Below are 244302 nucleotides of genomic sequence, written 5' to 3'. Positions count from 1 at the left end.
GGAAAACTGAAAACATAATTTCGTACTCACCAATTCAATAACTTTCACTCTTTATTTGATTGTATGTTTTATTCTGGTGAGCCATATCAACATATATAGTATTTTGGTCAACGTAGGTTCAATTTGGTTAATTTCGGTGCATTTACCCAAGAATGAAAAAAATACAAGGTGTGAAATGAATTGAAGACCAATTGAGGATAAAACTGTCTAAGATATTAGGGAGAGGAAATGAATTGAAGTAAGAGTAATTATAAAATTAAAAAAAAAAAAAAGTGTGAAAGGAGTTCTTTTTAAATTAAAGTAGATGAATGTGTAAAGGCAAAGCATATGAAAATTTAAAACTGTCAAAGATATTATTAGGAAAAAAAATTTGTCAAAGATGATGTGTAAAGTCAATTGGTTAATATATTTAATATTATAAAAACAATTAGAGGAACAAATCAATAGAGAAAATGATGATGTGGTTGGTGATATAACTCAAAAGGAGCGTAGCATTTATTGTTGCTACGCTCCCAGCCTCCCACTACAAAAAACTCTGGGTTTAGGCAGTTTTTTTTTTTTTTTTTTTTTTTTTTTTTTTTTTTTTTTTTTAAGTTTTCTGCTCTTTAAAAATGGGAAAGACAGGTTTGGGTCAAGAATCCTTATTTTAAATTTGAATTTATTAAAAATTATATAGATGACAACATTTAATAATATTGTTTTTAATTGTTTAATTTAATGTTTTGTGATATTATCTTTCTTTATGTTCTTCTACCCTTAGTTAATATTAGTATTTTAATGTTTGAATAAATTACATAATATGATATAATTTGAATTTGAAGTTAGTCACAGCACCATAGGTACCAACAATGGTATTGTAAGTACGAGCCCACGGTCAGCAGTTAGGTCCACTACTTTTGATCTCCTGGGCGCAGCACTATCTAGTCTAGCAAACCAAAGGAGGAGATCTTTCTGGTTGAGAGGGCGAAATCCGAAGGCAAAATCACCAGAAAGTGATGGCCAAGAAGTGCTGTTGTCTCGGTTGTAGAGTTGCCGACGGTAGCATTACTAAGTTTCTGAGTCAAGTATATACTATATGCAAGTCTTCCTTTTGATTTAATCCAAGTCTTCCTTTATATTAGTACTATTCATTTTATTGTGTTAAAAAACACCGACTAATTAATGATCCACATATTGATACATATATAAACCAAACATAAAAGAACAAGATAACGGAAGTTGGCACCATATATGATTAACCATATTTTGTATTCACATGTTTGATTGGGTCTTTTTAATACATAAAAGTTTTCCAAATCACTAGTTTATTCATTCTCACACTCAAAAAATAGCTAGTTGGTCAAGTTTTAGCTATAGAGGTCATGGATTAAGCTAATCTACATATGAAAATCCATGTCCCTGAGAACCAATGAATAGTGTAGTCCACAACTTTGGTGGACTAAAACTTATATATTAGTGGTTAATTTACGAGAAACAGTTAAATAATAATATATAATATAAAACAAAACAAGCTAAGGATATTCAAACTAAGAAAATTTATCATATGTATCCGATACAGGTAATATTACTTCTGTTGAAACTAGCATTATTAGAACTCTATAACCTTGGATAGAAATTTAATAGTTCTTGACAGAATATATGGAGCCCGTAGGCATGAATAATGTCACATATTGGACTCATGCATGGCAACCAATGAATGGGTGAGACACGTTTAATAGGAATGAATAATGTCACATATTGGACTCATGCGTGGCAACCAATCTGGAGCCCGTAGCCATAAATAATGTTATATTACATGGGAAACAACTTTTCGAATTCGAAGTACACGTCTTCCTTTGATTTTTTTTTTTCAATCTAGAGTAGTCCAACCATGCATGCTCCGAGCAAATTGATGTTTTTGTCGCAGCGGCAAATTGTAGGAAGCAGCATCGCTGAGTTAGCACTAAATCTGAGAGTGAAACATAAGAGCATTCTTATCGAGGGTGCTATAAGTGCTAAAATGCTATTTTTAGCATTTATAACCATAAAAATCCACTCCATCAAAGATATCACATGCTAAAAAATTTGACATCTTGCCACAGTACGCTCTCATTTTTGAGAGCACACTATAGCAAGATGTTATAATTTTTTAAATATTTTTAATTCTCTCTCTCCTCAGACTCAGACTCACTCTATCCTCTTTGTCACTCTCACTCTCTCTATCTTTTCTCTCTTTCTCTCTGCTTCTCACTAACTCCGGTCTCTCTCCGTCTCCCTCTTTCTCACTAAGCGACAGTTTGACTCCGGCAACTAGTGTGGATAGTGGTTCGGCGAAACCGGTGAAGAAGATGAGGTCGAGTTTGTGGTTTGTGGGTCTCTATTGCTGATCAGGGTGGCTGGGTTGCGGTGGTTCGATGAGCATGGCTGGGTTTCGAGAGGTGTGGTGGATTTGGGTGGGTTTTGTGATTTGATTTTGGGTGATAAATTTCTTCAAATATGCTCTTTTTGATTTTGGATCTGTGATTTCTAACATGAGTTTGTGATTTGTGGTTTGTAATTTGTGGGTCTCTATTCGTCGCTTTTCATCGAGGGTGGGTTGTTTTGATTCTGTGATTTTGGTTGTTTTGTGGGTTTTATGCTTTGATTTCGGTGGGTATGATTTGATTTGTGATTTGGTGGGCTTCTGGGTCTTTGTTGTGATTTGATTTTGGCTAGGTTTCGGCAATGGTGCATGGTTGGAGGTGATGAGCTTGAAAAGCTCTGGCCATGGATGTTCAGAAGGAGAGCTCAGTTTAAGAGGGAGGGCTTGAAGGGATGAGAAGGGTTTTAGGCCAAGAATATGGAGAGGGTGAGCCTTAGGGTTGAACCACTGTGGAGTGGTGGCATTGATGTTTAGAGACGGAGCTTGGTGGTCAGCCATGGAGCACTGGTTTGAGAGCAAAAGATCAGAGAGAGGGAGAAGGTTCTAGATCTGTTGGGTTGAGAAAAAGAGAGAGACAGAGGGAGAGAGAGGAAGAATAAAAAATAATAAAGAAAGAATATTTAAATGAAGTGGTAAAAAAAAAAAAAATAGAAGTTTTGATATAGGTTGTATTGTAAAGTGATGTGTTAAATGTTATAAAGTTGGTTTTTTAGATGCTAAATGCTAAAATTTTTACAATTTTTGATGAGAATGCTCTAAGTAGGCCTTATGTAGTATGGACATTGACACTAGTACAAGTATGACACAACGACATGAATATTTTCTGAAAAATTATAACATAACATAGTCGGTACATCACTGATACGAAATGGGTATGACACCCTTAATGAAGTTTTTGTGCTTTCTAAAGTAGGCCTAATAAGAGGTTTAAGACCTTTTTGGCCGTTATAATTGTGACTGGGCTGTTTTGTAAGAGTGTTTTAGCAGAATATTGTATTGTCATAACATAGAATTGAATCTCATCATACTTGCACTACAAAAAACTAGACCTATAGCGGCGTTTGTAAAAAATGCCACTATAGGTACCCTATAGTGGCATTTTCAATAAATGCTACTATAGGCAAATTTATAGTTGTGTTTGGAGAGTCCTATAGTGACGTTTTAAAAAAAAGGTCTATAGTAGCGTTTCCAACGGCCTATAGTGGCGTTTGTCAAACGCTACTATAGGCCTTTGTAAGTAGAACCTATAGTGGCATTTGTCAAACGCCACTACGGGCACTTTTTTTTTTTTTCCCAGTTGAGTAGGACTTATAGTGGCGTTTGTCAAATGCCACTATAGGCCGGTTGGGTAGGGCCTATAGTGACGTTTGACAAACGCCACTATAGCTTCTACTCTTACAAAGGTCTATAATGGCTATAGGTCTTGGTCTTACAAGGGCCTATAGTGGCGTTTCGCAAACGCCATTATAGCCTAGCACCCAAAAAAAAATTAAAATAGGGGACCTATAGTGGCATTTACTAAATGCCACTATAGGTCCAAAAAGTGCATATTCTACAATATTCCCTAAAATTGAATGGCCATTCAATTTGAGCGTAATCAAAATTATGGAATATGCCAAGAATATTCTATGGCATATTCCAGAATATTTGAATATTATATATATATATATATATATATTTATATTTAAATGGGAGATGGTACGTCCACAATATTTTTACAACATTTTCACAAAAAATCATAAGTGGTTAGTTGTTATTGGTTCAAATTTAAACTTAACACTAAAATTACTTTTTTGCCATAACAATAACAACCAGTAACAACCTGCTACTTAAGATTTGTTATAAAAATATTGTGAAAATATTGTGAACATATCATTTCTCTATTTAAATTTATGTAAAAAAAGCGTTAAAAAAAATTACAAAATTCAAAATCCACCTAACCCCACCTACCCCCACTCACCTTATCAATTCATTTTCTTCACGTCTAGCCAAGTTCTTCAGACTTTTTTTTTTTCCTATCTTTCTTTCTTTTCTCCCTTATCTCCACTTCTTCAGACTTCTTTTTCTCCCTTACTCCCACTCACCTTATCAATCCATTTTCTTCACATCTAGCTAGATTCTCCACTCTTCTTCTTCTTCTTCTTCTTCTTCTTCTTTTTTTTTTTTTTTTTTTTTTTTTTTTTCACTACACACCTGGATTTATTCTTTTCTCTTCCTCTCCATTTTGATTTTATTTTCCCTATTTTATTTGTGGTGGTGTTAATGTTAGTGGGTTTTGGATTTGAAGATGGTGTTGCAACTTGTTAATTTTGTTTAAATTTGTAAATGGTGCTACTGTTATGGGATTTATGATTGAAGAAAGAGTGCTATTGTGTTTGATGCCATTGGTTGTATAGTTGCAAGTAAGTATTTTTTTTTAAAAAATTTAATGATTGTTTTGGTCTTTTCCTTGATTAATTTTTGTGAATTCTTTGGCTTTTTATTATTGATAGGTATAGAGATCTCAAGTTTGATAATATCTTTGTTAATAGAACCAAAAAAGTAGTGAAAAATTCGAAATCTATTTGATGATTTCTTATTGCGGGTTGGTCTATGGCAGCTGAATGTGTTAGGGTGGAGTTGCTATTTTTTTTTAATGTGAGCATATTGTGTTTGATTTTGAATTTTTTTTGTGGTTTTGTGTTTCATTTTGAATTTGCTGAGCTATAGTGTTTATTTTTTGTATTTGTTTGAATTTGTATTTTTTTGGATTTGTATTTTGTTGAACGTATTTTGTTTTATTTATGTTTTTTGTTTTGTTTTGTATCTTTTAATTCAATTAAAAAAAACATTTGATTACCAAAAATTAATTTTTGGTAATCAATTTTTTTTTGTTCATGGTTTTTAGCTATATTGTACCATCACTATAGACCAATAGTGGTGTTTCTAAATGCCACTATAAACTAAATTTTTTTTTTTTTAAAATTTTAAAAATGCTATAGTGGCGTTCTAAAATGCTGCTATAGCATTTTTTTTTTAAAATAGTCTATAGTGGCGTTTCTAAACGCCACTATAGAGTAGACCTATAGTGGCAGTACAATAGTGGTGTTTGTAAACGCTATTATAGCAAACACTACTATAGCCCAAATGGGCCTATAGTGGCTTTTTTAGTACCTACGCCACTATAGGCCCAGTTTTTTGTAGTGCTGAGGGCTGGGAGTTGCAAAATTGGTTGTGCGTAGACAATATGGAGCCATAATACACTTGACAATTGACACCAGTCAATTTGTAAGGCACAACCTTATGTGTGATATGATCATTGACTCTTAGGCCACTAGTTCAACATCCAGTTCTAAATAATCTAGTATGAAAGGAACACTTAAAAGATGATATATATATATATATATATAGAGAGAGAGAGAGAGAGAGAGAGAGAGAGAGAGAGAGAGAGAGAGAGAGAGAGAGAGAGAGAGAGGTTGGGTTTAATAACAATAACAACCAGTAACAACCTGCTACTTAAGATTTGTTATAAAAATATTGTGAAAATATTGTGAACATATCATTTCTCTATTTAAATTTATGTAAAAAAAGCGTTAAAAAAAATTACAAAATTCAAAATCCACCTAACCCCACCTACCCCCACTCACCTTATCAATTCATTTTCTTCACGTCTAGCCAAGTTCTTCAGACTTTTTTTTTTTCCTATCTTTCTTTCTTTTCTCCCTTATCTCCACTTCTTCAGACTTCTTTTTCTCCCTTACTCCCACTCACCTTATCAATCCATTTTCTTCACATCTAGCTAGATTCTCCACTCTTCTTCTTCTTCTTCTTCTTCTTCTTCTTTTTTTTTTTTTTTTTTTTTTTTTTTTTTTTTTTTTTTTTTTTTTTTTTCACTACACACCTGGATTTATTCTTTTCTCTTCCTCTCCATTTTGATTTTATTTTCCCTATTTTATTTGTGGTGGTGTTAATGTTAGTGGGTTTTGGATTTGAAGATGGTGTTGCAACTTGTTAATTTTGTTTAAATTTGTAAATGGTGCTACTGTTATGGGATTTATGATTGAAGAAAGAGTGCTATTGTGTTTGATGCCATTGGTTGTATAGTTGCAAGTAAGTATTTTTTTTTAAAAAATTTAATGATTGTTTTGGTCTTTTCCTTGATTAATTTTTGTGAATTCTTTGGCTTTTTATTATTGATAGGTATAGAGATCTCAAGTTTGATAATATCTTTGTTAATAGAACCAAAAAAGTAGTGAAAAATTCGAAATCTATTTGATGATTTCTTATTGCGGGTTGGTCTATGGCAGCTGAATGTGTTAGGGTGGAGTTGCTATTTTTTTTTAATGTGAGCATATTGTGTTTGATTTTGAATTTTTTTTGTGGTTTTGTGTTTCATTTTGAATTTGCTGAGCTATAGTGTTTATTTTTTGTATTTGTTTGAATTTGTATTTTTTTGGATTTGTATTTTGTTGAACGTATTTTGTTTTATTTATGTTTTTTGTTTTGTTTTGTATCTTTTAATTCAATTAAAAAAAACATTTGATTACCAAAAATTAATTTTTGGTAATCAATTTTTTTTTGTTCATGGTTTTTAGCTATATTGTACCATCACTATAGACCAATAGTGGTGTTTCTAAATGCCACTATAAACTAAATTTTTTTTTTTTTAAAATTTTAAAAATGCTATAGTGGCGTTCTAAAATGCTGCTATAGCATTTTTTTTTTAAAATAGTCTATAGTGGCGTTTCTAAACGCCACTATAGAGTAGACCTATAGTGGCAGTACAATAGTGGTGTTTGTAAACGCTATTATAGCAAACACTACTATAGCCCAAATGGGCCTATAGTGGCTTTTTTAGTACCTACGCCACTATAGGCCCAGTTTTTTGTAGTGCTGAGGGCTGGGAGTTGCAAAATTGGTTGTGCGTAGACAATATGGAGCCATAATACACTTGACAATTGACACCAGTCAATTTGTAAGGCACAACCTTATGTGTGATATGATCATTGACTCTTAGGCCACTAGTTCAACATCCAGTTCTAAATAATCTAGTATGAAAGGAACACTTAAAAGATGATATATATATATATATATAGAGAGAGAGAGAGAGAGAGAGAGAGAGAGAGAGAGAGAGAGAGAGAGAGAGAGAGAGAGTTTGGGTTTAATAACAATAACAACCAGTAACAACCTGCTACTTAAGATTTGTTATAAAAATATTGTGAAAATATTGTGAACATATCATTTCTCTATTTAAATTTATGTAAAAAAAGCGTTAAAAAAAATTACAAAATTCAAAATCCACCTAACCCCACCTACCCCCACTCACCTTATCAATTCATTTTCTTCACGTCTAGCCAAGTTCTTCAGACTTTTTTTTTTTCCTATCTTTCTTTCTTTTCTCCCTTATCTCCACTTCTTCAGACTTCTTTTTCTCCCTTACTCCCACTCACCTTATCAATCCATTTTCTTCACATCTAGCTAGATTCTCCACTCTTCTTCTTCTTCTTCTTCTTCTTCTTCTTTTTTTTTTTTTTTTTTTTTTTTTTTTTTTTTTTTTTTTTTTTCACTACACACCTGGATTTATTCTTTTCTCTTCCTCTCCATTTTGATTTTATTTTCCCTATTTTATTTGTGGTGGTGTTAATGTTAGTGGGTTTTGGATTTGAAGATGGTGTTGCAACTTGTTAATTTTGTTTAAATTTGTAAATGGTGCTACTGTTATGGGATTTATGATTGAAGAAAGAGTGCTATTGTGTTTGATGCCATTGGTTGTATAGTTGCAAGTAAGTATTTTTTTTTAAAAAATTTAATGATTGTTTTGGTCTTTTCCTTGATTAATTTTTGTGAATTCTTTGGCTTTTTATTATTGATAGGTATAGAGATCTCAAGTTTGATAATATCTTTGTTAATAGAACCAAAAAAGTAGTGAAAAATTCGAAATCTATTTGATGATTTCTTATTGCGGGTTGGTCTATGGCAGCTGAATGTGTTAGGGTGGAGTTGCTATTTTTTTTTAATGTGAGCATATTGTGTTTGATTTTGAATTTTTTTTGTGGTTTTGTGTTTCATTTTGAATTTGCTGAGCTATAGTGTTTATTTTTTGTATTTGTTTGAATTTGTATTTTTTTGGATTTGTATTTTGTTGAACGTATTTTGTTTTATTTATGTTTTTTGTTTTGTTTTGTATCTTTTAATTCAATTAAAAAAAACATTTGATTACCAAAAATTAATTTTTGGTAATCAATTTTTTTTTGTTCATGGTTTTTAGCTATATTGTACCATCACTATAGACCAATAGTGGTGTTTCTAAATGCCACTATAAACTAAATTTTTTTTTTTTTTAAATTTTAAAAATGCTATAGTGGCGTTCTAAAATGCTGCTATAGCATTTTTTTTTTAAAATAGTCTATAGTGGCGTTTCTAAACGCCACTATAGAGTAGACCTATAGTGGCAGTACAATAGTGGTGTTTGTAAACGCTATTATAGCAAACACTACTATAGCCCAAATGGGCCTATAGTGGCTTTTTTAGTACCTACGCCACTATAGGCCCAGTTTTTTGTAGTGCTGAGGGCTGGGAGTTGCAAAATTGGTTGTGCGTAGACAATATGGAGCCATAATACACTTGACAATTGACACCAGTCAATTTGTAAGGCACAACCTTATGTGTGATATGATCATTGACTCTTAGGCCACTAGTTCAACATCCAGTTCTAAATAATCTAGTATGAAAGGAACACTTAAAAGATGATATATATATATATATATATAGAGAGAGAGAGAGAGAGAGAGAGAGAGAGAGAGAGAGAGAGAGAGGTTGGGTTTAATAACAATAACAACCAGTAACAACCTGCTACTTAAGATTTGTTATAAAAATATTGTGAAAATATTGTGAACATATCATTTCTCTATTTAAATTTATGTAAAAAAAGCGTTAAAAAAAATTACAAAATTCAAAATCCACCTAACCCCACCTACCCCCACTCACCTTATCAATTCATTTTCTTCACGTCTAGCCAAGTTCTTCAGACTTTTTTTTTTTCCTATCTTTCTTTCTTTTCTCCCTTATCTCCACTTCTTCAGACTTCTTTTTCTCCCTTACTCCCACTCACCTTATCAATCCATTTTCTTCACATCTAGCTAGATTCTCCACTCTTCTTCTTCTTCTTCTTCTTCTTCTTCTTTTTTTTTTTTTTTTTTTTTTTTTTTTTCACTACACACCTGGATTTATTCTTTTCTCTTCCTCTCCATTTTGATTTTATTTTCCCTATTTTATTTGTGGTGGTGTTAATGTTAGTGGGTTTTGGATTTGAAGATGGTGTTGCAACTTGTTAATTTTGTTTAAATTTGTAAATGGTGCTACTGTTATGGGATTTATGATTGAAGAAAGAGTGCTATTGTGTTTGATGCCATTGGTTGTATAGTTGCAAGTAAGTATTTTTTTTTAAAAAATTTAATGATTGTTTTGGTCTTTTCCTTGATTAATTTTTGTGAATTCTTTGGCTTTTTATTATTGATAGGTATAGAGATCTCAAGTTTGATAATATCTTTGTTAATAGAACCAAAAAAGTAGTGAAAAATTCGAAATCTATTTGATGATTTCTTATTGCGGGTTGGTCTATGGCAGCTGAATGTGTTAGGGTGGAGTTGCTATTTTTTTTTAATGTGAGCATATTGTGTTTGATTTTGAATTTTTTTTGTGGTTTTGTGTTTCATTTTGAATTTGCTGAGCTATAGTGTTTATTTTTTGTATTTGTTTGAATTTGTATTTTTTTGGATTTGTATTTTGTTGAACGTATTTTGTTTTATTTATGTTTTTTGTTTTGTTTTGTATCTTTTAATTCAATTAAAAAAAACATTTGATTACCAAAAATTAATTTTTGGTAATCAATTTTTTTTTGTTCATGGTTTTTAGCTATATTGTACCATCACTATAGACCAATAGTGGTGTTTCTAAATGCCACTATAAACTAAATTTTTTTTTTTTTAAAATTTTAAAAATGCTATAGTGGCGTTCTAAAATGCTGCTATAGCATTTTTTTTTTAAAATAGTCTATAGTGGCGTTTCTAAACGCCACTATAGAGTAGACCTATAGTGGCAGTACAATAGTGGTGTTTGTAAACGCTATTATAGCAAACACTACTATAGCCCAAATGGGCCTATAGTGGCTTCTTTAGTACCTACGCCACTATAGGCCCAGTTTTTTGTAGTGCTGAGGGCTGGGAGTTGCAAAATTGGTTGTGCGTAGACAATATGGAGCCATAATACACTTGACAATTGACACCAGTCAATTTGTAAGGCACAACCTTATGTGTGATATGATCATTGACTCTTAGGCCACTAGTTCAACATCCAGTTCTAAATAATCTAGTATGAAAGGAACACTTAAAAGATGATATATATATATATATATAGAGAGAGAGAGAGAGAGAGAGAGAGAGAGAGAGAGAGAGAGAGAGAGAGAGAGAGAGAGAGAGAGAGGTTGGGTTTAATAACTTGTTATAAAATTCATATTTTGAAAATCTCTGCGTTGAATTACATGTTCTATATGTTCTTAACATTCATGCCGAATTTCGTATTAATTGGATGTTATTTACCATTCAATCCATAAACTTATATTTTATACATTATTTTAAACTACAAAAACTTAAATTTAAACAATTGATTAATGACATGACTATTAATCTTTGATTTCCTTGAAATTTTGCAAGCATGGAGAATATACAAATATAATGTAATCTCACAATAGATTTGTCAAAATTTGCATCCAATTAAAAAATATTGAGTGGTATAATATTACTTAAAATTATACCAAGTGTAACTTGAATCCAACCCTATATATATATATATAATATTGAGTGGTGTAATATTACTTAAAGTTATACCAGGTGTAACTTGAATCCAACCTTATATATATATATAGATGGGTTCAAGTTACACTTAGTGTAACTCCAAAGAAGTTACACCTTTTTTAGACCATTGATTTTTATGAGATCTAATGGTTAAAAATTGTCAACTACCACATCGGCAAAATTTATTTAAAGGTATTTTTATTACAACCATTGAGTTCTCTCTCTTTATTTATTTATTCATGCAATCAAAATTAGAATTTTATTTTTAAAATTTTCTCCGGATCTATTATGGTGTAATTTTCTTTTATTCCACCCTTCTTGCTATGGAGACTAATGGCATAACATCGCTAGGGCTGTAAACAAGCCAAGACAACTATTAAATATTAAAGCTTGTTCATTTAATTTTTTTTCAAACACAAACACGAGCCGAGCTCGAGCTTACTATCAAACAAGATTTTATGCTCAAGCTTTGCTCATTTTCTTATCGAGCAAGCTCGAGCTTGTTCACGAGCTACTTGAATAACTTTTTCTTTTTATCTATAGTGTGAAACTATTACTAAAATGTTTTACCTTTTCATAATTTTATGAATTTTGACTTTGAATAGACTATTTATATCATTAATAAGTTACAAATAATAATTTAATATCGTATGAATCTATTGAAAAACTGTTGGGAAATTTACACCTCGGTTGATAAAATTAACAAGTTTTAAATCCAAGTTGTTAATTAGATTTATTATCAATAAATCTTTTTAAATCAAACAAACATCAATATCATATCAAAATCATGCAGCGGAAAAATAAATAAGATAACATATAATAACCCAGGAAAACCAATGAAACCAACCAGTTTCACAGTAAAACCTAGGGGGAAACCTTCTCGAAAAGTAATCCACTATAGTAAAGAGAAGTTTCAAATCTAGTACAAAACCTTTGTCCCCAGACTCTACAATCCTCGTAGATGAACTTACAGCAAAAACCTTCTACCGCTTCAGAACCTCTGAACTCTTCAATATATGAACGCCACCCTTTGATGCACGAATCCCAGTATGTGACTAACTCACCAACTTGAAGAAAATTTTTGGCTGCAAAGTTCTTCACTTCATCAACAATGAAGATCAAGAAATACTTGGTTACAAAACCCTAAGGCGCAAAGACGCAGTAACTTCTTTCAGAGAGAATAAGGCATCAGTCACCTTTTGCATATGTTCTCCTTGTATTCTCTTATGTGACAGCCTTTAAAATAAGTCTTATATAGGTCTAGGGTTGTGAGAAAAGAAACCCTACACAAATACAAAAGTCTGGCCCAAAAATCAGATCTGAAAATTCTGATTTCCATAACCTCGATAGATAGCAGGTGTCGAGCTTTAAACCTCGACAGATACAGCTATCGAGGAGTTGTCGATGAGACAGAAGCTTTCTCGATCAATCCACCAGCTGTTGAGAGGTGTCGAACAGCTGTCGAGCTATCTGTCTACAGGTGTCAAGCTATCTGTCCAGTTTTAATGAACAGCTTTTCTTCACTTGTTTCTTGGTCCAATCTTCATGGATTTAATACTAGACTTAAACAACATGTTTCTTAAAGTATTAAACACATCCTAGATCTACCTAATTACAAGTAAAGTGCGTTTTGTCAAAGGATTAGCCAATTACATAAAATAATGACATATGTTCCTAACAAGTGAAACACATATGTCCTAACAATCTTCCCCTTTGACAATTCGTGATAAAACCACAACAAACAAATGAACATATGAGAGAAGTCATAAATCACTCAACTCATATTCACTTGTTGAATACAATAAAATTTATCCTAACACAAACTCTAAACTTTGTAAGAAGAGAGTTTATGGCAAGTAGACTTTGACAACCTGTATTTCTGAAACACTTTAAACAAAACTCATCAAGGCATCTTAGTGTGAGACAGAAATAATAGATGGTATACACGTAGAAACATGTGTATAAAGATAGAAAAGAAACAACACATGTAAGGATAGGTGAAGAAAACATACATCATCATATATATATCAAAGATATGCACAATGTATGTAAACATGGTCACAAGACTGGTGTACAATAACAAGGAAGTAAGCACTCCCCCTAACAAGATGAAATACATCTCCCCCTTACAAAGACATGTATTTCTCCCCTTAACATGTAGAATCTTAAAAAGAAACCATATATTCTCCACAAATTCTCCCCCTTTTTGTCATGATTGACAAAGGGTACAAGAAGCTATAAAGTTTCACCCGAGAAACATAAAGATGATCAAGGGGGCAAAAGAAATCCATATAAATGCATGAATGTAATGAAACAAGATGCTATGGATGACAAGATAATAGAAAGATGCAAAACACACACATACACTAAACAAGTGTCACCAATTTTATATTTCAAAGTCAAGACAGTTTAGTGAGCATACATTAACACATGTAAACCTTGTGATGGCCAAATCACATTGTACCTGCACATGTATCAAGAGTAGCAAAGAATATTACGTGTTGTGTGTGAAAAATATCGCAATATTGTATAAGTGTATACATGTTATGATGATTTGAGATATGAGAAAATCACATTAACTCACACACAATCATAACTGTTTGATGGGGACTATCATCTTCAAGGTACATCCTATAACTCCCACATCTCCTAGAATACACGCTTGCAATCATTTTTAAAGCATTTTTTTATCTTTTTGCTTTTGATTTTCTTTGCATAATTTTCTTTTTAAACATATCATGCATGGGCATATTAGAGAGAGAAAAGAAATACCCAATGATATTTGACATTCCAATTTTGCTATGTCTAAGCACACAAATGTCATTGACATTACACTTTTGCTATGCCGAAGCATACAAGTGTCATATTATGATTGGCGAGCAAAAGTGGTGAGATGCTTATTAATGCGTTTCTCTCAGGATTTTTTAGTCCTTCCCATCAAAAAAAGTGATATGAGTGTTAAGTACAAGAGATAACTTAATCTTACTCATCACTAACAAGAGCCACAAAGCTCACTTACTTAATTGTGTATAGAGATGCTCATCTAAGCTACAAATGATACAAATTTTAGAAGACTTTGTTTCAATGGCCATCCAATGTACACAACTACTAATGTACACAAAATACACACTGTTTTTTTTTTTTTTTTTTTTTGTATTTTTATGATTTTTCCTTTTTATTTTTATTTTGAGAACAAAACAAAATAAAAAATAAACAACCAAACAAAAACAGACAAACAACATGAAAGCATGAAAGAAAGATGCATATGCATGAAGGCATGATAGAAGGGTGCAGATGCATGAAAGCATGATTCGAAAAGCAGATAAGAAACCAAGCAAAGAGAGTCCTACTTTAGATAGAAAGAATTAAATCAGAGGACAAACAGAAAGGACAATTAAGTCTTAGGCTCTTTTCTCACCCACACAGCATGAGTCTTTGGCCGTAAAGATGAAAAGGCACGTGTCCTAGTATGTCTACTAAATTACAAAGAAAAATTAAAATTCTCCTGAAATTGAGTTAAAAAGTTCAAGACTTTTAATAACTCTCCAAACAAAGGTGTAGGTCCTTGAGAGGAAACCTATGACCGTTCGGACAATTGCTTATTAGGATACAACTTAAAGCAATTAGGACGAATGTGTCCAGAAACACCACAATGGTGACAAACATGAGGTCTAACAAAGGATTTAGAATTAACCAGATTAGTTTTGGATTTCATACCTTTATTTCCTTTCTCAGATTGTGGCACAAAGACAGTCCTTGATCCAGAAGCTGTGGAAGACGAGGGGTTGGAGGAAACAGCATATCCTAAGCCAGTCTTATCAAAACTAGGCTTTTGAGCACTCAAGACCTCATTAAGCTTTGCACTAGACATCCTCTCTATTTGAGTTCTAGCTTGACTAAGCTCAACCTCGAGATTCTTGACCTTCTCTTCTAATGAGGTATTTTCTACAACAAGAGTCTCAACTAACCTTGTAGTTTCATCTAGTTTGACTAACAGATAAGCTTTTTCAGTTTTTACCTCATTAAGCTCTTTTCTACAAGGATGAGAAGTCTTTTTAGATTTTATAAATTCAATGCATAGCTTATCATAGGCTTCCTGAAGGGTCATCTTCTTGGATACTTCATCATCAGAAGAAATCTCACTGTCACTAGCACTCTCCACAATCACCTTATCGGTTGAGGCAGCAAATGCCATAACGTGACGACATTCATCCACATACTTATCAGAAGAGTCATTCCCAGTATCACTCCAAGTCGCAACCAACCCTTTATCTTTTGACTCCTTGGTCTTTTCCTTCATGAGGTAGTTTGGACACTCTATCCTCATATGACCAAAACCTTTGCACTCATGGCATTGGATGAGGGGTTTCTCATTCTTGCCTTTCCTAGAGGATTTAGATTTCCTAGGAGGTTTACCCTTATCTTTTTTCCTAAACTAAAAAAGCTTGATAATATCATCAGTTACGAAGGTTAGATCCTCATCCTCATCATCATCTTCACATTCATCTTCATCTTCAGAGTCCTCAATCTCTTCCTCTATACCCTTAAGAGCCAAGTTTTTACTCTTTCCACCTTTTCCCATTAAGCCTAATCCCATCTCATAGGTTTGAAGGTTCCTTACAAGCTTAGTCAAAGGAATTTGATCAATGTCCTTTGCTTCTTCAATGGCAGTGATCTTGGCATGGAATCTTTTAGGTAAGGACCTAAGGATTTTCCTAACAATCTTGGATTCTGTAATACATTCTCCAAGGTTGAAAGCAGAATTCACAATATCCTTGAGTTTAGCATAGAACTCATCAAAGGTCTCATCCTCTTCCATCCCTATTTCTTCAAAACTACTAGTGAGTCTTTGAAGCTTCACAGTCTTTACTGCCTTGGTACCTTCATAGGTGGTCTCAAGAATGGTCTATGCTTCCTTGGCAACTTTCGTGGATGATATTTTCTTGAATTCCTCATTGGTCACCCCACAAAACAAAGCATTCAAGGCCCTACTATTGAAATTTGCCGCTATGATTGTTGCATCATCCCAATCCACCGGCGCTTCCTTTGGCTTAATCCAGCCAACTTCAACAGCTTGCCATACCTGTTCACCTAGAGCCTGCAAAAAGACTTTCATACGAACTTTCCAGTATGCATAACTAGTTCCATCAAATAAAGGAGGAATCAAAAGAGATTTTCCACGATCCATGACAACAGGGGTCAAGGATCACACTCAGGAAATTAATCCAATCAGAGTGAACCTGCTCTAATACCACTTGTTGGGAAATTTAGACCCCGGTTGATAGAATTAACAAGTTTTAAATTCAAGTTGTTAATTAGATTTATTATTAATAAATCTTTTTAAATCAAACAAACATTAATATCATGTCAAAATCATGTAACGGAAAAATAAATAAGACAAGATATGATAACCCAAGAAAACCAATGAAACCAACCAGTTTCACAGTAAAAAGACTTGGGGGGAAACCTTCCTGAAAAGCAATCCATTACAGTAAAGAGAAGTTTCAGATCTAGTACAAAACCTTTGTCCCTAGACTCTACAATCCTCGTAGATGAACTTACACCAAAAACCTTTTACCGCTTCAGAACCTCTGAACTCTTCAATATATGAACGCTACCCTTTGATGCACGAATCCCAGTACGTGACTAACTCACCAACTTGAAGAAAATTATTGGCTGCAAAGTTCTTCACTTCATCAACAATGAAGATCAGGAAGCATTTGGTTACAAAACCCTAAGGCGCAAAGACACAGTAGCTTCTTTAAGAGAGAATAAGGCATCAGTCACCTTTTGCATATGTTCTCCTTGTATTCTCTTACGTGACGGCCTCTAAAATAAGCCTTATATAGGTTTAGGGTTGTGAGAAAAGAAACCCTACACAAATACAAAAGCCTGGCCCAAAAATCAGATCTGAAAATTTTGATTTCCGTAACCTCGATGGATAGCACGTGTCGAGCTTTAAACCTCGACAGATACAGCTATCGAGGAGCTGTCGAGGAGACAGAAGTTTTCTCGATCGATCCACCAGCTGTCGAGAGGTGTCGAGCAGCTGTCGAGCTATCTGTCCAGCTTTAATGAACATTTCTTCACTTGTTTCTTGGTCCAATTTTCATGGCTTTAATACTAGACTTAAACAACATGTTTCTTGAAGTATTAAACACATCCTAAATCTACCCAATTACAAGTAAAGTGCGTTTTGTCAAAGGATTAGCCAATTACATAAAATAATGACATATGTTCCTAACAAGTGAAACACATATGTCCTAACAATCTCCCCCTTTGGCAATCCGTGACAAAACCACAACAAACAAATGAACATATGAGAGAAGTCATAAATCACTCAACTCATATTCACTTGATGAATACAATAAAATCTATCCTAACACAAGCTCTTGAAAAACTTTGCAAGAAGAAAGTTTACGGCAAGTAGACTTTGACAACCTGTATTTCTGAAACACTTTAAACAAAACTCATCAAAGCATCTTAATGTAGACAGAAATAATAGATGGCATACACGTAGAAACATGTGTATAAAGATAGAAAAAAAAACAACACATGTAAGGATAAGTGAAGAAAACATACATCATCATATATATATCAAAGATACATACATCATCATATATATATCAAAGATATGCATAATGTATGTAAACATGGTCACAAGACCGATGTACAAGAACAAGAAAGTAAGCACTCCTCCTAACAAGATGAAACACGTCTCCCCCTTACAAAGACATGTATTTCTCCCCTTAACATGTAGAATCTTAAAAAGAAACCACATATTCCCCACAAATTCTCCCCCTTTTTGTCATGATTGACAAAGGGTATAAGAAGCTAGAAAGTTTCACCCGAGAAACATAAAGATGATCAAGGGGGCAATAGAAATCCATATAAATGCATGAATGTAATGAAACAAGATGCTATGGATGACAAGATAATAGAAAGATGCAAAACACACACATACACTAAACAAGTCTCACCAATTTTATATTTCAAAAACAAGTCAAGACAGTTTAGTGAGCATACATTAACACATGTAAACCTTGTGATGGCCAAATCACATTGTACCTGCACATGTATCAAGAGTAGCAAAGAATATTGCGTGTTGTGTATGAAAAACATCGCAAGATTGTATAAGTGTATACATATTATGACGATTTGAGATATGAGAAAATCACTTTAACTCACACACAATCATAATTGTTTGATGGGGACTATCACCTTTGAGGTACATCCTATAACTCCCACATCTCCTAGAATACACGCTTGCAATCATTTTTAAAGCATTTTTTTATCTTTTTGCTTTTGATTTTCTTTGCATAATTTTCTTTTTAAGCATATCATGCATGGGCATATTAGAGAGAGAGAAAAGAAATACCCAATGATATTTGACATTCCAATTTTGCTATGCCTAAGCACAAAAATGTCATTAACATTACACTTTTGCTATGCCGAAGCATACAAGTGTCATATTATGATTGGCGGGCAACAGTGGTGAGATGGTTATTAATGCATTTCTCTCAGGATTTTTTAGTCATTCCCATCAAAAAGAGTGATACGAGTGTTAAGTACAAGAGATAACTTAATCTTACTCATCACTAACAAGAGCCACAAAGCTCACTTGCTTAGTTGTGCATAGAGATGCTCATCTAAGCTACAAATGATACAAATTTTGGAAGACTTTGTTTCAATGGTCATTCAAGGTACATAAGTACTAATGTGCACAAATACACACTGTTTTTTTTTTTTTTTTTTTTTTGTATTTTTATGATTTTTCCTTTTTTTTTTTTTTGAGAAAAAATAAAATAAAAAATAAACAACCAAACAAAAACAGACAAACAACATGAAAGCATGAAAGAAAGATGCATATGTATGAAGGCATGATAGAAGGGTGCAGATGCATGAAAGCATGATTCGAAAAGCAAATAAGAAATCAAGCAAAGAGAGTCCTACTTTAGATAGAAAGAATTAAATCGAAGGACAAATAGAAAAGACAATTAAGTCTTAGGCTCTTTTCTCACCCACACAGCATGAGTCTTTGGCCGTGAAGATGAAAAGGCACGTGTCCTAGTATGTCTACTAAATTACAAAGAAGAATTAAAATTCTCCTGAAATTGAGTTAAAAAGCTCAAGACTTTTAATAACTCTCCAAACAGAGGTGTAGGTTCTTGAGAGGAAACCTATGACCATTTGGACAATTGCTTATTAGGATACAACTTAAAGCAATTAGGACGAATGTGTCCAGAAACACCACAATGGTGTCAAACATGAGGTCTAACAAAGGATTTAGAATTAGCCAGATTAGTTTTGGATTTCATACCTTTATTACCTTTCTCAGATTATGGCACAAAGACAGTCCTTGATCTAGAAGCCGTGGAAGAGGAAGGGCTGGAGGAAACAGCATATCCTAAGCCAATCTTATCAGAACTAGGCTTTTAAGCACTCAAGACCTCATCAAGCTTTGCACTAGACATCCTCTCTATTTGAGTTCTAGCTTGACTAAGCTCAACCTCGAGATTCTTGACCTTCTCTTCTAATGAGGTGTTCTCTACAACAAGAGTCTCAACTAACCTTGTAGTCTTATCTAGTTTGACTTATAGATCAGCTTTTTCAGTTTTTACCTCATTAAGCTCTTTTCTACAAAGATGAGAAGTCTTTTCAGATTTTATAAATTCAGTGCATAGCTTATCATAGGCTTCTTGAATGGTCATCTTCTTGGATACTTTATCATCAGAAGAGTCCTCACTGTCACTAGCACTCTCCACAATCACCTTATCGATTGAGGCAGCAAATGCCATAACATGACGACATTCATCCACATACTCATCAGAAGAGTCATTCTCAGTATCACTCCAAGTCGCAACCAACCCTTTATCTTTTGACTCCTTGGTCTTTTTCTTCATGTGGTAGTTTGGACACTTTATCCTCATATGACCAAAACCTTTGCACTCATGGCATTGGATGAGGGGTTTCTCATTCTTGCCCTTCCTAGAGGATTTAGATTTCCTAGGAGGTTTGCCCTTATCTTTTTTCCTGAACTAAAGAAGCTTGATAATCTCATCAATTACGAAGGTTAGATCCTCATCCTCATCATTATCTTCACTTTCATCTTCATCTTCAGAGTCCTCAATCTCTTCCTCTATACTCTTAAGAGCCAAGTTTTTACTCTTTCCACCTTTTCCCATTAAGCCTAATCCCATCTCATAGGTTTGAAGGTTCCCTACAAGCTCAGTCAAAGGAATTTGATCAATATCCTTTGCTTCTTCAATGGCAGTGATCTTGGCATGGAATCTTTCAGGTAAAGACCTAAGGATTTTCCTAATAATCTTGGATTATGCGATACATTCTCCAAGGTTGAAAGTAGAATTCACAATATCCTTGAGTTTAGCATAGAACTCATCAAAGGTCTCATCCTCCTCCATCCTTATTTCTTCAAAACTACTAGTGAGTCTTTGAAACTTCACAGTCTTTACTGCCTTAGAACCTTCATAGGTGGTCTCAAGAATGGTCCATGCTTCCTTGGCAATTTTCGTGGATGATATTTTCTTGAATTCCTAATTGGTCACCCCACAAAACAAAGCATTCAAGGCCCTACTATTGAAATTTGCCGCTATGATTGTTGCATCATCCCAATCCACCGGCGCTTCCTTTGGCTTAATCCAGCCAACTTCAACAGCTTGCCATACCTGTTCAAGGCCAACTTCAAGGCCCTACTATTGAAATTTGCCGCTATGATTGTTGCATCATCCCAATCCACCGGCGCTTCCTTTGGCTTAATCCAGCCAACTTCAACAGCTTGCCATACCTGTTCACCTAGAGCCTGCAAAAAAACTTTCATACGAACTTTCCAGTATGCATAATTAGTTCCATCAAATAAAGGATGAATCAAAAGAGATTTTCCACGATCCATGACAACAAGGGTCAAGGATCACACTCAGGAAATTAATCCAATCAGAGTGAACCTGCTTTAATACCACTTGTTGGGAAATTTAGACCCCGGTTGATAGAATTAACAAGTTTTAAGTCCAAGTTGTTAATTAGATTTATTATCAATAAATCTTTTTAAATCAAACAAACATCAATATCATGTCAAAATCATGCAGCGGAAAAATAAATAAGACAAGATATGATAACCCAGAAAAACCAATGAAACCAATTAGTTTCACAGTAAAAAAACCTGCGGGGAAACCTTCCCGAAAAGCAATCTACTATAGTAAAGAGAAGTTTCAGATCTAGTACAAAACCTTTGTCCCTGGACTCTACAATCTCCGTTAGATGAACTTACAGCAGAAACCTTCTACCACTTCAGAACCTCTGAACTCTTCAATATATGAACGCCACCCTTTGATGCACGAATCCCAGTACGTGACTAACTCACCAACTTGAAGAAGATTGTTGGCTACAAAGTTCTTCACTTCATCAACAATGAAAATCAAGAAGCACTTGGTTACAAAACCCTAAGGCGCAAAGACGCAGTAGCTTTTTTCAGATAGAATAAGGCATCAGCCACCTTTTGCATATGTTCTTCTTGTATTCTCTTATGTGACGGCCTCTAAAATAAGCCTTCTATAGGTATAGGGTTGTGAGAAAAGAAACCCTACACAAATACAAAAGCCTGGCCCAAAAATCAGATTTGAAAATTCTGATTTCCGTAACCTCAATAGATAGCAGGTGTCGAGCTTTAAACCTCGACAGATACAGCTATCAAGAAGCTATCGAGGGGCTGTCGAGGAGACAAAAGCTTTCTCGATCGATCCACCAGCTATCGAGAGGTGTCGAGCTATCTGTCCACAGCTATCGAGAGGTGTCGAGCAGCTGTCGAGCTATCTGTCCAGTTTTAATGAACAACTTTTCTTCACTTGTTTCTTGATCCAATCTTCTTGACTTTAATACTAGACTTGAGCAACATGTTTCTTGAAGTATTAAACACATCCTAGATCTACCCAATTACAAGTAAAGTGCGTTTTGTCAAAAGATTAGCCAATTACATAAAATAATGACATATGTTCCTAACAAGTGAAACACATATGTCCTAACAAAAACTTATACAGTCCACTTTCAAGTCTATATAAATATATTTTTAGATAAGTATATAAATAAATATATATATATATATATAATACTATATATAGTTAAATCAAACTCTCATGTTTACAAACTTGTTCACGAACACATTATTTAGTTTGATCTTAGCTCATTTAATAATCAAGCCTAAACTTAAGGCTTGAGCTTGACTTGTTTTCTATACAAACGAACATAAACAAGTTTTTTCTCGAATTGAGCTCGAACTGTTCATAAACAATTCGGTTCATTTACAGCCTTAAACATCATAGTGCTCCATCCAGTCACTTGCATTGCATATAAGTTCTGGTGTGTGTGTGTATTGATGTTACTAGGATTTATTTGAGCCAAGGGGTAGGCAAGCTGTGGTATTGGTGCCATCATTTGAAACTTTTCATGAAGATTTACTATTTCTAACATTGAATTAAAAGTTGTCACTCAAGAGTTTGAAAGATCTGATTTGGATGTTAAAATTCTAAGTAGTGGGTTAATGAATAAGTAAACAAATTATTGATGATTTCCAAATTTTACAATTAGGGTAATATAACCACAATCCAAGAGCAATATATTTTGGCTACTCTGTTTATGTAGTATTTCCTTCCACAATTTATGCTATAAAAGAAACTGCAACTCCTACTTTTGTTGGTCTTGACAAAATATATTTCCCCTCTATTTTGTTGAAATGCTAGAAAACTATAAAAGCATTTTTTTTTTTTTTTTTTTTTTAACATCGGTGCATTGATTTTTGATCCTCTAAACCAAGTATATGACCAAAATAAATTTCTTGAAGAATTTCTGCCAAGCCCACAAAAAATTATTTGCAATATATTCGAACAATTTAAAGCAATTGTAACAATTATTGAAAACAATTATATATATATATATATATATATATAAAACCGAAATCTCTGAAGCTTTCACAATTTTCCATGTTAGCACAATATTTAAATAAAATTATTTTTTTAGTTCAAATTTAACCAGGAGTGAAACTCTATATCTTTAATAAGTCTAACTTAAACTCAAACTCATCATTATCATTTTCTTTAAAATAAAATTATTATTTTTAATCAAAACTTAACAAGGAGTGAAACTCTATCTCTCTAACAAGTCTAACTTAAACTTTAACTTAAACGTTGATAATCTATATATATATATATATATATATATAATTATGATAGGACTCAAAAAAGAATAAGAAAAAGAGACTAACATTGGAAAAAAAGATACTCACGTTGATAATCGTGGGTTTGGTTTTTGGGTTAAAATTTCTACTAATTATTATTATTTATTTTTTTTATTGTACATGGCAAATAAAGCATCTCTATTTTTTTTGGAGAAAAATCAAAGATGCAACCTATGTCTTCCAACTTAGGGAATGATAAATTTTTATTTGGTATGTTATATTTAAATTTGTTGAATTTGGTTTGGTTTTGAAGTAGAATTTGGGGATTCTATAAATTTTGAAATTTTAAATCTTCGGGTTTTTGGTATTTGTGTTTTAGTAGATTGAAAAAATAATTAATTTCATTTTTTTTTCAAAATATCGATTTACTCATTATTGGATTTTTTTATTTTTTTATTTTTTTATTTTTTTTATGTTTTTTTTTTTTATTTTTTTTTTTTTTTTTTAGAATCAATAGTTTTTCCATGCATTGCATGGTATTATAAAAACAAACTTAACTACAAACAAGAAGTAAGGTTTACAAAGTGATTGAAAATCTTCCTTAATTAAGTGATAAATACATGATTAACTAGTCTTACTATAATGGTAGGGGCATGGTGGAATCTGTACACAATACCCTCAAGCATTTGCGTAACCCTCCTCATGGTAGGTCTAAGAGATGGGTCTTCTTGAATACACCAAATGGCAACCATCACAAACCTCTCTAGCTTCCTTCTATCATCCAATGCTTCCACATCATATTCAACAAGAGAATCTAGTCTTCTTCTTCTTGATAGCAATCATAAGCCCAATCAGTCAAAATTGCTTTCTCTTCCCCAATTGACTCCATATCTACGCTTCTTCGGCAGCAAATTATCTCTAGTAGCATGACACCAAAGCTATAAACATCCACTTTGGTTGTGATTGGCAAATTCCTAAACCATTCGGGTGCAACATACCCTTTTATTTCTCTGATGTTAGTAAGTGTTTTGCTTTGGTCCATGATCAAACGTTTTGCCAATCCAAAATCAGAAATTCGAGCATTCTAGTAGTCATCAAGAAGTATGTTCTGAGGCTTTATATCACAATGGATAATCTTGTTGAAGATACAGAGCAATTGGAGAAGATGAAAACAGAGCCAGAGCAGTTGAACAAGAAGAAAGGAGAGCAACACACGTGCTGTCCAACAGGTGTAATCACTTATCCAAAACGTATCGTTTTGCCTATGTTTGAGAATCAGTTATGGCACGTGTTTGAGTCTGTTTTAGCAGAGTGAGAGTAGCTCAAGATTGTTCTTTTGGCGGGAAAGTTTGTTACGATTGTTAGATGATTCCTGATCCTATTTATGTGTAATTCTCTTATATAAATATCTGTGTAATGAATATACAATATAGAGTGTGAATAACAGTTTTGAGTTTTTCCCTCAAATTCTCTCTGATTCTCTCATTCTCTCTTTTCTCACTCCTTTTCTATCTGATCCTTATTGTGTTTGAGTTAGTGATCTCAGAAATCTTCACAGAAACTAAGTTGTTTCTTCAAATTTGAGTGCTGCACTCTTCATGTAAGTACAAGAGTCCTCTTGCAATCCCCACTACAATTTGTATTCTTAGATTCCAACTAGGTTTCGAGTCTCCAAAAAGAAAACTTGCCAAAGTGCCATTGCTCAAGAACTCATATATCAGCAATCGATATAGTCCTTCGTCACAAAACCCAAGTCGAACCAGATTCTTATGATGTGTTTGACCAATTACAATCACTTCAGTCTTTAAACTCTTTCTCGCTCTCTTGAAACAAACTATTTAACTTTTTGACTGCCACGAGGACATTAGAACTCATTTGCATTGCTCCTTTGTAAACAACGCCGAGAGCTCCTCTGCCCAATTCTTCCTTGAACCCATCTGTAGCTTCTACAAGTTCCTTGTAAGTAAAACACTGCAAATTCATCTCCACAACATTAAAATTTATTCTAGGTCTTTTGAGCTTCTTATTGTAAAGGAAGAAAGCACCTATACAAATTGCTACAATTAAAATAATGTTAAAAAACACAGAGCCACCGAGAAGCATTGACCACATGAAGATCAATTTGTCCTGATTCTTCTTTGCTTCTGGATTTGGTAAGCCGCCATCCGGAAGTGTGATGGAATTGTTGTTTCTGATTTTTATAAAAGCCTTCCCCGCCATTAAGGTTGCTGTCCATTTTCCCATTTGAGAGAGGCAGCTTCTTCCAACAGCTATCACCTAATCTGAAAATTGCAACAGCACACATACAATCTTCCATGCAAGACGTTTTGCATTGATCTTCTATATAAGGCTTCAGAAACTCGTAGTCTGAGTTTGGCCAATCTGTATTTATTAGCACTTCAAAAGAATAAAGATCTTTTCCAGGACTTATCTTGTCTTCTTCACAACCTTGTATGAAGTCCGGAATGCAGCTGCCATACTGGTCATTTGCATCAAGTAAGGACTATCCGTTGTGGCATGTACACATCGGCCTTCGATCAGGTTTGAGGGTACATATACTATTATAACCACAAGTGCCACTACTTGTGCGTACATTACTGGAAACACAAATATTATCTGGAAAAGACCATATCACAGTCCAGCTTACATTGGCGTTGGAAGTCTTTGGGTGAGAATATTGGGTAAAACTCCATCAAAGTTGAGAGTGGCTCTATAATAGGAATCAGCAGTTGAGCCTACCATTGCCTGACTTAGAGGAAATGTTTGGCTGTTATTTTTCAAGATGTAAATGTAGCCTGACTCATTGAAGACCAGTTCTTTACCAGGACTTGTTGCACTAGAATCACCAGCAGTATAATAAGCATCATTAGGATTATCAGTGGGCAAGTTTATGGTATTGAGCAAAAGATTATCAATGAATCGTAGCGGGAACCTGCCTTTGGAAAAGTTGGTCTCCGATTGTCGAGAAGAAATAACCCCTCCCCTTTCCAAAATTTGTGTAGGCAACAATGTATCCCGGGGATTCTTGAAGCTCTCCCATAACTGACTAAAGTTGCTATCTTCAAGCACAAAGTTGCCTGTATTGCTCATAACACCATAGAGAGTACCAGAGGTATTTGTTGCCCATAATAACTCATCGCCTTGAGGGCCAGTAAGTACTAGCCCACGGTCAGTAATTAGCTCCACTTTTGATCCCCTCAGTGCAGGATTATCCGCATTAGCATACCAAACTATGGTTTTGTCTGGAATTTTAGCAAACCAAATGGAAAGCGGGAAGTGATCATTTTGACTGAGTGGGCTAAATCCAAAGGCAAAATCACCAGAAGGTGATAGCCATGAAGTGGTGTTGTCAGTTGCAATGAGAGATTCTCCAACGCTAACATAACCACTATTATTTTGAGCAACAACACAAATTGGTTGCACAATTAGTAAGAAAACAAAAGGAGGAGGATGAAAAAAAGCCATGATTAATGTGATATTGGACTCATGCATGCAACTACTAAATGGGCTCAACACGTTTAATAGCCTATGAAGATGATAAAATATTGGGCCTGATGGCTTACCTTAATGGGCCTGACGGACTGGGTCTCTTGGGCCTGTGTGATGATGGTCCTAGCTTTGAAGGCCCATCACTGACTGACATTGTAAGGGCCCATGATCCGAAACGTCCATAGCCCAGAAAAACCCCATGATCCGGAAATGGGAATCCTTGCTCACCACGCTTAGGAGAATTGGGAGTAGAGTCCCACATTAAAAAGATGTGGAAACCAAAAAGGAAAAGTCAACCCTTTAACACTATAAAAGGCATAATACCCACAGAAATCGAGGTACGCTTTAATTGACCCTCTCTAACGCTCTAAGTAAAAACAGAACAATTCTAACTTGACCGTCGGAGAACCTTTGGCCGGCACCACACCGGTGCTCTCTGAAGGACGTCCGTCGATTGTTCTTGTCGTGCAGGTTCGATTCGAGTCGCGAGTACGGTGTGACCCATTGGTGACAATTTTCGACGTCATCAGTTGGCGCCGTCTGTGGGAATACGTTTCCTAGACAAAAGAGTTACATGGTACTCACACGCTCGATGGCAACCACAAATGACGTCCAAGAAGAAGCCCCTACGACTGCCCTTGAGAGACAGGTCAAGACGCTCGCCGCAGCCGTGGAGCGCCTCACCAAACAAAACCACGACCTGATAGAGCAGCTGAATCAAAAGAGTGCGGCGGTGAATAGCCAAGGAGAAGATCAAGAAGGGAACAGTGAGGAAAGGAGAAATAATGACGGACCACAGGAGAGTAACGTCCCGAGCAAACAAGTGCGACGGGACGCTAGCATCCCTTCAGTGACGGATACAGCTCCACAACCCATCATCGCGGAGATGCGGGCGATGAAGGAACAGATGGAAGTACTGATGAACGCTCTCAAGGGGCGAGTGTCCAGTGATCTTGACGACCTTGTCAACCGGACTGACTCGCCATTTACAGCGTCCGTCAATTCCTTCCCCCTGCCGAGTAAGTTCCGCATGCCGAGTATGGACAGTTATGACGGAATCAAAGACCCCCTCGATCACCTAGAGACCTTCAAGACCCTGATGCACCTTCAGGGAGTGGCGGACGCAATTATGTGTAGGGCATTCCCTACAACCTTGAAGGGCGCGGCAAGGATTTGGTTCAGCCGGCTAACACCAAACTCCATCGGCACCTTCAAGGAGCTGAGCGCTCAGTTCACTACGCACTTCATCAGAGGACATCGGTATAAGAAGTCCACAGCTTGTTTAATGAATATCAAGCAGAGAGAGGAAGAGACGTTACGGGCCTACATATCACGCTTCAATAAAGAAGCGCTCTCGATCGACGAAGCCGACGACAAGATATTGGTGGCAGCGTTCACGAACGGGCTGAAGGGGGGTAAGTTTTTGTTCTCACTATACAAAAACGACCCAAAGACCATGTCAGAGGTGCTTTACAGGGCCACCAAGTATATGAACGCTGAAGACGCACTGTTAGCCCGAGAAGACAGACCCAAGAAAAGGGACAGACAAGAGGACCCCCGACAGGACCAGGGGCGGAAGAGAGGACGGATGGGAGATCGGAGAGAGGAGAGACGTCCAAAACCAATGGGCGGAAGGTTCACAAGTTTCACTCCGTTGACCGCCCCGATAGACCAAGTCCTAATGCAGATTAAGGACGAAGGATCCCTGACGTTTCCGGGAAAGCTGAAGAGTGATCCCAACAAAAGGTCCAGAGACAAATATTGCCGCTTCCACCGTGACCATGGTCACGACACGGCCGACTGTTATGATTTGAAGCAACAAATCGAAACCCTTATCCGACAAGGGAAATTGAAGAAGTTCGTCAGTAAAGAGAGAACGGATCAACCCCCACAAGAACAACACCCCCGTCGAGAGAACGAGCGACCAAGGCCCCCATTGGGGGACATAAGGATGATAATTGGAGGAACAGGTGCGGCCGGATCGTCAAAAAAGGCTCGCAAAACATATCTTCGGATGGTACAGAATGTCCAGTTGGCGGGTACAGTGCCAAAGATGGCAAGAAGGGAAGGCCCCATTATCGGGTTCTCGGAAGAGGATGCAAGGCGCCTGCACCATCCACACGACGATGCCCTCGTCGTCACCTTACGGGCAGGCGACTACAACATCCACCAAGTGTTGGTCGACAATGGTAGTTCGGCCGACATCTTGTATTATCCGGCGTTCCAACAAATGAGGATTGATAGGGAGCTGCTGATACCAACAAACGCCCCGCTCGTTGGTTTCGGAGGGAGTAGAATATTCCCTTTGGGCGCAGTCACGTTATCGGTGACAGTAGGAGATTACCCACAACAAATCACCAAGGACGTAACATTCTTGGTGGTCGATTGCTCGTCAGCCTACAATGCTATTATTGGACGACCCACGCTCAACAAGTGGAAGGCGGCAACATCAACTTACCACCTGATGATCAAGTTCCCAACAGAGTATGGGGTAGGAGAGCTACGCGGAAGTCAAATTGCCGCACGAGAATGCTACGTAGCTATGATGGAAATGGAAGACCAGATCCAGGCCTTGAACATAGAAGAACACCGAACGACGGCAGAACCTACAGAGAAGCTAGAGGAGATAACTCTCGACAGTTCCAATCCAGACCGAACCACCAGGATCGGAACGCTTGCCAAACCCGCAATCCGTCAAGAGCTCGTAGCTTTCTTGAGAAGCAATAAGGATGTGTTCGCCTGGAGCCATGACGATATGCCAGGAATCGATCCCTCGGTCATGGTACATAAGTTGAATGTGTTGCCCTCGTTTCCACCCGTCCGACAAAAGAAGAGAGTATTCGCCCCGGAACGAGACCAAGCAATAGCGGAAGAGGTCCGCAAACTCCAAGAGGCAAGCTTCATCAGGGAAGTCTACTACCCCGATTGGCTGGCGAATGTGGTAATGGTGAAGAAAACGAGTGGCAAATGGCGGATGTGCGTGGACTTCACCGATCTTAACAAAGCATGCCCCAAAGATAGCTATCCCCTTCCAAGGGTCGACATCCTAGTAGACTCGACGGCTCAACACCAATTGCTAAGCTTCATGGATGCTTTCTCGGGTTATAACCAGATCCGCATGCACGAGGACGATCAGGAGAAGACTTCGTTTGTAACCAGTCAAGGACTCTTCTGTTACAAAGTAATGCCATTCGGTCTGAAGAATGCAGGGGCAACATACCAGAGACTGATGAACAAGATGTTCGCGCAGCAAATCGGGAGGAATGTCCAAGTTTATGTCGACGACATGCTGGTGAAGAGCCGGAAGGAGGAAGACCACTTGGAAGATCTCAAGGAAACATTCGGCACACTTCGATCCTACAACATGAAACTCAATCCAGGAAAGTGCGCATTCGGTGTAACGGCAGGCAAATTCCTAGGATTCATGGTATCTCAAAGGGGGATTGAAGCTAACCCGGACAAAATCCGAGCCATAATGGAGATGGCCCCCCCGAGAAACGTGAAGGAAGTACAGAGCCTTAACGGCAAGGTAGCGGCATTGAATAGATTCGTGTCGAGAGCGACGGACAAATGTTTACCCTTCTTTCGAACATTGAAAAAGTCATTCGAGTGGACAGACGAGTGTCAGCGAGCTTTCGAGGAGTTAAAAACCTATCTATCTTCACCACCTCTACTGAGCCCCTCGCAGCCAGGTGAAGAGCTCTTCCTCTATTTGGCTGTCTCCACTGTGGCCGTCAGCGCGGCCTTAATCAGAGAGGAGGACAGGGCACAGAAGCCCGTGTACTACGCCAGCCGGGCGCTCCGCGGTGCCGAGGAAAGATACCAACCTATGGAGAAACTCGCTTTTGCGTTGGTCACGGCGGCTCGCAAGCTCAAGCCCTACTTTCAAGCCCACACCGTGAACGTAATGACCGACAAGCCCTTGCGAAGGGCACTAAGTAATCCTGAGGCCGCAGGTCGACTGACGCTGTGGGCAATAGAATTGAGTGAGTTTGACATCAAGTACCGTCCACGTGTGGCCATTAAAGGACAAGCTGTAGCCGACTTCATAGCAGAGTTTACGCATGACGCGGACAAGGGGGCAGAAGAACCCCCCCAGTGGAGCATCTACACCGACGGATCATCCAATAAGCGAGTTGGAGGAGCCGGCATAGTATTGCTGTCACCTGAAGGAGACGAGATTGAATGTATGGTCCGTCTCGACTTCCCCATTACCAACAATGAAGCAGAATACGAAGCGGTAGCAGCAGGACTCGACCTAGCCAAAGCCGCCGGAGCTGAAAGTGTGGTCGTGCATTGCGACTCTCAAGTCGTGACCAATCAAATAAACGGAGATTATGAATGCAAAGGGGAAAGGTTGAAGAGATATCTTGATCAAGTGAGGGCTAGAATCGACGGGCTAAAAGCAAAGTTCGTCCAGATCCCCAGGGGAGACAATGAGCCCGCCGATCGGCTAGCCAAAGCCGCTTCAGCGGAACATATGATAACACCGGGTAATGTACTTCCCTTTGTTCAAATCTTTCCGCTAATAGACCCCGACAACATGCAGGAGATACGCTCCGAAAGAAACTGGACTACGCCGATAGCTTCATACTTAAAGGACGGGATATTGCCTGAAGAGAAGGAGGCAGCGAGAAAGCTAAAAGTCCGAGCGGCAAGGTTCGTCTTGATAAAAGACACTCTTTACAAGAGAGGTTTCTCCCGTCCTTACCTAAGATGTCTCGGGGTTGAAGAGGCAGACTACGTGATGAGGGAAGTACACGAAGGAATATGCGGGAATCATTCTGGGTCGCGGTCGTTGGTGCACAAACTGTTACGAGCTGGGTATTACTGGCCGACCATGCAAAAGGATGCTGAGTCCTACGTTAAAAGATGCGACAAATGCCAGAGGTTCAGCAATTTTATCGGACAGCCAGCTGAAGAGCTAACCCCCATAACGGCTCCATGGCCGTTCGCTCAGTGGGGACTGGACATCATGGGACCTTTCCCAACGGCGATAAGGCAGCTAAAGTTCTTGGTAGTGGGTATTGATTACTTCACGAAATGGATAGAAGCGGAAGCCTTGGCCACCATTACAGAAAAGAACATTAGAAGTTTTGTCTGGCGGAACATAGTATGTAGGTTTGGTATTCCTAGAGTCCTTGTCTCAGATAACGGGAGGCAGTTCGATAACGGCCCCTTCCGTGATTTCTGTACACAGCTAGGAATAAAAAACCACTACTCATCACCCGCCCATCCTCAGGCTAACGGTCAGGCTGGACCTTATAGATGAGGTCAGGTCGGCAGCAGAACAGAGGATCGCTAGATACCAGGATCGCATGTCCAGACATTTCAACTCCCGGGTCCGATAAAGAAGATTCCAAGTAGGAGACCTCGTACTCAGGAGGGTCATGGGTACAACTAGAGACCCTGCACAGGGTAAACTCGGCCCCAACTGGGAAGGACCCTACAGAGTCACGTCGTGGAAAAGGAAAGGAACATACCACCTGGAGACAATAGACGGAGAAAAGCTACCACATCCGTGGAATGCCGAGCACTTGAGGAAATACTACCAGTAATAGCGACACGACAACCAGTTTCTCTTTTAAGACTTTTTGGCATTATTAACTTTTTTTGGCACTGTTTAACTATTTTTGCTACAATATTGTCGTGCCTTTTTTAAGCCCAAGGGGGCAGGCACTTTTCCTTTACGCATTTCTATAATCAGATGCAATTTTGATCTTCTACTTGAATGTATGTCATTGCAATTGTCCACAAAGTGGACGGATCATCCTACAGGGATGATAACCTTAAGTCCACAAGATGGACGGATCGTCCTACAGGGACTATCGCCCACCCCAAGTCCACAAGATGGACGGATCATCCTACAGGGATGATAACCTTAAGTCCACAAGATGGACGGATAAAATATGAAGTCCACAAGATGGACGGATCGTCCTACAGGGACGATCACCCTAAGTCCACAAGGTGGACGGATCATCCTACAGCGATGACCTTAAGTCCACAAGATGGACGGATACAATATGAGGTCCACAAGATGGACGGATCGTCCTACAGGGACGATCACCCTAAGTCCACAAGGTGGACGGATCACCCTACACGGATGATAACCTTAAGTCCACAGGATGGACGGACGCAAAATCTGAGCCCACAAAGTGGACGGATCACTAAGGTGATGAAACGTGAGTCCACAAAGTGGACGGAACACTAAGGTGATGAAAAAAGTCCACAAAGCGGACGGATCACTAAGGTGATGAAATTAGTCCACAAAGGTGGATGGAAATAATAGAAGAGCGTGTTCTCAAAGTGGACGGAAGATAACCACGTCAAAATTTTTACAAGTCCATTAAATACGCGATATATTGAAAATTGATGTACAACGCCACAAAGTGGACGGTCCTCCTAATAAACCTCTCAAAACAGACGGAAAAGGAAAATTCTTAACGATGTAAATGCTCAATCAACACAAGATAATAAGTCTACAATGCGGACGGAGTGTCACAGGCAAATATTCTCACGAAAATCCTCCCTCAAGAAGGGAGACGGAGCTTTAAACAGAATACCAAACAATTATAAAAAGCATATCTGAACATTAAGCCAAAAGCCCCAAAGGCAAATGTTTAATACAATTAAAAAGGACGGATTGTCTTAAAATGTGAATAAAAAAAAAAAAAAATGAATTACATAGACGTTAAACTTCCTTTGGGTCAACAACTGGGACATCCTTCGACGGGGCGGACTCTCCGTCTCTTTGAGCAGCACCGTCGCCAAAAAGGTCCTCCGTATTTTCAGAGGCGACGGGGAGGGCAGAAGTCTGGGCTTGGTCCTCAAGTTTGACCATTGTCAAATCCAGCTCTGGATAAGCCTTCTTGACTTGACGGAGAGAATCATCGAAGCCTTGAAGGAAGGAGTCCGACAGCTCGCTCAAACAGGACTCCGAGCAACGATACTCCTCAACGGCTGCCACTTTCGCCTGACGGAGCTCTTCTTTGAGCTGTTTGATCTCAGCCTCTTTATTCTCTATGGCCGTCAGCGAAGTGGCCGTCTTCTCCTCCAGTTCCTTCCTCGCCTGCTCAGAAAGCTCCAGCTTCTTCTCCATCTTAGACCTCCATTTATGAAGTTGTCCGAGCTCTTCCTCCGTCTGCTGCGCCTTCGCGCGCACCCGGTCCAAGGTACTCTCACGGTTGAGACACCGGTCAAGTAGTCCCTTCATCATGACCAAGGACTGCAAATAGAAAAGAGACCGTCACATAATGTAAGTAACAACAAGAAAGAAAAATAAAAACTTAATTGACAAACATAACCAACCTGAGCGACGGCAAAGAGGCCCGTCTCCCCCATGGCCTTCGTCGAATGGTTTCCCAGGTCTTCATAGTCTTCTGCCGTGATGATGGACGACAGCTTCTCCAATGCATACTGGGAGTCATCACGGAGAAGGGAAGGAGGTCTCTCTTGCTTACCGTCTGGGACCGTCATCAATCCCTTACCCTTCCCCTGCTTTGCTGGGGTGACGGCCTTGTTACCCTCAGCCATTAAGCCAACCACAGGTTCAAGAGAGACCTTTGGTTGCTTAAATGGACGGTCGGATTTTGTCGTCAGTTTCCTCTTAGGGACTGAAGCTGACACCTTAGGAACCTCCTCGCCGGATTCCCTCTTCTTGACGGCCTGGGACTTGATCAAAGCTCTCCTCTTTGCGTCATCCATCTTTGCAAATAATGACGGATGAAATTAAAACAAAATAAAGCCAGGTAAATGGCAAAGTAAAGTCGACGGGCTTACGTCTATGAACTCGCTCGTCGTATCTTATTGCTTCTTGGGTGGGCTCAGGACCGTCATAGTACCAATGTATGGTCCTCGGGTTCACCAACTTAGCCCAAGTCCTTTCCTCCGGCGTAGTCTTCTTGCAAACCTTTTCAAGGAAGCTAAACTCCTCGAGGCTGACTTGAGGGCGCCGTCTACCTGCAAAGAAAAAATGATCAAGATATACACATATAACTGGACGGATATGAAAAGCAGTACAAAATTTAGACGGATGCATACGTGTCTGATTTATAACTGCCCAAGTTGTGTCGACGGGCATGTACTCCGTCTCCCCTGGATGGTTCATCCATCTGTCACCCTCCAGGAAGAAGTACCGACTCTTCCAGTCTCTATTTGAGTCTGGGGTCTCAAAGATCACCTTCAACAAGGGGCTCCGACTGGCAAAACTGTACATCCCCCTTGATCCAGAAATCTCGTCTGGACGGTAACAGTGAAGAAATTCACGGACCGTCAATCTCCTTTCCCCGTTTGACATTGCACCGTAAAGAATCTCCATGGCTATGAAGACCCTCCAGGCGTTAGGCGATATCTGGGTGACGGACAACCCCAGATACTGTAAGAGTTCCCTATGAAGTGTAGAAAGCGGGAATCGAAGTCCAACCTTCAATGCCTGCTCGTACACTCCGACACCGTCTACCCCTTCGTAGTAACACTTCTCCGACACATATGGTAGACGGATGGAAACATAGTCTGGGATTTGGAAGTTGGTCCTGAAGGTGCTGAAGTGTTTCTCCCTGATGACGGATGTAAACCTATGCACCGTCCACTCTGGCAACATGATGAACTGCCTTAGTCCATCAGCGCCTACAACGGACTCCAATGGTTGATCCCCGTCGTCATCGGAACCCTCTATTTCGACTATCTCCACATCCTCATTTGTTGAGGATGAAGAGGAGGCAGACGGACTCCTATCTTCGCCGGGGCTCTCTTGGTCTTTATGACCGGACGGGTATACATCCTCGTATTCCGTCCCATCACGAACCACCGACTGGTTACTTGACGCACTAGACATTTCCTACGATTGACAATGAAACCTAAGGCCGACGGGTTTGAAAGTGTTGACGGGTATGGAAAGCCTAACAAACAACGCATGGACGGAAATGTAACTTGACTATAGTAAATTAGAAGCACTTACCAAACTTAGCAGAGGATAGGTGACGGTTGGCGTAATCAACAGATATTCGTCCTCGACGGGCTGCTCTGACAAGGCTGACGGCTTCGCTCTGACAAATGTTTTCTGAGTGAAAAGTGAAAAATGAGAGAGTGAGGCGCCTTATATATATAGGAGGTACACGGAAGACGAAGCGACACTTCGATCCCATACAACGACCATTCAGAGAGCGACACGTGGCATGCGTAATAAATGCTGACAGCCTGTCAGTACGTAACAACAGACTTGTACCCGTCATGTCTCCGTCAACGGGATGAATCTTACTATGACGGGTTTACCCGTCTGGAACCGTCGTTCTATCTTGCCTGATTCCGTTATAGATTGACCGTCATACCCATACGTAAGGACCGTCACCCCATTGATCCTTTGACCCAAAAGGTGACGGACCATTGGGGTGAAGGGGGCAATTGAAAATGATAAAATATTGGGCCTGATGGCTTACCTTAATGGGCCTGACGGACTGGGTCTCTTGGGCCTGTGTGATGATGGTCCTAGCTTTGAAGGCCCATCACTGACTGACATTGTAAGGGCCCATGATCCGAAACGTCCATAGCCCAGAAAAACCCCATGATCCGGAAATGGGAATCCTTGCTCACCACGCTTAGGAGAATTGGGAGTAGAGTCCCACATTGAAAAGATGTGGAAACCAAAAAGGAAAAGTCAACCCTTTAACACTATAAAAGGCATAATACCCACAGAAATCGAGGTACGCTTTAATTGACCCTCTCTAACGCTCTAAGTAAAAACAGAACAATTCTAACTTGACCGTCGGAGAACCTTTGGCCGGCACCACACCGGTGCTCTCTGAAGGACGTCCGTCGATTGTTCTTGTCGTGCAGGTTCGATTCGAGTCGCGAGTACGGTGTGACCCATTGGTGACAATTTTCGACGTCATCAGCCTATGACAAGAGAAACTACTTTTTTAACTCAAGTACAAGTCTTCCTTTGATTTAATCCAAGCTTGCGCTTGTCTTGAAGGAGAACTGATGTTAAATTTTCATTTTATTGTGTACACAAACACAGACTAAGATCCACACAAATAAACCAAACAAAAAAGTACAAGACAAAGGAAGCCGGCACCATATATAATGAACAAAATATATATTTTTTATCCACCTGTTTGATTGAGTCTTTGTAATACATATAGTATTTCAAATTACATGTTTGTTCATTTGCACAGTCAAAACAGATCCAGTTCGTCAGATTTTGTGCTAGAAGTCTTGGATTCAGCTCTTTTTCCTGTTTTGTTTAATACCCATTTCACCACGAGAAAACATTCTGTCCGGAGGTGGCGTAAAAGAGCTGCTTTACGCCACCAATAATAAAGCGCCACATCACACAACAATTTTAAATTTAATACATCCTGTTACACACGATTATAACCCACATAATATCCCAAAACCCAGCGATGTTCTTCTCTCTGATCCGTTCTTCTTTCTGATCCCTCTCATCTCTGTTTCTCTCTCCCTCTCATCAAAACCCAGCGACGGTCTTCTCCCTGCACCCACACCACCTCCGATCTGCCATCACCCAACGATGATGCTCCAACAACCGGCTGTGCATTTCAGCCACCCACCTATTTTTATTAGATAAGGTAAAATTTTGATATCCCTTTCTATAATTGAATTTTTTTCCCCCTTCCTTGCTATAGATCTCTGGTAACTGTAGTTGGGTATGGGCCTCTCTCATTTTCGATTTCTCTCTCTAATGTCTTTTTTTTTTTCTTTTTTTTTTTTCCTTGAAACCTTTTGTCTTGTTTTGTTTCATAACTGGGTTTTATTATGGAGTGTGAAGCTTGATAATTTTTCTTGGGTTTGAAAATTGGGGTTGTTTGGTATGGCCAAATGTGCTGTGATTGAATGGAAAGTGCCCTGCAGTTGACAAAATTACTATTTTCAAAATAAAGCAAACTATACACTAGGAGCAAACTTGCTCAGTACAATATAAGACACCTCCGACTGAAAGGCTTTTGAAACAATATCAAATCTCTAGCATACAAGACATGTTCTAGAGCATATACAATATCTTCCTAGTCTACCATATATTTGTCTATCTATACAGAATTAAGAAGGAAAGGGGGCATTCCTCCACCCAAATTCCCTTAGAATTTCTCTTGAGAGCTTCCTTTGCTATTACATGAGCTGCTTGATTACATAAAGAATTTGTAAAACTAAAAACTTTTCTGAAGTGTGATGCTCTCCACTGGATGTCTTCAATCAATGTTCCAAAAGGGGCAAAGACATTTCTCTGGATTTTGTAGAGCTAGGAATAGATCAGTAGTCACCTTCAAGCATGAGATCATACAAACTCAAGTCAGCAGAAAACTATATTAGTAAACTTATTATTTGACAAGTGATACAAACTGTATTAGTAACAAGAAAATCTATATAAAAGCAACATACATAGACTCACTCTAAATAATTACAAGCTAAAATTCAAATTATTAACAAAGTCTACAAAGGAAGGGATACAAACACCACAAAATCTAGTAGAATACTTATACAATTACAACAAAAATAAATATTTTAGTAGAATACTTGACACCAACTATAGTTACCACAAATCTATGGCAAGGAAGAGAAAAAAATTTAAAATGAATAAGCAGCCTCCAAGCTTGAAAGACCAACCATCACATTAGGAGAAATTTAATTGGTATAGTATTTTCTTACCAGATGAAACAAAATTTCCCTAAACCATTGAAGACTATTAGGAATAAAAATACGTTCAAAAGTATTGATCCATATAAAAACATCAATTCCACTGAACGGTGGAGGGATGTACTGACAACTAGAAATGAAAGGCAGAACAGAAATTTGAAAATTGATAGATTAGTCCTATACTCCCACCTCTGCGTCATCCTCTTGATTTACCCATACAAATTGTACCTTGTATTGTAGATGGCTTCCTGCAAATAACAGATATTGTATATGCTCTAGAACATGTCTTGTATGCTAGAGATTTGATATTGTTTCAAAAGCCTTTCAGTCGGAGGTGTCTTATATTGTACTGAGCAAGTTTGCTCCTAGTGTATAGTTTGCTTTATTTTGAAAAAAATTTCTGCTGTTTAACCTCAAAAAAAAAAAAAAAAAAAAAAAAGTTTGTATCACATGTCAAATAATAAGGCTTACAGAAGGTGCTCTAATCATCTCTTCTTGTGGTCTGGTTTTGTGTTTGCAAGAATTGGATTATTTGAGTAATCCTCTTAGTATTGATCGGATCCATCTTTGCATGACTGCTTATTTACAGTTGAACTCAAATCTCTACTAAAGCCAAATATCTGTAAAATTAGTCTTTAAGTGGACCATGTATATTGTATAAGGAAGTGTTGCAAGTGGAGCACATAGGATGACGCACATAGTCGAGCAATTTTTCTAGCTTAGGATGCTGTTTTTCTAATTTAGAATCATGTTTTGTAATCTTTGACATAAGTTGTGGACAAATGCTCTAATGGTTATTTATATACCAATTGGTTTGGCAATGGTGTACTAGTGTTTTGAGTATCCTTTGTACATTTGAATATATGGAATTAGGATACATTTCAGGTTCAAAGCTTGTTTTGAAGCAAAAGATCATAAAAAGAAAAATTCTCCAAATGCAAATCATGAATGGAAACAACATAAGTTTTTATTTTATTTTATTTTATTTGGAGATATGACTGAAATTCATTCAGCAGCAAAGAAACAGTACAAAAACAGCCAACACAATAGATTCAGAAGCAAGGAAAAACAAAAGGACCAGCACCAATCTAGACCACAACTAGACTCAATTACAAAGAAACCTCAGAGCTTACAGAAGTTACTACCAAAAATTTCGCTTGTTAAATTCATAAGAAAATCTAATCACTTATACAAAAGTTGCAAAAGAAATTCAACATGAGACCATTCAAGGTTCACATTTTCAACAAAGAAAGCAATCTAAAAATCAGATACGTATAGTACTTCCTACTAAGGGTTACAAATGCTTGCTCAACTTTTGGGAAGTTTCTCCATCTTCTCCTGCAAGATCTCTTTTATACTTAACACTTAGGCTTTGCCACCATATGCACCCTAGTTGTTAGTTTAATATAAGTATGATCTTGTTTTCTTTGCTTCACTCACCACAAAACCCAAGGCCTGTAACACAAAACAAGAAATCACAGTACATATCAATTGCTATGAATTTATAGTCACAGTACATGACAGTAATATCTTTCCAAAAGCAATAAACAAGTAGGACTAATTGAGTTCAGCGGCAGCTTTAAGGAAATAAAATCTTTGTTCAATTTTTTTTTCTCATATTTTAGGAGGCACAACTGCTTTTTCTCACTAATAGAATTATAGAAAGACTCTTATCAAAAAAAAAAAAAAAAAAAAAAATTATAGAAAGACCATTAGAAGTCACTTGTCACTGATATCAAATTCTCTCCTAAGTCAAATATAGTTGCTCAATTTGGCTTTTTTACTCTTTAGTTTTTACCTCCAAAATCTATTGCTTCAATTAAATCAACATCACAACCTTTGTCTATTATAAAGAAAAAACACAACCTTTGAACAGATTGACCAGACATGTGCACAAAGTAAGATTCATAGATTGGCTAAGGCATGAGTTCCTCTAAATTGTTGTAAATTGATAAACGCAACAGGGAGCACCAATTGGACAAAAACAAGAAATCAAGGAAAGAAAAAAAAAATTGCATATGGCGTTAAATTCAACAGAGAACTTACATTAGGCATTCAAATCAGTCATGCCTTCCAAAGATAGTTTTTTGAACTTTTATATAAAATTTGATCAGCATATAACTTAAAAATAAAAGATTTTGTCAATGTTTTGAAATTTGGAATTTATTCTTAGTAATTTTGTCAACTGCAGGGCACTTTCCATTCAATCACAGCACATTCGGCCATACCAAACAACCCCAATTTTAAAACCCAAGAAAAATTATAAAGCTTCACACTCCATAATAAAACCCAGTTATGAAACAAAACAAGACAAAGGGTTTCAAGGAAAAAAAAAAAAAGACATTAGAGAGAGAAATCGAAAATGACAGAAGCTCATACCCAACTACAGTTACTAGAGATCTATAACAAGGAAGGGGAAAAAAATTCAATTATAGAAAGGGATATCAAAATTTTACCTTATCTAATAAAAATAGGTGGGTGGCTGAAATGCACAGCCGGTTGTTGGAGCATCATTGTTGGTAGGACTGAGCAAGGGACCCGACCCACCCGAAAACCCGACCGACCCGACCCGAACCGAGAGGTTTTGGGCGGGTCTGAAAATATTCGAATCGGGTTTCGGGTCTAAATTTCGGGTTATTTTCGGTTTCGGGTCGACGTCGGGTCTCTTATATATGCAAATTCTGAACCCGATTTTTTTTTTTTTTTAAAAAAAACCCTACTCTATGTTGGTTTCTCTCCGCCTCTGCCTCCCTTAGCTACTCTCCCAGTTCTATAGACTTCTGAATCTGTTTGAAGTTCTCATACATCTTATGATGAAGAAGAAGAAGAAAAAGAATCGAGCCATGATCATCGAACCAAACGAAGCAAACACGCAACCATCTTAGAAGAAGAAGATCGGATCAGTGCCTTACCTGACTCGATCCTCCTCAGCATCCTTGCTTCTTGCCCATTAACGACGCTATCAAAACAGGCGTTTTATCCAAAAGATGGGCCTCTCTTTTGACCTCCCTTCCCTCTCTCAGTTTCGACTCCGATTGCTTCGTATACTTAGAAGATTTCACCAGTGCCGTCGATGATACTCTGCTCCTACACAGGACCTTCGTGTTGGATGTGAGAGAATGGGGCGGAGTGGAGCAGATGCAGCTGCAAATGAAGATGACACAAAAAGAGGAAGCGAAGCTTAAAGTTGAAATCATGGGCAGTCCATTTGAGTGGAGCAGATGCGGCTGCAAGGTGAGAGATGTGCTTTCTTTAGGGTTTTGTATGTGGGTTTTTTTTTTTTTTTGGGTTTTGGGTTTTTTCCCAGACGAATGGGGCCAAGGCCCAAACCTGAACAAATGGAGTCTGGCCCTTAGAGAGATCAGACATCAATAGTGGACTCGGCAGTAGCAATCCCATTTGGGTGATCCCATGCCAGTCCAACCCGAGACCCGACCCGAGACCCGGAAAACCGACCCAATTATAGACCCGATTTTTCGGGTCGGGTCGGGTTTTAGACAGTTAAACCCGATGTCTATCGGGTCAGGTTTCGGGTCACAATAAAACCGACCCGACCCGACCCAATATCAGTCCTAATTGTTGGGTGATGGCAGATCGGAGGTGGTGTAGGTGCAGGGAGAAGACCGTCGTTGGGTTTTGATGAGAGGGAGAGAGAAACAGAGATGAGAGGGATCAGAAAGAAGAACAGATCAGAGAAGAACATCGCTGGGTTTTGGGATATTATGTGAGTTATAATCGCGTGTAACAATGTGTATTAAATTTAAAGTTGTTGTGTGATGTGGCGCTTTGTTATTTGTGGCGTAAAGCAGCTCTTTTACGCCACCTCCGGACAGAATGTATTCTCTTTCACCACAGATAACTGATAAGTAGTTTTATTACACCAAACTGACCTATCTGACCTAGGATTTGGTCTTAAATAAAAACTAATTAACCTGATTCAAATCTAGCAAGAAACACGCTTTGCAATTAAGCAGGTATATTCCAAATTAAAAAAAAAAAAAAAAAAAGGCAAATTACAACTTACGCACTTGTGATTTGACCGAAATCTAAGGGCCTGACCCGTTTGGTAATATTGTTCTAGTAATGTTGTTTGTATTTTTTGGAAATACGTGTGAGTGAAAAAGTGTGAAAATACATGTCTTGTTGTTTAAAAATTGAAAACTGTTGTTTAAGTGCATGTACCAAATGGGCCTACATGTGATTTGAAATTTGACACTTTACTTACTTGAGGTTTAACCAAAATTTAAATTTCCTACCTGTGATTTGAAATCTCATAATATAAGTGTTCCGCTAGATTCTTTTTTATTTTATTTGATCTTATATTTTTATGTTTTTTGTGTTTTTGGAGGACAGAGACATAAAAGTAGAGCAAAATTACGTATTTAGCCTAGTTTTTAACAGAGGTGGGTTACGAAATTCTAACTGAGCTAATCTCATGTGGATAAAGTGTCAAATTTCAAATTACAAATAAACAAATCACAGGTGTGTAAGTTGTAATTTGCTAAAAAAAAAAAAAAAAAAAAAACACTTGTGGGATTTTAGCTCTTGTTTTCTAAATACACTCCTACCAACCAAACAAGAGTCAAGCCCCCCATCTCAAATTCAACCACAACATAGAGCCACCGTACATAGTTGCCAACAGCTTCATGTCAGTGCCATATATCAATAGTCCACGTAAACACCATGCATGCAAGCTCAAATCTCTGCCATTTCCCAGCTATTATCTCCCATAAACATAAATCTTTTGTTCCCATAAACATAAATCTTTTGTTCCCATAAACATAAATCTTTTGTTCCACATTTTGTTTTCTATTCTATATTCCACCAATCACAAATTGTCATGTGTTTATTTTTTTTTTTCATTTTAAACTTTGACTATTTTATAAGGAAAGTTAAATAAATACATAGCAAGTTAATTGGTGAAATATAAAGTGGAACACAAAAAATAATACAGAAGATTTGTATTCCCGCATACAACGCCTCTTCCATGTGAAAGCCAGGAAATTAACAACTTTTTAACAAAGCATTATTGATTATTCCACACGCTGCTATCATATACACGTGCCTCCATGCTCGTTAGGCACTCACACAACTGTTCAGCATCCATGATGGCATGAGACCAAGTGTCATGGTCAAGCCACATTAGCCCTATTATCCACATCAGCATCCCTCAACGTCACTGCCATGTCAGCAGTATCTTCCACATCAGCCCTATCATCCACATCAACATCTCTTCAATGTCACTGCCATGTCAGTAGTATCTTCCACGTCCAAAATGATGCCATTTTGTATTGACTCAGCCTTGACCTAAGCCGATATGACCCAAATCCAACCCATTGAACCGATCCATGACCCTTTGATTGTTGTTAATTTTGACTAGAGTTGGCATGTCATTTCCCAATTTTTGTATAAATTCTAATTTTGGGGTCCGTTTTCCATTATGAAGAAAATCACTCAAATTGAACAATTTCTTATTTTTATTTGTTTTGGGTTATTGTTAGGGGCGAACCTAGGATTTTTGGCTGGGGAGGTCGAAGCATAAGAGAAAAAAATCCAAATAGGTATCCATATAATACTAACAAAATTTCAATCAAGATAAATACACAAAATCATTGTTTCTTAATATATTAAGATATAATCATCTACCAACAAAGATAAAATAGTACAAAATAATATTTTTTCTTAAGAACATTAACTGTTGCAATATATATATATTTACAAACCAAAATACACTTTTGCTATTTTAATATATATATATATATATAGCATTTGAAATGTCTCATATAGTAGTGTTTTTGGTATTTGGTGTTCTAAATATTAAATATTTATCATTTAGAACACATGATGCTAGTACTCTAATATTGGACTAATTAGGATTTTTTTTTTTTTTTAAGTTTTGTTTTTATTAAGTTTTTGAGTTTGGTAGTTGCTAATTGGGCTAGGCTAATCAAAAGAGAGGGGTCTAAGTTTTTGGAAGAGAGAATTGTAGCTCTAGAAAAAAACAATATATATATATATATATAACCAATAAAATTTTCTTCTAGGGGGCCCAAATTTTTTTTTTACTTTTTTTTCTTAGGGCCAGCGGGCTCCCCCCCCGGGTCCACCCCTGGTTATTGTATATGTGAAATTCACTAACGTTACACATTGTGCCCAATTCATCATTGATCCATCCAATCCAATCATTTAAGGCATCTTCAAGGGATCTTCACAAGCTCATATTCCAAACTCAAGGCATCATTAAGCCTTTGCCATGAGTTTGAGGGGGAGTGTTAAAGATATTGTGTCATTAAAATAATGTCATCTCATTCCTCCATTAACCACATACACAAGAAAATTAGCAGAACTAAACCGAAGAACCAATAGAGCTACATTTTTAAACTTGAGGACTCAAAAGCACCAAAAGCACTCAAGGTGTAAACATTAGGAACGAACATTATATTTTAGCCTAACTATAATGTTTACTCTGGGGCCTATAAACAGGGTATCCAATTACATGAAATAAGGGAAATCAAATCATAATTCATAATTAAGATAGCAATCAAATAGCTGGTTCCCACCTCAAACGTAGCAACAGGCATAATATCACAATATCGCATCTGAATATGTCATCATTTGTTTAGTGATATCTTTCCATCTTAATTATTTCATAAAACAATTAAATTGCAAAGAAAAGAAACCACAACCAAACCCTCGGATCAGTTGCTAATCCAAACTCTGTATGTGAAGAAAACTCATGCATAAAGAACTGTGTTCCTCCTAACTCTCTGTATATGAAGAAAACTTGAGCATACGGTAGTTTGATCTCCATCTAGAGGCTATAACTCTGTAATTTACAGAGGTTGGCAATTGCAGTTTCAAAAAAGTTGAATGAAAAATATGATTGCTAACTAAGAAAGACGGAAAAAGTACACCGATGTAAGAAGGTGCACAATGCAATTATGCTAACCAACCTTCACTCACCTCCTTCTCCTTTGCTCCTCCTCTTCATCCACTGGAGTATACCATGCTAGTCGTTGCTCTGACTTGCTCAACCTGAAGTTCAGCAATACTTGTTCATTATGAAGTGCCCTAGTAGCCACCAGAACAAGACTCTTTAAGGATAGAAATATTAGGCCCACCAAAAGCTGCCAAATCTTTTCATCTTTACTTCTTCAGCTTTTCCAAACAATACATTGGGAATATAGGCTCTCATATCCTTCTCAGTCAGTGGGAAATCATAAAGGCAAATCATGACAATGGGGACCATATTTTGCAGGGTAGTTAGCAAAATGATCAAAGCTAATAAGTTTCCCCACTCCAAAACATCAGAACTCATTCCTGATTGTGTACCTACCAAAGGAGTATCGAGCAGCTTCCAAAATCCGCCTGAGCCTTTCTCAACAGCTTGCATACCTTGTGATCAGATATGTGTTTTGCGCATCAACTCTTGCGTATCCAATAATGTAATGATAGTACGCTGGAGAGTATATTACACCAGGCTAGAAGGCTATGACAGTGCCAACATCAGCTTCACCATCTAGATATAAACCTTGACTGGCTTCCTTGTGGAGTATTTGAGATGGCTTAAGATCATCAAGCTTGTAACATTGAGGTCCTTTTAGAGAGTTCAGAACAATTCAATGGTCTTGTTATAGGAACAACTGTGCTGAAAATTCATTAGTAATTAGTACTTAAATGGGAGAACTACCACACACACTCTTAAGTAAATGAGAACCAAATGGTTGGAATTTTGAATAATTAACAGAGACTTCTTCTGTACCTAATCATAAGTTAGGTACAGAAAACCCAAATAATGCAGTTATGGTCAAAACAATATTTGCTGTACATATAATTCTTTCTCTTTTATTCTCTTCACAAATTCATAAGCATAGTCATAAAAATTAAAATGAATGATAAACTTCATTTGTTTTCTACATATAGGCTAAAAATGGCATTGCTTAGCTATGTAAATAGCGGCATAAGAAAAAAATCGTTAATTGTTGACAGTTTGATGAAAAACCGTGATAACAACTATAGTTTGAATATGAAATAGAAATTAGTGAAAATAAAATAAAATTAATAAAGTTATAGAAACAAATAGAGCAATATGAGATGTTGTGGACAATGAAAATACAATGGAGAGAAAGGGTTCATCGTCCTATGATTAAAGGTGCCGCAAGGCTAATTAGATTAGAAAAGATTCCAACTGTAGAGCCACATAGTTTGAGAATAAAATTAGAAATTGCGCAATGATAAAGCGGTATTTATGGAACAGATTCTAAATTTTTGAGACTTTGGTTGACAAATAGATCTGACACAAGTTATAGCAATTGATAGGATTTTTTTTTCTTTTTTAAAAGAAAATTGATAGGGTTGGAATCTCTAAGCATCAACTCCCTTTTATTAATACTAGTCACATACCTGCACGTTGTGCATGATAATTTTTTTAAGATGATCTCATTAAATATTTTATTAATACTATAATTATAGTTACTAACCATTGGTTTTTCATTAGTTTTTAAGTTAATATAAACCTTAAATATTCCTTTTTTACCTTTACACACACGCGCACACACACATATATATATAATGTGAATTTTTACACATACCTTTAAGAAAATTCTATATATTCCATTTCTTTAAATGTGTAAAATTATGGCCCATTACTCCATAATAATAGTAGCTAATTAATTTTATATATATTTTTTAGTGATCTCATTTGCAACGCTTTTTACTATTATCGTATATTTACTAACTAATGATTTGTATAACAAAGACATTAAATGAGAGGTAGCATTGTTCATTAGATTTTCAAAAGTAATAATGTATGAAAATTATAAATATATAGATATAGATATAGATATATATTATAAATAAGATTAAATGAAAGGTCAAAAAAGAAATTTTAAAATTTTCTAACTTTATTTCTTATGTAATTTCTACTACTACAAGAGAACATCTTTTTCTTTTTTCTTTTTTTGTTATGATTATTATGGTTTCCATAGTTAGAGTTTGATTAGTTTTAAATTTAAAATTAGTACTATGATTGTATTTAATTATTGATTTAATTTTTAAGTGAATTTAACAGTTTATTTTACTACACTATAAAGTTTTTAATGTTCTCCACACGATAATCTCTATTTTATTTTTTACTTATTCTTACAACCTCTTTGTTTTCCAATCAACGGTTACTAATTGATGCTTGATTTTTTTTTCTTTATCTACGCTTTATTACTTTGTATTTTTTTTTCTTTACCATCTCTCTCTCTCTCTCTCTCTCTCTCTCTCTCTCTCTCTCTCTCTCTCTCTATATATATATATATATATATATGTATATATATTGATCTCACTATAACTACTATATATATACAATTGCAAACTACTTCAGATACAGGATTCAAATTGAAGTTTTTGATGTAACTGACAAAACAACTTTTGTGATATTTGATCGAGATGCTGAGAAAATCCTAAATAAATCCACAAGAGATCTTGTTGTAAAACAAACTGAGGTACAACCTATTTAAATTATTGTAAAACTATTGATATTGGAAAAGGAATCTCACATGATTTGAAAAAAAAAATTAGGAAAAAAATGGATTTTCCTACTTCATTTGAATGAATTCAATCTAAATGATGTTTTAAAAAATTACATAGTTGCTAAGATTTTTTATGCACCTTCAAATGACAAAAAGGTATGGAAGAATATATATATATATACACAATCCAATATGCTATATTAATTCTTTTTGCTGCACTATTCCAAAATTAACAACAACAAAAAAAAAAAAAAAAAAAAAAACATTTACAAAAAACTGTCAGATCATTGAAATTTTATATGAATGCAAAAACCTACGAAAAATCTTAGCAACAAAGTACAAACTTTGTAAGATCTAATCAAGAATCTCCCGGTGCCAATTCATTAGTGATTAACACAAATGATGCAACAAAAGGAAAAAGTGATAAAAACTCAAAAATTGAACGAATATGGACGAACTAAACTTCAAACGTTGAAGATGAAGAAACTGATGATGATAACAAGTGTCATCATACCGCGATAACAAAGCATTGAAGAAACAACCAAAAAAAAAAAAATCGTAATGAAGCTTTTTATTACATCACATAATAAAAATCAATAATATAGAATGAATTAATATGCTTTTATCAAATTTTATTATACAATATTACTCCAAAATTGTTTTAATTGTTGCTCATTACTTGAACAAAATAATTATAATAGATATGCGTGTGCAATTTATAATTGTTACTTTTTATGATGAACTCATTACTAAAAATTTTTATAATAAATATGCTATAATATATGTGTAACACTTTTGAAAAACAAAATTTACATAAAACATTACAACATTATCCGTGAATCACATGGGCAACTTACTAGTTGTTCTTAAAAGAGGGAGAAATACTCATTCAATACATTGAAGTTTGCAAGAAATCTAACAACTAGAGCATATTATCATTCCAAAAAAAATATAATCAACGGTTCATTTAAGAATATTATTTTAGAAGTACAAAGGTTAAAAAGTATAGAACTACCTATGAATCACATCACAAACACAAAAACATGATTTCAAGAAAGACCTTATAGAAGCTAGAAATAACAGATAAAGCATTAGATACACCAACAAACTCCCAATAGGTATTCTAGAAATAGTAATTAAATACTCATTGAAGATGCCTTCCATAAAATCAAGTTAAGTATCCCCAAGGCATCTTCCTCTCCACTTCGCTGCCCAAATGTAGACTGATAGGCCAAAAAACGAATTGACCCCTTGTGATAAATTAACCAATTAATTTAGCCAAGTGAATTAATTAAGTTAATTAACATGCAAACGCGTGATAGCACAAACAAATCACCAATAAACTAAGTATGCAGCGGAAAATAAATAACACGGTGATTTGTTTACGAATGGGGAAAATCTAACGGCAAAAACCCCACCGGGTGATTTTCAGGTCACCACTCCCGAAATTCAACTATTATCACAACAAGCGGTTACAAGTAAAGGAATCCCAGTACTTTATACCAACCTACAGTTGAACCCTTACCCCAATACCCAATTGGACTTATTCTGTAGTGACAGTTTCTTCTTTCAATGCACTTCTCCCAAATACGTGACTAACCAATTGCGTGGATCCCAGTACACGACTTCAATCACCAACTAGAGAAGGTTGTTGGCTGCAAAGTTCTTCAGTTCATCCCAACAATGAAGATCAAGAAGATTCTTGGTCACAAAACCCTACAGTGCACATACACAGCAACTTCTTCAAGAATGATGAACTAAGGCAAATTCTGTCTTCGGTCACAATTTGCTTGAACAAACTTTGCTCAACACTTGTGCAACTTGTGAATACTTTGATGGCCTTTAAAATAATCTTTTTATATGTTTAGGGTTAGGAGAAAAGAAAGCCCAAAGACACATTCACAGATTCCAAGAAAACATATCAGAATTTCTGTTTCTTTCTTAAACCTCGACAGATAGGAGGTGTCGAGTAGCTGTCGAGCAAGTGTCGAGCACACGGGCTGAAATAGCTTTCTTAAGCTCGATAGATGCAGCTGTCGAGCTTTAATGAATTCGCACTTCTCAGCTTGTTTCTTGGACAGACTTGATGACTTCAACACTTGATCTTGAAACCTTGTTTCTTGAAGTATTAAAAACACCTAGATCTACCCAATTACAAGTAAAGTGCGTTTTGTCAAAGGATTAACTAATTACATAAAATAGTGACATATGTTCCTAACAAGTGAATCACATATGTTCTAACATAGACTTCTTTTGATGACACTTCATTTCAAAAATGATTGGATGTTGACTTTAACTCTACTTGAATAACTTTTAAATATTTTAAATAACTAAATTTGTTTAAGGAAACAATTAAAGAAGTTAGGGTAATCAATGGACAAATCAAAATATCATTCCTTTGAATCAAGATAATCCCCCTACTTCAAGGATGAGTCACAAGAAAATTCAAAGATCCCAAACATCTCAAGCTGCACTCAAACAACTACAAGCTCATAATGAAACATTGGAAAAGGTTTTTTTATATTACAAATAGAATCTTACCAGGACGGTCAATAGGTTGGCCATTCCTACCAATATCAAAAACCAAGGCCACTCTAACAAGGAGCAGCTATTGGTTGTGGAGGCAATTCTTGTGCCTCACCCATCCTTTCAGTATAAATTAGAAGAATTTCATCTATACACATGGAGAAACTTTTAATCTGAGCATGATTGTTTTCTTGGACCTGTATCTGTTGATCAGCAAGAGAGGCTTTACAAGCCATTTCATTGAACTCCTCTGCTTTTGCCTCTTTAGCATCCCTTCCCAAACGGTTAGTAGGGAAAAAATTGAGATTAAAGGACAACCAATGAAGTAGTACACTGAATGACAAAGGTAGCATAAATTCACATGAAGTCAAGTGGTAAAGTAGAGAGAACAAACAAAATAACATCTATTCAAAATGCAATACCATGATTTTAAAGTTCAATTTTGGCTAAATCAACAAGTTAAAATAAATTTTACTTTGGTACGATACTTTAAATAGATGCGCAACATCAAACAAGTTGAAACTTGGATAGGAGTGAGGCAAACATTAAGATCAAGTTATGTCATATCTACTAATATTTGACTTTTATCACCATGCAAGTAATACAACTTTTTCAGTAACTAAGATTCCAGAAGTTTCTCGAAACCAAAATAGGCACAAAATATATATTTAATAGTGGTGATTCAACCTAAAATTCTTAATTAATATAACACTACATTCACTTCTATCATTAAATACTACAAAGACAGGAACTAGAAAATAGTAGATGCCTAACCAGAACTTTATATGCTAAGGTTCTATTTGTTTTAGATTAAAATGTCAATTTAATTTCACCACTAACTTATGTAAAGCTTTTTAAAGCCTCACTTCTTTTAACCATAGTTGTATTTTTAAACAAAGTAAGTCAGTCAAAATAAGGCCATCCAAACACAATCTCAATGACAATTTACCACTTCTTTTTAAGAAAATTTAAAATAAAAAATAAAAACCCTTAACTAATGCCTTCACTTATTACAAATAGATCTGACACAACATATGGGAAATTTGCTTTAATTAATTTGACCATAACATCAAACTCAATATAGTTACTACTTCAAACATAAGCATGTATATCAACATAATTGGGTAAAAAATTCATTCAAGAGGTTAATAAAAACCAATCAAATGGTCTATGCTACTGATATGGTCCCTATCTTTGCACATTTATACAAACAACATTCTTAGTAAAACTAGCTAGTACCAATAGGCAATAGCCACATATAGTTCATATGCAAATGTAACAAATGAGATAATTCAGACGACAAAGTCATAGTCACAGCGACCTGTTATATATAAACAATTTATTTATGTCTGCTTCAAATTGTAAATGTCTTGGATTGCAAGAGTTTTTGCAGCCTGTGAATATCATTTGCAAAAGAGCAAAAGGGTCATACAAAAGCACAACCAAAAAAAAAAAGAAGAAGAAGAAGAAGAATATATAGCATAAATGAAAGGAAGTTTTAAAAAACCCAACTCAATTCAATAACAGTCATAGATTTGGCACAATTGAGTAGAGTTTGGTTCCAAAATGAGAAACCCACTTTTGAAATAGGGAATAGTATTTTCAATAAAATTGTAAAACAAAAGCGAAAGAGGGCCTCTTGGAGTTTGTGGAATAGAAAAGTCATTGTGAAATAAATCAATGAGTCCAGGAAGCACTATTTTTTTGTTTAGTGACCAGAACTCTGAATTTATGCTGATGGAGAAATAATTCTTCTTTAAATGAATTGCAATTTTCAATAATAGTGATGTGAGTATGAGAAGTATGACTACCTAGGCATCAAGCTTAACCTCAATTCAAAATACATCATGTTGAAATTCTAAGAATTCATGTTAAGTCCACCTCTTTGATAGTCTACTAGTATATCCTCCCATTGAATTGAAGCTTACAACATATAAGGTTATAACTCATGCTATGCATCCTATTTATAATAATAATTATAAATAAATAAATAAAATTCTACACTACATATTTGATGTATTATGTATATGAGCAATTTCTTCTGTCATAGCACCATTTTGTTTTAATTTAGGGTATTCAATGAGTTCCCTCTTTATCCACTTCAAATGTCTCTAAACAAAGTTTAGTGGTAGTCTAATTGTAATGGTATCTATTGTGGTACCCTATGTCTACGGCTCAAGCCACACCTCCACCTCCCCTACTATCTACCTATTAAAAGAAAAATATCATTAAACGAAATATAAACCAAGGCTAAAGTTATGTCATATTAGTGAAATAAAATCCCAATGACTATCACATTTAGCTATGAATTAAATTGTATATTCAAAGGAGATGAGTCAACATCAACATGAAAGAAACGATATTAAGGACATATAACTTGAAGCAATACCTTTTGGCTAGATAACGATGCCTCACTTACCAAGGTAGGCTCTTAGCTTTTCCAATGAATTCATCTTTATCATTGCAGCCACATAAATCCAATCTTTTATTTCATTGGCAAATCTAAAATAAGCATGCCTCCAAGTCCTATTAAAGAAGAGAGCTCCACAAATCGCCCAAAAGCCAGTTGTGAATCCAACTCCCACACCAATGTAGAAGTTGGAGTTTTTAGAATCATCTTTAACACTGCCAATTGGTGATATATTCAAAGATTGTTCCTCAATTGTGCAGTTTTTTGGAAGAGGATCACCACATAACTGAGGATTTCCAATGTACCTAAAGGCATCAAAAGATTGAAGCTGGGTGCTTGAAGGAATTCTACCTGAGAGGTTGTTGTATGACAATTCCAAGAGACTAAGAAATGTCAAATTAGACATGCTTGGAGGAATTTTACCAGATAAATTATTTCGTGAGAGATCAACTGACTCTAACTCTTTCATACTCCCAATTTTTTCTGGTATCTTTCCCATCAGATGATTTTGAGACAAATTCAAAAAACGTAATTCGGAAAGATCTGAAATTTCAGCAGGGATTGATCCAGACAAGTTGTTACTTGAAAGGTCTATGAGCCTAACTAATTTAAGGTTCTCTTTGTATTCCATTTCTTTCCCTTTGGGAACCAACTGAACATTCTCAACATAGGATACATATATATATGGACATATATAAGGCATAGAAGAAAATGAAATAACATTGGAATCTGGTAATGCCATGGCACTAATATTTTTCAAGCAGCTTGGTATGGATCCTGATAGGCTATTATTGGCAAGATCCAATATTCTAAGAGAAGAAAATTGGCATATTTGTTGAGGTATATAACCCTTGAATTCACTTGATCTTAGACGGAGAACTATAAGATTTGTCATTTCTCCAATCCATAGTGGTATGATGGACAAATGATTATCACCCATATCAATGAGACTTAGATTTGAGCACTTTTTCAATGATGAAGGAATATCTCCACAAATGCTATTGTTTTGTAAACGCAATGATTGGAGGTTAACTAAAGCCCCCATGGAGTAGGTAATTCTACCTACTAGATTATTGCTCCCTAAGTTTAAATGGATCAAAGACTGCCAATACTTCCAACAGTGAGAAAGTTCTCCTGATAAGAGATTGTTTGATGCATCTAAAATCTCTAATTTATTCTTTCCAATTTTCTTTTGGCATAAGAAAGTAGAAATGGGTCCATAAAATGAGTTGTTAGCTATATTGAGCACTTTGACAGTAGAACTCAAAAAAATGTCTGATACATCATATTCTATGTGGTTGTTAGAGAGATTGATAACTATAATGTTTGAAGTCCAATTCCAGAACCAACCTGGAGCTTTGTCTGAAATTCCTGACATGGACAAATCTAAAAAACTAAGGGATCTTTGTGACTGTAGCCATGAAGGAAATTTAGGACCTATCTTGATTGAGCTCATGGAGGCATAGTCAAGCTGGAAGGGGGGAACCCAATTGGAATTGACATTAAAGAACAAACGTGTTTCAGACATATAGAGATTCTTTAATTTTGAGATTTTTCGAAAATGCCTTTCATCTACGATATCTGTTAAAGAATTTTTTCTAACAAACAACGTCTCTAACAAAGAGAGAAGCCAAAGACTCTTTGGAATGGTGCCATTCAACTGATTTTCGTCAAAGTATAATGATCTTATATGAGATAAATTCCCAACGGAAGAAGGTATAGGACCACTTAAAGAATTAAGTCCGAGATCAAGGAACGTTAGATGCTTAAGTTGGCCTAACAGCTCTGGAATTTGTTCAGTTAGCTTATTGAAACACAAGGATAGATATTCTAATTTCTCTAAATTGAAAATGCTAGGCGATATATTTCCTTTCAAAGAACTGTTGGCTAGGTCAAGCCTTAAGAGGCTTGTACTGAGATTAGAGAACCAATTAGGTATCTCATGATTGAAATGATTGTCAGAAAGTTGAAGGAGTTGAAGAGACGTGAAATTGACAAATCCAAGAGATGGATTTAGGCTATCAAGCTAACAGTAGGACAAGTATAGCTTCGAAAGAGATGGGAACTTACTCATTATTTGAAGCCAATCGACTTCTTTGTGAAGGTCAGAGTAGCTGAGATCAAGGTATTGAATGGCAGAAAGACCAGACATCCAACAAAGGTTATCTACATAGAGGTCAGAATTATTTCCAAGAGACAGATAGCGAAGGCTTGAAAGGTTCCCAAGCTGATGAGGAATGAGTCCACTGAAGTTAGCTCCTGAGAGGTCAAGATGTGTGAAACTGTACATTGAACCAAGGAAAGTTGGGATCGGAGTACAATTAAAGTCATTGTGACTCAAATCCAAGTAATTCAAATGTTCTAATTGGAGCAAAGAACAACTAATCTCACCGCCTAACCTCGAATAATGGAGGTGGAGCTTAGAGACTTTGCCAGTTTTCTTGTCGCAGAAAACTCCATCCCATATACAGCAATCTTTATTGTTAGACCAGGATGAAAGGACGTGTGCATGATCAATGAGACCACGTTTGAGGGTTAGAAGTGCTTGCTTGTCTTTTTCATTGCAAGAGACATTTGAGATTGACTCTGCTTTGATGATGAAGAAGCTTAAACTGAAGGTAACGGGAAGGAACCAGACTAAGAAAAGCACATGATGAGTTGCAAATGAGGCACCCATAGTAACGAAGGTAGAGAAGTTTGAAGGAAGAAAAGCTGTAGTGTGAGTATATATCGTTATTAGCTCTCATAATATATACTTATAGAGTGATTCTTCAAACCCTTTCTTGTTTTCCCTATTATTATATTATATAATCATGAGATTCAAGACCTTGACTAGTGCTTTTAAATTCTTCTGTTGTGCCTAAGAAATACCGTTTAGTGGCCTATGATATGATGGAGGAATTAAGATATGATTCTAAATTTTCACGCTAATTATAGTTATTAGCTCTCATAATATATACTTATATAGTGATTCTTCAAACCCTTTCTTGTTTTCCCTATTATTATATTATATAATCATGAGATTCAAGACCTTGACTTGTGCTTTTAAATTCTTCTGTTGTGCCTATGAAATACCGTTTAGTGGCCTATGAAATGATGGTGGAATTAAGATATGATTCTAAATTTTCACGCTAAAGGTTGGTTTTAGGTGAAGATTTTTCCATTACAATGTTTGATAGGGCAAGAATGTATTGACCACTTTAGTAACTTAATCAATTAATTCAGCCAAGTGAAATTAATTAGATTTAATTACATGCAATAAGCGTGGTAGCACAAACAAATCACCAACTAAGTTAAATGTAGTAGAAAATAAATTTGACACAGGTGATTTGTTTACGAATGGGGAAAACCACCAAGGCAAAACCCCATCGGGTGAATTTAAGGTCACCACTCCCAAGAATCCACTATTATCAAAACAAGCGGTTATAAGTAAAGGAATCTCAGTACTTTATACCAACCTACAGTTGAACCCTTACCCCAATACACAGTTGGACTTGTAATGTAGTGACAATCTCTCCTTTCAATGCATGACTCCAAGTACGTGACTAACCAATTGATGCACAAATCCTAGTATGTGACTAACACACAAACTTGAGAAAGTTCTTCAGTTCATCCAGATGATGAAGATCAAGAAGCTCCTTGGTTACAAAACCCTTGGCGCAAAGACGTAGCAGCTTCTTCAAGAGAAAGATGAACTAGGACAATTTTTGTCTCTGGTCACAATGTGAGTGCAACAACAATTGCAACAACCTTTGCATCAAGTGAGACGACCCTTAAAATAATCCTTATATATGTCTAGGGTTGTGAGAAAAGAACCCCTACACAAATAACTTGGATATGCGTGAAAAACAGATCTGGAAATCTGAATTTCATAATTCTCAATAGATACAGCTTCTGTCGTGAGCTGTCGAGAATCACATATTAAATCTCGATAGATACATCTGTCGAGATTTAATGATCAGCACTTCTTCACTTAATTCTTAGATAGATTTGCATGGCTTCAATACTAGACTTGAACTCTTGTTCCTTGAAGTATTAAACACATCCTAGATCTACCCAATTACAAGTAAAGTGCATTTTGTCAAAGGATTAGCCAATTCTATATGACATGTGTTCTTAACAAGTTTCACATATGTCCTAACAGTGTTCTTGATACAATGATTAAGCAATGTTAAATTACCGATTGTCCCAAAAGTTTAAGTTATTAGGATATGGAAAATTTAATCATTTAACAATACAATTCTAACAAGCAATGAGCCTCGTTTGAAGTTTAGAAAATGAGAGTATATCAGAAATTCACATCCAGAATTTAGAAAATAAGATAATTTAAAAAACTTGCCCTAAAGCAAAAGGCATGGTAGTACACAACATTTTTAATATTAATTTAATAAAGTTCAATCAATCGGATGTCAATGGAGAAAAGTGTTTTTTTTTTTTCCTTCAAGTTTGGGGTGGAGTATCATTTCTCTAAAGAGGAGAGTGCAGTTATCCTTTTAATTTTAATCAAGACTTTTGACTCGATGACTTGAACCAAATGCCAAAGACCAATACTTGTGTTTCACGAAACTACGTAGGGATTGAAACCCACTAGTAATATTAAAAACTTTGTCTGCCTAATAGTTGATTTTCTTTTCACCTTCTTTTGCCTTAAACTTTTATATATTTACACTAACCTGAACTAAAGGAAGTGGAAGTAAATTTGCTTATTATTGTTGTAAATTGTGAAACAAAAAATTATTATTGTTATATAAAGATAATTTTCTACTAGTGATATCATTGCAACAAAGGAATGGTGACTCCACACAAACTGGCAAACAGAATAATGGTTAAATGGGCACCATTTCAAAAGATAGTTGCCACTACGCACCCTTGGCATGAAGGTCACTTCACAAATATAAATGCTTGTGGAGTGTTTTTCAAAATATGAGATCATTATTCCCTAGATTCTCTTCTTCCAATGCAGTTAGTGTTGTTGATACTTGATTAAATAATTAAGCAATATGCTTGTTAGGTCAAGAATACATATCTAGAAATTTGTGTGGAGGGCATTTGTCCAAATCATAAGGCTCATGATGGTGAAAAATCTCATGCGTATGCATGTGTGCTCTTAATGGCATAATTCCCTTAGTGATAGTAAGCCAAACCCAGTTAAATCAATATCTACCAAAGACAATTGATGAGATGTACTAGATTCGTTGGACGAAGTAAAAATTCCATGTTCCACTTTATCCTTTGTTTATTACAATTTACTATACACCACGTTTTCTAATAAAGTAATCAAAGTGGAAAGAAAGATGACCATAGTATATTACATTTGGTGGTGCATAAAATTGAATCCTCACAGTGGAACAAAGGACTATCATTCCAGTGAATGATCATTTTCCACATAAACCGCATAGAATTTCTTCATCAATATCAATGTTATCGACTTTCTGACTTCTTTTGCTTTAACCCCCAACCCATCCTTTCGGGGGGGGGGGGGGGTGACTTTTTAACCATTACGCATTTTCTACCATATGGCCTAATTTTCATGTAAGACCATATGTCAAATGTCCAACTTCTAGATGCCACATTCTTTTTATTATATTTTTTCAACAATAATCATTGATGAGCCAAATAAAGTTGAACCCCACTAGTAATATTGAAAACTTTATTAGCCTAATAGTTGATTTTTTTTTCACCTTTGTTTGCCTTGAACTTTTATTTATTTCCACTAACCTAAACGAAAGGAAGTGGAGGTAGATTTACTTGATATTGTTGTAAATTGTGAAACGAAAAATTAATATTGTTATATAATGATAATTTTTCTGCTGGTGATGTAATTGCAACGAAGGAATGGTGATTCCACTCAAACTGGTAAACAGAATAATGGTTAAATGGGAACCATTTCAAAAGATGGTCACCACGGGGCACCCTTGACGTGAAGGTCACTCCATAAATATAAGTGCTTGTAGAGTGTTTTTCAAAATATGGGATCATTATTCCCTACATTCATTTCTTCCAGTGGAGTTAGTATTTTTGGTACTTGATACAATAAATAAGCAATATGCTTGTTAGGTCAAGAATAGACATCAAGAAATTCATGTGGAGGACATTTGTCCGAACCATAAGGCTCATGATGGTGAAAAATCTTATGTATATGCATTTGTGCTCTTAATGGCATAATTCCCTTAGTGATAGTAAGCCAAACCGCACTAGATTAATATTTGCCAAGGACAAGTGATGAGATGTGCTAGGTTCATTGGACGAAATAAAATTCCATATTCCACCTTATCCTTCGTTTATTGCACTTTACTACACGCCACGTTTTCTAATAAAGTAATCAAAGTGGAAAGAAAAATGACCCATAGTATATTACATTTAGTGGTGCATAAAATTGAATACACATAGTGGAACAAAGGACTATTATTCCACTTAACAATCATTTTTCACGTAAACCGCATGGATTACTTCATCAGTATCAATCTTATCAACTTTTTGGCTTCTTTTGCTTTAACTTCTACTGAATGGCATAATTTTCATGTAAGACCATATGTCAAATTTCCAACTTCTAGATGCCATGTTCTTTTTATTATATTTTTTCAACAATAATCATTGATAAGCCAAATAAAGTTGAATCCCACTAGCAATATTGAAAACTTTATCTGCTTAATAGTTGATTTCTTTTTCAACTTCTTTTGCCTTAAACTTTTATTTATTTACACTAACCTAAACTAAAGGAAGTAGAGGTAGATTTACTTGATATTGTTCTATATTGTGAAATGAAAAATTATTATTGTTATATAAAGATAACTTTTCTGCTAGTGATATCATTGCAACAAAGGAATTGTGATTCCACACACACTGGCAAACGGAATAATGGTTAAATAGGTGTCATTTCAAAAGATGGTCTCCACTGTGCACCCTTGGTATGTAGGTCACTCCATAAATATAAGTGCTTGTGGGGTGTTTTTCAAAATATGGGATCATTATTCCCTACAATCTCTTCTTCCAATAAAGTTAGTGTTGTTGATACTTGATATAATAATTAAGCAATATGTTTGTTAGGTCAAGAATACACATCTAGAAATTCATGTAGAGGACATTTGTCCAAACCATGAGGTTCATGAGGGTGAAAAATCTCATGCGTATGCAAGTGTACTCTTAAAGACATAATTCCCTTAGTGATAGTAAGCCAAACCCTGCTAGATCAATATTTGCCAAAGACAAGTGATGAGATGTGCTAGCTTCTTTGGAGGAAATAAAAATTCCATGTTCCATTTTATCCTTCGTTTATTGCAATTTACTACATGCCACATTTTCTAATAAAGTAATCAAAGTGGAAAGAAATATGTCCCATAGTATATTACATTTGGTGGTACATAAAATTGTATGCTCATAGTGGAACAAAGGACTATCATTCCACTTAATGATCATTTTTCACATCAACCGTATAGATTTTCTTCGTTAGTATCAATGTTATCGACTTTCTGGCTTCTTTTGCTTTAACCCCCACCCCATCCTTGAGTGGGGGGTGGCTCGTTAACCATTACGCATTTTCTACAATATGGAATAATTTTCATGTAAGACCATATGTCAAATGTCCAACTTCAAGATGTTGTGTTCTTTTTATTATATTTTTTCAACAATAATCATTGATGAGCCAAAGAAAGTTGAATCCCACTAGTAATATTGAAAACTTTGTCTGCCCAATAGTTGATTTTTTTTCACCTTCTTTTGCCTTGAACTTTTATTTATTTACACTAACCTAAACTAAAGGAAGTGGAGGTAGATTTACTTGATATTGTTGTAAATTGTGAAACAAAAAATTATTATTGTTATATAAAGATAATTTTTTTACTAGTGATATCATTGCAACGAAGGAATGGTGACTCCACGCAAACTGGCAAACTGAATAATGGTTAAATGGGTGCCATTTCAAAAGATGGTCACCACTATGCACCCTTGGTGTGAAGGTCACTCCACGAATATAGGTGCTTGTGGGGTGTTTTTCAAAATATGGGATCATTATTCCTTAGATTCTCTTCTTCCCATGGAGTAACTGTTGTTCATACTTGATATAATAATTAAGCAATATGCTTGTTAGGTCAAGTATACATACCCAGAAATTCATGTGGAGGACATTTGTCTAGATCATAAGGCTCATGATGGTGAAAAATCTAATGCGTATGCATTTGTGCTCTTAATGGCATAATTCCCTTAATGATAGTAAGCCAAACACTTTTAGATCAATATTTGTCAAAGCACTATCATTCCAGTGAATGATCATTTTTCACATAAACCGCATAGATTTTCTTCATAAGTATCAATGTTATCAACTTTCTGACTTCTTTTGCTTTAACCCCCAACCCATCCTTTAGGGAGGAGGGGGGGGGTGACTTTTTAACCATTATGCATTTCCTACCGTATGGCCTAATTTTCGTGTAAGACCATATGTCAAATGTCCAACTTCTAGATGCCATGTTCTTTTTATTATAATTTTTCAACAATAATCATTGTTGTGCCCAATAAAGTTGAACCCCACTAGTAATATTGAAAACTTTGTTAGCCTAATAGTTGATTTTTTTTCCCCTTTGTTTGCCTCGAACTTTTATTTATTTACACTAACCTGAACGAAAGGAAGTGGAGGTAAATTTACTTGATATTGTTGTAAATTGTGAAACGAAAAATTATTATTGTTATATAATGATAATTTTTCTATTGGTGATATCATTGCAATGGAGGAATGGTGACTCGACACAAACTGGCAAACAGAATAATGGTTAAATGTGAACCATTTCAAAAGATGGTCACCACGGGGCACCCTTGGCGTGAAGGTCACTCCATAAATATAAGTGCTTGTCGGGTGTTTTTCAAAATGTGGGATCATTATTCCCTACATTCTCTTCTTCCAGTGGAGTTAGTGTTGTTGATACTTGATACAATAATTATGTAATATGCTTGTTAGGTCAAAAATAGACATCGAGAAATTCATATGGAGGACATTTGTCCGGACCATAAGGCTCATGATTTTGAAAAATCTTATGCGAATGCATTTGTGCTCTTAATGGCATAATTCCCTTAGTGATAGTAAGTCGAATCCCACTAGATCAATATTTGCCAAAGACAAGTGATGAGATGTGCTAGGTTCATTGGACGAAATAAAACTTCCATGTTCCACTTTATCCTTCGTTTATTGCAATTTACTACATGCCATGTTTTCTAATAAAGTAATCAATGTGGAAAGAAAAATGACCCATAGTATATTACATTTGGTGGTGCATATAATTGAATACTCATAGTGGAATAAAGGACTATCATTCCACGTAACAATCATTTTTCACATAAACTGCATAGATTTTCTTCGTCAGTATCATTGTTATCAACTTTTGGCTTCTTTAGCTTTAACCACCACCCCATCCTAGGTTGGGGGTGACTTGTTAACCATTACGCAGTTTCTACAGTATGGCATAATTTTCATGTAAGACCATATGTCAAATGTCCAACTTCTAGATGCCATGTTCTTTTTATTATATTTTTTCAACAATAATCATTGATGAGCCAAATAAAATTGAATCTCACTAGTAATATTGAAAACTTTGTTTGCCTAATAGTTGATTTTTTTTTTTCTCCTTCTTTTGCCTTGAACTTTTATTAATTTACACTAACCTGAACTAAAGGAAGTGGAGGTAGATTTGCTTGATATTGTTGTAAATTGTGAAACGAAAAATTATTATTGTTATATATAGATTATTTTTCTGCTGGTGATATCATTGCAATGATGGAATGGTGACACCACACAAATTGGCAAATGGAATAATGATTAAATGGGCCCCATTTCAAAAGATGGTCACCACCGCGCACCTTTGGCGTGAAGGTCACTGGACAAGTGCTTGTGGGGTGTTTTTCAAAATATGGGATCATTATTCCCTACATTCTCTTCTTCCAGTGGAGTTACCCACAAACGTCTCTCACCAATTCTCACTTCCTTCCTCTCCTAATATTGCGACTTTGTCCTCTACGGCAACAACTATGCTCCTCCATTCCTGACTATGCTCTGGTGACAAGGTCAGGTCAGGCGCTCCAAGATTGGTTTGTTTTTTTTTTTTTTTTAATAATCATGAAGTGGGCTGAGTTATGATTTTGATAAGCTACCTTATCGTTTTTACTTGGCTGATTCACTTTTGATTAGAATATGGGAAGAGCTAAGCTAATGCTGTTTCTAGAAAAAATTTTGGAGTTGGGTATTGTTAAAGAGTTTGGAGAACTTAGTCTATCAAAGGATTTAGTTGCTGGGTTTTGATTTGAATGCATTTGTGGGTAGTTCTTCAATAAGATTATATGCAGCAGTGATTGCAACAATAATGCATGATGCGTGTTTGATAACATGCCTCGAAAAGATTATATTATCTGGAATATTTTGCTAAATGGTTTACTTATTGTAGTAATTCTCTAGAACTTTTTTTGAAATCAAATTAATATGTGCATGAAATGCTTACTTATTGGGTTTTAATTGGAACAAAGCTAAGCTTGAAATTGATCCAACCAAACTTATCCAACATAATCCAACATAGGCATTTTTGCAGTGGATGCTCACATTTAATCTGAGCATGGACGTTTTCTTGGACTTGTTGATCAGCAAGAGAGGCTTTACTGGCCATTCTATGATCTCCTCTGCGTCTGCCTCATCAGCATTCCTTCCCAAACGGTTGTAGCTGGAGTTCAGCACAATGCAATGATGTACAGAAAAATCATTAGTAATTGGTACTTTAATGGGAGAAGTAGAACACACATGACACACCCACAAGCTCATAAGTAATCAAAACCAAATGTGGAAATTTTGTAATAATTAATTGAGACTTCTTCTGTACCTAAACAGAAGATAGGTACTAAAAACCCAAATAATGAAGTTATGGTCAATAAAAAATGTGTTGTACATATAAACCTAATAATGCAATTATGGACAATAAAAATGTGTTGTACAAATAAACCTTTCTCTTTTATTCTCTTCACAAATTCATAAGTTTTATTATAAAAATTAAAATGCCATAAATTGCATTCTAACTTCATGTGTTTTCTACATGTAGGCCAAAAAGGGCATTGCTTAGCTATGTTAATAGTGGCATAAGTAAAAACAGTTCATTGTTGACAATTTGATAAAAAAATAAAATAAAATAAAATAAAAAACTAACCATGAAAAAAAAAAAAAAAACTTATTAAATACAAGGAGGAGCAGTACAATAATTATTGAAGACAGCAAGGTCAACAAGAAAAATCAAATGAAAGTGTCAGATGATGGAATTGTTGAGAGCCTTTGCACCACAAGATGCAGAAGAGAGCAACAATACATGATCATGTATATCAAACTAAGTGCGGCAGGCAACGCAAAGCAATGTTGCCACCAAAGGAAACCTAAGGAATTTCACAATTGTTGGACAAGCAACTCAACAAAAGACAACAATATTGATTTCTGGATTTTGATGTTTTCCTGTAATACAAAATTTATCCAAGCTCAACAAGTACATATACTCCAGTACATTAAGCAAAAACTGATAATGTTGCAATCAAATCTAGGTGAAGAAACATTCAAATTTGATTCCAGTACAGAGATTATTATATGGGGTACTTCTTATATGCACAATTGTAATGAATTTTGTAACAATCAAACATATTTGACAGCTATGTATTATGGAACAGGCACTCAGTTGAAGCCCTCTCATCCAACCTCTGATGCGGCTAGTGTTGATTTGATGTTATTGGGAAATATATTCAGGAAGAAGTTTGAAACATTAACCATATAATTAAAAGAACACCAATTAGTTCTTACCACATAAGGAGATTAAACTGGAAGGCGTAAGTCCAGCTTGGAGGACATCCTTGTACTTCTAGAGACATTGATCCCCTTTTTTTTCCCACATATCCATCAATCCATGTATTTTTTAGTCAGCAACATGCCATCCAAATACTAAAATGAGAATTGATCATAATCAGCACTTTCTTGTAGTAAAATAATCTGGACCTCTATACGTGTTACCTCCAATAAAACAACTTCCAATCAAGGCCCTGTTGAATATCAATCAAAACTGAGAACTTCACGTAACCTTTATAATCAATTTGGTTTACAAGGTTTCAACCCAAATAATGTCATGTTTTAGGTTACATACTGGTTGAATTCCTTGTTTAGCTGCAATAATGGCATTCAAAAAAGGACAAATACTATTTTAGAGCTTTAACATTAATGAAAAGAAGCCAAGAGATATTCTAGAGCATCAAAGCTTGCAAGTATTTTTTTTTTTTTGTTGGTAAGTTACACATATGGGTGGGCCATGAACCCTTAATGTCACTTGCCACCTTGTTCTTAAAGGAGGGGGAAATGCTTATTCGCAACATTGAAGTTTGCAAGAGATCTATCAACTAGAGCATATTATCATTCCAAAAAATATATATAAAATCAACAGTTCATCTAAGAATATTAATTTAGAAGTAAAAAGTTAAAAATTATAGAACAAATCACATCACAAACACAAAAACATGATTTCAAGAAAGACCTTATAGAAGCTAGAGATAACAAACTCCTAATAGGTATTCTGGAAACAGTAATTAAATTCTCATTGAAGATGCCTTTCCATAAAATCAATGTAAGTATCCCCAAGGCATCTTCCCCTCTACCTTGCTGCCCAAATGTAGATTTATTTTGTTTACACTTCATTTCAAAAGTGACTAGATGTTGACTTCAACTCCACTTAAATAACTTAAAATATTTTAAATAACTAAATTTGTTTAAGGAAACAATTAAAGAAGCTATGGTAATCAATGGACAAATTAAAAGATCATTCCTTCGAATCAAGATAATCCCCCTACTTCAAGGGTGAGTCACAAGAAAATTCAAAGATCCTGAACATCTCAAGCTGCACTCTTCAAGCTCATAATGCAACATTGGAAAAAGGTTTTATATTACAAACAGAATCTTACCAGGACGGTCAGTAGGTTGGCCATTCCTGCTAACAACAAAATCCAAGCCACTTTGACAAGAAGCAGCTATTGGTTGTGGAGGCAGTTCTTGTGCCTCACCTATCCTTTTAGTATAAGGCAAAAGAATTTCATCTATACACATGGAGAAACTTTTAATTTGTGCATGAATGTTTTCTCAGACCTGCTTTTGTTGATCAACAAGAGAGGCTTTACAATCATTGAACTCCTCTGCTTTTGCCTAATCAGCATCCCTTCCCAAACAGTTAATGAGAAAAAAAAATTGAGATTAAAGGACACTAAATGACAAAGGTAGCATAAATTCACATGAAGCCAAGCGGTAGATTAGAGAGAACAAACAAAATAACATCTACTCAAAATGCAATACCATGATTTAAAAGTTCAATTTTGGCTTAATCAACAAGTTAAAAGAAATTTCACTTTGTTACAGTACTTTAAATAGATGCGCAAGATCAAACAAGCTGAAACTTGGATAGAAGTAAGGCAAACATTAAGATCAAGTTATGTAACATCTACTATTATTTGACTTTTATCACCATGCAAGTAATACAACTTTTTCAATAACTAAGACTTAAGGAGTTTTTTGATAGTGGTGATTCAAAATAAAATTCTTAATCTATATAATACTAAAAGCTGAAACGTAGCAATTAATGTTGCTATGCTCATATTGAGCCACATCAGCAGCCACATAATTACCTTTCTTTTTTCTAAAATTTTTTCATAATTTTAATATACTATTAAAAAGAAATTATTCTCAACCTAATCTCCACTTTAAAGCCTAATCTTTATATATTACAGTTAACGCTGACCACCGTAAAGTCCCAACCAAGCTAAATAGTCTTTAATGCTAAACCGCTCTCTGTCTTCCTGTCTTTCAGGCTTACAAAACTCCACAACTTCAGCTTTTCATGCTTTCAAAACTTCACTACTTCAACTTCCCAACGCCATACTCTCTCTCTTCCCTCCTTGGTCTCTTCCTCTCCTCATTTAACTGAATCACTCCATACCTGTTCAATTGCCACCATACATAAATAAATAAATAAATAAAAAAGAGTCCATCTTAGGTACACATTATCCTTCCTTTTGTGATTAATATTTTTCTATTCTTCAACTAATTGAGCATTAATTCGGACCTTCTTCAAAGCTATCTTGATTAGTGGTGATTCTTCCTATTCCCGATCAAGAGGTTTTTCAAAACGTTCAATTGTGCCTATTGGAAATAGAACACCCACTGCGTTATTTTTTCTATATATATCTGCAATCTCTCTTCCTCCATAGATAAAGAGCCTATTAGGCTAACCTATACCATTGAAGAATCCAATCCTTCCCACCAAGGAGCCCCCCATGAAATATCAGATTTGAAGCCATGAATATTTATCGTGGGGTTCTCAGCAAACAAACAGACCCAAAAAAAAACAAAAAAAAACAAAAACAAAAAAAACAAAACAAAAACAAAAGCTTTTAGAATCAAAGCCCTTGAACCTCCAAACCAAAACGTTGTCAACGTTAAAGAAGTGCTTGGACAATCTGTAAACATGGTTTTGAAACCTGGATCGGACCGTACGGTGCGATCGGGTTAACCATGAACCGTTCACCAAAACGATTCTTTCAACCTGTTAAGAATATAAAGTGTGAGAAAGACTGAATAGTCTGTATATTAATGTGTGTGAAATAATATACAATAGAGAGCCTTATATAGGCTAGGTATGTGTGCAGTACAAGTAAAAGGAGTAAACTACAAGTACAATATACTGGGCTAAGCCCAATGAGCTAAACTAGTCTAAGCTATACATTAACATCCCCCCTCAAACTCGAGGTGGCAAGGAGGAAGCCAACTGGAGTTTGGATATAAGATCTCGAAGACGACCAGGCGGGTGAGTCTTGGTAAAGATATCAGCAGGCTGGTCAGCAGAGGAGATGGAGAATAACTGGAGATTTCCTTTCTTAAGATGCTGGCGAGTGATGTGGCAGTCGATCTCAATATGCTTAGTGCGTTCATGGAAGACATCATTATGAGCAATGTAGATAGCACTACGATTGTCACAATAAAGAGGAGTGGCAGTGGGCTGTGGAGCATCCATGTCAGCCAAGAGCCAGCGAAGCCAAACAAGCTCACAAGTGGTGTCGGCAAGAGCACGATACTCAGCCTCAGTACTAGAACGGGAAACCACATCCTGTTTCTTACTGCGCCACGAGACCAGAGAAGTACCTAACAGGAAACAGAAACCTGTGATAGAGCATCGATCAGTCGGATCACCTGCCCAGTCAGCATCTGAATAAGCATGAAGCTCGAGAGAAGATCGAGAGGAGTAATGCAGACCATGATAAAGTGTGCCTTTGACATATCGGAGAATCCGAAGAACAGCAGCATAGTGGACAGAACGAGGTACATCCATGAACTTACTAACCATACCCACGGCATGTGAAATATCCGGACGAGTAACAGTGAGATAGATCAAACTGCCAACCAACTGACGATAGCGAGTAGCATCGGATATAGGTTCACCGTCCAAGGGTGTGAGCTTTGCATTGTATTCCAAAGGAGTGGAAACAGTCTTGTTATCAGTGACACCGGCTTTGGAGAGAAGATCAGAAGCATATTTAGCCTGGGAAAGATAGTATCCATCAGAGGATGAGGTAACCTCAAGCCCAAGAAAATAGCTGAGAGTGCCCAAATCTTTCATCTCAAAATGCTGACTAAGGAAGCTCTGAAGAGAGCGGATACCTGCAGAATCATCTCCAGTAATAATCATATCATCAACATAAAGAAGAATAAGAGTGATACCAGCAGAGGATCTCCGAACAAAGAGAGCAGTGTCATGAGGACTCGAAGTGAAACCCTGCTGAGCAACAACTGAGCTAAACTTTTCAAACCAAGCTCGAGGAGCCTGCTTGAGGCCATAAAGAGCACGGCGAAGGCGGCAAACTTGATTGCCTGAGTGTGGATAGCCAGGGGGTGGTTGCATGTACACTTCTTCATGGAGGTTGCCATTGAGGAAAGCATTCTTCACATCCATTTGATAAAGAGGCCAATGGCGAACAGCAGCCACAGCAATGAGACATCTAACAGATGTAAGACGAGCAACAGGAGCAAATGTTTCCTCATAATCAATACCATACTCCTGAGTAAAGCCCTTGGCAACTAGGCGAGCCTTGTATCGTTCAACAGATCCATCAGCCTTGGTCTTGATCTTGTAAACCCACCTACAACCTACTACAGACTGACCAGGAGGCAAATCAACCATATCCCACGTGTGATTCTTATGAAGAGCATCTAGTTCTTCATTCATAGCTTGCTGCCAAAGAGGGTCAGTATGAGCCTCACGATAGGTGTGAGGTTCATAGAGAGTGGCAAGAGCAAAAGAGCAATGATAATCAGTGAGATAAGGGGGAGGAATGCTTACCCGAGTGGAACGACGAAGTTCAGGACCAATAGGAGACTCAGGAGAGGGTGGTGCCACAAGATCCAAGACAGGCGGGTCATATGCCGGAGACAGAATCGGAGATGAGTCGTCTGGAGAGGCAGTCGATGCTGAAGAATCCTCCACAAGTTCAGGATAGAGAGGGAGAAAAAGATCAGTAAAAATGGGAGACTCTGAGGAAGAAGATGTAGGAAACTGCTGAAGACTCGTGAAAGGACGATGTTCCCAAAACTCAACATGACGGGAGACACGAAGGCGATGAGAAATGGGATCATAGCAGCGAAACCCTTTTTGAGACACACCATAACCAAGGAAACAACAGAGACGAGTACGAGGTTGGAGCTTTGTTCGTTCATGAGGAGGAAGAGAGACAAAGCAAGCACAACCAAAAACCCGAAGAGAGGAGTAGTCAGGAGTTTGACCATAGAGAAGCTCAAATGGTGATTTGTTGTGTGTAGTTGGTGAAGGAATACGATTAATAGTGTGCACAGCAGTGAGTGCGGCCTCACCCCAAAATCGCTCAGGAAGAGAGGCAGAAATGAGAAGGGTGCGGACAACATCAAGAATGTGACGATGTTTCCGTTCTGCACGACCATTTTGTTGAGAGGTGTAAGGACAAGACCGCTGAGGAAGAGTACCATGTCTGTCTAAAAAGGATAGGAAAGATTTATCATTATATTCTTGAGCATTATCTGATCGAAAGACTTTAACGGTGCAATTGAACTGTGTTTCAATCATTTTATGAAATGTTTGGTAAATAGACACAAGTTCAGACCTATGGTGAAGCAGATAAATCCAAGTATACCGAGAAAAATCATCCACAAATATGACAAAATATTTAGATCCCCCCTCAGTGGGAACAGGTGCAGGACCCCAAATATCAGAATGTATAAGATCAAAAGGAGCAGAAGAAAATGAGTCACTTTTATTAAATGGCAATTTTGTTTGTTTGCCAAAATGACAGGAAGTACAATCAAATTTTGAAAACTGAACTGAACCTAAATGACCTTGAGAAGCTAACAATTGAAGACGAGATAAGGATGGATGACCAAGACGAGCATGCCATAGATCAAGTGAGGAGGTGGCAGTTGTAGCAGCTGCAGAAACAACTTGTGAAGGAATCTTCAAGTCATGAACCTCAAACATGCGACCAACCTTACGGCCTGTCCCAAGCACTTGACTCGTCTGGGGATCCTACACATCCACACCATGATTAGTAAATAGAAGATCTACGCCTAATTCGCAAAGTTGACCAACAGAAAGCAAATTGAGGGATAACTTTGGAATATGAAAAGTGTCACTAAGGGATAAACAAGAAGAAGAGATTGTTCCTTTATGACTAACAGGCATAGGAGTTCCATCAGCAGTGTAAATGGTGATTGGATGTTCTAAGGGTGCCTTATCAGAAAATTGGGATTCATCAGGAGTCATATGGTTACAACATGCAGTATCAAAAAACCAAGGTTGTTTACCTGAGGTGACAGAAAGGGCAGTGGAAGTGCGGGATAAAACCTGTTGAACAACTGCCTCAATATCAGCCGTAGTAAGTGAGGAAGCCAAAGATGGACCTGTAGGAACCGATGGATCTGAAGGACATACAACAGCTGCCTGAGGAAGAGAAGTTTTATTCTGCTCTTGCACAAATTTCTGTAGCTTACGACAAACAGAGATGTCATGGCCTTTGGCACGGCAAAACTTGCAGTGAGCACCTTTGGAAGACTGAGAGGTGGGACGCCCGGAGTTTATTCGCGGAGGAGCAGTGAATGCAACAATGGGAGGCTGTGGTGAGGGTGTAGCCAAGACATGATCAGATGATGTCATGTGATAAGTGGGCCGACGATTCTCCTCAGAAATAAGCTCCTTTACTGCAGCATCAAGAGAAGGAGTAGGAGATCGGCTAAGTAGAGAAGCCCTAATAGGCTCAAAATCCTCACGTAAACCCATCATGAAGTGCATAAATCTACGGCGATCCCGATATTTGATAAAGAGCTCAATGTCCTTAGAACACACCAGTGGAGGATCTGCAGCAGAGAGTTGTTCCCACATAGTAGAAGTCTGAGAATAAAAATCAGAAATAGACTGACCTGTCTCTTGGCGCATTTGATAAAGCTTGGATTCAATGTGAAACTCCAAGCTTGAATCATTAGTGCAGTTATAACGATCGGCCAAAAATTTCCAAGTAGCCTCAGCAGTTTCAAGACGAGGAAGAAGATTATGAATAGAGGGAATAGAGGTATTGATAAACCAAGATAAGATCTTACTCTGAATACTCTCCCATTCTTCTAGACGTTCTTCATAATCATCTGTTGTAACAGCAGTCTTGGAAGACTCTTCAGCAGCTGTGGCTTTGGACTTAGGGTTTGGTACTGGCTTAGGAATTGAACCAGTCACATATCTCCACAGTTTATGACCCTTGAGAAAGACGGTCATATTCTGAGACCATGCATGATAGCTAGTAGGACCATCCAACATGATGGTGATAGGACGTATGATATCTCGTTCACTTTGTTGAGCCATAATGAAGAAAATGACCAAAAAGTGATATTTAGATATCTCAAATGTAGAAAAGGAGCCCAAAATCAGAATCTACGCGAAAAACTGAGCAAGACAGGTCCTGTTGAAAAATTTTGACTTGGTCAACGGTCAAAGTCAACGGTCAACGGTCAAAGTCAACGGTCAAGTCTGGTCCAGTCAACGGCTTACGTGTGCTGACGTGGCAGGGTGACGTCACACTAGGGCTGACGTGGCAGATCGCAAAACAGAGCTGGCGCGTGGGGCGCGTGTAAGCGCGTGAGGGAGCGTGGAGGAAGTCCGGTCTGGCGCGTGGGCGCGTGAGTGATACTGACGGCGCGTGGCGGCGCGTGGAGGCACGTGGAGCGCGTGCTCGTGAGGCAGAAACTTCAGGCGGCGCGTGGGGGCGCGTGTGAAGTGTTTTCTGGCCGTTCTTGGTTGGGTTTTGCTCGGGATTGTGTGTTCTGTCACTCAATGCCTTTGTTTTGACAGTTGGATGAGCAGAACATTAAAATCCGAGATTTGCTGGGACTGTGGGCGTGACGGCTGTGACTCGCTTCTGACAGTGGCTACTGGATGAAGGCGAGGGCAGCGGAAGAACGCCGGAGATGTCCACAGGAACCAGAAAGTCAGAGGATTGGCTCTGATACCATGTTAAGAATATAAAGTGTGAGAAAGACTGAATAGTCTGTATATTAATGTGTGTGAAATAATATACAATAGAGAGCCTTATATAGGCTAGGTATGTGTGCAGTACAAGTAAAAGGAGTAAACTACAAGTACAATATACTGGGCTAAGCCCAATGGGCTAAACTAGTCTAAGCTATACATTAACACAACCCGTAAAACTGCCCTATGCAAGAAAATCAATAAAACGGTCCAATCACAAGTTCAGATCAGAGATTTTTTTTGGGTACTTACAGCCATTGTTGAAGCTTCAACCACCATGAGGTGCTGTCAAACCATGAGATTGCATCTCTATTTCTTCTTATTCTTCTTCTTTGTCTCTGTCTCTCTCTCTCTTGCTCTCGCTGCATTTTTGCCATTTCTGCAGGTCTTCATTGCTTGACTGTCACAGTGAAGGGTCAAGTTGTTGCAAATGGACGGACAACCCAATGCTTAGGCAAGCTTAGCTGTCATCCACTTGTACCAACTACCAAATGCTTGCAAGTCTTTAACAAGTTATTGCTTTCTTAAATTGGCTAAGGCCTGTGTTTGTATTGTAACCAATGTCGGCCCCTGTTCCAGTTTTTGTATTTTTTTTTTTTTTTAATTTCATATATACTAAATGGGATTGGCATGATAAAAAAAAGTATTGGGTTATCAAATGGGCTAAATTTGATTTAAGATAATTTAAATGAAGACTTGCGTAGAATATTGATCTTTAACAAAAGTTTAAGGATATTAATTTAATATATATATCCATTGATTGAAAAACTCAATATTTATTTATGTTTGATTATGATTTAATATTACTTATTTGTCTTATGAATGTTATGATATGAAAAATACATTTGAAATATAAATATTTATATTTCAGCCAATTTTTATATTTTTACTAATTTAATTTTTTAAAAATAATTATTAAATTAATTATAATGTCATCATGGTATGACCTCAGTTCAACCTTAGTTCGACCTTTAAAACCTTAAACACCTCCCTTTTACGATTCTTTGAACGAACCAGGTTTGAAAACTATGTCTATAAATGATAATGTCATAAACAATCTCTACCCACTTGGTATCACAAATCTTATTTGGTCCCTCAAGACATTGTCTTTACTTGAATATATGTCATTGGTATAACAAATTGGAAAGCAAATTATGGAGAGAGATCACAACTTTTCTTTTCTTTGTTTCTCATGAAAAAAGTATATGGGAAAATGTTTTTTTTTTTTTTTTTTCTTCCAAATTTGGTAGGTTGTGGTTGGGAAGGATTATTGAGAGTTTGAGTTGTTTAGTTGTTGACGATAAATAGGTCATGAATGTTTTTAGGGTTTGACAAGTTGTCAGTTTAAGCGTGTGTGTGTTTGTTTGTTTTGTTTTTTTTAAAAAAAAAAAAAAAATTATTTCACACTTTGTTATTGGAATAGTTGTTACGTTGTAGGTATTGCATATATTCACCAATTATAAGAGATAAAGTCCGAAATTTTACAGAATTAATTTTTAACTTGTCCCAACGAAAAATTATGTATTTCTTTCAATAATTAAAGTACTATACAAAGGAGGTCAATGAAATTTCCAATATTGTACGAAATTGGTACTTTTCTTTAAGGAGGTGAATGAACAGCCAACTAAGAAAAGACAAAACAGACCCAAAACTTGGCCTTAAGCAAGAGAAGATTGTTGAACCATTCAAAAGGAACTCATAAGGATAAATATTTAATACTCACAAATAAGGATAAATACAATATTAATAAATGCATTTATTTCATTCCATATATGAGCTCTTTAATATTTGGCACATACATTGTAGTTAATAGCACAAAAACTTAAAAAGTTTAATATCGTAGGTATTAGATTTATATACGTAAAGAAAACAAAAATCTACTACAATTTTAAACAAAAATGTGCTATTGACGTGAGTAAAGCTAAAGCAACAGTAGTATTTATATCGTTTGTAGGCGCGACTAATTCCCCATGAGGTAATTGTATGATTTTCCAAGCTAAAAGAGCACCCAACCAATTCGAAACAAAAATAAATAGAAACAAAGTGATAAATACTATGTTAGGAACCCATGGGTAGAACTCACCCTTGAAAACCGGCTTGCAAGGAGAGTGTGCCCAAGAGCTTATAAACACATGGTTAAACTTATACTTAATCCATGTGGGACACTATGATCATAACATACTATATAGCCGAAGTTGTGGACTTTTTGTTAACTTCATGAGACTTTGGCACATCAATTTTTCAAGTATAACAAATTTACACCTTAGTTATTTATTTAATTATTATTTTTAATGTTTATTTTTAGCTCCCTATTGCCCCGATTTTTTTTTTTCCATTATTTCTCTCCATCCCCAACCTACAAAGTCAATCACTTCCCCTCCCTCAACTCAGCCAAAAGGCCCAAAACCCACATTGAATTCATCATTCTCTTAAGACCCAACCAAAAGATGCAGAGAAAGATAAGTAAAAATCCAATATGGGTCTAACTCCTTCGTTGAAAATGCACTCTATACCTCATCTTCTGCTTCTTTTAAATCTCAAAGACTCTTCTTCTTCTTCTTCAAAAACAAAGTTAGGATTTTTTTTTTTTTTTTTTTTTTTTTTTTAAAGGCTGAGATCAATCAGTTGTTGAGTCTAATCAGCTTTCTTTGTGAGCTTATCAGCAATGTCTCTGATATAGACCAACTATGTTGCTCAAACCTTGATTTAGTTTTGTGCCTAAAACTAATTTGGAAAATTAAAAGAAGAAGAAATTTAGTAGTTTTTTTTTTTTTAACCTTTATATTTGTTTGATATGTTAGTAATTGTGGCCATTCCGGCCTATTTTGATGAGTTTTGGCCGAAATTAAATGAAGCTAGCTATTAAGAAAGAAAAAAGAGTAGAAGAAAAAGAAGAAATTCGTAGCTATGGATTGTGGTGGACAAGCTCTAGTAAATTTTGCAAACCTTTTTACAAGATTATATATGAACCACATAGAAAGTTAAATTAATTGACAATTAAAAAAAATAAAAAAAAAATGGATGAATACAAAGTTATTTGAACAACCATCTAAAAAAACTTTAGTTTTGCTTCTTCCTCATTAAAAAAAAAAAAATTACATTGGAGATCTTTTTTTTTCTTTTTTTTTTGAAAATCAAATCAGCATGTTGTATTAAAAAGAGCTTATGCGTGTTGGAACATCCTCCATCCACACCATAAGACATGACTAACATATTTAGTAAGGTTATGAGCAACTAAGTCACCATGTCTATAAATATAAGAAAAGCAAACAGAGGAAAAAGAAGCCGACAAAATTTTGGCCTCGATCTCATGTCACAACTAGGCTACTCCTTCTCACAAATCAATAACCCACTAAAATACATTTACTATTTTATTTGTTCATTTTACCGTTTTATTAGTTTTGGTGGACAGGCATTTTACTTGATGTGGTTCATATTTGTTTGCAAACAAAACACTCCTTTTTTCTTATATTTTTTATTATTTTTTATAAAAACTACGTCCATAATATTTTCTCAACATTTTTATGACAAAACATATGTAATAAGTTTTTATTGGTTCTAATTTGAATCCACAACTTAAATTATGTTTTTGCCTACTCATAACAACCTACCACTTAAAATTTATTGCAAAAGTGTTGTGAAAATATCTTACCCCACTTATTCTTACCCCACTTAATTACCAAAATAACTTTAACTGTTTACTAGCCTAAAATATCTTTACATTTTACAGTGCTAAAAAACATAAACTTAAATATTAAGTGAGCCCAACAACTGCAAATCCTGTTTCTCCTCACCTCAAAACTGGACATAGTACTAGCCTTTTTTCAAAGCCACCTATTACGCAAGTCTTGGCATTATTTTTAGAGATAGTCATGATTCTCCTATTATAGTCCATACTAAATTAATTCCTTGCCAAGGAAACCCATTGTGGATCGCTACCATGCTCTATTGAGTGTTACACTCCTGTCATGAACTATGGATTAGAGATTTGATTGTGGAGCTTGCCAACTCACAGTTGCTAGCATCAATTGGGTTGCATGAACTATGCTTGAATGAGATTTCGAATGTGTTAGAACAAATTCAAGCTTTTTGTGAAATAGGCAGGACATATATCCTATAGGACTATGTAATAAGTAAGCACAAGCTTTGGAGTTCCATTGCTTTTGATTTTTTTTATTAAAAAAAACTATTTAGAATGTTTCACAAATATTTCATTTTTGGAATTTTTCCGTGCATCGCACGGGTTAGCGACTAGTTATTATAATACTACATTCACTTCTATCTTTAGATACCACAAAGACAGAAACTAGAAAATAGTAGATGCCTAACCATAAACTTTATATGTTAAGGTTCTGTTTGTTTTAGATTACAATGTCAATTTAATTTCACCAACAACTTATGTAAATCTTTTGAAAGCCTCACTTTTTTTTTTTATAACTATAGTCATATTTTTAAACAAAGTAACACAGTCAAAACAAGGTCATCCAAACACCTTCCACAAAGAAAAAAGGTCATCCAAACACAATCTCAATGATAAATTACCACTTCTTTTAAAGAAAATTTAAAATAAAAATTAAATAAAAATAAAAATCCTTAACTAATGCATTCACTTATTACAGATTGATCTAACACAATATATGGAAATTGATAGGGTTGAACCTCAACATCTAGTCTTTTTTTATCATTATTATTATTGTTGGAATATTATGCATTCAATAAGTTCTGAATCAAAACCTTACCCTCTATCTCATTATTATGGACGAGGAAGTCATTTAAGGTAGATCTCATTGTTATGGTAAATTTGCTTTAATTAATATGACCATAATATCAAACTCCATACAGTTACTACTTCAAACATAAGCATATATATCAACATGATTGGGTAAAAAATTCATTAAAGAGGTTAATAAAAACCAATCAAATGGTCTACACTACTGATTTGGTCCCTATCTTTGCACATTAATACAAACAATTTATTTATGTCTGCTTCAAATTGTAATTGTCTTGGATTGCAGGAGTTTTCACAACCTGTGAATATCGTTTGCAAAAGAGCAAGAGGGTCATACAAAAGCACGAGAAAAAAAAAAAAAAAAAAAAAAAAAAAAAAGATAAGAAAACATAGCATAAATGAAAGAAAGTATTAATCTTTATGACTAATATTTTTATCAAAAACCCAACTCAATTCAATAACAACCATAGATTTGGCTCAATTGAGTAGAGTTTGTTGGTTCCAAAATGGGAAACCCATTTTTTAAATAGGGAACAGTATTTTCAGTAAAACTGTAAAACAAAAACGAGAGAGAGGGGGCCTCGTGGAATTTGTGGAATAGAAAAGTCATTGTGAAATAAATCAATGAGTCCAAGAAGCACTATTTTTTGGAGAAATAATTCTTCTTTAAATGACTAGCATTATATAGATAAATAGTTCTCACACACAAATCCAAGAATCATAATCCATAGCATGTTTTATGATAAAACCAGGATGAAATAATATCAAAAAAAAGATTTCTTTCATTAATGACTTTTTGGCCTTTAGAATAGCATGAACCAATGCCACCTCCTAAAGTATAAACAATGAATTGCAATTTTCAATAATAGTGATGTGAGTATGAGAAGTATGACTACCTAGGCATCAAGCCTAACCTCAATTCAAAATACACCATGTTGAAATTCTAAGAATTCATGGTAAGCCCTCTTTGATATACTACTTGTAAATCCTCCAATGGAATTGAAGTTTACAGCATATGAGGTGATAAATCATGCTATGCATCCTATTTATAGTAATCATTATAAATAAATAATTAAAATTCTACATTACAAATTTGATGTATTACGTATATGAGAAACAATTTCTTCTATCATAATTGACTACAACAGTAACATGAAAGAAACAATATTAAGGACATATAACATGAAACAATACCTTTTGTCTAGATAACGATGCCTCACTTATTAAGGCAGACTTTTAGCTTTTCCAGTAAATTCATCTTTATCATTGTAGTCACATAAATCCAATCTTTTATTTCATCAGTAAATCTAAAATAAGCGTGCCTCCAAGTCCTATTAAAGAAGAGAGCTCCACAAATTGCCCAAAAGCCAATTGTGAATCCAACTCCCATACCAATGTAGAAGCTAGAGTTTTTAGAATCATCTTCAACATTGCCAATTGGTGATCTATTCAAAGATTGTTCCTCAATTGTGCAGCTTTTTGGAAGAGGATCACCACATAACTGAGGATTTCCAATGTACCTAAGGGCATCAAATGATTGAAGCTGGGTGCTTGAAGGAATTCTACCTGAGAGGTTGTTGTATGACAAGTCCAAGAGACTAAGAAATGTCAAATTAGACATGCTTGGAGGAATTTCACCCGATAAATGGTTTCGTGAGAGATCAACTGACTCTAACTCTTTCATACTCCCAATTTTTTCTGGTATCTTTCCCATCAAATGATTTCGAGACAAATTCAAAAAACACAATTCGGAAAGATCTGAAATTTCAATAGGGATTGATCCGGACAAGTTGTTACTTGAAAGGTCTATGAGCCTAACTAATTTAAGGTTCTCTTTGTATTCCATTTCTTTCCCTTTGGGAACCAGCTGAACATTCTCAAGATAGTATTCATATATGTTCGAATACAGAAAAGACATAGAAAAAAATGAAATATCATAGGAATCTGGTAATGCCATGGCGCTAATATTTTTCAAGCAGTTTGGTATGGATCCTGATAGGCTATTATTGGCAAGATCCACTACTCTAAGAGAAGAAAGTTGGCATATTTGTTGAGGTATATAACCCTTGAATTCACTTGATCTTAGACGGAGAACTAAAAGATTTGTCATTTCTCCAATCCATAGTGGTATGATGGACAAATGATTATCACCCATATCAATAAGCCTCAAATTTGAACACATTTTCAACGATGAAGGAATATCTCCATAGATGCTATTGTTTTGTAAACGCAATGATTGGAGGTTAACTAAAGCCCCCATGGAGTAGGGAATTCTACCTACTAGATTGTTGCTCCCTAAGTTTAAATGGATCAAAGACTGCCAATACTTCCAGCAGTGAGAAAGTTCTCCTGATAAGATATTGTTTGATGCATCTAAAACCTCTAATTTATTCTTTCTAATTTTCTTTTGGCATAAGAAAGTAGAAATGGGTCCATAAAATGAGTTGTTAGCTATATTGAGCACTTTGACAGTAGAACTCAGAAAAATGTCTGATACATCACATTCTATGCGGTTGTTAGAGAGATTGATAAATGTCATGTTTGAAGTCCAATTCCAGAACCAACCCGGAGCTTTGCCTGAAATTCCTGACATGGACATATCTAAAAAACTGAGGGATTTTTGTGATTTTAGCCATAAAGGAAAATTAGGACCTATCTTGATTGAGCTCATGGAGGCATAGTCAAGTTGGAAGGGGGGAACCCAATTGGAATTGACATTAAAGAGCAAACCCGCTTCAGACATAAAAAGATTCTTTAATTTTGAGAGTTTTCTAAAATGTCTTTCATCTACGGTACCCGTTAAAGAATTTTGTCCGACATACAACGTCTCTAAGTTAGAGAGAAGCCAAAGACCCTTTGGAATGGTGCCATTCAACTGATTTTGGTCAAGGTATAATGATCTCATATGAGATAAATTCCCAATGGACAAAGGTATAGGACCATTTAAATAATTAAGTGCGAGATCAAGAAATACTAATTTCTCTAAATTGAAAATGCTGGGCGGTATATGGCCTTTCAAAGAACTGTTGTACAGGCAAAGCCATAAGAGGCTTGTACTGAGATTAGAGAACCAATTAGGTATCTCATGATTGAAATGATTATCAAAAAGAAAAAGGACTCGAAGAGACGTGAAATTGACAAATCCAAGAGATGGATTCAGGCTATCAAGTTGACAATTTTGCAAGTATAGCTCCGAAAGAGATGGGAACTTACTCATTATTTGAAGCCAATCAACTTCTCTGTGAAGGTCAGCTAAGGTCAGGTCAAGGAATTGAATGGCAGAGAGACCAGACATCCAACGAAGGTTATCTACATAGAGGTCAGAATTAGATCCAAGAGACAGATAGCGAAGGCTTGAAAGGTTCCCAAGCTGATGAGGAATGAGTCCACAGAAGTTAGCGCCTGAGAGGTTAAGATGTGTGAGACTGAACATTGAACCAAGGAAAGTTGGGATCGGAGTACAATTAAAGTCATTGTTACTCAAATCCAAGTAGTTCAAATGTTCTAATTGGAGCAACGAACCACTAACCTCACCGCCTAACCTCGAATAATCGAGGTGGAGCTCAGTGACTCGGCCAATTTTCTTGTCGCAGAAAACTCTGTCCCATATACAGCAATCTTTATGGTCAGACCAGGATGAGAGGACGTGTCCATGATCAGTGAGACCACGTTTGAGAGTTAGAAGGGCTTGCTTGTCTTTTTCATTGCAAGAGACATTTGAGATTGACTCTGCTTTGAAGAAGAAGAAGCTTAAACTGAAGGTAGCGGGAAGGAACCATACTAAGAAAAGCACATGAAGAGTTGCAAAAGAGGCGGCCATAGTAACGAAGGAAGAGAAGTTTGAAGGAAGAAAAGCTGAAGTGTGAGTATCTGGTAATTAGCTCGTCATAATATATAGTGACTCTTCGGGTCCGTTTGGATACAGCTGAAAACTGAAAACTGAAACTGAAAACTGAAAAACACTGTAGCGAAATAATTTTTAAATGTGTGAATAGTATCGTGGGACCCATTTTTAATGAAAAAGTTGCTGAAAAGTGAAATTTGTGGGTCCGTGAACAGTACACGATGTGCTGTGATTGGTCCAAAAAAATTTGAAAAGTCAAAGTTTGCGGCTACTGTTCATTGAACAGTGCATGAACAGTAGCCGCAACACCCAAAACGCTCCAAAATGCGTGAAAAAAAAAAAAAAAAAAAAAAAAAAAAAAAAAAGACAAAACGCAAACGCAGGGAACTTTCAGCCGAATCCAAACGCACTCTTCAAACCCTTTCTCATTTGCCTTATTATTATATTATTTTAATAAAGACATTGACTTGTTGACTAGTGCCTTTAAATTCTTCTGATGTGCCTGTGAAATATCGTTTAGTGGCCTATGATATGACCGTGGAATTAACATTTGATTCAAAATTTTCACGCTAAAGGTTGGTTTTTGGTGAAGAATTTTCCGTCACAGTGTAGTTGATACAATAATTAAGTAATGTTAAATTATTGATTATTCTTAAAATTTAATTTATTAAGATATGAAAAATTTAGTCATTTAAAATTCAATTCTAACAAACAATGAACCTTGTCAGAATGTTACAAAATGAGAGTATATCAAAAATGCATGTTCAAAATTTTGAAATTAAAATAATTTTAGAAACCTCCCCTAAAGCAAATGGTATAGTAGTACACAATATTTTTAATATTAATTTAATAAAATTCAATCAATGGAATATCAATAGAGAAAAATGTTTTTTCCTTAAGAGTGTCATTTCTCCCCAGGATGCAGTTACCCTTTTAATTTTAATGAAGACTTTTGACTGGATGACTTAAACTAAATGCCAAGACCAATACTTGTGTTTCACGAAACTGCGTAGGAGTTGCAGTTCAAGACTTTGATTTGTAGCTACTTTTTGTTTTCTTTTTTTTGTTCAGTGACTTATTTGCCAATGGATTAGTTTTAATGAAAACTTTTGACTGGATGACTTAAACCAAATGCCAAAGACCAATACTCGTGTTACACGAAACTGCGTAGGAATCGCAGTTCAAGACTTTGATTTGTTGACTACTTTTTGTTTTCTTTTATTTGTTCAGTGACTTATTTGCCAATGGACATCTCACAGTTTGCCTGTAAGGTGTTTTTTTTAAATAAAAAAAATACTCCAATAATGATTAAGCCTGGAATGATTATTTGCCAATGGACATCTCACAGTTCAATACTTTTTGTTTGAAGAAAGGCTTTTTTCCATGAGCATAGTGTATATGGCTTTGTTCTAACCTTCCGCACGTTTAGCAAAAATGTAATGCCCAAGGTTGATTAAAATTTCATGTATGTGCTGTTCAATTATTCTTTTATGGACACTTAGTATATATACAGTACAATTAAAAAAAATTACAATTACACACATATATATATATATATATATATTCAAATTACTCTCTCTTTTATTTTATTTTTTTAATCTCTTTTGGATATACACATTAGTTTACTCTCTTCTTTTTTTTTTTCTTTTTTTTTTTATTGAGCTTTTTATGATTTATTTATATTAGATTTTTCGTCTTTTGTATCTTATTAACTCATCTAAAACAAAAATTAAAAAAAAAAAAACTTAAATGGGACATATGGCACAAAATTAGACAACAATTAAAATTTAATTTTAAACCTAATTAATTTTCTCTCAACTATTAATATATAATAAATAGATGAGTTACTGTTTAGTGGCCTTACTAACATGATTGCACCCTTCAAAAAAAAAAAAAAAAAACACGATTGCAGTATAATTACCATTTCAGGGTAGATAGAGCAGAGCCCCATATGTTCAATAACCAACCATAACATTCCATGTATGTGATTCCATGGAATCTAGCATTTTTCGCAAATGAAACGCCACCTAATTGGTAAGTGGTGATGGGTTGAGCATCACCAAGTCACCCAAAGAACAAATGGTTTCAAACGATATATTGTAGGTGGCTTTTTTTTCTATATAACTTTTTATGACGTGTAAGATGTATACAAAGACTTACTATTTAATGGAATCTACACTTTATAAATGTAATAATATATAAAACACATTAAATTAATACAATGCGATAATATCCTCTCAAATCTATATTTATATATTTTAAGTTAAAACATAGCATTTATTATTGCTATGCTCTTATTGCAATTTACCATATGCCACTTTTTCTAATAAATTAATCAAAGTGGAAAGAAATAAGACCCATAATATTACAATTTGTGGAGCATAAAATTGAATATTCATAGTGAAACAAAGGACTATTAGTTTTCATGTAAACCACAGATTTTCTTTATCAGTATCAATGTTATCAACTTTCTAACTTGTTTCCAAAAAAAAAAACTTTTTGACTTCTTTTGCCTTAATCCCCACTCCAATCCTGGGGTGGGAGGTGACTTGTTAACCACTACACATTTTCTACCATGTGGCATAATTTCCATGTAAAACCATATGTCAAATGTCCAACTTCTAGATGCCGTGTTCTTTTTATTATATTTTTTCAAAAACAATCATTGATGAGCCAAATAAAGTTGAATCCCACTAGTAATATTGAAAACTTTGTCTGCCCAATAGTTGATTCTTTTTTTCACCTTCTTTTGCCTTAAACATTCATATATTTACACTAACTTGATCTAAAGGAAGTGGAGGAAGATTTAAAGAAAAATCATTATTGTTATATAATGATTAAATGGGCACCATTTTAAAAGATGGTCACCACCACGCATCCTTAGCGTGAAGATCACTCCATAAATATAAGTACCTGTGGGGTGTTTTTTCAAAATATGGGATCATTATTCCCTACATTCTCTTCTTCCAGTTGAGTTAGTGTTATTGATACTTGATACAATAATTAAGCAATATGCTTGTTAGGTCAAGAATACACATCTAAAAATTCATGTGGAGGACATTTGTCCAAAACCTAAGGCTCATGATGGTGAAAAATCTCATGCATATACATGTGTGCTCTTAATGGCATAATTCCCTTAGTGATAGTAAGCCAAACCCTGCTAGATCAATATTTGCCAAAGACAAGTGATGAGATGTGCTAGGTTCATTGGACGAAATAAAAGTTCCATGTTCCACTTTATCCTTCGTTTATTGCAAATTACTACATGCCACGTTTTCTAATAAAGTAATCAAAGTGGAAAGAAATAAGACCCATAGTATATTACATTTGTTGGAGCATAAAATTGAATACTCATAGTGGAACAAAGGACTATCATTCCACTTAATTATCATTTTTCACATAAACCGCATAGATTTTCTTCATCAATATCAATGTTATCGACTTTCTGGCTTCTTTTTCTTTAACTCCCACCCCATCTTGAGGTGAGGGGTGACTTTTCAACCATTACGAATTTTCTACCGTGTGGCATAATTTTCATGTAAGACCATATGTCAAATATCCAACTTCTAGATGCCGTGTTCTTTTTATTATATTTTTTAAACAATACTCATTAATGAGCGAAATAAAGTTGAATCCCACTAGTAATATTGAAAACTTTGTCGGCCTAATAGTTGATTTTTTTTTTTTTCACCTTCTTTTGCCTTGAAATTTTATTTATTTAAACTAACCTGAACTAAAGGAAGTGGAGGTAGATTTACTTGAAATTGTTGTAAATTGTGAAATGAAATATTTTAATAGTTATTATTGATACCCATTTTCGCGACACATTTTGTATAAGCCTGATTCAACCAAGCCCGACTTCCTTGTGGGCTCAATTAATGTATTATATTATATTATATTTTTTTAAGTATAGCCCAATCCCATACGATTTATTGGGAAATTGAGGAAGTGTGGCTACCAAGTGGGTAAGGGACAATGGTAGCACCTCAGGCTTATGAACGAGGTCTTGTACTCGAAATTTCTACCCCAAAAGAGTTTTTATACTCTAGCTATTTGTAACCCAAAGTTTTTGCCCTAAACCATTTTTTCCTTTAAAATATAGTTGACTCTTATTGGCTAAATCCAGCTACTAGCCCTTACTTAGGTGAGTATTCCAATAATCTGAAATGGCTAACAAAAGGCAGCCAATTAGAGCAAACCCCCTTTATTTCCCAAATCATGTTAAATGCATGCCAAACTCTTCCCTAAACAAAAGCAACCCAAGCCAAGATATCAAATTAGTATCATGTTGGATAAAAGCCTCTGCTACTACCAAAAAACCAATCATTAGCAACACCCCAAACTCAATACAAAACTCTCTCTTCAGCTCAAATGAATGAACCACGTTTTACCCAAATAGCTGACACTTTAGAGCAAAAACTCATTTAGTCAACCAACATTCTCACAATTCTAAAGCTTAGGGATGGAAATATGGGTACAAGAGAACATTCCCTCTCTTCCTCATAACCTCTCTCAATTTCTTCTTCCTGCTAACTGTGGGTCAAAGTTTTGGACCTGTTGTGTTTCTATGCATTTTTTGACATTTTTGTTATTGGCATTTTGATTTCTCTCTTGTTAAAACACTATTAGCCTTTGTTCATTATACATTTGAAATTTTGGGCTTGATTCTCCACAAATAATCACTTTTAAATAACCAAAGGAGAGATTTAGGTCATTCTCACATTTTTGGCCCTTGTCGCAAAAACGTGCCCGACAATTATATAATGATAATTTTTCTAGATGCTGATAATATCAATACAACAACGAAGAAAAGGTGACTCCACACAAACTGGTAAAGGAAAAAATGATTAAATCTTAAATGGCCAACCATTCAAAAGATAGTCCAACCAAAGTGACAATAAAAATGAGTGTACACCTCATAAACATGAAAGGAAACTTTCAATGGTCAAATTTAAGAATGGTTCCTTTTTGGATAAGCTTGGGATTGGTTTTGGAATTGATGGGTGGTCGATTTGGGTTCAAATTTTGTGATCTATGTGTCACATTGGCTATGAAATGTTATCCACTTTGGGGTTTTGATTAGTGTTGGATCTTGTGGCAGTTGTTGGGAGACTCTAGAATTGGTTCTGGGAATGATTGGGGTTTGATTTATATCCAAATTGTGTGATTTATGTGTAATAGCAGTTGTGATTAGATGGTGGGGATCACATTTTTGTGTTAGAATTATTTGACTGAAATTTTAGCCATTTTTGGGGTTTTGATCAATGTAGGATGTTGTGGCAGCTATAGGAGAGTTTGGGATTGGTTTTAGAAATGATGGGTGGTTGATTTAGGTTTAGAATGTGTGATCTGTGTGGATTAGTCGTAGTAATTTAAGTGGTGGGGATCAGATTGGCTGTGTTAGGCTTATTTGACTATGAAACGTTATCCATTTTAAGGTTTTGATCAATTTAGGATCTTGTGGCAGGTGGTAGGAGGCTTTGGAATTGGTTTTGGACATGATGGGGGTTGTTTTAGCTCTAAATGATGAGAATCATATTGGTCGTATTAGTCAATATTCAACAATGTTCGTGATGAAAACTCAACCAAGAGTTAAGTTTATGGGCCTATGATATTTTAGCTATTTTGGGCTTTGATTAATGTAGGATTTTATGGGACTTATTAGATTTTATGTATGGTTTTGCAAATGATGGGCTGTTGATTTAAATCCCAATGTGTGAGAGGTAATGTGCAGAATAGCTGTGTAAAGGGTTTGTATATAGTTAGTTAGGCAACGTTTGAAATAATAAAGGAAAGTAGCATCTCGAGTTTTAGAAACTTGAGATCCATATTAGAACTCGAGTCCGAAAGACTCGCTTTGCAAGTGTGAAAATGCCACGTAGATCTCGAGTCTTTAAGACTCGAGTTTTATGCAAAAAAATTTCACCTATAGTGGCGTTTTTAAGCCTTACAGTGACGTTTTAAAACCCTATAGCAGTGTTTTTCTGCAAAAAAAAAAAAAAAAAAAAAAAAAAATTTAGTACCAGGTTTAGGGAGCCTTATAGTGGCGTTTTTAAGTCCTATAGTGACGTTTTAAAGACTTATAGCGGCGTTTTTTTTTGCAATTTATGTAAATCGAGTCTTTAAAACTCGATTTTCATATCAATTTTTTCTAACTTTAAACGCATCCTCTTACAAATCGAGACTTAAAAACTCGAGTTTTAGACACTCGAGATGCTAGTTTTCAACATTGTTTTGAAACGTGACAACTAACTAAATTTTTTAATATTTATTGTTATTTAGAAAAAAAATTCCAATGTGTGATCTATATTCATTAGTACTAGTAATTTAATGGTGGTCCCAATGTGTGATCCATGTTCAGTAGTCGTAGTTATTAAATGGCTGTGTTAGGGATTATTTAATGAAAATTGATAGGGTTGGAATCTAAGCATCGACTCCTTTTTATTAATATTTGTGAGTTAAACAGCCAACAAGTTTTGAATTCAAGACTTTACTCACTACAAAAAAAGTGAGCTATAGCTATAGCTCCTAAAAACGTGGTTATAAGTCAATTTGATCTATAATCGTGCTTTTTAAACCGCGTCTTTAACAGTTGCCTAAAACCTGTAACGATAGGTCTATAGGTCTTATTTCAACCGCGTTTTGAAATCGCAGCTATAGGGTGTACATTAGCCGCATTTATTAAACACGGCTCTAGATCCTCAACCTACAGCCACATTTTAAAAATGCGGCTATAGGGTTTTTATTTATTTGTTTGAATTGGCTATAGACCGTTTTTATAATTACGCAACTATGGATCGTCAGCCTACAACCTCATTTTGAAAACGCGACTACAGGGTTTTTTTTTATATTTATTTATTTATTTATTTATATATTTGGCTATAGTCACTTTTTTTAAACATAGCTATAGTTTTATATTTATTTATTTATTGGGGCAAATCACAAATGCCTGTCTACAAACGCGACTATAAGTTTTACAAATGCGACTATTAAATCATCAACCTTTCAATATTTACCGTTTCAAAGAAGGCATTCCATTGTTTATTGGCGTAAATGCACTTTTAGTCTTTACATTTGGATTTTTTTTTTTTTTTTCATTTTAGTTCCTACATTTTATTTTTACTACTTTTAGTCCTTAAACCAATTAACGCGAGACATTTAAGTCCTTGAAGCACCATTCCGTCACCAAACTAACGGAGAAAGCTGATGTGGCTAATGGATCAATAAAATAATAATTTTTTTACACATGGCTCAATAAAATAACGGGGAAAGAGCACTTACCAAGCTCACGTTGAGATGGTCCAGAGGGAGTGGGTGGTCGTGGGGAGGGGAGAGTTGCATGGGCTTGGGATTGAGGGATGGGTGATGAGGACTCCCCATTGGTGATAGTGAGAGCTGGAGGTCCAGGTCGGTTGGCGTGGGTGTCGTGGAATCTTGGCCAGATGAGGAGGCCATGTGGATGAATGGTTGAACTCTGTTTTGGGGTATATGAAACAGGGGAGGTTTGGCTGCTCACTCATCAGTTATGCAAGACCAAACTAATCAAATGGTCAGATTAGCAAACTGTGTCACTTACATTATAGTCCTCAGCTACCTCCGCTACCTAATCTATTAGCGATGTGGGTTCTAGTTCTCACTTCAAACCATATTGGTTCTGCTTTTGAGTCCCCCATCACAAAAAACGTGACCTGAAAGTGAAAAAAGGCTCAGTGGGATGTTTAGGAAGAACCGTAACGTTCTCATCAAACATCCTTTTGGCTCTGAATGATTCATTTGAATGATGGGCGATGGTAAAACCAGCTCTCTCCTACATTTCTCATTGCCCTTTGGTTCTATACAAACTCTTCACACACAGAAAACTCCACAACGCTCTTTTCCCTCAAGAACTACTCGTTTCCGCTCTCATTCTTGCTTTAAACTCTTGCTCTTCTATTTCATACTGCCGGGCAATTCATGCCCGCGTAATCAAATCTGTGGATTATAGCGATGGGTTTATTGGTGATCAGTTGGTGTCAAAGTACGTTAAATTTGGAGGTGCAGAAGATGCACAGAAGTTGTTTGATGAAATGCCGCACAAGGATGTGGTCTCCTGGAATTCTTTAATTACTGGGTTATCGCAAATGGGGTGTATTGGTAAGTGCCTAAGTACACTTTTTAGGATGAAATTTGAGATGGGAATGAAACCTAATGAGGTCACACTTTTATCTGTAATCAGTGCCTGTACTGATTTTGTAGTACTAGATGTAGGCAAGTACTACTTTTTTATTGGTCAGATTGATTCTATTCCTGGGAGGCGGCCTTTCCTTTTATCAAGGACGTGGTGCATGCACGACCTTCGGATAAAAAGGTGTAGCCATTTCAGGTAAGCTTACTCTTCAATTAACACATACTTGATCAAATCATATAATTTTGCTTGAGATGGTCTTGAGTTTATGTTTAGATAACTTATTTTTCTTTGAGTTTAAACTGGTCAAGTATTATGGTATTTTGATACATCATTTTTTGAATCTTTCTTTACTAACCTGAAGTGCACCTGACTTTTATCTGTTATATAGCTGGCCAATCCTCAATGTAGTGACACAGTTTGCTAATCTGACCATTTGATTAGTTTGGTCTTGCATAACTGATGAGCGAGCAGCCAAACCTTCCCTGTTTCATATATCCCAAAACAGAGTTCAACCATTCACCCACATGGCCCCCTCATCTGACCAAGATTCCACGACACCCATGCCAACTGACCCGAACCTCCAGCTCTCACTATCACCAATGGGGAGTCCTCATCACCCATCCCTGAATCCCATGCCCATGCAACTCTCCCCTCCCCACGACCACCCACTCCCTCTGGACCATCTCAATGTGAGCTTGGTAAGTGCTCTTTCCCCGTTATTTTATTGAGCCATGTGTAAAAAAAATTATTATTTTATTGATCTATTAGCCACGTCAGCTTTCTTTGTTAGTTTGGTGACGAAACGGTATTTCAAAGACTTAGATGTCCTGCATTAATTGGTTTAGGGACTAAAAGTGGTAAAAATAAAATGTAGGGACTAAAATAGAAAAAAGTCAAAAGGTAAGGACTAAAAGTGTATTTACACCTTGTTTATTTTCACAAAATAATAATAATAATAATAAAGAAAAAATTACTCAAACTACTTAAACTCACCATTCAACAACAATAACAGATTATCACAATCAACTTGCAATATTAGTAGAGAATCAAATTATTTTCCTTTTACAGAATTACCTATACTGCAAGTCACATATTCTAGTGGTCTATTTCTTTTCTTAACCTTCACAGTTCTCCAATGTTCAAGCAGTCCACACACCCACCTTGTATTCCTTTCCACAACAGTCAACACGCACATGTATTTTTTTTTTTTTTTTTAACCTTCCAAGTGGTTGTGACTACACTGACTGTCAATCTCAACATTCCTTTCTTTTGATATTATTCATTGATTTTCAGAGCCTTGACATTACCAAGCAAACACTAACTCTAAATTTATTTAGAAAACAAAATAGAATAGGCACTAACCCATACACAGGAAGTATAAGCACAGTATGAATGATGAGATACAAGGAGATTGCATAACAATCCAGTGTTCTATTTCATAATTTTTTTTTTTTGGATATATAACTTAATTCATTGAAAAGAAAAAAACACAACGTATGCAGGACATATACTAGAGACCATCAATCATGGTGTAGAGTACAATGATCAAAGAAATCTAAAAGAGAAGAAAAAGAACAAAAACCCAAAGAAGGCAGCCAAGCAAAATGAACAACAATAATAATCTAATTACATCACAAAATCAGCAACAAACAACTCTGTTGAACTAAACTGCAATAAAAGAACAGTTTTCTTTAAGATAGACAGTCAAGGTAATGAAGAGAAGATACGGAAAAATCGAAAATATATAACACATTACCTGGACTCCACTCTCAATGGCTCATTTCTGACGAACATATTCCATAAGTGGCTTAACAATAGGAGCTTCTTTTGCAGCACCTAGAAATAAGTATGGAGAAACTAAAAAATCTATAGGAAAAAATATCTCTTAAACACAAATAATAAGTTGTGTCCACTTTTCGTTATGACCAAACACAAATTTACTCCACAACATTTGGACACAACATTATGTGGCACCGGGGTGGCATCAAAATAGGAAACTCAAATCATTACATACAATAGGCACCATGGTGGCCTAAAAATTAATAAATAAAGGGAGCTTGGGTGCAACAAAGTTATAATTTTGGGCCAAAATTATACACGTCTATATTCCAATATGAGATTATCTAACTAATATATATACACACACACATGCAAAGTCATTAAAAATAATTACAAACCAGCTTGCTCTGCTTCTTTTCATTCCAACTGTATTTCTGCCATAGGTAGATGCTCAGCCGGCTTTGCAATAATTTTGAGGAACTCTAGATAATCAGGATCTACTTTTTCATAAAAGAAAAGGGTAGGTATTAATAACAAAATCTAGTACAATGGTATTCTAAGTAAATGTGAATGCAAACTGAACAAATACATTTGTATATGGTCCCTTTCACGACCATTCTTCTTAGTAGTTGACTTTGGAGCCTTCTGTGAAGGAGCATATTCAACTTAAAACTTATACTAAGCACCTGAGATTCATACAATGATATTAACTTTAATTAATTCATAAAATGATATTCACTGAATCAAACCACTTCAACAACATAAAACACATCTGTTTGTAAACTTGTAATGTAAAGAATAATGCATATCATTATTAGTTACCCTTATCATTAACAAAATCATGTCCAACAAAAAACTTTGCAAAGTTGAAAACATCTACCGGCCTCTTGAAGTCTATGTAGGCTCGAGAATATATCTAATTCTTCAGGCTGCAAATTTGTTTAATAAAAATTCTTCTAGTTAGAAAAACCATTAACCCATGAATAAGCGCCTAAAAATAGAAGAAAATAAAATAATATAAACAATTAAGCCATTAAGTTATAGTGAGCTCAGAAAAGTGGGCAGGTTTCGAAAAGGAAAGTAGTTCATACAACACTTGGTTGTTCTCGTCTAACTCAATGGAAAAACATTCTTCCCCAACCTGCAATCCACGAAATTTCCATGACACATATTAGTGTCAGCAAGGGTCATCAAATTCAAGTAGGTTTAACAGGAAAAAATAAAAAAAATAAATAATAAATAATAATAATAATAATAATAGAAGTGTTAAACAAGGTGAAAAATCACATGTGGAACAACATCATATAAATTATAACAATTTATTTCACAATCCCCATTGTTTGTAGTTTAGGTCGTCCCAGACTACATGTGGAACTCGCAAAAGGAGGAGGCAAAATGGCCAGCCATTATGGTTATATTTGCATATATCTAAAGAGGCCAAAGACTGCAACGCAGCCAGCAAGGTTAGAACAAAGTAAGATTTCATTTTCTTCCAAATAAGTTTTATAATTAACTAACTTAATTTTTTTTAATAGTAATTTTCTGTCTTATTGGCAACAATCATATCTAGCAAGTAGCAACAAAAGGATGCCCCATGTTGGTAAATAAAAATGGTTAACCCAAGTTCAATTAGTTGTCAAAATTTCCCAGTATAGTTGTTATTCAGCGTTGTGGGTCAAGAAGAAAAGCTGACCATAAAGTTTTTATGTTTGGATTCTTTGGAATAGTTTTTGGAGTAGTTTTTAGAAGTAAGTATAATTTATAGTAATCTTTTTAAAAATGAAATATTATGTTAATGGAAAGTTACATGTTGCATTTATACAAACCTCAATGAATGAAGTTTCCTTTCATAAACTGTATAGGGGAAGTGTCATTTTAGAAAACCACAAGGAGGTTGGTGTTAGAGTCTAATCAACTAAGGGCCTACTATAGGGATGTAAAAATGTGAAATTTATTTTTACTAACATATTTTAGAAGAGATTTCAAATTAAACCTTATAATATAAAATTAAAAACTGAATTTTAAAAACTATCATAAATTAGAGATAGACTTCTGAAGAACATAAAAAAGGGAAGAACTTGAAATCAAATAATTCAGTACTAATGCTTGGTTGTTGTATGGACTATAGAGTCCTTTAGGAAAGAAACACTTTAGGAGTACCATTTGCTTGGCTTTCACATTTTATCTGTACAATAGAAGGTGTATAATATATATTTATATATATATATATATATATATATTTGTTATGACATTATTTTCACACATTCTAAGCTCTGAAGTTGAGAATCTGATGTTTACTACTGTATAAAGCAGCTTTTACAAGCAGCCTGGATAAGGTAGACCTTCATTTCAAGAAGGTAAGGTTATATATATATATATGCTTTTTTAGTTCTTTTACATGGACTACTTTCTAATGTGTTTTAACTATTAGAGTAGGCAGGATATTGGCATGTGAAAGGTACTTGGACAAGCAGTTCAGTTTCAGTTGACTTTCATAAAATCCAGGTCTATAAATATTTGCCTTGGATGCTCCATCAGAGAACTTTTCTTGTACTACACCTACTGGAATATATGCAGTTTAAGCAAACTGTTACAATTGATGACTCTTGTGCATGGAAGTCACAATCTTTTGTGATCTAGCTAATGTAAACGTGAAATTTTGTAGCTAAATGGTGCAGACTTATATAATTAATTTGATGCCCAGAAAAAAAAAAAAAAAAAAAAAAAAAAAAAAAAAAAAAAGGAAACGAAGAACAATAAGAGGGAGAGACATTCATTGGTTGACTATTAGACATATGGAAGAAATATGTGATAAGGCAATCAGCACATGGTTGATAACATTATGTGAGTATTTGGTTTTCATTTTCTTGAACCTCCGGATTAAGTTTCCAGCTTATGGTTTAAAAGCAACTGTTATATTCGTGATCTAGTTTCTGGATTAAGTTTCTTGGGCTTATATGCCATGCAAATAAACTTTATCCGGTGTCCTTAGTTATGTCATATCTTGTATTCCTAATGTTATAGAGCATCTTCTTCATCCTTGAGTGTTCACTTGATAGTTAGATAAATTAGCCATCATATCTATCAGAGTCTGTTTCTCTATAGAAATAATTCACAATTTCCACTGCCATCTGAACCTAACTGATAGAAGGAACATACAATGGAAACAAAAGCTGCAAACTAGGGGATAAAGTCATTTTTAATTTGGAAATCCACATCATTCTGACTTCACTGAAGATAATCATCAAGTAAGATGCCACAAAATGAGGAAAAAAGGCACGTGCACACATTGATAATCCTTTGTCCCCATAACCTTCTTAATCCTTTATAGGTAAATCTAGTTATAAAAGTTTATGAAGACTTTGCAAAGCAACTAAAAACAAAGCTATCAGTAGAAATAGAAAGCAAACATAAGCAACAGGCTTGATCAGTACATACCTAGGGCAAATGTGACACAGGTCGTTGAGGATAATTCTTTTTGTTCTCGTAAAATATATGTCAACAGTGCAGCAGTACCACCACCAAGTGAATGCCCAACAATCTGAAAGTGACAAAATGAAAAACTAAGGCAAAATAAAATTATATATATGAAAACATATATTGCATGAACTAATTCAGTACAGTAATTTAAATTTCAAAATTGACTGGATGATGACATAGCATGGTAGAGAGTAACAAAGAATTAGAGGTTTATATCTTAGGGAAAGGATCCTCTCCCATCTAGCTAAAAATTGGAAGGAATTGGAGGATATAAATGGAGTGGATCTTATCCCTATATGTTACAGAGAAGATCTTAGCAAAGCAAAGTACCTGCAGATATCATATCCTAGCAAAGCAATGTAGTTTGTATCAGAGTGTTAATTTATCTCATGTATTGAAACTCAATGCCCCTGTTCGTAATTTGTAATTATGGTCCTACTGTTGATTACAATTAATTTTTGTTACTTGTTCCAATTGTTAAACTCCATATCCCCCATTTGCTATCAACTTGAACAGGAGCATTTCTAGTTGAATCTGTAGCTCACGAACTAAACTTGAGCCTTTTCTTGAGATTTCCTTGTGACTTGAGATTTGCGATTCTACAGTCTTTCATCTCATATTAAGGAGATATATATTATATAAAGAACAGAATTTCTGAGGATCTAGTCTTTTGCTTCAGGCTCAAGGTGAAGTTTTCACTGGCACCAATGTCTAGTAGTACTAGTTCTTGAATCAGCACCTGAAGTTGTTGATTTTAATTTCAATTTATCCAGCTTATTAAGATATAAAATTTACATCTAATCAATAATTTCTTATGTATTTGGTCTGGGAGATGAGTGTGGTTATCATACCTTCCTTTGATTGAGCTCATTATATTGATGCATTTGGATGGATTGCTTTTCTGTGACTTCTATGAGTTCACTATTGTTGTGACATTATTTAAAGCATATTGGGAAACATGTCCTCTATACTAGACCGTTCTTTTCTCCCCCCACCTCCCTCCCAATCCTCCTTTCTTAATCTTTGGATCTTCTCTAATTTCTGCTATTGTCCCCTTAGAAATATTTCTTTAACCAAGTCAGATCACTTACCTTGTGTTTGGATGAAGTAATTGATATTTACAAAGAAAATCTAAAATGAATGGATTTATAATCTCATAATTTAAAATCCCATCAATTATTGATTCCACTGTTTTGTCTTATTAAAAAACATAATAATTTCCATTGTTTGGATTTAAGCTGGAAATTCCATTTATCTAAATCCACATAAAAATTGAGAAAAAACATCCATAGTTGATTAGAAACTCATCCCATCTACCATCAAGCTAATTAGAGTTTAAAAATCATTTTTAAAATTTTCAAATCAAGCTCAATCTTTTGAATGATTTTAAATCTTAAAGCATTCCACACAAATATATACTAAAGCAATATATCCACACCGATATGACCATTGTCTATAAAAGGAGGATACAGTACCATTAAGTATATAAAAGAAGTAATGTGACAATACAATTCAAGGTCTCCAAATTGCCTGGTTAAACTTGACAGAGTAGGAGCTATGGTGGGTTTGTCCTGCCTTAAGTTCTTGAATCTAGAAACTACTTTGCTGGTGGGGAATTCAATCTTCTTTAGAATGACTCACTCTCTCCCTCTCTCCCTCTCTCTAGAACTCTTATCTTTCAACCTCCTTTTCACCCATGTAATCAATTTCTAAATTGAAGAGATGGGTCAACAAGCTCACTGCATTTGTTCTATCTGTGGTGGAAATAGATGCAATTGGACAAACGAGTGAACAACAACTTGAGAAAGAACTTGAGATGTACTCAAGCTGACCCATGATAGGGTCAAAGTTAACCTTGTTGTTTAGATGTATTGGGGCGAAATCTGATCTATGAGGAATTTTTTGCTAATGCGTTGGACATTTTAGCATTGGTAGAGAGGGGAGAGGTTAGGGGGATAGGGCCAGAGACTATTGGTGGCAACAGAGATTGTAGAGGAGGTGAATGTGGGCAAGGGCGGATGAGAACATGCCATATAGGTTGGGGTCATATTTTTCAACGGTAGTCTTCTTTGATATTTGATAAGCCTTATTTACAGAACTTTGTAAATAATAGTGATATTTTGAACCTCATGGTAGGTGCTTTAAATAATAGTGAAGAATGATTTTATTCGTCATTCTAACTACGTTGTGGCAGGCTATTAGAGAGGGATTAACTGCACAAGGTAAGCTTCAGGGAAGGGGTACTGGGGTACTGGGGTACTGTCAATAACATAAGACGCTTGGTAACACGAGATTCCTTGATAGGTTGAACTAGAAAAGATAATTTTTTTTTTTTCGGATAAGTAATAAGAATATATTAAAAGAAGAGGGGACACTTGAGTATATAGGAAGTATACATCAAAGACAAAAACAAATCAAGTGCATAAAGTACAAAAGTCCATGAAACCATGGACTGAATAAAAAGAACGAAAGCCAAACACTGTAACCCAATCCAGAAGAGTCTTAAGGAAGAAGAGTTTAAGATTTGAAACTGATCTCTCTAACTCATCAAAATGCCGGTTATTCCTCTCCCTCCAAATGCACCACATCAAATAATAGGGCACATCCATCCAAATAGCAAAATTCCAATGCCTCCCAAACTTTCCTTGCTAACATGCCAACATCTCCACCACTGTTTTCGGCATAACCCAATGAATGTCAAACAAAGTAAACACCATTGACCATAAATCAAAAGCAACAGAGCAATAGATGAGGAGGTGATCAACTGATTCCACATTTCTTTTACACATACAACACCAATCCAAAATCGAAATCCACCGTTTCCTAAGATTATCAATAGTCAAAATATTTCCCAAAGCTGCGGTCCACACAAAAAAAGCAACTCTAGAGGGTACCTTAGACTTCCAAACAGTCTTCCAAGGGAAGGCCTGATCAAAACTTTTTGTCAACACCTGGTAATAAGAACGAATAGCAAAACCTTTTCCCATATCAGGTTTCCAACACATCTTATCGTCCCCAACTCCTTTCAAAGAAGCTCCATAAATTCTAGACATTAAACTGTAGAAGGAATCCAAATCCCAATCTTCGCTATATCTTCTAAAAGTTAGATCCCAAAAAAGAACACCATTTGGTAACTTCATTAACTCAGCCATCGAGGCCTCCTTATTTCGACTTAAAGAAAAAAGTCTTGGATAGAGCACACACAAAGAAGTGTCCCCACACCAAATATCCTCCCAAAATCTAACAATAAACCCGGCCCCAACCTTAAATTGGATGTGACAAACAAAAGAAGGCCACCCACAACTAATAGACTTCCACAAACTAACACCATGAGGGCCAATAATGGGAAGAGAGCACCAACCTCCCCCTTCACAACCATATTTTGCCCCTATCACTCTCCTCCACAAGGCTTGTCGCTCATTCCCAAATTTCCATAACCACTTCCCAAACAAGGCTTTATTAAAACTTCTCAGACTTCTAATAGCTAAACCTCTAGAATGAAGAGGAGTGCAAACCGTGGCCCATTTCACTAGGTGAGTTTTTTTAACATCCCCTATATCACTCCAGAGAAAATTTCGTTGAAATTGCTCAATACGGTTTGCAACCGCCACCGGGATAGGAAAAAGAGAGAGAAAATAAGTTGGAAGATTGGACAAAGTACTCTTAATAAGAGTAAGTTTACCTCCTTCAGAGAGATACAGTCGTTGGAAGTTGAAAGTTGGAAGTTGAATGTAGTATTCACGGAAATACAAGCAGAAACATAAAAAAATGAAATTTTTAATAGGAAAACATCAAGAAATTAATTTATGCTTTTTATCTTTTTATTATCCATCCAAAAAGAAAAGATTAAGATCTACCACAAGATGCCATTTTATTTTATTTTTTGATAAGTAAGAAAAACAGTATAAATAAAGCTTCTTTATGCAAAGGAGCACAAAGAAGTCAAAAAGTATGCCATTTTAATTTGTTTGACAGAAAAAAAAGTTATCAGCAGAATTAGCACAATTAAATAGTGATTTATAATATCAAATTATAACTAACAGCCCGTACCTTAACTTTGTAGTCGGGATATTTATCAAGAGCTTTGAGCAGAAAAGGAGTGCTAAGCTTTGCAATCCAACGAGCAGCAGCAACCATTCCACAATGAGCATATCCTAAAACTAAATTGCTTATTCCACCATTATGTAAAACTGAGTGGTGAAAAGGAACCACCACTCCAGTTGCTGCTGTTAGTGTATCTTTAATGCTATGAGTACCACGAATCAATAGAAGGAAACATTTTGAGTCTTTATCTCGTATAATTGTGAAAGCAGGCTTCAAAAGCTGCAATCATTGTTCTGGTAATTAAAACAATACTCAATTATAATTTTAATTTAAATACGAAACACATAAGCAAACTAGCAATACATGCTTGATCGCATATATCATGATTAGTATGAAGACAAAAGGTTCAACAACCACCATAGGAGAAAGCCAAAAACCTAAAAGTTGAAATTTGTCAAGTTTAGCCCATATCAGAAGTCTCATAAGTTTACAGGAAAAATATGCAAAAATTTAAAAGGCTATTTGTCTCAAGTTTTAAACTCCTTTCTGTTATTTAGCTCAAGGGTTTCTTATTATAGTCTACTATTTTTATCTCCACTGATACGCCTCATAAATTGTGGAGCCTAGCTTCAACTTATGGCATTCATTCAGTCCTCTGACACAGTAGCATTCATATGGGAAATAACTAGTCTCACTGCATCATAGCTGGAATTTTCTATCATCACCAACAGAATCATGCAGTTTACCTCGTTTTATCTCCTATTACACATTTCTTCATCCAAGCAGAATTAAAATATTTGTATCATCTCTTTTCTCTTTTTTTTTTTTTTGATAAGTAAATAAATTCATTAAAAATCAAAAAGAAAAAAGCACTGCCCAAGTACACAGGCTGTATACAATGGGGAACCAAAAAAAAAAAAAAAAAAACCCATTTTCATTTTCTATCAAGTTTTTTCTAAGAAACAACAGCAACCCATGACCAAACCCAACAAAAACTCTAAAACCCATTTTCATTTTCGATCAAATTTTCTCAAAAACCGCAGCTAAACATGAACTAACAAGAAAACGAGGAAAACATTCATAGATTGACACGGGAACCAGAAAATACTCACCGAGAAAGGAGTCGAATTCCTCAATCAGCGTCGCGGAGGACACGGCTGTCTTCCTTACTCGGCGTCGCACGACAAGACACGACACGGCGAGTCTCTCTGTTTCTGTATCGAGAAAATATCAGACTATTGTATCAGAGCTCGACGTGCTTTGATTTTAAATGACATTTTCTTACACAGGCTGTATACAATAGGTCGGCGGCCTCGACGTGCTTCTTGCAGTACTCGACGGCATGGATCAGAGATCGGAGATGGTCGAAGCGTGAAGAGGAGGAAGTGTAATTTGATATAGAAATCATTATTATTGTAAAATTGCTCTAATTAATTTGTCCATAGCATCTACTCCATAACAGTTACTATTTCAAACATAATCGTGTATATCAACAAAATTAAAACATAGAATTTTTTTTTAAAATAACAATAAATATTAAACTATTTAGTTAATTGTCATATTTCAAAACAATTTTGAAAAATAACATCTCGAGTATCTAAAACTCGAGTTTTTAAGTCTCGATTTGGAGAAAAAAAATTGCACTGAAAATCGAGTTTTAGAGACTCGATTTTCATAAATTGCAAAAAACGCCGCTATAGGTCTATAAAACGTCACTATAGGGCTTAAAAACGCCACTATAGGACTCCTTAAACCTGTACTTATAAAAAAATTTTTGCAGGAAAACGTCGCTATAGGGTTTTAAAACGTCACTGTAAGTCTTAAAAACGCCACTATAGGTTAAATTTTTTTTGCATGAAACTCGAGTTTTAAAGACTCGAGATCTAAAGCGAGTCTTTAAGACTCGAGTTCTAATATGGATCTCGAGTTTCAAAAACTCGAGATGTTAGTTTTCTAAATTGTTTGAAAACGTGCCTAACTAACTAATTTGAATGGTTGAAGGAAGCTGATTTGCACAATACCTCTTAAAACATATAACAAAAGTGTTTCAAACGTAGCATTTCAATCACAAAACAAGAAACAATTGAGTTGTTGGAAAATAAGGAGGTATTGTGCAAATCAGCTTCCTTCAACCATTCAAATTAGTTAGTTAGGCACGTTTTCAAACAATTTAGAAAACTAACATCTCGAGTTTTTGAAACTCGAGATCCATATTAGAACTCGAGTCTCAAAGACTCGCTTTAGATCTCGAGTCTTTAAAACTCGAGTTTCATGCAAAAAAAATTTAACCTATAGTGGCGTTTTTAAGACTTACAGTGACGTTTTAAAACCCTATAGCGACGTTTTCCTGCAAAATTTTTTTTTTATAAGTACAGGTTTAAGGAGTCCTATAGTGGCGTTTTTAAGCCCTATAGTGACGTTTTATAGACCTATAGCGGCGTTTTTTGCAATTTATGAAAATCGAGTCTCTAAAACTCGATTTTCAGCGCAATTTTTTTTCTCCAAATCGAGACTTAAAAACTCGAGTTCCATCTGGAACTCGAGTTTTAGATACTCGAGATGTTATTTTTCAAAATTGTTTTGAAATATGACAATTAACTAAATAGTTTAATATTTATTGTTATTTTAAAAAAAAATTCGAAAATAAGAGAGTGAGAGACTGAGTGAGACACTTATTGGAAATATCGCACGAAGGAGAGAGAAGAGTGCGTGTGTAAAAGTAAAACGGTAAATTGTAATTGGAAATATTGTGCTTATGTAAAAGTGAAGTTCCATGTATCTTATTTTATTTGTAAATTTGAATTTAATTTGGAAAATAATTTCATTTCTATTATTATGTGTACTGAAGTTTTTTTTTTTTAATTTTTATAGAATTTCAGTCTATTGTGTTTGCTTATGTGATTTTTGCACTTTATCATTTTAAGAATAACTTGTATTGATTAAAAAATCTTCTGAAGTTGTATTGAAAATCTGTGCATTTATGTTAACGATGTTTCATGAAGATCCTCAATTCCTTTTGTTATATTTTCAAGTTGTTAGTCGTGCGTTTACATATCTGCTTGAGTAGGATGTTTGAAAAAGTGCATTTGTTTAGAAAATAGCGGTTTTAAAAAAGTGTGCTTTTAAAAACTAAAAGACTATTTGGTAAAAGACTTCTATAAATGTTATTTAAGTTTTGTGGAAATATGTGTGGATGAAAAAATATTATGATAATATGTGTTGTAGTATTTAAACAACGAAAATTATTATTTAAACATTAGTACCAAACGAGGCCTCAATTTTTAAAATCATGGTCAAATATATTAAAAAGTGATTCTATTAATTAAACATTTAGATAATGAGAAATATTATGTCCATAATATTTTTACAATACTTTCACAATAAATTCTAAATGACAAGTTGTTATTTGCTATTACTAGTAGGCAAAAACGTAATTTCAATAGTGAATTCAAATTAAAAAGTTAAAAACTCATAACAACCTACCACTTTGGAATTATTGTGAAAATGTTGTGAAAATATTATGAATGTAAAACTTCTCTTTAGATAATAAGTGCAGTATAATATAATAAACTTAGAAAAATGCTATATCCACAATATTCTCACAACAAATTTTAAGTGGTAGTTTGTTATTGGCTATTACAGTGAACAAAAATGGTAATTTAAGTTATGGATTCAAATTAGAACTAATAACAACTTACCATTTATGATTTGTTATGAAAATATTGTTGACATAAATTGCAACCTATTAACCTATATATATATATATATATATATATTGTGGGGCCGGAGAATTTGTGGTCCCAGCCCACTTCACAGTAGGGCCCAAGACCCAAGCTGAGGAGAATAACTTCCGAGGACGCGTAGTGAAAGTCCAAAAAAGGCCTAAGAATACTGCCGAGGACGAAAATCATACAATGGGGCGTGAGGCTTTGGCCAAGAGCGTGGTAGTCCAAGTCCGAGGAGGAATATATCCTTGGACCAGCTAAAGCACGGTCAGATATAAGTCCTAAATAGTCAAAGTGACCTTCTAGGAGGTTCTAAAGGATAGGAACTCAAGAATATTTAAGGGAAAGTTGCTAACACCGCATTTATGTGAACAAGACCCTTGAACAGTGCTATCTCGATTACCGCAACTCACAGAACGCCAGAGAGGTTGTCTAATGGGACAGGCACTCAAGTATAGGCTTGGATGATCAACAAGTGGAAGGCCAAGATCGTTCAAAAGGGACTATATAATAGGAGAGACTCACCATGGAGAAGGGCCCCGGGGATTAAGAGAGAAAGCACTGTAGCAATCTCAGGAACTCCTGTAACCATTATCATCCAATATATACTAGAACAGAGCTCCTCGGATTGTGCCGAGGACAAACTTTCTTGTACAAACTTGGTTCGTTTCCGTTTGATTGCCTTGGAGACTCATTATACCTGCTATCCCATTCACTAAAGCCTAGTTCTTCTACTCACTCTCTACAAATTTATTGTACTAGGTTCACTGGGCCAGTATCCCATACATTTTGGGCCTGGGCTGAAAATCGTGTCCCTAAATATATATATATATATATATATATATATATACATGTTTGTCCTGCAAAACCACTCAACCAAATAGACCCTTACAAATTATTATTATTATTATTATTATTATTATTATTATTATAAAAAAAACGTGTTTGTACTATAAAACCACCCCACCAAACATACCTTTACAAATAAACTAAGACTCTATATGTAAGCAAGTCTTGTGTCAATTTTTAGAATTAAAAGTAATGAAAGCAAATATTTAAGTCATACTAGATGTTACTATTATTTTTGTTAGATGAGACTTGACATAGAAATGTTGCCACCAAGGAAACCTATGGCATTTCACAATTGTAGAGCAAGCAATTAGTAGACATCAACATTATAGATATGAAGGGAATATACACGAAATTTTCAGATTTGTAAGATGCAAAAAATAGAAAGAAAATATATGTTAGTCACCAAAAAAAAAAAAAACAATTACACAAAATAATATTTACGTGGTTTGAAAATTTAATGGCAAGGTCAAAAAGAAAAAAAAAATAAAAAAAAAGTGTTAGATGAGACTAGACATAGAAATGTTGCCACCAAGGAAACCTATGGCATTTCACAATTGTAGAGCAAGCAATTAGTAGACATCAACATTATAGATATGAAGGGAATATACACGAAATTTTCAAATTTGTAAGATGCAAAAAATAGAAAGAAAATATATGTTAGTCACCAAAAAAAAAAAAAAACAATTACACAAGATAATATTTACGTGGTTTGAAAATTTATCTACGTCCACAAAGTTGCAGTGATTTTACTATTTTCAAGAAAAAATACAAAATGTGACAGTACAATTTTTTTTTTTCTCTCAAATCAACAAACCAAACTCTAATCTAAAAAACAATAGTACTTTCATCCTACATAGTGGATTCACAATGGGCTAAAAATGGGCCAAAAATTTTTCATCAACTAAGTCTCAAAAAATCCCTTATTAAAATCGTAGCACTTTTATGTCAAGTAGGATCATAATCCGAATCAAATACAACTAGACTTCACATAACCCAACAAAATATTCTAGATGATTTTAAAAAAATCAAATCTTGCAAGAATTTTTTTTTTTTATTCTTAAGTTACAAATGTGGGTGGGTCACCATGTTCTTAAAAGAGGGAGGAAATGCTCCTTTGCAACATTGAACTTTTCAAGAAATCTAACAACCACTATAGAACTACCTGTGAACAAACACAAAAAATGCCCAATTGTAGATTTCTTTTGCTGACACTTCAGTTCAAAAGTGAATGGATGTTGACTTGAACTCTACTTGAATAACTTAAAACTTTTCAAATAACTAAATTTGTTTTGAGGAAACTAGTAAAAAATATCAGGTAATCAACGGAACAAATCAAAAGATCATTCCTTCATTGCAAGATAATCCCACTACTTCAAACATAGAAAGGATAAGTCACAAGAATATTCAAAGATACTGAACATCTCAAGCCACACTTATGCAACTTCAAGCTCATAATGCAACATGGAAAAGGTTTCTAGATGGCCAAACATAATCTTACTAGGACGGTCAGTAGATTGGTTATTCCTGCCAACAAACCAATGCCACTACAATAAGGAGCAGCTATTTGGTGTGGTGGCATTCCATGTTCCTCACCTATCCTTTCAGTATCAGGAAGAAAAATCACATCCATGGACACAAATTTTCTTGGACTTGCTTCTGTTGATCAACAAGAAAGCCTTTACTAGCCATATCAATGATCTCCTCTATATCTGCCTCATGAGCATTCCTTTCCAAATGTTGGTAGTTGGATGTTTAAATCTTTCGTGAGAAGAATTTTGAGATTAAAGGACAATCGATGAAATTGTACACCGATTGACAAAGGTAGCATGCATTCATATGAAGCCAAGTGGTAAAGTAGCGAACAAACAAAATAATATCTACACAAATTGTTGTTGAAATAGCACCCCAAGATTCAAATTAATAACAATAAATAATAGGCATATACACATACAAAGAACCCCAGCAGTTATGTAGTTCGACAAACTGCCTACATCCACAGGCAATGATAGAGAAAGTTTCACTATAAAAGTAAGGAGATACAAATGTTTGTGGTTTGCAAAACTGGTTCCTTTGTTGCCTTTGTTACTGCCATATATTCTGCCTTTGCAGTGGATAGAGCAATTGTATCATGTAGAGTAGATTTCCAGCAGATTGGGCCACCAATAAACATAAACACATAGCCTATCATGAACCTTCTACAATCAAGATCCCCTATGTAATCAGAATCTACATAACATCTTCACAAATATCCATAAAACATCCCAATAGGTGATGTTTGCACCTTCCAAATCCTAAAATTTCATTAGAGTTAGTGGAAACACATAGAGCGATTGTGAAAGGTAAATTCCCAAATAAAGCACAAGAGAGCTCCATGTTTTACGAATATACCACAAGATGAACAAAAAAAAAAAGTTGTTTCTTTGGATAGTAAATGAATGACCATGTAAAATTTAAGAGATTTGCAAATAAAAAGGTGGAGTTAGTATATATTTTTGGCCTAATAGGTTATTTGAACTCAAATATGCAAAACTACCCATGTCACAATTTGAATGATCAATATTTGACCAGATTATTTTGACTTTTAAGGGATTGGAAAATAAAAAGGTGGAGTAATTTAACATTCTTATGTTTGCGATTATAGTGTATTGTTTTATTTATTGTTTTTGTAGGGACTCGATTTGGGGCCCAGGCCCAACAGGAATATAGTTCTGGCCTAAAGAGCCCTAAACAATGAATTTGTAGAGAGCGGGTTATAGAACTACGCCCTAACGAAGTGAACGTTAGTTAATTCTGGACCACACAACAATTGAACACGTAAATATCTCCTTCAAGTCCACTAGATATTCGGTCCGAGGAGACGTATGGGGGGCACCTCTATTCTTGATCAGAAGCTCTGGTCTTTCTCTCTTTCTTCTCTCTTTTTTTCCGTCCCTTCTTCATGGGGATTCCCTTCTCTTATATAGCATCCTTGAATTCATCAGAACCTTACACTTGTTGATCATCTGGACCTTCCCTTAAGTGCCCGTCCCATCGGACGTCTTCCCTACCTTTCTGTGAGTTGTAGTGGCCTAGGTAACGCTGTTCGCCTGTCCTCTTCACATTAATGCAGCCAGAAAAGTAGCTTCCTTGCATTTAATGTGGCAGCTGTAATCTCTCCCTTGACATCTTGTACTCTCTTCCCTCTCCCGGGCTTGTGAGGCTCATCCTTGCTATCAATACTTGTTGGAGTGATTCTTTCTTGCCGGTCGGATGCATGTTTTGAGCCATACTTGGCACGTCCAAGGAGACATTCCTCCTCGAACCGCCCTTTAAATAAGTTTGGGCCCATAAAGATTGGGCCGGGAGCCCTTTTGGCGCCTACACTTTACCCTCGGACGTGGTTGAACTCTATATGGGGCCCAAGGCCCATTATTTGATCCGGGGACTTTACCCCTACAATAGCCCCTCAAAATTCCAGTTCTTTCTGTAAGGTTGAATTTATTCAACCATCTAATTGGCTTTATTCCGTGCCAAATTTGCTTGTAATTCAGTATTTAGTAACCCTGTATTTAGGTGGGATTATTGTAAGGGTAGTGAGTGAGATAGTGTGAAGATTGCTCAAGAGTGTGCAAGAAAACAGAGTGTCGCGGCTGGGACTCGCGGCTGGACTCGCGGCTTCAACCCGCCAGAAGATGCACACGTGCCAAGCATGCTGGAAGATGAACAGTCATGCTAGCTGGAGCACTACAGGACAAAACAGGACAACTGGCCATACGGTTAACTCGCGACTGGAACTCGCGACTTAGTCAAGCCGCGAGGTCAAGCCGCGAGCCACCCCTGTTTTGGAAAAACCTGACGTTTCGCATTCCTCTTCACTCCAGTATAAATACCCTTTTAACCCACGATTGAAAGAGAGCTTCCAGAGAGAATTTTGAGAGATAAACCCTAAAGAAAAACCAGATTGTTTTACCCACAATCTCTACCTTAGAGTCTCATCAAAATCCCTCACTCTCTTCCTCTCCATTGTCAAATCCTTGAGAGGCCATTATACCAAACCTGGTTCTCACCATTATCATCCCTGTGAGACAGACGTTTGGAGTTCTGGGAAGCAGTTAGGAAGGAGCCAATATTCATTGGTTGATGCTACGGTGTAGTAGCGGAATCCGGAAAGCTAGAAAAGAAAAAGGTTCGGCGCAACCTCGTTGGAGCAAGAAGCTTGGAGGGCTTAGGTGCATTGGGTAGATTAGGCTTGGAGGGTCTATTGCTGTCCTTGTATCCCAACTGTATTTTCTAGTGGATTGATTACCGCTTGGAGGGCGGCGGAGAGGTTTTTCACCGAGGCCTTCGGTTTCCTCTTCGATAACATATCTGGTGTTATCGCTGTGTTTGCATCTTCCTTCCTCTCTATCTCTGCCTTTACATTATCTGCTGTGGTTTATTTTGTTGTGGCTTAGATAGTTGTTTAATCAATTCCATGTTATAGCATATGTTAAGTTTCCGCACACTAGTTGTTTAACATATTGCATGTGTTGATTAAATTGGTTTTTGGGGGTCTAAACGTTCAAAAGTGTTTTTGTACACGTTTTTGAACTTACACTTTCCCTCTTATCCGAGGAGAAAAGGCGGGATTTTGACATTTAAGGGGTTCATTTATTGCAAATTCTCGTTTCACCCGTGTGGAGGTACGGCCCCACGTGCCTCACTACTGCTAATGGCGTTTTGTAACTCACGAGGCGCTAATTATTGCACTTGACGGCTTTATGTCCTTCTAATCCAATGGTGGGGTGCTAGATCAATGGTTGATATCTTTCCCATCTCTCTGGGCGGGAGTAAGCCCGTTCAGTTTCTCCCTGCTATATATAAGATTTCCAAAGAGACTTACTTCCATTTTTGAAAAAGCACTCAAGCGTCCCAGAGTACTCCGGCATTTCCTTTGGCAAAGTACTTAAAACTCCACACATACTCCTTCGAAGATTCCCAGCGAGTTCCTCACCCGTAAGTGCTCATTTCCCTTCCGTTGTCTTTCCGGCTTTCTCCCTTAAGTAAAATCTTCTTCGCGTCAACTACGACTAGTGGGATGGGTAAGCTTAAGAAACTGGTAGACTCACCGGCCGGTATGGAAGGCTTCAGGGCCAAATACCGTATCCCGCCGGGAGTAGGTCTAGAATATTGCTCTTTGGAAGAGATCTTGATCAAGAGAAAGACGGGGCAGGTCGCCATTCCAATGATAGCCTTTGTGGAGGGAGGAATGACGATCCCCATGAAGAGAATAACTAGGGACTATTTGCTTGGTCATAGGTTGGCCCCCCACCAGTGCGCCGCAAACAAGTTCCGGATTCTAGGGTGCATAGACGTTCTGAATGAATAGATGAACCTCGGCCTCTCATGGCACGACGTAGTTCACCTATATGAATGCCATAGCCTCAACGAGTAGTACTACCTGAAATCTAGGTCCAACGAGGTGAGGCTGATATCCTGCCTTCCCAAGTCCAATAAAGGCTTGAAGGACGACCTTTTCATTGTCTCCGGAGCATGGCACGACGGTATTCACTGCCCCGTTAGGGCAGGAACACCAGATGGGGTACTGTAGGGTCAGACCCCTCGGAGGGGATCTTAGCCTCAAGTTTTCTTTTCCCTATTGTAGTTTTAGCTTTCATTATTTGCCTCCTCGGACTAACGTGAACCTTCTTTTGGGTTTTGCAGACAAGGAGCGAACATCTCCTCGGTTAAGTTTGGTCAACGTCCAAACTCTCAACTTCCTCCTAAGGTCTGAAATCTTTGTGAGCGAGGACGGGCAACTGCGTGCCGCCCCTCTTATTTTGGACTACGAGCCCCTTTCACGCGCTTTTGTGGACGCTGGTCAAGCCATCAGGGTGGGAAGTCCTTGATTAGCTCGCATCGACGTCTCTGTACTAGGCTTTCTTGCTAAGAGGGACTTACCTCCTGTCCAATTGTCGGCTCAACGCATTCTTCCCGAGGTGGTTGTCCCAAGAGAAGGAGCTGATTCCTCACACTCATCTCTTGAGGATCAAATTGACCAATTCCACTTCACCGAGAAAGGAGAGGTATCAACCAGACCTATAGAGCTCTCGGATTCGGATTCTGACATAGACCGTTCCTTGGCGGCACCCACCCTTGGTTTGGTGATTGCGCAAGTTGACACTAGTCAAGAGGTCGAAGAAGAAGGCATGGACTTGAAACCAAGGTTTGGCCTTAGGGGCCTTCTGTCCAATAGAAATAAAGGGCAATCTTCTAGGGATGCCCCCAAGGAGCAGACTACATCCAAGCTTCCTTCTCCTCCTCCCTCCACAACTGACCCAGCTCTACAACCTCTTCCCAATTTGAGGAGGAAGAGGCCAGTGGAAGAGCTGGAGGAGGGTGAGGTCAGCCCCAAGAAGGCCAAGCAGCAGAGGAAGGGCAAAGAGCCCAAAGAAAAAAGAACAAAATCTGTTGATAGCCGAGACGAGGCGGCTATAAGGAGGGAGCAGCGGACATGGTCCCCACGCCTAGAGTTGGATGGTGCCCTTATCTCATGGGACGTGACTCTATGGGAGTCCCAACGAGGACAGGCGTCCTATCTGGCTAAGGCTTTGCAACAACCCCTTCTCTTACCCCGTGACATGGAGGGGCTGCGGGCTACTCAGCAGCCAGATCTCTTCATGTCACTAAAGAGAGATATAGCCATGGTGAGTCAAGACCCTTCCCTATTCAGCTTCTTCGTACTACACTTGCTATTTGTTATTTTCTTTTAATCAGTTTTCCTTTACCCCCATGCAGGTTACTCAATAAATTTTTGTAGCCCGAGGAATGGGCCAAGAAGGCTCGAGAAGATCTGCACACCAAAGCTCAATCTCGCATCGCTGCGGAGAAGGCTGCTAGCATCCTAAGGTTGGAAAAGGATCGCTTGAATAGTGAGGTAAAGGAAGCGCTAAAGGCCGTGCCAGTGTCAAGGCCGGACTTAAAACCACAACCCAGCAGGCTGAGGACATGCGCAAACAACTTCATATGTCCGAGATAAACCTCACGACCAAGAAGCAAATGGTCTCAAATCTGAAGGCCGAGCTGTCAAAGAAAAAAGAGGCGGCTCGCTTGGCCAGGGAGGCGGCTGAGGCTCCGGTGTTAGCCTCCTATGAGCGTGGAGTGGCGGATACCAAGGCCAGGCTGACCGAGGAGGTGGCTACGGTGTGCAGGGACTACATTGCTATGTCTTGGGGGTGGCCTTAGACCGAGCGGCTGTGCCTGCGGACTCCGACCTTAGGAAGATTAAGAATATCTTCTTCCCTAAAGATATTCGAGAGATTCTGGTTTCGAATCTTGCTGAGGAGCCTGTCTCTACTAAGGCCACTACTTTGGATTCCCTAGTTCCTGAATCCGAGGAGGCGCAGCCGCCTGTAAAAGACAAGCTTAAGGACACTCTCACAATAAAGGATGTGGTCGGGCAATCCAAGGAGGCCGTTTCTAAGCCCAAGACGGGAGGTGATCCACCTGAGGCAGAGGTCCTCGCAAAGAGTTCTACCCAGGATAAGGCCTAGGATGTTAGTGTAGGACCTTTTGTCTTTTGTTTCCTTATGTAATCAACGTTTGTAAGACAACGCATTTTGGAGTTTAATGAATGATATTATTTCTCCTTTGAATCTTGTCTGACTACTACTTTTCTTCTTTTCTTTTGAATAAGTTTCTTTTATGCTACTAATTGCTGAGAACTAAACGTTATTCGAGATTTAAACGATGTGGTCAAGCATAAATGAATGCGTAAGAAAAATAATAGTTAATACTTAGATAAGACTGCGTCAAGGTTAATTTCCCCCAAGCCTGAGATCCGAGGAGCCAGGCAGGACTTAGGTTCTATTTCACACTTAGACGAAATTGCATTTTGGTTAATTTCCCCCAAGCCTGTGGTTCGAGGAGCCAGGCAGGACTTGTATTCTGTTTAACACTTAGACGAAATTGCATTCTGGTTAATTTCCCCCAAGCCTGTGGTCCGAGGAGCTAAGCAGGACTTGGGTTCTGTTTAACACTTAGACGAAATTGCATTCTGGTTAATTTCCCCCAAGCTTGTGGTCCGAGGAGCTAGGCAAGACTTGGGTTCTGTTTAACACTTTGAAGAAGTCGTATCTTAGTTAATTTCCCCCAAGCTTGTGATCCAAGGAGCTAGGCAGGATTTGGGTTCTATTTAACACTTTGAAGAAGTCGTATCTTAGTTAATTTCCCCCAAGCCTGTGGTCTGAGGATCCAGGCAGGACTTAGGTTCTGTTTAATACTTAGACACAATTGCATTCTGGTTAATTTCCCCCAAGCATGTGATCTAAGGAGCCAGGCAAGACTTAGGTTCTGTTTAACACTTAGAAGAAATTGCATTCTGGTTAATTTCCTCCAAGCCACTGGTCTGAGGAGCCAGGCAGGACTTGGGTTCTGTTTAATACTTTGAAGAAGTCGTATCTTAGTTAATTTCCCCCAAGCCTATGGTTCGAGGATCCAGGCAGGACTTAGGTTCTGTTTAACACTTTGAAGAAATCGTATCTTAGTTAATCTCCCCCAAGCCTGTGGTCCGAGAAGCCAGGCAGGACTTGGGTTCTGTTTAACACTTTGAAAAAGTCGTATCTTAGTTAATTTCCCCCAAACTTGTGGTCCGAGGATCCAGGCAGGACTTAGGTTCTGTTTAACACTTAGACGCAATTGCATTCTGGTTAATTTCCCCCAAGCCTGTGGTCTGAGGAGCCAGGCAAGACTTGGGTTCTGTTTAACACTTAGACAAAATTGCATTCTGGTTAATGAAGAGGATAAAATATAGCCTGACGGGCCTGTTGTAATGGGCCTGACGGATCTGATTTTTTGGGCCGATATGGAGCTGGTCCAACACTCGTTAAAACCCATCGCTGATGGATACAGTAAGGGCCCTTGATCTAAGGTCTCTATTGCTTACTTCAGAATAATCCTAGAATCTCAAAATGGAAATCCTAGCACAAGAGGGATTCTAGAAGATACGCACACTAAAGGAAGGTCTCCTCTACAAGGAAAGACCTTGCTCACCATGCTCGGAAATAATCAAGTAGAGTTCTATAAGGAAAATACTTCCACACCAAGGAGGAGTAGCCGATCATCTACTACTATAAAAACCCCAATACCCTCGCAAGTGAAGGTACGCATAATTTACCTTCTCTAGCACTCTAAAGTTGTGAGAATAATTCTAACTTGACCTTCGGAGGGTATTTGGTCGGCACCACACCGGTGCTCTCTGAGGTCGTCTATTATTTTGTTGTGCAGGTCTACTTTAAGTCGCGAGTGCTGTGTGACCTATTGGTGATATTTTCGGCATCATCAGTTGGCGTCATCTGTGGGGATCCTAGCACATTATTGCTTCCTGGACAAAAGAGTTACATGGTACTCACTCGCTCAATGGCGACCACTAACGACATTCAAGAAGAAGAAACCCCCACAACTGCACTTGAGAAGCAGGTCAGGACGCTCGCCACAGTCGTGGAGCATCTCACCAAACAAAACCGCGACTTGGAAGAGCAGCTGAACCAAAAAAATGCGGCACCCAATAACCAAGGAGTGGATCAAGAAAGGAAACAGTGCTGAAAGGAGGAATCAAGAGGGACCATAGGCTAGCAATGCCCCAAGCAGACCAAAGCGACGGGACACGAGCCTTCCCTCTCTCGCAGATACGGCTCCGCCACCTATCATCACGGAGATGTAGGGGATAAAGGAACAGATAGAAGTAATGATGAATGCACTCAAGGGACGAGTGTCTAGTGACCTTGACGACCTTGTCAACCGGACTGACTCGCCATTTACCACCACCGTCAACTCCTTCCCCCTGCCGAGTAAGTTCTGCATGCCACACATGGATAGTTATAACGGGGTCAATGCACCTTCAAGGAGTGGCAGACGCAATTATGTGTAGGGCCTTCCCTACAACCCTAAAGGGTGTGGCAAGGATTTGGTTCAGCAGGCTAGCACCCAACTCCATCAGCACCTTCAAGGAGCTAAGCGCTCAATTTACTATGCACTTCATCGGAGGACATCGGTATAAGAAGTCTACAGCTTGCTTAATGAATATCAAGCAGCGAGAGGAGGAAACGTTAAGGGCCTACATATCCTGCTTCAATAAGGAGGCGCTCTCGATCGATGAAGCCGACGACAAGATACTTGTAGTAGCATTCACGAATGGGCTGAAGGGGGGTAAGTTTTTGTTCTCCCTGTACAAAAACGACTCGAAAACCATGTCAGAGGTGCTTTATAGGGCCACCAAATATATGAACGCTGAAGACGCGTTGTTGGCCCGAGAAGAGAGGCCCAAGAAAAGAGAGAGGCAAGAAGACACCCGACAAGACCAAGGCCGGAAGAAAGGAAGGGTAGGAGATCGAAGGGAGGAGAGACGCCCTAAGCCCATGGGGGGAAGATTCACAAGTTTCACCCTATTAACCGCCCCAATAGATCAAGTCCTAATGCAAATTAAGGACGAAGGGGTCTTGACGTTCCCTGGAAAGTTGAAGAGTGATTCCAACAAACGATATAGGGATAAATATTTCTGCTTCCACCGTGACCATGGTCACGACACAGCCGATTGCTACGACTTGAAGCAGCAGATTGAAGCCCTTATCAGACAAGGAAAGTTGCAAAAGTTCGTCAGTAAGGAGAGAACAGATCCACCCCCACAAGAACAGCACCCTCGACGAGAGAACGAGCGACCAAGACCCCCCATAGGGGACATAAGGATGATAGTTTGAGGAACAGCTGCAGCTGGGTCTTCAAAAAAGGCTCACAAAACTTACCTCAGGATGGTACAGAGTGTTTAGCTGACGGGCACCGTGCCGAAGATAGCAAGAAGAGAAGGCCCCATTATCGGGTTCTCAGAAGAGGATGCGCGACACCTACACCATCCACATGACGATACGCTCGTCGTCAGCATGAGGGTAGAAGACTACAACATGCACCGGGTGTTGGTTGACAACGGCAGCTCAGCAGATATCTTATATTATCCAGCGTTCCAGCAAATGAGGATTGATAACAAGCGATTAATTCTGACGAACACCCCGCTCATGGGTTTCAGAGGAAGCCGGGTATTCCCTTTGGGTGCGGTCACATTATCTGTGACGGTAGGCGATTACCCCCAGCAAATCACCAAGGACGTAACATTCCTAGTGGTCAATTGCTCATCTGCCTACAATGCTATCCTCGAACGACCTACGCTCAACTCGTGGAAGGCGGTAACCTCAACTTACCACCTGATGATCAAATTCCCTACAGATTATGGAGTGGGAGAGCTGTGCGGAAGTCAAATGGCCACACGGGAATGCTATGTAGCCATGATGGAGATGGAAGACCAGGTCCAGGCCCTAAACATAGAAGAGCACCGAACGGTGACGGAACCAATAGAGAAACTAGAGAAGATAACTCTTGACAGCTCCAATCCTGACCGAACAACCAAGATTGGAATCCTCGCTAACCCCGCAATCTGCCAAGAGCTCATACCTTTCTTGAGGAGCAATCAAGACGTGTTCGCCTGGAGTCATGACAACATGCCAGGAATAAACCCTTCGGTCATGGTACACAGGTTGAATGTGTCGCCCTTCTATTCACCCATCCAACAGAAGAAGAGAGTGTTTACTCCAGAACGAGACCAAGCAATAGCAGAAGAAGTCTGCAAACTACAAGAGGCAAGCTTCATTAGGGAAGTCTACTACCCCGATTGGCTGACGAACGTAGTAATGGTTAAAAAAGTGAACGGCAAGTGGTGGATGTTCGTGGACTTCACCGATCTTAACAAAGCGTGTCCTAAAGATAGCTATCCCCTCTCAAGGGTTGACGTCCTAGTAGACTCGACGGCTCAACACCAGCTACTAAGCTTCATGGACGCTTTCTCAGGTTATAACCAGATCTGAATGCACGAAGCTGATCAGGAGAAGACTTCATTCGTGACCAATCAAGGCCTTTTCTGCTACAAAGTAATGCCATTCGGCCTGAAAAACGTGAACGCAACGTACCAAAGGCTGATGAACAAGATTTTTGCGCAGTAAATCGGGAGAAATGTCCAGGTCTATGTCGATGACATGCTAGTGAAGAGCCGAAAGGAGGAAGATCACCTGTAAGACCTTAGAGAAACATTCGGCACGTTTCGCTCCTATAACATGAAGCTCAATCCAGAAAAGTGTGCCTTCGGCGTGACGGCAGGAAAATTCCTAGGATTCATGGTATCTCAAAGGGGGATTGAAACCAACCCAGACAAGATCCGAGCCATAATGGAGATGGCTCCCCCGAGAAATGTGAAGGAAGTACAAAGCCTCAACGACAAGATAGCAGCGTTAAATAGATTCGTGTCGAGAGCCACAGACAGGTGCTTGCCCTTCTTTCGCACGTTAAAGAAGTCTTTCGAATGAACGGCCGAGTGTCAACGAGCATTTGAGGAGTTAAAAGCCTATCTATCTTCACCACCACTGCTGAGTCCCTCGCAACTAGGTGAAGAACTCTTCCTCTCCCTGGCCGTCTCCCTTGCTGCAGTCAGCACGGCCTTAATCAGAGAAGAGGACAGGGTACAGAAGCCCGTATACTACGTCAGCCGGGCGCTCCACGGTGCCAAAGAAAGATACCCACCTATGGAGAAACTTGCCTTTGCATTAGTCACAGCGGCTCAAAAGCTCAAGCCATACTTTCAAGCCCATACGGTGAACGTCATGACCGACAAGCCCTTGCGACGAGCGATAAGCAATCTTGAAGCTACAGGTCGACTGACGTTGTAGGCTATAAAGTTAAGCGAGTTTGATATCAAGTACCGCCCACAGACCGCCATCAAAGGACAGATCGTAGCCGACTTTATAGTAGAATTTACTCATGACGAAGATAAGGGGGCAGAAGAGTCCCCTCAGTGGAGCATATATACTGACGGATCATCCAATAGACGAGCCGGGGGGGGCCGACATCGTACTGCTGTCACCCGAAGGAGATAGGGTTGAATGTATGGTCCGTCTTGACTTCCCCACCACCAACAATGAAGCAGAATACGAAGTATTAGTAGCAGGCCTCGATCTCACCAAAGTTGCAGGAGCCGCGAGTGTAGTCATTTACTGCGACTCTCAGGTCGTAGCCAATCAAGTGAACGGAGACTATGAATGCAAGGGTGAAAGAATAAAGAGATACCTTGATCAAGTAAGGGCAAGAGTTGACAACCTAGAAGCCAAAATCATCCAAATCCCTAGAGGAGAAAATGAGCACGCCAACCGTCTAGCCAAGACCGCTTCAGCAGAGCATATGATAACCCCTGGTAATGTACTCTCTTTTGTTCAGTTTTCTCCACTAATAGATTCCGGCAACATGTAGAAGATAGGCTCCGAGAGCACCTGGACCACACCGTTAGTTTCATACTTAAAGGACAGGGTATTACCAGACGAGAAGGAGGCAGCAAGAAAACTGAAGGTCCAGGCGGCAAGGTTCGTCTTGATAAAAGACTTCCTGTACAAAAGAGACTTCTCCCGTCCATATCTGAGATGCTTGGGTGCCAAAGAAGCAGACTACGATATGAGGGAGGTACACGAAGGAATTTGCGAAAACCATTCAGGGTCGAGGTCGTTAGTGCACAAGCTGGTACGAGCTGGGTATTACTGGCCAACCATGCAGAAGGATGCCGAGGCTTATGTGAAAAGCTATGACAAATGCCAAATATTCAGCAATATTATCAGGCAATGACAGCCCCATGGCCGTTCACTTAGTGGGGACTAGACATTATGGGACCTTTCCCTACAGCGATACGACAGCTGAAGTTCCTGGTAGTGGGTATTGACTACTTTACAAAATGGGTAGAAGCGGAAGCTTTAGCCACCATTACGGAGAAGAACATACAAAGTTTTGTTTGGAGGTGCATCATATGCAGGTTTGGTATTCCTAGAGTCCTTGTCTCGGATAACGGGAGACAGTTCAATAATGACTACTTCCAGGATTTCTGCTCACAGCTAGGGATAAAGAACCACTACTCATCCCCCGCCCATCCTTAGGCTAATGCCCAGGTTGAAGTCACGAACCGATCCTTGCTTAAGATTATCAAAACTCAGCTCGAGGGGGCAAAGGGCATATGGCCTGAAGAATTTCCAAGCATACTATGGGCATACAGGATGACGGTAAGGACCCCTACAGGAGAGACACCATTCCAACTTACGTACGGGAGCGAAGCGGTCATCCCGGCCGAAGTTGGGCTCACGAGTTATAGGGTGCACAACCATGACGAGAACAAGAATGATGAAGCAATGTGGCTACAGCTAGACCTGGTAGACGAGATTAGGACGGCGGCGGAACAAAGGCTCGCTAGATACCAGGACCGCATGGCCAAACACTATAACTCTTGGGTCCGACACAGAGACCTCCAAGTTGGAGACCTCGTACTCAGAAAGGTCATGGGTGCCACTAGAGACCCTACCCAAGGGAAGCTCGGGCCCAATTGGGAAGGACATTACCGAGTTACGTCGTGGCAGAGGAAAGACACTTACCACCTGGAGACGTTAGACGGACAAAAGCTACCACATCCATGGAACGTCGAACACTTGAGAAAGTACTATCAGTAGTAGTAATATGGCGAACAGCAACGATCCCAATTGCCCAGTTTATTTAATCTTTAGCTACAATTATTAGTTTTTTCTTTAACTATTTTTGCTACAATCTTTTTGTGCCTTTTTAAGCCCAAGGGGGCAGGTACTTTTCCCTACATTTCCTTTTAAGAAGAATATTCAAATGTAGCTTTGATTTTCTACATGGATTTTTTATTATATGTTATCGAAGGTCCACAAAGTGGATGGATCATCCCAAGAGGATGAAAATTTAAAGTCCAACGTGGACGGATACAAAACAAGTCCACAAAGTGGACGGATCATCCCAAGAGGATGAAAATATCTAAGTCCAAAATGGACGGATACAAAACAGGTCCACAAAGTGGACGGATCATCCCAAGAGGAAGAAAATTTCAAGTCCAACATGGACGGATACAAAATAAGTCCACAAAGTGGACGGATCATCCCAAGATAATGAAAATATCTAAGTCCAAAATAGATGAATACAAAACCGGTCCACAAAGTGGACGGATCATCCCAAGAGGATGAAAATTTCAAGTCCAACATGGACAGATACAAAACACGTCCGCAATGTGGACGGATCATCCTAAGAGGATGAAAATTTCAAGTAAAACATGGACGGATACAAAGCAAGTCCACAAAGTGGACGGATCATCCCAAGAGGATGGAAATTTTAAGTCCAAAATGGACGGACTCAGAACTATTCCATAAGGTGGACGGGTCTCCCAAAAGAGTGATAATTCTTCTGACAATGTAGACAGATAAAACATCCACAAACATGATGGATCCAATGAAAAGCGAAAACCAATAAGGAGACAGGTACAAACAAGGTCCGCAGTAACAAAATTCAAGTGCAAAATTAAAAGTTCAAAAAATTAAAACACTCAACATGTAAAACAGAGTGAACGGATGCATTCGACAAAAAATATAATAAGCCCTTAAAAGGCAATGTTTACATATCATCCACAATGGATGAAAATTGTTCTCCAAGTACATTAAAAAAAAAAAAAAACTATTTACTGAACTTGGTCCTCATTAACGACGGACTGAGGGACCGTCTCCGTATCAGGTTGTACTTGTGCAAATTTTTCTGGTACTGACTCCCCGTCACCAAGGACATTGTCATCAGCAAAGAGGTCGTCTGTATTCTCTGAAGCTGTAGGCATGACGGATGTCTAAGCTGGGTCTTCAACCTTAATTTTTGAAACATCTAAGTCTGGATAAGCTTGCTTGACCTAACGGATGGCGTCCTCGAAGCCCTGAAGGAAAGAGTCCCCTAGTTCAGAAATCAAGGCATCAGAGTCAAGGTACTCACGAACCGCGATGTCCTTAGCCTGACGGACCTCATTCTTCAGGTCTTGTATCTCCTTGTCCTTATCTTCAAGGGTCTTCTTTGCCTCCTCTGTCACCTGTTCAAGACTTTTCCTTGCCTTCTCTGAAAGTTCAAGCTTCTTCTCCATCTTGGGTTTCCAATTTCGCAACTGGTTAAGCTCGTCCTCCGTTTGCTCCGCTTTCGCCCGCACACGATCCAGGGCCGTCTCATGGCTGAGGCACCGTCCCATCAGCCCCTTCATCATAACCATTGCCTAAAAAATAATAATGATAGTTAGGAAATGAAGAGTGTGGATAAAAAAGAAAAGTAATTAGTAGGGGTAAAGTAGACGGGCTGTCTTACCTGTGTAATCGCAAACAAGCCTGTCTCCCCCATGGCCTCCATCGAATGGTTGCCCAGATCTTCATAATCCTCCATCGACATAATGAAGGAAATCTGTTCTAAGGCATGCTTAGAATCCTCACGAAGGAGGACGGGCGGCTTCTCTTGATCCTTCAACGGCCCCTTCATAAGGCCCTTGCCGACTCCATGCTTGATTGGAGTGGCCGTCTTCGCAGCCTCAGCCATAAGCCCTATGACGAGCTCCAAGGATACTTTGGCCTGACGGTCCCCTTTGGGCTGCGGTTTCCTCTTGACAAACGGATTATTTGGGCCCGTCCCAGGGGGAGCTACATCGCCTGTGTCTTTCTTCTTTGCGGTTTTGGACCTGATCAAAGCTCTCCTCTTGGTGTCGTCCATTTCTAAAAAAGTGGACGGACAATGTTAGCTATCAAAATAAGATACAGAACTTGTCAAGATTAGGATGACGAGCTTACGCCTTCGAATCTGTTCCTCATACTTGACGACTACTGGCGTTGGTTCTGGTTCGTCACAATACCAATGGATGGTCTTAAGCGACACCAATTTCGCCCAAGTCCTTTCCTCCGGCTGGGTCTTTGGGAAAATTTTTTCAAGGAAGGCAAACTCCTTAATATCCACTTGGGGGCGTCGTCTAACTGCAAAGGAGGAAGGACGGTTAAATTGGTCAAAAAAAATTAATTAAGAAATGAACGGTTATATATCAGGACTGGGTCATACTAAACGGGTGTAATATGCCCCAAGTCGTGTCGACGGGCATATAATCTGTGTCTCTTGGATGACACATCCAACCGTCACCCTCTAGAAAGAAGTAACGGCTCTTCCAATCCCTATTCGAGTCCGGCGTGTCGTAAATGACCTTCAATAACGGACTCCTGGGAACAAAGCTATATATTCCCCTGGACCTATCAATTTCATCCGGACGGTAGCAATGGAGGAGCTCCCTAATCGTCAGCCTCTTGGCACCGTCGGACATTGCGCCGTACAGGATCTCCATCGCTATGAAGACCCTCCAGGCATTAGGGGAGATCTGGTTCACGGATAGTACCAAATATTGGAGGAGTTCACGGTGAAGTGAACTTAGTGGAAACCTGAGTCCGGCCTTCAACATTTGTTCGTATACCCCAACACCCTCTACCCCGTCATAATAACATCTCTCTGACTTATATGGCAGATGGATGGAAATGTTGTCTGGAATTTGATAGTTATCTGTAAATGTTTTGAAGTGCTTTTCTTTGATAATAGACGTGAAGTAATTCACCGTCCACTCTGGTAGCATGATGAACTCCCAGAGCCTATCAGCACCGATGATGGATCTAACTCTCTGTTCCTCACCGTCATCGAAGCCCTCTTCTTGTTCAACCACCTCCATGTCCTCATATGTTGAGGACGAGGAGGAGGAAGACGGACTCTTATCATCTCCTGGACTCTCTTGTTCTTTGTGACCGGACGGATATACTTCCTCGTAATCCAGCCCGTCACGGACAACCGATTGATTACTGGACGCACTAGACATTTCCTACACAAAACGACAAAAACCTAAGACTCTGACGGATCTATATATTCATGACGGGTGTGTAGGCTTTGGTGAATTAAAACAAAATTGGTCTTTGGAAAAAGAGCACTTACCAAATTTGTGAGTGAAAGGAGGAAGTACGACGCTGACGATCGAAGCAACTAGACGGTTCAGCCTCTGACAAATATGACGGGTGAGCTCTAACAAGTGAATTTTAGCTGAAAATGGAGAAATGAGAAGGAAGACTCTCTTATTTATAAGGAAGATGCCCAGAAGCCGAAGCGACGCTTCGATCCAAGATAAAACCCAATCAAATTACGACGCGTGTCATCATCATTAATGACTTTCTTACAGCCTGTCAGTAGTTGGTGTGGTCGACGGTTTCCTCGCTTGCACCATCACCTTAACTGGCATGAATCCGTCAACTCGTTATAGTGGTAACCTCAAATCCTTTGCTTTAATAAACTCTTTGGTCTCATCCCGTCATCAAAAACTATCCGTTACGCCCTTAACTTAGGATCGTCACCCCATGGTTCCTTCGTTCTAAAATGACGGACCCTTAGGGTGAAGGGGGCAACTGAAGAGGATAAAATATAGCCTAACGGGCCTATTGTAATGGGCTTGATGGATCTGATTCTTTGGGCCGATATGGAGCTGGTCCAACACTCGTTAAAACCCATCGTTGATGGATACAGTAAGGGCCCTTGATCTAAGGTCTCTATTGCTTACTTCCGAATCACCCTAGAATCTCAAAATGGAAATCCTAGTACAAGGGAGATTCTAGAAGATACGCACACTAAAGAAAGGTCTCATCTACAAGGAAAGACCTTGCTCACCACGCTCAGAAATATTCAAGTAGAGTTCTATAAGGAAAAGACTTCCACACCAAGGAGGAGTAGCCGATCATCTACTACTATAAAAACCCCAATACCCTCGCAAGTGAAGGTACGCATAATTTATCCTCTCTAGCACTCTAGAATTGTGAGAATAATTCTAACTTGACCTTTGGAGGGTATTTGGCCGGCACCACACCGGTGCTCTTTGAGGTCGTCTATTATTTTGTTGTGCAGGTCTACTTTGAGTCACGAGTGCTGTGTGACCTATTGGTGATATTTTTGACATCATCAGTTAATTTCCCCTAAGCCTGTGGTCTGAGGAGCCAAACAAAACTTGGGTTCTGTTTAACACTTTGAAGAAGTCGTATCTTAGTTAATTTCCCCCAAGCCTGTGGTCCGAGGATCTAGGCAAGACTTAGGTTCTGTTTAACACTTTGAAAAAGTCGTATCTTAGTTAATTTCTCCCAAGCCTGTGGTCCGAGGAGCCAGGTAGGACTTGGGTTCTGTTTAACACTTTGAAGAAGTCGTATCTTAGTTAATTTCCCCCAAGCCTGTGGTCTGAGGATCTAGGCAGGACTTGGGTTCTGTTTAACACTTTGAAGAAGTTGCCCCCAAGCCTGTGGTCTGAGGATCCAGGCAAGACTTAGGTTCTGTTTAACACTTAGACGCAATTGCATTTTGGTTAATTTCCCCCAAGCCTGTGGTTTGAGGAGCCAGGCAGGACTTGGGTTCTGTTTAACACTTAGACGAAATTGCATTCTAGTTAATTTCCCCCAAGCCTGTGGTCTGAGGAGCTAGGCAAGACTTGGGTTCTGTTTAACACTTTAAAGAAGTCGTATCTTAATTAATTTCCCCTAAGCTTGTGGTCCGAGGATCCAGGCAGGACTTAGGTTCTGTTTAACACTTTGAAGAAGTCGTATCTTAGTTAATTTCACCCAATCCTGTGGTTCAAGGAGCCAGGCAGGACTTGGGTTCTGTTTAACACTTAGATGAAATTGTATTCTTGTTAATTTCCCCCAAGCCTGTGGTTCGAGGAGTCAGGCAGGATTTGAGTTCTGTTTAACACCTTGAAGAAGTAGTTGCACAGTAATGTGGCTCCAAGAATTACATCTTTCATTAATAATAGTACATTTTCAGGTTATTTACATTCCAAGGGCGTGGCACTACACGTTCATCCAGATCTTCTAAAAGGTAGGCCCCTATGCCGGCCACAGAGGTGATACGATATGGGCCTTCCCAATTTGGTCCGAGTTTTCCCCACACGGGGTTTCTTGTAGCGCCCAGGACCTTCCTCAATACCAGATCCCCAAGTGCTAGGGGTCTTAGCTTCACCTTGGCATTGTAACCTTGCTTAAGCTTTTACTGGTAGTGAGCGAGTTGGACTACTGCACTCTCCCTTGTTTCCTCAATGAGGTCCAAGCTCCTCTCCAGAAGTTCTTCGTTAGCATTGGGGCTGAATGCACTGGTTATCTGTGTTAGGAAATTTATCTCTAGAGGAATAACAGCCTCGGCCCCATATGTCATCGAAAAGGGGGTCTCTCCTGTGGACCTGCGTGGTGTGGTGCGATACGTCCATAAGACATGGGGCAACTCTTCCACCCACCTTCCCTTCGCGTCATCTAACCTCTTTTTCAACCCACTTACTATGGTTTTATTGATGGCTTCGGCTTGCCCATTACCCTGCGGGTAAGCCGGTGTGGAGTACCTATTGGCAATTCTCAACTCGCTACAATATCTTCTAAAAGCTTTACTATCAAATTGGAGACCGTTGTTCGAGATCAGGGTGTGAGGGATTCCGAATCTGGTGACGATATTTTTCCAAACAAATTTCTTGGCGTCAACGTCTCTAATGTTTACCAATGGCTCAGCTTCGACCCATTTCGTGAAATAATCTATGCCGACAAGAAGAAATCTTCTATTCCCCGCTGCTTTAGGAAATGGTCCAAGGATGTCTAGGCCCCACTGTGCAAATGTCTAAGGGCTGGACAGCGGATTAAGGGTTCCGCCCGACTGATGTATATTCGGGGCGTACCTTTGGCACTGATCGCACTTGTTTACAAATTCTTGCGCCTCTTTCTGCATGTTCGGCCACCAATAATCATGCGTTATGGCCCTATGGGACAATGACCTACCCACCATGTGACTTCCGCAAATCCTTTCGTGTAATTCCTCCAGGATAAGTTCAGTGGCATCTGGGTGTACGCACAGTAAGTATGGTCCTGAGAATGAGCGCTTATACAATTTGGAGTCCTCGGACAGCCAGAATCGAGAAACCTTTCTTCTAATCTTATCGGCCTCGTTCTTGTCTTCTGGTAAGGTGTCATGCTTTAAGAATAGTACTAAGGGATCCATCCAGCTAGGCCCTGTATGGATGCTGTGAAACCGAACTGAGTTGGTACTTGTCATCATTGGGCTATAGAGATCTTCTACTAGAATAACCCGAGGAAGTGGCTAAGCCAAGGAGGTGGCGAGCGTTACAAGAGAGTCAGCATGGGTGTTCACGCTCCTGGATACGTGCACAGATTAAAGTGATCGAAATGTGCTCGTAAGCGCTTGACTTGGACTAGGTACTCTTGCATTCTTTCATCCCTTGCCTCCAGTTCCCCATTTACTTGTCCCACAACAAGTCTTGAGTTAGAGAACATGTTCAAGGATTTTCCACTCAGTTTCTAGACCATTGACATTCCTTCCAATAGTGCCTCATACTCCACTTCGTTATTCGTGGCGGAGAAACCCAGCCTCAACGATTTTTCGGGGGATATCAGGACGAGCCCCACCCCTGAACCTCTTTGGTTGGCCGCGCCGTCAACGTATGCCTTCCAACAACTGGGCTCTTACTGAGAGACAGTGCTGATCAGTTTCCCGTCTGGGGTTAGTATCCCTCCTCCTTCCTCTGGTGTGGGCTCAACAAACTCAGCTACTAGATCCGCGAGAATCTGACCCTTCACCGCAGTACGAGGCATGTACCTAATGTCGAAAGTGCCCAATATCATTCCCCATTTTGCTATTCTACCCGTGTAGTTGGCACTCCGGAGTATTGATCTCAGCGGAAGTTAGGTTAGTACAACAACAGTATGCGCTTGGAAATAATGGGGGAGTTTTTGCGTGGCTTGCACGATTGCCAAGATGGCCTTCTCGAGTGGGAGATAATAGATCTCTGCCTCGTGCAGCGATTTGCTTATGTAGTAAACGGGCCGTTGTGTGCCGTTGTCTTCTCGGATCAGCACTAAGCTCACTACGTGAGGGGCTACAGCAATGTAAGTGAATAGCATCTCGTCGGCCTCAAGACTGGACATAATTGATGGTCGAGTAAGGTATTCCTTAAGCTGCTGGAAAGCTAAGGTGCACTCTTCAGTCCATTCGAAGCCTTTCCATTTGTTTAACAGGAGGAAGAAAGGCCTGCATCTGTCCGCAGAGCCGAAAATGAAACGATTCAAAGCGGCAATCATGCCAGTGAGTTTCTGGACCTCTTTAGGATTTCGAGGAGGCTGTAGGCTATGGATAGCTCTAATTTGGTCGGGGCTGACTTCGATGCCTCTGTGGGTCACCATGTAACCTAAGAATTTCTCTGATCCCACTCCAAATGAACACTTGGACGCGTTTAGGCGCAACCTGTACTTTCTTAGAATTTGAAAGACATCGCCGAGATCCCTGACGTGGCTGGGCACTAATTTGCTCTTCACCACCATGTCGTCTATATAAATTTCAATACTCTTACCCATTTGTTGTTCAAACATCCTGGTCATCATCCTTTGGTAAGTTGACCCAGCATTCTTTAAGCCAAAGGGCATTACTTTATAATGATAATTTCCAACGAAGGTGACAAAAGCCGTTTTTTCTTGGTCCTCAGCTGCCAGTGGTATCTGATGGTAGCCTTGGAAGGCGTCCAAGAAACTCATTCAAGGGTGTCCTACGGTCGAATCCACCAATCGGTCTATCCGCGGCATAGGGAAAGGATCCTTTAGGCAGGCCTTATTTAGGTCTGTGAAGTCCACGTAGACCCGCCATTTCCCAATCTTCTTTCTCACCACGACAGTGTTGGCTAGCCATTCGGGGTAGAATACCTCCTTAATAGCCCCTGCTTTCTTCAATTTTATAACCTCCTCTCTCACGGCGTCTGCATGCTCTTTTGACGGTCGTCGAGGAGGTTGCTTCCTAGGTGTTACGGCCAGGCTAACATTAAGGTGGTCGCAAATGAAATCTGGATCAACCCCCGGGGCTTCGTAGACGTCCCAGGCAAACACGTCCACATTTTGCCTTAGAAAATCAATCAACGATTCCTTCTCTTAGGGTGGTAGTTCTGAGCCGACCTAAAAAAACCTCTCTGAGTCCGATCCAACAAAAATTTTCTCCAAATCCTCGCAACTTGCTTCCATGGTAGGTCCCCCACTACTCGTGGCTCGGGCTGGGGTCATTAATTGCTATAAGCCGTTCTTAGTTGAAGTGGAGGGCTCAGCATTCGGTCGTCGCGAGATTGCTGACACTATGCATTGCCGGGCCATGGCCTGGTTCCCTATTACTTCTTTCACTCGACCTTCTGACGAATACTTCACCTTCTGGTGCAAGGTTGATGACACAGCCCCTAGGGCGTGGAGCCATGGTCTGGCCATGATGGCAATGTAGGAGGAGTATGCATCTACCAGAATGAAGTCCACCTCCACCACGTCCAAGTCCGTTTGTATAGGCAGCCTAATCATGCCTCAAGGAATGACGGTTTTTCCTTCAAAACTCACCAAAGGAGAGTCGTATGCCGTCAGGTCTTCTAGTTTCAGCTTTAATCCCTTATACAAGTCGGGATACATTACTTCCACAGCGCTGCCTTGGTCGACCAATACCCTCTTCACGTCGTATCCCCCAATCCTGAGTGTGACGACTAGGGCATCATTGTGGGGCTGAAGGGTTCCCAGTTTGTCCTCATCCAAGAATCCGATTAGGGGTGTGGCCATCCCTCTAGCTCTCTTGGACTCCCTGTCGTCAGCTTCAGTTAGGAACCTGCCCACCGACATTACTCTGAAAGTATTGGAGCCGGTCCTTTCTGGTGCGGCGAGAATGACATTAATCATGCCAATGGGTGGCCTCAGTGTACTTTGCCTGGTTTCGACGTTTGACTGCTCTTGCCATCCAACAGGGTGATGTAATAAATGTCTCAACTTCCCCTCTCAGACAAGCCGGTCCAAATGGTTTTTTAGATTTCTACAATCATCGGTGGTGTGGCCCGTCTCTTGGTGATACGTGCAATATAGATTCTGGTTACGTTTCGTGGGATCACCTGCCATCCTGCTTGGCCATTGAAAGAACGGTTCATTCTTCACTTTCTCTAGGATCGTGTGTAATAGCTCTCGGAATACAGCATGGACTGCCTGTGCCCCTGTGGAACCTGACTGCTCCGAGTAATCCCTTCTCAGCCAATTGCTGCTGTTAAAGTGGTCCGACCTGAAGTCCCTCCTCTCTTGAGGGACAACCTTTACTTTACCCTTTCCCATCTGTTAGTCTTCTTTGACTCTCTTGTACTTGTCAATTCTATCCATGAGTTGGCGCACGCTAGTGACCGATTTCCCTGTCAGGGACTTCCTTAAACTATGCTCTATCGGCAGGCCCCTCTTGAATGTGCTAATGGTGACATCATCGTAATTTCCCTCTATCTCATTATACATTTCCCAATATCTGTCTGAATAGGCTTTTAGTGTCTTTCCTTCTCGCATGGATAAGGACATGAGGGAATCTAGGGGCTGAGGGACTCTGCTGCTGGTTATGATGCGGGAACCAAAAGCCTATGTTAGCTACTTAAAAGAGTCTATGGAGTTTGGCTTGAGGCCATCAAACCATCTCATCGCCATGGGTCCCAAGCTGGACGGAAATACTTTGCACATTAATGCCTCGTCCCTGGAATGGACGGCCATCCTCTAGTTAAACTGACTTACGTGCTCCACCGGGTCTGTCCGGCCATTATATATGGCAAAGGTGGGTTGATGGAACCGCCGAGGAAGCTCAGCTCCCTCTATCCTACGCGTGAAAGGCGACTGGGAGATACTGTCCAGGGCTTTACTCATGGCGTCATTTGCCAAGCCTTGGTAAGATGGGCTTTTGTGGCCACGTTTGCGAGGCTACTCTTCCTCATAGGAAAAGGTTTCGCTTTGAGGGGTTCTTGACCTCTGCCTGTACTCATTGTCCCCCTCATCGCTAGTGTCCGAGCCGGGCGAAGAATGCTTCCGCTACGCTCGGCGTAACCTCTTCTTCAAGTCGTCGATTTCTTGCTGTAGGGCCCTATGATTGTTTCACTTATGGGATGTGAGACCTTTCCCTTTTGAGCGACTTCTACTCATGTGAGAAGTGTTTACACTACCTTCTCACTACTTGTCTTGATCTCTCTCCCGTTCGAGGTTCAAAAAGTTGTCTTGCCGTTGGGAGTCTGTGTGTCTAGTTTGGCGCGAACCTGATCCTTCCATTTCTAACGGATTCACTTGTCGAGGCACAAGTTCTTCCCACAGATGGCGCCAATTGTAGGGACTTGATTTGGGGCCCAGGCCCAACAGGAAGGTAGTTCTGGCCTAAAAAGCCCTAAACAATGAATTTGTAGAGAGCGGGTTATAGAACTAGGCCCTAATGAAGTGAACATTAGTTAATTCCGGACCACACAACAATTAAACACGGAAATATCTCCTTCAAGTCCACTGGATATTTGGTCCGAGGAGACGTATGGGGGGCACCTCTATTTTTTATCAGAAGCTCTAGTCTTTCTCTCTTTCTTCTCTCATTTTTTCCGTCCCTTCTTCATGGGGATTCCCTTCTCTTATATAGCCTCCTTGAATTCATCAGAACCTTACACTTGTTGATCATTTGGACCTTCCCTTAAGTGCCCGTCCCATCGGACGTCTTCCCTACCTTTCTGTGAGTTGTAGTGGCCTAGGTAACACTGTTCGCCTGTCCTCTCCACATTAATGCAGCCAGAAAAGTAGCTTCCTTGCATTTAATGTGGCAGCTGTAATCTCTCCCTTGACATCCTATACTCTCTTCCCTCTCCCGGGCTTGTGAGGCTCATCCTTGCTATCAATACTTGTTGGAGTGATTCTTTATTGCCGATCGGATGCATGTTTTGAGCCATACTTGGCACGTCCGAGGAGACATTCCTCCTTGGACCGACCTTTAAATAAGTTTGGGCCCATAAAGATTGGGCCGGGAGCCCTTTTGGCGCCCACACTTTACCCTCGGACATGGTTGAACTCTATATGGGGCCCAAGGCCCATTATTTGATCCGGGGACTTTACCCCTACAGTTTTTATTTCGAATACCAAAACAAGCCTTTATATATATATATATATATATATATAAGAAAATACCAAAACAATCTTACATTACAAGCAAAATAATTATGATCAACAAGAACATAAGAAACACTTGTTTTGAAACTTAGTTAAATAAGGAAAAAGGTAAGATATTAAGCCAATATTTTCTTCTTTCAATGACTGTCACTATATAGATAAACAGTTTTTACGCATCATACACATGAATCGTAATTCATTTCATTTTTTATATGTTTAATTTATGACAAAACAATAATGAAATAAGATCAAGATGATTTCTTTTGCAAATGATTCTTTTTGGCCTCTTGAAGAGGATGAACCACTGCCACCTCCCAAAGTATAAACAATAAATTGCAATATTCAATAATAGTAATGCAGTTATGTGGAGCATGACTACCTACGGATCAAGATTAACTGCAATTCAATTTATACCATGTTGAAATTCTAAGAATTCATGTTAAGCCCATCTCTTTAATATTTTATCAGTAAATCTTCCTATGGAATTGAAGCTTATAGCATATGAGGTGAGAAAATATGCTATGCATTGTATTAAAATATAATTATAATAAAATTAACATTTTTAATTTTAATTTTTTTTTTATAAAACAAAACAAAAACTCCACTACATATTTGATGTATTTTAATATGAGAAACAATTCCTCCTCCATAGTAGCCCTTTGTTTCTATTGAGAATTTCACATGATCTCTCTCTTTGTCCTTTCAAATATCTCTAAACGAAGTTCAGTGGTGGTTCAAAGGTAATGATATCCTCTAAGATATTAACATGAACTATATTTCTAACACAATGGACTAGTTGCAAATAAAGACTAAGGCTAAAGGTATGCAAGGAAGGACTGGCTATCTGCAGCTTCTTCAAAATTAGCCTCCTTTTTACTTGATAAGCTAAAGCTCAATGAAAGGATCTCTGCGTCATGAGCACCCTGCCAAAATTTCCAAAATTTTAATATTCTAAGATGCATAGGACCTAAACGCTTGTCAAAAAGCATAACCTGAAAGGAATATTTCAAAACTGCATGTAGGTGAATACATTAACTGAAAGCATGAATAATCAGAAGTTTGTAGGTAATAGATATGAATTTTTCCCTTACAATCACCAACACTGAGGTACTTGCAAAGATTGAGAAAATTTAAAAGCATTCTTATTAGCTATGTTGTCACAAAACATTCTCTGATTAGCTAAAATCAAGAAATTCAAAAACCTAAAATCAAAATTCTAAGTAGGAGTGGAAAAATTAAGAACCAATTGGAATCTAAATATCGAGGATTCTGGCATTTTACCCCTAATTTTTTTAAAAAATTAGCAACATGCCCCTGTTTGCAAACTATATAGGAGCGTGCCCCTGTTTCGATACTCGATTATCCTAAAATCGAGTTCAATGAAATACTCGATTTGTAGATAATCGAGTTATGCCCGATCAAACTTAAAAAAAAATATTAAAAAAAAAAAAATTTCCATGGAACTCGAGTTTCAGGAAATCGAGTTCCATGCAAAAAAAAATTTTATAAGTGTGATTGCCCTATATTCAGGGAGCCCTATAGTGGCGTTTTTAAGCCCTATAGTGACGTTTTAAAACCCTATAGCGGTGTTTTCCTACAAATTTTTTTATACGTGTGATTGGCCCATATTCAAGGTGCCCTATAGTGGCGTTTTTAAGCCCTATAGTGACGTTTTAAGGCCCTATAGCGGCGTTTTTCTGCAAAATTTTTTATAAGTGTAATCCCTCTATTCTGGGTGCCCTATAGTGGTGTTTTTAGGCTCTATAGTGACGTTTTAGAGCCCTATAGCGGCGTTTTCCTGCAAAAAATTTTTCAAGTCCCCATACCAAGTTCAAGGGGCCCTATAGTGGCGTTTTTAAGCCCTATAGAGACGTTTTAAAGCCCTATAGCGGCGTTTTGGAACTCGACTTCCCTAAAATCGAGTTCCATGCTTTTTTTTTTTTTTTTTTAGTTTTATTCGGAATAACTCGATTTTCTACGAATCGAGTATTTCATTGAAACTCGATTTTAAGATAATCGAGTATCGAAACAGGGGCATATCCCTCTATAGTTTCGAAATAGGGGCATATTGCTAAATTTTTTAAAAATTAAGGGCAAAAGGCTTGAATCTCCTCTAAATATCTACGAAAACATTCAAAAACCTAAAAAATCAAAATTCTAAGTAGGAGTGAAAAAATTAAGAACCAATTGGAATCCAAATATCTACCAAAACTAAAAACCCAAAGAGTGAGAGAGAAAAACCTGAATGCCCAGTGCTCCAAAGAGAGAAAAAGGAGAAAAGAAGTTACCTATCAAAGAGGAGATTGGTGGTTAATCAACAGCAAAACTAGTTTTCCTAATCAAAACCCTAGAGAGAAAAAAAAAAAAAAAAAAAAAAAAAAAAAAAAAAAAAAGAAGCACTATGAACGTAGATATTAGAAAACAAACAATGGAGATGTAGAGAGAAATCGATGCGGTGGCGGTGACCCTTGGTGGCGGCGGCAATGGCGGTGGGAGGAACTGAGTTTTGGGTTTTGATTTTAGGGGAAGGAAAGGGTGACTTTTAAGTTTGGGGGAAGGAGACTTTAGCGTGACAAATGAGAGGGAGATTTTTTTTTTTTTTTTTAAGAAGTATCCGGTGTATTTGGTGAGGGAAGAAAAATATTTAAATAATGCTGAATAATTACTATATTTTGTAATTATAATATTAATTTATTATAATATTTAATTAATTAATGCTGATGTGGAAAATTGTGGGAGCTTCAGAGGCTTCGGTTTTATATATATATAGATGATATAGGGTACTACTTATATGCACAATTGTAATGAATTTTGTAACAATCAAACATATTTGACAGCTATGTATTGTGGAACAGGCACCCAGTTGAAGCCCTCTCATCCAACTTATTTGACAGCTATGTATTGGTAAACAAATTCAAAAAAAAGTTGGAAACATTAACCATATAATTGAAAGAAAACCAATTAGTTCTTACCACGTAAGGAGATTAAACTGGAGGACATAAGTCTAGTTTGGTGGACATCCTTGTACTTCTAGAGATAGTGATCCCCTTCTTTATTCAACATATCCATCTATTTGTTAGCCAGCAACATGCCATCCAAATACTAAAATGAGGATTGATCAAAATCTAGCACTTTCTTGTAGTAAAATAATTTGGACCTCTATGTGTGTTACCTCCAATACAAAAATTCCAATCAAGGCCCTGTCAAATATCAATTAAAACTGAGAACTTCACATAACCTTAAAAATCAATTTGGTTTCCAAGGCTTCAACCAAAATAATGTCATGTTTTAGGTTACAAACTAGTTGAATTCCTTATTTAGTTGTAATAAGAATGGCATTCAAAAAAGAACAAATACTATTTTAGAGCTTTAACTTCAATGCAAAGAAACCAAGAGATACTCTAGAAGGTATTAACCACATCAAAGTTTGCAAATAATCTTTTTGTTTTTATTGGTAAGTTACACATATGGGTGGGTCATGAACTCTCAATCTCACTTGCCACCTTGTTTTTAAAAGAGGGGGAAATGCTCATTCGCAACATTGAAGTTTGCAAGAAATCTAACACCAAGAGCATATTGTCATTCCAAAATATATATATATATATAAAATCAACAATTCATCTAAGAATATTAATTTAGAAGTAAAAAGGTTAAAAATTATAGAACAAATCACATCACAAACACAAAAACATGATTTCAAGAAAGACCTTGTAGAAGCTAGAGATAACAAACTCCCAATAGGTATCCTGGAAACAGTAATTAAATACTCATTGGAGATGCCTTTCCATCAAATCAATTTAAGTATCCCCAAGGCATCTTTCCCTCCACTTTGCTGCCCAAATGTAGATTTATTTTGTTGACACTTCAGTTCAAAAGTGATTGGATGTTGACTTCAACTTTACTTGAATAACTCTAAATAACTATATTTGTTTAAGGAAATAATTAAAGAAGTTAGGGTAATCAATGACAAATCAAAAGATCATTCCTTTGAATCAAGATAATCCCCCCACTTCAAGTGTGTGTAAATAATAGAATCAATACAAGCAAATCTTATTCCTTTGAATCAAAGAAAATTCAAAGATCCTGAACATCTCAAGCTGCACTCACACAACTTCAAGCTCAATAATGCAACATTGGAAAAGGGTTTTTTATTACAAAAAGAATCTTACCAGGACGATTAGTAGGTTGGCCATCCATGCCAACAGCAAAATCAAGGCCACACTGACAAGGAGTAGCTCTTGGTTGTGGAGGCAGTTCTTGTGCTTCACGTATCCTTTTAGTATAAGGCAAAAGAATTTCATCTATACACGTGTAGAAACTTTTAATCTGAGCATGAATGTTTTCTCAGACCTGCTTCTATTGATCAGCAAGAGAGGCTTTACAACCCATTTCATTGAACTCCTCTGATTTTGCCACATCAACATCCCTTCCCAAACGGTTAAAGAGAAAAAAAAATTGAGATTAAAGGACAACCAATGAAGTAGTACACTGAATGACAAAGGTAGCATAAATTCACATAAAGCCAAGCGGTAAGGTAGAAAGAGAGAGAACAAACAAAATAACATCTACTAAAAATGCAATACCATGATTAAAAGTTCAATTTTGGCTTAATCAACAAGTTAAAAGAAATTTTACTTTGTTATAGTACTTTAAATAGATGCGCAAAATCAAACAAGCTGAAACTTGGATAGAAGTGAGACAAGCATTAAGATCAAGTTGTGTCACATCTGCTATTATTTTGCTTTGAACACCTTGCAAGTAATACAACTTTTTCAGTAATTAAGATTTAAGAAGTTTTGAAACCAAAATAGGCACAAAATATATATTTAATAGTGGTGAATCAACCTAAAATTCTTAATTATTATAATACTACATTCACTTCTATCTTTAAATACCATAGAGACAGGAACTAGAAAATAGTAAATGCCTAACCATGAACTTTATATGCTAAGGTTCTATTTGTTTTAGATTAAAATGTAAATTTAATTTCACCAACAACTTATGTAAAGTTTTTTAAAGCCTCACTTTTTTTTTAACTATAGTTGTATTTTTAAACAAAGTAAGACAGTCAAAATAAGGTCATCCAAACACAATCTCAATGATAATTTACCACTTCTTTTAAGTAAATTTCAAATAAAATAAAAAATAAAAATAAAAAAATCCTTAACTAATGCATTCACTTATAACAAATAGATCTGACACAATATATGACAATTGATAGGGTTGAACCTTAGGGAATAGTCTTTATTTATCATTATTATTAATATTGGTATATATGCATTCATAAAATTTTGAATCAAAATCTTACCCTCTATCTCATTATTATGGAAGAGGAAGTCATTAGAGGTAGATCTCATTGTTATGGTAAATTTGCTTTAATTAATTTGACCATAACATCAAAATCCATACAGTTACTACATCAAAGTTTAGCATGTATGTCAACATAATTTGGTAAAACATTCATTCAAGAGGTTAACAAAAACCAATCAAATGGTCTACACTACTGATATGTTCACTATCTTTTCACATTACAAACATCCTTAATGAAACTAGCCAGAACCAATAGCTGCATATAGTTCATATGCAGAGCTAACAAACAATATAATTCAGATAACAAAGTCATAGTTACACTGACCTAGTATATAGAAACAATTTATTTTTGTCTACTTCTAATTGTAATTGTCATGGATTGCAAGAGTTTTCACAACCTATGAATATTTTTTTTGCAAAAGAGCAAAAGGGTCATACAAAAAAAAAAAAAAAAAGAAGAAGAAGAAGAAGAAGAAGGAGAAGAAGATAAGAAAGCATAGCATAAATGAAAGAAAGTTTTCATCTTTATGACTAATATTGTTATCAAAAACCCAACTCAATTCAATAACAGTCATAGATTTGGCTCAATTGAGTAGAGTTTGTTGGTCCCGAAATGAGAAACCAGTTTTTTGAAATAGGGAACAGTATTTTCAGTAAAACTATTGTCACAAACCAAGGCTAAAGTTATGTCATATTTGTGAAATAAAATCCAAATGACTATCACCTTTAGCTATGAATTAAATTGAATATTCAAAGTAGTTGACTACAACATTAACATGAAAGAAACAATATTAAGGACATATAACTTGAAGCAATACCTTTTGGCTAGATAACGATGCTTCACTTACTAAGGCAGACTCTTAGCTTTTCCAATAAATTCATCTTTATCATTGTAGTCTCATAAATCCAATCTTTTACTTCATCAGCAAATCTAAAATAAGCACGCCTCCAAGTCCTATTAAAGAAGAGAGCTTCACAAATTGCCCAAAAGCCAGTTGTGAATCCAACTCCCATACCAATGTAGAAGCTGGAGTTTTTAGAATCATCTTCAACACTACCAACTGGTGATCTATTCAAAGATAGTTCCTCAATTGTGCAGCTTTTTGGAAGAGGATCACCATATAACTGAGGATTTCCAATATACCTAAGGGCATCAAATGATTGAAGCTGGGTGCTTGAAGGAATTCTACCTAAGAAGTTATTGTATGACAAGTCCAAGAAACTAAGAAATGTCAAATTAGACATGCTTGGAGGAATTTCACCCGATAAATGATTTCGTGAGAGATCAACTGACTCTAACTCTTTCATACTCCCAATTTTTTCTGGTATCTTTCCCATCAAATGATTTCGAGACAAATTCAAAAAACGTAATTCGGAAAGATCTGAAATTTCAGTAGGGATTGATCCGGACAAGTTGTTACTTGAAAGGTCTATGAGCTTAACTAATTTAAGGTTCTCTTTGTATTCCATTTCATTCCCTTTAGGAACCAACTGAACATTCTCAACATAGGATGTAAATGGATATATAAAATCCATAAAATAAGATAATGAAATATCATAGGAATCTGGTAATGCCATGGCGCTGATATTTTTCAAGCAGTTTGGTATGGATCCTGATAAATTATTATTAGCAAGATCCAATACTCTAAGAGAAGAAAGTTGGCATATTTGTTGAGGTATATAACCCTTGAATTCACTTGATCTTAGACGGAGAACTATAATATTTGTCATTTCTCCTATCCATAGTGGTATGATGGACAAATGATTATCACCCATGTCAATAAGCTTTAGATTTGAGCACTTTTTCAATGAGGAAGGAATATCTCCATAGATGCTATTGTTTTGTAAACGCAATGAATGGAGGTTAACTAAAGCCCCCATGGAGTTGGAAATTCTACCTACTAGATTATTGCTCCCTAAGTTTAAATGGATCAAAGACTGCCAATACTTCCAGCAGTGAGAAAGTTCTCCTGATAAGAGATTGTTTGATACATCTAAAACCACTAATTTATTCTTTCTAATTTTCTTTTGGCATAAGAAAGTAGAAATGGATCCATAAAATGAGTTGTTTGCTATATTGAGCAATTTGACAGTAGAACTCAGAAAAATGTCTGATACATCACATTCTAAGTGGTTGTTAGAAAGATTGATATATGTAATGTTTGAAGCCCAATTCCAGAACCAACCTGGAGCTTTGCCTGAAATTCCCGACATGGACATATCTAAAATACTGAGGGATTTTTGTGATTGTAGCCATGAAGGAAAATTGGGACCTATATTGATTGAGCTCATGGAGGCATAGTAAAGTTGGAAGGGGGGGACCCAATTGGAATTGACATTAAAGAACAAATGTGTTTCAGACATATAGAGATTCTTTAATTTTGAGAGTTTTTGGAAATGCCTTTCATCTACGGTACCTGTTAAAGAATTTGTTCCGACATACAACGACTCTAACTTAGAGAGAAGCCAAAGACTCTTTGGAATGGTGCCATTCAACTGATTTTGGTCGAGGTATAATGCTCTTATATGAGATAAATTCCCAACGCAAGAAGGTATAGTACCATTTAAAGAATTAAGTCCGAGATCAAGATATTCTAATTTCTCTAAATTGAAAATGCTAGGCGGTATATTGCCTTTCAAAGAATTGTTGTACAGGTCAAGCCTTAAGAAGTTTGTACTGAGATTAGAGAACCAATTAGGTATCTCATGATTGAAATGATTTCCAGAAAGATCAAGGGATCGAAGAGACGTGAAATTGACAAATCCAAGAGATGGATTCAGGCTATCAAGTTGACAATTTTGCAAGTATAGCTTTGAAAGAGATGGGAACTTACTCATTATTTGAAGCCAATCAACTTCTTTGTGAAGGTCAGCTGAGCTCAGGTCAAGGTATTGAATGGCAGAGAGACCAGACATCCAACGAAGGTTATCTACATAGAGGTCAGAATTAGATCCAAGAGACAGATAGTGAAGGCTTGAAAGGTTCCCAAGCTGATGAGGAATGAGTCCACTGAAGTTAGCTCCTGAGAGGTTAAGATGTGTGAGACTGAACATTGAACCAAGGAAAGTTGGGATCGGAGTACAATTAAAATCATTGTTACTCAAATCCAAGTAATTCAAATGTTCTAATTGGAGCAACGAACCACTAATCTCACCACCAAGCCTCGAATAATTGAGGTGGAGCTCAGAGACTCGGCCAATATTATTGTTGCAGAAAACTCCGTCCCATATACAACAATCTTTATGGTCAGACCAGGATGAGAGGATGTGTCCATGATCAGTGAGACCACGTTTGAGAGCTAGAAGGGCTTGCTTGTCTTTTTCATTGCAAGAGACATTAGAGATTGACTCTGCTTTGAAGAAGAAGAAGAAGCCTAAACTGAAGGTAGCGGGAAGGAACCATACTAAGAAAAGCACATGGAGAGTTGCAAAAGAGGTGGCCATAGTAACGAAGGAAGAGAAGTTTGAAGGAAGAAAAGCTGAAGTGTGAGTATATTGTAATTATAACTCATCATAATATATATAATATATATAGTGATTCTATAAACCCTTTCTCATTTTTTTTTTACTAATCTAATTTTTTTTTTCTCACTGGGTTTCAGTTTTGCATATGGAGATAGTCTTCCTATTATCGTTGTTGTTATGATCATCTATATTAAAATCATAGTTGAAATTTCCTGTACAGATTGTTATGAAAACCAAAAAACTATAATGTTCTGATAATAAGTTTTGCCCCATTTCAACTCTTTCATAGCTTCCTCTGTTCCTCTAAAACTAAATGGTCCTCACCAATTAAATCTAAATCTAATGTTCTGATAGTTTTCTCATTGACTTTCAGTTTTGTTTCTTATTCTTCCAGGTGTGGGTTTCTCTTTTTTCTTTCTTTTGTCAGGGTAACGTGGGATGGAAGGTCACAATTGTTGACTTATCTAATTTTTTTTTTTTCTCATTGTTTAAACACAAGTAGATAGTTTTCTCATCGACTTTTAGTTTTGTTTCTTATTCTTCCAGGTATGGGTTTCTCTTTTTTCTTTCTTTTGTCAGGGTAACGTGGGATGGAAGGTCACAATTGTTGACTTATCTAATTTTTTTTTCTCATTGTTTAAAAACAGGCAAATAGTTTTCTCATTGACTTTTATTTTTGTTTCTTATTCTTTCAGGTGTGGGTTTCTCTTTTTCTTTCTTTTGTTAGGGTCACGTGGAATGGAAGGCCACAATTGTTGACTTATCGAATTTCTTTTTTCTCATTGTTTAAACACAGGCAAATAGTTTTCTCATTGGCTTTCAGTTTTGTTTCTTATTCTTCTAGGTGTGGGTTTTTTTTTTTCTTTCTTTCTTTTATCAGGGTCATGTAGGATGGAAGGCCACAATTGTTGACTTATCTAATTTTTTTTTCTCATTGTTTAAACATAGGCAAATAGTTTTCTCATTGACTTTTAGTTTTTTTTCTTATTCTTCTAGGTGTGGGTTTCTCTTTTTTCTTTCTTTTGTCAAGGTCACGTGGGATGGAAGGCCACAATTGTTGACTTATCTATTTTTTTTTCTCATTGTTTAAACACAAGTAGATAGTTTTCTCATTGACTTTTAGTTTTGTTTCTTATTCTTCTAGGTGTGGGTTTCTCTTTTTTCTTTCTTTTGTCAAGGTCACGTGGGATAGAAGGCCACAATTCTTGACTTATCTATTTTTTTTTCTCAATGTTTAAACACAAGTAGATAGTTTTCTCATTGACTTTTAGTTTTGTTTCTTATTCTTCTAGGTGTGGGTTTCTCTTTTTTCTTTCTTTTGTCAGGGTAATGTGGGATGGAAGGTCACAATTGTTGACTTATCTAATTTTTTTTTTCCCATTGTTTAAACAAAGGCAAATAGTTTTCTCATTGACTTTTAGTTTTGTTTCTTATTCTTCCAGGTGTGGGTTTCTCTTTTTTCTTTCTTTTGTCAAGGTCACGTGGAATGGGAGGCCAGAATTGTTGACTTATCTAATTTCTTTTTTCTCACAATTGTTGACTTATCTAATTTCTTTTTCTCATTGTTTAAACATAGGCAAATAGTTTTCTCATTGACTTTTAGTTTTGTTTCTTATTCTTCTAGGTGTAGGTTTCTCTTTTTTCTTTCTTTTGTCAGGGAAACATGGAATGGAAGGCCACAATTGTTGACTTATCTAATTTTTTTTTCTCATTTTTTAAACATAGGCAAATAGTTTTCTCATTGACTTTTAGTTTTGTTTCTTATTCTTCCAGGTGTGGGTTTCTCTTTTTTCTTTCTTTTGTCAGGGTAACGTGGAATGAGAGGCCACAATTGTTGACTTATCTAATTTTTTTTCCACATTGTTTAAACACAGGAAAATAGTTTTCTCATTGACTTTTAGTTTTGTTTCTTATTCTTCCAAGTGTAGGTTTCTCTTTTTTCTTTCTTTTGTCAAGGTAACGTGGAATGAGAGGCCACAATCATTGACTTATCTAATTTTTTTTCTCATTGTTTAAACACAGGCAAATAGTTTTCTTATTGACTTTTAGTTTTGTTTCTTATTCTTCCAGGTGTGGGTTTCTCTTTTTTCTTTCTTTTGTCAAGGTAACTTGGAATGAGAGGCCACCAAATGTGTGAAAAAAGAAAAGAAAAAGGAACCACCAAATGTGACAAGAGTACTGTCACATGTGATGTCGAAACTGCACAATATGAGGATGAAATCGTCAAATGTGAGAAAAAAATAAGGGAACCATTGAATGTGACAAAAGAATTATCACATGTGATGTTAGAATTGCACAATGTGATGATGGAACTATCAAATGTGATGTTTTGGTAACCTGGTATAACAGGTTACCAACTAGTGAGTACCATACCCAAAAAAAAAGGGTACCCATAAAATTACTCAAACTGCATAGGGAAGAAAGGAAATAAAGGAAACAATCAAGGTAGTGACTAGTGAAATGTAATTAGAAGATGAGCTAGATTTGTAATTAAACCAACTTATTTCAAATGTGACACAAAGTTATTTATATATCCATAGAATTGGAACTTATGGCATCCTTTCTGTAAGGACTCGATTTGGGGCCCAGGCCAAACAGGAAGGTAGTTCTGGCCCAAGGAGCCCTAAACAATGAATTTGTAGAGAGCGGGTTACAGAACTAGGCCCTAACGAAGTGAACGTTAGTTAATTCCAGACCACACAACAATTGAACACGGAAATATCTCCTTCAAGTCCACTGGATATTCAGTCCGAGGAGACGTATGGGGGGCACCTCTGTTCTTGATCAGAAGCTCTAGTCTTTCTCTCTTTCTTCTCTCTTTTTTTCCGTCCCTTCTTCATGGGGATTCCCTTCTCTTATATAGCCTCCTTGAATTCATCAGAACCTTACACTTGTTGATCATCTGGACCTTCCTTTGAGTGCCCGTCCCATCGGACGTCTTCCCTACCTTTCTGTGAGTTGTAGTGGCCTAGGTAACACTGTTCGTCTGTCCTCTCCACATCAATGTAGTCATAAAAGTAGCTTCCTTGCATTTAATGCGACATCTATAATCTCTCCCTTGACATCCTATACTCTCTTCCCTCTCCCGGGCTTGTGAGGCTCATCCTTGCTATCAATACTTGTTGGAGTGATTCTTTATTGCCGGTCGGATGCATGTTTTGAGCCATACTTGGCACGTCCGAGGAGACATTCCTCCTCAGACCGCCCTTTAAATAAGTTTGGGCCCATAAAGATTGGGCCGGGAGCCCTTTTGGCACCCACACTTTACCCTCGGATGTGGTTGAATTCTAAATGGGGCCCAAGGCCCATTATTTGATCCAGGGACTTTACCCCTACACTTTCTATAAGAGTACTATTCTCTAGCAATTATTCAAGACATCAATAACTTTCTTTTATCCTTTTTTATACAAGAGAAATTCTTTACAATTATTATTCTTTAGCAACTAACCTTTTTTTTTTTTTTTTTTAATCATTGAGAGATTTGATATTAAAAGAAATTTACATTCAAGAAAATGAGTTTTTTGAAAAGTTGAAAAAGTAACATTAAAGATACTACAAATTTTACTATATAATTTTTACAAACTAATGTATCACTAATTATAAAAAATAAATCAATCATTTATTAATTATGTTTTTTAAATCCACCAATCATATGGATTTTTTTTTATCAATTTGTAAATATTTTATAATACAATTTATATTAGTTTTAGTATTTTTTTAAGTTGAAAACTTGAAGATCTAAAACAGGAATATGAAAGATTATGTTGAAATTATTGATTTTTTTATTGAAAAAAAAACTAAATTATAAATTTCACTATTTAAATTTATTCATAGTTCAATTCAATCTTGTGACTTTTGATTTATTTATTTCAGATTTATAACTTTCCTTCCATCAAATTCCATGGCACTGTGCCATTAAGTATTCTAAAATGGTTGTTTTAGAAATTCAAAATACCAAAATCACATTATTTTGGAATACTTAATGACAACCTCTTTAACATAGTTTTTTTTTTTTTTTTTTGAGAAATAAATACAATATGCTGCTAACCCCACAGCTTGAACCTTTTCCCCCCTAGACCTCCAAGCATTTTGTACATAGGGAGGTGCTAATTCAGCTACAATATTTACAATTTTCATAATAATTTCACTACAAATCATAGATGGTATGTTGTTATTTGTTCTAATTTGAATTTAAAACAGAAATTACTTTTTTGTCCACCCATAACAACTAATAACAACCTAGCATTTAAGATTTTTGTTGTGAAAATGTTATGAACATACCATTTCTCTAAACGAAATGGCTACATAAAAAAAAAAAAAAAAAAAAAAAAAAAAAAAAAAAAAAAACTAAAGGTATAGGACTTAATTAATCTAAGGCTATAAAACAGAATGAATTTTTGGGTAAAATATAGAAAGTCCAGTTTATAATTTAGCCTTAAAATTGAAGAAAAAAAAATTAAAAAAAAAATCAGAACACATTGTCTAAGACTTGTATATATATATATATATATATATAGAAGACTTGTGTGTGTTTAGGAATTGTTAAAAACAAAATTTAAATATAACCACCCCATAATTTTTCTTAGTATAACCACCCCAATTTAATTTTTAGCTTATTTTGCAATATATTTAACATAAAAGTTTTTATGAAAAAAAAAACTATGGGGTGGTTATACTCCCCTCCCTTGAGACTTGAGGAAATGACACTCAACTCCAAACCTGAATGGAAGAAACACCCCCCTCCCTTAAAATTTGAAAAAAATTAACAACTCCCCCCTTTTACTAAAGTTTAACTATGGTTAATAAAAAAATTGATAAATTTAAAATTAAAAAAAAAAATTATCAAGTACCAAAATAATTACAATAGCAAATATCTCCATAAGCCATTGAAAAAAGAAAAATATAATAAACAAAATTCTTTTAGACATTCTCCATTCTCCCCGTGAATATGTTAAAATACTTTGTATTTTATATAAAAAAAAAAAAAAATAGTGGGTTAATCCCACATTGGAAAATGAATGTGAGTTAAAGAGGTTTAAGGATTGTTCAGTAGTATATTTTGAACAACAATTTTCTGTTTTTAAACAACATTACATGTATTTTCACACACTTTTTCCAAGAGTCAATAATCGTCACTATCAGTTTCTTTAATACATTCTCTTCTCTCACACTATGTGTTTTAAAATACACTTCAATTAAAAATTTAATAGAATTACATCTTTTCGATAAACTTCAAATATTTTAATACAATTCAGCAAAAAAAAAAAAAAAAATAATAATAATAATAGAAAATTAATACACTTCAAAATTCATATTTAAAAATTTAATACAGATGAATTACTTTACCCCAAAAAAAATAACAAAATAAAAACACCATCACCACCGCGAAAAAAATAAAATAAAATAAAACACGCTCATATAGCTCGTTACCAAAAACTACTCAAAAAGCTTACGCTTCTGTAATCTGCAACATATCTCTCTCTCTGTTCTGAATATTTCATCAATGGCTCGCGTAAGTCTCTCTCTCTCTTTCTCTTACAATTGCACACAACGAAATGTTTATTCAACTTTCAAATTCCGAATCCACAAGGTAATACAACTAGGACTATTGTTAATCTCTGTTTGTTTGGTCGCTGAGAAAATTTTATGATTTCTATGGTTGTTCAGTATGATAGATCCGAAGAAATTAAGTAAATTCTAAATGCCCCTTTTTTGTGTTATTAGTTTTGGATCTAAAGTTTCGTACAATTTGAAGTTTTTGGTTTAGATCTGTGCAATGTGTGAATTTATTTACATTTTAGTGATCATAATGGAAAAAGAGTGTGTATTTGATGTTGCTGTTGAATGTTTGTTTATAAGGTGTTTGTTGTTAATACTGAACCAAGACTTCACTTTGGAGCTCAATGTAATGTTAGTGTAGGATCTAGTGGTGGTGGTCTAGAGAGCTTGGGATTGGTTTTGGGATTGATGGGTGCTTTATATGGATGCAAAAGGGTGTGATCTGTGCAGCTTAGTGGTAGTAATTAGTTAATTACATGGTGATGGTGGGGGGTGGGGGATCAGAATCAGATTGGCTGTGTTATGCTTATTTGACTATGAAATTTTAGCCAGTTTTGGGGTTTTGCTCAATGTAGGATGTTGTGGCAACTATTAGGAGAGTTTAGGATTGGTTTTGGAAATGCTGGGCGGTTGGTTGAGCTCTAAAATCTGTGGTCTGTGTGATTAGTGGTAGTAATTACATGGGGGGATCAGATTGGTTGTGTTAGGCTTATTTAACTATGAAACATTATCCAGTTTGGGTTTTTGAACTTTTGATCAATGTAGGACTTTGTGGCAGTTGGTAGGAGACTTTGGAATTGGTTTTGGACATGATGGGGGGTTTTTAACTCCAAATTGTGTGACCTATGTTGAATAGTTGTAGTATTTAAATTATGGGAATCACATTGGCTGTGTTAAGCATATTTGACAATGTTTGTGACGTAAACTCAACTAAAGAGTTAAGCTTACGGGGCTATGGAATGTTAGCCATTTTGGGCTTTGATTAATGTAGGATTTTCTGGACTTCTTATTAGATTTTAGGTTTGGCTTTGCAAATGATGGGCTGTAGATTTAATGCCCAATGTGTGATCTATGTTCATTAGTAGTACTAATTAAATGGTGGTCCCAATGTGTGATCTATGTTCAATAGCAGTAGTTACTAAATGGAGGAGGATCACATTGGCCGTGTTACGTGTATTTGACTATGTTACCTAAAACTCAACCAAAAGAACAATTTATGTGGCCATGAAATGCTAACCATTTTAGGATTTGATTAATGTAGGATCTTGTGAGACTTGTTAGGAGGATTTGGGATTGGTTTTGGAAATGATGGGTGGTTGATTTGGGTCCAAACTGTGCGATCTATGCTGATTAGTAGTGGAGTATTGGAATGGCTAGAATCACATTGGCTGCCTTAGGTGCAGTAATGCACAAAGAATTGCATGCAGCAATATGCGAATCCCCAGCTTGGTACAGTTATAGAACCTCTAGAATTTGAGGGAATTATGGAGGGTGACTTGGTTGTGCGAGATTATATGGCATAAGCAATAGCATTGGGGTGCCTACATGGCCAGTTGTGCGTAGCCTTACAAGAAATTGACATAAATCAATAGAATGATAATGTTGGAAACAGAGCCAATGATACAGTAGTCTTAGTCACGTATTTGTTCATTAAAGTGAACTAATGAGTTCTAGCTCAAAGAGAGCTCCCTCCTCCCACAAGATGGATGGAGGGTGAGGCTGTGGGTTCAAAAGCCATTAGATGTGTAACTTATCAATGGAAAAAAGTTGTAAAGGTTCATCAGAGTGATCTTAAAGTATTGGTCATGCAGACTTGAGTCTTGGTCATGCTAGTAACATGCAATAGTTTTTTTTTTTTTTTTGCTGAAAATTTTAGATATGTCTATGGTTCGAACCTGTCCCACCCCCCCCCCCCCCCCAACCACCACCACCACCACCACCACCACCCATATTGACCTAGCCAAAAAAAACATATGTTCTACATTTTTTAATTGTTACATTTTAAATGTGTCTTTTTTTTTTTTAGTGTAAAGGGATTTGATGCGCTATTAATCCAGTTATTTTTGTTTTAAATAGGAATCATGCCCTACGGTGAAGAACATTCTTCTTCTAGACTCTGAAGGGAAGCGTGTAGCAGTCAAGTATTACTCAGATGATTAGCCAACAAATAATGCAAAGTCAGCTTTTGAAAAATCTGTTTTTACCAAGACTCAGTCCAATGCTCGGCTAGAAGGTATGCTGTGATAACTCAACTTAAAATAGTACAGTTGTTCTTGTCAAAATATTATCAGCCAATTAATGCTAAGATCGAGAACTGTTAAATGCTTAAGCTGCCCTAGCGAATCTGGAATTTTTCCACTCAAAGAATTATCAACAAGATCAAGATATTCTAAGAGATTTGTACTAAGATTAGAGAGCCAATTAGATATCTCTTGATTGGAAAGATTTTCAAAAAGATCAATGACTGGAAGAGACATGGAATTGACAAATCCAACCGATGGAGTCAAACTATCAAGTTGACAATCCTTTAAGAATAGCTCCAAAAGAGATGAGAGTGAACTTATAATTTGAAGCCAATCAACATCTCAATGAAGGTTGGTGTGGCTTAGATCAAGGTGTTGCATGGAAGAGAGATGAAACATCCAATGAAGGATATCAACATAGAGGTTAGATTCATATCCTCCAAGATTTAGATAGCAAAGGCTTGAAAGGTTCCCAAGCTGATGTGGAATATGTCCACAAAATTGGGCATCATGGAGGTCAAGATGTGTCAAATTGACCATTGATCCATGGAAACTTGGAATAGAAGTACAATTAAAGAAATTCTCGCTCAAGTTCAAGTAATTCAAAAATTCTAATTCAACTAATGACGGATTAATCTTACCGCATACATGTTTTACTGATAGTTCTGTGACTTGAGCAGTTTTGTTGTCACAGTGAACTTCATCCCACCTGCAGCAATCTTCTTGGTCAGACCGGGAGGAGAGTGAACTCCAGTTGTAAGGATCAGTTAAACCTCGTTTGAGGCTAAGAAGTGTATTTTTCTCTTTTTCACAACAAGAAACATTTGACTCTGCTTTGAAGAAACATAAACTTAAATGGTTAAAGGAAAAAATGGTGAAATCTTAAATGGCCATCAGTTCAAAAGATGGTCCAAGCAAAGTGACAATAAACATGAATGTACACCTCATAAGGATAAGAATCTAGTTGAATGTCTTGTGGAGATGAATAATATGGGTCATAACTCATAAATGAAAACTTTCAATGGTCAAATTTAAGAATGGTTTCCTTTTTGGAGTTAGAGAAGATGTTGTTAAAGAAGATACCTGGTTGTAATCTTGGGGCTCTACCTCATATTTGCTCCAAGAACAGGTTTATTGAAAAGGCAGTGCCATTTCTGAGATGATAGGACAAGGAAGTGGGTTTGGTTGGGATGATTGATACAAATGTTTGACATGTGATCATGTCATTCTTGAAGATTGCGTTAATTAAGGTGAGTTATTCAAGAATATAGTGTTAATGAGTTGCATTAATTGATAATTCTGAACTTAAAATGTTAATATGGTAGATTCATCTGCTGTTGGTTTAAGGAATAGGTTATTCCCCCACTACAATGAACTTACCCTTGTTTTTGGGAAAGATAGAGAAATTGAGTAGGCTAAAGAAAACCCTACTGACATGGCTCAAACTGTTAAGAGGGAGCAGGTTGAAACCAATGAAGAAGCTTGCTGAAACTTTTAAACATGAAGCTGATATCGCACTTAAAAGAATGAAAGTATATAATGAGAGTTTTTTTCAAGTTGCTTTACTAATGAAAACATTATGAAAGCTATTACTTCTTCATACGGAGAGGGCATTTCAAGAAGTTTTATGTGCACAACTGGCTTAAATAATATTATTAGATGTATTGGTTAAGGCCTGGTCACTATGTCAAGCTTTGTTTAGTGTACTCTTGTAAACTAACTTTATTTGTTCTTCTCACTCTTCCTCATGCTGCAGTTAAATACATGAAAATAATTATCTTACTAATGTTTGTGTCCTGTGTTGTTCTTAAGAACAATAGTTGATAAATAAATATTATTCAAATTATCATTTAAATAATCACATATCACATAAATTAGAATTTACCAAGAAATTAGAGAATAGTGGAGAGATGTTACCTTGATAATACTTTAAAGTGATCTCATAACAATAAGTAATTTACCATCAATTCATATACATTTTTAGATGGCGAGGTTGAGGCGTAGACTATGTCAGTGTCTTGAGGTGATACATGCATCTACGGGGTATCCGGTGTATTAGACTAAATATTGTGCGTGCCACCCCTAGGATACAATAACCCAACCACTTTCGCTGATTATCCTTCAAGCCTACACCGCTTGTAGGATAGGAAGCTCTTAATAGTACTTTTCTTTTACCCAAAAATATAGTATATACAATGATATATTATTTTCGTAAAGGATGAGAAAATGAACAAAGTAAATATATAGATAGTTTTCTATTACATGAAAATATAAATGGATAAAAGTTTCTCGTCTCACTTCCTTATATATCTTCATCTATATAGCCGACATGGGTTTCAGTTAGCTCAATTAGTAAAATCTCTACTGGTTGAATAAGAAATTTGAGGTTCAATCTTCGCCTACACCAAGAACCGATTGGTGTCTTGGTCTAATGATAAAAAACTATTATCAGGAGCGGACGCTATAGGTTAAAGTTTTCTCCAAAAAAAAAAAAAAAAAAAAATCTATATAGCAGGCCATATAAGGCTGAATATATATAGGCTTAATAATTCATGCCAAATGAAATTGTCTTTAATGAAATTTGTACGTGGTTTTACTTCCTCATAAAAATCAAATAGTAAATAATTATTTAAATCAATAACCAAATAACTTCCCATAATAAAACGTCAGAGCATTTGAGGAGAAAACGTTTTGTAAGGGAAGATATGGTGGATGCAGTTGGCAAGGGAATATAGCTAAAAGCATTTAAACGACCAACGTTCATATAATCAATACTGTTTATTTCGGCCAACTCGTAGAATAAGATAAAATTTTTCATTATCAATTAAAACTGAAACGTATTTCAACTTTATTAGCATTAGATTTGAATTCAATTGTATAACAAAGAAACTGATATAGCCCATCAATGGATAGAAATTTATTTTTATCAATTCTCTTAAAAGTGCATTTAAAACTTTTAATATTTTTATCAAAATAATCCAACAATCCCCCACTTATCTATATATATATAATAAAAGTTGGGTTTAGACGCCGTGGTTGCGCCACGTGGCTTCACGAGATTGCAAAAATTTAATAAATTTTTAAATTTTAATAATAGATTTATACATATTTTTTGGATAAATATGACAAATCAAGTAATGAAAAAAAATAGTTTACAACTATAACAGTTGTGTCTATCTAAAATGTTATCAACAAAGTCTAAAATCAATAAAACAGAATTACCTAAGGATAGAATTTAAATTAAAAAAAGAGAAAAAAAACGTAAAAGAAAAAAAAGATTGAATTTGCATTTTTTTTCCTAGGTTTCTTTAAAAAACGTAAAAGGAAAAAAAGATAGAACTTGCATTTTTTTTCCTACATTTTCTTTTTTTTGCTGGATAAATTTGCATCTTATGTCATCTTTTTCCTAATAATAAAGTTAAAAAAAAAAAAAAATTGAGTTTCACCTAAACTACTTTTTTTTGTTCATATCATCTTCTTCTTCACAACCTAAAATTCTCACTATATATACACACAGTTTTTTGGTGTTTCATTATTTCTACTAAGTACTTTACAATTATTTGCTATATTCTTCATCTCTCCTCTCTGCCATACCTACAACCTTGCAGGTAATTTTTTTTCTTTCATCAAATTGAATAGATTTTGTGTATTTGTTGTCTTTTTATTATATATAATATGATTTTAGTGTTTTTAGTGTTTTTATTATATATATTCTTCACAAATTTTAGTGTTTTTTTTAGAAGTCAATATAGTAAGCAATATATTTGTATTTTTTAATTTCTTATTACATGATTTAAATATCAAAATAAGAAATAAAAATTAAATTTCTTTTAAGTGTACAAGTACAATTTATTTTTTAATCTTAAATTTTGAATTAATTCTTTTTTCATTTTATTTGTTATTAAATGTAATTATATTATCAAAATATTTTTTATTAAGCCGTGCATCACACGGACATAATACTAGTATATATATAAAACAAAAGTCTCTAAAACTTTCATAATTTTCCATGTCAACACAATATTTAAATAAATTTTTTTTTTTAGTTCAAACTTAACCAAGAGTGAAACTCTATTTCTCTAACAAATCTAACTTAAACTCAAACTCATTATTATCATTTTTTTAAATAAAATTATTTTTGTTTAATCAAAACTTAACAATAAGTGAAACTTTATCTCTCTAACAAATTCAATTTAAACTCAAACTCAAACATTGATAATCTATGTAAAAACAAAAATTATGATAGGACTTAAAAAAAAAACATTGAAAAAAAAGAGACTTACGTTGATAATCGTGAGTTTGGTTTTTGGGTCTATTTTTTTGGAGAAAAATCAAAGATGCAACCTATGTCTTATAGGGAATGATAAATTTTTATTTGGTATGTTATATATAAATTTGTTGAATTTGGTTTGGTTCCAAAGGATTCTATTTCAGCTTTCACAATTTTCCACGTCAGCACAATATTTAAATAAAATTATTATTTTTTAGTTCAAACTTAACCAAGAGTGAAACTTTATCTCTCTAACAAGTCCAACTTAAATTCAAACACATAATTATCATTTTTTTAAATAAAATTATTTTTGTTTAATAAAAACTTAACAAAGAGTGAAATTCTATCTTTATAATAAGTCCAACCTAAACTTAAACTCAAATGTTGTTAATCTATATAAAAACAAAAATTATGATAGGACTTTAAAAAAAAAAGAAAAAAAAAAGAAGAGAGACTAACGTTGAAAAAAAAGAGACTCATGTTGATAATCGTGGGTTTGGTTTTTGGGTTGAAATTTTTACTAATTATTTTTTTTTAATTGTACATGACAGATAAAGCATCTCTATTTTTTTGGAAAAAAATCAAAGATGCAACCTATGTCTTCCAGCCTAGTGAATGATAAATTTTTATTTGGGATAATTACAGCAAACCCACCTGAGGTTTGGCCCGTTTACACTTTACCTACCCGTGGTTTAAAACTTATCACTTTGCCCACCTGAGGTGCCTTCCGTTAGAGATTTGTTACCCACCTCTCCCTTTGCAGTTAGAAAAACACATTTTTAGAGAAAAACAAACATAACAAAGATCAAAAAGTTAGGGTTTTTTTTTTGCTTAAGAACTTCGCCTTAAAACTGCATAACTCAAACCCTCTCTCTGACTTGTTCTTCCTCAATCTCCGTTTCAGATTTTTTGCCTTCTCTTAGTTCCTCTTTTCTCTCTTCCTCTCTCACTTTTAAGCCAAAGAAAACGATTTTATTATTCCACTCTGTCACTTTCTTCATCCAAAATTTTTATTTTCCATCAGTAATGCCTGCAACAGATAATCAAGGTTCATTTCTGAATCAAATCAGTATCCGTCGAAACCAAGTGGTTTCGATGGATGGTAACCATGAACAAGAGTTGGAGGACCTCGAGCTTTTTCAGAAACATGTGGCGGATAGGTTCGCCGATCTGTTGTCTCAATCCGAGGACACTTTAGGCGATGGGCTCCTATCCATCTCGTGGCTACGCAAATTCCTCGACGTGTTTCTGTGCTGCGAGGCTGAGTACAAGGCCATTTTGTTATTGGGTTGGGACCCTTCTCAGATTTTGAAGCCTCCACTTGATAAACTCGTCCCTGAGTTCCACGATCGAGTGGTGAAAGCTCTCGATGTTTGTAATGCTGTGTCTCATGCTGTCTAGACCGTGAGGAATTACCAGAAGCTGGCTGAGATTGCTGTGGCTGCGTTGGAGCAGAGGCCAATTGGAGATGGACAGGTTCTTCGAGCGAAGAAGGCTTTGAATTCTCTGATGATTTTGCTCGAAGAAAAAGAGGGCAGCAACCATAAATGGACGAAGTTCTTAAGTAATAAAAAATCCTAACTTTTTGATATTTGTTATGTTTGTTTTTCTCTAAAAATGTGTTTTTCTAACGGCAAAGGGAGAGGTAGGTAACAGATCTCTAACGAAAGGCACCTCAGGTGGGCAAAGTGATAAGTTTTAAATCACGGGTAGGTAAAGTGTAAACAGGCCAAACCTCAGGTGGGTTTGCTGTAATTATCCCTTTTTATTTTGTATGTTATATATAAATTTGTTGAATTTGGGTTGGTTCTGAAGTAGAATTTGGGGTTTTTATAAATTTTGAAGTTTTAAGTCTTGGAGTTTTTGGTATTTGCGTTTCAATAGGTTGATCTTAATTTTTCACCTTAAATACTTTTTATTTAGGTTCATGTGATTTTTCGTATTCTTATTAAAAGCTATATTTTTGGTTGATTAATTATTTGTTTGGATTCGACATAAAAGATGATGGAACTAGGTATTATAATTTTGATATTGTTCCATGGTTTGAATTGTCTATATTGTTATTACTACAAGAAAATCATATTACTATTCAAATTTGAAACTTGGTGTCTTCCTCATATCATGGTCTTTGTTTATATATTTGCAATTTATATTAGTTTTAAGTGTGTGTGTGTGTGTATATATAACTATTGGGAGTTTTACTCTATTAATATAAGAACTGTAAATTATTTTGTAGGTTTCGGTAACTATGCACTTGCAACTCAATAACGTTCAATGTTAAACAACACTTTTAAACTATGGAAAAGTATAGAAGTTAAATATTTCTTCATTTTTTTTAAAAAAAAATACTAACTAGCAAAATGTCTATTTACTCATTGTTGTATTTTTTTTTTTTTTTCAAAGTCAATAACTTTTCCGTGTATCGCATGGGTTAGCGACTAGTTTTTATAAAAATCATAGATATAATACATGTAAATACTTTTTGTAGACCAATTATGTTTGAAGAGAAATTTTAAAAGTTAAGCAATTTTTACTTAATAAGTGATGATGTGATGTTCTATGTATTGTGTGTTGCTTTTGGGATAAGGATAACGCATGTGGATGGATTAGGACTATTTGTAATAAGCATATTACGCATTTGTTGTGTCATTTGTGGTGGTTTTGGTTAAGGTTGTCTATCACTTTTGGGGCTGAATTGTTATGATATGAAATGTGAATATGGTGATCTATAGCCTTCCTTGACTCCAAAATTTCTGCAATTCTATTCAATGAAGATTGAACGTATATATGGAAGGAAGCAAATTAGTGAATCTGACCCATGGAAGACTTATGTGAAACTCTCTGCTGTGTGGCATAAAAACAATAACTTGTGGACATTGCAATTGAGTGACATATGGAACGCTCTCTCTCTCGGGAAGAACAAGAGGAGCTTTCACATAGCACCAAGAAAGTAAAAGTTGTCAAGCAGGCGGGACGTTGTGAAGGACAAGGTTCAGGTTCTCCATCTCCAAGTCACGCTGGGGGTGCTGGTAGCCATAGCACCTCGTTCAAGGAAAAGCTAATGGGTGAAATACCCGGGGCTTACACGCAGGCTTTCAACTTTGATGACTTCATGGACGACGATGGTGAGTCGAACGAGGAAGTTGAATCACTCCGGCAAGGTGTTATTGCTATGAAGTTTGATAAGGATTTCAAACAGAGGATTCGCAAACCGTGGGCTAGAGCTTTGATTGTCAAGGTTAATGGCAGAACTGTTGGATTAAATTTCCTTCAAGCCAAGCTTTTGTCTCTTTGGAAACCAGCTGGGAGGCTGGACTGTGTAGATTTAGAACAAGGTTTCTTCCTACGAGACTGTCTCTAAGAGAAGACTTTGAGAATGTTTTGAAGAAGGGTCCATGGTTCATTGGGGATCATTTTCTTTCACTAAGACCATGGGAGCCAAATTTCAAGCGTGCTTCAGCTAGCGCATCTTCCATTGCGGTCTGGGTTAGACTAAATGCTCTTCCTATTGAATATTATAATGCTGAGGCATTGCAACACATTGGTAAGGCATTAGGCAATGTCCTAAGGTTTGATACCTTTACTGCATCTGAGTCTAGAGGAAGATTCGCTAGACTATGTATCCAAATTGATGTGGATAAGCCGTTGATTACCACCATTTTGATAGGAAAGCTTGAGCAACCGGTTTTGTATGAAGGCATCCAGAGATTGTGTTTTGGGTGTGGCAGAGTAGGGCATAGGCATGAGAGTTGCCCATACATTATTCGCCAGGAGACACCGTGCAAGGCGGCGATAGAGGATGAATCGAAATTGGGAGGTGCTAACTCACACGATATGTGTGATTTTGACAAACATAGAACTGAGGTGGGGACCACAAATGTGCGGCATGACACTAAGCAAGATAGTACGCATGAAGGGGTGTATGGTCCTTGGGTTGTAGTGACTCGGAGGAAGAATGGGACAAAGTCTCAGAGGAGTGGTGGGCCATTTGCTGAAAATATGAATGTTTTTGCTTTCAAGAGTAACGGAAATGTGGAGGCAACGAAGAGGACATGGATTAATGAGTTTGAGGATAAAGCTAGATTGCCAAGTGGGCCTCCTCGTGAAAGCAAAAGGAAGTTATCCCCTTTTAGATTTGTGGACAAAGCCCAATTGGAGAAGTCTATTCAAAGAATAGGATCGGGGCTCACCTCTGAAATGCATTCCGGTATGTCCCTAAGCCCAAGTTCAAGTGAACAAAAGGTTAGTTCAACTTGGGCTGCATCTGCTCAGGCTTTACTTGAGCCCAATTCGATGAAGGGCAAGAAGGGAATTGCTCGTACAAGGGCTTCCCAAACTGCTCAAGCTAGTGCTGTAGAAGTATCTAGTGCCAAAACTTCCTCTGTTCAGTTAAATAAAGGAATTGTTGCGCATGAGAGAGATGTCGTCCCTGTGCCAAGAGCAGGTGATAAACTTGGAGATCAGAGTGGTGGTAAAGCTGGAGAGTTTCTTAGTGAAATTTCGAGCAAGTTTAACTCGGATTATGGGATGGATCAGCACAAATGTCAAGCTAGCGAGAAATGGATACAAATCTTCAAGCTAGCTGCTAGAGAGATGCCGTCATCATGCCAAGAGTGGGTGGAAATCTTGGAGATCGGAGTGGTGGTAACGCTAGTGAGGATTTTAGTGAAATTCCGAGTAAGGGTAACTTGGCTTTTGGAATGGATCAGCACCAATGTCAAGCCAGCAGAGAATTTCAAGCTAATAGTGGATTTCAGCTTCCATACGGCCGCACAGGAGATGGTTTCGAGAGTGATGAAGTTCACAATGAGCTTGTTGTCCAGAAAGGGTCAGACAAAGGAGGATATGAAGCGATCCGGATGGATTTTGAGAGCGGAGGTGATGATGGGTCCTCCGTTTGATGATTGTCTCATTCCAAATTTATTTTTTTAATTATGAATGTTATTATTTGGAACTGTAGGGGCGCTCTGAAGCCCTCTTTTCAGAATCGCATTAGGGATCTAGTTCAAAGCTATAATCTTGCAATTTTGGTTGTTATGGAAACTCAAGTTGGGGGAGATAGAGTAAGGGAAATTACTGACAGGCTTCCTTTCGATGGAGTTGTGCACACGGACACTATAGGGTATGCTGGTGGGCTGTGGGTGTTGTGGAATTCAGATAGGTTTGAGGTTTCTCCGTTGGCCACTACTGAGCAGGAAATTCACACCATGGTTAAGGTACGTTTTTCAAATGACTGTTGGTTACTATCTGCTGTGTATGCTAGTCCTAGAAGTGCTGAGAGGCACATACTGTGGAATAATCTGATTAATGTAGCAGACCTTCATAATATGCTCTGGGTTATAGCTGGGGACTTTAATGAACCTTTGGTTGATGGTGATAAATTTGGGGGAAGAGCGGTGAGTGTTAATAGGTCTTTGTTGTTCAAAGAGTGTCTGGATAAATGTAGTATGATTGATATTGGTTTTGCGGGTCCCCGTTTCACTTGGACAAATAGAAGGGAAGTTCAGGCCTTGATTCAGGAAAGGATAGATAGGTACTTTGTTATTCCCAGCTGGTGTTTGTTGTATCCAGAAGCTAGAATTACCCATCTTACTCGGTGCCATTTAGACCACTGTCCTGTTTTATTAGAGATGCAGCCGGGTATTAGAGGTGAGAAGAAAAGACCCTTTAGATTTCAATCTTGTTGGTTGCTGGATGCTACTTTCCCGAACATTGTTTCTTAGGCATGGGGAGGTGCAAATTACCTTGTGGATGCCATTGATAATTTCACCAAGAAAGCGATGGTTTGGAATAAGAATCACTTTGGAAACATCTTTAAAAAGAAGAACCTAATGGCTAGGATAAATGGTATTCAAAAAGTTATTGCTACTAAACCTTCTAGGTTTCTTCTTAATTTAGAAGATGAGCTTTTAAGGGAGTTAGACTTGGTGCTTAATCAAGAGGAGGAGCTTTGGGCTTTAAAGTATCGGGTGAATTGGATGATCCAAGGGGACCGAAATACGACTTTTTATCATGTTTCGACTCTGGTGAGAAGGAAGAGAAATCAGATTATTGCTATAAAAAATGCTGTGGGGGATTGGATTTATGAGGAAGGGGACATCAAAGATTTTATCAGAAGTGGTTTCAATGGTATATATTCAACATCTCATGTGGCTGTGGCTAGGGCTAATCCAATCACCTCTCGATGGCAAGCTAGACTTTCTGAAGTGGAAAGGGATAACATAAGTGGGGGGGTTAATGAGGAAGAAATTAAGGCTGCCCTATGGTCCTTAGGGAAGAAGAGAGGGAGAACGGGGTATATGGCTTTGAAGATAGATTTGGAGAAGGCATATGACAAGTTAGAATGGAGCTTTATCCGAGATATGCTCATAAGGATTAATCTCCCAAATGATCTTATTGAAATCATAATGAGCTGTGTTACAACTGTTTCTACATCCATTTTATTCAATGGTGAAGTGCTAGACCCGATTTTCCCTTCGAGGGGAATAAGGCAGGGTGATCCTTTGTCTCCGTACCTCTTCATTATTTGTATGGACTTCCTTGGGCAATTGATAGAAGAGAAATGTAATATGAAGATGTGGCAACCAGTCAAAGCTTCTCAAAGTGGTCCGGGTTTTTCTCATCTCTTTTTTGCAAATGATCTCATTTTCTTTGCAAAAGCTGATTGGGTTAACTGTTCAGCCATAAGGGACGTTCTGGATGATTTCTGTAGCATATCCGATCAAACAGTAAGCGAAGCAAAGTCGAGAGTTTATTTTTCTCCTAATGTTGATTGAGATACTAGGGAGTCGCTTTGTGATATTCTTGGGTTTGCTTCCACCCCGTTCTTGGGGAAGTACCTCGGGTTCCCCCCAAAAGCAACCGGATTCCTCTTCGCAAGATTACAATTTTATTTTAGATAGAGTTAAGAAAAAACTCTTCGGGTGGAAAGCAAATATGTTATCTTTGGCGGGGCGGTCAGTTCTTATTCAAGCTTCCTCGGCGGCCATTCCATCTTATGTCATGCAATGTGCTTATCTTCCGGGTAGGATTTTGGATGGAGTTGATAGAGTTAATCGGAATTTCCTTTGGGATTTTCAGATACAGCCAAGAAAGTTCATTGGGTTGGTTGGGATAAGGTGATGAAGTCAAAGGAGGAAGGGGGTCTTGGGTTGCATTCAGCTAAGGGTAGGAATGTTGCTCTTTTGGCTAAGTTGAATTGGAGGTTCCAAATTGAATCTGAGGCTCCTTCGGTTAAGGTGTTGGAGATGAAATATTGTAATCATAGGAGGAGGGTTGCTGCTAGTGCTAATAAGCTCCCTTGCTCTTCCATTTGGTTGGCTATGAAGAGAGGTAGAGATACTTTCAACAAAGGGAGTTGGTGGCTGGTGGGGAAGGATAGTGCTTTAAATGTGTGGCATAGTAATTGGACAAATGGGGGTTCTCTTAGAGAGCTTATTCATGGACCCATTACCCAAGAAGCTAGCTTTCTTGAAATTAAGGATATTATGTTAGACACGGGATGGGATTGGGAGAAAATCCCTTTTGAGATTCCTCTTGAAATCAAAAGGATGATTCAAGCTACTCCGGTGACAATCCTGAATAGAGGAACTGATAAGTTGGTTTGGGCTGGGACTCCTAAAGGCACTTTTGATTTGAGAAGTGCTTATAGGTTTGCAATGGGTTTTGATACAACAACTACTTTCCCGGCAAGCTGGATTTGGAAAGTGGAAACTCTCCCAAAAATTAAAACCTTCCTTTGGAGATGTGCTCATAATAGTATTGGAGTTAAAGTTTGTTTGGAGAGAAGGGGTATAACTCAAGATATTGTTTGTCCAATCTGTTAGGGAGGATCTGAAACCATTCTTCATGCTTTAAGGGACTGCAACCAGCTGAAGTGTGTGTGGAATCAGCTGGGAATCTCCTCTTTGAATCATGATTTTTGGAGGAATGATCTTCAGAGTTGGCTGTCTTGGAATGGTAAGATGATGAGCAATCTTTGTGCTACTCAACCCCCATGGAAAATTGTTTTTCCAATAGCCTTGTCGAATATTTGGAAGAGCAGGAACAATTTGGTTTTCAACAATAAGAACAGGAACCCGAGCCTTGCTTTGGAGATTGTGAAGCAAGCTTTAGAGTATTATCACTTTGTTGCTTCCGCAAGGCTGCAAACTCGTAAAGTGCTGAAGGGAATTCGTTGGGAGAGACCACCACAAGGATGGGTGAAGCTGAACACTGATGGGTCGGCCAATGGGACTTCCGGGTTGGCAGGGTGTGGGGGTGTGATAAGAAATGATGAAGGGCAATGGATTGTTGGCTTTAGCAAGTGTATCGGCATCACCAATAGTTTTGCTGCAGAATTATGGGGGCTTAGGGAGGGTCTTATCTTGTGTTGCAACCTAAATATTTCTTCTCTTGAGATTGAGCTTGATGCCAAAGCTATTGTGGATATTTTGAACAAGCCAGCTCTTGAAAACAACATTATTTCTCCTATTTTGGATGATTGTAGGCTATTGACTTGCCGTTTTTCTCAGATTCGTGTGAAGCATTGTTTCCGTCAGGCGAATAGATGTGCGGATAGCCTTGCTAGAATGAGTTTTAGTTTAGATAGTGTTTTTTCTTCTTTTCATAGTCCGCCTGTGGACTTGTTGGAGGTGTTTGAGGATGATCTCAATGTGGTGTATGTTAACAGGCTTTGTCCTGAACTTTTTGTTCCCTTTTAGTTTTGTTTAATGAATCGTCTTTCACCCAAAAAAAAAAAAAAAGATTGAACATATATATATATATAGTCTTGTATCGCACAAGTTTGTCTCCATTGAACACTATGGCTCGGGTTCTTGATTTTCAGGTATGGAACACCTAAAGCATTCAAGATGAATGAAAAATTTGAAGAGGCGTGGAAGAAATTCACATTAACAACAGAGGAGATTGAAGCAATTGAGACAACTTGTGTACCGATCTTTGCACGGACTCTCGGAATCTAGGATTCATAGGAAAAAATTGCCAAACAGACTATTCCTGGGAAAAAATTAGGCACATGGCACATGTTCAAAGTTATTTAATAAGTTAGACTGTTTTTGAAAGTCGAGTTTGGCAAACTCAACTTTGGGCTAGAAAGCAGACACTATAGTGGCGTTTTGTTTAGTGGATATAGCAGCGTTTATAGAAAACGCCACTATAGGGAACCTGTAGTGGCGTTTTTGAAAAACGCCACTAAAAAAAACGCCACTATTGTGTCTTTATTCCAGCCCAAAGTCGAGTTTGTCAAACTCGACTTTCAAAAACAGTCTAACTAACTAATAAGTTTGAACGCGTGCTGTCCGGCTAAAATTTTTCAGAATTTTCACTGTTTGGCAAATTTCGCCCAGGATTCATATAATGCTAGAAGGGGCTTAGCAGGGATAGAGAAAACTCCAAATGCAAATAAACTGAATTTGTTAAGTGTGAGCCACATTATTGATATTTATAAAAATTAAAATAAAATAAAAGATGATTTAAGGAAGTTTATTAGAAAATTAATGGAGTATAAACGACGTAATTCACCTCCAATAAAAATATATTAAGTAAGGTTGTAGCTTAAGGTTATAATCAATTTTGCAATTACACTTTCTCTTAATAAAAATAAATAAATAATATTTTAATAAAATGTAGTTTAAAAAAATTATTTAAAAAAAGTTTGTTCAAAATAAAATAGTTAAAAAATTTGCACAATGGTTAGACTTGTTAATTATTTTGCATAGTGCTTAGAGTTTCTAGTTTAACCAAAACAAAAACCAGCATAGCCATATTCACCACTATTGGGGGATCACAATTTAAGTCCCTTCAACCACTCTAAAAATAGGCCTACATGGTATGATGTCGAAAGCCATAAAATATTTGAGTGTATTTTCCTTATCACCAATTAGTTTTGAGGTAGAATGGCACAGTTCACGGTCCGACAAATGGTATTAGAGCCAAAGTCATGGGTTCGAGTCATGAAAGTGTCATTGTGAGGGAGGGATTGTTGGAGGACCACAATTTGACTCCCTACAACCACTCTAAAAATAGGCCCGTGTGGTGTGATGTTGAAAGCTATAAAAGATTTGAGTGTTTTTCTCATCACCAATTGGTTTTGAGGTGGAATGGCACAGCTCACAGTCGGACAATCACTACCAAAACACACTCTCGCACATAGCTTCTCTCGTTTTACCAAAAAAGAATACACTTTCTATAAGCTACAACACCTCTCTCTCTCTCTCTCTCTCTCTCTCTCTCTCATGTTATTACGAATTAAACACAATTGCACTCCACAAAATGCTTATTCAAGTTTCAAATTCTAAATCACACAGTAATACAACTAGGACTATTTTTAAATCTTTGTTTGGTTGTGAAGAAAATTTATGAATTTTGATTTCTTTGGTTGTTCAATACTATAGATCCGCTGAAATGAAGTAAATTTTGAAATTCCTATTACTCTATTTTAATAAATGCCTCTTATTTTTGTGTTATTAGGTTTGGATCTAATGTTTCTTACAGATTTTTATTTTTTAATTTTATTTTTGGTTTAAATCTATTCAAATTATAGGAAAAGATAGTGTATTTGATCTTATCGAGAATAAGGTGTTTGTTGTTTAAACTCAACCAAGAGTTCACTTTGGAGAGCAATGTGATGTTAGCCATTTTAGGGGATTTGGTAAATGTAGGATCTTGTGGTGGTTGTTTGGAGAGCTTGGATTGGTTTTGGAATTGATGGGTGGTGTGATTTGGGTTCAAATTTTGTGTCTATGTGTCACATTTGCTGTGTTAGGCTTATTTGACTATGAAACGTTATCCAGTTTAAGGTTTTGACCAATGTAGGATCAAAACCTTGGCTATAATAAATGATGGGAATCAAATTGGCTGTGTTAGCCAATATATATATATATATATATATATTTACTTGTGTTAGTCAATATTCAAGACAAGGTTTCTCAAAAAAAGAAAAAAAGAAAGAAAAAAAAAAAGACAATGTTTGTGACGTAAACTCAACCAAGAGTCAAGTTTGTGGGCCTATAAAATGTTAGCCATTTTGGGCTTTAATTAATGTAGGATTTTCGAGAACTTTTTAGATTTTAGGTTTGATTTGCAAATGATGGGCTGTAGATTTAAGACCCAATGTGTGATCTATGTTCATTAGTAGTAGTTATTAAATGGTGGGGATCATCTTGGCCGTGTTAGGGTTTTTTTTAATGAAAATTGATAGGGTTGGAATCTAAGCATCTACTCCTTTTTATTGACATCTTTTGTTTTTTTGTTGCGTGACTTGCTGACCATTAATTCATTTATGCAATATTTTCCACTGTGCAGCATAATTTTCTTGTAATTAAGGCTAGAGGTTCATGTTGAGGACATTTGTCAAGAACTTAAGGCTCATGATTGAGTAGAATATCATGTGAATGTTCTCTTAATGACATGATCAAATTAGTGATAATATTGGCTTTAAGCCAAACCCCTAGAGATCAATGCTCACTACACACTAGTGATGAGATGTAGTGTTAGGCTCATTTGATGACCGTCTCTCATGTAACTGTGTAGAGAATTTTAATCAATATCAAAATCATCAAGAATTTGACTTATTGACATCTTTTGTTTTTAAAATGGGTGACTTGTCAATCATTAATCCATTATGCAATATTTTCCACCGTGTGACATAATTTTCATGTAAAGGCTAGAAATTCATGAAATTCATCAACTTAAGGCTTATGATTAAGTACAATATCATGTGAATGTGCTCTTAATGACATGATTAAATTAGTTATAGTATTGGCTTTAAGCCAAACCGCCCAAAGATCAATGCTCACCACACACTAGTGATGAGAAGTAGTGTTAGGTTCATTTGACAACCATCTCTCACATAACTGCATAGAGATTTTTCATCAATATCAAAATCTTCAAGAATTTGACTTACTGACATCGTTTGTTTTTTGGTTAGGTGACTTGTTAACCGTTAATTTTTATCTAAGACCACAAATTCATGTTGAGTACATTTGTTTGGAACCTAAGGCTCATGATGGAGTAAAATATCATGCGTATGTACTCTAAATGACATGATTAAATAAGTGATAATATAGGCTTTAAGCAAAACCCCCAGTAATCAATACTCACCTCACACAAGTGATGAGATGTAGCATTAGGTTCATTTGACAACCATCTTTTGGGTAACTGCGTTGAGATTATTCATGAATGTCAGAATCATCTAGAATTTCACTGTTTTTTTTTTTTTTTTTTTTTTTGGGTGACTTGTTTCTTTTTTTTATTGCCAGAGACGAGTTTGACTCTGCTTTGAAAAAGAAGCTTAAACTGAAGGTAGCGGCAAAGAACCATATTAAGAAAAGCACATGAGTTGCAAAAGAGGCACCCATTACAAAGCCAGAAAGAGAAGCTGAGTGTGAGTTGGGGGTGATGCAATTGGAGACTACTATCTCGTGATGATACATAGGTAATTTGTGGTTCCTAGAATTTTTGAATATTGTGATTCTTCAATCACTTTCTCACTATTATTATGCTATTTTAATGAAGAATTTGCCAAAGACCAATACTCGTGTTTCTCGAAACGGCGTAGAGATTGCTCTTCAAGACTTTGAGTTGATTTGTTCACTACCTTTTTTTTTCTTGTAACCAGCCAATTACTGCTATTGTTGCCACACCTGTATCAACATTTCAACGACACTAATCTATCACCTACAAGTTAACAGAATTGATAATGCTACTGATTTGATTTTGAATGTGCTTGTTGCAGGCAACGTGCTCCTTCTTAAGGCAGCCTGCAAATATTTGGTTCAAACTTTCCATGCTAAAGGATGGTTTTTTTGGGGAACTATTTTCCATTACAATGCTGTTGATACTTGATACAATATTTAAGCAATGTGCTTGTTAGAAGGTAAGGAAATGAGAAGAAATACAAATCCAGAAATTCATTTGTCCGGAGCACAAGTTTCATGATGGTGTAAAATCTCATGTGTATGTGTGCTATTAATGGCATAATTCCCTTAGTGATAGTATAGGCTTTAAGCCAAACCCCACCCCCCGATCAATACTTGCCACAGATAAGTGATGAGATATGCTAGGTTCATTGGACGAAATAAAAATTTCATGTTCCACTTTGTTGTTCCCTAATTACAATTTGCTACACACCATTTTTTCCTAATAAAGTAATCAAAGTGGAAAGACATAAGACGCGTAGTATATTGCAATTGGTGGAGCAAAAAATTGAATATTCATTGTGGAACAAAGGACTATTATTCCACTTGATGATCATTTTTCACTTGACAGCATAGATATTCTTCATAAGTACCAATGCTATCCACTTTAATTAATTTTTTCCTAATAGTGGAAAGAAATAAGAAGTATAGTATATCACAATTAGTGGATTATAAAATTAAATATTCATAGTGGAACAAATGACTATTATTCCACTTGATGATCATTTTTCACTTAATCGCATAGATATTCCTCAAAAGTATGAATGTTTTCCACTTTTTGACTTCTTTTGCTTTGTGACTTGTTAACCATTATGCATTTTCTACCATGTGGCATAATTTTCTTTTAAAATCATATGTCAAATGTCCAACTTTTAGATGACATGTTCTTTTTATTATTATTATTTTTTTCCAATAATCATTGATTAGCCAAATAAAGTTGAATCCCACTAGTAGTATTGAAATTTTTTCCTACCTAATTGTTGATATTTTTCACCTTATTTTGCCTTGAACTTTTATATATTTACACTAACCTGAACTAAAGGAAGTGGAGGTAAACTTATTTGATATTGTTGTAAATTGTGAAATGAAAAATTATTATTGTTATATAATGATAATTTTTCTAGATGCTGGTGATATCATTGTAGTGAAGGAATGGTGACTCCACACAAACTGGCAAAGGGAAAAATGGTTAAATGGCCACTATTTCAAAAAATGGTCACCACCGTGCACCCTTAGTGTGATCGTCACTCCATAAGTATAAATGATTATGGGGTATGAGAGGGATAAGGACCAGAGTTCAAGTTTTTAAGAATGAGCTTCAAACTGTTATACACTTAGATTAGCCTAAAGTAGAATTCTATTTGAGGAAAAAAAAAATGGTGGTCCAAGCAAAGTGACAATAAACATCAATGTACACCTATTAAGTATAAGAACCTAGTTGAATGTCTTGTGGAGATGAATAATATGGGTCATAAATGGAAACTTTCGATGGAAGAATGGTTTCCATTCGGAGTTAGAGAAGATGCTGTTACAGAAGATAACTGGTTGTAACCTTGGGGCTCTACCTCATATTTAGTCCAAGACCGGTACCAGGTTTATTGAAAAGGCAGTGCCAGATGCTAAGACAAGGAAGTGGGTTTGGTTAGGATGATTGATACAAATGTTTGACATGTGATCATGTCATTCTTTTTTTATAAGAATGTCATTCTTTTATTAAGGTGAGTTATTCAAATTAAATTTTAATAATGAAATTGATTAATACCTAATGAAATTAAAAAATTAATATTGTAGGTCCATCCCATCTGCTGCTGGTTTAAGGAATAAGTCATTCCCCCACTACAATGAACTTACCCTCGCTTTCGGGAAAGATACAGCAATTGGGTCGGCTATAGAAGACCATACAGACATGGCTCAAACTATTAAAAGGGAGGAGGTTGAAACTAATGAAAATGACTCCCTTGCAAATAGAAATGAACCCAAAAGACCTATCCAAAAAAAAAAAATATAGCCAACCCAATAGCTGCAATTTCAAATAATCCATCTAGAACTTCAATTGCAGCATCCACCAGGAAGAAGAGAGTAAAGAATTAATAATGATCACATATTTACGCAGTGAGTGGATATCCTAAGTTATATGGGTACAATATTTATGAAGGGGAAGTATGAAAAAGGTCGATGAAACTTTTAAACATGAGGCCAATATGGCACATAAAAGAATGAAAGTACATATATAATGAGATTTGTTTTTTTCAAGTTGAGGCCTTTACTAATGAGAACATTATGAAAGCTATTACTTTTTCATACTGAGAGGGTATTTCAAGAAGTTGTGCCTATTAGACATTTAGACCTTACGGATAAGAATGAGTCACAACTTAAAACTTTGCGGGCTAAGATTCTTTAGAGTTTTTAGGGTACTCTATTAAATAGAGTTCTCTTAATCTTGACGTGTGATTACATTATAAATTGTTGAAATTATGCCATGTCATTAATTTACTGATAAAATTCTTAAAATAATGGTGCCACATTAGTTATTAAGGAAAAAAAAAATCATATTTTGAGTTTAGTAATTCATTTTATTTCTTTTCCTTTTTAAAAAAATAAAAGAAAACTCAAATTAATCTAAAACGTAGAAAAGATTGCAAACTGCCCATACCTCCTCTATTCTATCACAGCCGGCAGAAAGCTCTAGACAATTTCAAAATTGGCTTGAATGAGTAAAGTCCTAAAGAAAACTAATATTTGTAATTTTGTATAGACAAAATGTTGCACGTATGAGAAGAAAATAGATTATTAAGGTTTATGATCGAATTTATAAGTTGCTACTGAGTTTTGTTGGGTATAACAGGTTAGGCAGTCCATGTAAGGCTTGCGATGGGCTGGATTTTTAGGGGTAACCTTTGCTCTTGTGTCGGCACAGCTGTGAGAACAAAGGAGGAGGGTGGAATTTGCAGAATCTGGCCTTCCTTTGTTTTAGATCTGAGTTTTATTTTCTATTAATAAAAATTCAAAATATGATTTTTTTTTTTTTTTTTTTTTTGATAATTGACATGCATGGCACCATTATTTTAATAATTTTGCTAGTAAATAAATGACATGTCATAATCTCAACCATTTATTATTATATAATGAAAGGTCAAGATTAAGAAAACTCTATTCCGTAGAATATTTGGAAACTCTAGAGGATCTTGATCCAGACTTTTGCTTAGTGTACTCTTGAAAACTAACTTTACTTGTTCTTCTCTCTCTTCCTCATGCTGCGGTTAAATACATGAAAATGATTATGTTACTAATGTTTGTGTCCTGCAGTTAAGACCGTGAAAAGATTTGGAACTTTTTGTAGACCAATTACGTTCAAAGAAAAATTTTGGAAGTTATGCAATTTTTACTCAGTGATGATGTGATCTCCTATGTATTGTGTGTGGATGGACTAGGACCATTTGCAATAAGCATATTACGCATATGTTGTGTCATATGTGGTGATTTTGGTTAAGGTTCTCTTCTCTGTCACTTTTTGGGCTGAACTGTTATGATTCTTAAGAAATGTGAATATGGTATCTATAGCCTTCCTTGACTCCAAAAGGTATGACGTTTTATGGTCTAATATATTAATTACTTTGGTTCTCAGCGAAAAAAGAAAAGAAAAAAGGTTTTCTGGGTATTTTGGTAGTTTTCAAGGTCTTAAGGGGGTATTTTGAACATTCTAAATGTTTTGTGGACATTTTGGGTCATTTTCAATATTTGGTAGTATTTTGATCATTTTTGGAGATCTAGAGAATATTTTACTCATTTCAAAGATTTTAGAGGTTTAATGTTATTTCGGCCATTTTAGAGGATTTATGGACATTTTGATCATTCTTGAGATTTTAAAAGTATTCTCATTATTCTAGAGATTATTTTAGGTTGTTTGGATAATTATTTCAGCCAATGTAGTTCTACCTCTAAGTTTCTAAATTTAAAAAAAAAAAAAAAAAAAAAAAAAAGGGTTCTACCTCCAAGGAATTTGGCCTTATTTATTGATACTTGCTTTTGAAAACTTGTGAATTTCATGCGGTTTTAGGTTTTTCTTTGTCTTCCTATAATTTGGTTTCTAATGTTCTACCACTGTTAAATGGCATCCTTCACCTCAATGGTGGATTAAGCTAAACAAAAATTGGCCCTCACTCAGTTTTCTAGAGTTAGTTAGGGGCGAGGGGTTACTTAGGGTTTCAAATGGTACCCGGATTAGTCTTGAAACAAACAAGAGTGCCGATAACTTGGCCAGTCTTGAACTATCTCAATTGTGGGATCTTATTTTATTTTCATCTCCTCTTGTATCTTGTTCGGAGGTTTGTTATATTGGATAATTTGGAGGAGTCTTGTTTCGAACTTTTCTTAATATTATGCATCCTTATTTACTAAAAATAGAACTTTATTTTGAAACCTAGCTGCCTCCTTTGCCCTAGAGTTAAGTAGGGGTACTAGTCTTGTATCGCACAAGTTTGTCTCCACTATGGCTCGAGTTGTAGATTTTGAGGTATGGAACACCTAAAGCATTCAAGATGAATGAAAAATTTCAAGAGGCGTGGAAGAAATTCACATTAACATTAGAGGAGATTGAAGCAATTGAGACAACTTGTATATCAGTCTTTGCACGGACTCTTGGACTCGAGGATTCATATAATGCAAATAACTGCAAATAACTGAATTTGTTAAGTGAAATAAAAAGATGATTTGGGGAAGTTTAGAAAATATGGAGCATAAACACGTAGGGAAGAAAGGGATAAGGCAACAAATTGTGTTTGGTAATTAGAAGATGAGCTAGATTTTTAATTAAACCAACTTATTTCAAATGAATTAGTTTTAGCATTAACCACGTCGAAAACTTGAAAATAGTAGTGAAAGAAGAATATGAAAGATTTGGTTGAAATTGTTGATTTGTTTATTAAAAAGAAAAATACTAAATTACAAATTACACCCTCTTATTATTATTATTATTATTATTTTAAATTCAATTCAATCTTGTAACTTTTTATTTATTCATTTAATTCAATCTATATTTCTATATTTCTATAGGGGTGCCTACTTAGCCAGTTGTGCATAGCCTTAGAAGAAATTGACATAAATCAATAGAAGGATGGCATTGGAAAAAGAGCCTGTGATACAATAGCCTTAGCACACATTCACTCATAAAAGTGAACCGCTAATGAGTTCTAGTTCAAAGAGAACTCCCTCCTCCCATAAGAATGGGTGAAGGGTGAGGCTATGGGTTCAAAAGGCATTAGGTGTGTAACTTATAACAGAAAAAAGTTAAAAGGTTCATGAGAGTGATCTTAAAGTATTGTGCCACAAATTTTCTAATTTACCTGAAACAAAAACCAGCATCACCAGATTCACCACCACCAATACATACTCTCGCATATAGCTCCGCTCATTTTATCAAAAAAGAATACACTTCCATATGCTGCAACACCTCTCTCTCTCTCTCTCTCTCTCTCTCTCTCAACATTTCATCAATGGCTTGCATAAGTCCCTGTCTCTCTCGAATGTTATTGCAAATCAAACACAATTGCACTCCACAAAATGCTTATTCAAGTTTCAAATTCTGAATCACAGAGTAATACAGCTAGGACTATTGTTAATCTCTGTTTGGTTGCTGAGAAATATTTGTGATATTTGATTTCTTTGGTTGTTCAGTATGGTAGATCTGTTGAAATGAAGCAAATTCTGAATTTTCTTCAACTCTATTTTTATAAATGCGTCCCCTTTTTTCTGTGTATTAGGTTTGAATCTAATGTTTCTTACAGTTTAGATGGTGGGGATCACATTTCTGGGTTAGGATTATTCGACTATGAAATTTTAGCCATTTTTGGGGTTTTAATCAATTTAAGATGTCGTGGCAACTGTTAGGAGAGTTTGGGATTGGTTTTGGAAATGGTGGGTGGTTGATTTGGGTTCAAAATGTGTGATCTATATGGATTAGTGGTAGTAATAAATTGGTGGGGGTTAGATTGGCTGTGTTAGGCTTATTTGACAATGAAATGTTATCCAGTTAAAGGTTTTGATCAATTTAGGATCTTGTGGCAGTTGGTAGGAGACTTTGGCAGGACATGATGGGGATCGTTTTAGCGCCAAATTGTGTGATCTATGTTGAGTAGTAGTAGCATGTAAATGATGGGAATCACATTCGTTGTGTTAGTCTTTGTGACTTAACCAAGAGTTAAGTTTATGGGCCTATAAAATGTTAGCCATTTTGGGCTTTGATTAATGTAAGATTTTTTTGGGACTTATTAGATTTTAGGTTTGGTTTTGCAAATGATGGGCTGTTGATTTAAGTCCCAATGTGTGATCTATGTTCATTAGTAGTAGTAATTAAATGGTGGTCCCAATGTGTGATCTATGTTCAGTAGTAGTAGTTATTAAATGGTGGGGATCATGTTGGCCGTGTTAGGGTATTTTTATTTACACAAGTTACAAGGTTTTTGTTTTTTTTTTTAATGAAAATTGATAGGGTTGGAAAGTAAGCATCGACTCCTTTTTATTAATATTGGTAAGTTACACAGCCAGCAAATTTTGAATTCAAAACCATACTCTTGATCCCATTATAGAGGAGGAAGTGTAATTTGAGCTAGAACTCATTGTTATGGTAAAATTGCTTTGATTAATTTGTCCATAGCATCTACGCCATAATAGTTACAACTTCGAACATAATCGTGAATATCAACAAAATTGGTGAAAAGAATTCATCCAAGAAGATGATCAAAATCAATAAAATGTTCTACGCTACTAATATGATACCTATCTTTGCACATTAACACAAACAACAACATTACTAAGACTAGCTAGTAGACACATACAGTTCATGTTTAGTGGTAACAAATGGGAGATAATTCAGATAACAAAGTCATAGTCACAATTGACCTGGTATATAAACCATTTACAAAAGTGGGACTTTTTGAAAGAGTTTTCACAGCCTAAGAATACCCATTTACAAAAGAACAAACAGGTCATACAAAAACACTAGGTGTGTGTTTGGCATTTACTTAAAAAGTTAGATTTTTTTTTATTACTATTTAGCTTATTTTTGTTACTATTTATAGTCCCATTACAATTTTTGGTACTATTTATAGGTTTTACTGTACTATTTAAGCTACTTTTTAGCTTTATCTACTATACTTTCAGCAAAAAAATTTCAATTTCAGCTAAATAAACTGTTCTCAAACAGACACTAGAAAAGAAGAATACAAAGGAAAATTGAAAGAAAGTATTGATCTTAATGACTAATATTGATCTGGGTTTGCAAAAAAAAAAAAAAAAAAACTGAACTTAGATTAATTCAATAACAGTCATTGATTGTGTTCCCCATTTATACTATTGAGAAATGGGGAACATTATTTTCAGTAAAAAATGTAAAACTAAAACCAGAGAGAGAGCTCCTGGAATTTGTGGAACAGAAAGGCCATTAGCAGTTCTGCAGTTGCAACAAGAAAGAAGACGAGTTTCATTCAACACCTTATCACCAAGCCATGGAAATTAAAGCATATAACAAAAGTGTTTCAACCATAGCATTTCAATCACAAACACAAGAAACAATTGAGTTGTTGGAAAATGAAGGAGTGAGAGACTGAAAGAGACACTTACTGAAAATATCGTGCGAATGAGAGAGGAGTGTGTGTGTAAAAGTAAAACTGTAAATTGCAATTGGAAATATTGTGCTTGTGTGATTTCACTTTTGTTGTACGGAACTTGATAAAATGAAGTTCCATGTATTTTATTTAATTTTATTTGTAAATTTGAAATTAGTTTGAAAACCAATTCCATTTGGACCATTTCTACTATTAGAGATATATATTAAACATATATTAGCCCAATATAATAGGCCCAAGCCCAGTCCTGCTTGTACTGGTAGTCTAGAGTTTAGTCACCTATATATACTCATGTTAGGGTTTATTGTAACATAGGAAGTTATTGTACTACACTCTCATACAATAAAGATGTAGCCCTTAAGGGATTCCTCCGTGGATGTAAGCCGTCAAGGTTGAACCACGTAATCCTCGTGTTCCCAGTGTTTCTCTTCTATGCTTCTCCTTTCGCATCCACTCTAGCATACACAACATGATATAACATACATCGTGATGCTAATATTTAACATCTACTATTACTATTAGAGAAGAACGTACCAATTTTATGTGTACTCAAGTTTTTTTTTTAATTATTTTTATTGAATTTTAACCTATTGTGTTCGCTTATGTAATTTTTACTCTTTATCATTTTTTAGAATAACTTGTATTGATTAAAAAAATGACTTCTAGAGCTGTATTGAAAATTTATGCATTTATGTTAATGATTTTTCATGAAGATTCTCAATTCCTTTTGTTATACTATCAAGTTGTTAGTCATGTTTACAGGTTTGCTTGAGTAGAATGTTTGAAAAAGTGCATTTGTTTTTTTTTTTTTAAATAGCGGTTTTAAAAAGTGTGCTTTTTTTTTTTTTTTTTTCAGTTGAGTTTATAAAAAGTGTGCTTTTAAAAACATAGTTTTTAAAATTATGGTAAAATATATAAAAAAGTGTTTCTATTAATTAAACATTTAGATAATGAGAAATGTTATATCTACAATATTTTTACTATATTTTCAAAATGGACCGAATAAGACCAAATAGAACCAAAGTAGATAGAATGGACCGAATAGGAAGAAAGTGGATTGAATGGACCGAAATGGACAGATTAGGACCAATGTGAACTAAATAGGTCTAATGTGAAATGAATGGACTGAATTAGACCGAATAGGATTAAATGGGCCGAATTGGACCAAATAGAACTTTAGTTGATAGAATGGACTAAATAAGATCGAAGAGAATAGAATGGACCAAATAGAACCAATGTGGACCGAAAATAAGACTTTTAAATATTTATTATCATTTTTATTGCACATTAGTATTATTTAAAAAAAATTAGGGTCCGTTTAGTAGAGTAGTTTGAGTAATGTTATTTGGATATTTTTAATATACATATGAGTGAAAAAATATATTAAAATATGTGTAAAATTGTTTAATATATAAAAAAGTGTGTTAAAACTTGCACACCAAACAGGACGTCATTATTTCTGACCCAAAAATTTCAGCTTAAAAAAAAAAAAAAACTATAATCCACAACACTCTTGAAAAAAACCAGTAATACGCATAAAACCCCCCAAACTGAAAAACCCTATTGCTCAATTGCTCTCTTCTCTCTCCATCCAGTCGCTATCTCCAAAACTTCTACCTCTGCCGGTCTTTTTGTTTACCAAAGGGTGGTTTTACTACTGTTCTTTGAGGCAAGGCTTGCTTTCGCTCTCTCCATTCATTTATATATTATTTTTGATAAAAATCCACTCTTATTATTTGACTCTCTCTTTCAATAACAAAATTTTCTCCTTTTCTCAACCTTCGATCCTCAAAATATTTATCCAGAGTCTCTATCGTTTCCACCAACCCTCCCCTGTTACTGCCTTCAGTCATCAGTTTGCTACCCTCACCGAATCTGCTTCTCCCCTCTCTTTCTTTTCTCTAATTTACAAACAAAACCCGATAACCTCTCTGTCCCTCATAACCCAAACCAAACCATTCGACTACTTTTTCATATATTACTATCAAACGCAGACCCACAAACGTCTCTCACCAATTCTCACTTCCTTCCTCTCCTAATATTGCGACTTTGTCCTCTACGGCAACGAGTATGCTCCTCCATTCCCGACTATGCTCTGGTAACAAGGTCAGGATTTTGATAAGCTACCTTATAGTTTTTACTTGGCTGATTCACTTTTGATTAGAATATGGGAAGAGCTAAGCTAATGCTGTTTCTAGGAAAATTTTGGAATTGGGTATTGTTAAAGAGTTTGGAGAACTTAGTCTATCAAAGGATCTAGTTGCTGGGTTTTGATTTGAATGTATTTGTGGGTAGTTCTTTGATAAGATTATATGCAGCAGTGATTGCAACAATAATGCATGATGTGTGTTTGATAAAATGCCTCGAAAAGATTATATTATCTGGAATATTTTGCTAAATGGTTTACTTATTGGAGTAATTCTCTAGAACTTTTTTTGAAATCAAATTAGTATTTGCATGAAATGCTTACTTATTGGGTTAATAATAGATTGTTAGTGTTTAATTGGAACAAAAGCTAAGCTTGAAATTGATCCAATCAAACTTATCCAACATAGGCATTTTTGCAGTGGATGCAACTGCTAGGTCCTAATAATGGCCTTAAGTTCAAGTTTTGTACGAGTGGCCTCGAGGTCCACTAAAGTTTGTAGCCTAAGATATATGGTTATTTATATTTGTATAATTGTGGCACGTGAGGATTGATATGAAAGTATGTACATAATCAGCTATATGTGCTGATTCAATAATTACAGAGTATGGCCTGCATGATTGAATTTATGGCCTATGGGACCAGGGTTAGTGTTAGATTTGGGCTTTATTCCCAATGTTGACCATGCAATTCATTTTGTTATGAGTTTTCCTTGATAAATTGTTGATAGCATGGTCCTTAGAAATCAACCATTTATAAATTTGTGATTGCCCCTTCCTACTGCTTGCAGTTCATTTGTATGGCCATGTTGTATTTTTTGAAAGTTTTTGAGCACCATGCTTAGCAGCCAAAAAAAAAAAAAAAAAAATCAATGTTATGCTGAAGGTAGAAGTGTTTAAGGGTATGAAACTGCCTTGAGTACTGTTTCTTTTTTGGGAATTTTGGTTGAGAAGGCCAATGATAGGAGGGTTTAAACCTTGGCTTTCCTGCTTATGTGTTTATTTTCTTGCTCAAACAAGTATTAGAAGTCTAATGAAATTTTTGATTGGTCAGTATGGTTTTTTACACAAGTTTTGTAATGCCCAATACTTTGTTGGTAATGGCTTATGAAAGTGATCAAGTCTTCTAATCATAGCACTATCTATCTCAGTTTTTTCGAACTGGTGCGTCCATGTCTTCTTAGGTCCCTAAAAATCAGGCCGACTTCTCACAAAAAGCTTTCCTCTTTGCTTATCAGACTGTAGTTCACCACTAGGCCTGCTTCCTCCCATTATATAGCGTCCTGCTACCATCTTTTCGAAGTCGCTGCCTTACAGTTCGACGTCAAGAACATGTTTACCGTGATCAGACCGGTCTTTCTCCAAAAGCTTTACCGGTAATGTTTCCAATTTTGTTTTTTTTTTTTTTAACTTGCCAGTTAAATATGATTTAGGCTTTTGGCATTTCAATTGGCGTTAGATACAAGTACGAATCCAGCTGCACCATTTCTCCCCAAAGCCCATTTTCTTCATCAACTTCAGAAGTGCCTCCCAATTCACATTGTCATATGCTTTCTCAATATCTAACTTACAAATCACCCCAGGAAACTTACTCTTCGTACGGCTGTCCACACATTCATTGGCAATGAGAATTGAATCAAGGATTTGTCTACCTCCCACAAAACTATTTTGAGATTCAGATATTAGTTGATCTAACGCCACTTTCAATCGATTTGCCAAAACCTTGGCCAAGATCTTATACTTGCTCCCCACCAAACTAATAGGTCTGAAATCTCAAATGTTAGAGGCATCATTCTTCTTAGGGATTAAAACTAAAAAGGTAGCATTTAGAGATTTCTCAAACTTACAGTGCTAATAGAACTCTTCAAAAACTGCTAAAATATCACTTTCTACAACTCTCTAGCAATGATGGAAAAAGGCCATAGAAAAGCCATCTGGACCTGGAGCTTTATCCCCTTCCATATCTCTAACCACTAATATTATCTCGTCCTTCTCAAACCTCCTCTCCATCCAGCCCCTCTCCAACTCCCCAATTTGATCAAACTCTAGACCTTCTACAAAAGGTCTCCACTCTTCGGACTCTTGATACAGAGATTTATAAAATCGAACTACTTGAGCAGCCACTTCTGCTCCTTCCTCATAAATCACCCCATCCACTTCTAAGACACTCAGATGATTATGCCTTCTATGGGAATTAGTCATCTTGTGGAAGAACTTAGTATTATTATCACCCTCCTTAATGCACAACATCCTCGATTTCTATCTCCATGAGATCTCCTCTAGAGAAAGAAGATGCTCTATTTGCAATCTCACTTCATTTCTCTCATACATCTCTGTTTCAGTGAGTCCAAGAACCCCATCCTCAGACTCGAAAGCCCCCAATAATTCTTTCTTCTTGCGACCAACATTGCCAAATTCTTGGTGATCCCACTAAATAATGTCTTCTTTCAAAGCTTTCAATTTTTTAGCAAACACATAACTAGGTGTACCTGAGAAAGAATGGCGATTCCACCATGAATCAACTCTATCAACAAACTCATCCGTTTTCAACCACATATTCTCAAACCGGAAGGGACTTTTCCCCCTTGCCATACCCCCTGCCTCCAAAAGAATTGGGAAATGGTCTGAAATAGGTCATGGTAGAATCCGCTAGATCACATGCGGAAAGTGTTGCTCCCAATCATGTGATGGCAAAGCTCTATCAATCCTAGACATGGATGGCTAGTTAGTACCACTAGACCATGTATAACTCCCTCCCTCCAAAAGCAAGTCTATCAAGTTTAGGTCCTCGATAAATTCAGAAAACTTTTCCATAGCCGAAATAAGCCGAGAACCCCCCCCTCCGTTCACTAGGAAAGCAAACAACATTAAAATCCCCAAAATAGCACCAGGGAAGTGAACATTTTAGTACTGCTGAATACCAACCAACTCATCCCACATATAACCCCTCATATTGTTGTCATTTGGACCATACACCCCTGAACATGCCCAAATAAAACCATCCTCCACCCCTTTCCATTGAACCGACACCAAGAACGAACCCACCAGAACCTCTAACTTTTCTAAAACCCTTCTATCCCACATAATCAAGACTCCTCCAGCCATCTGATCAGCATCTAGGACTGCCCAATCCACATACAGACAACTCCACAAACTGCAAACCATCTGTCTATCCATGCCAACAAGCTTTGTTTCTTGAAGGCAAATAACATCATCACACTTCCACTCCCGTAACAAATTTCTAACTACCAAACGTTTCTGGGAGTCGTTCAATCCTCTAACATTCCAAGAAATCATTTTCAACTTCATTAATACTTTTAACTCCCCACTACTTCTTCTACTACACTACCAACACCCTATCGCCCATCATAATTAACCGAGGAAATTAAATTCCTCAACTCTCTTTTCCCTTTACCTGTTGAGGAGGCTGCCTTTTGGTTAACCGTTGCTTTCTTCCGTCGTACGATAACTACCTCCATCTCCCTTTCTAGCCTTTGAAGATAGTCAATGCACAACCTCTCATGACGGTTCACAGAAAGCCCAACCACTTTGCTAAAACCTGGGATCCTATGCTTCACCCAACTTGAGACATCCAGCCTACTACCCAGACCCAACACCGCAGTACTCTCCTCCTCACCCAAACAAGCTCTACTTCTGAGATAGCCCCTCCCTCCTCCATTGAGCCCCCCAAGTCAGATATGCCAAAAACTGACTTTGAATCAATACCTACAAATAAAATTAATTAAGATTGCATTAGATGCTATGAAAGCAAACTTAGTTGTTGATATGACCCTTAGTTGAGAAAGAAAAGAAAACTTATGATGGGTTGATTAAAATTTGGTGTGTTTGATGCTCTCTAATTGTTTAGTATGTTTAAGATAATTCTTCATTTGACTCTTACTCAAATAACAGCTCATATTGAGGGAACAATTTTGCTGGTAGTCTACAGAATTTCTAGGGATTCAATTAAGAAAAATATAGAGGAAAAGAGACAAACATGGTTGCCATTGTTCTCCATCTCTGACCTGGCCTCGACCTCTAGGTTATTCTCAATTAATTTAGATCTCTACATTAATAATGTAATTAATTTTAGGTTCAAGTTTTGTAATTTTCTTCCTCCCGATAAACCCTTCTTCTTTACCTCTCGCAAGTTTTTGTTCTCTTTCTTCTTTTCCTCAAACCTATTGTAGTCTGCCTCCTCTATAACTTCTCTTCCTGTAAACAAAATCCCAACAAAATTAGCGGTATTTTGCACCTAAGTTGTCCACCTATTTCAGACCTATGCACCACTCCTTTCAATTCTGACTACAAAGTCTCTCTCCTTCTCTATGTATATGTGTATGTATGTGTGCGAAGTTTGTCTTTTACAAGTTTTCAATGGGTAATATTTTGGTTTTGATTGGGACTGCTTAGGTTTTTTAAGTTAGAGTGCATTTTGAGAAGGATGTGCGAAGCAAGAGGCAGCCAAGAAGATATATGTTAGGTACATGAAACTTTCCCTTATAATTTTAATTGAGTTTTTGTTTTTGTGAATTATGGTGGGGTAATGGTTTAGTTAAAATTTTACCCAATTTTCCTTGGAAGCAGGAATTTGGAGGAATATTTTTAGGGTGATTCAAGTGTGGTTATTAATGCTCTACAGATTGGTTCAGAAAGTTCATCAACAACACCAATTGTTGAAGAAGCTAAGGCCATATTTGCCCACTTGTGAGAATGGGAATTTCTGCATACAAGGAAGGATGCACATGAAGCTGACTATCCTGAATGCCTAATGTATTAGGCAAGCAATACAAAATGTTTTAATGCTGTTGTGGTTTTGCTCTATCATTATTCTGTTTCATCATTGATAGCTATAAAGATTCTTTCTATATTCTTCTTCTTCTTCTTCTTCTTCTTTTTTATTTTTTTTAATTTTTGGTGGCATATTGAGTTCCTGTTGGGTTTTCATTGTTGGTGGGAAAGTAACTTTTTCCTCTTTATTTTATAAGAAGAGTTTTTGAGAAATCTACAGTTTATTGATCATTGAGTTTTGTTATCTATGTCTCTCATTGTTCCCTTTTATTTGATATTTGTGGCTTAGTTGATCCTTTTTAATGTTTGGCTTATAAAAAACTTCTTTAAAGATGTAACACCACTAACGGCAGTTGATAAAAGGACTAATACAACTGAGTTTTAAAACTTGAGAGACCAATTATACTCTCTTCAAATTTAAGAAACCAATTGCGCACATAGGGCAAACTTCAGGAACCACTTATCAAAAAAAAAAAAAAAACTTCTTTAAAGATAACGTTCTTAATCTCTCTCAAAGATTCAAACAAATATGAAGCCAAATATTTTCAAAACTCCAGTGTGAATGTTCAGTTATTTATTTGTAGTTTTGGTTGTATTTTGATTAGAGCAATGGTTATTAGTTCATCTCACACGCACAATCGTGCAGTAGTATTTTCCATTTTTATTATATAGTGTTTTTTAACATTTTAATTTTAAAACCAACCTTTCATGATTTGCATTTATTCATACACTGCACATAACCTGTCCCCTCTCTTATCCGTCGTTCTTCCCACTGTCAATCTCTCATACGCAAACCCAACACAGTATTACCTTGCAAGGGCATGACCATGTCTGCCATCTCCGACTTGACCTCAGTATCAAACCATTCTCTATTAGTAATTTTTAATTAATCTATGACTAATTTCTTTTCCTATTGTCCATAATTAGGTTTGCTTTTAATTTTGGGATTCTGATTCCTAACCCTTTTTCCTCTCTATTCTTTTTTTGGTTGAAGTCAAGGAAGCACCCTAGAAGTTCAAATACTACCACCTGAGTTGTTATTAGGATATGGGTTTTGTAAAGCGTGGAGAGACACAACAGAGGGCTGTCTCCACCAGCCTAAAGCCACCATTAGACAGTGGAACCACTACGGGTAAGACCCTACAATTCAATCAAACCCAAATATATCTCCTTACTGTATTCTTCTATATTGTAAAATTGACTTTTTTGTTTGTTCTTTTGGTTTTACTGATTCTTTTCTGTGATAAGAGTTCATAACTAAGTATGCTATTCATAAATTACCATTGTTTCTTTTCTCTCTTTTAAATAAATAAATGAATAAATATATATATAAATATATATGTATATATTTATTAAAGTTTAGGCAGTTTCTCTTTACCTATGTGCTTAATATTTTCTTTCTTAATCTTCTTCTATTCTGTTTAGAATTGGTTTTTGTGGAATTGCATAATCTGGTGTATTCAGTATTCTTTTCCATTGCCAACATTAATGTTGAAGCAGTTTAAGAAACCAAAAGGCAAAGAAAAACCTATGGAGGCATTCCCTAGAATTTTGATATTTTTCTTCTGGGTTTTAATGTCGTATTCTTTGAGGATTTTCAGTTTAATTGGATATAAAGTTTTGTATTTTTATATTCTTCTTATGGGTTTTAATTTTGTGTATTCTTTGAGAGATGAATGGCCCTTGACGTAAATTATACTAAATTTGCTTTAAAATTTAGACTACATTTAAAGAAGACATATAAGTTCAGTTGTTTGATGCAAGGTGTTTTACTTTGTCATCTGTCATCTATTGCGGTGTGAAATTATTATAGCGGGCAAAAGATAATCTCTCTTCCTTGATTTTCCTACACACATACCTCATTTTAAATGAATTAGAAAAAAAAAAAAAAAAAATTTCCCCTTCTCAATACTTTTTCCCTTAGAACTTGGTTGACAATGATAAACCATGCCTTTTATTCTTTATATTTATGCAAGTTCATTCATTATTTTTTATGTTTGTAGTATTAGGTGAAGCATATTAGTTTTAAATGATCCACTTCATTTTCTCAAAAAAAATGATCCATTGATCGAGATGGAAAAATTTTGCATATCTAGGTATGATTTTATGCGTGCACTTAGGGAAAAATTTGTGAGTTTCATATTACCATTAAAGTAGAGTGAGGATTTTACAAGTAGAACAATATTTGAATTTCAATTCCATTTCCTCTACTTTAGGTTTATGGGAAATCGGGATGACTTTTTTTATGCAAATTTTGACTTCAGTTCTATGGAGTTTGTTTCATAATGAATTGTTAGACCAAAAAATCCCACTCATCTTGCTAGACCTAATAGTTAAACACACCATTGAATTGTCATAAACTTAATTATGATTGCATATTATTAAAGAAATGTGACTGGAAACACTTATAATATAACAAGATGTTAGTTTTATGGATGTCTTTAGCTACTTTGAATTCTGTTAAATGCAAACTTACTTTTAAAACATACTTGGTATGCTGTTGAAATAATTGAGGTTGAAGTTTGATTTTGGGTTTGAGACACGGTCCTATCTATGCAGATAATCTTTGACTCTAATTTTTCCCCCCTAATAATAAAGCAACATTTTTGCATGTGTAAATTTTAGGTTATTTATAATGGGTAAGATTCAAAATTGTAGTGGTCATTGATCTGAGCATCCATTTGATATGAGTGGGAGGTTTAAAATTTTAGAATTTTTACCCTGGTCTTTTCATAATTTTTCCTGGAGTTAAAGTGGTATGTGGTTACTTTTGAGGATAAATTATGATAGATAAGGATAAGGATTTAGATTAGTGTTTGTAGCTACTACTTCTAGTTACATAAATGTATTGATTGACCTGAGAAAGCTGGTTTTCCCAAGTTTCTCAATTGGTTGGGTTATGACAATTATGATTTGAATGCAAACAATAATAAAAACATCCCCGTTTTAGGAACCATTGTTTTGGATGGGTGGTAAAGGGAGGGAAGTGGATGGTGCATAGGAATTGCAAGTCTCCATTAACGGGAGAAAATAGATATTGATTCCTTTTATTTCCTTCTAAATGAATTATTTTTAGTTATGAATTCTGTTATTTGCAGATAATATTTTCAAGTGGAGATTAGTAGTTGTGCACAAAAGATTCCATTTTGCCATTGTGTATAAAGGCAAACCACACCATTGTTAATGACAACTGTTAAGTGAAATAGCACAATATCTTTTCAAAGGGTCAATAAAGAATGCAATGGCATTATCATGAGAATATTATTTTCTTGGAAATTTCTAGATATTGATGTGAAAAACATTTTAGTAGTTGTCTCTATTTAATGCTGCTTTTGAATAGCAATTTTTTTTAAGTTTGCGACAGAAAGGGTATTTATAACTTATTTGGATGAATTTAGTAATAAATTTATCTCTAAAAATAGCTAATCATTAAATTATTATCCCTAATGTTTGTTATGAGTTTTTTCCTTTATATTTTTAGAAAAATTGTATTCTCTTGATATTTTTCCTCCTTTAACTCTTATATTTTAACTACTTTGTGCTCATGTAGAATATGGGTATCATTTAATATTCTAGATTATAGAGTATAAGGAATATATTTATTAAATTTAAAAAAAATGATATATTTGTCTATCAGGATTTGTACAGAGGAAGCATTCATTTATTATATATTTTTTGTTCATCTACATATTTTGCAATAGTTGTATACAATTGTTTAATTTTCCTTTAATGTTTGATTACATTTCAAATATACTAATACTTTGTAGCATGCTTAAAACTAAATATATATAATTTGTTGGGACCTATCTTGCAGGAGATCATGGAAATGTATTCAAGTTGAAAAGGAGAAACCCAATTGGAGTTCACATTAAAGAACAAAGGTGTATAAGAGATTTCCAGTTCTTTTAATTTCCCTAATTTGGAGAAATGTGCTTCATCTAGACTGCCTGTGAAGAAATTATGTGAAATAGATACCGCAAATAGATTTGAAAGAAGTCCAAGACTCTTTGGAACGGTGCCATTTAATTTATTTACACCAAGGAGTAAGGCTTGCATTTGAGATAAATTCCCAAGGGATGAAGGAATAGGACCACTTAAAGAATTATCACTAAGATCGAGATCCGTTAGATGCTTAAGCTGCCCTAGCGAATCTGGAATTTTTCCACTCAAAGAATTATCCCTAAGATCGAGATATTCTAAGAGACTTGTACTAAGATTAGAGAACCAATTAGGTATATATCTCTCGATTGAAAAGATTTTAAGAAAGATTAAGGACCCGAAGAGACGTGGAATTGACAAATCCAACTGTTGGAGTCAAACTATCAAGTTGACAATTGTTTAAGATTAGCTCCGAAAGAGATGAGACATGGAAGAGAGATGAAACATCCAATGAAGGTTATCAACATAAAGACCATTATTGTCTTTAAGATTTTGATAGAGAAGGCTTGAAAGGTTCCCAAGCTGATGAGGAATGTGTCCACAAAATTGGGCATGATGGAGGTCAAGATGTGTCAAATTGACCATTGATCCAAGGAAAGTTGGAATAGAAGTACAATTAAAGAAATTATCGCTCAAGTCCAAGTAATTCAAAAATTCTAATTCAATCAATGAAGGACTAATCTTACCGCCTACATGTTTTACTGATAGTTCTGTAACAGGAGCAGTTTTGTTGTCACAGTGAACTCCGTCCCACCTGCAGCAATCTTCTTGGTCAGACCAGGAGGAGAGTGAGCTCCAGTTGTAAGGATCAGTTAAACCTCGTTTGAGGCTAAGAAGTTCGTTTTTCTCTTTTTCACAACAAGAAACATTTGACTCTGCTTTGAAGAAACATAAACTGAAGATTATGACAAAGAACCATGGTAAGAAAAGCACATGAATTGCAAAAAAGGCACCCATGATAGAGCAAGAACAGAGGAAGAGAAGAGAATGGTTTTTTTTTTTTTTTGGCTGAATGAAGATAAGAGAAGATAAGGGTTGAAAGATAAGTTTGAAGGAAAAGACGCTGAGTGTGAGTAGTGGTGGTGATGCAATTGGAGATTACTAGAGCTTGTGACAAGTGATTCTTAGAAAGTCACTTTTTTATTTTTATGAGGACTTTGACTTGTTGACTTAAAGCCAAACGCCAAAGACCAATGCCGGTCTCTGGCGTAACCACAGAGTGATAGTTGTTTCCAAACTTCAAATTGTTGAATACTTTGTTCGTTCGGAGACTTGTTTGCCCATTATACCTATGTTTGCTTGTAAATTGTTTGATAATTGTACCAAGATAGGCTTTTTTTCCTTGATCTGATATGGCTTTGTTCTAAGTTCTAACCATCCGCACTTTGGTCTCTTCTTTCGTTTTCACATACTATTTTGCACAAAAGTAATGCCCATAATCAAGTTAAGTCTCGTTCATGTGTTCGTATATTCCTTTGTTATGCATATGCATATATGTTTAGGGGCGTTAATGACATGATTGCAGGCTGATTACTGTTTCAAGATAGATACCTCTCCTCAGTTTACTACTAGTAAATATAAATAATAAGATGTATTTAAATTTAGCCATTGGATATTCATTGGAGAGAGTACTGATCATCAACCAAATTTGGGCACTTCAAACTGCGGCAGTGCCTATGGGTGCTATAATGAGTGAAACCCCAACTATTCAATAAAACATTCCTGACCAGCCAAATACTACTATTGTTGCCACACCTGTATCAGCATTTCAAGTTTCAATGATACCAGCACCATTTCTTCGGGGAGTCTATCCCCCCCCTGGAGAATCCCTGTGTCTTCCAATGCCTCCATTGTTCTTCATGTCCTTACAGTTGTGTAATTTGGATCCTCAAGATCTTGCAAACTAGAGGCAGGTAGAGATTGTGTGCATTTTGAGAGTGGTGTTCCTTAATTTTAAACACTATACATTTGGCTCCAACAGCTCCGGACAGCTTGGACAAGGCACCATAGAAGAGAAATGGCTACCTCGGTCAGGTTGTGAACATTTTAACATTCTTAGTCCAGATAGGATGAATGCAAGGAAAAATGCTAGGACCACAACTATTTACACAATTTTTACCGCAACTTGTCTATATCAACCTAAAGTAGATATACAAAAAAAAAAATACAAAAATTCATCAATCTAAAGTAAAGTTGCAAGAAATAACAAGAGAGAGAGAGAGAGAGAGATTAATCACCTTTTTTTTGGAGAGAATGTGATAGAAATAGCATGCGCATGTGTGTGTATAAATACAAAATTATCCAAATCATGTTGCATTTGCAAAGTACACTCTTGAAGCTTGGGATTGCTTAAGATTTTATACACTGAAGTTTGAGAATTTTGATTTTACATCCTGAAGTTTGGTTCCGTTAACAAAAACACATCCTCAATTATTTTTGGTTGTAAAGTGAAATGTTGGCACACTAACAAATCAACCATATCAAAATGGCACCATTTCGCCTAAGAAGAAACAAAAATCACAAACTTATGACACCGTTTCACATCACAATTCCCAAACTCCACAGCAAACAAACCAATGTTTTAAATTTCATTATGTTCAAGTGTTTAATCCGGTGCATTTACCCCCTTATTCCATTTCAATCTAAATTCCGGTTTGCTCCAGACTATAATGGCGTTCCAGAAGAATTCTGGTAGTTCAAGTCTCTAAATTCCGGCCTTTTTTAGGATATTACAGACTATGTTGAATTTTTTAAAAAAACATTGAAGCCCAAATTCATCATTTGACTCATTTTATTCCCATATCATATTTTAAACTTTATGTTGGTTAATTGGATAAAATGAAATATAAAATTATAAATTATATATGTATATATATATCCGATGCACTACAAGATGCAGTAGGCAATACATGATGATGATGTATATCAAACTATTCTAGAACGTTTTTGTTTTATATACTAAGTGTGGCAGACTAGACACAGAAATGTTGCCACCAAGGAAACCTATGCTATTTCACAATAGTAGGACAAGCAATCAGCAGACAAGATTATCAACAAAAACAAAAATCAGCAGACAACAATATTATAGATGTGAAGAGAATATACAGGAAATTCATTGTTCCCTGATATGTGAGATGTAAAAGATAGAAAGAAAATATAAGCTAAACAATTATAAGAATTCATGTCAAGCCACCTCTTTGATATCCTATGGAATTAAAGCTTACAACATGAGGTGAGAAATCATGCTATGCATTGTATTTGAAAAAATATATAAAAAAAAGCACTCTACACCACCTATTTGATGCATTATGTATATGAGAAACAATTTCTACTGTCATAGTACAACTTTGGTTCTATTGAGGGTATTCCCATGAGTTTCCTCTTTGTCCACTTCAAATATCTCTAAACAAAGTCCAATAGAAGCATAATGGTAATGGTATCCTTTATGGTGATCCATCTGCAGTTGAAACCCATCTTCCCCTCCTCCACTATCTACCTATCAAAAAAGGTCTCAAAACGTTAAAACAAAGTCTGAATTTACAAATGAACTTTATTTCAAACACAATGGGCTAACTACAAATATAGACTAAAGTTAAAGACAATCTATATTTGTGAAATAAAATCCAAATGGCTATCGCATTAGCTACAAATTAAATCATATATTCAAAGTAAGTAACTACTACATTAACATGAACCAACCAATATTTGAGGACAAAATACTCAAAGTAATACCTTTTATTAGGTAGATAATGATGCCTTTCACTTGCTAAAGCAGACTCTTGCCTATTTAGATAATCAATTCATCTTTATCGCTGTAATCACATACATCCAATCTTTAATGTCATCGACAAATCTGAAAAAAGCATGCCTCCAAGTCCTATTGAAGAAGAGAGCTCCACAAATTGCCCAAAAGCCAGTTGTGAGTCCAACTCCCAGACCTATGTAGAAGCTGGAATTTTTAGAGTCATCTTCAGCACTACCTAGCATAAAATTAATTTAAGTATTCCCAAGAAATTGTTTTCCTTGAATATGCTTTCCATAAAATCAATTTAACTATCCCCAAGAAATCTTGCCCTCCCTTCCCCCACCTCCGAAGGCCACCATCTCATTTCCCACACTTTGCTGCCCAATTGTAGATTTTCTTTTGCCAACACTTCAATTCAAAAGTGATTGTATTATGTTAACACTAACTCTACTTGAATAACTTTAAACTTTTTAAATAACTAAATTTGTTCAAGGAAACTAGTAAAGAAGTTAAGGTAATCAGTAGAACAAATCAAAAGATCTTTCCCTCAAATCAAGATAATCCCACTACTTCAAACATAGAAAGGATGGGTCACAAGAAAATTCTAAAATCCTGAACATCTCATGCCCCACTCACACAACTTCAAGCTCAAAATGCAACATTGGATAAAGTTTCCAGATTGCAAATAGAACCATACCAGGATGGTCTGTAGGTTGGCCATTCCTGTCAATAGCAAAAAAACCAAGGCCACTTCAAGGAGGAGCTGTTGGTTGTGGAGGCAATTCATGTGCATCACCTATCCTTTTAGTATCAAGAATAAGAATTTCATCCATAGACATGGAGAAAGTTTTAATCTGAGCATGGACGTTTTCTTGGACTTGTTGATCAGCAAGAGAGGCTTTACTGGCCATTCTATGATCTCCTCTGCATCTGCCTCATTAGCATTCCTTCCCAAACAGTTGTAGCTAGAGTTTAGCACAATGCAATGATGTGCAGAAAAATCATTAGTAATTGGTACTTCAATGGGAGAAGCAGAACACACATGACACTCCCACAAGCTCATAAGTAATCAGAACCAAATGTGGAAATTTTGTAATAATTAATTGAGACTTCTTCTGTACCTAAACAGAAGATAGGTACTAAAAACCCAAATAATGCAATTACAGTCAATAAAAAATGTGTTGTACATATAAACCTAATAATGCAGTTATGGTCAATAAAAAATGCGTTGTACATATAAACCTTTCTCTTTTATTCTCTTCACGAATTCATAAGTTTTATTATAAAAATTAAAATGCCAAAAAATTGCATTCTAACTTCATGTGTTTTCTACATGTAGGCCAAAAAGGGCATTGCTTAGCTATGTTAATAGTGGCATAACTAAAAACAGTTCATTGTTGACAATTTGATAAATAAATAAAATAAAATAAAAACTAACCATGAAAAAAAAAAACAACTTATTAAATACAAGGAAGAGCAATACAATAATTATTGAAGATAGCAAGGTCAACAAGAAAAATCAAATGAAAATGTCAGATGATGGAATTGTTGAGAACCTCTGCACCACAAGAAGCAGAAGAGAGCAGCGATACATGATCATGTATATCAAACTAAGTGCGGCAGACAACGCAAAGCAATGTTGCCACCAAAGGAAACCTAAGGAATTTCACAATTGTTAGACAAGCAACTCAACAGAAGACAACAATATTGATTTTTGGATTTTGATTTTTTCCTGTAATACAAAATTTATCCAAGCTCGACAAGTACATATACTCCAATACATTAAGCAAAAACTGATAGTCTTGCAATCAAATCTAGGTGAAGAAACATTCAAATTTGACTCCAGTACAGAGATTATGATATGGGGTACTGCTTATATGCACAATTGTAATGAATTTTGTAACAATCAAACATATTTGACAGCTATGTATTACAGAACAGGCACTCAGTTGAAGCCCTCTCATCCAACCTCTGATGCGGTTGGAGCCCTCTCATTCAAATTTGATTCCAGTACAGAGATTATGATATGGGGTACTGCTTATATGCACAATTGTAATGAATTTTGTAACAATCAAACATATTTGACAGCTATGTATTACGGAACAGACACTCAATTGAAGCCCTCTCATCCAACCTCTGATGCGGCAAGGGTTAATTTGATGTTATTGGGAAATATATTCAAGAAGAAGTTTGAAACGTTAACCATATAATTAAAAGAACACCAATTAATTCTTACCACATAAGGAAATTAAACTAGAGGGCGTAAGTCTAGCTTGGAGGACATCCTTGTACTTCTAGAGACATTGATCCCCTTTTTTTCCCACATATCCATCAATCCATGTATTTGTAAGCCAGCAACATGCCATCCAAATACTAAAATGAGAATTGATCACAATCAGCACTTTCTTGCTGTAAAATAATCTGGACCTCTATATGCGTTACCTCCAATAAAACAACTTCCAATCAAGGCCCTGTTGAATACCAATCAAAACTAAGAACTTCACATAACCTTCATAATCAATTTGGTTTCCAAGGTTTCAACCCAAATAATGTCATGTTTTAGGTTACATACTGGTTGAATTCCTTGTTTAGCTGCAATAAGAATGGCATTCAAAAAAGAACAAATACTATTTTAGAGCTTTAACTTCAATGAAAAAAAGCCAAGAGATATTCTAGAGCATCAAAGCTTGCAAGTAATATTTTTGTTTTGTTGGTAAGTTACACATATGGGTGGGCCATGAACCCTCAATATCACCTGCCACCTTGTTCTTAAAGGAGGGGGAAATGCTCAGTCGCAACATTGAAGTTTGCAAGAGATCTATCAACTAGAGCATATTATCATTCCAAAAAAATATATATAAAATCAACAGTTCATCTAAGAATATTAATTTAGAAGTAAAATGTTAAAAATTATAGAACGAATCACATCACAAACACAAAAACATGATTTCAAGAAAGAGCTTATAGAAGCTAGAGATAACAAACTCCCAATAGGTATTCTGGAAAAAGTAATTAAATTCTCATTGAAGATGCCTTTCCATAAAATCAATGTAAGTATCCCCAAGGCATCTTCCCCTCCACCTTGTTGCCCAAATGTAGATTTATTTTGTTGACACTTCAATTCAAAAGTGACTGGATGTTGACTTTAACTCCACTTAAATAACTTTAAATATTTTAAATAACTAAATTTGTTTGAGGAAACAATTAAAGAAGTTATGGTAATCAAAGGACAAATCAAAAGATCAATCCTTCGAATCAAGATAATCCCCCTACTTCAAGGGTGAGTCACAAGAAAATTCAAAGATCCTGAACATCTCAAGCTGCACTCTTCAAGCTCATAATGCAACATTGGAAAAGGGTTTTATATTACAAACAAAATCTTACCAGGGCAGTCAGTAGGTTGGCCATTCCTGCCAACAGCAAAATCCAGGCCACTCTGACAAGGAGCAGCTATTGGTTGTGGAGGCAGTTCTTGTGCCTCACCTGTCCTTTAGTATAAGGCAGAAGAATTTCATCTATACACAGGGAGAAACTTTTAATTTGAGCATGAATGTTTTCTCAGAGTTGCTTCTGTTGATCGGCAAGAGAGGCTTTACAAGCCATTTCATTGAACTCCTCTGCTTTTGCATAATCAGCATCCCTTCCCAAACGGTTAATGAGGAAAAAAATTGAGATTAAAGGACACTGAATGACAAAGGTTGCATAAATTCACATTAAGCCAAGCAGTAGATTAGAGAGAAAAAACAAAATAACATCTACTCAAAATGCAATACCATGATTTAAAAGTTCAATTTTGGCTTAATCAACAAGTTAAAAGAAATTTTACTTTGTTACAATACTTTAAATAGATGAACAACATCAAACAAGCTGAAACTTGGATAGAAGCATGGCAAATATTAAGATCAAGTTATGTCATATCTACTATTATTGACTTTTATCACCATGCAAGTAATACAACTTTTTCAGTAACTAAGACTTAAGGAGTTTTTTGAAACCAAAATAGGCACAAAATATACATTTAATAGTGGTGATTCAACCTAAAATTCTTAATTATTATAATACTACATTCACTTCTATCTTTAGATACCACAAAGACAGGAACTAGAAAATAGTAGATGCCTAACCATAAACTTTATATGCTAAGGTTCTGTTTGTTTTAGATTAAAATGTCAATTTAATTTCACCAACAACTTATGTAAAAGCCTCACTTTTTTTTAACTATAGTCATATTTTTAAACAAAGTAAGACGGTCAAAACAAGGTCATCCAAACACAATCTCAATGATAAATTACCACTTCTTTTAAAGTAAATTTAAAATAAAAATAAAAATCCCTAACTAATGCATTCACTTATTACAAATTGATCTAACACAATATATGGAAATTGATAGGGTTGAACCTTAACATCTAGTCTTTTTTTATCATTATTATTGTTGTTGGTATATTATGCATTCAGTAAGTTTTGAATCAAAACCTTACCCTCTATCTCATTATTATGGACGAGGAAGTCATTTGAGGTAGATCTCATTGTTATGGTAAATTTGCTTTAATTAATATGACCATAACATCAAAATCCATACAGTTACTACTTCAAACATAAGCATGTATATCAACATAATTGGGTAAAAAATTCATTAAAGAGGTTAATAAAAACCAATCAAATGGTCTACACTACTGATTTGGTCCCTATCTTTGCACATTAATACAAACAACGTCCTTAGTGAACTGGCCAGTACCAATAGGCAATAGCCACATACAGTTCATGTGCAAAGGTAAAAAAACAAGATAATTCAGATGACAAAGTCATAGTTACACTGACCTGGTATATAGAAACAATTTATTTATGTCTGCTTCAAATTGTAATTGTCTTGGATTGCAGGTGTTTTCACAGCCTGTGAATATAGTTTGCAAAAGAGCAAAAGGGTCATACAAAAGCACGAGAAAAAAAAAAAAAAAAAAAAAGAAGAAGAAGAAGAAGATAAGAAAACATAGCATAAATGAAAGTCTTAAACTTTATGTTTAATATTGTTATCAAAAACCCAACTCAATTCAACAACAGCCATAGCTTTGGCTCAATTGAGTAGAGTTAGTTGGTTCCAAAATGGGAAACCCATTTTTTAAAAAGGGAACAGTATTTTTAGTAAAACTGTAAAACAAAAACAGGAGAGAGAGAGAGAGAGAGAGAGAGAGAGAGAGAGAGAGAGAGCCTCTTGGAATTTGTGGAATAGAGAAGTCATTGTGAAATAAATCAATGAGTCCAGGAAGCACTATTTTTTTGGAGAAATAATTCTTCTTTAAATGACTAGCACTATATAGATAAATAGTTCTCACACACATATCCAAGAATCATAATCCATAGCATGTTTTATGATAAAACCAGGATGAAATAATATAAAAAAAAATATATAAAAAAAAAAAAAGATTTCTTTCATTAATGACTTTTTGGCCTTTAGAAGAGCATGAACCAGTGCCACCTCCTGAATGAATTGCAATTTTCAATAATAGTGATGTGAGTATGAGAAGTATGACTACCTAGGCATCAAGCTTAACCTCAATTCAAAATACACCATGTTGAAATTCTAAGAATTCATGGTAAGCCCTCTTTGATAGTCTACTTGTAAATCCTCCAATGGAATTGAAGTTTACAGCATATGAGGTGATAAATCATGTTATGCATCCTATTTATAATAATCATTATAAATAAATAATTAAAATTCTACACTACATATTTGATGTATTACGTATATGAGAAACAATTTCTTCTGTCAAAGTTGACTACAACAGTAACATGAAAGAAACAATATTAAGGACATATAATGTGAAGCAATACCTTTTGGCTAGATAACGATGCCTCACTTATTAAGGCAGACTCTTAGCTTTTCTAGTAAATTCATCTTTATCATTGTAGTCACATAAATCCAATCTTTTATTTCATCAGCAAATCTAAAATAAGCATGCCTCCAAGTCCTATTAAAGAAGAGAGCTCCACAAATTGCCCAAAAGCCAGTTGCGAATCCAACTCCCATACCAATGTAGAAGCTGGAGTTTTTAGAATCATCTTCAACACTGCCAATTGGTGATTTATTCAAAGATTGTTCCTCAATTGTGCAGCTTTTTGGAAGAGGATCACCACATAACTGAGGATTTCCAATGTACCTAAGGGCATCAAATGATTGAAGCTGGGTGCTTGAAGGAATTCTACCTGAGAGGCTGTTGTGTGACAAGTCCAAGAGACTAAGAAATGTCAAATTAGACATGCTTGGAGGAATTTCACCCGATAAATGATTTCGTGAGAGATCAACTGACTCTAACTCTTTCATACTCCCAATTTTTTCTGGTATCTTTCCCATCAAATGATTTCGAGACAAATTCAAAAAACGCAATTCGGAAAGATCTGAAATTTCAGTAGGGATTGATCCGGACAAGTTGTTACTTGAAAGGTCTATGAGCCTAACTAATAGAAGGTTCTTTTCGTATTCCATTTCTTTCCCTTTGGGAACCAACTGAACATTCTCAACATAGGGTGCATACACATTCGGATATAAATAAGACATAGAAGAAGATGAAATAACATTGGAATCATGTAATGCCATGGCGCTAATATTTTTCAAGCAGTTAGGTATGGATCCAGATAGGCTATTATTGGCAAGATCTAATACTATAAGAGAAGAAATTTGGCATATTTGTTGAGGTATATAACCCTTCAATTCACTCGATCTTAGACGGAGAACTATAAGATTTGTCAATTCTCCAATCCATAGTGGTATGATGGACAAATGATTATCACCCATATCGATGAGCCATAGATTTGAGCACTTTTTCAACGATGAAGGAATATATCCATAGATGCCATTGTTCTGTAAACGCAATGATTGGAGGTTAACTAAAGCCCCTATGGAGTAGGGAATTCTACCTACTAGATTATTGCTCCCTAAGTTTAAATGGATCAAAGACTGCCAAAACTTCCAGCAGTGAGAAAGTTCTCCTGACAAGAGATTGTTTGATGCATCTAAAACCTCTAATTTATTCTTTCTCATTTTCTTTTGGCATAAGAAAGTAGAAATGGGTCCATAAAATGAGTTGTTAGCTATATTGAGCACTTTCACAGTAGAACTGAGAAAAATGTCTGATACATTACATTCTATGTGGTTGTTAGAGAGATTGATAAATGTAATGTTTGAAGTCCAATTCCAGAACCAACCCGGAGCTTTGCCAGAAATTCCTGACATGGACATTTCTAAAATACGGAGGGATCTTTGTGATTGTAGCCATGAAGGAAAATTAGGACCTATCTTGGTTGAGCTCATGTAGGCATAATCAAGTTGGAAGGGGGGAACCCAATTGGAATTGACATTAAAGAACAAAGGTGCTTCAGACATATAGAGATCCTTTAATTTTGAGAGTTTTCTGAAATGCCCTTCATCTACGGAACCTGTTAAAGAATTTTTTCCGACATACAACATCTCTAACTTAGAGAGAAGCCCAAGACTCTTTGGAATGGTGCCATTCAACTGATTTTGGTCGAGGTATAATGTTGTTATACGAGATAAATTTCCAAAGGAAGAAGGTATAGGACCATTTAAAGAATTATATCCCAGATCAAGATACGTTAGATGCTTAAGTTGGCCTAACGTCTCGGGAATTTGTCCAGTTAGCATATTGATATACAAGGATAGATATTCTAATTTCTCTAAATTGAAAATGCTAGGCAGTATATTGCCTTTCAAAGAACTGCCGTCCAGGCTAAGCCTTAAGAGGCTTGTACTGAGATTAGAGAACCAATTAGGTATCTCATGATTGAAATGATTTCCAGAAAGAAAAAGGACTCGAAGAGAAGTGAAATTGACAAATCCAAGAGATGGATTCAGGCTATCAAGATGACAATTGTGCAAGTATAGCTCCGAAAGAGATGGGAACTTACTCATTATTTGAAGCCAATCAACTTCTCTGTGAAGGTCAGCTGAGGTCAGGTCAAGGAATTGAATGGCAGAGAGACCAGACATCCAACGAAGGTTATCTACATAGAGGTCAGAATTAGATCCAAGAGACAGATAGCGAAGGCTTGAAAGGTTCCCAAGCTGATGAGGAATGAGTCCACTGAAGTTAGCGCCTGAGAGGTTAAGATGTGTGAGACTGAACATTGAACCCAAGAAAGTTGGGATGGGAGTACAATTAAAGTCATTGTTACTCAAATCCAAGTAATTCAAATGTTCTAATTGGAGCAACGAACCACTAATCTCACCGCCTAACCTCGAATAATTGAGGTTGAGCTCAGTGACTCGGCCAATTTTCTTATCGCAGAAAACTCCGTCCCAAATACAGCAATCTTTATGGTCAGACCAGGATGAGAGGACGTGTCCATGATCAGTGAGACCACGTTTGAGGGTTAGAAGGGCTTGCTTGTCTTTTTCATTGCAAGAGACATTAGAGATTGACTCTGCTTTGAAGAAGAAGAAGCTTAAGCTGAAGGTAGCGGGAAGGAACCATACTAAGAAAAGCACATGAAGAAGAGTTGCAAAAGAGGCGGCCATTGTAACGAATGAAGGGAAGTTTGAAGGAAGAAAGGCTTAAGTGTGAGTATATAGCAAAAGAGGCGGCCATATATATAGTGATTCTTCAAACCCTTTCTCATTTTTGTTATTATTATATTAATATTTTAATAAAGACCTTGACTTGTTGACTGGTGCTTTTTATATTATTTTAAGCCAAACCCACAATGATCAACGCCAACCACAAATTCATGTTTAGTACATTTGCTTGGAAACTTAGGCTCATGATGGAGTAAAATATCTTGTGTATGTGCTGCTCATGACATGATAAAATTAGTGATAAAATAGACTTTACACAAAACCGCCAAAGATCAATGCTCACCACACAAAGGTGATGAGATATTGCATTAGGTTCATTTGACATCTATCTTTCAAGTAACCATGTAGAGATTGTTCATTAATGTCAGAATCATCTAGAATCTGGCTCTCTTTTTTTGACTTGTTGACCATTGATCCATAATGCAATATTTTCCACTATTAGGGGCAACTCTACTTGTTAATCAGGGTGGTGACCACCTTGACTTGAATTTTATTTTTTTATATATACCTTTAAAAAATTAAATTTTAAATTAATATGTGTTATTGACCACCCTAAAAAAATTTGTGGCCAGTCTAAAAAAGTCTTGAACACCCTAAATAAAAATTTGAGCCATTAAAAATAAAATATTCATCCAATGAAGCTTGTACCAAACAATTGTGAGAAGTGTTATGTTCACGATATTTTCACAAATAAATCATAAGTGGCATATCGTTATTGGCTAATACAAGTGAACAAAAAGATAATTTCATTGCTAATTTCAAAGAACCAATAACAACTTACCAGTTAGGGTTTGTTATGAAAGTATTACGAAAATGTTGTAGATATAGCACTTCTAAAAAATTGCCCAAACACGTACAAATTAGCCCAAAAGCGCAAATCAAATGTTTAATTGTGATTTTTTAAATTTTGATTTCAAAAGGCATATTTTAAAATCATTATATTTTTTTTTCCTAAGAAACACACATTTTCAAATAGTTAGTCACTTAGTCTGTTAGTGCTTGCTTTAGTCTTTTGTTGAATTTATTTGCTAAATTTTCTACACATGCATATGCACTAAAGTAATACTTGAATACTTTGTAGAACATGAATAATGTAACAGTTGAATGCCCCAGTTGAATATATTGAATGAACTTATAGTTTACTCTTTACTCTTTTGCTAGCACTGTGAACAAATTTCTTATAAGGAAATCACTTGTAGTCTTGTATTGCAAGATTCCTTTTCTAAGAAAATTCGTATTGGCTTGAATAATTTTCTTTTAGATCCTAGGATTTGGGAAAATGTTTCATCTTAATGATCAAAATGAAATAAGAAGAGCATATTTACAAGGAGATTCTTGTCAACCTCTTGGCCATAATTTCGTTTAAAAAAGAAATTAGGGGAGTATTTTGTCGATTTCATCCTAATTAGTTTCAAGAGTATAAAAATTAGTTGGAACATATCATAAAAAAGGATAATGCATTTTGTTTTATTTTTACTTTTTTTTGGTAAGGTATTAGTACTTGAATGGGAGATCAACAGTTTAATGATTGCTTAGTTGTGTACATTGACCAAGATAATGTAGCTAATAGCATTGATAATAAAGCTATCATATAATGATTTCAAAATATGAAAACTCGTTGAAGAAAATTTTAAAACATTATATATTTCTTCTTTTTTATTTTTCGCGATGTCGATATATTTAAGTTTCATTTTTATTAAATTTTGTTTAATTTAAGTTTTTTAATGGCTATCCTAAAAAATTTTCTAAACCTGCCACTGTCCATTGTGCAGCATAATTTTCATGTAAGGTCAGAAATTCATGTTGTGGACATTTGTCTAGCACTCATGACTCCTGATTTAGTGAAATTTCATATGTGCTCTTAATGACATATGAAATAAACTGTTCCCAAACAAACCTGTAGTGTTAGGTTCATTTCAGAACCCTTTTTCACATAAGAATGTAGAGATTTTCCATCAATATCATAATCATCAAGAATATGAATTATTGAATTTTTGTTTTTATTGGGTGACTTGTTGACCATTAATCTAATGTAATCATGTCATTAAGAGCACATACACAGGGAATTTCACTCAATCGTCAGCCTTGAGTGCCAGAAAAATGTCCTCAACATGAATTTCTGACCTTACATGAAAATTATCCCGCATAGTGGATAGCGGCGGCTTTAGAATTTTTTTACGAGTTGTTAAAAAACTTAAATTAAACAAAATTTAATAAAAATGAAACTTAAATATATCGACATCACCAAAAAAAAAATAGAAATATATAAAGTTTTAAAATTTTCTTCTACGAGTTTTCATATTTTGAAATCGTTATATGATAACTTCATTATCAATGCTATTAGCTACATTATCTTTGTCAATGTACACAAACAAGCAATCATTAAACTATTAATCTCCCATTCAATTACTAAAACCTTACCAAAATAAGTAAATTAAAATATAAACAAAATGCATCATCCTTTTTTATGATATGTTCCAACTAATTTTTGTATTCTTTAAACTAATTAGGATTAAATCGACACAATGCTCCACTAATTTCTTTTTTAAGGGAAATTATGGCCAAGAGGTTGACAAGAACCTCTTTACAAATATGTCCTTCTTATTTCATCTTGATCATTAAGATGAAACATTTTCCCATATCCTAGGATCTAAAAGAAAATTATTCAAGTCAATACTTATTTTCTTAGAAAACGAATCTTGCAATACAATTGATTTCTTTATCAGAAATTTGTTCATAGTGCTAGCAAAAGAGTAAGGAGTAAACTATAAGTTCATTCAATATATTCAACTTAGGCATTCAACTGTTACATTAATCATGTTCTACAAAGTATTCAAGTATTACTTTAATGCATATGCGTGTGTAGAAAATGTATCAAATAAATTCAACAAATTTAGCTAAAGACGAAAGCAAGCACAAAAGGACTAAGTGACTAACTATTTGAAAATGTGTGTTTTTTAGGAAAATTTTTTTAATGATTTTAAAATATGCCTTTTGAAATCAAAATTTAAAAAATCACAATTAACCATTTGATCTGGGCTTTTGGGCTAATTTGCATGTGTTTGGGCAATTTTTTGAAAAGTACTATGTTCACAACATTTTCTAAATACTTTCATAACAAACCCTAATTGGTAAGTTGTTATTGGTTTTAATATGAACTTACCAATGTTCACTAGTATTAGCTGGTAACAATATGCCATTTAGGATTTATTTGTGAAAATATTGTGAACATAGCACTTTTCACAATTTTTTGGTTCAATCTTCATTGGACCAAAATTTTATTTTTAATGGCTCAAATTTTTATTTAGGGTGTTCAAGATTTTTTTAGAGTGGTCAAGATTTTTTTCTAGGGTGGTCAACAATACATATTAATTTAAAATTTAATTTTTTTAAAGGTATATATATAAAAAAATAGAATTCAAGTCAAGGTGGTCATCACCCTGAATAACAAGTAGAGTCGCCCCTAACAGTGAAAAATATTGCATTATGGATCAATGGTTAACAAGTCAAAAAAAGAGAGCCAAATTCTAGATGATTCTGATATTGATGAATAATCTCTACGTGGTTACTTGAAAGATGGATGTCAAATCAACCTAACGCAACATCTCATCACCTGTGTGTGGTGAGCATTGATCTCTGGCGGTTTTGCTTAAAGCCTATTTTATCACTAATTTAATCATGTCATTAAGAGCACATACATAAGATATTTTACTCCATCATTAACCTTAGGTTCTGAACAAATGTACTCAACCTGAATTTATGGTCTTAGATGAAAATTAACGGTCAATAAGTCACACAACCAAAAAACAAAAGATGTCAATAAGTCAAATTTTGATATTGATAAAAAATCTCTACGCAATTATGTGAGAGATGGTTGTCAAATGAACCTAACACCAAATCTCATCACTTGTGTGCGTGTTGAGCATTAATCTTTGCGGGTTTGGCTTAAAGCCAATATTATCACTAATTTAATCATGTCATTAAGAGCACATTCACATGATGTTCCACTCAATCATGAGGCTTAAGTTCATGAATTTTTGGCCTTATATGAAATTACGTCACATGGTGGAAAATATTGCATAATGGATTAATGGTCAACAAGTCACCCAATTAAAAAACAAAAGATGTCAATAAGACAAATACTTAATGATATTGATATTGATGAAAAATCTCTACACAGTTAAATGAAAGATGATCATCAAATGAACCTAACACTACATCTCTTCACTTGTGTGTGCTGAGCATTGATTTCTAGGGGTTTGGCTTAAAGCATATATTATCACTAATTTAATCATGTCATTAAGAGCACATACACATGACTTGAGATTGTACTCAACAATGAGCCTTAAGTTCCAAAAACAATTTTCTCAACATGAATTTCTGGTCCTACATGAAAATTACGTCACACGGTGGAAAACATTGCATAATAGATTAATGGTCAACAAGTCACCTAATAAAAACAAAAATTCAATAATTCAAATTCTTGATGATTATAATATTGATGGAAAATCTCTACATTGTTACGTGAAAAATGGTTTTGAAATGAACCTAACACGACGGGTCCATTTGTACTCAATAATGAGCCCTAACTTCCAAAAAAAATTTCCTCAACATGAATTTTTGGCCCTACATGAAAATTATGTCACATGGTGGAAAATATTGCATAATAGATTAATGGTCAACAAGTCACCCAATAAAAAAAAAAAATCAATAATTCAAATTCTTGATGATTATGATATTGATGGAAAATCTACATTGTTACGTGAAAGATGGTTCTGAAATGAACCTAACACAACAGGTCCATTTGTACTCAATAATGAGCCTTAAGTTCCAAAAACAATTTCCTCAACATGAATTTCTGGACCCACATGAAAATTATGTCACACGGTGGAAAATATTGCATAATAGATTAATAGTCAACAAGTCAACCAATAAAAACAAAAATTCAATAATTCAAATTCTTGATGATTATGATATTGATGGAAAGTCTCTACATTCTTACATGAAAGACGGTTCTAAAATGAACCTAACACAACGGGTCCATTTGTACTCAATAATGAGCCTTAAGTTCCAAAAACAATTTCCTTAACATGAATTTCTGGCCCTACATGAAAATCATGTCACACGGTGAAAAATATTGCATAATAGATTAATAGTCAACAAGTCACCCAATAAAAACAAAAATTCAATAATTCAAATTCTTGATGATTATGATATTGATGGAAAGTCTCTTCATTCTTACGTGAAAGATGGTTCTAAAATAAACTTAACACAATGGGTCTGTTTGGGAACAGTTTATTTAGTTGAAATTGAAAATTTTTTGTTGAAAGTGTAGGGAAAAAAAAAGTTAAAAACTAGTTGAATAATACAACTGGACCTATAAATTGTACTAATGGGACAATAAGACCTATAAATACTACCCAAAAAAAAAAAAAAAAACCAAAATTATATAAATCTCTTCCCACGGACTCTACATCTCATCACCTTAGTGGTTAGTGTTGATCTTTGTAGGTTTGGCTTAAAATAATACTAAGCATTGGTCAACAAGTCATGGTCTTGATTAAAATAATATAATAATAAGAAAAATGAGAAAGGGTTTGAAGAATCACTATATATATTACTAGTCGCTAACCTGCGCTATGCGCGGGAAGGTTTTATATAAATGTGATACATATATAACATATGCAAAATTAACTTGATTTATTTTTCTTCTTTTGTTAATTAAATGAAATTTCAATTGTCCTTTAAGATGTTACCATAAGTTGAAAACTATTCCAATAAAAAATGGTGCCTTATGCTAATCCAAAATAAAATTAATTTTGCAAAATTCAACATTAACATCTATTTGTCAAATCCCAATAACTGAGCAAAAGAATATTACCAAAATCCTATTCGTTAATTCCTTAACCTTCTTGAACTTCCACACTAACCAACCAAAGGAAAAAAGAAAAAAAAAAAAAAAAACACCTAAAATTTAGGAGTATGGACCATCTAGCTAAATTAAGTGCAAATTTAAAATATAATTAACTTAAATTTTGAATAACATTAAAATCCCAAAAGTAGCAAAAATAATAATAAAACTTTCAAATACGACCTTAGACACCTATGCATTCACTTACAACAAAAGTAGCAAAAGTTAAAAAGAATGATATGTCAAGCACATATTATTCCCATATCGACACAAACCTTAGACTAAGAAATCACTTTGCACATCCCCATCTTATTTTTTGCAAGCCCATACACAACTTTCTTTCACTCTTCAGAGCATAAGGAACGTATCATCAAACTACATAAACTAATTAGGATTTAGTTAGATATCTACCATAACAATGTGCAACTTAAGGCTCTACTTTCTACACCACTTTTGCACCTTCTAAAACACCAAAAATATGCAACTTCTTAAAATGAGGTTGTTTAATGTAATCTCTTTTAAACTAAATCATTAAAATAATTTTATCAAAAAAATTTTAAATAGTAACAAATAATTAGAAGGATAACAACTGTGTGAAAAAAATTAAAACATTTTAAAACTCAAACTCAAACTTTTGCACTCACCAAGGAAAGTAAAATATTGTTAATGCTTTTTCACTAAGCACTATCTTTGTGAAAATCTCAAACCATGAATCCGAGGTTGAGGCCGATTCTATAATAGCCTAAATAACCACTATGTACTTGAAAATACCAAACAAACAAACTCAATCAACCAAATTAACTCTTTTAAATCTTTAGCTTTGTATCATTCTTATGGTCAAAATTAATGCCTCTAAATTATGTTACTGGTTGGTGTCACATTATGTACATAAATATACTCTATTCTATAGGATGGAAAGCTAATGCAGTTAGATAATAAATTTTATTATTTAAAGTTTGTTAACTCTATACCTGAAAGTTATAGTGATGAAATTTTAGACCCTAACATCAAAGATAGCAAAAGAGATTCAATTGTGTTTAGGTTGATTGGTGGGAAAACTATGAAGAAAGGCTTAAGTGTGAGTATATTGCAAAAGAGGCAGCCATATATATAGTGATTCTTCAAACCCTTTCTCATTTTTGTTATTATTATATTAATATTTTAATAAAGACCTTGAATTGTTGACTGGTGCTTTTATATTATTTTAAGCCAAACCCACAAGGATCAATGCCAACCACTTAAATGATGAGATGGGCAGTCCGTTTGGAAAGAAATTTAATTAATTTTGTATTTTTTTTTTCTATTTATGGGTCTCATTGTACAATTAGTACTTTTCATAGGTCTCATTATATTATTCAACTAGCTTTTAACTTTTTTTTCTATATTTTCAGCAAAAAGTTTTCAATTTTAACTAAATAAACTGTTCTCAAACGGACCTGTAGTATTAGGTTCATTTCATAACCATCTTTCACATAATAATGTAGATATTTTTCATCAATATCATAATCATCTAGAATTTGAATTATTGAATTTTTGTTTTTATTGGGTGACTTGTTGACCATTAATCTATTATGCAATATTTTCTACCATGTGACATGATTTTCATGTAGGGCCAAAAATTCATATGGAAGAAATTGTTTTTGGAACTTAAGGCTCATTATTGAGTACAATCTCAAGTCATGTGTATGTGCTCTTAATGACATGATTAAATTAGTGATAGTGTATGCTTTTAGCCAAACCCCTAGAGATTAATGCTCAGCACACACAAGTGAAGAGATGTAGTGTTAGGTTCATTTGACAATCATATTTCTTGTAACCGCATAGAGATTTTTCAACAATATCAAAATCATTAAGCATTTGTCTTTCTGACATCTTTTGTTTTCTAATTGGGTGACTTGTTGACTATTAATCCATTATGCAATATTTTCCACCATGTGACATAATTTCATGTAAGGCCCAAAATTCATGAACTTAAGCCTCGTGATTGAGTAAAATATCATGTGAATGTGCTCTTAATGACATGATTAAATTAGTGATAATATTAGCTTTAAGCCAAACCCCCAAAGATCAATGCTCACCACACCCAAGTGATGAGATGTGGTGTTAGGTTCATTTGACAACCGTCTCTCACATAACCGCATAGAGATTTTTTATCAATATCAAAATCATCAAGAATTTGACTTATTGACATCTTTTGTTTTTTGGTTGTGTGACTTATTGACCATTAATTTTCATCTAAGACCATAAATTCATGTTGAGTACATTTGTTTGGAACCTAAGGCTCATGATGGAGTAAAATATCTTGTGTATGTGCTCTTAATGACATGATTAAATTAGTGATAATATAGGCTCTAAGCAAAACCCCCAGAGATCAATGCTCACCACACACAAGTGATGAAATGTTGTGTTAGGTTCATTTCACATCCATCTTTCAAGCAACCACGTAGAGATTATCTATCAATGTTAGAATCATCTAGAATATGGCTCTCTCCTTTTGACTTGTTGACCATTGATCCATTATGCAATATTTTCCATTGTTAGGGGTGGCTCTACTTGTTAATCGGGGTGGTGACCACCTTGACTTGAATTTTATTTTTTCATATATACCTTAAAAAAATTAAATACTAAATTAATATGTGTTGTTGACCACTCTAGAAAAAATTCTTTACCACTCTAAAAAAAATCTTGAACACCCTAAATAAAAATTTGAGCCATTAAAAATAAAATTTTGGTCCAATGAAAATTGAACCAAAAAATTGTGAGAAGTGCTATGTTCACAATATTTTCACAAATAAATTCTAAGTGGCATATTATTATTGGGTAATACTAGTGAACAAAAAGATAATTCCATTGCTAATTTCAAATATGAACCAATAACAATTTACCAGTTAGGGTTTGTTATGAAAGTATTATGAAAATGTTGTAGACATAGCACTTCTCAGAAATTGCCCAAACACATACAAATTAGCCCAAAAGCCCAAATCAAATGTTTAATTGTGATTTTTTAAATTTTGATTTCAAAAGGCATATTTTAAAATCATTATATTTTTTTCCTAAAAAACACACATTTTCAAATAGTTAGTCACTTAGTCTGTTAGTGCTTGCTTTAGTCTTTAGCTGAATTTGTTGAATTTATTTGATACATTTTCTACACATGCATATGCACTAAAGTAAACCTAAATACTTTGTAGAACATGATTAATGTAACAGTTGAATGCTTAAGTTGAATATATTGAATGAACTTATAGTTTACTCTTTACTCTTTACTCTTTTGCTGGCACTATGAACAAATTTCTTATAAGCAAATCACTTGTATTGCAAGATTCCTTTTCTAAGAAAATTCATATTGGCTTGAATAATTTTCTTTGAGATCCTAGGATATGGGAAAATGTTTTATCTTAATGATCAAGATGAAATAAGAAGAGCATATTTATAAAGAGGTTCTTGTCAACCTCTAGGCCAGAATTTCCTTTAAAAAAGAAATTAGTGGAGTATTGTGTCGATTTAATCCTAATTAGTTTAAAGAATACAAAAATTAGTTGGAACACATCATAAAAAAGGGTAATGCATTTTGTTTTATTTTTACTTATTTTGGTAAGGTATTAGTAATTGAATGGGAGATCAACAGTTTAATGATTGCTTGGTAGTGCACATTGGCAAAGATAATGTAGCTAATAGTATTGATAATGAAGATATCATACAACGATTTCAAAATATGAAAACTCGTAGAAGAAAATTTTAAAACTTTACATATTTCTGTTTTTTTTTTTTTTTTTTTTTTTTTTTTTTTTTTTTGCGATGTCAATATATTTAAGTTTCATTTTTATTAAATTTTGTTTAATTTAAGTTTTTTAACGACTATCCTAAAAAAATTTCTGAAGCTGCCACTGTCCATTGTGCTGCATAATTTTCATATAAGGTCAGAAATTTATGTTGTGGACATTTGTCTGGCACTCATGGCTCATGATTTAGTGAAATTTCATATGTGCTCTTAATGACATATGAAATAGACTGTTCCCAAACAAACCAGTAGTGTTAGGTTCATTTCAGAACCGTCTTTCACGTAATAATGTAGAGATTTTCCATCAATATCATAATCATCAAGAATTTGAATTATTGAATTATTGTTTTTATTGGGTGACTTGTTGACCATTAATCTATTATGCAATATTTTCCACCGTGTGACATAATTTTCAAGTAGGGTCAGAAATTCAGGTTAAGGAAATTTTTTTTGGAACTTAAGGCTCATTACTGAGTACAAACGGACCCATTGTGTTAGGTTCATTTCAAAACCATCTTTCACGTAACAATGTAGAGATTTTCCATCAATGGCATAATCATCAAGAATTTGAATCATTGAATTTTTTTTTTTTTTTTTTTTCGGGTGACTTGTTGACCATTAATCTATTATGCAATATTTTCCACCGTGTGACATAATTTTCATGTAGGGCCAGAAATTCATGTTGAGGAAATTGTTTTTGGAACTTAAGGCTCATTATTGAGTAAAATCTCAAGTCATGTGTATGTGCTCTTAATGACATGATTAAATTAATGATAATATATGCTTTTAGTCAATCCCCTAGAGATCAATGCTCAGCACACACAAGTGAAGAGATGTAGTGTTAGGTTCATTTGATGATCATCTTTCATTTAACTGTGTAGAGATTTTTCAACAATATCAAAATCATTAAGAATTTGTCTTATTGACACCTTTTGTTTTTTAATTGGGTGACTTGTTGACCATTAATCCATTATGCAATATTTTCCACCATGTGACATAATTTCATGTAAGGCCCAAAATTCATGAACTTAAGCCTCGTGATTGAGTAAAATATCATGTGAATGTGCTCTTAATGACATGATTAAATTAGTGATAATATTGGCTTTAAGCCAAACCCCCAAAGATCAATGCTCACCACACCCAAGTGATGAGATGTGGTGTTAGGTTCATTTGACAACCGTCTCTCACATAACCGCATAGAGATTTTTTATCAATATCAAAATCATCAAGAATTTGACTTATTGACATCTTTTGTTTTTTGGTTGTGTGACTTATTGACCATTAATTTTCATCTAAGACCATAAATTCATGTTGAGTACATTTGTTTGGAACCTAAGGCTCATGATGGAGTAAAATATCTTGTGTATGTGCTCTTAATGACATGATTAAATTAGTGATAATATAGGCTCTAAGCAAAACCCCCAGAGATCAATGCTCACCACACACAAGTGATGAAATGTTGTGTTAGGTTCATTTCACATCCATCTTTCAAGCAACCACGTAGAGATTATCTATCAATGTTAGAATCATCTAGAATATGGCTCTCTCTTTTTGACTTGTTGACCATTGATCCATTATGCAATATTTTCCACTGTTAGGGGTGGCTCTACTTGTTAATCGGGGTGGTGACCACCTTGACTTGAATTTTATTTTTTCATATATACCTTAAAAAAATTAAATACTAAATTAATATGTGTTGTTGACCACTCTAGAAAAAATTCTTTACCACTTTAAAAAAAATCTTGAACACCCTAAATAAAAATTTGAGCCATTAAAAATAAAATTTTGGTCCAATGAAGATTGAACCAAAAAATTGTGAGAAGTGCTATGTTCACAATATTTTCACAAATAAATTCTAAGTGGCATATTATTATTGGGTAATACTAGTGAACAAAAAGATAATTCCATTGCTAATTTCAAATATGAACCAATAACAATTTACCAGTTTGGGTTTGTTATGAAAGTATTATGAAAATGTTGTAGACATAGCACTTCTCAGAAATTGCCCAAACACATACAAATTAGCCCAAAAGCCTAAATCAAATGTTTAATTGTGATTTTTTAAATTTTGATTTCAAAAGGCATATTTTAAAATCATTATATTTTTTTCCTAAAAAACACACATTTTCAAATAGTTAGTCACTTAGTCTGTTAGTGCTTGCTTTAGTCTTTAGCTGAATTTGTTGAATTTATTTGATACATTTTCTACACATGCATATGCACTAAAGTAATACCTAAATACTTTGTAGAACATGATTAATGTAACAGTTGAATGCTTAAGTTGAATATATTGAATGAACTTATAGTTTACTCTTTACTCTTTACTCTTTACTCTTTTGCTGGCACTATGAACAAATTTCTTATAAGCAAATCACTTGTATTGCAAGATTCATTTTCTAAGAAAATTCGTATTGACTTGAATAATTTTCTTTTAGATCCTAGGATATGGGAAAATGTTTCATCTTAATGATCAAGATGAAATAAGAAGAGCATATTTATATAGAGGTTCTTGTCAACCACTTGGCCATAATTTCCTTTAAAAAAGAAATTAGTGGAGTATTGCGTTGATTTAATCCTAATTAGTTTAAAGAATACAAAAATTAGTTGGAACATATCATAAAAAAGGATAATGCATTTTGTTTTATTTTTAATTATTTTGGTAAGGTATTAGTAATTGAATGGGAGATCAATAGTTTAATGATTGCTTGGTAGTGTACATTGACAAAGATAATGTAGCTAATATTATTGATAATGAAGATATCATACAACAATTTCAAAATATGAAAACTCGTAGAAGAAAATTTTAAAACTTTATATATTTTTGGTTTTTATTTTTTATTTTTTGCGATGTCGATATATTTAAGTTTCATTTTTATTAAATTTTGTTTAAATTAAGTTTTTTAACGGCTATCCTAAAAAAATTTTTGAAGCCGCCACTATCCATTATGCAGCATAATTTTCATGTAAGATTAGAAATTCATGTTGTGGACATTTGTCTGGCACTCGTGACTCATGATTTAGTGAAATTTCATATGTGCTCTTAATGACATATGAAATAAACTACTCCCAAACAAACCCGTAGTGTTAGGTTCATTTCAGAACTGTCTTCCACGTAACAATGTAGAGATTTTCCATCAATATCATAATCATCAAGAATTTGAATTATTGAATTTTTTTTTTTTATTGGGTGACTTGTTGACCATTAATCTATTATGCAATATTTTCTACCGTGTGACATAATTTTCATGTAGGGCCAGAAATTCATATTGAGGAAATTGTTTTTGGAACTTAAGACTCATTATTGAGTACAAACGGACTTGTTATGTTAGGTTCATTTCAGAACCATCTTTCACATAACAATGTAAAGATTTTCCATCAAAATCATAATCATCAAGAATTTGAATCATTGAACTTTTTTTTTTTTGGGTGACTTGTTGACCATTAATCTATTATGCAATATTTTCCACCGTGTGACATAATTTTCATGTAGGTCCCGAAATTGATGTTGAGTAAATTGTTTTTGGAACTTAAGGCTCATTATTGAGTACAATCTCAAGTCTTGTGTATGTGTTCTTAATGACATGATTAAGTTAGTGATAATATATGCTTTTAGCCAAACCCCTAGAGATCAATGCTCAGCACACAAGTGAAGAGATGTAGTGTTAGGTTCATTTGACGATCATCTTTCATTTAACTGCGTAGAGATTTTTCATCAATATCAAAATCATTAAGAATTTGTCTTATTGACATCTTTTGTTTTTTAATTGGGTCCTAGTTAGTTTTTACGCGTAAGATACGCGTATTGATCACGTACGTCCGTAATCTATAAAAAGACTCATGTCTCCAGTCATATTGGCAATGATACGGAACTATACGCGTTAATTTGAGGCTGAAAGTATAATAAACGTTTGTAACGGAACAGGTATATATCGGCTTGTTTAGTACGGCTTGATTGAAGATACAGCTTGTTAAAAAGTAACTTTCCTAATGAAAACGGTTGGCTTTAGGCATCAAAAGTCAAACACGATATATAATGGTTTTGCAGCTTTTGCTTGAAAGTTCTGCTGTGTAAAAAAAAAAAAAAAAAAAAAAAAAAAAAACACTTTTAGAAATGTATTCCAATCAAACTTTTAATATATTTCTTATTTGATTTTAAAAAAATGTTTTATATATCTATTTTATTAAAGTTGTAAATCCAAAAATAAAAATAGAAGCTTACAAAATAACCATTGTTAGTTCTTAAAAAATGTTAAAATTATTATAAGTTTTAGTATAAAAAGTGTACAAGTTGATGTGACAATGAATGCGATTAATGTAATTTTACAACGAAATAATAGAAGTGTGTTTTTATTTTTAAGAAATATTTTTTTTAAAAGTTATGGGTGTTTTTTTAAAAGTGGTGCTTTTATAAATTTATAATAGTTGCCACATCAATTTGTTAGATCTAAATAGTAAAATTTGTAGTAATCCTAGCATCATTCTAAAAAAAATTAATTTTGTTGAAATGTTCTAAGGATTAAATCACACTTGGCAAGAGATAAAGGTCACGATACAAAAATTATTGCTTTTATCTTTAAAAAGTATAGATATATGTTTCCGTATTTTTGTTACGATTTTTTAAAAAAATAAACGTAATATACTCATATTATACACATAGCGTTCTTTCTCCGTTTCCGTATTTTTATGCCGATTTTTTGAAACGTACTTTTTAAAAAGATGCCGAATTAAACCCGTCTGTATATTTACAGTATCAAACGCGTACCGTATTTTACTAACTATGAATTGGGTGACTTGTTGACCATTAATCCATTATGCAATATTTTCCACCATGTTACATTATTACATGTAAGGCCCAAAATTCATGAACTTAAGCCTCATGATTGAGTAGCATATCATGTGAATGTGCTCTTAATGACATGATTAAATTAGTGATAATATTGGCTTTAAGCCAAACCCCCAAAGATCAATGCTCACCACACACAAGTGATGAGATGTGGTGTTAGGTTCATTTGACAACCGTCTCTCACATAACCGCATAGAGATTTTTTATAAATATCAAAATCATCAAGAATTAGACTTATTGACATCTTTTGTTTTTTGGTTGTGTGACTTATTGACCATTAATTTTCATCTAAGACCATAAATTCATGTTGGGTACATTTGTTTGGAGCCTAAGGCTCATGATGGAATAAAATATCTTGTGTATGTGCTCTTAATGACATGATAAAATTAGTGATAAAATAGGCTTTACGCAAAACCGCCAAAGATCAATGCTCACCACACACAGGTGATGAGATGTTGCATTAGGTTCATTTGACATCCATCTTTCAAGTAACCGCGTAGAGATTATTCATCAATGTCAGAATCATCTAGAATTTGGCTCTCTTTTTTTGACTTGTTGACCATCAATCCATAATGCAATATTTTCCGCTATTAAGGGCGACTCTACTTGTTAATCAGGGTGGTGACCACCTTGACTTGAATTCTATGATATATATATATATATATATATATATACACACCTTAAAAAAAAATTAAATTTTAGATTATTATGTGTTTTTGACCACCTTCGAAAGAATTCTTGACCACTCTAAAAAAATCTTGAACACCCTAAATAAAAATTTGAGCCATTAAAAATAAAATTTTGGTCCAATGAAGATTGAACCAAAAAATTGTGAGAAGTGCTATGTTCACAACATTTTCACAAATAAATCCTAAGTGGCATATTGTTACTGGCTAATACTAGTGAACTAAAAGATAATTTCATTGGTAAGTCTAAATTAAACCAATAACAACTTACCAGTTAGGATTTGTTATGAAAGTATTACGGAAATGTTGTGGACATAGCACTTCTCAAAAAATTTCCCAAGCACATACAAATTAGCCCAAAAGCCCAAATCAAACGTTTAATTGTGATTTTTTAAATTTTGATTTCAAGAGGCATATTTTAAAATCATTATATTTTTTTTCCTAAAAAACACACATTTTCTCATAGTTAGTCACTTAGTCTTTTTGCGCTTGCTTTAGTCTTTAGCTGAATTTGTTGAATTTATTTGATACATTTTCTACACATGCATATGCACTAAAGTAATACTTGAATACTTTGTAGAACATGATTAATGTAACGGTTGAATGCCTAAGTTGAATATATTAAATGAACTTATAGTTTACTCCTTACTCTTTTGCTAGCACTATGAACAAATTTCTGAGAAGGAAATCACTTGTATTGCAAGATTCATTTTCTAAGAAAATTCATATTGACTTGAATAATTTTCTTTTAGATCCTAGGATATGGGAAAATGTTTCATCTTAATTATCAAGATGAAATAAGAAGGGCATATTTATAAAGAGGTTCTTGTCAACCTCTTGGCCATAATTTCCCTTAAAAAAGAAATTAGTGGAGCATTGTATCGATTTAATCCTAATTAGTTTAAAGAATAAAAAATTAGTTGGAACATATCATAAAAAAGGATGATGCATTTTGTTTATATTTTAATTTACTTATTTTGGTAAAGTATTAGTAATTGAATGAGAGATCAATAGTTTAATAACTGCTTGGTTGTGTACATTGACAAAGATAATGTAGCTAATAACATTGATAATGAAGCTATTATACAACAATTTCAAAATATGAAAACTCGTAAAAGAAAATTTTAAAACTTTATATATTTCTGTGTTTTTTTTTTTTTTTTTTTTGTGATGTTGATATATTTAAGTTTCATTTTTATTAAATTTTGTTTGATTAAGTTTTTTATCGACTCCTAAAAAAAATTTCTTAAGCCACCGTTGTCCACTATGCGGCATAATTTTCATGTAAGGTCAGAAATTCATGTTGAGGACATTTTTCTGGCACTCAAGGCTCATGATTGAGTGAAATTTCATGTGTATGTGCTCTTAATGACATGATTCTATTAGTGATAATATGGGCTTTGAGCCAAACTCCCAGAGCTTAATACATCACCACTTCATTTGATGAAATAAAAATCCCAAGTTCCACTTCATTCTTTACTAATTTCAACTTCCCATGTGTCATTTCTTCCTAATAAAGTAATCAAAATTTATACCAGAAAGATGATAAGAGTTCAGTTGATTCACTTAAATCAATGTAGCTGCTGTTGTGTTGTTGTTCAAGTCATTGTTGTGCTGTCAATTAATGACTTGCACGTTCATTTCTTCCTCAAATTGGATTAATTTATCTTTTCAATGAGGCATAATTCTCTCGAAGAACTACTCAAAATTCATCTCTAATTTTTAAGAATTCACTAGTTCTTATCAAAAGAAATCATGGACATAATATAGTATAATTGGTGAAATATGAAATACTCGTAGTGGAACAAAAGATATTTATTCATCTTCACGATTGTGTAGATTTTTATTCCACTTGTTTAAATTACACATCTTTTCTTGTATATCGAGTTCACTCGTAAACTATAAATTGAAACGTCAAGCTATAAAATTAGTTATTACATCATTAGAAGACAGTAAAAAAAACATTATTGCTCGGAGTAGTTGTTAATACAAGTAGCGAGAACTCTGTTATAATCATTTATGTGCATTCATATAGGTAATGATAGGGTGAAATTCTTCTTTGAAACCCCAGCTGCCTCCTTTGGCCTAGAGTTAAGTAGGGGTACTTGTATTGTCTCACACGAGTTCGTCTCCACTAATTTGCCTCGAGTTCTTGATTTTGATGTAAGGAACAACTAAAGCATTTGAGATTTGTGAAAATTTTGAAGAGGCATGGAAGAGATTCACATCAACAATAGAATATCATGATTGAGTAGAATATCATGTGAACTTAAACCTCATGATTGAGTAGAATATCATGTGAATGTGCTCTTAATGACATGATTAAATTAGTGATAATATTGGCTTTAAGCCCAACTCCCAAAGATCAATGCTCACCACACACAAGTGATGAGATGTAGAGTTTGGTTCATTTGACAACCGTCTCTCATGTAACCATGTAGAGATTTTTCATTAATATCAAAATCATCAAGAATTTGACTTATTGACATCTTTTGTTTTTTGGTTGGATGACTTGTTGACCATTAATATTTATCTAAAACCATAAATTCATGTTGAGTACATTTGTTTGGAATCTAAGGCTTATAATGGAGTAAAATATCATGTGTATGTGCTCTTAATGACATGATTAAATTAGTAATAATATAGGCTTTAAGCAAAATCTCTAGGGATCAATACTCATCACACACAAGTAATGAGATGTTTCATTAGGTTCATTTGACAACTGTCTTTCAAGTAACTGCATAGAAATTATTCATCAATGTCAGAATCATCTAGAATTTGACTCTTCTTTTTTTGGGGACTTGTTGACCATTCATCCATTATGCAATATTTTCCTCTGTCAAGGGCAAGTATACTTGTTAATCAGGGTGGTCACATGGCCACCCTAACTTGATTTTTTTTTTTTTTTATTCCTTAAAAAAATAAATTTTAAATTAATATGTGTTGTTGTTGACCATCCTAGAAAAAATTCTTCATCACTCTAAAAAAAACTTGAACACCCTAAATGAAAATTTGAGCCCATTAAAAATAAATTTTTATCTCTCCAATTAGAATCAATAACAATTTACCATTTAGGACTTGTTATAAAAGTATTATGAAAATGTTGTGGATATAGCACTTCTCAAAAATTGCCCAAACAAATGCAAATTAGTCCAAAAGCCCAAATCAAATGTATAGTTGTGATTTTCTCAATTGTGTTTTTCAAAAGGCATATTTTGAAATCATTATATGTTTTTTTTCTAAAATTCACACATTTTCAAATAGTTAGTCTATTAGTGTTTGCTTTAGTCTTTATTTGAATTTGTTGAATTTATTTGATACATTTTCTACAGGCGCATATGCACCAGAGTAATACATGAATACTTTGTAAAACATAATTAATGTAACGGTTGAATACCTAAGTTGAATATATTGAATGAACTTATAGTTTACTCTTTATTCTTTTGCTAGCACCACGAACAAATTTATTATAATGAAATCACTTGTATTGCAAGATTCATTTTCTAAGAAAATTCGTATTGACTTAAATAATCTTCTTTCTTATCCTAAGCTATGGGAACATGTTTCATTTTTTCATCTTAATGATTGAGAAGAAATAAGAAGAGCATATTTACAAAGAGGTTCTTGTCAACCTCTTGGCCATAATTTCTCTTAAAAAAGAAATTAGTGGAGCACGGTGTCTGTTTAATCCTAATTAATTTAAAGAATACAAAAATTAGTTGAACATATCATAAAAAAGGATGATGCATTTTGTTTATATTGTTACTTATTTTGGTCAGATGTTAGTAATTGAATGGGAGATCAATAATTTAATGATTGCTTGGTTGTGTATATTGACAAAGATGATGTAGCTAATAGCATTGATAATGAAGCTATCATATAATGATTTCAAAATATGAAAACTCATAGAAGAAAATTTTAAAACTTTATATATTTGCTTCTTCTTTTTTGTGATATAGATATATGCAAGTTTTATTTTTATTATATTTTGTTAAATTTAATTTTTTTAATGACAATTCTGAAAAAAAAAAATAAATAAATAAAAAATAAATCGCCACTCTCTACGGTGAGGCAAAATTTTCATGTAAGGCTAGAAATTCATGTTGAGGACATTTGTTTAGCACTTAAAGACTCATGATTGAGTAAAATCTCATGTGTATGTGCTCTTAATGACATGATTCCATTAGTAGTCCAGCAAGTAGGCTGCCCTTAAGTAACTTTTTCTATTTGCGTAAACCTGGTTCACTGAGACAACCCATCTCATTTAAGGATTCACCAGAATGGGAGGATACAGATGTTGATGTGAGGGTGGAGGAAGGAGGTGACTGTGACACTATTAATATTGTGATCACCCCAGCCTCCTCATCTCTCTCGAAGCTCAATGGTGGGTCCTTGCCATCTCGACCACTACCAAAGGGTGTAGTTGTAGCAAGGAAAATTGCAAGGGCTTCAGTTGTTTGGAAAGACTTGACTGTCACAATAAAGGGTGAAAGGAAGTACTTTGACGAAGTTGTGAAGAGTTCGAATGGTTTGCATTGCCTGGAACTATGACAGTAATCATGGGTCCTGCTAGATCAGGGAAAAGTCCACTTTACTAAGGGCTATTGCAGGTTTTTAAGCATGGTATCTATTGTCCTTTCAATTGAAGCATTTGAATTATGTATTTTTCTTGGTCCTGTGGATGTTTGAAGCTTAAATGTTGTTCTCTCTTTGATCTAGGAAGATCCGAAGATTGCACCACTCAACCAAAATGTACAGTGAAGTGTTTGTTGATGGGGCAAAATCACACATGCCTTACGGGTCTTATGTAAGTTCCAAGTAATTTCACTTCCTTTTAATTCTTCATTCTTCAGTTGTGGTTTAAGTATTTCCTTAATTATGATCTTGCTATTGGTTCTCCATTTACCCTACTCATCTGCATTTTGCTTAAGGGGTCCTTTTTTGTTATTTTCCCTCCAGAATTCTAATGCAAGGCATATTGATCTAATATTTAATTATATAAGATGAAAATAAGCCCTGTTTTTGGAGTATTATGTCAATGTTGGATTTTAGAGTAACTGACTCCAACTCAGATGAAGCAAGCTGCACAAATACTTGAAAATGATTGTATAATTTGGAGACTACAATTTATAGTAACTTACAAATGTGAGATAATATGGTGTTGTGACTTGTGAGTGAGACTGAGATTTTCATGTGCTTTGAAAACAGGTTTGTTGATATTTTTCTTTGGTTGGCAATTGTTTATATTAATGAATCTTTTTTTCCCTAATTTTAGTAGATGCCCAATATCAATTTCAGCAATAGTCATTTACATCATTACTCAACTTTCAAATGATAAGAAACCTCGTAGAAGTTCATCATATATCCTTATTTTTTAGCACGCCGTTGTTTATTTGAATTTATTTTAAACTAATTTATATGATTTGGAACTTGCTGAAATTTTCAGGTTGAGCTAGATGAGCCAAAGTTGTTGAATCATTTCAGTTATATAGATAAATAGTTGAGGCTCAATGCAACGAGATGTGCTCTTATGAACATCTCCTTTTTCTAAGTGTTGATAGTTATACCATGTAAATGTAGATATTTCATTTACCACTTGAGTTGTAGAAGGGACAATAAGAAACTCCTACAAGTTAGAAGTTGCCCTGTTGAAAACTTAAGGATGAATGATCCAGATGTGAAGACCCATTGCAAGCTGCTTTTGATTGTCTCATTTTCAATTATTGCCATGATGGTATTCAAATATAGATTTGAAGGAAATACATTGAAGTGGATTTCCGTTGTAAATGAATTTTTTTCCTTCTTGTGATGAGCAAGTAGCAAAGTAAGTAGTAGTCAAGATACTTATAATAGATTTCTTTGTAGTCTGGCTTCTTCCTTTAGATACTTTACAACAAGAGACCTATTTGTTGTACATGAGTACATGAAAGTGGGTTATAAATTTTGGGGTCAAATGTCCATAATATCTAGATCGATTATGATTGTCCTCTCCATTGATAATGATTATGATGGAACAATAAAAATTGTTTTTAGTTATATGATAAATTCATATTTTGCAAGTCCAAGTTGTAACTAATAGCAAATTATTAGTTGTCTATGATGACAGATTTTTAGTCATCATCTTGTCAATTGGGTTATCAATGGCTTTTTCATTACCTCGTGTATTTATTAAAAATGTTACTAAAATTAAAATGTAGAAGGTTTAAGAAAAATAATAATTGGAAAAAATCTTTTATGATCTTAAATCCAATTCTAAATCCAAATCCAAATTTAGGTATCCAAACAATGAAATTTCAAATAATGAATTTCAAATCTCGAGTTTTATAAAAAGACCCAAACAAGGCATTTTAAAATCAATGGATTTCAAATCAAAGCATTTTAAATCCATTAATTTAAAATCCAAATTCAAATCCAAATGTTGCCACCCAAACACAACCTTAACCTTTTTTGCGAGAATTTCAAACTAAGACTTAAAAATATAAGTGTGTGTGTGTACTAGATAGTTTTTTTTTATAGATAACTTATCATCTTTTAAATTACAATAAGTATACAACAAAATACAACAACTTAATGACAAAGGAAAAATTTATAAGTTCCACTGAGACTTTTAGGGGGGGAGGGGGGGGGGGGGGGAAGCAAGTAGAGTGGTTATATAAAATTTTTATTGTCATTTTGGTCTTGCAAATAAAGGTTTCAGGGTCTTTTTTTTTTTTTTTTGGTTTCAATGGCATCACGGTCATTTTTTAGGTTATAAGGGTATTTCTATCATTTTTTAGGTTTCAAGGATATTTCGGTCATTTTTTAGATTTTAGGGTCATTTCAGTCATTTTTAGGTTCTAATGGTATTTTGATCATTTTTAGGTTCTAAGGTTATTTCAATAATTTTATAGGATTTCGAGGGTATTTTGGTCATTTTTTAGGTTTTAAGTGCATTACAGTCATTTTGTTAGGTCCTAAGGTTATTTCAGTCACTTTTTAGGTTACAAGTTCATTTTCATCATTTTTTAGGTTTCACAGTCATTTTGGTCATTTTTAGGGTCTAAGGGTATTTTGGTCATTTTTTAGGGTTTTAAGGTCATTTTTAAGGTTCTAGATGTATTTCGGTCAATTTTTAGATTTCAAGTGTATTACAGTCATTTTTTAGGTTTTAAGAGTATTTTAGTCACTTTTTAGATTATAAAGTCATTTTAGCCATTTTTTTTAGGTTTCAGGGTCATTTAAGTCATTTTTTAGGTTCTAAGGGTATTTTGGTCATTTTTTAGGTTTAAAGAGTATTTTGGTCATTTTTTTGGTTTTAGGGTCATTTCGATCATTATTTAGGTTCTAAGTGTATTTCGGTCATTTTTAGGTTTTAAGGGTATCCTAGTATTTTTTTGAGAGTTTTGGGGATATTTTGGTCACATGTGATGTTGATATTGTTCAATGTGACAATGGAACTATCAAAAGTGCAAAAAATAAAATAAAATAATGGTGCCACAGATTGTGACAAAAGGTATGGTTAGATGTCATGTTGGTACTGCCGAATGTGACGATGAAATTTTCAAATGTGAGAAAAAAATGAGAATACCACCAAATGTGACAAAAGTATGGTTAGATATGGTATTGATACTGCCTAATGTGATGATGGAACTATCAAATGTGAGAAAAAAAATAATGATACCACCAAATGTGACAAAAGTACTGTCATAAGCGATGTTAATACTGCTCAATGTGACAATAGAATTGTCAAATGTGCAAAAAAAAAATAGGGTACTACTAAATTCGATAAAAATACAGTTAAATATGATGTTGGTATTGTTTAATGTGACAATGGAACTATCAAATGTGAGGGGAAAAAAAAAAAAAAAAGGTAACCACCAAATGTGACAAAACAACAATCACATGTAATGTTAGAACTGCATAATGTGAAGATGAAACTGACAAATATGAGAAAAAAATAGGGTATAACCGAATGTAACAAAAGTACTGTCAAATGTGACAAAAGAACAGTTATATTTGATGTTTGAACTACACAATATGAGGATGAAACTGTCAAATATGAGAAAAAAAAAATAAAGGAACCACCAAATGTGACAAAAGTACAGTCACTTGTGATATTGGTACTGCATAATGTGAGGATGGAACTGTCAAATCTGAAAAAAAAATAATAATAATAATAAAGGAATCACCAAATGTTGCAAGAGTATTATCACATGTGATGTTGAAACTACACAATATGAGGATGGAACTGTCAAATGTGAGAAAAAAAATAAGGGAACCATCAAATGTGACAAAAGAATTGTCACATGTGATATTGGAACTGCATAATGTGAGGATGGAACTGTCAAATGTGATTGGTAACCTAGTATAATAAAGGAATCCTTCAAATGTGAAAAAATAAAAAATAAAGGAATCACCAAATGTGACAAGAGTATTGTCACATGTGATGTTGAAACTGCATAATATGAGGATGGAATCGTCAAATGTGAGAAAAAAAATAAGGGAACCATTAAATGTGACAAAAGAATTGTTACATGTGATATTGGAACTGCACAATGTGAGGATGAAACTGTCAAATGTGATGTTTTGGTAACCTAGTATAATAAAGGAAACCTTCAAATGTGAAAAAAAAAAAAAAGGAATCACTAAATGTGGCAAGAGTATTGTCACATGTGATGTTGAAACTGCACAATATGAGAATGAAACCGTCAAATGTGAGAAAAAAATAAGGGAACCATCAAATGTGACAAAAAAATTGTCACATGTGATATTGAAACTGCACAATATGAGGATGGAACCGTCAAATATGATGTTTTGGTAACCTAGTATAATAGGTTGTCAACTAGTGAGTATCGTAGCCAAAAAAAAGAGTACCATAGAATTACTTTTTTTTTTTTTTTTGGTAAACTGGAAATTCAATTAAACAAAACTAAGAAACAAAGGCACCAACAGGGCCTACTCTATTCGTGTACAGACCATTGTTATTCGCCTCAATGAGGGGAATCAAGTCCACAGGCGGACTAGACAAGGAAACAAAATCAATAGATTGCATGAGGCCTAGCCAGCTTGTCAGCGCACATGTTGGCTTCTCGAAAGATATGTCTAATACGGCATTGTGGAATGCGAGCGACTAACTGTTTACAATCATCAAACAAAGGGGAGAGAATGGTGTTGGCATAAACAGGGTTGCTAAGTGCAGTAACTAATGCACTAGCATCCAGCTCAACAATGACAGAGTGATAGTTCATAAGATGGCAGAAATGGAGACCGTCCTGAAGCTCCCAAATCTCAGCTATGAAGCTGTTGGTATGTCCAATATGTCTCGAAAACCCCCCAAGCCATCTCCCTTGGTCATCCCTTATCAGACCTCCACACCCCACTGCATTCAAATGATCAGAAGCCGACCCATCTGTGTTTAACTTAACCCAACCTGAATCTGGCTTTTCCCAACTGATCTGTCTAACCACTCTAGTTTGGTTCCTACTAGGCCAATTGATGCACAAAGCATACTCCGTGGCTTGCATGATGATACTCTTTGCCAATTGTGGGTTTGCTCCTTTACCCTTGAAAACCATTTGGTTACGTTGCTGCCATATAAGCCAGATAGCAAAGGGAAACAATACATTCCATGGAGGGTGGTTCGAAGAAGACAGCCACTTTGACTTGGCATTGATGCTTAGCCAATCTTTGATTCCTTGAGAAAAAAAAGTGGAATTGTTGCTGTGAACACCAAGTTGGCACCATGTTGCTTTCACCACATTGCAATCTCGGAGAGCATGAATAATGGATTTGTTTACTGCATTGCACATTGGGCAGGGAACATTTAACTGCATACCTCTAGAGGTACCGTAGAATTACTCAAACCATAGAGGGGAGAAAGGAAATAAAGGAAACAATCAAGGTAGTGGCTAGTGAAACATACATAAATATAGTTAGAAGATGAGCTAGATTTGTAATTAAACCAACTTATTTCAAACGTGGCACAAAGTTATTTATATATCCGTAGAATTTGAACTTATGGCATCCTTTCTATAAGAGTACTATTCTCTAGCAATTATTCAAGACATCAATAATTGTTAAAAACAAATTTTAATTTTTCTCAGTGTTATCTTTTTTTTTTATCAATAATATAAATTTTGGATTTTTTTAAAATAAATCAATTTTAGCTTATTTTGTAATATATTTAACATAATAGTTTTTTTAAAAAGAAAACTATGGAATGGTTACACAGCCCTCCCTTGAGGTTTGAGGAAATGACACTCAACTCCAAACCTGAATGGAAAAAACACCCCCTTCCCTTAAAATTTGAAATTTTTTTAACTTTCTAGTATAAGAATCTCATTACAAAAGTTTAACTATGGTTGATAAATAAATTGATAAATTTAGAATAAAAATAAAAAATTTATCAAGTACCAAAATAATTGCGATAGCAAATATCTCCATAAGCCGTTGAAAAAAGAAAAATATAATAAACAAAAATTTTTAAAATATTCTCTCTTCTTTCCATGTGTGTGTTAAAATACTTAATATTAAAAAAAAAAAAAAAACAGTGGGTTAATATCACATTGAAAAATGAGTGTGAATTAAAGAGGTTTAAAATCTGTATTGTGTATTCAAGAGTTAGGCCCTTTTAGATTTACACCACTATCAATTTCTTTAATAGCTTCTCTTCGTGGGTGTTTAAAAATACAATTCAATTAAAAATTTAATACAATTAAATCTTTTGATTGAAACTCTCTCAAAAAATCTTTTGATAAACTTTAAATATTTTAATACAAAATTAATACACCAAAAAATTCATATTTAAAAATTTAATACTTTACCAGAAAAATAAAATAAAATAAAAAGTTAAAAACACCATCACCACCGCGAAAAAAATAAAATAAAACACTCTCATATAGGTCGTTACCAAACTACTCAAAAAGCTTACGTTTCTGTAATCTGCAACATATCTCTCAATCTCTGTGTTCTGAATCTTTCATCAATGGCTCGCGTAAGTCTCTCTCTCTTTCTCTTACAATTGCACACAACGAAATGTTTATTCAACTATCAAATTCCGAATCCACAAAGTAATACAACTAGGACTATTGTTAATCTCTGTTTGTTTGGTTGCTGAGAAAATTTTATGAAAGTTGATTTTTATGGTTGTTCAGTATGATAGATCCGAAGAAATTAAGCAAATTCTAAATGCCCCTTTTTTGTGTTATTAGTTTTGGATCTAAAGTTTCGTACAATTTGTAATTTTTTGGTTTAGATCTGTGCAATGTGTGAATTTATTTACTTTTTAGTAATCAGAGGATTCACATAATGGAAAAAGAGTGTGTAGTTGATGTTGTTGTTGAATATTTGTTTATAAGGTGTTTGTTGTTAATACTGAACCAAGACTTCACTTTGGAGCTCAATGTAATGTTAATGTAGGATCTAGTGGTGCTGGTCTGGAGCGCTTGGGATTGGTTTTGGGATTGATGGGTGCATTATTTGGATGCAAAAAGGGTGTGATCTGTGTGGCTTAGTGGTAGTAATTACATGGTGATGGTGGGGGGTGGGGGATCATAATCAGATTGGCTGTGTTATGCTTATTTGACTATGAAATTTTAGCCAGTTTTGGGGTTTTGCTCAATGTAGGATGTCGTGGCAGCTATTAGGAGAGTTTAGGATTGGTTTTGGAAATGCTGGGTGGTTGGTTGAGCTCTAAAATCTGTGATCTGTGTGATTAGTGGTAGTAATTACATGGTGGGGATCAGATTGACTGTGTTAAGCTTATTTAACTATGAAACGTTATCCAGTTTGGGGTTTTGAACTTTTGATCAATGTAGGACTTTGTGGCAGTTGGTAGGAGACTTTGGAATTGGTTTTGGATATGATGGGGGTTGTTTTAACTCCAAATTGTGTTATCTATGTTGAATAGTTGTAGTATTTAAATGATGGGAATCACATTGGCTGTGTTAGGCATATTCGACAATGTTTGTGACGTAAACTCAATTAAAGAGTTAAGCTTACAGGGCTATGAAATTTTAGCCATTTTGGGCTTTGATTAATGTAGGATTTTCTGGACTTCTTATTAGATTTTAGGTTTGGTTTTGCAAATGATGGGCTGTTAATTTAAGTCTCATTGTGTGATCTATGTTAATTAGTAGTACTAATTATATGGTGGTCCCAATGTGTGATCCATGTTCAATAGCAGTAGATCACATTGGCTGTGCTAGGTGTATTTGACTATGTTACCTAAAACTCAACCAAGAGATCAATTTATGTGGCCATGAAATGCTAGCCATTTTAGGATTTGATTAATGTAGGATCTTGTGAGACTTGTTAAGAGGATTTGGGATTCGTTTTGGAAGTGATGGGTGGTTGATTTAGGTCCAAACTGTGCGATCTATGCTGATTAGTAGTAGAGCATTGGAATGGCTAGAATCACATTGGCTGCCTTAGGTGCAGTAATGCACAAAAGAATTGCATGCAGCAATATGCGAATACCCAGCTGGGTACAGTTATAGAACCTCTAGAATTTGAGGGAATTATGGAGGGTGACTTGGTTGTGTGAGATTATATGGCGTAAGCAATAGCATTAGGGTGCCTACATGGCCAGTTGTGCATAGCCTTACAAGAAATTGACATAAATCAATAGAATGATAATGTTGGAAACAGAGCCAATGATACAGTAGTGTTAGTCACAATTTTGTTCATGAAAGTGAACTGTTAATGAGTTCTAGCTCAAAGAGAACTCCCTCCTCCCAGAAGAATGGATGGAGGGTGAGGCTGTGGGTTCAAAAGCCATTAGATCTGTAACTTATTAATGGAAAAAAGTTGTAAAGGTTCATCAGAGTGATCTTAAAGTATTGGTCATGCAGACTTGAGTCTTGGTCTTTCTAGTAACATGCAATAGTTTTTTTTTTTTTTTTTTTTTAGTTGAAAAATTTAGATATTTCTATGGTTTGAACCTGTTCCCCCCCCCCCCCCCCCCCCCATATTGACCTAGCAAAAAAAATATATTGACCTAGCAAAAAAAAAAAAAAGATATGTTCTGCATTTTTTAATTGTTACGTTTTAAAAGTGTCTTTTTTAGTGTAAAGGGATTTGTTATTGTATTAATCCAGTTATTTTTGTTTTAAATAGGAATCATGCCCTACGGTGAAGAACATTCTTCTTCTAGACTCTGAAGGCAAGCGTGTGGCAGTCAAGTATTACTCAGATGATTGGCCAACAAATAGTGCAAAGTTAGCTTTTGAAAAATCTGTTTTTACCAAGACTCTGAAGTCCAATGCTCGGGTAGAAGGTATGCTGTGATATCTCAACTTTAAATAGTACAGTTGTTCTTGTCCAAATATTATCAGCCAATTAATTATATATATTGGTATGCAAACTTTCTCATCTATTTTTTGCCTTCTCAGCTAGTTGTTTGCTATTCTATTGCATTAAAAACTATTTTCTTCTGCTAAATTAGAACGCAGTTTTAATATTTAAACCAAATCAGAAAGCTTCCCCACGATGCCTGCCATTCTGAGCTTTTCTTTCTTTGACTAAAACATTTTACTTATAATAAAAAAAATAAAAAAAATCAGAAAGCTCCTCTCATGTATTTCAGAAAAAATGGTGTGTTAAGTCAGTGGATAACTAGAACCTGTGTGCATGGCTTGCAATTCTATGCATGTAAATTCATGCACTCCATGCTATATTGATCGAGAAAAATGCCCATACATGCCCTGAACTTTGAAGTAGTGGCCAAGAACCCCTGAACTTTTTTATTGGCCAATTTACTCCATAAACTTTAAAGACCTGTCAAATGAGTATCTCCAGTTAGTATACAGTCAAAACTAACAGAATAGTCACGTGAGATGTACATGGGCTTTAAATACAAACTCAAACCCCTTAATTTAAAACTCAATGGATTAATGGAAAGAACAAAGAAAAGAAGCAAGGTCTGACTGGATAGAGGATGGCTTCTCTAATATCTCTTCAGGGCTCAAGAAACTCCATTATCGCTTCCCACTTGAGACCTCAAATAGCACCACAACTTTCAGATCAGCTATCTCAACCCCACATCATCTGAACCTTTATGCACCTACGCACTACCCAATGCCCACGACTCAAAGGCCTATTGCCGTCACGGTAGTGGTGTCTCTCACCGCCAATGCACCAACACTCAGTACAAATCCCACCCTGAACCTTCTTCACATTCACAGAGTAACAGGAAGAGGAACCACTCCAATGTGCAAAAGATGAACAGTAATTAGCTTAAGAATGAAAATGAGAGTGACCCATTATGCGGTGACCCACCAAATGTTGATTTGATGGGTTTGTGTGAGGAGGGCAAGGTTGAACAAGTTGAAGAGTGGTTTCGCTTGTGTGTTGAGTGGTTTTGTTCAGTGTGGCTGGAGGAGTTGTTTTTCCGCTTGGGCTGACAATTGGCCTAGGCGAAATTGTGGACAATTTTCCCAGTTTTTTTTTTTTTTTTTTTTTTTTTTTTTGGTAATGTTTAGTTGCTGGTAGTTTGATGTGGTTAAGGACTTCTCTGTTTTTTTTTTTTTTGTTTTGTTGTAGTAGTCCATGTGTAGTCCAGTGTGTTGTAGTTAGTGTCCGGTTACTCTGGTTTAAGTGTGCTGTCGCAAGTGTGAACTCTGATATATCTTGTATGGTTTGTTTCATCAATAAAATTTCCACTGTTATGCAAAAAAAAAAAAGTTGTGGAGTATATGGGTCAAGGTGTTTGTGCTGATTATGGTGTTTTTTGTGTGTTGTTGGTTTCATGTGGGGATTCGAAGCCCCTTCAAGTTGGTAAGAGTGTCAATGGGTTCTTGAAATGTTCTCTGTCTTTGCATCAATCCACCAGATTTCAAATTAAGGGGTTTGGATTTGTTTTTTAAAGCTCATGTGTGTCTCACATGACTATTCCGTTAGTTTTTTTAACAGTAGACTAACGGGGGTACTGATTTGGCAGGTATGTAAAGTTTATAGAGTAAATTGGCTAATGAAAAAGTTCAGGGGGTGTCTTGGCCTTTACTTCAAAGTTCAGGGGGTGTATGAACATTTTTCTCATATTGATCCCTCTAACAAGTTCAGTTCTTGACTGATGTGATCTATACTTTTTCAAACAAAACCTGTCACTTTTTAAGCTCAAGATTTTGTTTTTTAAGGGGTTTGAATTTGTTTTTTAAAGCTCATGTGTTTTCTGTGTGTTGTTGGATTCATGTGGGGATTCGAAGCCCCTTCAAGTTGGTAAGAGTGTCAATGGGTTCTTGAAATGTTCTCTTTCTTTGCGTCAATCCGCCAGGTTTCAAAACCTGTGTCACTTTTTAAGCTCAAGATTTTGTTTTCTAAGGGGTTTGAATTTGTTTTTTAAAACCCATGTGTGTCTCACATGACTATTCCGTTAGTTTTTTTAACAGTAGACTAACAGAGGTACTGATTTGGCAGGTATGTAAAGTTTATGGAGTAAATTGGCTAATAAAAAAGTTCAGGGGGTGTCTTGGCCTTTACTTCAAAGTTCAGGGGATGTATGAGCATTTTTCTCAAATTGATCCCTCTAACAAGTTCAGTTCTTGACTGATGTGATCTATACTTTTTCAAACAAAACCTGTGTCACTTTTTAAGCTCAAGATTTTGTATTGGTGCCTTGAATTTCAATATAGACTGTAGAATTTGAAACGCTAGCATCATACAATTAGTCAAGTTTGTGTGCTCTACAGACTACAGAGGACATAGCCATATGGTCAATCATGTATTATTTTTCTGAAATTGGGAAAATGGGTAATATCATTAATCTTTATACATAGATTTTCTCTTGAAACATTTGCAAGATGTCAGTCAATCACTTTCTTGTTAAATTACCTTGGCTAAATTACTGATCTGCAGTTTTCTATCCTTGAACATCTCCAATTTCCAAGGGCATTGGAGTGTATTGCTTGCACTACATTCTGTATAGTTGTGTAATAACAACAGCTAGCCCTAATGTATTTTTTTTTTAGGTAAAAGTTAGCCTTAGTGTATTTCTTGCATTATTTTCTCTATGCTATTTGTGTGCTAACAACAGTTAGCCAAAACCATTAACCACCACTTTAAAAGTATAATACAGGTTTTGGTAGTTCTAATTATTCCTGGCTTTGAGATCAACTATATAAGCATCTTCTTACTGGTGTCAAAAGGATTGGTAAAGCAATGATTACATATCTGCATATTTTAGCCCCATGGCTTGAAGCCACAAATGCATATTCTTGTGAACGTTCAGCTAAAAGAGACAAGCATGGGCTTTCATATATTCTACTTGATGAGGAAAATTTTTAGCTGGGACTAGACAAAAACACAAAATATTAGTATTGCCATAGGTGATAGTAGGACCCTCTATAAAGGTTGATGATGCCTGGTAAATATGGTACACAGCCTGAGACTTGAATTATTGATATATTGCTGTATTACTGTCTGCAGCTGAGATAGCTATGTTTGAGAACAACATTGTTATCTACAAGTTTGTCCAGGACCTGCACTTTTTTGTGACTGGAGGTGATGATGAAAACGAACTCATCTTAGCTACAGTTCTTCAGGGATTCTTTGATGCAGTTGCCCTTCTCTTGAGGTATTGTTTGTCATAATTAACCTCTGTTTCTTGATTTTGATAAAGAGATTTATTAGTTTGTGCTTCTGTTTTATGCGTTCTCTATTTCACTTGCTGTAGGAACACTGTTGATAAAAGGGAGGCACTCGAAAACTTGGATCTCATTCTTTTATGCCTTGATGAGATTGTTGATGGAGGGTATGTAACGTGCTTCTTAAATTCACATACCCTGCATATTTGCACTTTATCAAATATTTCCATGTTCCTTTTTCCACACTTCCAATAATGTATGTGGGATCAGTTTGATAGATCATAATGGATAAGAACATAAAGGAAAAGAATTTTGTTGTACCATAGAGAACTATAATCTTCCAATAATGAATCTCCATACTGTCAGTGGAATCCACTTCACACACCACCATGCTTCCTTCTCTATTGGAGGAGTTTTTTTTTTTTTTTTCCTTTTTCCCATGAAGCATCAATAAGTGTCGTCTAGTTTACTGCATTACTTCTATGGTCAAGGAATGTATTATTTATTAAGAACATATATCTATTTTGCAGGATGATACTTGAAACGGACTCAAGTGTCATTGCAGGGAAAGTGGCGACCCACAGCATGGATGCTGACGCACCGTTGTCTGAGCAAGTAATGCAACTTTCTCTATTCGCATATCTTAATCTCAACTTATCCACTTATATAAAATATAAGATAGTGTAATGGATGTTATCATCCGCAAATTTCACATTTTATATGAGATATGCATGCATCACTAACCCACTAACACTAACTCCCAACACTTTTGGACTCTATTTGTCATTTGTTTGAACTATCGTTAACTAACCCGCCTTTAATGACTCCCTCCTTTTGCTCTCCCATTTGAGCTTCCCTTTCATCAATAAAATTGAATTACTCATTAAAAAAAGTAATTAATTACAGCTCTCTTCTTTGGTTTTGTATTTAATCCTTTATCTTTCTTGACTAAAATTGCAGACTATAACTCAGGCATGGGCTACAGCACGTGAACATTTGACAAGAACCCTTCTCAAATGAGTTATGCGTGCACACAGAGAATATGAGATGGCATTCTTTTGGTTGATTAAAATCCTTTTTCATGTGTGGGTAGCGTAGTTATTCATTTCTCTTCATTTAGCACATGGGATGATGAAACATAATGCCATTTGGCTTCTTCTTTATGGTCTCTCTCTCTCTCTCTCTCTCTCTCTCTCTCAATAATCAGTAACGTATGGAAAATGTTGTTATTTGCCTGTGGGCTCTTGCACTTGCATTTCTTGGCCTAATGATGATGATTTAGTTGTTGAATTGCCCTCCGGGGTCCCTCATCTGTTTTTTCCCCTGTTATTTTCTGAGAACCTGTCGATACTTGAAATAACGTACACTGTGCAATCCGTAGCTATCTAATCATGATAATTGATCTTATCCTATTCCTAAACACTAATCATGATTTTGACTTGCTATTTAATTTATTTATTAATAAAAAACTTAGTCCGCTAGGACCTGTTTTGAATGAATCATCAATACAGATTGGAAAAATATCCCAGTCTAATAAATAATGATTTAGTTGACGAATAACCCAACCTGCCGGTTGCCCCCATGGGTCTCCGCCAGCAGAGCCGGATTTTATCTAGCTTGTCGCCTGCACCCATCTTGTGTGTGTGTATATATATAATTTATATCACATTACCATCTTTCATATCCGTATCTCAATACTCTCCATGTTAGGCTTTTCCCTTCTCTCTCATCTTTTTTACCCTCGTTGGTGTCAGTGCCACCTCAATGAATGGCAAAATGTCTCCATTATGTCTTGATCTGACTTACTCTAATGTTCATCTTGCACAATTGTCTCAACCTTGAAGAGAAGATGAGGTGGTGACAAGATGTTTACAATCCAATTCGATCCCACCTGTTGCCATCCATAAGATAGTTAAGAAAATCAAATCTCAAAGATAATAAATATGCCAATTAACACATGTTCAAACCTTGTGGATTTGAAGAATGAAACAAAGGGTATTGACCGCACTTGTTACAAGACATTTTTTTAAACCATGTTGGGTTCGAAATTCTAAAATCGAAGGGTGTTGCCCCCACTTCTATTTGAAATTCCTATTACAAGAAAGAGTTCATTTCTTGGCAAGAGAAATACTAATATTAAATAAATAAAAAGGAAAAGAGCAAGAAAAAGAGGATACAAGAAGTTTAATAGTATGAAAAGACACTCATTTTACCTTCATTGTTTTACACGATATTCATAATTGATACGTTAATATACACATTTAAAAATTTGAAAATGAAATGTCCACTAAAAACAAATGTAAAATAATAGATAAAAAAGTAGCTTTGAGAGAATCCCTAATAATATTCTTCCTCCCACATCATCCCATGGTAGCATACTAGCATTATCCGTAGTTCATAGCCCCACTTCCCTTAAAACGTTTTTTAAACCATGTTGGTGTGAAATCTAAATCAAGGGATTTGCCCCACTTCTTTTTAACTTTAAAATTACAATATTAAGAATGCCCCACTTCCTTAAAGACATTTTTTTAAACCATGTTGGTGGGAATTCTTTTTCTTTTTTTTTAATTCCAATATTGAAGAAGAGTCCATTTATGCCCAAAAGAAGAAAGAATGACGAGTACCCAATGAAAACAAAAACATGATCAGAATTCAGAAGTAAATATAATTCAAAATTGAAATATAAAGGAAGTGAGCAAGAAAAGAGGGATGGAAAGTTTAAAATAATCTCTCTCCAACATCATTCCCAATAATGGTAATATCGGAATAGCCACCACTTCCTATAAGAAATATATATATATATATATATTATGTCTTTGAATTCTAAAAATCAAAGGGTTTTACCACCAATTCAAATTCTGAGGAGGAGTCTATTTATGACCCACGAAAAAAAAAACCAAAGAGTGAAGAATACCCAAACCAGAACAATAATACAACTCATTAAAACTAGAAAAGTAAAAAGGAAGGGAACAAGAAAAAGAGGAAGACCAAGACTTTGATATATATATATATATTTTGAGAAAGACCAAGACTTTGATATTCTTTCCCCACTATCAGTCACATCATTTTTGCCATGACTTGCATTACTATCTAGTAACGAATGGTCCCAAATTTCACATACTCATCCTCTTCTTGTTCTAGATGGGGTCAGAAACGATGTCGTACTTGTGGAAAAAATCATCCCACCTAGGTAGCTACCAAAGTACAAGCCAATTTTATTAATTAATAAAAATCTTTCCAAGATTTTCTTGCAAAAAATCTAGGCCGACAAAATTTTATATAATTTTTTGTCATAATTATAATGTGGCAAAATGTAATTAGTAAAAAAAAAGAATAGTAAATTTTGTCATAATTATAATGTGGCAAAATATAATTAGTAGAAAATGATTAACCGCTTACAATTTAGCATGTCAAAATTGCTGGAAAAAAATTGTGAAATAATATGTGGTCTTAGAATGGCTCAATTTTCTTCATGAAGCTCTGGCAAACTTAACACGCAAACGTGTGAGCTTCTGAGACTTGACCATCATGCATGGAAGAGGCAAGAAGGACTCACTAATCAGGTGCCGCGCGTTTTCATGTTTGACTTGAAACTGTACGTAGGACCCTTCTTTGTTGCATGTTACCTTTGCGTGTTACTTGAACTTCCAGGGAAAAAAAAATTATATATATATACATATATATATATATTTTTTTTCAAGTTTTGGACCAAATACAATACCATGTGAAAGGAAATAGTTTTCAAATGAACCACACGGTTCATACTTCATACTTCATTATTCGTGTACTTTACTACTTCCTCCTATTTTATTTATTTGTTATTCAATGCTGTGATTAGGTCCATTACCATGTTCCAACCTATTTTCCACTTTGAAATTGTCAATATATATAGGCACAATTTTATAAAAGAATTATCGTATCTACTATATTTATATTAAAAAAAAAGAATATAAAAACGTTTTTTTTTCTGATAAAAAAAAAAAAAAAAAAGGAGAGGATTATATTTTATAAACAAACTAATTACATCAAAAGAGGTGTAATATCTACTATATTTATAAAAAAAAGAATATAAAAACTTTGTTTTTTCAGATTAAAAAAGAAAAAAAAGGAGAGGATTATATTTTATAAACAAACTAATTACATCAAAAGAGGTGTAATGGCTCCAAGATTATCTACAGCAAATGGAGCACAAAGTCTATCTACACCCCAACCCATCCTGTCAAAATTGAATGTGCCCTTCATTTTATTCAATTTTTTTTTCATTTTTTATATTTGTGTTCAAAATTTTTTTTTCAAGAGAGTTTCATCTTATGGTGTCCACTCTTGATAATAATTCTTTATCGTTAAACTAAGACACTAATCGATTTTTGGGTATAGGTGAAGATTGAACCTAGATCTCTTATTCAACCATTATAAACTTTACTAGTTAAGTTAACTGAAATCCACAATTTATGTTCAAATTAATAAGAGTAAAATAATATTTTAATCCTTAAACTTTACTAAAACGAGAGAGATGTGAGAGGGAGAGTGAGGACAAAGTGATGACACGGAGAGAGACAAAGTGGGAGAAGAAAAGAAAGTGAAAGAGGGAGAGAGAATAAAGTAATAAAAAAATTATACAAGCCTACTACAGTGTCGTCATACATATAAGACTGTACTGTAGTAGTATTGAAATTTTTTTTACAATTGGAAGACCGAGTAATAGGGGGTTTTGGGGTTCTGATGCTAACTTATGACATTTGCAAGACTCAATATGAATTTTCTAATTATTAGTTTTTTAGTGGTAAACGTGACAAATTTTAAAGTGGGCTTTTTTTTCCTTACGTGGCAACACAACCTTAATTGCAAGAAAATGTTTATGCTTTTATATATAGTATGAGATTTGTTTTTCATTTCTAAACTTTAAAAAAAAAAAAAAAAAAAATTCATCCTTAAATTATTGAAAAGTTTATTTTTAATTCTTAAACTATTGAAAATGTTTTACTTTATGTTTATAAACTTTACCAATTTTTTTTTCCCATTCCTAAACTATTAAAAAAAGTTATTTTTTCATTCCTATTTTTGTCTCTAAACTATTGAAAAAAAGTTTATAAAGTTTAAGGATAATGAATAAATAATTTTTTAAAATTTAAAGATAAAAAATAAACTTTGGATAAATAATAACTTTATGTTCTAAAAATTTGTTTTTCATCTATAAACTTTAAAATTTTATTTTTCATCCTTAAATCATTGAAAAGTCTATTTTTAATCCTTAAACTATTGAAAATATTTTACTTTATGTTCATAAACTTTACCAAAAGTTTTTTTTTCTTCCATCTTGAAAAAAATTATTATTATTTTTTTTCAATCCTATTTTTGTGTCTAAATTATTAAAAAAAATTTATAAAGTTTAAGGATAATGAATAAATAATTATTTAAAATTTAAAGATAAAAACAAACTTTGGATAAAGTTTAGGGACCTAAATGGTATTTTACTCTTCTTCTTTTTTTTTGAGAATGTATTTTACTCAATTAATGAGAATAAATTGTACAATGGTAAATTTTGATTTTAAAGACAATATATTTAATAATGTTCCCTTCCAATTTTTTTTTATTTTTTGAATGGTTGAAGTGGACAAAAAAAAAAAAAAAATGGAAGATAGATAGTATTTATGTTAAGGTACATATGTCATACTCCTCAAAAGGACAATTATTATATTTGGAAGTATTAGGCAAATTAATATAACAAAATTGCGAAAACAAGTAGGTATGGCTTTGAGAATTGCCAGGCCAAGTCCTGCCTTCCCCACCAATATGTACATGTCTTTTCCTCTAGTGAGCCAATACTTTAAACTTTCTCATTTTAGGTTACTTTTTTTTTTTTTTAGAAACATTATTTTTGGTTACTTAATTAGTAAGTTACAGAAACTTATTTTTTACTCTTTTAATTCAATCAAATCAGATTTTAAAAAAAAAAAAAAAATCCCATAGGTTTGAAAGAATGAAAATTGAAAACCCTCACCTTATACCAACAAAAAGGGAAAAATAGATGGATAAAATTGACAAAAGGTTAAAACTGTACTTCTACATTCTCTTTCATAGTCTTTTCCTTTTCAACAGGAACCTCTGGTCCCGTTCAAGACATGAAATCATTGCAGTCTATTTTGCATGAATTTCCACAATCCATACGTGTAAAACTGGTCGGTGATCCAATAACAGGGTTGGGAAAAGTGAAAAGAAAGAAAAACAAAATTCCTCAGAACCATCATATCTTATACGTTTATACTTTATACTAACAGCGAAAGCAATAGGAATTTTGTAGGGTTATGTGAGTTTATATTATAGGATCGTAGACATATAAAATTTGTACAATATTATATATAAATTTTTATACCAAAAAAATATAAAATATTTACATTTTTTTACAAATGTATACAAAATTGTATACATTTTGTGTTTATAATGTAAATTTATAGTAGATTATAATTTATAAACTAAGAAGTATCGTAATGGATATGTTACTTTTTACTTTAAAATAAAAAATAAAAATAAAAATAAAAATGGTGGTTGTGACTTGTGAACCACATGTCACTCATAGTCGACATACGTGTGGGCTATTTCAAAAACTAATAGTTTTCAACTAAAAGCATACCTGATGGAGTGGATCCACCTGAAAAAAATAACAGAACCTACCGCAAATTATAATAAGGATTCTAAATTTGACAATTGGCTAACACCTGCTCAAACATTAATGTTTATTACTTTGATGTTTATGGATGATATATAATACTATGATTGTAACGTGGAGTCGATGGACACTTGCAACTAACAACACTATATTATATATATTTACTTTTGGATATTCCATTTTGTGAAGTTAATATGTTATATAAATATGGTTAGGGATTACCTCAAAATTTCCTCTCTCTCTCTCTTTTTTTTTAAGTATTTCAAAAAATCAATTAGAAAAGAAAAATAATATATTTTTTTACCTTACTAGAAGCCCTAGACCAAAGGTACTTGACCCAAAAAAAGAAGAAGAAGAATGGGTTCGATATTGACAATGTTCATATGATCAAAAATAATAATAAATTAATCAAAAACTGTCCAATATATATGTATAAATTCCAAATTGAAGGCTTGAGAAAGTCCTTGAACCCATCGAGTTTATTCAAGTGCATGGTAAACAATGAGAAACAGTCAACGATGATATAATCTAATATTAATTCAAATATAGAATCTTGTCTGCAATGCCATATTCAAATTGAAATTAGTAATCAATGCTTGAACATGTTTTCACATTCATAGCTGAAAAATTAAATAAAAAATAGAGCAATGGAGAAAAGAGAGAAAGGAAAGAAAGTCTAATAACATTTTAATTTCAAAGGAAACTTCCAAATGACCAACACTTGGTTGTACACAATATATGGTCAATGAAATGCATTTATGTATAGTGGTCATGCTTTAATTAATGAAATTTGGTTGATATTTTCACATTCGTAATATAATTTCCAATTTAATTTATTTTTTGATAAATGATAGTCATCTTAAACTATATGAATATGTTTATATATATAATGTGTATCATAAACTTCAAAATTTGTACTCCCTCCGTCCCACTTTGTTTGTCCTCTATTCCATTTTGGAATGTCCCAAAATACTGTCCTGTTTCTAAAAATAAAAGTTATTAATATACTAATGTTCCTATTATACTCCTATTAATTTACTAATTCAATTTTTTGATAAATTTATTTAAGGGTAGTTTTGGAAATTTATACATTTTTAAAAGGTAGACAAGACAATAAATGATGTCCCCTTAAAAAGTTTGACTTTTCAAACAGGACAAACAAAGTGGGACGGAGGGAGTAATCAGCAACATAATATGAGAATAATTTGTGATGTCTAATCATTCAAAGTAGTTGTGTACGTTAAAAATGCTCTTATAGTTTAGGACATATATTGCAAATACTCTCATAGTTTAAAGTGCCTAGCTATTTCTAATGCTCTCATAGTTTAGGGTTGATAATTGTCTACTAAATTATTAATTTTTACACTAATTTAAATGTTTCGAATAGGCATTGCAAATTAGCATCGAACTATGATGTTGATTACAAATTTTTAAAGTTTAGATTATACATTGTAGTCAAGAGTCTTGTATTTCAACTGTTTGGTATCTCCTAATAATTCCAAATGAAACATTTAGGGTTCAAATCTTCTTTATTGATGTATTAAAAAAAAAAGTTGCATATTGCTAATATCTCAATAGTTTAGGGTGGTTAATTATAATTATCAATTTATTTGGTTTTCATATTTTTTATTTAAAAAAAAAAAAAAGAATTTTAGAGGACATAAAGAAATAGATTGGTTTTCAATGGTTTTTAGTTTATTTGTAAACCAAAAACGATAAACGGTTTTTAGTTTATCTGAAAATAGGTTTTTGTTTCCATTTCGTGGTTTTTAAAACAAGAACCGAATGATTGAGAAAATGACATGAAAACAATGTATGTATCAATAAAGACCTATAGACTATAGACCAAGACCTAATTCTTTATTTTTTTTAAAATCTTTTTTGGGGGGTATTAGTAAGAAATAAAATATTTCACTAACTATAGCTAATTAAATTCCCCCACCCACCCAAAAAAAAAAAAAACATGTAACGTGCCATTGTGTTGTTAATTGTTATAACAATTAAAATATGTCAAATTTGATAGTTGGCCAAACAGAATTAAAAACACAAAAAAAATATTGTTCACTAGATAATTTAACAAAGGAAAAACTAAGTCAAATGCTGTATTTTAAAGTTGCTTTTCTTGTTTTTGTTTTTTCTCACCTCTCTCTAAATTAGACATGCAGCTGGCTGAACCACATGGAAATGGAGTGGGAGGCCTCACCTTTAGGTCCCATTGAAGATATATACATAAATATATATAATTCACCAGCTAATTGACAACCATTTGATCCGATGAATCCTAGTAAGATTACCAAGATTTTCTCCTATATGAATTCCTTGTTCAAATTGACCACCAAAATCATGCCTTGCATACATTCTCAAAACAGAGTTGGAGAACACAAGTCTATAGTTTGTTATGCTATCATATAATTCATGCCCTATAGTTGTTTGTTTGGTTCAAGTAATCAAAAGTTTCATTAAAAAAATTTAAAAATTATAGATATATACATATATACAATTTGAAAGTTTAAAAAAAAAAAAAAAACATTTTCAAAATAGACAATAACATTAACATAAAAAACTGAAAACTGAAATCAAACAACTAATTCCTAACAATTTTCTCAACCTTAGTCCCACATCAATTGTGGTGATGTGTGTTTGTGGGCTCATATATACTGCTTCACAGTACTAACTACCGCATGTAATTTTAGTATTGACGTGTGGTGTTGAGTTCTATTTCCCCCCTCTCCTCTGTTGTTATGAGTATCAAAAAAATTCCTAACAATTTCTCAAAAAAAAAAAAAAAAACAAACAAACAAAATGAAAAAGAGGTGAATATATATATGATGTCCAACTTAATTGAATCCTCAAAATAATCTACATTTTATGCAAACGATTAAGCCACAAACTTGGAATTTAATTATAGAAGAAAATCAATATATACTCAATAGCCTAAACTCTCATTAAAATTGAATCACATTTGATAAAAATGAAATGTCCCTAAACTTTCTCTCATAGCAACTAAACTATGTAAACAAGATTAGGGACTGGACAGGAATATCTTATAGCTCAAGTACCACCTAAAACTAGAACCACAAGTAGGTGCACCCAGTACTTTATAACAAAATTAACAAAATCAACAAAATTTTGTTCGAAGTGTTTTTATTTTTTAATACTAAAATCAGTAACCCCATTTTTCTAGAATTATTTTATTATTGGTTGGAAAAAAAGAGGTACAACACGTCTCAGTTAAGGACTGCCACGTGGGATTATGTAGGACCCACAATTGGCAATCCAGGGAAGTGTTAGACTGGTCCTCTCCAATCAGCTCCAAATTTATTTCTCTTTGCCAGTACATCTTAGGCAACACTACTCAATTAAGAAAAAAATTAAAAAGAACCATAACTTAATATTTCCACGTTAAATTTCATAACTGATAAGCTGGATTTACATGAAAATTTAAATCAATAAGTGTATCACTGATTTGACACTACTTTATTATTCACTGTTAACAACTTTACTACCTTATATAGTTAGGGAATTTTGTTGTACCTTAAAATTTTTATAAGACATAAAAAATTACAAAAAAACATAATAATTAAATTACAATTTTGTAATTTGACACTTTGAAAGTATAATTTTTTTTTTTCCTAATAAAGAAAAGAAAATTAATAAAACCAGAGAGAGAGAGAGAGAGAGAGAGGTAAAATATAAATATAGGAGAGGAGGGCCCGGAAATTTCTGACATTGGTTTCGGACTTTGTTTCTTGGACGAGGAGAGGACCTTGCTCTGTGGCCTAAAACCCTGTCAAATCTCTCTCTAAAGCTTTTCTGTTCTTTGCTTCTAACCTTTGTCTTCCTCTTTGATCTGCAACTCACAAGTCATTTCTCTCTCTTTTGGTAAATGGGTTTTGGCCAGTTTGTCCTGGAGATTAATGGGGCTCATGTTTCCAGGTACTTTTTCTTATAAAAATTTCAGCTTTTTAAATAATTATTCCATCTGGGTTTCTTCTTTTTTTCCCTACAAAATTTGGCCTTTTTTTGGTTTATTTTGTGAGATTGTAGCTTTTGATATGAGGAATCTGCACTGGTATTTATGACTGTTTCCTACATTTTTAGCTGGGCAGTTTCAGATTTTTTTTTTTTTTTTTTTTCGTTTTTGAAAATCTTTACTTTTTCTTTTATTTAATTTGTTCTTTGGTAATAAATTTTGTAATTTTTAGCTGAAATATTGTTGTAATGTATTTAAAATTTTCATATATAATGAAAAGAACAGGTATCGTTGAATTTAAGTTTTGTTTGTAATTTTGAGGATCTTTGTAGCTACAGTGCTGAATTTGTGTAAAGACCTTATTTGTTCCTTAAAGATGACACCATTTCACATAATTTGCAAATCTGGGTTTGCAAGCATTCATATGCAGGTTATTAATACGTAAAGTTTGTTCCTTAAGAATCCATTAATGAATGTGGTGATTTTAATACGTAAAGTTTGAATTTTATTTGTGTTATTTTATTGATATTGCAGCCTGCATATTTTCAAACATTATGTGCTAAATTAATTTCCATCTGGGTTTGTATAATTAGGTATTAGAAGAAGGAATTGGACATAAGGGACAAATCCTTAGATTCATTTGTGAAGGAGATTCGGGTTTTATTTGTTTGGCATGTGTCACTTATTATTGTCTTGAGCTGAAATTTGGAAAGATGACAAGGGGAAGGATAAGGTCAAAGATCCGGCGGAGCAATCTTTACACATTCTCATGCCTCCAGCCTCAGACCACAGACACTGAAGGACCAAATGCAGTTCAAGGCTCACGAGTTGTACAATGCAACCAACCTCATCTCCATGAGAAGAAACCTCTGAAGTACTGCTCAAATTATATATCAACCACGAAGTATAATGTTGTTACGTTCTTACCTAAGGCAATCTTTGAGCAATTCCGGAGGGTTGCTAATTTGTACTTTCTTTTGGCTGCTGTTCTTTCACTCACACCAATTTCGCCATTTACTCCTGTTAGCATGATTGCTCCTTTGGCGTTTGTTGTTGGGCTCAGTATGGCGAAGGAAGCCCTGGAAGACTCACGTAGGTTTGTTCAGGATATGAAGGTTAATCTCCGGAAAGTTAGTGTTCATAAAGGAGATGGTGTTTTTGGTTATAGGCCATGGCATAAGATTCGGGTGGGAGATGTATTGAAAGTGGAAAAGGATCATTTCTTTCCTGCTGATTTGCTTCTCTTGTCGTCAAGTTATGAGGATGGGATTTGCTATGTGGAGACTATGAATTTAGATGGTGAGACAAACTTGAAAGTAAAGAGATGTTTGGAAACAACTTTGTCTTTGGACAATGATGAATCTTTCAAGGATTTCTTGGGGAAAATCCGATGTGAAGACCCAAACCCCAGTCTTTACACCTTTGTGGGTAATTTGGAGTATGATCGTCAGGTTTTTCCTCTTGATCCTACTCAGATTCTCCTCAGAGATTCAAAGCTCAGGAATACAGCTTTTGTGTATGGTGTGGTGGTTTTCACTGGTCATGATAGCAAAGTCATGCAGAATGCGACAAAATCCCCTTCGAAAAGGAGCACAATAGAAAAAAAGATGGATAATATTATATACATCCTTTTCACTCTCCTTGTATTGATCTCATTGATCAGCTCACTGGGATTTGCTGTGAAGACTAAGTACCAAGTCCCGGACTGGTGGTACTTACAACCCAAGAAACCTGATGGCGTATTTGATCCTACAAATCCTAGCTTGTCTGGATTTTATCATCTGATCACTGCTCTCATCCTTTATGGATATTTAATACCCATCTCGCTTTATGTTTCAATTGAGGTTGTGAAGGTTTTGCAAGCAACCTTCATTAACCAAGACATACATATGTATGATGAAGAGAGTGGGAATACCGCACAAGCACGGACGTCAAATTTGAATGAGGAATTGGGTCAGGTAGACACAATCCTTTCTGATAAAACTGGCACTTTGACATGCAATCAGATGGATTTTCTAAAGTGCTCCATCGCCGGTACAGCATATGGTGTGCGTTCTAGTGAAGTTGAAGTTGCTGCTGTACAACAAATGGCTATTCAGGAGGAGGAGGAAGTAGACCTTTCCAATTTTCCCAAGCGGAGAGGTGGTCGACATGTTTCACGGGATAATGTCGAAAGAGCTTCTGAAATTGAACTAGAGACTGTCATCACTTCTAGTAATGAAAATGATCTAAAACCTACCATAAAGGGATTTAGCTTTGAGGACAGTCGCCTGATGAATGGAAATTGGTCTAAAGAGCCCAAAGCTGATGTCCATTTATTATTTTTCCGGATATTAGCAATTTGTCACACTGCAATTCCTGAGTATAATGAAGCCACTGGGAGTTTTACATATGAAGCAGAGTCACCTGATGAAGGGGCTTTTCTTGTTGCAGCGAGAGAATTTGGTTTTGAATTTTTTAGAAGAACTCAATCAAGTGTGTTTGTCCGTGAAAGATATTCCAATTCTGGAGAGCCAGTTGAGAAGTAAGAATTCCACTGACCTACATAATGTAGCCCTTTTGGTAATTGTTTTCATCTACAGATATTTGTTGACTTAGCATCTTTTTACCTTTACAGGGAGTATAAAATTTTGAATGTACTGGATTTCTCCAGCAAAAGAAAGCGAATGTCTGTAATTGTGCAAGATCAGGAGGGACAAATTCTGCTTCTGTGCAAAGGTGCTGACAGGTTAGGCTCATGAATATCCTTCTAATTCTTGATATTGCTTCAGAGATTGACAGCTGAATATATGATATAAATGGCCTCTACAAAAAATCTTTAATCAGCTTCCATATGGCACCAAGGGTTTGTTGATTTTAAATTTTGTTGAGGCTAAACTATATTTCATTTATCTACCTTTTAAATGCTTTATGCAATAAGAAAATCTAAAGCCTGAAAATTCAGCATCAAGCTTTATGTATACTTTTTGGATCTTCTACTCTTCTCTTTAATTTAGCGGGAGAGAAGAACAGTTGGTTTTAGGCTCTTTAACACCCATGCATTCTCCCCTGTACTACGCAGCATCATTTTTGATCGACTTTCAAGGAATGGAAAAATGTATGAGGAAACCACTACCAGGCATTTGAATGAATATGGAGAAGCTGGATTGCGTACATTGGCACTTGCTTATAGAAAGATTGAGGAGTCCCAGTATGCCACCTGGAATAACGAATTTCAGAAAGCCAAAACATCTATTGGCGGTGATAGAGAAGCAATGCTTGAGAGGGTATCAGATATGATGGAAAGAGAGTTGATACTTGTTGGTGCTACTGCTGTCGAGGACAAACTGCAAAAAGGGGTAGACATAATAATCCTTTTTAGCCATAATAATATGAATATTTTGCTCTTTTGGTTTGCTTTTACTTAATTGCGATATTCTCCCTTTTAGGTGCCCCAGTGCATTGATAAACTTGCACAAGCTGGTCTCAAGATTTGGGTTTTGACAGGAGATAAGATGGAAACAGCAATCAACATAGGGTCCGTATCTTTCTAATTGATTAGAAGGCTCTTCTTTATGCATAGTACTTCTTTTGAGGAACTTACAGAAAGCAGACTTTTTATTGAGAGATGCTCCAGACAATAAATATAATGACTGTTTTGTTCGCATGATGCAGATTTGCCTGTAGTTTACTTCGACAAGGAATGAAGCAGATCTGTATAACAACGACAAATTCAGATGCATTAGTCAAAGATGGCAAAGAGGTAATTTCCTTCGAAAATGAAATAGAGGAATTAATTTCGGAAAATTGCCTTCATTAAAAGTTGTTTTTGGTCACTGAACAGGGTGCGAAAGAGAACATTTTGAATCAAATCACCAATGCCACTCAGATGATAAAGCTGGAGAAGGACCCACATGCTGCATTTGCACTGATTATTGACGGGAAAACTTTAGGCTATGTTTTAGATGATAATATGAAGCATCAATTTTTGGGATTAGCGGTTGATTGTGCTTCTGTCATATGCTGTCGTGTCTCTCCCAAGCAAAAAGCAGAGGTAGGATCTTTGTTTCCTGTGTGTCAACATTGCACTGTCTTCAGATATTTTGCTTTCTGATTTTCAATCATCAAATCAGTGTCACTCATAAATGTAGACTTATATATGTGCTGTTATGTTGGGATCTGTCTTCATATCTTCAATTTCTTGACACCAGGTAACCAGGTTAGTTAAAGAAGGAACTGGAAAAACCACCCTAGCTATAGGTGATGGTGCAAATGATGTTGGAATGATTCAAGAAGCTGACATTGGTGTTGGCATCAGTGGGGTTGAGGGTATGCAGGTTGGTAACATGTCTGACTGGCCCTTTCTGCTTAACGGCTCTCTAAATGCATTTGGTACATTCTTTTTTCGGTTCAAGAATTCATACATATTTCATCTGTCTCAAAAATTTGCGAAAATATAAATGTCATATAGCTTTATTGTTTCTGATTGCAGAATTTTATGTCTCTCAAAAATTTAATTTAGATTAGCAAAGGTAGGACATCATTCTTGTTTACAATCTTCTGTCTCAAGTTGGATTCTAGACAGGAACATGGTGTCAAATTTGCTTCTGTTTACCAGAACTAGTACTATCCATATATAAAATAAAAAATTAAATTAAATTAAAAAAAAAAAACCTAGATCCATTTGTATTTTTATTATTTCTCTCTCTCGGGAGGTTTGGCACACCCCTTAGGCAGGCTCTGTCTGAATGTATTTTCACAAATTTGGGTGACCAAATCCACACTTAAATGTCCAATTCTAAGTTTCTTCTTGCTTATATTTGACTGTTTTCTGGGACATTGGACTATTTGCTAGTTAGCTGGTAATGATTAATGCTCATCCTTGTATGGACTATAGAGGCATGAGATGTGCATGAGGTTTTCTCTTTAGAAGGATATATTTGCACTCGTTCTTTGCATTGAAGCTCATAACTAGTAACTTTTTGCAGGCTGTGATGGCTAGTGACTTCTCCATTGCCCAGTTTCGGTTTTTGGAGAGACTTCTGGTAGTACATGGACACTGGTGCTACAAGAGGATTGCTCAGATGGTAAACCATCTTGATGTTTGATTATCATTTATTTTCAACTATGCATGCACACTTGCACGCTCACAAACATATGCATCAACAGAAATGAAGATGCTGTGTGCATGTGCTTGTTTTTTATGTAATTTATCCTCATTTAACCTGGGATCTTTTCCATTCAGGTTTGCTATTTCTTCTACAAAAATATAGCATTTGGTCTTACCCTCTTCTACTTTGAGGCATTTGCGGCCTTTTCTGGACAGTCAATTTATGATGACTGGTACATGCTATTGTTTAATGTTATACTTACCTCATTGCCTGTCATTTCACTTGGAGTTTTTGAACAAGACGTCTCTTCTGAGGTCTGCCTACAGGTTAGTATGATGATAACACCCAAAGTGGTGCTTCCTCCATATTCCAGTTATCCCTGCTGTAATACTAACACATCCGCCATGCTTTTGCAGTTCCCTGCACTATATCAGCAAGGACCCAAAAACCTGTTCTTTGACTGGTACAGGATACTGGGTTGGATGGGCAACGGTCTCTATTCCTCCCTCGTTATTTTCTTCCTCAACATTGTCATATTCTATGATCAGGCATTCCGTGTTGGAGGCGAGACAGCTGATATGGAAGCTGTAGGTACGACAATGTTCACTTGCATCATCTGGGCTGTTAACTGCCAGATTGCACTCACTATGAGCCACTTCACATGGATCCAACACCTCTTGGTTTGGGGCAGCATTGTCACGTGGTACCTGTTTCTCTTTCTCTATGGCATGATGTCACCGCTTATTTCTGGAAATGCCTACCAAATTCTAGTTGAAGTTCTTGGTCCTGCTCCTATTTATTGGGCAGCCACCCTTTTAGTAACAATCACTTGTAATCTTCCTTACCTTGCCCACATATCTTTCCAAAGATGTTTTAATCCAATGGATCATCATATCATCCAAGAAATCAAGTACTACAAGAAAGACATTGAAGATCGACACATGTGGACTAGGGAGCGATCCAAGGCTAGACAGGAAACCAAGATTGGGTTCACAGCAAGGGTGGAGGCAAAGATTAGGCAGTTGAGAGGGAGGCTACAAAAGAAGCATTCTTCAAACTTGGGTGCATCATGATCATGCCGATGATTTTATCAGTTTTGAAAATTTTCTTAGGGTTTGTAGCCATTCATAGTTTTATACAGTGGCCTTTTTTATAATTTTTTTTTGTAATTTTAATCCAGTTTCATTCGTTATAGAAATGTATTAGAGCTTTGTATGTACAACATTTATAGAGATTTATAGAGTTAGCAGCTTGTGAAGATAGAAACTGGAGTCTGGTCTGGGTATCATGCACATCACTATTGGCTGTAATTGGCTTCTTTACAAATTCTAGATATATATCATCCTATATTTGTTCAAAATACTTTTTCCGAAGTGGGTATTGACTTACTCTTGTACATCCCTTCACTCGTCTCCTTTATTCACTTTTACAACGGCTAAAGCACCTATATTCGGCCGTACAGCTGGAGAATTTTCAATGACTCAAGCATACTTGTGCTCAAGTCATGGCAAAAGAATATTATGTTTTAGGTGTATACATCTAGCTCTCTCACAACACGTGGGACCCACTATACATGGGACCCATACACTAGTAGTGGGTCTCACAGTGTTGTATGAGGATGGGTGTATACACCCGAAACACAATATACTCCTACCATATTATGGGGCCATTTAAGTGAAAAAATACTTACTTTTGAGAAATGAGAATATTCAAAACTCTTTAAGCACCTAATTATTCTCTTGAGTTTGTGTAGTTTTCTATTTGACAAACACCAAGTTATTGAAATCTGTTAATTCTATCTCACCTTGTGTGCATTGAGCTTTGTTTTGTCATATGACTAGAAGGAATCCAATCTCCTGTAATTTGGGTTTTACTTATTCCCTTTTATGGAGATATGGCCCAAGTCTCTCTCTCTCTCTCTCTCTCTTCCCTCAAGTTTAGACCCCTCAATTTTATTTATTTTTTATTTTGAGAGAGAGGGGGGGGGGGGGGGGTTTAAAAGGGAAGTCTTTAAAATTTTTTTTGAGGGGCTTAAGCTTCATGAATGTGAATAAAAAGATGATGATGAGTTACAAAATCCTAACCAGAAAATAAAACTTCGTTACAGAAAATGATTGCAAATGATGCAGCTCACCTTTAAAATGCTAAGAAGTTCCTCTTGCAAGTCTATGATTTTAATCAAATAAGTTCAAATAAATCCAGTCAACAAAAATAAGTTAATTATAATTTCTTGGAGAGAAGAATGGGACCAATTCAATCTCTCATCCACAGTTGTCTGTTGGTCATCAACCTTTGAATTTGTTACCAACAATTGACATGTTCAACGTCAATCAAGTCATTATTATGACATCAACCAATTCTTATTAGAAAGTTACATGATTCAACTTCGATTTTTTTTATTTTTATTTTAATATTCTAGAAATGATAATCTACCCTGTTTGACCAAGATTGCAGTTGATTCAGCTTGGTTTAGAGACTTGGAATTTAATGCATTTGTGAAATATTTGAACATTATCTAGAAATTTTGAGGAGAATATTGAAAAGACAGTAATGCCCTAGGATGCTATCTAATTAAGAAAATTATCACAATGAGTCAATGAGGAGGTGCCGTGCAAATAAATCATAGTGTGAATGTAGAGTAGATATAAAGTTAACGCAAACCTTAACTATTAATTGCATGAAACATGTGCAAGATTCAATCTAGAAAAGTAAATGATTTTTAAGTTTTTCTATGGTTTCCTTAGGGACTTTTTAGATTTTTTTTTTATAATTTATTTTATGTGATCAAATTCATGCCTGTAATGCACTAAGAAATTTAGGGCACATATAGTTAATGAGGCCGAGAACTTCGTCGAAAGCTATACATCAAACTACATCCTTTCATAGTCAACTACATTATTTAAGATTAAATGTGTGCACGTAATGCACTAAGAATTTTAAGGTGCATATATCAAGGTGCAATGTTAAATAAATAAATAAACTACAATGACAAATGAAAACAACATCGTTTTGATACATAGTATAGTATATATTTGGATTAGCTATTTGAAAACATGTGTTCGAAAAAGAAGAATAAAGTGATTTTTAAAAGAGTAGTTACTAGTTAAACATTCAGTAAACATAAAGGAAAGTTTTACTATCATTAAAAACTATGGTGCAAAGATAGTTTAGCTTTAAAAATGACAATTTTGAATAAGTACCCGATAAGTTACAACTTGAGAATACTGCTTTAAGAAAGATTTTGTCTACAAATAATCAACAAAAGAGAGGCATTATTATTATAAATTGGTGTTATTTGTATAAAATGAATGAAGAGAATGT

The 244302-nt window shown here is 35.5% G+C and overlaps 6 protein-coding genes, 2 long non-coding RNA genes and 1 pseudogene across 42 annotated transcripts; 4 read left to right on the top strand and 5 right to left on the bottom strand.

Moving 5' to 3' along the window:
• Nucleotides 1-24021: 24021 nt before the first annotated feature.
• LOC126727755 (G-type lectin S-receptor-like serine/threonine-protein kinase RLK1) lies at nucleotides 24022-26881 on the bottom strand (annotated as a pseudogene).
• A 6574-nt stretch (nucleotides 26882-33455) lies between these two features.
• LOC126727754 (uncharacterized) lies at nucleotides 33456-34609 on the bottom strand. Its single transcript, XM_050433672.1, has 3 exons — nucleotides 34214-34609; nucleotides 33836-34130; nucleotides 33456-33490 (listed from the first exon to the last, which is right to left on the bottom strand). The coding sequence occupies exons 1-3, from the start codon at nucleotides 34607-34609 to the stop codon at nucleotides 33456-33458; spliced, it is 726 nt and encodes a 241-aa protein (XP_050289629.1).
• A 3234-nt stretch (nucleotides 34610-37843) lies between these two features.
• Nucleotides 37844-41074, bottom strand: LOC126725065 (uncharacterized). Of its 2 annotated transcripts, none has more exons than XR_007655312.1 (2): nucleotides 41011-41074; nucleotides 37844-38181 (listed from the first exon to the last, which is right to left on the bottom strand). It is a non-coding gene; the product is annotated as an uncharacterized LOC126725065 (long non-coding RNA). The 2 variants fall into 2 exon arrangements; XR_007655311.1 differs by lacking the exon at nucleotides 37844-38181 and adding an exon at nucleotides 39504-40009.
• Nucleotides 41075-49116: 8042 nt separating this feature from the next.
• LOC126725056 (receptor-like protein EIX2) lies at nucleotides 49117-193468 on the bottom strand. Of its 21 annotated transcripts, none has more exons than XR_007655287.1 (7): nucleotides 190714-193468; nucleotides 188269-189775; nucleotides 187121-187476; nucleotides 186441-186540; nucleotides 185582-185849; nucleotides 184872-185077; nucleotides 184196-184635 (listed from the first exon to the last, which is right to left on the bottom strand). XR_007655287.1 is itself a non-coding variant. In XM_050429555.1 (4 exons), exons 1-4 carry the CDS (start codon nucleotides 193412-193414, stop codon nucleotides 53010-53012), a joined length of 2679 nt encoding a protein of 892 aa, XP_050285512.1. In that variant the 5' UTR covers nucleotides 193415-193468; the 3' UTR covers nucleotides 49117-53009. The 21 variants fall into 21 exon arrangements, 4 of the variants coding, with proteins under 4 accessions (XP_050285512.1, XP_050285514.1, XP_050285513.1 ...); XR_007655288.1 differs by lacking the exon at nucleotides 186441-186540 and having other exon boundaries at nucleotides 187121-187355; nucleotides 187457-187476; XR_007655285.1 differs by lacking the exon at nucleotides 186441-186540 and having other exon boundaries at nucleotides 188269-188568; nucleotides 189703-189775.
• Nucleotides 63449-136299, bottom strand: LOC126725060 (receptor-like protein EIX2). Of its 3 annotated transcripts, XR_007655299.1 has the most exons (5): nucleotides 135226-136299; nucleotides 133267-134805; nucleotides 132255-132297; nucleotides 64815-65006; nucleotides 63449-63702 (listed from the first exon to the last, which is right to left on the bottom strand). XR_007655299.1 is itself a non-coding variant. In XM_050429560.1 (2 exons), exon 1 carries the CDS (start codon nucleotides 136286-136288, stop codon nucleotides 135248-135250), a length of 1041 nt encoding a protein of 346 aa, XP_050285517.1. In that variant the 5' UTR covers nucleotides 136289-136299; the 3' UTR covers nucleotides 133011-134805; nucleotides 135226-135247. The 3 variants fall into 3 exon arrangements, 1 of the variants encoding a protein (XP_050285517.1); XR_007655298.1 differs by lacking the exons at nucleotides 63449-63702; nucleotides 64815-65006 and having other exon boundaries at nucleotides 132167-132297; nucleotides 133267-133523; XM_050429560.1 differs by lacking the exons at nucleotides 63449-63702; nucleotides 64815-65006; nucleotides 132255-132297 and having other exon boundaries at nucleotides 133011-134805.
• Nucleotides 88495-94185, top strand: LOC126725062 (uncharacterized). Of its 9 annotated transcripts, none has more exons than XR_007655306.1 (5): nucleotides 88495-89285; nucleotides 89368-90017; nucleotides 92450-92572; nucleotides 93412-93455; nucleotides 93535-94185. XR_007655306.1 is itself a non-coding variant. In XM_050429563.1 (3 exons), the coding sequence occupies exons 1-3, from the start codon at nucleotides 92494-92496 to the stop codon at nucleotides 93736-93738; spliced, it is 327 nt and encodes a 108-aa protein (XP_050285520.1). In that variant the 5' UTR covers nucleotides 92338-92493; the 3' UTR covers nucleotides 93739-94185. The 9 variants fall into 9 exon arrangements, 1 of the variants encoding a protein (XP_050285520.1); XR_007655302.1 differs by having other exon boundaries at nucleotides 88499-89514; nucleotides 89708-90017; XR_007655308.1 differs by having other exon boundaries at nucleotides 88496-90017; nucleotides 92450-92561; nucleotides 93539-94185.
• LOC126725061 (coatomer subunit zeta-2-like) lies at nucleotides 143293-226541 on the top strand. Of its 2 annotated transcripts, none has more exons than XM_050429562.1 (6): nucleotides 143293-143384; nucleotides 221788-221947; nucleotides 225094-225241; nucleotides 225341-225418; nucleotides 225782-225866; nucleotides 226212-226541. In XM_050429562.1, exons 1-6 carry the CDS (start codon nucleotides 143376-143378, stop codon nucleotides 226269-226271), a joined length of 540 nt encoding a protein of 179 aa, XP_050285519.1. In that variant the 5' UTR covers nucleotides 143293-143375; the 3' UTR covers nucleotides 226272-226541. The 2 variants fall into 2 exon arrangements, with proteins under 2 accessions (XP_050285519.1, XP_050285518.1); XM_050429561.1 differs by lacking the exon at nucleotides 143293-143384 and adding an exon at nucleotides 219503-219664.
• On the top strand, nucleotides 212746-214542 carry LOC126725064 (uncharacterized). Of its 2 annotated transcripts, none has more exons than XR_007655310.1 (3): nucleotides 212746-213315; nucleotides 213412-213510; nucleotides 214139-214542. It is a non-coding gene; the product is annotated as an uncharacterized LOC126725064 (long non-coding RNA). The 2 variants fall into 2 exon arrangements; XR_007655309.1 differs by having other exon boundaries at nucleotides 212752-213315; nucleotides 213412-213499.
• Nucleotides 226542-235632: 9091 nt separating the features above from the next.
• On the top strand, nucleotides 235633-242343 carry LOC126725055 (probable phospholipid-transporting ATPase 4). 2 transcript variants are annotated; one of them, XM_050429551.1, is made up of 11 exons: nucleotides 235633-235854; nucleotides 236485-238415; nucleotides 238509-238619; nucleotides 238953-239229; nucleotides 239320-239408; nucleotides 239546-239633; nucleotides 239715-239924; nucleotides 240082-240207; nucleotides 240859-240957; nucleotides 241116-241307; nucleotides 241398-242343. In XM_050429551.1, exons 2-11 carry the CDS (start codon nucleotides 236605-236607, stop codon nucleotides 242052-242054), a joined length of 3660 nt encoding a protein of 1219 aa, XP_050285508.1. In that variant the 5' UTR covers nucleotides 235633-235854; nucleotides 236485-236604; the 3' UTR covers nucleotides 242055-242343. The 2 variants fall into 2 exon arrangements, with proteins under 2 accessions (XP_050285508.1, XP_050285507.1); XM_050429550.1 differs by having other exon boundaries at nucleotides 239694-239924.
• The last annotated feature ends 1959 nt before the right edge of the window (nucleotides 242344-244302 follow it).

The sequence above is a fragment of the Quercus robur genome, chromosome 5 (assembly GCF_932294415.1).
Source record: "Quercus robur chromosome 5, dhQueRobu3.1, whole genome shotgun sequence".
Lineage (NCBI taxonomy): Eukaryota > Viridiplantae > Streptophyta > Magnoliopsida > Fagales > Fagaceae > Quercus > Quercus robur.
The sequence above is the reverse complement of the archived record's forward strand: the minus strand, read 5'-3'. Positions and strand labels throughout refer to the sequence as shown.

Excerpts from the sequence above, each read along its gene's own strand:
- LOC126727754 (XM_050433672.1), bottom strand. The coding sequence starts at position 34,609 with ATGGATGACGCAAAGAGGAGAGCTTTGATCAAGTCCCAGGCCGTCAAG. Across the intron at positions 34,131-34,213 it reads GCCTCTTTGCCGTCGCTCAG|TCCTTGGTCATGATGAAGGG; the intron begins GTTGGTTATGTT and ends TTCTATTTGCAG. Across the intron at positions 33,491-33,835 it reads GTATCGTTGCTCGGAGTCCT|ATATGCTTTTTATAATTGTT; the intron begins GTTTGAGCGAGC and ends CTTAATGTTCAG.
- LOC126725062 (XM_050429563.1), top strand. The coding sequence starts at position 92,494 with ATGGCCAGCCATTATGGTTATATTTGCATATATCTAAAGAGGCCAAAG. Across the intron at positions 92,573-93,411 it reads GCCAGCAAGGTTAGAACAAA|CTTTTACAAGCAGCCTGGAT; the intron begins GTAAGATTTCAT and ends TGTATAAAGCAG. Across the intron at positions 93,456-93,534 it reads TAGACCTTCATTTCAAGAAG|GCAGGATATTGGCATGTGAA; the intron begins GTAAGGTTATAT and ends CTATTAGAGTAG.
- LOC126725060 (XM_050429560.1), bottom strand. The coding sequence starts at position 136,288 with ATGGGGGCTTTAGTTAACCTCCATTCATTGCGTTTACAAAACAATAGC.
- LOC126725061 (XM_050429562.1), top strand. Across the intron at positions 221,948-225,093 it reads GTCCAATGCTCGGGTAGAAG|CTGAGATAGCTATGTTTGAG; the intron begins GTATGCTGTGAT and ends TACTGTCTGCAG. Across the intron at positions 225,867-226,211 it reads ACGCACCGTTGTCTGAGCAA|ACTATAACTCAGGCATGGGC; the intron begins GTAATGCAACTT and ends CTAAAATTGCAG.
- LOC126725056 (XM_050429555.1), bottom strand. The coding sequence starts at position 193,414 with ATGGCCGCCTCTTTTGCAACTCTTCTTCATGTGCTTTTCTTAGTATGG. Across the intron at positions 136,825-192,315 it reads CGGAAAAAATTCTTTAACAG|GTACCGTAGATGAAAGGCAT; the intron begins GTTCCGTAGATG and ends ATTCTTTAACAG. Across the intron at positions 79,586-136,305 it reads AGGGAGCAATAATCTAGTAG|GTAGAATTCCCTACTCCATG; the intron begins GTAGAATTTCCA and ends ACAATCTAGTAG.
- LOC126725055 (XM_050429550.1), top strand. The coding sequence starts at position 236,605 with ATGACAAGGGGAAGGATAAGGTCAAAGATCCGGCGGAGCAATCTTTAC. Across the intron at positions 238,416-238,508 it reads TCTGGAGAGCCAGTTGAGAA|GGAGTATAAAATTTTGAATG; the intron begins GTAAGAATTCCA and ends TTACCTTTACAG. Across the intron at positions 240,958-241,115 it reads ACAAGAGGATTGCTCAGATG|GTTTGCTATTTCTTCTACAA; the intron begins GTAAACCATCTT and ends TTTTCCATTCAG.